The sequence below is a fragment of the Lepus europaeus genome, chromosome 16, assembly GCF_033115175.1.
Source record: "Lepus europaeus isolate LE1 chromosome 16, mLepTim1.pri, whole genome shotgun sequence".
Taxonomy (NCBI): Eukaryota; Metazoa; Chordata; class Mammalia; order Lagomorpha; family Leporidae; genus Lepus; species Lepus europaeus.
In genome coordinates, this window is record NC_084842.1 from 89,688,801 (window position 1) to 89,972,237 (window position 283,437).

A 283,437-nucleotide genomic window follows, 5' to 3' on the forward strand; every position below is an offset into this window, starting at 1 on the left:
TTGCTCTGAGTGTCAAGACAACATTGAGTGACACTGGAGAGCAAGCCCAGGGCCCGGCTCCTGCTCTCGGTGGGGACGTTTGCTGAATCTTTGGAGCTCTGGAGACGGGCCGCCTGCGGGAGCTGCCGACCCAGCTGCTTCCCAGCCGAGCCGCCCCCTGCGGGGCGCGGCTCCTGCCGGTGGGCCCAGGGGCCAGCACACAGGTGCGTGGGGACCCCGGCCCTTCTCACGACACCGCGGGCCCTGACCCTGCCTGATGCTGGGCACGCACAGGTGCATGGGAGGAGCCTCCATCTGCCGCGCTGGGGCGGACCCCTCGTTGGAAAGCTCGGGAACCCTGGGGCCGGCCCTGTGTCTGTGGCAGCCTCCGCCATGGGGGCTCCCTGGGAGACGGAGGGAGTTGGGGCACGGCCGAATCTTGCCGGCCCGGCTCTGCCCTCCAGAGCACCCAGCCTGAGGGCCGGCTCCGCGACGGCCCCGGGTGAGCCCCGCGGGCCCCAGCGCATCCCACTCTGCCAGCGTCTGCTCGGGAGCAGCCAGAGGGAGCCCCTCCGCACCCGACCCGTGTCACTCGCCCACCTGCCCCAGCACCTGGCTCTCTCGGGCGGCGGCTTGCCCGGTGCAGGGGGCAAATCCACCCCCGTGCCCCAGCCTCCCGGGCGGTCAGAGCGACGAGCAGCCCAGGTGCAGGCCCAGGAGACCAGAGATTCCTGAGGCTCCTGGAGACTTTCCCAACTGGTGAGTGAGACAGGGCAGAGGCCAAGCGCGGCGGCAGCAACAGCATGGCCACCTCTGGCCTGACCACGGCTGACACCCGCCCCTCCCCTGCGTTCACAGGACGGATCCGGCCGACAGAGCCACCTCTGCCTCCAGGCAGTGTTGAAAAAAAGCACACGTTTAATATCAAAGGCCATTTCAAGTGTCACCATATATACTGGAGAGTGATTCTAGAATGTTCTAGAATGTTCTGCGAGAGGCCCGGAGGCCCGTGTCCGAGGACAGGCGTGAGTGCTGGCGACCCCAGAGCAGCCCCACGGAGGCCAGGCGAGGTCGCCGCGGCCGCCCTAGACGCCGGACTTGGCGATGAGCTTCTCGAGCAGGCTCATCATGCGCTCCTGCAGCTGCAGGCTCTGCACCTGCAGCAGGTTCTGCTGGTCCAGCACACGGCGCACCTCGCGGCACGTCTCCTCCACGGCGCGGCTCAGCCGCCGCTGCTCCTCCAGCATGGCCTCCAGCAGCCGCAGCTTCTTCCTCCGGAAGTGGCAGCTCTGCACCTTGCGCTTCTTCACCGGCCGCTCCTCCGACCTGCGGGCACAGCGCCGGCCTCAGAGCCTGGCCCTCCTGGGGGACAGGCGGACGCCGGGCCTCAGCCCGCCCACCATGTGACAGTCACGGGGCCGCAGGCGCTTGAGGCCAGCAGGTGGCCCCGTGGCCTGGGGCCACAGTACTGGCCACACGCTTTTGAACAGGGGAAGGCGGGGGGCCAGCCGGGGTTGGGGATGGGCTCGGGGTGGAGAGACCACCGGGGGGGCGCTGGGGGAAGGGGGCGCTGAGCAGGCTGTGGTGCTCTGTGCTCCTACAGGGAAGCCAGACGCCCCCGTCCCAGCCGGCCTTGGGCAGACGGGAAACAGGTCTCAGGAAGAGGAGCCAGCAGGCTTGGGAAGAGAGGAGGGAGGGAGGGGACGTGGAGAGACCCAGCCGAGCCTGGCTTCCCGGTGAAGGGGGAGGTAGAGGCAGCCCAGCGCGTGGCCATCCCCCAGCGGCCGGCTCTGGGCAGCAGGCAGCTTCTGGCTGGAGAGCAGGGGCCACCAGCCTCCACGGCCCCCCAGGCCCTGCCCTGGGGCCTGCCCACCCAGCTGGCACTCTGTGCTCTGAGCAGAGGGGGAAACGGGCCCGCCTTGGGGCAGGAGCGCGGCCCCTACACGCCAGCCCTGGGAGTCTGGGAACCAGGCTCGGTCCACAGAGCAGCCGCCCGCCACCTGGGCCCTCGCTGCTCCTGGCCTGGCCACCTTGGGGGCGTCCTGGCTGGCAGGCGCTTCGCGAGTGCTCCCCTGCAGATGGGAGCCACCACCCCGCACGGAGCAGGGCTGGATGCAAAGCCACGTCCTCCGTACCAACTCTTACTTCCCCTCCAAAGCCCAGCCCACAGAACCCCTCCCCAGAAGCGCCCACCCCCGAGGGGTCCTCCCAGTGCTGTGTGGCTCTTGGCCGCTGCCTAAGGCCTCACGTGGCCAGACAGAAGGGTGGGGCCCAGAGCAGGGTCCTCAAAACCCCCCTCTCACGCCCCCCGCTCTGAGGAAGGCTCTGACTACAGGAGGGAGACTGAGGCCAGAGAGGTCAAGGAACTTTCCAGATAGCTGAATGGCGATGGAACCGGGCGGTGTGGCCGGCCGCCGTGTGCAGCGCTGGGGCTGGGGCCGCCTGTCAGCCCTTGTAGCAGCCGAGCAAGGCAGCGCCACCCCGCCCCGCCCCGCACAGCTTGGCTGGCTCGGCTGGGCTCAGCTGGGCTCGGCGTGGCTCGGCTGGGCTCGGCGTGGCTCGGCGTGGCTCGGCGTGGCTCGGCGTGGCTCGGCGCAGCGCGGCGGGGCTCCGGGCCCGGTGGGGAGGAGGAGGAGGAGCAAGCGCACGCTACCTGAACTTAAGGGACAGTAAGCTGGAGGAGCTGTCGCAGCGATCGTCCTCGAAGCGGCCTTCGTAGGAGCACTGGTTATACGGGCAGTACAGAGGGGTGGACTTAGCGGACGGCGACAGGGACGCCTCGGTCTGGGACGTGGAGGGCCCGGGCTGCTGGCCGTCGGGCAGCTTGCCATCACAGGACTCGGGGGCCTTGGCCAGAATCCTATCAATGGCTAGGTAATAGGGCCAGTCTGGCGGGACGGACTCGCTATCTGTCATGCATTTTAATTTCCTGAAACGAGAGATACAAGAGCCAAGCGTGAGAAGCAGCAGGGCCAGGCCGCCAGGGGGAGCCACCAGGCACCGGCAGGAGCCCCTCGGCCAGCGCGGGCTTCCCCACGGAAGGGGCCAGCTCCAGGGTCAAGGTGATCCGGGGCGGAGCAGGAAGACAGGCTCGGGGGCCTACACGGCCTCAGAGTTGAAGAGGAAGCCGCTGGCGCTGGGAGTCAGGACCTAGCTTCTCTCTCTCAGACACTGCTGTTCTAACGTAAGAATCGCGGCTTTGGAGACAGAACTACAGGGGCTGGAGCACAGGGTGCCATCTCCACCTCTGTGCTGTGTGACCCTGGGCAGGTCTGTCAACCTCTCTGAGCCTCCCTCTTCACGTCAGTAAAATGTGATGACCAAAGTAAGCCCCTCCCACGGCTGTCTAGGGGGTTAAATAAAACAGTGCCCGGTGCCTGGCCAAGCCAGCCTGCTTACACTAGCATTCTCAGTCGAACCTGATAGGAAATGGTGTTGGGTCCTAACCCATGTCACCGCTGGTGCTCACGCGAGTGTGGGCTGGAGCCTGGACCCAGCGTGAGAACCTGCAGCCGGCCCAGGGGCGGAGGGCAGAGCTGGCAGCACCCCGGCGCCCCGTCTGCACCTTGAGGCGGGTCCCACATTCCCCAGCCCCTGCAGACAGCCCCGCCTCACACGGCTTCCTCTGGGCTTCAGGGGTCACCTGGGAGGTGAGGGACGGCCCGGCTCTGTCCCCGGCAGAGCAGCACCTCCTGAGGCCCAGGGCTCCCCACACTCCTGCCGGCGCTCCACGTGCTCAGAGCAGAGCTGCGGGGCTGTCTGCATGAGGCCGAGGGCGGGAAGGGGCTGCTGCCCATGGGGGCTCGGGGCAGCCTCGGGGGAGCAGCACGCTGCCGGCTGGGGGGCCCCGGGAGAAGGCGGGACGGGACGGGGCAGGGCACAGCTGCTCTGCAACCCTGACTGCCAGCACCTGCCCTGGCACCCGCCCAGGATCTTCTGCCGCCCACAGGGGCCCCGGCTCGGGAGGAGGCCTCGGCACCGCAGCTGCCCCACATTACTCCCACAGACCGTGCACCGAGCCCCGCCCCCCTCTGATGTCCTTAGGTGATAACCTCCACATGTAAAGAGCTCTTGTAAAACAAACAAACAACAAAAAAAAAAACAAAACAAAAAAAACAACGGGGCGGGTGCTGTGGCGCACTGGGTTAATGCCCTGGCCTGCAGTGCTGGCATCCCATATGGGCGCCGGTTCTAGTCCCAGCTGCTCCACTTCCGATCCAGCTCTCTGCTATGGCCTGGGAAAGCAGTTGAAGATGGCCCCTGCACCCATGTGCGAGACCTGGAAGAAGCTCCTGGCTCCTGGCTTCGGATCGGCACAGCTCCGGCCGTTGCGGCCATCTGGGGAGTGAACCATTGGATGGAAGACCTCTCTCTCTCTGCCTCTCCTCTCTCTCTGTGTAACTCTGACTTTCAAATAGAAATAAATCTTAAAAAAAAAAAAAAAGGCAGCCTCTGCCTTGGAGGCTCTGGGAAGGAGGGGAGGTGCAGCCCAGGCCTGCGGTCAGCTGTGGGACCTCCCAGGATGGAGACAGAGGCCCCTCTGGGACCCTGAAGAGGGATTTCTGGACAACCAACGGATACCACAGCCAAACAGCCCGCAGCCTGGTGCGGGGACATGAGTGACTGAGTCCAACAGGAGGCTGGCCGGCGGCCCTCGGAGCCCCTTCCTCACCAGGCGCTGGACAGGGGCTTGGGGGTCACCCCGCAGCCCACACCTTCCGTCCCTTCCCCTCAGCGACTCCATCGCGGGCGGACCCCGAGCAGGTGCCTGGGGCAGGGTGGGTGGGGACAGACAGTGCGCTGCTTCCAGGGTCACAGGAAGTCCGGTGAGCGCCACTGGACGCAGAGCGTCAGGGCCCTGCTCCATGCCCCTCCTGCTTTGCGGGGGCCATCTCCTCCCCTGCCAGGGAGTGCCAGGGCCCTCTCCCCCACGGGGCATAGCTAGGGGCTTCCAGGCAAACCTGCAGAGCCCGAGTGAGCCTGGGAACAGCAGCTCACCCGCAGGGCCACCTGCAGGCCGCACCCGGGCCGGGGCCCTCGGCGCTCCCACCCTGACCTTTGCCCCGCACGAGACCTCCCACACCTCGCCCTGTCCCTCCCCCATGCCCGTGGGTGCCCCGTGCAGGCCCCGTGCAGTCGGAGGTGCTGGGTGTGGGGGGGCACATGCGCCGCCATCCTCAGCCCTAGCCCAGCAGCACCCTGCAGGCTGAAGGGCGGGCCGCTCGCTGGGTGTGACCGAGGCAGGGGCAGGGGCTGCTGGAGGGGCCCAGCGGCAGCCGCAGGTCACGGCACATCAGTGCCACGGAGGCCTCCTGTTGCGCTCAGGGCACGCGGCTGGTGGCCTGCCGACTCCCGGCCCTGCCTCCGGGGCAACCAGGGGGCTGTGAGCGGGTCCTCGGAGCCGCCCTGGCCCTGGCCCAGCCCCGGCCGGGCCTCAGTTCCCCTGCCTACGCGACAGGCAACGGGCGATGGGCCGCCGCACACCTGGGCCCTGAAGGCTCCTGGGCCTGCACGGCTCAGCCCCGCCCCCCGGCCCCGGCGCCCACCTGTACTGGAAGGTCATGTTGGTGATCTTGATCTTGATCTCTTCGCCCAGCCGCCGCTCGCCTGTCATCTCAAAGAGCTTGCTGGCCATCTTCTCGTAGACCTTGGCGTTGCGCTTGGTCTGCTTGAGCTCCTCGAAGAACTCCTCCCAGACCAGCATGAGGCCGCGCATCTCGGCGTCCGTCCAGTTGCGGGCCCGCCGGTGCTTCTCCGCCTGGGGGGACACCAGGTAGCCAGGCACTTCAGCCGCCGCCATGCTGGGGGCACCTGCGGGGTTAAACAGCACGCTCAGGGGAGGCCCCGGGCCCGGCCCTGCGCACCATGGGCGCGAGGCGGCTGCTCTTTCGAAGGCAGCTCCACGCTCAAAATGGGGCCTACATCTGACAGGCAGGAATTTAGTTAAAAGCTTTTAAACGGGAAACGTCATTTTGATGTCACGTTTCCATAGCAACAGAGCAACTGCATAAGCTACAACAACAGAAACCTTTTAACGGAAGGCGCAGGCATCAGGACCGCGCTGACGGCCCATCAATATTGCAGCGAGGAGGCCCGAACCCCACGGCCAGGCTCCCAGCCCCGCCGCCTCTCCCTGGGCGGCCCGAGCGCCCGACGGCGGCAGCCTCACCCTGGCTCCAGCAGTCGGGTCCCCAGGGAAGTACAAGACACAGGTGGAGGCAGACGTGGAGGACACAGGGGCCAGAGGGAGATGGGCCGCCAGGGCCTCAGCACTTGGCTGTGGGACCCCCCACCCCCACCCCGCAGAAGGCCCCTGTCCCATGGGTTTCATTGGCCTGGGGATAGGGACCTCATGAGCCCTGCCTCTCCCATCACCTACTTTTTGCTTCTCCTGCTCCATCCACCGAACCCCAGGGCATCGGGCCGTGTGGACACCGAGAACCCAGGCTATGCCTGGCAGAGCGGGTCAGGGATGCTGACCACCAGGTGTCCAGGCAGGGGCAGCACTAGTCGGCCAGAGCGAGGGCCGTGCCGAGACACTGGCGCACCAGCTGGGTAAACCCAGGCGAGGCCAGCTCAGCTCCCTGGGGAGAGCCGGGCTGGGCACGGCCCCAATGCAGGGGGCACTGCAGGGCGAAGCAGGGCAGTGGGCTTTGGCTCTGTGGGGCCAAGGGACTGAGCCTCCTGTGGGTTCCCCCAGAGGTCCCCCCAAGAGGAGCCAGGGCAGGAGACCAGGAGTGCAGGAGGTGCCACCTCAGGGTGTCCACGGCCCCTGTGGGAGACGGGCCATGCTGCCCAGCTGCCCAGCCTGGAAACACCGCGCTCGATGGGGGTGCGCAGCCGTCTGGCCTCCTCGGGCCTGAGCAAAGGCAGCAAACTGGGCCTCTCGGGGCCCAGCCCCCCGCCCCCCGCTGCATCGTCAGAGAACGGTGCCACGTGTGAAGCCGGGGGAGCGGGGCAGAGGGGCCGGGCTGAGTGTCGAGCCCGGTGCGGGGAGGGTCAGCCTGGGCCTGAGAGCGGCCCATAGGGCAGCGTGGGAGCTGCGGCCAGGACAGCCACCGGGGGCCTTTGGGGACTGCCCGGGATCCTGGTCCCAGAGGGCAGCCCGGGAGCTGCGGCCAGGACAGCCACCGGGGGCCTTTGGGGACTCCCCGGGTTCCTGGTCCCATAGGGCAGCCCGGGAGCTGCGGCCAGGACAGCCACCGGGGGCCTTTGGGGACTCCCCGGGTTCCTGGTCCCATAGGGCAGCGCGGGAGCTGCGGCCAGGACAGCCACCGGGGGCCTTTGGGGACTCCCCGGGATCCTGGTCCCAGAGGGCAGCCCGGGAGCTGCGGCCAGGACAACTGCCGGGGGACTGCCCGGGTTCCTGGTCCCAGAGGGCAGCCCGGGAGCTGCGGCCAGGACAGCCACCGGGGGCCTTTGGGGACTCCCCGGGATCCTGGTCCCAGAGGGCAGCCCGGGAGCTGCGGCCAGGACAGCTGCCGGGGGACTGCCCGGGTTCCTGGTCCGGGCCCGGCCCTGCTGTTGGCTCGGGTAGGAGCAGCTGTCACCTCTCTGGCTCGGCGGGGAGGGGCAGCGAGGGGCCCAAGCCGGCGCGGTGCAGAGGAAGGGTCCCTCTGGCTGCACTGCTGCTGCGCCCACCCTCCCTGCAGGCTGGGCCTTGGCCACAGCGACTGGCCTGCCACCTTGTTACCACCTCCCGGTGTCCAGCTGGCACAGAGCGCACTCAGCTGCAGCCCCGGCACAGGGTCAGACCCTACCCGAAGGGGTTCAGGGACCCTCCTACTGGGGGGAGAGGCAGAGATGGACAGAGCGCCCCCATCCACAGGCCCACTCCTTAAACGGCTGCAATGGGTGGAGCCAGGAGCTGGGAGCTCCATCCAGGTCTGCGCTGTAGCTGGCACCTCCCAGGGTCTGCAGTAGCAGGAGTTGGAAACGGGAGCCAGAGTTGGGACAGGAGCCCGGCACACGATGCGGGGCTCGGGCGTCCCAAGCAGCACAGTGTCTGCTCCTCACTGCGCTCCCAAGGACACAGGAGGGCGGACAGGCAGGCAGAGCACCCGCAAATCACTCTGCATGGTGCTGGCCCAGCAGGACTCGGTGCATCGCCTCCCAGCAGTCTGCACGGAGCTTCTGGATTGCAGAGCCTGGCACCTGTCCTGGCCAAGGAGCAGCCACTGGGGGGCCAGCACTGAGGGGTGAGGGGCTAAGCCGCCGTGTGGGACGCCAGCATTCCTCCGATCCAGCTCCCTGCTAATGACCTGGGAACAGCAGGGGACGATGCCCCAAGTGCTTGGGCCTCTGTCCCCACGTGGGAGACCCTGGTGAAGCTCCTGGCTTTTGGCCCAGCCCACATCTGGCTGTTTTGGCCATCTGGGGAGTGAGCCAGCAAATGGAAGCTGTGTAACTCTTTCAAATGAATCAATCTTTTAAAAGGCAGTGCGCAGGGGGGTGGGGCAGCGGGTAGCCACAGGCCAGTGGGCTTTGCTGCCAGCATCAGGGCGCTGCAGCCGGTGGGCCCGGCACAGCAGCTAGATGGCATTCCCAGGAGCGGGCACCTGGCACAGGGCACACTCTAGCCAGCGCAAGGTCACCCAGCTGCCCCCCCTCCCCGCTGTTTGCATCTGTCCTCTGAGGGGAAGGGCTCCGTACCTTGGCACAGCTGCATGGCCTGCTGGGACCCTTGGTCACTGCGAGATGAGAAGGCAGAGGGCTGGGCTGGGGGCCCAGCAGCACCTGCAGGGAGAGGCAGCGGGTGAGGCCTTGGCAGGACAGTCCCTGGGGGATGGGGTGTCCAGGCAGCCCCGCCTCTTATGCTGGGACCAACTCCACCTGGCATTCGTGGTGCCCGCTATGGACCCCTGACCACGGGTCGGTGGCAGGTCCTGGCCAACACGGAAGCCCACAGTAGGATGCGGGCAGCACTCCCTGGAGACCCCAGGCACCTCTGGGTGTGGCAGCTGAACAGACCCTGTGCTGGTGGCCCAGAGCTCAGGGCTTGGGCAGTCGGGGGGGAAGCGGAGTGTGAGGGTGGGGCCCAGCTGCAGCCGGGGCTGAGTTAGAGACCTTGATTGGCTAAGCAGCTCGAGAGCGTGGGGACCAGGAGTGTGGCCAGGGTCAGCCTTGGGGGTGGGGGACAGCTTTCCAAGGCCTGGGAGGTGCCTGGGCTTAGAGGTGGTGGTCCCCACATGACCCACCTGTCTCGGTCAGCACAGAGGACACTGCCCTTTCCCTGTGGCCACAAGGAATCCAGCCCCTCAGCTGGGCACACTCTGCCTCGGCGGGCGGCAGCAGGCAGCACAGACAAGCCGTGGGCACCGGACATGCTCACGGTTCTGAACCTGATCCTGCCGGCTCTGCAGAACAGACCGTGGAGCGTGGGCCGCGGCCTCCTGGGCCCTAAGAGCCTCGCCCCTCCTCAGACCCAACACCAGGCTGCCTGCCCTGAGGGTGGGGGCCTCCAGACCCAGGCCCCCACCCTCACCTCACCCTGGGTAAGTCCCTCCCTCATCCGACTCGCTGTGTGAAGCATTTAGGAAGCTACTTCAAAGTCCTCTGGGGACAAGGCTGGTCGTAAGCCAGAAAGACGCCACCGAGGCGCAGGGCACACGGCCCAGGGACAGGTCCCAAGCCTGCGCCTCTGAGCCTCCCCGCGGCTCCCTGGCTCCTGCTCTCCCGGAGGGAGCTGCACCGTGAGGCGGGGCTCACCGCTGTCCCCTGGATCTAGGCCCCTTCTTTCTGGAAGTGTCAGCCACACCAAGTGTGACCAGGGAAAAGCAGTGTTCAGGAGTCAAGGGACTCCCTTGTCGATGCCAGGGCACCTGTGGCCGCTACACCACAGCAGCCACAGAGCCCCGGATGGCCCCCAGGCACCGCCCAGCCGCACACCCACTCAGCAGGGGGGCTCCTGCCAAGCAGCTGGAAGCAGACGACTTGGGCAACCATTTACTGAACACCCGGCCTGGGCACCAGCCGCAGCCCGGCGCTCTGGTTTCTGTGGGTCCCTGGGTGAATCATGTCACCCAGAGAAGCTCCACGGGAGCCGGGAGGAAGGCGTCCCCAGAGACCGGACAAGCCACGCGGACAGGGGCAGCCCCGGCAGATGGTGGAGGTGGGAAGGTCAGCAGGGCTGAGGTCACGGACCCAGGCACGAGGACACGGCCGCAGTTCCCGTGCAGGGGCCCTGGGCGGAAACGAAGGGTCCAAAGGCCGGGCCCCCCGCGAGCGGGGCTCAGGCGGCAGCCCCGCACACGCTGTGGGTTGCGGTGCCTGCTCACGGTTGCCCGCCATCTCCCCAAGCACCCAGCAAGCAAAGCAAGCCTCGTACAGCAGCTGAGGGTTTCACTGTTTTAATTTGGGTGTACAATGTTTGCAGCAGTTTTTAAAAAATTAAATATACATCTCACATCGGTCCTCTCTCCTCACAGCAGGGAGTCGGGTCTGGGGCAGGCTCCGGGACCCGCCCATCACAGCCCTGCTGCAAACCCCGCAGCAGCACAGGGCAGGGGGCCTGGCCAGGGAGCCCCGAGACCAGGGCCACGACCACTGCTCTCCTCTGGGGCTGTGGCGGAAGACTCTGCTCCCAGACATGTAGGGGACACATGTCAGGCACAGAGCGGGAGACGGCCAGCCCCCAGGTCACCACCGCCGTCTCCTGGCTCTCTGTCCCCCGCGAGGGACAGTCCTCTTCTTGTCAGCCCCGTCCCGGCTCTCCAGCTCCGAGCTTATCCCGGTCAGGAGCAGCCGTGGTCCCGGGCACTCAGTGCAGAGGGAGGGAGGGAGGAGGGACAAAGGCCAGGTGAGGACATTTCGCCTGTGGACGCTCACAGGTCACGTGGGGAAAGTACTTCCACGGCCCCAGGCCTGCTCCGGCCCCTGGTGGAGCTCTGCCTGCGAGCGGCCGTGAGCAGTGACTGTCTTCAGGCAGGCCCTGCCCGAGTGCCACCAGGGCTCGTCCCCAGGGCACGTGGCCGTCGCTGTCTCGCTTTCACTCTCTCCTCCTGAGAGGGCACGTGTGCTGGCGAATGAGGACAGTGCTAAAGGGCACTTGGCAGGGGAGGTCACCGGACACACCCGGCAGGGCCGGCAGGGCCAGGGGGCAGGTTCTGGGGAAACAAGCGGACACCTCCCCTGGTTTCACGCGACTTCCCTGACAGCACCAGCAGGAAAGCAGCAAGAGCTCCGCCTCCCCTGGAAACCACGCCCACAGCGGACACTGGCGACGCAGTCTGCACCGACGGTCTGGCTGGGGCTACCGTGGAGGTCCAGGGCTGCACAGACTGCAGCCCGGCCTCGCTGTCCACTGGACTCTATCCAGTAATGACCTTGACTTTTATGGAGTCCCCTCCTCACCATCTGAGTCACCCAGCTTCCAAGACGGGTGGACGTGGCACCCTTGCAGGCCTCATGGGTTTCTCACAAGATCCGTGTGCACATCCATGAGACCAGAGGTGGGTGTGCATGAGGGCGTGCTAGTGCACGGGACCGTCTCACCTCCAGGGCACACAGCGGGGGAGGGAGGGGTCCTCTGGGCCAGCACGTAGGTGGGAGGGCTGGGCTCTGAGCCCCTGCTAAGAACTGACAGCTTCAGCCCACACCATACGTGAGAGGCTGACTGACACCCCACGCCGAGCCTAGAGATGTGGATTCAGGGGGGAACGGCTCCAAATTTTATATTCGCAGTGCAATTTCCTGCAAATGTAAACATGTACATGGGAACGCCAGCAGCCCACGGCACCCCTGCCTCAGGGCTACTGTAGCTTCTGGGCGGGCGCTGGGACAGAACAGGTTCCAAGGCCATTCTCACCATTCACCCTGGAAGCAGGACCGACAACGGGAGCCCCAGAGCAGCATAAGCAAATGGTGCCCTTCTCACTTCCTCCAGAACTGCCCAGCAGGTCCTGCCCTGGGGAGGCCTTGCCGGGGCTGCCAGCAAAAGCTGCCCAGCAGCCTCCGGCTCCCCCTGCATCCCACCTGCCCTCATTTGCCGTGGCAGACGGCCAGGAGGAACCTCGGGGGCTCAAGGCAGCGCCTGCACAGGCTGCGGTGAGGATTAACTGGGTGGGTACGAGCTCACTCCTCCTCTCCAGAACCTGGGAAACAGCTAACTGTACCACGCCAAACCCCACGCAACGACCAAAGACCAAAGCGACCAGCCCGAGTCACAGCCCAGCCAGGCAGCCCCACGTTGCAGTCAAACAGCACACAGAGCTTCCACATCAGCCCCGAAATCCAAGACAACCGTGCCTGGCCAGCCAGGGCTGGACACCGATGTGGGCCTGTGCCCCTCCCCATCTCAGATCAGCCCATCACAACACACAGAGCTGCTCCCTGCTGAGCTGGCAGGAGGCCCAACAGCTGTGGTGCCGGAAAGGGGCACAAGAGGCATCGAGGCCTGACCTTCACTTGCTCTGACCAAGAGGGGCTCAGGGACACCCTGGGCTGCCAGGACCCAACACCAGTCAGCGAGCTCCCAGGGCCATCGGGCCAGCGTCTCTGGACACAAAGGCCATTAGTGGCAGAGAAGCGGCGCCGACCCTTATGGTGGGCAGAGGCCTTGGGAGGGGCTGGGTCTCGTGGAGGAAGAAGGGCTGAGGGTTCACAGGGCCCAGGGGGCAGTCCTGCTGCCGACACCGGGACACCAGCACTTCTTTCCAGGCTGACCGAATGTGACTGTGTAGCCAAGTGGGGTGTGCAGGAGGGACGCCACAAGAGGGCTGCCACAGACCCATCGCTTCCGGGGACACTGCCCCACGCAGCGCTGGCCTTGCGAGCCACACACTTTACACGGGCGTAGAAAGAGTACATTAAAATTAATCTCTTTACTGATAGAATTAAATTTTAAATCCTGAGAAGAAAACAGAGACAGAGAGGATGGCGCAGGTGTTGGCGCCCCAGCTGCTGGCCGGGGGTCGCTGGTGCAGCAGGGGAGACATGGGAGTGCTCACAGGCCGGGTGCCAGCACTCGTGTCCTCCCTGTGGGATGGCGAGGGGCCGACGGCCAGCCTGCAAGAGTGAGGACTTCCATCCCAGGCCAAGGGAGCCGCAACCTGGCGGCAACGGCAGGTGACTGTGGGGAGAAAGACAGCCCCCTGGGCACTGGCACCGGCGCCGGTAGCCCAGCTGCGCCTGCTCTCTGAGGACTCGGCTCCACCTGCACAGCACTGTGTGTGGTCCCTGCTCAGCCACTGCTGCAAAGAGCACTTGTGCCTCTCGGCAGACGCGCACGCTGCCGGGCTGCCTCGCGGCGTGAACGGAAGCCCGGAGGGACGAGGCAGGGCACCGGGCACCGGCGTCTGCGCGGAGCCGGCCCAGTTGCGACCTCTCGCGCTGTCTCCCACCAGGGGCACTCAGCAGGTGGCGCCCCTGTGCACGTTTCGCAGACACGTCAGCAGCCGGTGGTACGGGCTTCCTGGCGTTGCCACCACCTCAAACACAGACTGGAAGGCCCTGCGGTCGAGCTCCTCCTCTATCTGGTGTCTGTAAAAGTCGGTGGCGACCAGGCAGAAGAGGTTCACGTCCACCTGCTCCAGCTTGCCCATCCTGCTGACGACGTGCGGGAGGCTGGCCGGGAGTTAAGGGAGCACTGCCACGGGCACGGAAGGCTGCCCCACTGCCCACTGCCCCACCCAGGAGCCCCTTCCTGACCCAGCCCCAGGAGGCGCGAGGGACACAGAGCAGCAAGCAGGAAAGGGGTGGCTGGACACACGCCCTCCTAGACCCTCTCATGCCGGAGCCAGCTCTCTGCCCAGGCGGCGCTGGCTGAGCAGGTGTTCGGGGCAGCACTCACCTGGCCTAGCTCCCTGCGCAGTGCCGGCTGCCGGTGCTCCCGCGAGCCCTGCTCTGACACAGTGAGCACAGAGCCGTGGCCCTGCCTACCCGGGCCCTCCCAGGCGCGCTGGGCGAGACTGTGCTGCCAGCACCAGCATGACCACGCTGCTCGGAGACTCTTGTGGTCTGTCTCGGGGAAAGGCTGCCAAAAAGGGAACTCCTGGCACCAGCATTCTGGGGGCGGGAACGGGATCTTTCCCTAAGCCGCTCCCCTAGAGGGTGATCGAGGCACAATGACAAAGCTAATGAGAAGCAGCACTGGGAACCCAGCTGCACAGGGCACAGGAGGGGAGGGGGCCCAGCGGAGACGGGCGCTGACCTGGCTGCCCTCACCCACCCCCAGCAGAGCAAGGCGGTCCTGCTGGGCAAAAGGAGGGCACCCTGCTTTCCGTGGCCCTGCCAACGCCGTCCTCCTCGGAACAGGGAAACAGCACCTTGAATCTGCGGTTTTTGCAAGTGTCAGGCTTCAAAACACAGAAGTTGACAGAAGAAAAGCGACATCTGGCAGCAGGCAGAGGCCCCACCGAGAGCCCCAGCACCCACGGAAGGATACGTTGCTGAGACCCAGGGGCTGGTGGACGCACTGACGAAAAAGCAGGAGAGGCTCCACATGGCCATGGCGACCGGGGTCCTCTGCGTGAAGTTGGACAGGGAGAGCATGACCCAGTCCCGGACCATGGACGACTGCCCGGCACTGTGCAGAGTCTGGAAGACCTGGGCAGGGGCGAGAAGCAGCGTGCAGCGCAGGGCTGGGGAGGCGCCGGTTCCTCCACCCCGCTGCTGCTCTGCAGGGAGGCATCTGGCCAATGTCCTGGGACCCCGCCTCCAGCTCCCACCCACGCCTGTCGCTCACCTTGTACACGACGGTGGCCATGAACTGTGGGTATGGCTGCTGATTGGACAGGAACTCTCCAATGACTTTGTTCATGACATCCTGGGGTGGGAAGAAGTCGTCTAAAAACTGAGGCAGGATCCTTGCCACCACTCTGGCTTCACAGGGAAACCCCTTCCTGATCCTGGAAGGAGGGACACTAGTCAGAGCCTCACTGGGCTGGCCAAGCGCACACTGCAGAAGCGGAAGCACCACACGCAGCCCTCTGCGGTCCACCCCTCCGGTGACGCGCACGTGGCTGGGGGCTGAGGCCGTGTAGTGAGTGGACGTGGTTCGGAGCAGCCATGTTATGGCAGGGTTACAAGCCTGTCCTCCTCATGTTTTCCCCACACACTTCCCAACACGATGCAGTCCAGTGCCTGGGCTTGGCCGCCAGCCAGGGAGCCGGGCCTGTCCTGCTCTTGCCGACTGCTCTCTGCAGACCCCGGAGCAGCATCCTTTCTGGGGGTCCTGCCTAGCCGTGCATGCGTGACTGCCATGGACAACATGGAAACGGCTCCCGCACACACGTGCCTGGCTCCATCTGCCCACAGACACCCAGGAGAGGACGCGCTGGACTGTGAGGGAGCCCGTCAAGCACCCAGTCTTCCCCCCAGATTGGGGGGGTCATTCTGAGTGCCTGCATCACACTCACTTGGTCACGGTGCTCCACGGGGTGGCTGCACACACATGGACGGCCACAGTGACCGCAGCCTCGCTTGAACCTCAGGCTCAGCACAGAAGCAGACCGGCATGTGCTTGGCCACACAGAGCACCTCTTCGGGCCCCAGAAAGAACTCAGGCAGAGCCCTTCTGTGCGCATGCCCTAGAACAGCCTGAGAACAGTCTGTCCTGGGCAAACCAACTGCTGACCGCAGGCCACAAAACCGCCATGTCACTGGGCCCGGAAAGACTCGGGGCAGGACACGGGGCTGCTCTAGGGAAAGCCTGACAAGGCCCCCGGCGCTCTCAGGACTGGCAGGTGTGCAGATTCTGAGCGCACAAGTGGGAAGGCTGGGAGGCCTGGCAGCAACTTTGGCTCCAGCCTCTGCGCTGCCCGACGCTGCCCTCAGGGGCTGCATGTCCCTCCTGCGGCGCACAGTGAGCACACAAAAGGCAGCAAGGGTGAGCGGGCGTCTGTAGTAGGGCCCGCCTCCAGGCCCTGGCCTGCCACAGTCCGATCCCACGGGCCTGGCCCCCGACCTCCCCAGGGCCACCGTGGAGTCACTCAGTGCTGGGGTCCCAGGATGGCCTGCTGGCGGGACAGCCCCTGGTCGGAGGGCGAAGAGACACGAGGAGGAAGGTAAGCAGATGCGCATGACGTATGCTCCTCCGGCCAAAGCCCAAGGCAGTTCACGACTACAGCGGTAGGCGTCGCTGCTCACCTGTCGAAAAGAACAGACACCCGCTCCATCGCGACAATCACGGACTCGCTGTCCGGGGCCGCGGGGTTAGCGTCCGAGGTTCTGCCTGGGCTGATTTTCTCCTTTCCTGAAACACAAGCATTCAATACACAGTCACACGACTTATAAAACCCAACAGGCTGCAAGACGGTGCCTCGCATACGCAAGTTCAACAGATCCCTAGAGATTATCTGAAAGCGGTGACCTAAGCCCTTAGCTGGCCCAGGGCCTGGCTCAAGGTTCAGTTGCACGGGAGGCAGTGGCCAGAGGTGTGGCTCTGCTGCCCGTGCACAGTGGGGTGACCGCAGGCCAGCACCGCGGGTCAGGGCAGCACTGAAGCTGCTACAGCACAGAGGCCCAGGCCTCCGCCTCTCCTCACCTGTGTACATGCAGGTGAGCATCAGGCCCAAGGCCGCCATAGCCCGATGCGGGCTGTGCACATTCACTCTGTCCACACTCAGCTTGACCAGGGACTCTGCATCCAGCCGGGAGAGCTGCTCGGACAGCAGGAGGCGCTCCAGGCCTCGGAGGGCACAGTGGTAAATGATGGAGGGTGTGGCCTCCTCGCTCCCAGAGAGCATCACTCCACACATCTGGACGAGAGAAAGCTTTCTGTCAGAGTAGCAGGGCGGCCTCAGGGGAACCACAGCTGACCCCACCGTCCCTCGAGGACAGGGACACAGAGGAGACGGGCCCGGGGCCACTCGCCTGTATTATTGATGCTGAGAACTCCGGCCCCACGTCCAGAGGATAGTTCTCCATCAGGTAGAAGGCAGTGGCGCACATCACCAGCACGTGCTGCTGGCTGTGAATGTTCACGCAGCTGCAACGGGGCACAGACGGCCTCAGTCACACACAGCTGCCCCACCCTCGTGGGCCAGCTCCTCCGTGGCCTGGACCTGCTCAGCCTGGCCTGGTAGGGAGCACAAAGGCAAGACCACACGGTACTCGAGCACCACGCACCCTGCACGGCTGGCCCTGGCTTCTGCACTTGGCCTCACTCCACATGGCCTGCCTGCCTCAAGCTGCAAAGCCCTCAGCTCTGGCTCACCTCATCCCAGCACTGGCCACTTCACCTCTGCCCATCAGAGAGGCCTGGAGTGTGCCCTCTGCTCCCCTGTGTGGTACCTTGAACCCCGACTTGGGGAGTCTCCTCTTGGCTCCTGTCTGCTCCGCAACAGCCTAGCCTGCCTGTCACTGGACACACGGCCACCGTGAACAAAGAGTCCAGCTCGCCGCCTCTGCCACACGTGCAGACAGCACACCCACCTCCACTGCTTACGCACGGCTGCCACAAAGTGGGCCGCATGCCGGCTCTGAGGCCAGCGCTGTCAGTCTCTACCTGGACACTCCCTGTATCCCTCCAAGTCAGCTGAGTGACAGCACCCAGGAACAGAGAGCAGCCCGCCTGCCATGCACCAGATGGCCAGTGGCTCTGCCTTAGCCTGATGGCAGCTCAGGGGCTGCACCTCCAACACATGGGGCAGAGACAGGCCCACCTCCATGTCTTAGCAGGACTCCATCCCAGACCCATCTCTGGGCACACGGGGATGGTGGCCAGCTCTCTGCCTACCCTGCTTGCTCAGAGCTCACCATCCAGTAAGAAGGGCCTTGCTACAGTGCCACGCCACCTCTGCCTGGGTTAGGGCCACGGGTCCCTGGTACCACCTCCCTGCTCCAGCCCACCCTGAACCATGCCTGAGGGGCCTCCTCTGTGCCTGCAGAAATTCAACTCTTCCCACGGGGGTGAGTTTGAAGACAGCTAAGCTGCCGGCTCTGCTGGGTGGCCACGAGCTCATCTGCTTCCTAAGGGCTCCGTAACCAGCCATGCCTTCTCAGGGCCGTCGGGGCAGCAGGCGGCAAGGTGGAGATCACAGCAATGTGTTCCCCACCACGGCGTGTGGGAGGGGTGCTACAGAGAGCAGGCTGAGCCTTGGCCGTGCTTGCCGACAGAGTGGGCAGCGGCACGTGGGAGCGGGCTGAGCACCACGGGGGAGGAAGGCAGAGATGCCACCTCCTCGGGGCACTCGCGAAAGCTTCCGTCGGGCAAGCATCTGCAGCCCACATCTCCCTGGCCTCACTGTTGCCAGGAGCAGGGCGCCTGCCTGGGTTCCCACTGCTACCTGCCCGCCGTGGCCAGCTCTTTCTCCCTCCCATCCGTCAGGTGCTCACTCACTGGGCTACACCCTTGAGGTTGGAGAGGAGATAGTCGCTGATGACGGGGATGAGCTGCTTCGCCGTGTCATCCAAGAGGTCGCACTCCAGCACGTAGAGGGCGCCGTGCAGGGCTCCGATCCTGCTGGGCAGGTGGCCACTCCTGAGCGTGGTCTCCAGCAGGCGGCTGACGGGCTCGGCCACAGCCTTGTCCTGCAAACAAGCACAGGCAAGGTTGCCCAGGATGGAGCAGGAGCAGCTGGCCCAGTGGCCTGCTGCCCTGTAGCTAAGAGGCTGCCCTCATGTCCAGAGAAGTCCAGCATGCAGAAGAGCCCTGAGATCAGGCCTGTGACAAGGCTAGCCCCTCACTGTCTGAGAGGCCTGTGACAAGGCTAGCCCCTCACTGTCTGAGAGGCCTGCGCACCAGGTTAGCCCCTCGCTGTCTGAGAGGCCTGCGCACCAGGTTAGCCCCTCGCTGTCTGAGAGGCCTGCGCACAAGGTTAGCCCCTTGCTGGAGTCAGAGCCTGGCTCTGGGAGGGTGTCCACTGCCCACACGGGCCTCGGTTGCCTGTGCAGACAAGGGGGCTCGTGCTGCACCTGCTGTCCTGGGAGTCTGAGGTTTAGAACGAGCCCGGCCGAGCGTGCCCACAGGACCAGCCCCCCGTGAAGACCCCGCACACGGAGTCTCTGCCGGGCTCCCCTGGCTGACTGCACGACCTGTGTGTTGTCAGAACTTCTCGCTGGGGGACTGAGCACGAGCTGGGGGAGTCCACTGGGAGAGGGTTCTGGAAGCTCGGCCCGGGGCTCCTTGAAACTTTGGTCCTGTGCCTTTTCCCTTTGCTGACTCTGCCCTGAACCCCTTCCTATAATGAATTTGAGCTGTGATCCCTTCTAGCAAAAATATGGCATCATCGTGGGGACTCTCGACAGCACTCGGCACTGCCTTGGTCCATTTCGCTCAGTCCCGAGTCCCAGTACAACGGGGTCCTGTACACACCGAGAACCACGCGGCACTGCACTCTCTAACAGTTGCAGGCAGTGGTGGGCACGGTGCAACACCACGTTCTCCACACCATTTCCACACGGAGTGGCTGCTGCTGGCTGACACCTTGTCTTACCCCACGGAAGTGAAGAGAGGCCGTGGCCATCCAGCTTTCTGTGGGAATTCTGTGTCCCAAGCCTCGGGCAGAAGGAGACGCTCCCTGCTTCACCCCTGGGCTGGGCCTGCCCGACTCCTCAGCCCCACTGCTGAAAACACGGCCCACTGCCACCAAGTGGGGTATCTCTGCTGGGGCCGAGGCACGGCATGCTGCAAACCCTCACAGAAGATGGCCATCTTCAAGGGAAAAGCTGCGTGTGCACAGAGCTCAGAGGCAGGGTCCAGGCGCCTTTCTGCCTCAGGATCTGCTCTAGAAAACTGCTATTTCTTATTTAATTTATTTGATTTACATTTGCCTGGGGGCTCTGGGTCTAGCACAAAACACAGTTACAATGAAAAGTTAAGCCAGCCACTGAAACTCCCCACAAAGAAAAAAGGCCGTTCCAAGCGAGCTGCTTTGCCATCATTCAGGCAGCACCCAGAGGCACTCACTTTGAAGAACATGTTCACACCAGGAGACCCCATACCCATTGTCTCTGCTCCCTGCGTGGCTCTGAGTCACTAGCGCGGCAGCAGGCTGAAGGCCACCCACGACACCATACCTGCTCCAGCACCCGGGCTCTGCAGGGACAGACCCCAGGAGGGAGCAGTGGGCAACAGGGCGCGCTCCCATCCTGTGCGACCTGGCACAAGTCAGCTAACCTCTGACCTCTGCTTTCTCAGGTCGCCTTTCAGGTGTAGACGAGGCCGGGGGTAGGGGCACAGGAGGAAGACTTCTGCAAGGGCTGGCGGCAGCAGGAGCAGCAATGTTCCTGCTGTCACACAGGGTGCTCCGACCCAGAGAGGAACACACGTGGAACACGGGGTCGCCAGGTACCCTTAAGCCCTCACCAGAGGCCTAAACGCTGACACACGGCAGCACTGAAGTGGCCACGGAACACGAATGCCTTACACAAGTGTTCTAAGGACTGAGGGCACTCATGGTCTGTATAGCTGATGTGTGTGGCTGGCAACCATCCCATGGTGACACAGGCACAGGATCTGGTGCTGTAAGCACTGATGAGCTCGAAGCAGAGTAAGGAGGAACTAGAAGGGTTAGGAGGACCTGGAAGAGACCATCTGACCCTTGCTAGGGCCTGAACGCTTGTGCCCCACCTTCCACCCCCAACTCACGTGCTGAAAACCAACTCCCAGTGTGACAGCACTCCACGGGTGGGCTCATGCTGCCCCAGGGACACGGCAAGCAGCGCCACTCACTGTGCACAGAACCTGCTCATGTCCTGCTCATGGACTGGCTGTGAGCCGTCCAGGGCAAGAGGCTTTGCCAGAGCAGCTCAACACCCAGGGTGGCCCTGGTGGCAACAACACGTTATAGCGTCCAGACCTAGGGAGCAGGGATGCAGGCCACTGTGGCAAACGGCAAGCGGCACAGAGGGACTGGGCGTGAACTGGGCCACAGGCAGACCATGGAGAGGCCAGTCGTGCCGCTGCAGGGACCATCTCTGTGAGGAGTGTGGAATGGCAGCAGCAGTCACTGGATGCTCTGAGCTGAAGATTCAGCCGGGGAACTGGCAGCAGGGTGTGCCACTCACCATCCCAAGGACAGCAGCTGCCTTACAGGTGGCAGGCACCAGGTACTGGATGAGGATCTCGTCTTCCGAAGGGTGCACCCTCCGCAGCTCGGTCAGCGTCGCGTACATCATCTCAAACTGGCTGCGTTCAGTGAACAGGTCTGAGACCACGAGAAGCTGGAGAGGGAGCGTTGGGGAGGAAGGGAAGACTATGCGATCAGAAAGGTGGGCAGAGCAGCCCAAGACGCGTCAGCGACCACAGGCTACCTTCGAACGCTCACAGGTGAGGTGCGGGAACGCACAGGAGCCCTGACCGAGAACCTAAACCTAAACATAGGGGCTGGCGCCGTGGCTCACTTGGTTATTCCTCCGCCTTGCAGCACCAGCATCCCATATGGGCATCAGGTTCTAGTCCCGGCTACTCCTCTTCCAGTCCAGCTCTCTGCTGTGGCCCGGGAGGGCAGTGGAGGATGGCCTAAGTCCTTGGGCCCTGCACCCGCATAGGAGACCAGGAGGAAAACACCTGGCTCCTGGCTTCGGATCGGTGCAGCGCCGGCCACAGCGGCCATTTGGGGGGTAAACCAGCGGAAGGAAGATCTTTCTATCTCTTTCTCTCTCACTGTCTAATTCTGTCAAATAAGTTTAAAAAAAAAAAAAAAAGTGGAGTTCTGGGACTTCAACCCAGACACTCTTAAAAAAAAACCTAAACACAGAAAATGAAGAAAACCCCGTCACTGGCACCCACGCCCGCCCCAGAGGGCAGCCCTGGCGCAGCTGCCGCCCACATGGGAACAGTGAAAGGGCTCCTTCTGTGATTGCTTCCAAGGACCAGGACTTCACCACTACACAGGCGACAGGTGGACAACTACTTGTTGAGAAGTGTGGTTTTTTTTCAGGTGAGCTTCCAACACCCTCTTTCTCTACTTTTTTTTTTAAAGATTCATTTATTATTTGGAAGTTAGAGTTAACACAGAGAAGAGACAGAGACAGAAACAGAGAAAAAGATCTTCTATGCGCTGGTTCATTCCCCAGATGGCCACAATGACTGGGCTGGGCCAGGCCAAAGCCAGAAGCCAGGGGCTTTTTGCAGGTCTCCCACGTGGGTGGCAGGAGTCCAAGTATTAGGGCCATGTTCCACTGCTTTCCCAGGCCATCAGCAGGGAGCTGGATCAGAACTGGAGCAGCTGGGACATGAACCAGCATCACAGGGGACGCCGGCGGCTTATCTGCTATGCCACAATGCTGGCCCCTTCTCTAAGGTCCTACTCCTCACATCACACCTAAAATCAGAACTCAATCACGGGCACCCTATTCTGCAGGAGTGGGTGGGGGCGGGGGCTGAGGTTCTGAAGTGGGCCCGGGAAGCCTGGTATAGCTGAGACCCTCCAGGTGACTGCCAAGGACCAAACTGTGTCCACGGCAACACTGACGCGGCTTGCCTCTCCCCAACCTCATTTTCTCCCCAGTGTATGACCGAAGTCTGTAGAGCTTACATGATATTATAAACTGAACCAAGAGCAGACATGTGAATTTAGCTGTTTTCTAACAAGCTACACATTTTGCTTTTTAAATTTGTAAAAATATAAAAAAGCTATTCTAATTTTAAAAAACTATTTGTAACAAATTACTTTTGAATGATTGGGTATGTCTCTCCAGAGCGCCTCAGGTTCTGCTCCATCTCTGACAGTGAGAACCAACGCCGGAGCTAGTGCTCTCAGAACGCCTGAGCGGCTGAGGCATCCTGGCCCCGAGACTGCCACCTGCAGCGCCTGCCCTACAAGGCAGCGCCTCTCGGCAGTGGGGACCGGGCACACGAGACCCCGTCACGTGCCCCAGAGGTGAACAACGAGCACTCCCAGAACGCCCTTACTGTGCGTCTCCCTCTGCTGTGGGGCTGGAAACGTAAAAAATCGTCCTTCACCAACCTGAGAAATACTGATTTCTTCTCCTGCACCCGTGAATCCACCAGGGGCCCTTCTCAGTTCTGCACGGTTATACAGCACGTATGGTGCATGCGTGGTGTGCGCGTGGGCAGCCCATGTGTGCTACGTGTGAGAGGAGATGGTGGAAGGCCAACTCACAGATCGGACCACTTCACTGATGAGGATGACCGGCGTCTTTCTGGCTGAACTGGATGGCAGGATCCAGCGGCTGTACAGCTCGAGCAGGAACTGTGAACAGGAGTGGATGTCCACGCCAGCCCGGTGCTTCCTGTAGAGGGTGCAAGACAGCGATTTTCCCAGGCACAGCCAGAGAGCACCACTTCAACAAGCCCCGCAGACAAATCCAGTGACCAATAAGGCATTTCAAACCGCTTGGAAAAGGCCAGTGGAGACCTGGAGTTGACGGGTGACGTGGGTGGAGGTGACGGTGCGGGGACATCGGCCTCCTCTTCCTCCTCCTCGTCCCACTCCTCCTCTCTCAGGGGTGTGATGCTGTTCCCCAGCCACATGGAGTGAATGGACACCTGCCATGGGAACGGACACTGGGCTCAGCGCCTGGGCCGCTGCACTGCGCACCCCTCTGCAGGGACTGCCTTCCCCACACAGGAGTTATCAGACCCCACGTTTCAGGCAGACAAGTCCAAGGGCTGGAGTGCTGCCAGAGACCGGGATCAAGGGACCATGGAGGGGAGACAGTGAGTGCCTCCAGGAAGGGACACTCAAATGTCAAATGAGGTCCTGGCCAAACATGGAACCAACACATGGGACTTCTGTCCAAATCCGGTCCTCCCTCACGGGCAGCCACTCGTGGTAAACCCCATCTCCCCGTGTTACTTCCTTTAAAAAGCCCCTAGAATGCAAAAGGCGAGGTGATGGTTTTGGAGATGCTGGGGGTCAGGGGTGAGGGACGCAGCAGGAGGGGGCACAGAGGCCAGCAGAGGCACCCGGCTGCAGGAAGCAGGCCGGCGCCTGCGCCACACTCCAGACGACATGTCAGCAGACTGCCTGCTACCCCGGCAGGGTGCCCGGGGGGCAACAGTGATGCTGCCCCTGCATCCAGCGGCACCAACGGCCACTTCTCCTTGATTCTGGCACCACACCCAGCACGTGGCCGCTGCTGGTCCCTGTAATCCCCAAGCCCTCTCCCAAAAGCAAGTGGTAGCTCAGTCGAGTGGCATTTGGGGGCCGACAGGAAGCCAGACACGGTGGGGTGCGGCCGCATTCCAACCCGGGTGTGTCCCCAGCACATTCGGCCTGGAGACAGCTGGGTGGGGACACAAACGCTGAGGGAAATGGGCAGTCAGGTGAGCACAACAGGACCGTGGAGCTGCCGTCCTGCGATTGGAAGGTGGCCGTGGGCACTCAGTGGGTGCAGGCCCCTCCCGCCTTCAGAAACAGTCCCAGGAAAAGTGTCTCACAACACAACAGCCACCGTCACTCGTCCCAGGGGGGACTTCTCTGCAAAGGTCAGAGTCTGTCTGTGGCTTCCTGTCCCAGCAGCCACCAGGCCCCAGACATGCAGAGCATAGCATCCTACAGGATCCACTGCTCACTAGGAGCTTAGAAGAGGAAACCCTTAGAACTACCAAGTGTTTCCACGTACTTTTCTAATCAGTTTCTCCTGAAATGAGCTAAGAAGAGAGCCACCTTGTACAATCTGTTTCTAAATAAACCAGCAACACAGAGAGGAAGTTACAGCAGTGAGTGGCAAGAAAGGTGCCGGTGGCCAGGGCAGCCCTCGGGCACCAGTGGTGCACACACTGCTGTGTGCTTGGCTACCCGTATCTTTCTGATGAGGGGTCAGAAGCACAGTTCAGTGGAACTGTCCAGAAGCTATGGAGCTGCCCGTCTGCCCTGAGGGCCAGGTTGCTGTGCTGTCTGTGCTGGCAGCTCCGGGGACGCTGGCCAGGGCTGAGACCCTGCAAGTGTCCACTCTACTTACTCTGCCGGCCTCGTCCAGCCTGCTCGACCTCCTGGCTGCTACCTAGCATAACTCCCATCATCTCACTGGCATCTCCCACAGATCTTATCACTACCTGTGAAGTAGCCTAAAGCCTTTCTGAAACAAAGAAGATAACAAAAGTAAAACACCCCTTCATTTAAAACCACATGAAACTTCTTCCCGATGTGTTCAGCGGCCCAGGTCTGAGGTCAGACACAGACTGGGGGCTGCCGGCTCACCTGGCCAAGCTTGTAGCTCGTGTTCCCCAGCTCGCGCTCGGGGTTGGTCTGCAGCAGCAGTTTGTCGTGGCTGATGAGGGCACCTGTGAAGCAACAGCCTCGTGAGCCCTGCTCTGAGTGCCCTGGTGCAGGCCGCTCCTGCCTTGCAGGTGCCGCACCCCGGGCAGGATGGCCTGGGCTAGGCAGTGAGCAGAGCCGCCTGGGTCTCAGGGGTGTCCTTTGTCACTCTGAAACCCATTAACCCTAAGGACCAGTGGAGGAACTGGACCCTCACTTCTCCTCTGTACCAAACACGACTGCGGCATTCATCAACCAGTCCTCAGTTTCCAATCCTGGGAGCTGAACCAGTAGAGGCTGAGCCTAACGGGGAGGCAGCCGCAGACAGGTGACAGTCTAAGCAGGCAGGCTCTTGCGTGGGGCCAGATGGCCACTTCAGTGAACAGCACCTGTGGAGCCCTGCCTGGGTGCCCAGGCCGGCTAGGTGCCAGCAGGAGCAGGGTGTAAGATGATGCCTCTCTACTTCCATTGCTGGGCCACTACTCCCCCGGCCGAGTGGCCCCAGCGAATCCTCTACCAGATCGAGCGGCGACCCACCCTGTCCAAGACGCTGCCCCTGCACCCCCGAGCACTCCCACATCTGCTTGTCCCACTCTCTTGCCATCATGATGGTCACGCCATTTTGCAATGATCCTACTGGCTCATGAACCTGATGGGTGGATCCACAGCCACCCAAGATCAAAGGGCTGAGTTGAAGGCAATGCCCCAGTAAATGAGGGCACAAAACATGCTATACTGTATAGGCTGGCGCCGTGGCTCACTAGGCTAATCCTCTGCCTGTGTGCTGGCACCCCAGGTTCTAGTCCCAGTTGGGGTACCGGATTCTGTCCTGGTTGCTCCTCTTCCAGTCCAGCTCTCTGCTGTGGCCCAAGTGCTTGGGCCCTGCACCCGCATGGGAGACCAGGAGGAAGCACCTGGCTCCTGGCTTCGGATCGGTGTGGTGCCCCTTTCACCCAGAGCAATGAGGCTGATGCCCCTCACAAGGTAGGAGCGCAACTCAAAGGGCAGGCATGCCCGCTCAGCACAGCACACAGGGCCCAGCAGGACAGGTAAGGTGAGCAGGCAGCTCAGACCCGGTGGCCCGGCCTGTGGGGCTATCAGATGCACGTGCTCTTGGGCACAGGGTTCTGGGGATTTCCTTCGAGAGGCTGGGGATCCAGAGGCCTCAGTGCGCTCTTGCTATCTAATGCAAGCCACTGCCAGTCACTCAGCCTAGAACGCTCGGGCTTCCTCTAACTCAGCTGGCCAGAGACACTGCTTCTAGTTCATTCCCAGATTCTATTTCCAACCGTGAGCTTCCCCGAGCCTGAATGACACTCCTATTTGTGAATGGTGGCAGCACAGTTAGCACCACAGCCTCCAAATAAAGCCGCAATCAGGCTTCCTGTCCAACGGGTGTGGTAAGGCACGAGCCACGTTCACTTCCAGCCCAAGTGCAACGGCCACTTTCCCACCAGGCACCTGCAGTAGCTGGAGACAGGGAAGGGATGGGAGCCCACGCCTGGTGCCAGGTACCTGTAGTAGCTGGAGACAGGGAAGGGACAGGGTCCCACGCCTGGTACGAATGATGGGTGGCAATATTCTCTCTCTTGGAAACCATCGCTTGAATCTCCTGCTCTACAATTCCTCGGATCACACTCAACTTCCTCCCAAACCTAAAATTCAAAACAAAGGGAGAGAAAATTTTGCTTCCCTCAAAATCTTACAAATGAGAAACATGACAACTTCCCCCCTGTTTTGTCTACAGGAACCTGGTGCAGCAGGTGTGCGATCAGCTCCGTGTCCTGCTCTGTCAGACTCTGCCACTAGACCCTCAATGACCCCTGCGTAATTCCCGTCTAGTTTTCAACTAGTCGCTGCTCTACAGCCACTCTGGATCTGCCCCGTGCATGGCAGGGCCCTGTGCACTGTTCTGGTGAAGCTGCTGGTCACCACGTGGGGTGGGGCCTCTCCCTGTCCCCAGCACCAGCCCGGGGTGCCCTGGAGACAAGGGGAACTCGGGCAAACCTGGTGTCGAGAGCTTTCAGGGGTTTGTTCCGGGGCTGCTGCTCCAGGCAGCTCACGGCGGGGTTGCCGGCCACAGGCACAGTCATCGCACTGAGAACCAGGGAGGTGATGGCCTGCACAGCCAGGACGTTGATCTGCGTCCTTTCCATGTCTTCCTGGAAGGACAGCCCACACATTGACAAGTCAGCGAGCCCCCACCAACCAACCCTGCCCCCCTGCCCCCGACCCAGCAAGCGGAACCTATAGACCACACACAGCTTCCGAGGATGGAAGAGCGAGGGAGCCGCCCAGGCCTACGTTCACCCAGCAGAGGGCAGCACCTCTCACACCTGTGCCTTCAAACAAATCAGCTGGGCACATGTCTCCTTTTCAAAGCAGGGTCTCCCATGGGCATGAGACTCCACCTATAAACACCTTTACTTTTTTTTTTTTTAAAAGATTCATTTATTTATTTGAAAGGCAGAGTTATAGAGAGGTAGAGGCAAAGACAGAGAGAGAGGTCTTCCACCCACTGGTTCCCGCAAATGGCTGCAATGGCTGGAGCTGGGCTGATCCGAAGCCAGGAGCCAGGAGCTTCTTACGGGTCTCCCGTGTGGGTGCAGGGGCCCAAGCACTTGGGCCATCTTATGCTGCTTTCCCAGGCCATAGCAGAGAGGTGGATCGGAAGTGGAGCAGCCGGGACTCTAACCGGCATCCATATAGGATGCCGGCACTGCAGGCAACAGCTTTAACTGTTATGCCACAGTGCCAGCCCCATAAACTACTTTTTAAAAAAGTGTGCTTAGGGCTGGCGCTGTATCGGAGCAGGTTAAGCTGCCTCTTGCAGCACCTGCATCCCATATGGGTGCCAGTTCAATTCCCGGCTACTCCAATTCTGATCCAGCTCCCTGCTAACGCGCCTGGGAAAGCAGATGACCCAAATGCTTGGGCCTGTTCACCCAACGTGGCAGATCCAGAAGACGCTCCTGGCTTCGGACAGGCCCAGATCTGGCCGTTGTGGCCACTTGGGGAGGCAGCCAGAGGATGGAAGTCCTCTCTCTTCTCTGTAAGTCTGCCTTTCAAATAAAAATTAGATAGGGCCGCCGGGTTCTGTTTCGGTTGCTCCTCTTCCAGTCCAGCTCTCTGCTGTGGCCCAGGAGTGCAGTGGAGGATGGCCCAAGTGCTTGGGCCCTGCACCCGCATGGGAGACCAGGAGGAAGCACCTGGCTCCTGGCTTCGGATTGGCGTAGCACCAGCCATAGCGGCCATTTGGGGAGTGAACCAGCGGAAGGAAGACCTTTCTGTCTCTCTCTCTCATTGTCTATAACTTTACCTGTCAAATAAAAAAAATAAAATAAAATAAAAAAACAAATAAAAATTAGATAAATCTTTTTTTTTTTTTAATGTGCTTAAATTTCCTAACTTCACAGGCCCTGCATGCAACAACCTGTCAGCTCCCACAGATGGATTTAAAGATACAGGTGCTGCTTTGGGGCAGATGGCTGCCCTCGTTCCCTTCTCCCTCACAGCCAGGGCTCTCGGTGCCACAGGCTCTGCTTCTCCAGAGCGTGACTTAATTTGGCATGAATTAGCATGACACACACCAGCAGCCCCAGAAGCTGAAGAATCTCTGCCTAACAATTAAACAAAACCAGGCACATCTACACGGCCTTTCTAAGGTACCTTTCCATATCAAGTCAACCCATACTTCTCTGGATGTGGAAAAGCAAACTGAACTCAAAGGCGTCTTCGAGAAAGGGCAGGGCAGGCGCTGAGCCCAGAAGATGACCCCTGCGCGCTAGGTTCCATGCCGGCTCCTGCCCCAGACCCTGGGAGGCAGCAGTAGTGGCTCCGGAACCGGGTTCTGACCCTCAAACACATAAACGAAGGGGCACAGTCTAGCTGGCGCTCAGCATGGTGGACGCGGGGTGAACGCACCTTGGCCACTGGCAACCTCACTGCTGCACCTTGAGATCTGTCCCCGCCAAAAACACCACCTGGCCACTACCAGGAAAACTGGGCAAAACAGACAGCATTAGCTTGCTGCCCTCCTCCTGCTGGCCACCAAAGACCTACCAGTGGCCATAAGTGTCCACTGGCCAGTCAGCAGGCCTGAGTCGTGGGGACCTTACCTCTGGAGGGCTTTCCTCCTGCTCCATCACGAGGGGCTGGGTCACCAGGACACCAAGGAGGGTGGCCCATGTTTCTTCAAACTGGGTGCGACTGGTCCATCCTGGGAATGCAAGCGCTACATGAGCTGGAGCTCTGCCCAGCTTTCAGGCTTGTCGCTGTGCCCACAGTGACGCTCACACAGCAGCTCCTGCCATCTGCAGCATGCGTCCAGGAGGCAGGGGACACTTCCTCCATCTCACCAGTGAGGAGACCAAAGCACACGGGAGCTGACAGGCAGGCGGCCCAGCAGATCCAGCCTGGGCAGCTTGGCTGGGAGGGGTCTGCTGTATGGACAGGGCAGGGTGGGAGTAAAGGTGAAGGGGCACACAAGGCTGCACCTGAGCAAGCCGACACACTTCTGCCACGCTTACCAGATGGGTCAGCCCCTCCTGGGGCTGGCGTTCTGCCTGGCAGTAAGGCTGCCAGCTGGGCCGCCTGCATCCCCCATCAGGGCACCTGTGCTCTGGCTGCGTGCTGATGGGGACCCTGTGGGCAGTGCTGGGGTCTCGGCACACACATGGGAGACCCAGACCGAGTCCCTAACTCTGCATTCAGCCCCTTTTCCCCTCCCCATGAGCATTTGGGCAGCAAACTAGCAGATAGAAGCTCTGTCTCTGCACCTCAAATAAAAATGAACTAACTTGGCCGGCGCCGTGGCTCACTAGGCTAATCCTCCGCCTTGCGGCGCCGGCACACCGGGTTCTAGTCCCGGTCGGGGCACCGATCCTGTCCCGGTTGCCTCTCTTCCAGGCCAGCTCTCTGCTGTGGCCCAGGAGTGCAGTGGAGGATGGCCCAAGTCCTTGGGCCCTGCACCCCATGGGAGACCAGGAGAAGCACCTGGCTCCTGCCATCAGATCAGTGCGGTGCGCCGGCCGCAGCGCGCTACCGCGGCGGCCATTGGAGGGTGAACCAACGGCAAAGGAAGACCTTTCTCTCTGTCTCTCTCTCTCTGTCCACTCTGCCTGTCAAAAAACAAACAAACAAACAAACAAAAAAAGAACTAACTTTAAAAAAAATCCTTCCTGAAATCCAACAGTAAACTGGGCTGAAGAGTGCACAGCTCCGTGAACCAAAGGCCACAGAGCCACGTACTTGACGTGGGTGAACTGCGTGGAATGAAGTTCTGTGCCAGTAAAGCCGTTAGACATCACCAGGCCAAGACAATAGCTTCTCTGGCCCTGTAAAGAAGAGCGTGGTCTGGAGGCACAACTCCCAGGCCTTGGAGCCTCGGCGTCAACGAGCAGGAGTGGCTGGGCTTACTGCTCCGGTGACCCAGGCGGAGGAGGCCCTGATGCTCACACTGAGGCCACAGGGGCAGAGCACGGGAGAGCGGGAGCATCAAACGCCAGGAGCTCCTCGGTGCCGTGGATCCAGCCAGCGTGGCAGACTTAGATACAGACAGATATGAACCGAGGGGCACATATGACACTACACAAGGGGAGAAGAAAAATGGACGAGACCAACAGCAAACTATCAGGGAAAGAGTCCAGAATTATCTGGGACCATGCAGGTCTGACCAACAGTTCAAGAACAAAGACAGCTAAGTAAAAGGAGCTGGCATCAGGCAAGGAGCAAGACCAGGAGGCCCCTGGCTGCCACGCTACAGGGAGACAGCAGACAGGCTCTGTGAGGTGGGGCTGGTTTGCATTCCTGCTTGGATTTCATTTTGGACGGGGCGATGAATAGTCTGGTAACTAAAGGAGAAGCAGAGGCAATAAGGGACCTGCTGACAGAACCTTCGGAAATCAAAGTCAACACAGAATCTGCGGCAGCCTGCGGGATGGTGGAGTCAGACTCCTCGCTGGACTTCCCAGGAGGCACCATGGTAGGGCAGAACCTGGGATTAAAATCACACACACGACCTGGACGTACTTCTGAACTGCACACATGCAGGCACATTCACAGAGGTTTGCAGTATGATCATGCCCCAATCCTACGGGATCGTACGAAGAGCCCCAACCACGGCACTCCAGGTGGCAGACACTTGATGTGTGATGATGCTGCAGGGGGAGTGCCGGGGTACCTGTGTGCCGGTGTGGCAGGGGCGCTGCAGGGGGACCTGCGTGCCGGTGCGGCAGGGGCGCTGCAGGGGGACCTGCGTGCCGGTGCGGCAGGGGCGCTGCAGGGGGACCTGCGTGCCGGTGCGGCAGGGGCGCTGCAGGGGGACCTGCGTGCCGGTGCGGCAGGGGCGCTGCAGGGGGACCTGCGTGCCGGTGCGGCAGGGGCGCTGCAGGGGGACCTGCGTGCCGGTGCGGCAGGGGCGCTGCAGGGGGACCTGCGTGCCGGTGCGGCAGGGGCGCTGCAGGGGGACCTGCGTGCCGGTGCGGCAGGGGCGCTGCAGGGGGACCTGTGTGCCGGTGTGGCAGGGGCGCTGCAGGGGAATCCACACTTACCTAAAGTGTTGATGCGGTAGATGAATTCCTTAAAGACTTCCTTTTCCTGGAGGAACTCCACAGGGATCTCGGGGAACACAGTTCCAAAATCCCCTCCTGGTTTGGGTGACCAGCCGAGCCTCCACACCTGGGAAGATGACAAGGAAGTGACAGCCCTCCGAGACTGACCCACACGGCTGCCCGTGAAGACACCAAACGGTCAGACTTCCTCACTGCTCCCAGATGCCCCACGCGCCTGCATACCCCTGGCCTGGAAATGACTCTCGACTCCCTCAGCTGAGGGTCTCTCCTCACCACTGGCACCCTCCCAGTCTGCCCTGACCCCCAGCTCCCAAGACCAGGCCACCGCCTGCCCAACACTGCCAGCCCTGCAGTCGGGCTCCACAGCAGCGCTCACTCCTGTAACCAACAGGGGTGAAGAAGGGCGCCTGTTACGTGACGCTCAGCCTCACACAGTCTGAGGGCCATCAGTATGGCAAAGTCCCACCCTGACGGAGGGCCCAACACGGCTGCCAGGCTCCCACGCCACAGCAGGGAGGTTCCCCCCAAATCTCCACCACGTCCATATGAAGGCTCTGTCGCCCCCAGCCCAGCTGCTCCCTCACAAGGGGACCTCGGCGCTGTCCCGTGGACACCCGCCTGCCTGTGCTGCCATGCCCTTGAGCACGTTCCAGTCTGCACCGGACGCCGAACGTGCCGCACCATCTCCCTACCCTTCTTCCAGGGAGCAGCTGTCCTCTGACCCCACCGCCCCGCCGGACAGCTGCCCTTCCCCTCAGGGTGAGCCCTCCAAGGGATACCTTCCCCTGTGGAAGACCCTCCTCGTCTCTCCACTCAAACAGATCCCATGCCCACATCTCAGTCCCCGAGGCAGACACCACGTTCCTTGGGACCTGGCTGTGTGTGGGCTTGCACTGACTGATGGAAGCCCTGCTGCGGGCCAGCCTTTCCTGCCCACTTGACCCGGGCTGTGCTGCCAGTGAGCGGCATGCCCTGTGGCCTTCTCCCAGCAGGCTGTGGGGGAAATGCAGGCCCCCCGGGAGAAGTCAGTGCAGTCACCGACAGGACCCCCGCAGCTGAGCTCCTTCTGCCATGGGAACCAAGGTCAGGGCCACCTGCACAGAGACTCTCACTTAGTGACACAACTAACACCTCTCTGCATCTTCCAACACCCGAGCTTCTGCTAACCACCACGAGAGCACACATCACGCCCAAGGACACCTGTCACACTTGTGGCCCAGGACGAGGTGCTCTGGTCAGTCTGAGCAGCGAGACCACGTCCTGCTCCGGAATGCCCGTGAGCAGCACTCTGTGTGTCTTAGCGAAGGCACCAGCAGACTCACCAGGGGTGGCACCCGCGTGTAGCTGTTGACAAGGGGCAGGCGGGCCAGGCTGACCACGATGTTCCGAAGCAGGGCGGTGAGGAAGGCGGGCATGCCGCTGTTCCTCCTGTGGCCCAAGGCCAGCACCGACTGGAGACACTCCACCATCTCTGCCACCATCTCGCAGGCTGCGGCGACGTAGCTGGGCTCTGGACAAACAGGCGTGGGAAGAGCTTTCGTCAAGGCACACTCCTAACCCAGCAGGCACAGCACGAAGCAGAGTTCACCTGGCCTTGGAATGGACCCTGTATGCTCGCCACTCCCCGGGCCTGAAGCTGAGCCCCTCCGACACCGCCATCTGGGGCCTGCCAGTCTCTGCCCTACCCGGGGGGCGCTGGAGGCTTGGGTGGGCTTCTGGTGGGCACTTTGAAGGCAGAACATTGAGGAAGACCCACAACTTCGGTGACGAGCTACAGCACTGGTCGTCAGTGTTCAAGGCAGGGCCTGCGTCTCCCTCACTTGGAGAAGAACACGCTAAGCGGCAACCTTAGTACTCATTGTGCTGATAAATGTTTCACAGGCGGGTACTACCCAAGGTCTACACACTTCAGTAGTTCAGGCAACACCCTAGGACACAGAAGATTTCTTACTTAAATTAAGGAATTAAGCTGAAGGGAAATGAAAGTAGGTGTTAAAAACTTCCTCTGGACAGCTTTTAAGAAGCATCATCCTTGGCTGGCGCTGCGGTTTAACAGGCTAATCCTCCACCTAGTGGCGCCGGCACACCGGGTTCTAGTCCTGGTCGGGGCGCCGGATTCTATCCCAGTTGCCCCTCTTCCAGGCCAGCTCTCTGCTGTGGCCCGGGAAGGCAGTGGAGGATGGCCCAAGTGCTTGGGCCCTGCACCCGCATGGGAGACCAGGAGAAGCACCTGGCTCCTGGCTTTGGATCAGCGAGATGCGCCGGCAGCAGCGGCCATTGGAAGGTGAACCAACGGCAAAAAGGAAGACCTTTCTCTCTGTCTCTCTCTCTCTCTATCCATTCTGTCAAAAAAAAAAAAAAAAAAAAAAAAAGCAGCATCATCCTTGGGGCCGGCGCCGTGGCGCAGTAAGTTAATCCTCCACCTGCAGTGCCGGCATCCCATATGGGTGCCAGTTCTGGTCCCGGTTGCTCCTCTTCCAATCAGCTCTGTGCTATGGCCTGGGAAAGCAGGAGAAGATGGCCCAAGTGCTTGGGTCCCTGCACCCACACGGGAGATCCGGAAGAAGCTCCTGGCTCCTGGCTTTGGATAGGCGCAGCTCCTACCGTTGTGGCCATTTGGGGAGTGAACCAACAGAAGGAAGACCTTTCTCTCTGTCTAAAACTCTACCTCTCAAATAAATAAATAAAATCGTTTAAAAAAAAGAAGCATCATCCTATCAAGGTGAGAAGCCAGGTTTCTCCCCCTGGCCTAGACTAAATTAACTGGCCTACAAAGGGCATGGAGGAATCCCACAGTCCGTCAACCCAAACTCCGCACGCTCCAGCTGACAGACCTACCTGTTCCAGCGCAAGCCCGGGAAATGCCAAGATGATCTTACTGCCATAAAACTTCAAATTATAATTAAAATCACAGTGACCTCTGCTGAACACATCAACAGGAATGGCATTTGTTTAGGGTGCTTTATGTGGGTTAATACACTTTATTTATTTATTTTTTTTAGATTCAGTTAATTATTTCAAAGAGTTAGAGGAAGGGAGAGAGAAAGATCGAGAGAGCGAGAGCGAGAGAGAGAGAGATCGAGATCTTCCAGTCACTTGTTCACACTCCCCAAATGGCCCCATAGCCAGGGCTGGCCAGGCAGAAGCCAGGAGCCTGGGCTCCATTCAGCTCTTCCATGTGTGTGGCAGCCACTTGGGCCGTTTTCCACTGCTTTCCCAGGTGCATTGGTTGGGGGTTGGACTGGAAGCAGAGCAGCCAAGACTGAAACCAGGGTCCATATGGGACACCAGCACTGCAGGTAGCAGCTAAACCTGCGGAGCCACAAAGGGGGCCCCACATCCTCTGAGAGTTATTTATTTGAAAGGCAGAATGATGGGGGAGGGGGAGGCAGAGACAGAATCATCCACCTGCTGGTTTACTTCCCAAATGGTCACAACCAGCCAGGGCTGGGCCAGGCTGAAGCCAGGAGTCAGGAACTCCATCCAGATCTCTTACAAGGGAGGGAGGGGCCCAAGGACTCAGACCATCATCTGCTGCCTTCCCAGGGACATTAGTAGGGAGCTGGATCAGAAGGAGAGCAGTGTTCTGACAGGAGACGCTGGAGTTGGGAGCACTGCACTGCTCAACTAGCAAACCCCACCTCCCAGGTATCCACAAGAAAACCACAAAATCCCAACGGAGGCCGAAGGAGTTGTAGATGTCTGACATAAAAACTCGGAGAAGAGACTGGCTCTGTACTGACAGTATCCAACTGCAAACGCTTGGGCAGAGGAATACAAAAATGTACTACACTGAAGATGAAAAACAGGAAACCTTTATCCGTAACTAGGACTGCGCAAAAGCTGGCAAAAACCCCAGTAAAGCCTTTATGCACTTCTAATTAAAAGGACATGCTTCTTGGGCCACACAGCCCCCACAGGACTTCTGGCAGCCCAGCAGGAGTGCTCCAGAGACAGGATGAGCAGGTGAGGTGCACCTTCCTGTCTTGGGCCGACAGGATGCAGGTGGCACTCCTTGCTAGCTCCAGGGGTGCAGGAGTGAAATGGCCTAGAGCCTGGCATGTCTGCGAGAGCGAAGTTCTCCCCACAGCTGGCAGTGTCGGCACTGTCACAGTAACACAGGGACTCAAGCAGCTGGAGGGAAGACGGTGGAACGCTTCCATGTATCTAAGCGCACAGTAGCTTTAGGTAACGGGTTTGGAGAGTGTGTTTTCTTCCTCTGTAGGAAGAACAGGAATTGTCTTTTAAAAATCTATCAAGGGGGCCGGCACTGTGGCTTAACAGGCTAATCCTCCGCCTTGCGGCGCCGGCACACCGGGTTCTAGTCCCGGTCGGGGCGCCAGATTCTGTCCCAGTTGCCCCTCTTCCAGGCCAGCTCTCTGCTATGGCCCGGGAAGGCAGTGGAGGATGGCCCAAGTGCTTGGGCCCTGCCCCCGCATGGGAGACCAGGAGAAGCACCTGGCTCCTGGCTTCAGATCAGCGCGACGCGCCGGCCGCAGCGGCCATTGGAGGGTGAACCAACAGCATAAAGGAAGACCTTTCTCTCTGTCTCTCTCTCACTATCCACTCTGCCTGTCAAAAATTAAAAAAAAAAAGAAAGAAAGAAAGAAAGAAAAAAAAATCTACCAAGGGGGCCGGCACTGTGGCGTAGCGGGTAAGGCTGCCACCTGCAGTGCCGACATCCCATTGGTTCATGTCCTGGCTGCTCCACTTCCCATCCAGCTCCCTGCTACGGCCTGGGAAAGCAATAGAAGATGGGCTCTGCCATGCGGAAGACCCAGAAGAAGCTCCTGGCAGCTCTGGCCATTGCAGTCAATTGAGGAGTGAACCAGTGGATGGAAGACCTCTCCTTCTCGCTCTGCATAACTCCGACTTTCATATAAATAAATAAATCTTTAAAAAAAAACTATCAAAACAGATGGATCATCAAACCTCAGATCACCAAACATGCCCGTGGAATCTCCACTAACTCTAGCTTCCTTAGTCTCTCTACTTATTCATTCTGATCACTGCCAACAGGCCTGAGACCCCAGGGAAGGCATGCACACTCCCTGCCCTCAAGGAACTCAGGCTGAGACAGAGGGTGGGGCCTTCCCAAGGAGGGGCTGTGGGAGGGCTGCAGAAGAGGAGGGGTTACGGGAGTGTGACCTCACACTGCGGATGAGGGGGCGGGGCCACGGGAGTATGACCTCACACTGTGGATGAGGGGGCGGGGCTACTAGAGTGTGACCTCACACTGCAGATGAGGGGGCGGGGCCATGGGAGTATGACCTCACACTGTGGATGAGGGGGCGGGGCCACGGGAGTATGACCTCACACTGCAGATGAGGGGGCGGGGCCACGGGAGTGTGACCTCACACTGCGGATGAGGGGGCGGGGCCACGGGAGTGTGACCTCACACTGCGGATGAGGGGGCGGGGCCACGGGAGTGTGACCTCACACTGTGGATGAGGGGGCAGGGCCACGGGAGTGTGACCTCACACTGTGGATGAGGGGGGGGCCACAGGAGTGTGACCTCACACTGCGGATGAGGGGGCGGGGTTACGGGAGTGTGACCTCACACTGCGGATGAGGGGGCGGGGTTACGGGAGTGTGACCTCACACTGCGGATGAGGGGGCGGGGCTACTAGAGTGTGACCTCACACTGCGGATGAGGGGGTGGGGCCACGAGAGTGTGACCTCACACTGCGGATGGGGGGTGGGGCCACGGGAGTGTGACCTCACACTGCGGATGAAGGGGCGGGGCCACGGGAGTGTGACCTCACACTGCAGATGGGGGGTGGGGCTACGGGAGTGTGACCTCACACTGCGGATGAGGGGGCCGGGTTACGGGAGTGTGACCTCACATTGAGCTGGAGTAGGGCAGGGGCAGAGGCAAGAGTATGTGCAAAGCTCAGACTGAAGCCACTCACTGAGGATGAGCTGGGTCGGAGATAATTTGCGAGAGCCCACGCCTTGCACTTTCCAAGTGTCTTCCACGAGGATTAAGCCCGCAAAGACAGACAGGGGTTTTCTAGAGTGTCCTGAGACTTACTTTGTGTGCTGGAGCCTCCCTCGTCCTCTCTGACGGCCTCTGGAGCACTCATCCTTCTGTCTGGACTGAGGAGCTGGTCTCCAGGCTGCACGGCAACTACAACCACGGCAGAACAAACACGAGGACGTTGTGCCGTCAGGACACTGGGACAGTGCTGTGTTTCAGCCACGCGCACTGCTGTGGCCTCAGGAATTCAGGAAGGGACTCTTGTCAAATGACACCCAGACTGCCTACAACCAACTTCAGACAAACTGAAACCGGGCCACAATACCACTCAGGTATCGACGGCTCAGTCACAGGTGGGTAAGGGTCTGTCCGTGTACACTCCCACCGTCCACGGCTGGCCACGGAGAACCCTGACGGTTTTATCAGACAGTGCACTACTGCTAGAAGCATCCCTGTAACTGCCCCTCCAAGAAATCTGGTTTTTAAAAATTAATCCTCGGATCTTCAAGTTGACTACAAATGCACAGATGAAAACAATTTAAACAATGAAACATCAAAACATTACTCTATAATGTTTAATTTAAAAATACAAAACTTCAAAACACCCTCTAACATGTAAACTATAATATCCAATTTTTAAAACAGTTTGGCTAATGACCCTTGTTGAGGACACTGTTCCTTAGAAAGGGTAAATTACTTTTATTTTACAATATATTAGTATTACAATGCAGTATAGAAACAGGCGTTTCAACTCTAACAAAAAAACTAATCTTTTGAACATAATCTCATTAATCTTAGGATCATTTAGGACTAAAAACACGAAACAGTCAACTAGGACCAGAGATCCAAGGGGCACAAAGCTTACAAGTGTTCCTAGGAAAACTGGAACTCCAGAAGCGAACAGAATGGCCAGAGGCGCCAGTTCCAGCTCAATCCCAGCACAGACCTCAAGCTCCTGGAGAGGAGGCAGTGGGGCTCCTCTCACGGCAAGGCCCACGCCCGCGCCACTCACCCCCAATTCCTGACTTGGTAACTCGCGAAACAGGCAGCACAAAATAAAAACATTTGTGAACGAGGTTCCTTGCGGGGTGCTGGAACACCTGGCCGAGGGGAAGAGGCACATTTGAGGACGTGGACTTACCAGCTTCCAGGATGAACCGCACGCAGTGGATGAGGGAACAGGCGTGGGTCACGAACTCCGCCGAGGAGACCACACTCCAGAGGCCAGGCAGCTGCAGAGCCAGGCAGCAGCAGTCCAGCCCCGCCTGCAGGCCCAGGCTCAGCGGGATCCGCACGTGGATGAGGTGCCACGCCAGGGCCTAGGGGGAGCGTGACCTTAGAGGACACCTGTGCACACACCCCTCCCAGGAATCCACATGGGGGAATGCCTGCCATGCCTCCCCAGGATGGCAGCAGTGGGCGTCACAGCTGTGGCGGGGCTGAGGCCAGCAGGACTAGAGAACCTTGTCTGCCCCGAGGACACCTAGGGCCTGACCACCCAGTTCCTCTACACAGCCAGAATGCCCACTTGCTCGGCTGCCTCTACGTCCTTGCACACTGGGGGCTCATCTGGAAACCTTTCGCAGGGCACAGGCCCCAGGCTCCCACAGGGGAGCACAGGCTCTGGGGACACCGAGACGCTTCCTACCTCAAGTGTCATCACCACGAACTTCACTGTGTCCTTCTCCTTCTCAGGAGGAAGGTGCAACCGGGCAGGCAGCTTGGAGATTGCCACGAGGTACTGCGCCAGGGCCCGAGCCAGCGTGATCAGGGACTGATGCAGACGGGCGTCCCCTGAAAGACAACACCACCGTGCTGAGCGACCGCTGTGATCACAGGCTCTCTGTCTCAGAGTGGCAAGCGCTCAAGACACTGGGCCTCAGGAAGGCCCTTCTGCACCCCCAAGGCCTGCCCCAGCTTCCCCCAGAGCTCGGGGCCCCATCTGCACCCCCAAGGCCTGCCCCAGCTTCCCCCAGAGCTCAGGGCCCCATCTGCACCCCCAAGGCCTGCCCCAGCTTCCCCCAGAGCTTGGGGCCCCACCTGCACCCCCAAGGCCTGCCCCAGCTTCCCCCAGAGCTTGGGGCCCCACCTGCACCCCCAAGGCCTGCCCCAGCTTCCCCCAGAGCTTGGGGCCCCACCTGCACCCCCAAGGCCTGCCCCAGCTTCCCCCAGAGCTCGGGGCCCCATATACAACCCCGAGGCCTACCCCAGCTTCCCCTAGAGCTCGGGGTCCCACCTGCACCCCCGAGGCCTGCCCCAGCTTCCCCTAGAGCTCAGGGTCCCATCTGCACCCCCAAGGCCTGCCCCAGCTTCCCCCAGAGCTCGGGGCCCCATATACACCCCCGAGGCCTACCCCAGCTTCCCCCAGAGCTCGGGGTCCCACCTGCACCCCCGAGGCCTACCCCAGCTTCCCCTAGAGCTCAGGGTCCCATCTGCACCCCCAAGGCCTACCCAAGCTTCCCCTCAGAGCTCGGGGCCCTGCCTAGGCCACCAACCATGTCACGGAGGAGCTAGGAACCCCAGGGCTGTTTCTCAGTCACCTCTGTAAATGCTTTCAGAGAGTCAGAGCAACAGCAATGACTGCACATTTGCCAGGCGTAAAGTACTGCACTGGCCCTGCAATGCTTCTACAACCAACAGAGGTTTTGATTTTCGTTACCAAACAGATCATTCAGCTTGCTCCAGTAGGCTGAGGGCTCTGCAGGCAGGAAGGGCTGGAAGACCTGGTGGACAGCAGGAAGCTGCTGAACGATGCTGCTCACACGGTCCAGGGTCACTGCCCGGGCTGCTTCAAAAAGGGGGCTCTTTTGGCCACCAGAAATCTCACGCAGGCCTAGGCTTAAGCATGGAGCTAACAGGCTCAGGTTGAATTCCTAGAATCAGAGCGTTAAGGGTTAAACAAACAACAAAAATTATAATCTTTTAATAAGGCAAGGAAAAAACAATACAGGATAATGTGTATACCTAAAGACTATCTTTAAAAACATTCTATTCTTTTTTTTTTATTTTTGACAGGCAGAGTGGACAGTAGAGGGAGACAGAGAGAAAGGTCTTCCTTTGCCGTTGGTTCACCCTCCAATGGCCGCCGCGGTAGCGCGCTGCGGCCGGCACACCACGCTGATCCTATGGCAGGAGCCAGGTGCTTCTCCTGGTCTCCCATGGGGTGCAGGGCCCAAGCACTTGGGCCATCCTCCACTGCACTCCCTGGCCACAGCAGAGAGCTGGCCTGGAAGAGGGGCAACCGGGACAGGATCAGTGCCCCGACCGGGACTAGAACACGGTGTGCCAGCGCCACAAGGCAGAGGATTAGCCTGTTGAGCCACGGCGCCGGCCAAAAACATTCTATTCTTGAATATGAACAATTCCATTTACCATATGCTCAATTAACCACACAAGGGTACCTCAGAAAGTTCATAGAGGGGCTGGTGCTGTGGTCAGCAGGTTAGGCCGCCGCCTACAGGGCCAGCATCCCGTATGGGAGCTGGTTTGAGTTCTGGCTGCTCTGCTTCTGATCCAGTTCCCTGTTAATGCACCTGGGAAAGCCGCAGAGGATGGCACAAGTGCCTGGGCCCCTGCCTCCACATGGGAGACCAGGAGAAAGCTCCTGGATCCTGGCTTCAGTCTGGCCCAGTCCGGGCCACTGTGGCCATTTGGGGAGTGAGCCAGTGGATGGAGGACCTCTCTGCAGCTCTCCCTCTCCCCCTCTGTAACTCCACCTTTCAAATAAATAAATAAATCATTAAAAAGTTAGTAGAAAAATGGAATTAAAAGATAAGTCTAAGTAGACACAAAAATTTTGAAATCCAAGCATAGTTTTTTTCATGAGTTTTTGAAGACTTCCTCATATGAATGAATTTTTACATCAAAACAAAATTATTTATTTATTTATATATTTATTTATTTATTTAAAATATTTATTTATTTATTTGAAAAGCAAAGTTACAGAGAGGCAGAGGCAGAGGCAAAGACTTCTATCCACTGGTTCACTCTCCAAATGGCTGCAATGGCTGGAGCTGGACTAATCTGAAGCCAGGACCCTGGAGCTTCTTCCATGTCTTCCACACTGGTGTAGGGACCCAAGGACTTGGGCCATCTTCTGCTGCTTTCCCAGGCACATTAACAGGGAACTGGATTGGAAGCAGCACCCATATGGAATGTCGGTACTGTAGGAGGTGGCCTTACCTGCTACACCACAGGGCTGCACCCTCATTTATGTATTTTTAACTTTTTCCTACTTATTTGAGAGAGAGTGACAGTTCCCATCTACTGGTTCACTCCCCCAAATGCTCCCAACAGCCACAACTGGGCCAGGCTAAAGCTAAGAGCCAGGGACTCAAGCTGGGCCTCCTAAGTGGGTGGGGCAAGGACCCAAATATTGGAGCTGTGGTGTGCTGCCTTCCAGGGTGGGCGTTAGGAGGAAGCTGGAATAAGGCCTAGAGCCAGGAACCGAACCTAGGCATTCTGAAGCAAGATCCAGGTAGCTGAAGCAGCACCTTAGCCACCAGGCCAAGCGCTTGCCCCAAATTTATCTTTTAAATCCATTTTCCATGAACTTTTAAAAATATCCCCTTATTTCTGTCTGTTGGACACTTTAATTTTGAAGCAATTATTTTTATCTTTTTAAAGATTTGTTTATTTGAAAGGCAGAATTTTTTACAGAGAGACAGAAAGGTCTCCCATCTGCTGGTTCACTCCCAAGTGGCCACAACAGCTGGAACTGGCTGTTCTGAAGCCGGGAGTTTCTTCCGGTCTCTCACTTGGATGGCAAGAGCCCAAACACTCAGGCCATCTACCACAGCTTTCCCAGGCACATTAGCAGGGAGCTGTATCAGAAGTGGAGCAGCTATGGGATGCTGGTGTTGCGGCAGTGGCTTTACCCATTGTGCCACAATACTGGGCCTATTATTTTATTTTTTTATGCTCTTAAATGTTAGAAATAAATTTATGTATTAACTAAATTATAGTATAATAGTTGATAAAAATATAAAAGGCTAACGTGTCATCCAAAAAAAATGTTCAAAAGCAATATAACTTAAATAGCATATAAATGCAACAATTTTGATTAGAAAAAGAGCATTTTTTTAAAAAAGACTTAGTTATTTATTTGAAAGTCAGAGCTACAGAGAGTGAGGAGAGGCAGAGAGAGAGAGAGAGAGAGAGAGAGAGAGAGGTCTTCCATCTGCTGGTTCACTCCCTAATTGGCCGCAATGGCAGGAGCTGTGCCGATCTGAAGCCAGGAGCCAGGAGCTTTTTCCAGGTATGCTACATGGGAGCAGGGGCCCAAGGACTTGGGCCATTTTTTACCGCCTTCCCAGGCCACAGCAGAGAGCAGGTTAGGAAGTGGAGCAGCTGGGACTGGAACCGGCACCCATATGGGATGCCAGAGCCTCAGGGCAGGGCATTAACCCACTGTGCCACAACGCCGGCCCCGAAAAAGAGCATTTCTTATGACAATCTGTACTGTATTTTGCCTTTTTCTTTCCCTTTTTTTTAAAGTCATTTAAAATTTCTTGGTCACTGATTTTTCAAATACAGTTTCAATCTGAGTTTAATATTCAGAAAAGTACATTTCTTTTTTTTTTCTTTTCTTTTCTTTCTTTTTTTTTTTTGACAGGCAGAGTGGACAGTAGAGGGAGACAGAGAGAAAGGTCTTCCTTTTTGCCGTTGGTTCACCCTCCAATGGCCGCTGCGGAAGGCGTGCTGCGGCCGGCGCACCACGCTGTTCCGATGGCAGGAGCCAGGTGCTTCTCCTGGTCTCCCATGGGGTGCAGGGCCCAAGCACTTGGGCCATCCTCCACTGCACTCCCTGGCCACAGCAGAGAGCTGGCCTGGAAGAGGGGCAACCGGGACAGGATCGGTGCCCCGACCGGGACTAGAACACGGTGTGCCGGCGCCGCAAGGCGGAGGATTAGCCTGTTGAGCCACGGCGCCGGCCAGAAAAGTACATTTCATCATCAGTGTCCACTATTTAACCTTTAAAGCTGTTAAAAGCTCAATTAGTGGCTAAATTGGTCACTAAGGAAATTTATCATTCAGTAAATCAGTTTTCACTGCAAGGGTCTTAATATGAACTGAATTTTACAGATTGACTGTGGCTGAGTCCCCTGCTTTTCCCACGTGGCTCCTCTCTTAAACCAGTCAACAATGAACACCTGGCCACACGCTCTGTGTTCCCGGCTACGGTCTGGAGAACTGGGTGTACCCCAGAGGCCCAGGTGTTACAGCCTTGATCCCCAAGGTCTTGTGTTAATGGTTCAAAGGTGGACATTTCTGGCTGATGGATCAAGAGTGGGCATTGGGTGGGCCCAGTAGATCTCCAGGTCACGTGGGGCTTCCTCTTACAAAGCAGTTCTCGGGGCTGGTGCTATGGTGCAGCAGGTAAAGCCACCACCTGTGGCGCCAGCATCCCAGTGGGTGCTGGCTCGAGCGCTGGCTACTCCACTTCTGATCCAGCTCTCTGCTAATGCACCTGGGAGGGCAGCAGAAGATGGCCCAGGTACTTGGGTCCCTGCAGCCACATAGGAGACGCCGAGGAAACTCCTGGCTTCAGATCAGCCCAGCTCCAGTCACTGCGGCCACTCGGGGAGTGAACCAGCAGATGGAAGACATTCTCCCTCTCTGTGTGTCCTGGCTCACCCAGCCTTCCTCCCTCCAGGGGCTCTTCCAGGCACCCCCGTTCCAGTAACAAAGGCCCTTCCCCTGCATCCCCACGTTCTTCACTCCCAAGTAGTACCCGTCAAGGCAGGGCTGCAGCACCCAGTCAGCTGGCCTGAGAAGGAACTCTGCTAAGGCTGCAGCCGAACAGCTGACAAGAGGGGGGCCTCACTCCTTGCAGGACCTTCCCAGGGAGCCCAGGATGAGGAAACCACGTGTTGCCAGGCCATTTGATGTCTGGGGAGAGGGGAAGAAGAACCTCCCGTATCTAGGGGTGGGGGTAGGGAACCTGGAAGAGAACCTCATCCCATCTAGTGGGGAACAGGAGAGGCAGGAACCGTGATGGGGGGGGAGGCAGAGGAGGGGGAACGGACGCCCCACTTCCATAGCAAAGGTCCACTTGCAGAGCAGCATTTAGATCAAGCACTACAGCCCCGACGCAGTTCCTGCTTCCTTACCACGAGAACACCTAGAACGCACTGTAGGGGCCAGCGCGGTGGTGCAGCAGGTACAACAGCTGCCTGCAGTGCCCCCATCCCATAAAGGCACTGGTTCAAGTCCCAGCTGCTCCACTTCCAATCCAGCTCCCGCCTAATGTGCGTGGGAGATCTGGAAGGAGCTGCTGGCTCCTGACTGGATCAGCCCAGCTCCGGCTATTGTAGCCATCTGGGGAGTGAACCAGAGAATGGAGGACTTTCTCTCTGCCTCTGCCGCTCAGCAACTCTGCCTTTCAAATAAATAAATCAATCTTTAAAAAAGACTGACTAATCTAGGGCCACCCACATCTGCTTTACATGTACGGATTCTACTGTGGCTAAAAAGATATCCCGGCCCTTTCCGGATCAGAGGCCCCTCGATCACAGTCCCCCATGTGCTGCTTATAAAGACATCACATGATGATGAAATACAGAGTGGGAGCAAGCTGGAGCCCTTTACCACCCCTCCCCCCGCCATGTGGAAGCTGGGCCCTTTACCTCCCCCCCCCTTGTGGAAGCTGGGCCCTTTACCCCCTCCCCCCACCATGTGGAAGCTGGGCCCTTTGCCCCCTCCCCCCCCCATGTGGAAGCCGGGCCCTTACCCCCTCCCCCCCATGTGGAGCCAGGGCTCTGCCCTCCCTCCCCGGGTAGAAGCTCCTGTGCCCACTGCTGTCTCACCGGGTCCATCATGAGGGCGTCCATGTCCTCCGCAGGGACCCGATTCAACAACTCGGCACCTTCCAGCAATGCAGAATCTGACCTGGTCCAACACTGGGATTTGACGAGTCGGATGTACCAGTCCTAGGAGGGAGGAAAACGTGGAGAAAGGGAATGTGACGGGTTTCTCTTCTGCACAGTGACTGGGCTTGCAGCAGCCTTTGCTGGCCGCCCAGGGCTCCAGAACACCAAGCCACAGGGCTTTCTTTTGGACTTGCTGTTAACACGGGGCGCCCACTCCTTGTTCCCTCTACCTAAGGAACTCCAGTAGTTCCTGCAACTCTGCTGAGCACTGGGGTTGGCAGCCCCTCCTGCCTCTCACGGATAAGCCTCTGCCACCCCCCTGGGTGTGTGCTCTGCTCATCTCGCCCTTGGCATTTACCAAGGAAAGCTGGGAACACAGGACGGAACCTTTGCTTCCCTATCCCTGGGCTGTTGGTGTTGGAAATCCAAGGACTCTCTCCAAGGCCTGTGTCCACCCCAACCCCTGCCCCGCCTAAGCTGTGAGCAGGGAAGGGAAGGTCAAAGGGCAGGGCTGTGGGCAGTGGTGTCGTCACCCAGGAGGCAGAAGGTGCAGGGTGAGGGAGGCTGGCGCAGCCTGTGCAGCTGACTCCACACACTCTACGAGACCCTCACGGCCCGGGTGTCTCCAGGCCACACCCCAGCCAGAGCTGCCAACGTCCTGGGCTGAGCATCGGCACGCCCAAGGGCAGTCTGCAGTGCCACGGCCGGCACCTCCGTGTGCGGCCCCCACTTAGACACAGATGTGCCGGACACTTACTTTGTCTGGACTCACTGCTTCCAGGGCCATGTGTCCATCGCCATCCAGGGGGTGGGAAGTGACCGGGGGCAAGGGGCTGAGAGAGTCCTGTGCTGTGGAGAGACGGAACCTGTCCAGCAGGGAGTAGAGCCTTTGGTGTCTAAAATCAAACACAAATGAGATATGGCAAAGTTTACGTTTTCTGGCTTAGTTTCAACTCTGCAAACCAGGATTCTAGAAATATAAGGAAGAAACATTAGTGGATTCTTAAAGCTAGATGCAACTTGTTTAAAACTTACTTATCGGGCCGGCGCCGCGGCTCACTAGGCTAATCCTCCGCCTTGCGGCACCGGCACACCGGGTTCTAGTCCCGGTCGGGGCACCGATCCTGTCCCGGTTGCCCCTCTTCCAGGCCAGCTCTCTGCTGTGGCCAGGGAGTGCAGTGGAGGATGGCCCAAGTGCTTGGGCCCTGCACCCCATGGGAGACCAGGAGAAGCACCTGGCTCCTGGCTTTGGATCAGCGCGGTGCGCCGGCCGCAGCACGCTGGCCGCGGTGGCCATTGGAGAGTGAACCAACGGCAAAAGGAAGACCTTTCTCTCTGTCTCTCTCACTGTCCACTCTGCCTGTCAAAAATAAAAAAAAAAAAAAAAATAAAAATATTAAAAAATAAAATAAAAAATATTAAAAAAAACTTACTTATCTTCAGAGTTATTTTCTCATCAATATTCAAGCAAGCCATGTTGTAAAACCCACGTTGTATGCCTTACTAAGATCAATAACTAATTTCCCAGTAAGATATAATTTACACCAGTTTAGGGCCATTTTATAAAAGGAAAGAATCACCCCATCCAATACAAGAGATCTATGATCTTTCATGATCATCGTCTTCTGGACTGACGACGGTCTAGGGTCACTCTGATCTTCTACCATCTGTTAGTGGCCGCGTCATAATCCAGATTACAACATAATCTGGCCCTACAAACTGGGAAATCATTCCAACTATGGACTGCCCCAAACTGTGCCCAAGTCAAGACTGAAATCACAGCAGAGTAACCACCTTCCCTCGCACACACGCGCTCCCCAGCCCTTGGAGGAAAAAACGCAAAAGCTTCTCTTAACTAATTTTGCAGCCATGGACACAGGAATACAGCAGAGATTTAAGCATTTCTGATAAAGGTTTTTAAGGCTTTGCAAACAAAATGAGCTAGGTACCTAGCTACGACAAGAGAAAATTTTAACCAGACATAGATACAACTCTCACACGCCAAGAACTGGGCACTGTCTCAGCACTGCCATCCCCTACCTCAAACAGCCAACAGGAGTGCAAACACATCCGAGTGAGAGACTCCCCAGCACTGCAAGGTGGGACGAGGCTCTACGGCCCCCATCTGCCAGGAGCCCTTCTGGGGAGCACACCGCCCGCCCGCTGCGGCAACCTGTGCCCAAAGGATCTTTATATCCTGGGCTACCTGACGCCAGCACCACCTGTGCGCCCCCCTTACCTCTGTGCGAGCCCACTGCTCTGCAGGTATTCCTGGATCCTGGTCAGTTCTTCCACCGGCAACTGGGCCACGCTGCTCTGAACAGACAAGGACACATCAGTGGGTTTGTAACACACAGGAGCCAGAGGAACCCCACACTCCTCACAGAAAGATAAACGGTGTGTTGACTTGACTACAGCAAGAGCAACTAGGAAAACAGAACAAGCAAGAGATCAGACACACGCGTGCCCCGTTTCGCTGCAGCGGTCCTATGAGGACAGGAGCCTGAGGAGAAAGCCCAGCCACCCGTCTCGCTCGCCCTGCTAACTCGTCAGCAGAGCATCACCAGTGTTTTCAGTACCTGTACACTTGCAGCCAAAAGCATTTCCACCCGGCGACAGGCCAGGGTGTCAACCATGCGCGCCAGCACCCGGAACGGGGTGCACAGAAGCCTGTCCACGTACAGCGTGAGCACAGCCCCCGACTGGCTCAGGTGGATCCCTTCCAAGCACTGGAGAGTCCTCTTCAGAGTGGTTGGCTGACGTTTGAGAGGGAAAGGAGCAGCAGCTGAGTATGTGGCCGACTGGGAATTAACACTTAACCATCCCAATGCCCCCTTTTTAAGACCGACCCTAGTTGACAGCAGGAACACTTACGGTGGAAAGATTCTCACAGCGAGACTGGATGGCCTGGATGAAAAGCCCGCTGGCTGCGGAATTCCGGTGAACGGCACTAATGAAGTCCTGCACGGGAGGCTCGTGGGACAGCAGGATCAGGTCCTGGATGTGATTCACGATGAGCCATGTCAGGTGCTCCGAGTCGTGGAGGTTCTGACACTGAGGAACAACACCACGCACGATTCGTGCTGTGGGCCAGGGCTGTGGCCCAGCAGCTCAAGTGGCTGCCTGCAATGTCAGCATCCCATGTAAGCGCTGGTTCACATCCCGGCTGCCCCACTTCTCATCCAATGGAAGATGGCCCAAGCACTTCGAACCCTGCACCCAAGTGGGAAATACAGATAGAGCTCCTGGCTCCTGGCTTCCGCCTGGTCCAGATCTGACCGTCATGGCCATTTGGGGAGTGAACCAGCTGATGGAAGATCTCTATCCATCTCTCCCTTTCTCTGTCACTTTCATCCTCATTTTCAAGTGGACAAGAAGGGGACAGATACTAATGCCATAGAAAAGGCAGAAGGGCAGGAGAAAACAAATTCCAAATATAAACCTGAGTGAAAATACACACTGTTGAACACAAAGAATGGAGGGCAGGCAACAATTCACAGAGTCCGCTCCTGTCAGTCACACACCGTGGCAGAGACAAAGCAAACTCAAGACCCACTGGGCAGGTCCAGCTCCCCAAGAGCAGCCAACAGACAGGAGGAAAAGATGTGGTCGCTATTCCACGGGGAGGGCTGGGGCAGTGTGGCCCACAGGCAGCACAGGCGTGAGCGGCGCGGCAGCACCCCGGTAAGCCACCAGTCAGGAGCACAATGCTTGGGAGCAAGACTTCCCGTCCACGGCACTTTCTACTCTCCTCTGGGCTCCAGGGGCCCTCCCAAGGGGAATTCCCCAGTTACCTTCCACTCGGAAACTTCAGTGGAGGAAGGAACGCACTGTGAGAGTGCGTCCTGACAGAATGAACAGATCTTGTCTAGTACACGGATTTTAGGTGAACACATTTCCTCTAAGAATTGTAAGGAAATGAGAAATACTCTTTTAAACACATGTATGGGGTTGGCAATATGGCACAGTGGGTTAAGCTTCTGCCTGCAGGGCCGGCACCCGATATGGACACCAGTTTGAGTCTTGGCTGATCCTCTTCTGATCCAGCTCTCTGCTATGGCCTGGGAAAGCAGTAGAAGATGGCCCAAGTGCTAGGGCCCCTGCACCCGCATAGGAGACCTAGAAGAAGCTCCTGGCCCCTGGCTTCGGATTGGCCCAGCTCCGGCTAATGCAGCATCTGGGTAGTGAACCAGCGGGTGGAAGAGCTCTCTGTCTCTCTGTAACTCTGACTCTCAAATAAATAAATAAACCTTTAAAGGAAAGAACACACATATGGCCTCCTCATCTTGATTCATAATCCTTCTAAGAGAAACTATAAAAATAATCAGTTCTGGCTGGCGTTGCAGCTCACTAGGCTAATCCTCCACCTGCAGCGCCAGCACCCCAGGTTCTAGTCCTGGTTGAGGTGCCAGATTCTGTCCCGGTTGCTCCTCTTCCATTCCAGCTCTCTGCTGTGGCCCAGGAAGGCAGTGGAGGATGGCCCAGGTCCTTGGGCCCTGCACCCACATGGAAGACCAGGAGAAGCACCTGGCTCCTGGCTTCGGATTGGCATAGCATGCTGGCCACAAAGCACTGGCCGTAGAGGCCACTTTGGGGGTGAACCAACGGAAAAGGAAGACCTTTCTCTCTGTCTCTCTCTCACTGTCTAACTCTGCCTGTCAAAAAAATAAATAATAAAAAAAACATCAGTTCCTTGACACCTGGTTAATAATTAATATTTCTCATTTGTATTACTTGACAGTACTAATCTATAAAATTAATTATCTTGTGCTTCCATTTTTTTAAAAAGATTTATTTATTGATTTGAAAGGCAGTTAGAGAGAGGCAGAGGCAGAGGGAGGGAGGGAGAGAGAGAGAGGAAGGGAGGGAGGGAGGGAGGGAGAGGGAGAGAGGTTTTCCATCCACTGGTTCACTCCCCAAATGGCCACAAAGCCAGAGATGGGCTGATCTGAAGCTAGGAGCCAGGAGCTTCTTCCGGTCTCCCACATGGGTGCAGGGGCCCAAGCACTTGGGCCATCTTCCACTGCTTTCCCAGGCCATAGCAGAGAGCTGGATTGGAAGTGGAGCAGCCAGGAATCAAGTCCCATATGGGATGCCGGCACTACAGGTGCAGGCTTCACCTGCTACGCCACAGCCCGGTCCCTCTGCTTCTGTTTCTACAAAAAACTTTATGTATTACTTCTTAAAAATGGAACAAACAGAAAAAGTTCCAACATCAAAAATGTGAAGCAAAAAATGAATATTAATAAATTGCTACCAGGCCTGGAATCATGATGTAGCAGGTAAAGCCACTGTCTATGATGCCACTATCCCAAAAGAGCACCGGTTCATGTCCCAGCTGCTCCATTTTCAATCCAGCTCCCTACTAATGCACCTGGGAAAAGAGTGGAAGGTGGCCTAAGTACTCGGGCCCCCACACTCATGTGGGAGACTCAGATGAAGCTTCTAGGGCTTCTAGATGGGCTTCAGACTGACCCAGCTCTGGCTGTTACGGCCATTTGGGAAGTGAAATAGTGGTTAGAAGATCTCTTTCTCTAAAATTCTGGCTTTTGCCAAATAAATAAATAAATCTTAAAAAAAATAAATTGCTATTACCACAAAAAGTTCAGTATAACATCTATTTTGAAGAAGTCTACTTCCTCTTCTGATTCAGAATATTTAACACTGTCTCACATTGCAACAATGTATATAAGATACTTAGCTCACAGTAAAAAAAAAATGTACACATTATCACATGGGTATGGGAAAAATACTAAGTCGAGACCAAAATGTAACGGCTGGTAACCTTTGAGTATTATGATTGCAGATTGTGTGTGTGTGTGTTTACTGATTTGGTTTTTGTAAATTATCCATGGTAAACATATTATACTAGTTTTATGGTTATAAACTGGTATTCAATGGAGCCAGCATTGTGGCACAGCAGGTTAGTTCACTGCCTGTAACCAATGAGTGCCAGTTCGAGTCCCGGCTGCTCCACTTCCAATCCAGCTCCCTGCTAACATGCCTAGGAAAGCAGCAGAAGATGGCCCAGGTCCTTGGGCCCCTGCACCCACATGGGAGACCTGGAAGAAGCTCCTGGCTTCCGCCTTTCCAGCCCCAGCCACTGCAGTCATCTGGGGAATGAACCAGTCAACAGAAGACCTCTCTCTCTGTAATTCTGTCTTTCAAATAAATAAATAAATAAATCTTAAAGCTATTCAAATAATTTAAATATTAATTTTTAAATAAACTTAAAAATCAGAACCTTACAATGGTCAATGCACTCAGCTTGTCTTTAAGATTACTTGTGGCTGGTGCCGCGGCTCAATAGGCTAATCCTCCACCTGCGGTGCCGGCACACTGGGTTCTAGTCCTAGTCGGGGTGCTGGATTCTGTCCTGGTTGCCCCTCTTCCTGTCCAGCTCTCTGCTGTGGCCCAGGAAGGCAGTGGAGGATGGCCCAGATCCTTGGGCCCTGCACCCACATGGGAGACCAGGAGGAAGCACCTGGCTCCTGGCTTCAGATCAGTGCGGTGCGCTGGCTACAGCGCACCGGCCGCAGCAGTCATTGGAGGGTGAACCAACGGTAAAAGGAAGACCTTTCTCTCTGTCTCTCTCTGTCCACTCTGTCCAAAAAAAAAAAAAAAAAATTACTTGTTATTCTATTGCTTCTCTGCACTTAACACAAAGTCCAGCCGGATGTACGGCCCAGAGTAGCTCGTGATTGTCTGCAGGAGTGGGAGCCTGGATGCAGGCGCTGGAAGGCAAGGCTCCCCTGGACGATGTGGCAGGGCGGGACTCAACAAGTGCCAGCGGTCTGGTTTGGATGGAGCCAGCAGGATGGGGGCTCCTGAGGGTCCACATGAGCATCATCAACACACAGTGCTTTCCAGTGCCCCCGACCCTGCTCCCCTCACAGGCCTTTTCACACTTACAACATAATCACAGAAGAGAATGAGGGCCCCTCTTCGAACTATTTCTCTATTGCACATTCCAAGTCTGGCTGCCACGGTGGAATCCTCCTCCTCTCCAGGCATCTGTGGACTAAGCAACTTCGTGCTGGACAGACTGTGTCTCCTGAAAGGAACAAGAGATGCGCTGACGTTGTATCTGGCACAGCAGTGGCCTCACACACAAAGCTCATCAGGGAGTTATGTTTAATCCCAGCTCTAAGACCTCAGGGGTGGCTACGTGGCCCAGTGGTTAAGACACTGGTTGGTCCACCAGGATCCCACACCAAAGTACCTGCGTAGAGTCCAGGCTCCTCGCCCAGTCCCCATGTCCTGCTACTAATATGCATACTGGGAGACAACAGGTGGCACTTTGTGTAGTGAGGTCCCTGTTGACCACACGAAGGACCTGGACTGAGTTCCTGGTTCCTGGCTTTGGTGTGTCCCTGTGTGCCAGGGGCAGTGAACCAGCAGGTGGGATCTCTCTTTGCCTCTCCCCTCTCCCTCTCCCTCTCTCCTTCCCACCCTCTCATCTTTCAATAAATAAACAAGAAAGTCTCCATCTACCATGACAGTTGTCAAGAGAGCAGAAAAGAAAACTTGTAGGTTTTGACATTTTACCATTCATCTTCCTGCAAAACGCCATCACTGTAACCAGGCCCACACAGCGTGTTGGTGTGGAAGCTCTGTTTAAAAGCATTTTCATTTACTGATCTACTTATTTGTTGGAGAGAGAAATTGTCTTCCATCTTCTAGTTCACTCCCCAAGCACCACAGTGACTGAGGCCACAGCTGGGAACCAGGACCTGGATCCTGGCCTCTGGCGGGTGGCAGGGACTCCGCTGCTGCCTCCCAGGTGCCCCTCAGCAGGAAGCTGCAGCGGGAGCGGGGCCAGGACTGAGACAGGCAGCGTCCTGACTGCGAGCCAAATGCTCATCTCTGACCTTTTCCAGAAGGTGGGGATCCTACCTGTGAGACTCCGGATTCGAGCCCAACACCCACACACTGCTCCCTCTGACCCCGGGATGTCTGGGGTAGCACCCTGCATGGCAACAAGAGCCTGTGCCATCTTCTGCCAGGCAAGGGTAATGGAGCAAGGTCACATCAGGCCAGCAATATTCTGAGGTATGCCTGGTCTGGCAAAGGGAGCAGGACAGAGAGGGAAGCAGGAGGGACGTCCCTAACAGCAACTTCACAGCTGCCAGGCCTACCAGCAAAAGGACAGTGGCTCTGTTTTCTAGCTCATACCTCCAGTGATGCACCTGCATTATTCTGGAAACATACTGTGCTGGGGCACCCTACAAATGCTAGGCCTCTACCCAGCACTCACACTGAACAGCGACTTCAGCGTAACTACTTTTATGCTACCTTTATTAAATTTGTCTTTATGAGACTCAAGCATAGATGGGTGTGAAAGCCACTGACTCATTAGTTTTATTTCAGGACAGCAGAGTGGCCAGTACAAAAGGTCAGTGAGGGGTCAAGAGACGCTGCCCCGCTGCCAGCCACGTGCAGCTGCCCAATTCCAGACCCTACTCACTCTGGGCTTAGTTCTTTTAAACGTATTGTCTACTTGAAGCATCTCTGCTATTCAAAGGTTTCTGACACTGCCCAGAACAAGCAGGCACATCCCTGAGACAGCCGTGAGCCCAAGTCAGCGGAGAACTCGGAGGAGGCAGCAGCCACGTGGGGACAGCAGGGTCCACGGCGCTCAGAACAGGGAACGGGGTCTGTGCAGCGAAAGGGGAACTCTGGCCACTGTCGCAGACCAGCTCTCGAGGCAGTTCAGGTTCTTTTAAGCCTTCGAGTACAGTGACTGAATCAGCTTTTGTAGTCACTGGTTTAAAACAGTGAGGGGAAGGTCTGCAGGTAACACAGCGTGACATCTCTGCAGGCTGTCTTACGCACTTTCGGGTGGAGAAGTCCTCTCCCCCCACCACCCTAAGCAAGCAGGAAGAGCCCCTCTCTGGATCCCAACAGAAACGCACGCACAGGAGCTAGCCTGGCACCACAGGACCCACTCTACACAGGCAGAGAAAACACACAAGAACCACACAGAAGGGAAAGAAGGCAGAGAAGTCTGTACTCAGGGATCCTGTGCTCGCACACACAGAAAATCCTAAAGAATTACAAAAAGGATACAGGAACTAATTATAGCCTTGCCACTCACCACAGAGGAGGAGGAAAGGTTGGTGAGAATAGGTACTGAGACTTAACCCGAACCAAGACTAGCCAGGAAGGTTCCCATGAGGAAGCTAGACGGAGCTAAGATCAGGAAATGACAGATGTCCCATCTTTATTCATACCCAAAGAGAAAACAACAAACTGTAAATTCAACTCTAAAAATTTAGCAATGCAGAACAACAAATGTCTACGACCCAGAACCGACCAACTCTTGCCAACTCCAGATGCTCCTTTTATCTGTAAGCTTGGCTCTGTCACCTGGGCCATCATTCACCACTTTTCCTGTAACTCCATTTCCCCTGTAGCTCATCTCCTCTTAAGAACTGTATAGTCGGGGCCGGCACTGTGGCGTACGGTGCTGGCATCCCACATAGGTGTTAGTTCAAGACCCAGCTGCTCCACTTCTGACCCAGCTCTCTGCTATGGCCTGGGAAAGCAGTAGAAGATGGCCCAAGTGCTTGCGCCCCTGCACCCACGTGGGAGACCCGGAAGAAGCTCCTGGCTCCTGCTTGGCTCAGCTCTGGCTATTGTGGCCATCTGGGGAGTGAACCAGCAAATGGAAGACCTCTCTCTCTTTCTGCCTCTACCTCTCTGTAACTCTTTCAAATAAATAAATAAATCTTAAAAAAAAAAAAAAACATAACCAAGGATAGTACACATGCATTTATTTCTTCCTCACACGTTTCTTTTCATCTACTGAAACAAGTCTTTGTCTTTGTGACAGTGACATTTCTGGGAGGACTGCCTCCCACTATCACAGTGAGGAGTGAGGTCAGTCCTCACCACCCACCACCACCAACAGGGGCCAGTTGGGAGAGGAGGGGAAGTGGCGTTTAGCATCGCTGCCTCAGGTACTGGCTGGGGTTGGGGACACCTCCCCAGTGTCCTTCCACTGCCCCCAAGCCCCTGTCCTCAACGGTGAATGCAGGCCCTACCCTCTACATTTTGCCCAGCACAACTCAACTTTCGGAGTGCCCCGGACTCCTATGAAGAGCCGGTTGGAACACAAGTGCTCAGGGGCTGGCAGGTTAAGCCGCTGCTTGCGAAGCCAGCATCCCACATCAGAGCTCCAGGTCTAGTCCAGGCTTTCCCACTGATTCAGCTTCCTGATAACGCTTCTGACAAGACCAGAGATGGCTGCCCACATATGTGGGCCCCTGCGACCCACATGGGAGACCAGGATGGAGTTCCTGGATCCTGGCTTTGTCCTGGCCCAGCCCTGGCTGTTGCGATCATCTGGGGAGTGAACGAGCTGACAGAAGATCTGTCTCTTCACCTTGAAAATATAGAAATAAATCTTAAAACAAAAACCAAGCATTCAGGGCCAAGTCATCAGGCCCAGAGTGGAGTCGAGGACAGGGCTGGGATGGTCCACAGGCTCCCGCATGGCTCTGAGGCACCCCTGGTGCTCACAGTATGCTCCATGCACTGGCAACATTGGCACCACCAGGAGTGTCGCTCCTGAAGTGCATCTTAACCACTCTCTGGTTGACTGACGACCTTCTGTCTCCTGGCTCCTACAGTCCTCAATCCCGACACAGGCCTTCGATGTCCTGTGTGCAGCGCCAGGGCTGCCACAGGCCGCTCCTCCAGCCCCACGGCCGCACGCTCTGGGGCCGGCGGCAGCCTTCCTCTTCCTTTGCAGACTCCACCACATGGAGCACACAGTAGGTTGCTCAGGGCTTTCTAACAGTGGACCTTCCAGCCAGAGGGCCACGGACCAGCGCGAGTGGGAGCCCCCAGCCTCTCACACGGGGCAGGAGAGCTGCCAACACTCACGCTCTCTTTCCCCATGGAGCTCATGAGCCTTCTGGAGACACTGCAGTGAGGCCCGAGCTGCAGGCCATGGGGCTTCCTTCCACACATGTGGACATCGAAGCAAGGGAGCACCTGAAACCCAGGCTGAGACCTGGAAACTTTCTGCAAACAGCTGGCCGTCTGCAAGACTCAGGGAGTCTTTTTAAATATTAAAAATAAAAATAAACAATAAGGTATTTCCAAGTAGTTTTGAAGTTTGCTAAATAATTAATTCATCAGAATAATGAGAACCACATTTAACTCACAATGAAGTTACGGCATTGCAACATGTCTGGTTGTGGAGCCCATTTAGGCACCAGAACTGAGCAGGAGGCATACACCCTGACAAGCAGAACCCACAAGATGGAATGGTGCCAAAGAACTTGTCAAAGAAAATCACATTTGAGAGGCAGCTGCTATTTTGAATGCCTCTTGGAGCACATTTTTCCCTCTACAATACATGAAAGAAAGATTAATACGCAGCAGATCTTACAAAACCTCACAAAAAGTGGGAAATGAAAATGCCCTAATAGCAGCCAAGCCGCAAGCCACTCAGCATCTCACCCCCGGACGGCACCCAGGGTGGGCAGCCAGGCCCCTACCTGGGCGTTTGCTGCACCTCTGCCCACCAGCGGTGGTCAGTGTGGTTGACAAGCAGCAGGATCTGACACCAGAGCAGCACCAGGGCTGGGTGCGTGGGGACCATGCAGCGCACCCGTGCGTTCAGGCTCTCCAGGGTGTAGAAGCTGCCCTCGCAGCTGTCACTCGTGAAGAGTCTCGTGGCAGCTGCTGTGATTCTCCGGAACATTCCTAGAACCAAGCAAAGAAACTCACTGTGGGGATGTGTTTTCACTGCTCCTCTTGGTCCAACACCATGCAGCTGTAAGATCTGACACTGGGCAGCAAAGGCAGCCCCTTCCCACATTACGTATCACAGCACTCGGCAGCTGGGAGCAGGAACAGATAACCTGCTCACTTAACGGACCAGCCAAAAAAGTCAACTCTCCCACCATCTTCCCCGCCACCGGCTGGCACTGCCGGCTTCCCCAGGGGGCTCCAAATAAATGTGGACACGGCTCCCCAAGTAGGAGGCAGGCAACCCCCAGCACCCCGATCACGCAGGCCACAGCGGGGAGCAGTGATCTACCCCTGGGTTGCTGAGACTGAGGAACAGAAAACGGAAGAGGCCCCATGAGCAAACATGACACACGCTGGGGCCATGGAGCATCCTGGGAGTTGGGCTGCACGGTCAGTGACTCACACTGCACACTGCCCACAGGTCTCTCCCCAACACCCTTTTCAGGGCTGGAAGACGTTCCCTCTGGGAATGAATGATCTCATTTACAGAAACCCAGCCCAGCTCAGCATGCCTGTCTCTCTCCTCACCGTGGCTGGCTTCCTGAGGGCTGGCCTGTGCCAGGGACTAACCCTGCACACAGTGCAAAGCACAGCAGGAGGAGCAGCGAGACACAGCGTGCAGGCAAAGGGCACAGCTCCACTGGCCACCGGCTCTTCTCCCCTACTCTACCGCTGCAGGCAGGATCTTACTTCTGACTGAAATTTCCGCATACCCCAGATGGGAAAGGGCCCCAAAACAGGTGCAAAGACAACACTCCTGACAATTCCACGAGCTGTCAAACCTACAGCCCTAGACAAAGGAAGAAGCCAACAGACAAATACCCTCAGCGGCCCTGGGGCTTGCCAGGCGCTGGCCCTGTGAGTTCCTAACGTTTCTCTGTGCTTTTGGTCAGCCTGGCCCGGCAGCCCAGCCAACACTACCCCATCCTCTGGGGCCCCAATGCTGCATGCCTCCCTTGTGGGACTAACAGACACACGTGAGGGGCTGATGCTGGCTGGGAGGAGCCTGACAGCCAGGCCACAGGATGGTCTACTCAGGCCGTGTTCCAGGAGACTGCTCACACAGCCTCTGAGACCCCACGGACAGGCTCAGCTCTGTCTCCGCTGGCTGACCTTGGATGTACACCAGCTGGGGCCTCAAAATCCTCGCCTGTTGAAGGGAACTGAGAACGGTACCTGCTCAATAAGTCACAATGTAGCTATACGAGCCCAGCACACCACTGGCATGGAGTCAGGGGGACGACCACCCGGGGCCGCCGCTGATGCTGCTGGACTGCAGAGCCCAGCACATGACTGGCACGGTGGGACAACCACCCGGGGCCGCCGCTGCTGGACTGCAGGGCCCAGCACATGACTGGCACGGGGGGACGACCACCCGGGGCCACTGCTGATGCTGCTGGACTGCAGAGCCCAGCACATGACTGGCACGGTGGGACGACCACCCGGGGCCGCCGCTGCTGGACTGCAGGGCCCAGCACATGACTGGCACAGGGAGACGACCACCCGGGGCCGCCGCTGCTGCTGGACTGCAGGGCCCAGCACATGACTGGCACGGGGGGACGACCACCCGGGGCCGCCGCTGCTGCTGGACTGCAGGGCCCAGCACATGACTGGCACGGGGAGACGACCACCCAGGGCCGCCGCTGCTGCTGGACTGCAGGGCCCAGCACATGACTGGCACGGGGGGACGACCACCCGGGGCCGCCGCTGCTGCTGGACTGCAGGGCCCAGCACATGACTGGCACGGGAGGACGACCACCCGGGGCCGCCGCCACTGCTGGACTGCAGAGCCCAGCACATGACTGGCACGGGGAGACGACCACCCGGGGCCGCCGCTGCTGCTGGACTGCAGGGCCCAGCACATGACTGGCACGGGGACGACCACCCGGGGCCGCCACTGCTGGACTGCAGGGCCCAGCACATGACTGGCACGGGGGGACGACCACCCGGGGCTGCCGCTGCTGCTGCTGCAGTGCTGCTGGGAGAAGTACAGGTGGAGGTGAGGTGGACTTCAGAGGGCAGCACCCAGGAAACAGACGGAGGTCTGGACAGGCCGCAGGGTGTGTGCTGGGGGAAGCCTGCAGCAACACTGGCGTCTGAAGAACCCGATGACGGGTGTGCACTTCGCTAACAAGAAGAGGAAGCCCTGCAGGAAGTCAGCTAGGCCGGGCAACGGGCAGGGCAAGTCACATGTCTGGAAGCTGATGGAAACAAGTGACAGAGGTCAAACGGACACGAACCCACCAAGAGGGAGACAGAGACGGGGGTGGCGCAGGGAAGAGAGGTCAAGAACAGAAAGTCAGGGACACACAACCGAGAGGCTGCAACCAGCACCCAGGAGGTGTCAGGCTGGGGCAGGAGGGCTGAGGAGCAAGCGGGAAAACCCACTGCCGTGGGGCTGCCATGAGGCTGTCTCCTAACCGAGAGGGAGAGGCCAGGAACCGAGGAAGCACAGCAAAGCGGCCGACTAAGGCTCTTTCCATGTAAGGCTGCAGCGGCGGGCAAGTGAGCAGCCACAGGTGCGACAGCACAGACACAAGCACACATCGCCCCCGCCAGTGTGCCAGAGGTACTCGGTGAGCACAGAGAGGAAACTCAAGACAACCTAAGACAAGACCTTGGGGAAGCAGGCCGAAGACAGGACAGGGACGGTGGGGAAGGGGCCATGTGGTTCCAGGTCTTTGTCAGGAGAGGAGGGTCAGGACAGCAGTGCTCAGGTGCCAGGAGGGACTGGCCAGAACTCCTAAGAAGGACGGGGAGACTCCGCTGGGACCGTCAGCAGGACTGCGAGAGCTCCTGCTCTAGCCAGCCGCGCCTGCTGCGACACCCGCCTCGGCCCCCGCTTCCTGAACTCATCTGTTTTCATCCTTACTGTCAACTATATCATCGATGGCAAACTCTCTGCCAAGCTGGCCAGCAGGTATCAGCCAGGACGGCCTCCCCCAGGCCCCTGTGCCCACAGAACACAAGGCGACGTCCACTGCTTCTCACCCAAGGTGATACAAACCTTCTCTACCTCCCCTCCTCTTCCCCAGGCACACAGAGAACGCTGAGGCCCAGGGCTGGCAGAGCCACAGGAAGGAGAGGGTCCCTGGATCCCTGCATGAAGGAAAGTGAACACCCTCAACACAGTCACAGACACAGGAGACAACCTGCTACTGCGGGAAGCTCAGAGAAACCTGGTGCCTGAGAGATGGCTGCCACAGATGGAAGGTGTCAGGAAACCAAAGAAAGAAGACAACTGCAGGATTACGAGCAGCAACTATCGGGGGAGCTCCCGGGCAGAAGCGGACCTCTGCACCGCGCGCCAGGACACAAAGGTTTACGGATGAGGGGAGCCCGTGGCTGACCGGGACACACCTGGACTTCAGCAGTCAGAGCCGAGGTATCGCAATGACTACACTCACTGCAGGAGGCGTAGGAGGGCCTCTGGGGTCACCAGGTCGCGCACAATGGCTGTGTCTTGTCAGGCTGCACCCTGCGTAAGCCGCTGAAATGCTGGCTCCTGTGGCCACCTTAAGGAACAGCGGCAGCAGCGAGGGCATGGCAGAGGGCACAAGGTACTCTGTGGAGACTCTCCCTTCCTGCTGTCCTGAGTGGCCACGTCCAGTCGTGTGGGACACAGAGAAGGAAGCCAGGCAGGGCCTATGAACTGCAAAGGCGGCACAGGGGAGGCACAGGAAGCCCGCAGAGACAAGGAGAGGAGCGAGGGGCGGGCCCAGGGCTCAGAGCAAGGGTGAGGACCAAAGCAGGGGAGGGATGAGAGGAGCAGGCCTTGGTGAAACACCGTCCTGAGAGCAGGCCGGAAGAGGGTGCACACTCAGTCTCCGGAGACAGAATTCTCAAGTCCACTTCACCTCCACCACATGGGAGTCCGCCTGAACCATAGCTGGGCTCTGCCCCTGCAGCCAAGCATGGACACAACACGTCTGCTCCTCACACTTCACACAGCGGCCACACCACGCGGACGCTGCAAACACCTGAGCTGCTGTTCGGCCCGGCACCAACGCAAGGAGCAGCACAAGTGACAGGAAGAGCTCAAGTTCCCTCCTCAGAAGAAAGGGGAGCTGTCCACTGGGAAGACAAACACGCGTGCCCACACCTGACGGAGAACACCACGTCTCCCGGCATCACCACGTCAGCAGCCCCTCGGCTCAAGCACCAGCCGCAATCAGTGCGGGAACACCCACTCTCCCTCTCTTCCGCCAGTCCGACTTTGGCCCTAAGGCGGAGATACTGACACTTTCAAAATCCTGGGGAGAGAGCGGTGAGAATGGCCAGCCTAGGAGGAAGGGGCTACACAAGCTGCACCTTCACTCCGTCCACTCACGCCTGGGTGAGGGCCACCTGTCCACCGTCAATCACAAGAAACAATTCCTACTGTCCGGACTGGGTAAGCACCTGGATGGCAGGTGGGAAGGGGCAACGAGACGCGGTCTGGGAAAGCACGGCTGGTGCAGGCAGGGAGCCTTCCTGGGCCGTGGGATGCCAGCCCCTCTGATTGGTTTTAAGACAGAACTGACAGAACCACTGGCTCCAGGACACCCTCAGACAGCAGCACCCACGGGCTCCAGTCTGTTCCCGAAAGCACACAGCAGTTCTACACAGCTGCCACACATCTTCCCGCGCACCTTAAATCCTCTCTACATGGTGAACGCTAGGGAGACAATTGTCACACTGTATTTTTCAGGGAATGAGGTCAAGAAAGCGAAGCGTACAAGCTCGGCCTGGACACAGCATTTTTCCCTGAGTAGTCCCAGCCTGTGATTGGAGAAGCTGTGTGGACACCCTAGTGGCTCTGAGCTAATCCATCTTCGAGGAAAAGAGAAAGATACGAACCTTACACCCAAAGGACACGTCTCTTTCTTAGCTACTATGCTTACACCACAATGAATCTGGACAATTTTGGGATAAATATCCTCCCTCAAACTAAAAGTGAAGGCCATTATTCAAACTAGTTTTTATTTCAAAATGCGTATCTGAAATGGACGAATTTAAGTCTCAATTTTCGGTCGGCGCTATGGCTCAACAGGCTAATCCTACACCTAGCGGCGCCGGCACACCGGGTTCTGGTCCCGGTCAGGGCGCTGGATTCTGTCCCGGTTGCCCCTCTTCCAGTCCAGCTCTCTGCTGTGGCCCGGGAGTGCAGTGGAGGATGGCCCAGGTCCTTGGGCCCTGCACCCCATGGGAGACCAGGAGAAGCACCTGGCTCCTGCCTTTGGATCAGCACGGTGCGCCGGCAGCAGCGCGCCGGCCGCGGCAGCCATTGGAGGGTGAACCAACGGCAAAGGAAGACCTTTCTCTCTGTCTCTCTCTCACACTGTCCACTCTGCCTGTCAAAAAAAAGTCTCAATTTTCAAGGGACAGTTAGGAATCATTGCCTCTGTTTTAACAAAGCATGAATACCCTAAATGCTTGCTTCAATTCTATCTTAAAACCAATCAAAGGGGCTAGCACTGTGGTGTAGCGGGTAAAGCCACTCATTGCCTGCAGTGCCGGCATCCCATATGGGTGCTGGTTCAAGTCCTGGCTGTTCCTCTTCCAATCCAGCTCTCTGCTGTGGCCTGGGAAAGCAGTAGAAGATGGCCCAAGTCCTTGGGCCCCTGCACCCACGTGGGAGACCTGTTAAAAGCTCCTGGCTCCTGGCTTTGGATCGGTGCAGCTCCAGCCATTGCGGCCAATTAGGGAATGAACCAGCGGATGGAAGACCCCTCTCTCTCTCTCTCTCTCTCTCTCTCTCTCTCTCTGTGTAATGCTTTCAAATGAATACATAAATATTAAAGAAAAAAAAAAGTGTTCTACTACCTAGCATCTTTAAAAGAAATGCAAACTAAACAAGGAAAACAAACAGGAATGTATGCTTACACACGTGTTATCTGTAAAGACCAGGCCAATGAAACAGCGTCCAGAGACACCAGCCGCAAACCCACTTGCCTATTCCAAGCCCAGACTCCTTCCAGAAGAGCGAGCTGCTTCTCAATGTGGCGGCACTGTCAGCAAAGGTAGTGCCCAGCCACACAGAGCGGCTCAAGTTAACAAAAATTAAAAAAACAAAACTGGGGCCAGCGTTGTGGTGTGGTGCAGTGGGTTAAGCCACTGCCTGTGATGCCGGCACCCACATGGACGCCAGTTCACGTCCTGCCTGCTCCACTTCCACTCCAGCTCCCTGCTAATGCTCTCGGGAAGGCAGCAGAGGGCGGCCCCAGTGGCTGGGCCCCTGCACCCATGTGGGAGACCTGGAAGAAGCTCTGGCTCTTGGCTTCAGCCTGGCCCTGCTTTGGCCTTTGCAGCCGTTTGGGGAGCGAACCAATGGATGGAAGATATCTCTTTCTTCCTGTAACTCTGGCTTTCAAATAAGTAAATACACCTTAAAAAGAAAATTCACTCTTTTTAAAAAATTAAGTTTTTCAAGACAGGCATTTTGCACAATTTTTTAAAATATTTATTTAATTTGAAAGAGTTACACAGAGACAGAAGGAGAGGCAGAGAGAGAGAGAGAGAGGTCTTCCATCTGGTGGTTCACTCCCCAATTGGCAGCAACAGCCAGAGCTGCACCGATCCGAATCCAGGAGCCAGCAGCAGCTTCTTCCAGGTCTCCCACGGCAGGTACAGGGACCCAAGCATTTGGGGCCATATTCTGCTGCTTTCCCAGGTCATAACACTGAGCTGGACTGGAAGAGGAGCAGCCGGGTCACGAACCGGCGCCCATATGGGATGCCGGCACTGCAGGCGGCAGCCTTACTGGCTATGCCACAGCACTGGCCCCTTGCACAATGGTTAAGCTGCCACTCAGGGATGTCTGGATCCCATATCAGAGTGCACTGCTCTCCATTCCACCTTCCGGCTAGTGCATGGGAGGCAGATGGCAATAGCTAAAGTGGGGGGGACCCTGCCCCCAAATGGGAGATCTGGATTGAGTTGCTGGCTCCTGGCTTCAGCCTGGTTCAGTTCGAGCTGTTGTATGTGGGGAGTGGGCCAGTAGGGGTAGAAGAAAACTCTCTCTTCCTCTGCCTTTCAAATAACTTAAATAAATAAATAAAAACTTCTACAGCCAGGCCCTCAATCCTGCTAGGCACATTTCAGGGGCCATGATGACCCACATGGTACAGTGCAGATGTCAAGACATTTTTGCTGCAGGTCCTACTGAACAACCCTGCAGTAGAAGTAAAAATGCATTCCCTGGGCTGGCATTGTGCTATATACAGCCTGTGATGCTGGCATCCCATATGGGCGCCAGTTTGAGTCCCGGCTGCTCCACTTCTGACCCAACTCCCTGCTAACGCACCTGAGAAAGCAGCGGAGGACAGCCCAAGTACTCGGCCCCTGTACCCACATGGGATACCTGGATGAAGATCCTGCCTCTTGGCTTCGGCCTGGCCCAGCCCTGGCCGCTGCAGCCATTTGGGGAGTGAAAAAGAGGCTGGAGGACTTCTCTTTCTGTAACTCTGCCTTTCCAGTTTTGAGACAAAGAAGACAACAAAATTACAGCAATGGATGGCAAACACCTTGAACCGCACAGACATCCAAGTGGCTACGCATGCACACACCCAGTCTATACTGAGAGGTCCTCAGAGACACGGAGGTCTCCTGGATGGAGTACAGACAACTAAGATAACTAACCGCAAGGTGTTAAAATGACCAACATACACAAAAATGAATCTATTACTTGCTAACAAGGCACATTTTCTCAACCTCCAACTTACTCCAGTGATCCATGAGGCATAAATCAAAAGACCTTTTCAAAGGTAAAAAGAAGGGGCTGGTGTGGCGGTGCAGTGAGAATTAAGTCACCGCTCGCAACACAGCACCCCATATCCAAGTGCTGGTTTGAGTCGTAGCTGTTCTGCTTCTGATCCAGCTTCCTGCTGAGGCACTGAGAAAGCAGAGAGAGCATAATGGCTCGAAGAAACATAATTTAACCATCACCAACACCCATTTCCATAACTGTTGTTTTTTAAAGATTTATTTATTTATTTGAGAAGCAGAGGGAGGGAGGGAGAAACAGAGAAAGAAGTCTTCCATCGTCTGGTTCACTCTCTACATGGCCACAACAGCTGGAGCTGGGCCAATCTGAAGCCAGGGCAGGGAGCCTCTTCCAGGTCTCCCACATGGGTAGCAGACACCCAACCACTTGGGCCATCTTCCTCTGCTTTCTTAGGTGCATTGGCAGGGAGCTGGATCAGAAATGGAGCACCCAGGACTTGAACCGGCACCCATATACGATGCTGACACCACAGGTGGAAGCTTAACCAACCACGCCACAGTGCCAGTCCCTCCGTAACTCTTTTTGTCTCACAAAACTGAAACTGTGCCTATTAAACTCCCCCCATCTCTATCCCCGACCTCGTCTCTGAATGTGACTGTCTAAGAGTCTGTTTCAGGTGGAAGCGCAGGGCTTCTCTTTTCTGTGACTGGCCTATCTCACTCAGCACAGTGTCCTCAAAGCGTATCTCTGGAGCAGGTGTCAGATTTTCTTCTACTTACAGGCTGAACACCAGTCCCCGTGTGCACAGACCACATCTGCCTGTTCACCCGTCCACCAGCCGTGCACCGTGAGCAACGCTGCTAAGAACGTGGGCATACCAGACTCTCCCACCAGCTTGCTCCCCGTTCCTTTTCAGAACATACCAGAGTAAACTGCCGGGTCCCACCACCCGTGAAACGCTCTCAAAGAGCGCACAAGCTGCTGAGCAGAGCACAGCTTGCGCCGGGCACGCGGAGCAGGGCGGGGCCCCGGGCACGCGCAGCCAGGCCCATCCGCCTACCAGACTTGAAGATGTGGATCAGGCACATGAGCAGCGTGCCGAGCTCCTGGCAGTAGAACGTGTGCTGCTGCTCGCTCAGCTCCACCTTCAGCTGCTTCGTAACGATGTCCTCTAAGAGAATGCCGACGAGCTGCAGCAGGAACCTGTCAACAGGGAGAGCACAGCAGCCATCAGACCACTCCCACACGGCCCCGCGCCACATCTGGACGCCACACACAAAGTGAGTTCAGGCCGCGCATAATCCACACCGTGACGGCGATGCTGGCCACGCCACACCTTCCCCACTTAAAGACTGGCAGCGGGCGGTCAGGATTAAACGACACACAGAATTCTTTCCAGTTTTGTACGATGTAAAGCTGACAACGCCCCCATGCCGGGAACTGAAGGGACCACCGGTTTTGGCCTTGTGCTCAACACAACACAGGAGAGCCACAGGCTGGTGCACAGTAAGAGCTGCCGTGCTCATCTCCGCTGACAACAAGCCAAGCAAGGACTGCTGGGAAGGCAGCCCTGTGCAGAGGCAGGTCTCGGGCAGCGAGCACTGTGAAGGCCGAGGGACCCTTGGCTCTGCACAAGCATTTCCAAGTGCCTGACTCGTGACCCCTGTCCTCAGAAGGGAGGACAAATTTGACACTGCGGTATACAGTGGGTGCCACCCACCTTATGGGGGAGTATTCTATTACTGACAGCGTGTAGAACTGCCAGCACCTGACGAGAGTAGCACAGACTGACTGTTAGCAGATGTCCTTATGCTCTGAACTTTCTGCTGGAGGGGCCAGCGCTGTGGCACAACAGGGATAAGCCTGTGATGCCGGCTCCTGTGTGAGTGCAAGTCCAAGCAGCTCTGTTTCCCATCCAGCTCCCTGCTAGTGTGCCTGGGACAGCAGCAGCAGATAACCCAGGGACTTGGGCCCCTACCACCCACGTGGGAGACAGCATGGAGTTCCAGGCTCCCGGCTTTGGCCTGGCCCAGCCCCAGCCGTTGCAGCCATTAGGGGAGTGAACCAGCAGAGAAGAGCTCGCTCTATCTCTTCCTCTCTCTGCAACTCGGCCTTCTATGTACTTGAATTCAAACTTCAAAGCTACACAGGGCTGCAGCAAGATGAAGAACTACTCCAGACTTATCAATCCTGCAAGCACTGACTTCTCCCCAGACAGGGGCTCATTGGGTCACCTGGAGAACGTTTCTTCTGGCAAACTCTTCATTGGTTTCCCCTCACTATGTCCTTCCGGTGTTGCGTTCTCATCCCCATCTCTTAATCTGTGAATCACTGGACAGGAGATGAAATACGGAGAGAAGGAGAGCTCCTGAATCCGAGAAAGAACAATGTCCTCTGTCGACTGGGAAATCAGAACCCTCAAAATGGCCAGGATTCCTGATATCCACAGCTGAACAGTGCTCACAGATGCCTAGAACAAAGAAGATAAGGAAGTTACAGCTGCAGAACAGGAGAGGGTGAGACCCTCCCTGCTTGCCCAGCTCACGCAGGTGAGCCCTTGTTCAGCACCGCAGGGTGTGTCTCCGGATCACTGCTTCTCTAAGTGTGGTCCCAGAGATGCAGCACCTGTCTCCCCTGGGAACGTCACCACAACAGCCGGAGCCACAAGCTCTAGGCTGGCCGTCTGTGCGTGAACAAGCCCCAGGATAGATCCGACACTCTGGGCAACACTCACCATCGTGCTCGGGGTGACGAACATACTCCGCAAAAGCATGTCCACCGGACGGAGGGAGGAAGGGGCCAAAATTTCAAATAAGGTGTTTAACACTCCAAGAGCTTCATGAGAGTCGATGTGCATCTGTGGAATTAAAGCCCAAAGCATTTCCACGTGAGCCAACAGAAATGCCAGCTTCATTTATTTTCAGGTCCCATATCTCAAGGGCAAATGGTCACAAACATCTCTATATCTTTTTAAAAAATGTATTCGTTTAAAAGGCAGAGCAACGGGGGGAGGTATGAGGAGAGGCAGGGCATCCATCTGCCAGTTCACTCCCCAGATGCCCACAACAGCCAGGACCAGACTCTGTCCAGGTCTCCCTCATGAGTGACAGGAAGTCAGGTGCCAGCCGCTGCTTCCCCGGCGCGTTAGTGGGCGCTGGATTGGAAGCACTGGCCCCCTGAGAGGATGTGGGCACCCAAGCAGCTGCTCCGCCCCCTGGGCCACAACGCCCACCCAATCAGCCCTTTCTTTAAACGCCTTCTGATTTCAGTAGTGAATGAAACAATCAGTTAAGAACACTCTATCATCATTGGAAATCTTCTCACTTACACACTTATTGCATACATGACATGGTTTCTGTCCAAGATTCATATATACAAACTATGAAGCAAACCAAGTGGAACTGCCCTAATACAACTGTCACCATGCCTTGGGGACCTGCCTCTCATACACCTCTTTCTTGCCCCCACCCCCAGAAAGCTTTTATTTAAGGAATACAAACTTGATGTTTTTCATAAATACAACTTTAGGAACATACTGATTCTTCCTACCGCCCCCCCCAACACCTCTTCCTCCTCCCTCTCCTATTCCCATTCTTATTTTTTACTAAGCTCTATGTTCAGTTAACTTCATACACATATGATTAATTCTATACTAAGTAGAGTTCAACAAATTGTATGAAAAAAAAAAAAACACCTGTTCCCCAACAGTCGAGACAGGGCTGTTCAAAGTCACTGCATCTTGAAGTGTTAGTTTCACTTCTATAGATTACCTTTTAGGTGCTCTACTGGTTATCACAGATCAGGGAGAACATACTGTATCCATCCTTTTGGGACTGGCTTACTTCACTAATTATGATGCTTTCCAGTTTCATCCATTTTGTTGCAAATAACAGGATTTCTTTTTTTTTTTTTTTTTTTTTTTTTTTTTGCCACTGTGCAGTACTACATGGTGCACACATCCCATAATTTCTTTATCCAGTCTTCAGGTGACAGGCATTTCACACACCTCTTTCAACACACATGGAACAGTGCATACTTGCTTTCTCCTTTCCTGCACCTGCACCCACTCCTACCCTGCCCTGCCCATCAGTCAAGTCACAAAGGTCAGCAAGCTGGTGTGTCACCTGCCCAGTTTTTTCCATGTTCTATAACCACATCCCCACACACAAGCAGAAAGTGTTCTGCTTTATTTTGAAACTTCGTATCATAATTGTCTCTGCTTTTTTTCACTTAACAATACAATGGAAAATTCCCAAGGCAACTGGCTTTAAAGCCAATCCCTCTTAATGGACGCAAAGTTTACACCACAAGGTGTTCAATCATTCCCCTACTGATGTTTCAGATTTTTGTTGCTACTGAGAGAATGTAACAAAGTAAACAACTCTGCCAGGAGGTGGGGTACTTCTCAGCGCAGGCATCTGCAATCTAATAGTATGGCAAACACACCACCTTCCAAGTGCCCAGGGCTTCTCTGGCCTGCACAGCTGCCTGCAACTCTGGAAGAACCCAACACACTCATACAAAGGCCCAGTGCCATTTATGCCACTACTCGACCCGGGAAACCTGCTCAAGGGCACTGTCCAGCAGTGTTCTGCTGTACACTGCAATTTCCAGTCTGTCTTCTGCTCTCTGCATGGACTGCCCTCGGTCCTGCCAGCTTCCCCTCTACGTACCACCCACCCTAAGATCTCTCTTCCAGGGAGTCTACACTCGGTTCATCCTAAGATCTCTCTTCCAGGGAGTCTACACTCCCACCCACCCTAAGATCTCTCTTCCAGGGAGTCTACACTCCCGTCCACCCTAAGATCTCTCTTCTAGGGAGTCTACACTTCCGTCCATCCTAAGATCTCTCTTCCAGGGAGTCTACACTCCCATCCACCCTAAGATCTCTCTTCTAGGGAGTCTACACTCCCATCCACCCTAAGATCTCTCTTCCAGGGAGTCTACACTCCCATCCACCCTAAGATCTCTCTTCCAGGGAGTCCACACTCCCATCCACCCTAAGATCTCTCTTCCAGGGAGTCCACACTCCCATCCACCCTAAGATCTCTCTTCCAGGGAATCCACACTCCCATCCACCCTAAGATCTCTCTTCCAGGGAGTCCACACTCCCATCCACCCTAAGATCTCTCTTCCAGGGAGTCCACACTCCCGTCCACCCTAAGATCTCTCTTCTAGGGAGTCTACACTTCCGTCCATCCTAAGATCTCTCTTCTAGGGAGTCCACACTCGGTCCATCCTAAGATCTCTCTTCCAGGGAGTCTACACTCCCATCCACCCTAAGATCTCTCTTCCAGGGAGTCTACACTCGGTCCATCCTAAGATCTCTCTTCCAGGGAGTCTACACTCCCATCCACCCTAAGATCTCTCTTCTAGGGAGTCCACACTCGGTCCATCCTAAGATCTCTCTTCTAGGGAGTCCACACTTGGTCCATCCTAAGATCTCTCTTCTAGGGAGTCCACACTTGGTCCATCCTAAGATCTCTCTTCTAGGGAGTCCACACTTGGTCCATCCTAAGATTTCTCTTCTAGGGAGTCCACACTCGGTCCATCCTAAGATCTCTCTTCCAGGGAGTCCACACTCGGTCCATCCTAAGATCTCTCTTCCAGGGAGTCTACACTCGGTCCACCCTAAGATCTCTCTTCTAGGGAGTCTTCTGCCTCTCACTGTCTTCGCAGGATTTCGCTCTATCTGCTCTTCTCCAGCCTCATCTCAGTGCCCTCAGCACCACTGCCAAACCGAGGCCCAGCTCTCAGGACGCCCACAACTGACCCCTTCCACCCCCAACCCGCCTGCTTCTGTTGCCTGGGCACTGGCGGTTTCTTTCCATCCCCTTCCTGGGCCCTTCCTCACCTCCTTGACCTCTGAGCCGAGGATTCTTATTTTGTCGAATTTCAAATGTGTGTATCTTGCCAGGTCTCTCTCAGCAGCTCCCAGCTCACACACCCAATACCAGCCTCACTCCAGCAGGCAGGCATCTACAGGGGTCTCGACAGAACACATTCTACCCAGACCCCAACCTCCTCCTGAGGCCCACTGCTCCAGCGTCTGCAGCCTCATCCACCACCCCAAGTCATCCTCACGCCTCTCTCACATCCAACTGAACCACTGGCAGACCCTGCTGGTCCTGCTCTCACCCTGTGCCAACTGATGCCAATGGCTCCTCCTCTGTGCCCTGGGGCTGCATGTGTTTTCCCTGCTCAGCCTTCACCTTCCCCGGGAGTATACTTTCAACTGAGAAATAAGAATTGAAAGGCGTCTGACCTAGCAGCAAAGATGCCCAGTAGGGGCCAGTGTTGGGCACAGAGAGTCAAGCAGCCGCCTATGCTAGCACCCACTATGGTCTGAGTCCCAGCTGCTCCACTTCCAATCCAGCTCCCTGCTGATGCACCTGGGAAAGCAGCAGCCGATGGCCCAAGTGCTTGTGCCCCTGCCACCCATGTGGGGAACCCAGACTGAGTTCAGGCTCCTGGTTTCAGGCCCAGCCCTGGCTGCTGCAGCCCCCATAACTCTACCTTTCAAATAAACAAGTAAATCTTACAAAAAAAACCCAAAAAGCCAGGTAGGACACTGACACCTCACACATCTCACACTGGAGTGTGCCTGGGTCCAATCCTTGGCTGCAGACAATGCTAATGCAGACCTGGGAAGTAGCTGGGTGCCTGCTGCCCACAGGGAGACAGACTGAGTTCCCGGCTCTCAGCTGTCTGCATCTGCCAAGTAAACCGTGGTGGGAACGCTCTACCTCTGTTGCACAAATAAATTTTTTAAAAAAGAAAACAAGTGAAAAACCAATGAGCCTCTAAAACTAAAATCACATCACTATGCTAAACCCTCTCAACCCTCCCAAAGTCCTCCCCGATGGTCTCACCAGCAGGCCTCAGCTTCTCCCTTCATCCCTGGGCTGGCCCACCACACCAGCCTCTGGAACCTTAACAGGCATGTCCCCCACGGGGCCGAGCCCTGCCACTGGCTCCCTAGAACCCTAACAGGCATGTCCCCCATGGGGCCGAGCCCTGCCATTGGCTCCCTGAAACCCTAACAGGCATGTCCCCCACGGGGCCGAGCCCTGCCACTGGCTCCCTAGAACCCTAACAGGCATGTCCCCCACGGGGCCGAGCCCTGCCATTGGCTCCCTAGAACCCTAACAGGCATGGCCCCCACGGGGCCGAGCCCTGCCACTGGCTCCCTAGAACCCTAACAGGCATGGCCCCCACGGGGCCGAGCCCTGCCATTGGCTCCCTGAAACCCTAACTGGCATGTCCCCCCATGGGCCATGCCCTGGGATTTGCTCCCTAGAACCCTAACAGGCATGTCCCCCACGGGGCCGAGCCCTGCCATTGGCTCCCTGAAACCCTCCCCCCTCAACTATCTGCAAGGTCACACTCCCTGCCTTACAGCATACTCAAGCATTACGCCATCAGCAAAGTTTCTGCCTGTCACCACTCTCCGCGACACTGCCCACCCTGCCTGTCCCCGCTCTCCGTGACACTGCCCACCCTGTCCCCGCTCTCCGTGACACTGCCCACCCTGTCCCCGCTCTCCGTGACACTGCCCACCCTGCCTGTCCCCGCTCTCCGCGACACTGCCCACCCTGCCTGTCCCCGCTCTCCGTGACACTGCCCACCCTGCCTGTCCCCGCTCTCCGTGACACTGCCCACCCTGTCCCCGCTCTCCGCGACACTGCCCACCCTGCCTGTCCCCGCTCTCCGTGACACTGCCCACCCTGTCTGTCCCCGCTCTCCGTGACACTGCCCACCCTGCCTGTCCCCGCTCTCCGTGACACTGCCCACCCTGTCCCCGCTCACTGTGACACTGCCCACCCTGTCTGTCCCCGCTCTCCGTGACACTGCCCACCCTGTCCCCGCTCTCCGCGACACTGCCCACCCTGCCTGTCCCCGCTCTCCGTGACACTGCCCACCCTGCCTGTCCCCGCTCTCCGTGACACTGCCCACCCTGCCTGTCCCCGCTCTCCGTGACACTGCCCACCCTGCCTGTCCCCGCTCTCCGCGACACTGCCCACCCTGCCTGTCCCCGCTCTCCGTGACACTGCCCACCCTGTCCCCGCTCTCCGCGACACTGCCCACCCTGTCCCCGCTCTCCGTGACACTGCCCACCCTGCCTGTCCCCGCTCTCCATGACACTGCCCACCCTGTCCCCGCTCTCCGTGACACTGCCCACCCTGTCCCCGCTCTCCGTGACACTGCCCACCCTGTCCCCGCTCTCCGTGACACTGCCCACCCTGTCCCCGCTCTCCGTGACACTGCCCACCCTGCCTGTCCCCGCTCTCCGCGACACTGCCCACCCTGCCTGTCCCCGCTCTCCGTGACACTGCCCACCCTGCCTGTCCCCGCTCTCCGTGACACTGCCCACCCTGTCCCCGCTCTCCGCGACACTGCCCACCCTGTCTGTCCCCGCTCTCCGTGACACTGCCCACCCTGTCTGTCCCCGCTCTCCGTGACACTGCCCACCCTGCCTGTCCCCGCTCTCCGCGACACTGCCCACCCTGTCTGTCCCCGCTCTCCGTGACACTGCCCACCCTGTCCCCGCTCTCCGCGACACTGCCCACCCTGCCTGTCCCCGCTCTCCATGACACTGCCCACCCTGCCTGTCCCCGCTCTCCGTGACACTGCCCACCCTGCCTGTCCCCGCTCTCCGCGACACTGCCCACCCTGCCTGTCCCCGCTCTCCGTGACACTGCCCGCCCTGCCTGTCCCCGCTCTCCGCGACACTGCCCGCCCTGCCTGTCCCCGCTCTCCGTGACACTGCCCGCCCTGCCTGTCCCCGCTCTCCGCGACACTGCCCACCCTGTCTGTCCCCGCTCTCCGTGACACTGCCCACCCTGTCTGTCCCCGCTCTCCGTGACACTGCCCACCCTGTCCCCGCTCTCCGTGACACTGCCCACCCTGCCTGTCCCCGCTCTCCGTGACACTGCCCACCCTGTCACCGCTCTCCGTGACACTGCCCACCCTGTCACCGCTCTCCGTGACATGCCCACCCTGCCTGTCACCACTCTCCGCGACACTGCCCACCCTGCCTGTCCCCGCTCTCTGTGACACTGCCCACCCTGCCTGTCCCCGCTCTCTGTGACACTGCCCACCCTGTCCCCGCTCACTGTGACACTGCCCACCCTGCCTGTCCCCGCTCTCTGTGACACTGCCCACCCTGCCTGTCCCCGCTCTCTGTGACACTGCCCACCCTGTCCCCGCTCTCCGCGACACTGCCCACCCTGCCTGTCCCCGCTCTCCGTGACACTGCCCGCTCTCTTCTCCCCTGGGTGCTCTGCAGAGTACTCGCCATCAGCCGACGTTTTACAGGTGTTCCTAGTTTTCTGCTGTCCCCAGCAGGACAAGGTGCTTTTAAATCTGCCTGGTCCGTTCCTGTCTCCACTGCCCGTACCTGTGCTGAGCTACCTGACGGTCACTGGACAAAGTGTGCCAGTTTGTCCTATCACCTTCACCATGGCAGAATCAGTCAGGCCTCAGACTGCACATAGTGTGACAACAGCAAGCTCACCAAATGCGACCCAAGAGGATCCACATACAGCCCTGGAGCCCCAGACATCACTGAACCCATGTCTCAATATCGCCAGAAACCGAGGCCCAGCCACCGTGTGTGTGGTCTCAGGAGAGCCATCCTTAGGAGGCTTCTTCCACATGCCAAGAGCCACGCACTACCCCAGGGTCCAGGGCTTGTTTTATGGACAAACATGTCTGTCTGCTGGCCACTCAAAACCTCAACCTGTGCCAGGCACATTGTGGGCCTCTCTGGGGATCATCCTCAGCAGACCCCTACCGCCCTTTCCTGGCTACAGAGGTGCTGCTCAGTGCACACAGCCTCCTGTGCTCTGGTACCTGTGGAATCTGCGCCACGGGAACACAGCACTGTCGGCCCCACCTGGTACGGCCGTCAGACCGTTCCCCACCACAAGCAGTGTCACCGCAGCAGAGCAGCTCTGATTAAATGATGTACAGCTGCTCAGGTACCGCATCAATGATGAGGAAAACCAAAAACAAAAAGCCAAGGACCACAGAAAACGCATGACTGACAGGACGGGGACAGTGTAATGAAACAGGACCAAGTACAGGCTGTAGAGTCAGACCTGGACCAAGTCAAGCCCAGCACCTTCGGGTAACCTCCAATGCCCTTTGAGCTATGGTTTCCTCACTCAAGTAGACAGACAATGGCAGCCTGAGCAGGTCATTGTCAGAAAACACGCACTGTGACCAGCACCAAGAGCTACTGTCAAAGCAGGAATCTGGCACGCGTTGATGACCACCCGCCATTCAAGATTATCTCACTCCACTTCCAAAAGCAGCACATCACGCGTGCTGCACACTGCAAGCCAGACTCCAGTGACAAACCTGCTGCTTGGCCAGCATCGGGAGAATGACGTCAGCAACCTGGCGAGACAGCCGCTTCCACTTGTCCTCATTCTCCTTGTGGCACTGCTGCAGGACCAGAATAAACATCTCCAGCACCTGCAAGAGCATCGCAGCACAGTTAGGACGTCTCCAGCCCGCAGGCCCCTTTCCATTCCCTCCTGGCGCCCTTGGACCCCAGCTGAGCAGGAAGACTCCAGGATACCAGGAGACCCCAGTGAGGGCCCTACGACCACAGCGGGGGCCACAGAGCAGCGTCTCCAAGGCACCAGTGAGCTGCACAGTGACTCAGCATGACTCGTGGCCACGTCCGTTCCTATGGAACTGACAGGAGCTCATAATCCGAGAAAGGCACAGAATGAAAACCTGCAGGGACACTCAACACAGGCCCTGACTGAGCAACCCGCAGATACCTCCTGCTTTGTGTACATGAACTTCCATCCTGCGCTCCTGCGAGGGACTCTCACTGAAGAGCAGCGCTCTGAGACGACTGAGCGTTTCTGAACAGAGGTAGGTATGGTCTGGCAAAGCTCTACCAGGGCAGCCGGCCACCACATCTGCAGTTCCAACGCGCAGCGATGCCCTCCGTGCCCAGTTAGTCAGGGCTGCACCCTGCACCCTGCACCAGCAGGGGTGAGGGGCTGCAACTGAGGCCCTTCAGCCCACAGAGCCCCGAATGGTTACTAACAGAAGCTTGCCAGCCCTCCCTCTATAAAACCTAAGTACTATATAGACGGACACAGCCTTGCCTTCAGGCCGATCCCTGTATCCACAGCTACCTTCACTCTTCAAGGGACTGGTGCGGGGATACATACAACAGAGTTCCGCCCATCGCTGGATAGATTTGCCAGACTTGAGCTGCCTACTCGCCACACAGCGGAGACCTCACTGGACGCGGGGCTCATCAGCCCTCCCAGGGCCCCGCCCACTCAGCCACGCTCACCAAGACTCAACGGCTCCTTCATCCACCCCTCCCTGTATTTGTCGTTTTTACTGTAATTATGTGATTTAAGTAAGCATTAAACATTTAGACACCACATTATCAACATGAATGCACAAAGACGGTGTTCCTGTATGAAGAAAGCGTCTAGTTTCACAGAGACTCAAAGACAAACAGCTAAAAAGGACTGACAAAATGAGGGCTAGGGACTGGTGCTGTGGCATACTGGGTAAAGTTGCCTCCTGCAGTGCCGGCACCCATATGGTTCGAGTCCCAGATGCTCCACTTCTGATCTAGCTCCCTGCTAATGTGCCTGGAAAAGTAGTGAAGATGGCCCAAGTGCTTAGTCCATTGCACACACATGGGAGATCAGCAAGAAGCTCATGGCTCCTGGCTTCAGATCAGCTCAGCTCTGGCCACTGAAGCCATTTGGGGAGTGAACTAGCAGGTGGAAGATCTCTCTCTCTCTCTGTCTCTGTCTCTTTCTCTATGTATGTAACTCTGGCTTTCAAATAAATAAATAAAAAGAGGGCTAAACAACTGTATAAGTTGTTTTTTTAAAAAGATTTTATTTATTTATTTAATAGGTAGCGTTACAGACAGTGAGAAGGAGAGACAGAGAGAAAGGTCTTCCTTCGTTGGTTCACTCCCTAGATGGCCACAATGGCCGGAGCTGTGCCGATCCGAAGCCAGGAGCCAGGTGCTTCTTCCCAGTCTCCAAACGGGTGCAGGGGCCCAAGCACTTGGGCCATCATTTAGCAGACAGCTGGACTGGAAGAGAGGCAGCGTGGACTAGAACCGGCGCCCATATGGGATGCTGGCACCGCAGGCAGAGATTAACCTACTGCACCACGGCGCTGGCCCCAACAACTGTGTAAGTTTTGAAAAAAATCACTTAAAAAGTCAGATTTCTGCACTCAAACACCTCAAATTTGCTCCAACTTAAGAGGAAAAAATGAGCTCAAAGAAAAAGACCTTAATCCTTGACAAAATAACAGTAAATAAAGCCTTTATTTCATATTTGAGATATTATCATTTTTAAGAATGTTATTATTTTGACCAATGATGCAATTAATTATATTTGGTCTTTGTTTTGGAAAAGAGGGTCTCCACCACCTCTCCTGTCTGGGATTATCTTCTGACTGCCAGACAGGTGTCAGGTGGTCTCCTGGGGCCATGCTCCCTTTCAAGACACACACCCAAGTGCACCTGACCCAGGCAAAGCCGACAGCGGCACCTCCTTCTCCTGTGCGCAGACGCCCTCCTTACCTGGTGGTACTGGATGAGTCTCAGCAGCATCGACACCACCACCTCCTTCTGCGTCTCAAGCTCTCTTCCTGCATCAGCTTTGTTTGTTCCCCGTAACACGAAGAGGTCGTGGACGATGGGCTGCAGAGCAGGTATGGCTGCGGACACAGACGGCACCCTACTAAGCCACATTTGGAAGACAGCTGTGAACACCTCCAAAGTGTTTTCAGGAAATTAAAAACTCCTAACCTGTCCCTATGGTATGGTGAGGGGTGAACTAACTAACGGTATTAGTCAGTGTTCTGGGAATTGTCATTTTACTACATGGAGGCCCAGGACCCTCCTCTCCACACTGACTAACACTCCCGGGCAGCTCCTAAAGAAAGAAAACCAGGCTTTCTGTACCATGACTCACTTCTCGCTGCAGGGGACTCAAATGCAAACGTCCATCTGGAAATCATACTATCCGTAACCAAAGCAGTAAGATGCCTGGCGCAGGCAGAAGCTAACTGGTCTACCTGAGCGACAGTCACAGTGTGGACTGCACCTGCCTGTGCTGCTCTAAGTAAACTCATCTCTCACACACGAGATTTCCCCCCAGGCCATTAGGTCCAAAACAAAAATCAAAACAAATAGACTCACTACAACCACACAGAAAAAAACAGAAAAGAAACACAGGCACACTCGCCTCTGAAAGACACACACAGACACACTCACCTACCCTCAGTGACACACACACAGACACACCCACCCTCAGTGACACACACACAGGGACACCCACCCACCCTCAGTGACACACACACAGACACACCCACCCTCAGTGACACACAGGGACACTCACCCACCCTCAGTGACACACACACAGACACACCTACCCTCAGTGACACACACAGACACACCTACCCTCAGTGACACACACACAGACACACCCACCCTCAGTGACACACAGGGACACTCACCCTCAGTGACACACACAGACACACCTACCCTCAGTGACACACACACAGGCACACCCACCCTCAGTGACACAGACACAGGGACACTCACCCACCCTCAGTGACACACACACAGACACACCCACCCTCAGTGACACACACACAGGGACACCCACCCTCAGTGACACACAGGGACACCCACCCACCCTCAGTGACACACACACAGGGACACCCACCCACCCTCAGTGACACACACACAGGGACACCCACCCTCAGTGACACACACACAGGGACACCCACCCTCAGTGACACACACAGACACACCCACCCTCAGTGACACACACAGACACACCCACCCACCCTCAGTGACACACACAGACACACCTACCCTCAGTGACACACACAGACACACCTACCCTCAGTGACACACACACAGACACACCCACCCTCAGTGACACACAGGGACACCCACCCACCCTCAGTGACACACACACAGACACACCTACCCTCAGTGACACACACACAGACACACCTACCCTCAGTGACACACACACAGGGACACCCACCCTCAGTGACACACACACAGGGACACCCACCCACCCTCAGTGACACACACACAGACACACCCACCCTCAGTGACACACACACAGACACACCCACCCACCCTCAGTGACACACACACAGGGACACCCACCCACCCTCAGTGACACACACACAGACACACCCACCCACCCTCAGTGACACACACAGACACACCTACCCTCAGTGACACACACAGACACACCTACCCTCAGTGACACACACACAGACACACCCACCCTCAGTGACACACAGGGACACCCACCCACCCACCCTCAGTGACACACACACAGACACACCTACCCTCAGTGACACACACACAGACACACCCACCCTCAGTGACACACAGGGACACCCACCCACCCTCAGTGACACACACACAGACACACCCACCCTCAGTGACACACACACAGACACACCCACCCACCCTCAGTGACACACACAGACACACCCACCCTCAGTGACACACACACAGACACACCTACCCTCAGTGACACACACACAGACACACCCACCCTCAGTGACACACACAGACACAGCCACCCACCCTCAGTAACACACAGAGACACCCACCGACCCACAGTGACACACACACAGACACACCTACCCTCAGTGACACACACACAGGGACACTCACCCACCCTCAGTGACACACACACACACACCCTCAGTGACACACACACAGGGACACCCACCCACCTTCAGTGACACACACAGACACACCCACCCTCAGTGACACACACACAGACACACCTACCCTCAGTGACACACACACAGGGACACCCACCCACCCTCAGTGACACACACACAGACACACCCACCCTCAGTAACACAGACACAGGGACACTCACCCACCCTCAGTGACACAGACACACTCACCCACCCCTGATCAACAGGCCCACACAGGCACACCCCTGCTCTCAGATGGATGCTTTAGTTTTCCAGTGCTAAACTCAGGGTATGGCTGCCCAAGGTGCTCTCTGAAGGTCCTCGGCACCAGGGTGCCTTAACGTCAGGTGGGCGAGTATGCAGGTGAGTGGCTGCTGCAGAGCTGTGGACGATGTCTGGTATCTGACATTTGCATTTTCTGCTAAATCCGGTGGCTGAGATGCTACATACGACTACTCTGTCCCCACTGAGGCAGCAGCCTGAGCCCGTGTGAGGCCATGGCTAAGATGACTGGCTTAGCTGGTTAGGAGATCCAGAACCACCCCAACCTCTGCGCTCACTTGGCCTGGTCTACACTCTCCTGCAGATGGGCAGCACTAAGTGGCCGTGACATTTTCACATTTGGGGGTTTTACGGGTCTTAGGATATGTCCCTACCGAAGTTCAAAAGACAGTAGATTCCTGCAGAGGAGCCGAGAGAAGTCAGTAGGGAAAAGGCAGAAGATCAATTTATGGGCCGGCGGTGTGGCAGAACAGGTAAAGTTGCTACCTATGACCCGGGCATCCCATATGGGTGCCAGTTCAAGCCCTGGCTGCTCCAATTCCAATCTAGCTCCCTGCTAATGACCTGGGAAAGCAGCACAAGATGGTCCAAGTGGTTAGGCCCCTGCACCCACATAGGAGAATGGGAGGAAGCTCCTGGCTTGGGACTGGCCCAGCTCCAGCCATTGCAGCCTCTTGGGGAGTGAACTAGCAGATGGGGGATCTCTCCCTCTCTCTCTCTGTAAATCTGCCTTTAAATAAATAAATCTTAAAAAACATCAATTTAACAAGTTCAAAAAAAGATTTACAAGTGATTCTTTTTTTTTTTTTTTTTTTTTTTGACAGGCAGAGTGGATAGTGAGAGAGAGAGACAGAAAGAAAGGTCTTCCTTTGCTGTTGGTTCACCCTCCAATGGCTGCTGCGGCCGGCTCATCGCGCTGATCCAAAGCCAGGAGCCAGGTGCTTCTCCTGGTCTCCCATGCAGGGGCAGGGCCCAAGCACTTGGGCCATCCTCCACTGCCTTCCCGGGCCATAGCAGAGCTGGCCTGGAAGAGGGGCAACCGGGATAGAATCCGGCGCCCCGACAGGGACTAGAACCTGGTGTGCTGGCGCCGCAAAGCGGAGGATTAGCCTGTTAAGCCACGGCGCCGGCCTACAAGTGATTCTTAAAACCACACCACCTCACACCACATTTAGAGGGAGCTGCCTGAGCAGCTGACCATCTTCTACGGTCCTTATTTAAGCTCAAAAATAGTCAGGACAAAGGGAAAGTCCAAACTATGCCCTCCAATGCACCAGAGAAGAAGTGAAGCTGGCTCACGGCAAGTCAGATTTCACGTCGCGTTTGTGGGGCCTGGGAGTCACCATCGTGCTGGCCCAGGTTAAGCCTCTGACTGCAATGCCAGCATCCCACTTCAGAGTGCTGGTCAGCACCGGGCTGCTCCACTTCCAAACCAGCTTCCTGCTAATGTGTCGCAGAAGGCAGAAGGTAGCCCGACTGCCTAGGACCCTTCCACTCACACAGGAGACCCGCACGGAGTTCCTGTTTCCTGGCTTCTGCCTGGCCCAGGCCCAGCTGTTGTGGCCATTTGGGGAGTGACCCAGTAGGTAGAAGATCTCTGTCTGTCTTTCCCTCTTTGTAGTTCTTTCAAATAAGTAAGTCTTTTTAAAAAACAACAAAAAACCCTTTTCTGGAACAGGCATTTTCTTAATGGTTCAGATGCCAATCAGGATGTCTGCACCACAGATCATATAGGCTGGGGTCCAGCTCCTGACTCCAGCTTCCTACTGTGTAGGCCCCGTGAGGAAGCGGTGAAGGCTCGAGTTAACTGGCTTCCTTCCCCCATGGAGACCTGGATTGAGGTTCTGGCCCTTTGATTCAGCACCTGGCACAGCCTGGGTCCACTGGGGGCCTTGGGGAGTGAACCAGCAGATGGGAGCTCTCTCTTTCAAATAAATTTGGTGTTCTACACTGACAAACAGGGATACTTACATTAGACCGTTTTACCATTTCTTAGATGTTTTCCCTAAGTAGATTATGAACTCCTAAACACAAAGATTGTGCCCTCCACTTTTCTAAAACATCTCTACCAGTGCAGGCGCATGCACACACACACACACACAGCCTGCAAAGCCAGGCACTGTCTACACAGGTGAACATGGGTGTAAAGAGACTAACACCATAGAGCACATCACAACACTGAAGACCACAGGGAAAGGTGTGTCCCGTTACCGTGTGTCACAGCCTTCCTGCCACTGGCCATGATGCCATCACAGAGCTGAATGATTTTGGGAATCCCAATGATCTGTTTGGAATGATAGCGTTCATAAGACAGTAATACCAGGAAGAAAAAGATGTTTGGAATAATTGCCTCTGATTCCCTGGAAACAAAAACATCCATTTAGACATTTCTTTTTTTAAATTATGAAACATAATCAATACAAACAACATAGATAACTTGAGAGTGTACACTGAGCTGGGGCCTCGGAGAGCTCCTGCCTGTCCTGTCCTGTCTGCCCCCCACCACAGCTCCTGCCTGTCCTGTCCCATCTGCACCCCCCCACCCACAGCTCCTGCCTGTCCTGTCCCGTCTCCCCCACACACACAGCTGCTGCCTGTCCTGTCCCGTCTGCGCCCCCTCCCCACAGCTCCTGCCTGTCCTGTCCCGTCTCCCCACCGCACACACACAGCTGCTGCCTGTCCTGTCCCGTCTGCACCCCCCTACAGCTCCTGCCTGTCCTGTCCCGTCTGTACCCCCCCCACAGCTGCTGCCTGTCCTGTCCCGTCTGCACCCCCCCCAGCTCCTGTCTGTCCTGTCCCGTCTGAACCCCCCCCAGCTCCTGTCTGTCCTGTCCTGTCTGCACCCCCCCCACAGCTCCTGCCTGTCCTGTCCCGTCTGAACCCCCACACACAGCTCCTGTCTGTCCTGTCCCGTCTGCACCCCCCCAACAGCTGCTGCCTGTCCTGTCCCGTCCCCCCCCCACAGCTGCTGCCTGTCCTGTCCCGTCTGCACCCCCCCCACAGCTGCTGCCTGTTCTGTCCCGTCTCCCCCCCCCCCACAGCTCCTGCCTGTCCTGTCCCGTCTGCACCCCCCCCCACAGCTGCTGCCTGTCCTGTCCCGTCTGCACCCCCCCAACAGCTGCTGCCTGTCCTGTCCCGTCTGCACCCCCCCACAGCTGCTGCCTGTCCTGTCTGCACCCCCCCACCCCAGCTCCTGTCTGTCCTGTCCCGTCTCCAACCCCACACAGAGCTCTGCTCCTGTCCCGTCTCTGACCCCACGCACAGCTTCGCGCCATGCAGCCCTGACAACCCTGCTCGGCCAAGACAGGCAGTGCTTCTGGTTCTCCTGTGCCCCTGCATACTTGAAGAAATTGAGACTTAGAGGATAAAGAGTGACTTGCCCCAACTCACAGTCAAGGTATTTCTGGGTCTCCTGCCCCCCGGATTCTATCTGCACATGACCTCTGCACTACGCTTCCCTATTTGTCAGGGACCCCAGAAACCAGAGAAGCTTAATTTTCAATAATTATACTTGTAAACCTATAACAGACATAGCAAAAAGTACTTATCTTCTAGCAAGGAAAAGCTGCAGTTAATATACAGTTCGTAATTACTTAAAGCAGCCTTAACTGCAAATCCTCTCTACGAGGACTTGGCAATGAGCGCTCTGAGATGGCAATCATCTAGCAACCCAGCACCATAGCCAAATGCTTCCAAACAGGAATCGAAGACGGACAACAAGTCTGACTACCAGACGCGGAACTCGCGCTGAACAAGTCCTGAGATATTTGACTCACTAGTTGTTTAAGAGAAAAAATGTACAGCATGATCATCAGAGTTCCATTTTTTAAAGAAATAGCAAAAATGCCTGGGAATATTTTAAGGAAAAGGTCCGTGTACTCATCTAAAATGTCAGTGTACAACAAGCAGCAGAGTCTGCGGCAGCGGCGAGGCGCAGGTACCTGAACTGGCCCACTTCCATGTACTCAAACTGCTTCAGCACAAATCCGATGAACACCTGCACGGGAACAGAGCACGGCGTCAGTGACGGGAACGCGCGCGCCAGGCTTGTCTGTGGGTCATCTGGGTGAATTTCTAACAACTCCCTGAGCACGTAACTGGTCTATACACAAGAACTCACATCTGATCTGAAGTCAGACCGCATAATTGCAGAATACTTCCAGAAATCGCTTTGAAGACAAGTTTACTAAATACTCAGGTGAAATCGCACTGGAAAAATCCATCAGGCAGTACCCAAATATACCCCTGAGGCCTCATGGTTCCAGTTAACGACCAACCAAGCAGCACGGAATGCCTGACGCTGGCTTAATCTTCAGATGCCCAGATCAGCCCATCTCTGTCCAGCGCTGGACAAGAGCAGCCTTGGGCCACAGCCACCTCTGCCTACCAGAGAGCATGCACAGACGGAACCTTGGGCACGATGCAGACCCACAGCAGGCGCCCAGTAGGTCATTATCTAACTGAATAGAACAGCTTTCTGTTCTTATCATAAAACCGCTGCACTGCATGCTAACAAGCAGGGGAAAGGCACTGGATGGCACCACCAAGTGCAGGTGGCTGGGTGTGCCAAGTTTTGTTTGAGAGACAGTGTGAGAGACAGTGAAACTTCCCATCTGCTGTTCACTCCCAAAATTCCCATAACAGCTAGCGCTGGGCTAGGGTGGAAGCCAGGAACCGGAGACTCATCCAGGGTCCCTGCGCAGGTGGCACAAATTCAAGGACTTGAGCCATCCTCAGGAAGCTAGGGAGCCAGAGGCAGGAACTGAATCCAGGTACTGCAATGTGCAATGTCGCAACCACTAGGCCAACCACCTGCTCCTGGGCATGAGCTCTGCTCTCGAGGCCGGCCGAGGGTGCTGGGCACATTCACAGAGCCAGGCTGTCCTCTCTTAACGCTCACGTGTCAGAGGAGATCTCAGAGTGACAGAAAAGCAACAACAATGATTCCATTTCTGAAAAAAGGCTCTAGGTGTAATGACTCTACAAAGAACAGTCGAGGCTACCTGCCAGTCCTCTGGGAGAAGGTGCCCCACGGAAACAACGTATGGGCCATGGCCACATGAACACACCAGTTTCCACCCACGATGAGAAACGGGAAGTGTGGGGGAACAGACCCAGCCTTTGAGGGGCCCTCGCCACAGCACCACCGCAGTGCACTGGTTGTGGCCCTGACGCCATCGTGCCCACCTACAGGAACTTCTCCTCGGCTGCAGACCAGGGCTCCCACATGGCCCCTGCCCCAGAAGGGAAGGAAGTTCTGCAACGACGTGCTCCCACGGAAGGAAAGGGCCCGTTTACAGGGATGTTCCTCTCACGGCTTTGGAAAAAGGAAATAGAAACCTCAGGCAGAGGCAAGCCGAGTTCTGTGTTCCTGTTTCACTTCAGTTAACCCCATCACACCCCCTCCCACAAAGAGATGGATGTCTTGAACACATGTCCTGTGCAGCCTGGGGACATCAGACTCCATACCATAATAGGCTGCTGTCAACATTTGCAGGTGTATGAGTGTCTAGGACGGGAGAGAGAGAAGTGTTTCCACATGAGGACCCACATCTGCAGTGTATGAGAGTCTAGGAGGACAGGGAGAGGACAGTGTTTACCCTGAGGACCCACGTCTGCAGTGTATGAGAGTCTAGGACAGGGAGAGGACAGTGTTTACCCTGAGGACCCACATCTGCAGTGTATGAGAGTCTAGGACAGGGAGAGGACAGTGTTTACCCTGAGGACCCACATCTGCAGTGTATGAGAGTCTAGGACAGGGAGAGGACAGTGTTTACCCTGAGGACCCACCTCTGCAGTGTATGAGAGTCTAGGAGGACAGGGAGAGGACAGTGTTTACCCTGAGGACCCACATCTGCAGTGTATGAGAGTCTAGGAGGACAGGGAGAGGACAGTGTTTACCCTGAGGACCCACCTCTGCAGTGTATGAGAGTCTAGGACAGGGAGAGGACAGTGTTTACCTGAGGACCCACATCTGCAGTGTATGAGAGTCTAGGACAGGGAGAGGACAGTGTTTACCTGAGGGCCCACATCTGCAGTGTATGAGAGTCTAGGACAGGGAGAGGACAGTGTTTACCCTGAGGACCCACCTCTGCAGTGTATGAGAGTCTAGGACAGGGAGAGGACAGTGTTTACCCTGAGGACCCACATCTGCAGTGTATGAGAGTCTAGGAGGACAGGGAGAGGACAGTGTTTACCCTGAGGACCCACCTCTGCAGTGTATGAGAGTCTAGGACAGGGAGAGGACAGTGTTTACCCTGAGGACCCACCTCTGCAGTGTATGAGAGTCTAGGAGGACAGGGAGAGGACAGTGTTTACCCTGAGGACCCACCTCTGCAGTGTATGAGAGTCTAGGACAGGGAGAGGACAGTGTTTACCCTGAGGGCCCACATCTGCAGTGTATGAGAGTCTAGGAGGACAGGGAGAGGACAGTGTTTACCTGAGGACCCACCTCTGCAGTGTATGAGAGTCTAGGACAGGGAGAGGACAGTGTTTACCCTGAGGACCCACCTCTGCAGTGTATGAGAGTCTAGGACAGGGAGAGGACAGTGTTTACCCTGAGGACCCACATCTGCAGTGTATGAGAGTCTAGGACAGGGAGAGGACAGTGTTTACCTGAGGGCCCACATCTGCAGTGTATGAGAGTCTAGGAGGACAGGGAGAGGACAGTGTTTACCCTGAGGACCCACCTCTGCAGTGTATGAGAGTCTAGGAGGACAGGGAGAGGACAGTGTTTACCCTGAGGGCCCACATCTGCAGTGTATGAGAGTCTAGGACAGGGAGAGGACAGTGTTTACCCTGAGGACCCACCTCTGCAGTGTATGAGAGTCTAGGACAGGGAGAGGACAGTGTTTACCCTGAGGACCCACATCTGCAGTGTATGAGAGTCTAGGAGGACAGGGAGAGGACAGTGTTTACCCTGAGGACCCACCTCTGCAGTGTATGAGAGTCTAGGACAGGGAGAGGACAGTGTTTACCCTGAGGACCCACATCTGCAGTGTATGAGAGTCTAGGACAGGGAGAGGACAGTGTTTACCCTGAGGGCCCACATCTGCAGTGTATGAGAGTCTAGGACAGGGAGAGGACAGTGTTTACCCTGAGGACCCACCTCTGCAGTGTATGAGAGTCTAGGACAGGGAGAGGACAGTGTTTACCCTGAGGACCCACATCTGCAGTGTATGAGAGTCTAGGAGGACAGGGAGAGGACAGTGTTTACCCTGAGGACCCACCTCTGCAGTGTATGAGAGTCTAGGACAGGGAGAGGACAGTGTTTACCCTGAGGACCCACATCTGCAGTGTATGAGAGTCTAGGACAGGGAGAGGACAGTGTTTACCCTGAGGACCCACATCTGCAGTGTATGAGAGTCTAGGACAGGGAGAGGACAGTGTTTACCCTGAGGACCCACATCTGCAGTGTATGAGTGTCTAGGACAGGGAGAGGACAGTGTTTACCCTGAGGACCCACATCTGCAGTGTATGAGTGTCTAGGACAGGGAGAGGACAGTGTTTACCCTGAGGACCCACATCTGCAGTGTATGAGAGTCTAGGACAGGGAGAGGACAGTGTTTACCTGAGGGCCCACATCTGCAGTGTATGAGAGTCTAGGAGGACAGGGAGAGGACAGTGTTTACCCTGAGGACCCACCTCTGCAGTGTATGAGAGTCTAGGACAGGGAGAGGACAGTGTTTACCCTGAGGACCCACATCTGCAGTGTATGAGTCTAGGAGGACAGGGAGAGGACAGTGTTTACCCTGAGGACCCACATCTGCAGTGTATGAGAGTCTAGGAGGACAGGGAGAGGACAGTGTTTACCCTGAGGACCCACATCTGCAGTGTATGAGAGTCTAGGACAGGGAGAGGACAGTGTTTACCCTGAGGACCCACATCTGCAGTGTATGAGTGTCTAGGACAGGGAGAGGACAGTGTTTACCCTGAGGACCCACATCTGCAGTGTATGAGAGTCTAGGAGGACAGGGAGAGGACAGTGTTTACCCTGAGGACCCACATCTGCAGTGTATGAGTGTCTAGGACAGGGAGAGGACAGTGTTTACCTGAGGACCCACCTCTGCAGTGTATGAGAGTCTAGGAGGACAGGGAGAGGACAGTGTTTACCCTGAGGACCCACCTCTGCAGTGTATGAGAGTCTAGGAGGACAGGGAGAGGACAGTGTTTACCCTGAGGACCCACCTCTGCAGTGTATGAGAGTCTAGGAGGACAGGGAGAGGACAGTGTTTACCCTGAGGACCCACCTCTGCAGTGTATGAGAGTCTAGGACAGGGAGAGGACAGTGTTTACCCTGAGGACCCACATCTGCAGTGTATGAGAGTCTAGGACAGGGAGAGGACAGTGTTTACCCTGAGGGCCCACATCTGCAGTGTATGAGAGTCTAGGACAGGGAGAGGACAGTGTTTACCCTGAGGACCCACATCTGCAGTGTATGAGTCTAGGACAGGGAGAGGACAGTGTTTACCCTGAGGACCCACATCTGCAGTGTATGAGAGTCTAGGAGGACAGGGAGAGGACAGTGTTTACCCTGAGGACCCACATCTGCAGTGTATGAGAGTCTAGGAGGACAGGGAGAGGACAGTGTTTACCCTGAGGACCCACATCTGCAGTGTATGAGAGTCTAGGAGGACAGGGAGAGGACAGTGTTTACCCTGAGGACCCACATCTGCAGTGTATGAGAGTCTAGGAGGACAGGGAGAGGACAGTGTTTACCTGAGGACCCACATCTGCAGTGTATGAGAGTCTAGGAGGACAGGGAGAGGACAGTGTTTATCTGAGGACCCACATCTGCAGTGTATGAGTGTCTAGGACAGGGAGAGGACAGTGTTTACCCTGAGGACCCACATCTGCAGTGTATGAGAGTCTAGGAGGACAGGGAGAGGACAGTGTTTACCCTGAGGACCCACATCTGCAGTGTATGAGTGTCTAGGACAGGGAGAGGACAGTGTTTACCTGAGGACCCACATCTGCAGTGTATGAGAGTCTAGGAGGACAGGGAGAGGACAGTGTTTACCCTGAGGACCCACCTCTGCAGTGTATGAGAGTCTAGGACAGGGAGAGGACAGTGTTTACCCTGAGGACCCACATCTGCAGTGTATGAGAGTCTAGGAGGACAGGGAGAGGACAGTGTTTACCCTGAGGACCCACACCTGCAGTGTATGAGAGTCTAGGAGGACAGGGAGAGGACAGTGTTTACCTGAGGACCCACATCTGCAGTGTATGAGAGTCTAGGACAGGGAGAGGACAGTGTTTACCTGAGGGCCCACATCTGCAGTGTATGAGAGTCTAGGAGGACAGGGAGAGGACAGTGTTTACCCTGAGGACCCACCTCTGCAGTGTATGAGAGTCTAGGAGGACAGGGAGAGGACAGTGTTTACCCTGAGGGCCCACATCTGCAGTGTATGAGAGTCTAGGAGGACAGGGAGAGGACAGTGTTTACCCTGAGGACCCACCTCTGCAGTGTATGAGAGTCTAGGAGGACAGGGAGAGGACAGTGTTTACCCTGAGGGCCCACATCTGCAGTGTATGAGAGTCTAGGAGGACAGGGAGAGGACAGTGTTTACCCTGAGGACCCACCTCTGCAGTGTATGAGAGTCTAGGACAGGGAGAGGACAGTGTTTACCCTGAGGGCCCACATCTGCAGTGTATGAGAGTCTAGGAGGACAGGGAGAGGACAGTGTTTACCCTGAGGACCCACCTCTGCAGTGTATGAGAGTCTAGGAGGACAGGGAGAGGACAGTGTTTACCCTGAGGACCCACATCTGCAGTGTATGAGAGTCTAGGACAGGGAGAGGACAGTGTTTACCCTGAGGACCCACCTCTGCAGTGTATGAGAGTCTAGGACAGGGAGAGGACAGTGTTTACCCTGAGGACCCACATCTGCAGTGTATGAGAGTCTAGGAGGACAGGGAGAGGACAGTGTTTAACCTGAGGACCCACGTCTGCAGTGTATGAGAGTCTAGGAGGACAGGGAGAGGACAGTGTTTACCTGAGGACCCACATCTGCAGTGTATGAGAGTCTAGGACAGGGAGAGGACAGTGTTTACCTGAGGGCCCACATCTGCAGTGTATGAGAGTCTAGGAGGACAGGGAGAGGACAGTGTTTACCCTGAGGACCCACCTCTGCAGTGTATGAGAGTCTAGGACAGGGAGAGGACAGTGTTTACCCTGAGGGCCCACATCTGCAGTGTATGAGAGTCTAGGAGGACAGGGAGAGGACAGTGTTTACCCTGAGGACCCACCTCTGCAGTGTATGAGAGTCTAGGAGGACAGGGAGAGGACAGTGTTTACCCTGAGGACCCACATCTGCAGTGTATGAGAGTCTAGGACAGGGAGAGGACAGTGTTTACCCTGAGGACCCACCTCTGCAGTGTATGAGAGTCTAGGAGGACAGGGAGAGGACAGTGTTTACCCTGAGGACCCACCTCTGCAGTGTATGAGAGTCTAGGACAGGGAGAGGACAGTGTTTACCCTGAGGACCCACACCTGCAGTGTATGAGAGTCTAGGAGGACAGGGAGAGGACAGTGTTTACCTGAGGACCCACATCTGCAGTGTATGAGAGTCTAGGACAGGGAGAGGACAGTGTTTACCTGAGGGCCCACATCTGCAGTGTATGAGAGTCTAGGAGGACAGGGAGAGGACAGTGTTTACCCTGAGGACCCACCTCTGCAGTGTATGAGAGTCTAGGAGGACAGGGAGAGGACAGTGTTTACCCTGAGGGCCCACATCTGCAGTGTATGAGAGTCTAGGAGGACAGGGAGAGGACAGTGTTTACCCTGAGGACCCACCTCTGCAGTGTATGAGAGTCTAGGAGGACAGGGAGAGGACAGTGTTTACCCTGAGGGCCCACATCTGCAGTGTATGAGAGTCTAGGAGGACAGGGAGAGGACAGTGTTTACCCTGAGGACCCACCTCTGCAGTGTATGAGAGTCTAGGACAGGGAGAGGACAGTGTTTACCCTGAGGGCCCACATCTGCAGTGTATGAGAGTCTAGGAGGACAGGGAGAGGACAGTGTTTACCCTGAGGACCCACCTCTGCAGTGTATGAGAGTCTAGGAGGACAGGGAGAGGACAGTGTTTACCCTGAGGACCCACCTCTGCAGTGTATGAGAGTCTAGGACAGGGAGAGGACAGTGTTTACCCTGAGGACCCACCTCTGCAGTGTATGAGAGTCTAGGACAGGGAGAGGACAGTGTTTACCCTGAGGACCCACATCTGCAGTGTATGAGAGTCTAGGAGGACAGGGAGAGGACAGTGTTTAACCTGAGGACCCACGTCTGCAGTGTATGAGAGTCTAGGAGGACAGGGAGAGGACAGTGTTTACCTGAGGACCCACATCTGCAGTGTATGAGTGTCTAGGACAGGGAGAGGACAGTGTTTACCTGAGGACCCACATCTGCAGTGTATGAGAGTCTAGGACAGGGAGAGGACAGTGTTTACCCTGAGGACCCACCTCTGCAGTGTATGAGAGTCTAGGACAGGGAGAGGACAGTGTTTACCCTGAGGACCCACATCTGCAGTGTATGAGAGTCTAGGAGGACAGGGAGAGGACAGTGTTTCTGCCTATGGAAATCCCCTAACTACACAGAAAAGCAGCTCAGGGTCACAGCCCAGCGACAGGCAAATCTGGCTGAGTTAACGCCAACTCTGTCCGCAGTGCACTAATGGCATGGCTCTTGTTTGAAAGGACTTTGCACCGGGGATGGCAGGGTCAGCCAGAACCTCCAGCCACAGCCACCACAGCAGAAGGTGAGGTGTCTGGGAGGAACTTCCTGTGTGCCGCCACACAGCTCCCTCCTGGAGTCTCGGGCCCTTGGGGAGAGGTGCGCTAACTGCCTGGATTGCTGGCGGCTGCTAACCACAGGTGACCAACTACATTTGAAAGCACATCACCAAAAGCACAAATCTGCACTCAGCTCACAGGACTGGCGGGGAGGGAAAGTTCAGGGTGCTAAAGGCCCACCCTCCCAGGGCACAGCTCAGCCTGGGCGGAGGCTGCCTGGTGCACGCCAGGCTCTCTGCAGCAGGAACAGCATCAAGTCGATAAGAGGCAGCAAACGGGGGGAGGGGGAAGGCAAATGTGGCATTTCTCTAGCGTCTTTTGACAGTAATTTTCATTGAATTAGGAATAGGTGTGGTGAATACAAGATGAAGGGACAAACCTGGTCTGAATCCAGAAGACAGTAATTAACTCGCAGCTGAACCAGCTGTGCCAGCAAGTCCAGAACCTGCCTCTGTAACTGCACCGAGGTCGTCGTGGTGTACTGTTTCAGCGCTTTGATGACAAGAGGCTCAAATAAACGGATGTGATTATGAATAGCATTCTGGGAAGAAAAGCAGAAAGAGCCCACAGTGAGTCTTCAACTCTCAGCTTCAAGCAGCCAATTTGCAAAGTCTCAAGTGAGACTTCCACTCCTGGTCACCAGCCTGCTCACCCTGCAGGGACATTGATTTACCTTATCTGCACGGTTCTTTGTGACACTTGTGAGGTTTGTCTTCAATTGTGTAGACACTTTCTGCAGGACATCAAACCACCTGCCAAACAGGAAAGAAAAATCTTTACGTAATCTCCGTACACAGCTCTACTCCAACTCACCAACTTTACCTGCACAAGTCAGCACATGTCAGAATGAAAAAGAACCCCCCGGGCCGCTCAGTAGCAACAGTATGCTCTTGGGCACCATGCCTTGTTACCTGTAGAAGACTGATCAAGTGTGAGCCACAAGAAACATTCTTAGGGATAAAGACTCTTTACATGGGGGTGGGTATTTGGTGTAGTGGTTAAGATACCACTTGGAACCCAACAACCTGTATCCGGGGGCCTGGAATTGAGTCTTGGCTCTGCTCCAGACACCAGCTCCCTCCTAACGTGTGCCCAGGGAGGAAGCTGGGGTGACTCAGGTAGCTGGGTTCCTGCCATCTGTCTGGGAAACCTATCAGTTCTGGCTCCTGATCCTGTCCTGGCCCAGCTGGTCTATTATGGGCATCTGGGGAATGAACCAGAAGATGGGAGATCTCTGTCTCTTTGCTTTTCAAATAAATAAGATAACAGAAATTATTTTTAAAATGTACAGCAACTATATCCTTTTCTTTTGAAGAAATATATTTTAAATTAAAAGACAGTAACATACATACATGTACTTGCTTATTTATGATGCCCCATGTGATCACATTAAGTTTTTTCGTATTTTTTTTTTTTTTTAAGATTTACTTTTATTTATTTGCAAGTCAGTTACACAGAGAGAGGAGAGGCAGAGAAAAAGAGAGGTCTTCCATCCGCTGGTTCACTCCCCAATTGGCCGCAATGATTGGAGCTGTGCCGATCTGAAGGCAAGAGCCAGGAGCTTCTTCCAGGTCTCCCACACAGGTGCAGGGGCCCAAGGACTTGGGCCATCCTCTACTGCTTTCCCAGGCGATAGCAGAGAGCTGGATCGGAAGTGGAACAGCCAGGTCTCGAACTGGCACCCATGTGGGATGGTGGCACTGCAGGCGGTGGATTCACCTGCTACGCCACAGCGCCGGCCCCCCACATTATACTTTTAGGTAGATGTGTTTCTGAATTGTGGACATGGAGTAAGTATATCACCACCATAAAGCCTAGGACACGAGCATTTTCTTTGATTCGTGACTCTAGGGTTTTAGCTGTGGCTGTTTGATCACATTCATGAAAGAAATTCTACTGTTACTACACAGCATAGCAAATGAAATACCTGACAATAATTACGGTAATTTAAGAAACACCTACAGAGGTCTGGGTATCAAAAAACACTAACAAAGATTTAAGTGAAAAAATACCTTAAGCCATAAAGTTTAGAAAACAACCAAGCAATACCCAAGACTCTTTTATACCTGCAGATCCCTCTAAACATCAGCATTACTGTGCCGTGTTGAAGCGGCTTTTTTCACATTACAGACCTGAAAAGCATCACCAACATGTAACACGTCACCACACAGGGAAGCGGCACTGATAAGCACGTGAGGATCAGCACAAGCTCCCGGGGCGTGAGGACACTCTACGGTGCCGCCTGGTCTGCCGGCACAGAGTTGGGGTGGAGCAGCCGCTGAGGACTCCCAGCTCCCTCTGAGCTGGGACGGTTCCACAAGGCCCAGCCCCTGGCTGTGCCTGCCTCGCCCAGGCACCCACCCTACCTCCCGAGTTCTCTGAGCACAGTCCATGACTGGAGCACACCAGCGAGCTCCTCTGGACTTCTCACCTCCTTCCCAAGTAGCCCTGCTCGCTCATTTGCGAGTCTCCCAGCACGACGCTCCCCCGCGACCGTTACCCTGACGTGTCATGCTCCTGCTCCGCCTGCACCATGTTCCGCAGGCTGGCATCAGCTAATGCTTGCGTGAAGTGGGTGTAGGGAGCCATGAAGCAGTAGTGATACAAGCCCGGCCGCACGCTGGAGGAGCCAAGGCGCTGTGCTCGGCCTTGAGACTTGCTGGGGTTGGAAGATATGCCATCAAACTGGGAGGCCAAGTTCGTCCCAAAGAGAGTCTTCAACAACTAGGGCGATAAAGAGTGGACAGTCAATATTTGACTTAACGTCGCCCGAGCAGTATTTGGAGCTGCCGCACAGCTATCAAATCCATCAGTGTGAGCGAGTGTGTCAGCAAAAATGCAGCATGTGGTATTTTTGCTAGGATCGCTGTGAACAAGTAACACTCTGCTAGGAAGCGCTGCACATACCCGAGACCAATCTTGGGTTTCTCTGTGGCACTCAATGAGACGGGTTTGCTTTTTTTTTTTTCTCCTTTTTATTTATTTGAAAGGCAGAGTCAGAGGGAGAGAGACAGAGAGGGAGGAAGGGAGAAACGGATATATAAATAAAAGAGAGATTTTCCATCCACTGGTTCACTCCCAAAAAACGGCCACAATAGCCAGGGCTGGGCCAGGCCAAAGCCAGGAGCCAGGAGACTCCTCCAGGTCTCCCACAAGAAAGCAGGGGCTCAGCACTTGGGCCATCCTCCTTTGCTTTCCCAGGTGCAGCTGCAGGGAGCTGGATAGGAAGTGGAGCAGCCAGGACTCGAACCAGCACCCACATGGGATCCAGGACTGCAGACAGTGGCTTAACCTGCTATGCCTCAGCACCAGCCCTGAAGCTGGCGGTTCTAAACAAACCCCAGAGGGTCAGGAAGACAACGGTTAAGCAGCAAGGACCCAGGGAGCGTTGAATGTCCTCTGCTCTCCACAGCGATGGATTTCACCCTCACTTGGCCCCAGCATGGAAAGACCAAGACAGACAGTTCAGACCACCCAGCTCTTTCTCCTGACCACATCGCCAGCACCAGCTGCTGAAGCAAAGCAGCGTTTCCCGCCAAGCGTGAGGGTGTTCTTACCTGCTGGACACAGACTGTCGCCATCGTCGGTTCTCGACTGAAGCAGGATTTCAGGTATCCAAGGATCTCTTCCACACACTGTGCAAATAATGGCAGGACACTCAGTGACTCACAGATGGTCCACTACCCTGTGAATCTCCACCAGAAATCAGACACAAGACAGCTTCCATTTACACTAGCCAAACATCAAAGACAATCAGAGCAAGGGTTTCAATTTGCCACATTCAACAGTCAATAAAAAATCTTAAAATGCAAGGATTCCTGGGTTTGGGTATCCCTTCCCTCACTCATGCACTCAATACATAGTGACTGGGTGTGTACTCTCCATCACGCATCCAGGCCTGTCTTCAGGAGGAACAGAGTGTGAAGAGCAGTTACAAGCCCTGAGTTCGTGGAGAGATGTAAAGAACACAACGCACAACGCATGCGCACAGGATGCGGTATGACTCAGTTCTACAAGTGCGGCTCAGCAGTCCGCAAGAATGACCACAGCGACTGCCTTCCTGTTACTATTCTCACAGTGATTTTCCCAGCACCCAGCACCTTTCTGAAGGCTGAAGATGGAAGGAGAAGCTAAGCCTCCACCTACAAAACCACCCATCCACAACTCTGAATCAGCAGCAGGCTGCCCACTGCCTAACTATCCGTGAGCCACTGTTCATTGCTGGAACTCAATACTGCCGGAAGCAGACAACATAAGCCTGGAAGGGCCTCCCTATTCATCTGTGTGATGTAATCTCCTGTGCTAAAAAACAGACTTTTGTTGGTTACAAACACTCAAGGACCATGCATGTTTAAACTCTGATTTACTGAAATTGGATTCCAAATGTTCAAGGTTATACTTTCTAAGGTCGAATTTGTGATATGTCATTTTTTGTTTCTGCTAGTTAATTGTAGATAACTAATAAATAACTAAACAATCATAACTAGACCTTTTGAGTCACAATTTGTCTAAGGGCCGGCGCTGTGGTGTAGCAGGTAAAGCCGCTACCTGCAGTGCTAGTATCCCATATGGGTGCTGGTTCAAGACCAGGTTGCTCCACTTCCAAACCAGCTCTCTGTTATGGCCTGAGAAGGCCACAGAAGATGACCCAAGTGCTTTGGCCCCTGCACCCAAGTGGGAGACTCAGAAGAAGCTCCTGGCTCCTGGTTTTCGACTGGCCCAGCTCTTGCCATTGTAGCCATTTGGGGAGTGAACCAGCAGATAGAAGACCTGTCTCCCTCTTTCTGCCTCTATATAACCTTGCCATTCAAATAAATAAAAATCTTAAATAATAAAAAACCTCTGTCTAACAAAGCACTGTGGCTCTTGATACACAGGTAGGGAATGCTCAGCGCGCGAGAAGCTGAACTGAATCCTGCAAGCAGGGACAAAGGGTAAAGTCTGGGGCCTCTGAGAGCTACAGAGCAGCAGGGAGCCATGGCCCCGCTGCAAATATTAATATCCAAAATAACACGGAAATACTTCCACTGCTACCCAGAGTGGGAGAGAAAGACCGGAAGTGCCCTCCTGCCTGGGGACACGGGGGGACACAAAGCCACAGTTCAGCAGAGAAGAGGAGCTGACACGCTGTGGCTTTAAGCTGGGCCCTGCATGAACTCATCTGGCCCTGAGAATTCGTACCCCTCAGCCTCGAGTCCTGGTAGGAAATCCTGGTAGGAAATGGGCTGACAGCAGCTCCCTCACAGACAGCCAACACGCGCCATGCACTCAGCCACTGTTCCTTCCCTGCTGTGGCCCCCCAGGCACGGCCGCACGCACTGAAGACACAGAAGTAAGCAAATGGCACGCTGATGCTGCCATGGGCCCTGGGAGCCTCGACAGGACGGGCGGGAAGGCCCTGCATAAGCTCCGCTCTGAGGGGACGGGTGCACACGACACAGCCACTAGTTATGGCATGTGCATCCACTAACGTGTCTCATGGCAGAAAGCACAAGGGAAACGAGGTAAACCTGTGTGCATATCAAGATAAGGACAAGAATTTAGAGATGGAAACAAGCAAACTTCAGAAGATCCACCTGTTTGGAAGGGGCAGTGACCTGTACCTCACCTTGAAATGGTATGTCCTGCACACACACTTGTTAACACGTATTTATACACAACAAAGCATACCTAGCAAAAAACTTTAAAGATTAAAGAACGCACAGCACTGTCCTAACTTTGCTGTTAAAGTGTTTTCATTGTGAAACAGGAGCAGTGGGGAGAACAAGCCACACACACTCATGGAACCTGATTTGCCCCTCTCACTGGAAAAGATTGATTCAGAAAATAAAGGACATTTTTAAACCCACAAAGTTTTTACAATAAACTGGGTCTAAGCTAATGTATGGTAACAAAATAACAAAAGGATACAAATAGAACCTTCCTTCCCTGGGCCGCGTGGCTAGGCCGTGAGTCAGTGGGGGCGCTGGCCAGGAGATGGGGACCGGGGAGTCTTCCCAATCTGCTGCTGCTCCCTGCACATCCCTAGAGAACCAGGGCCCAGCTCCCAGAGGCAATGAAGCACAGACCTTCCCGATGTCCTGAAGTGTGGCCAGCTCCAGGAGCTGAGAGAGGACATCCAAGGCAGAACGCAGGAATCCCCCGAACTTCTCCGTGCTGTTCTGCAGGTCCAGGGTGACCTTGGGAAGGGGACGAGAGAGCACTCGGTTACGGCCCTGCAGCATGCTGGCTATGGCGGCGGAGGCTGTGCGGCTGCACACTCACTACTGTGAGAGAGAAAACACCTGGGAAAGGAAGGATTCTTCTAGGTAACTATACAGTTCAAAGGCTTCGAGCAAGGTGCTGACAGCTGGGATATTAACAAACAGAAAATCCTAATCTCATGCACACCAGGATCCCTAGGGGAAGCCATTACCAGATTCAGATCCATTGCTCAGTTGGCTACAACAATGTTAACTCTGTCTCCAGACACAGTAAGAGCCTAAGGGACTCAGTGTAACTAAAGTACGCAGCAGTCCCCATGTTCCACACTCGAAGAACGGGTCAGAACCACAGACATAATGCACAAGAACAAAGGTGAAAATAAAACATTGGAAAAAGCATGCCGGCAGACAGAAAAGTCTGCTCCGTGAACTTCAGCCTAACTCCCTGTGAGGAGAGCAGACATGCTCCGAGCAGAGGCAGAGGAGCAAGTGGGAGGATGAAAGGAAAATGAACCTGAGCCGCGGCTGCACCACAGTCAACCTGCATGTGCCCACCAGGCCTGGGGGAGCACGGGCACCCAGCAGCGACAACAGGGGACGCCAGGTGCGGGTGAGGGGATGACATCACACAGGGATCAAGAGCCCAAGGAGGAAGGGGCTCCCCACTGGCCAGCCCAGCAATCCCTCCTTCCCCGGACAACAAGGAGGAGGAGACAGGAAGCCTCCAGCACGCAGCGCCCCTGGAAGGCCTGTCTCCCATCATGATAGGACAGCCTTGGCGTGACAGGCATGGAACAAGTTCTGAGGAGACCTGAAAATCAAAGAAACCACCAGGCACTACACACGTGGGAGGAAGCGACGCTCAGCAGCTCGCACAAGGGACGAGGCACGGAGAAGTGCAAAGAGCCACTGTGGCCGCTCACGAGCTGGATGACAGGCAAAGGGTGCAGGAACACAGGACATCGAGAGCTTCCAGGAGGCTGGCACACTGAGGGAGGAGAATGACAGACGGGGACAGACACTCTGGGAGCCCAGGAAGGGGTCCCAGAACTGAAGACGTGGTGAGCTGGAAGCAGGGAAGAGATGCCTTCGCTGAGGGGCATCTTCTGCTTTCGGAATGAGAATGCGAGGAACAGGCAGGCAAACTGAGGCCCCAAATCTTTTGTAAAGTGAGTTGAAGATTTTTATCCTTCACAATTACCGAAAGCCTTCAGAAAAAAGTTGTATGAGGCTTACAACTCTGTTTCTTTAATGAGAAGTATCGTTTAATAACAAAACAGACGAGGGGCAGGTGTTGTGGCTCAGTGGATTAGGCAGCTGCTTGGAGCACCACATCTCATTTTGGAATGCGCCAGCTTGGGTCCTGGCAGCTCCACTTCTGATGCAGCTCCCTGCTAATGTGCCTGGGAAGGCAGCAGATGATGCCCCAAGAACTTGCATCCCTGCCACCCACATGGGAGATCAGAATGGAGTTCTAGGCTCCTGGTTTCAGCCTGGTCCATTCTCAGCTGTTGCAGCCATTTGGGGAGTGAACCAGTGTATAGAAGACTCTCTGTCACTCTGCTTTTCAAAGCAAATCAATCAACCAAAAACAACAACAGAATATCTAGAGACTTATCTACCAAGAAATGTGCAATATCTATATGAAATTATTCTTTTTTTAAAGATTTATTTATTGGTCGGTGCTGCGGCTCACTAGGCTAATCCTCCGCCTGCGGCGCCGGCACCCTGGGTTCTAGTCCTGGTTGCTCCTCTTCCAGTCCTCTCTGTTGTGGCCCGGGAGTGCCATGGAGGATGGCCCAGGTCCTTGGGCCCTGCACCTGCATGGGAAACCAGGAGGAAGCACCGGCTCCTGGCTTTGGATCGGCACAGCGCGCCGGCCACAATGCGCCAGCCACAGCAGCCACTTGGGGGGTGAACCAACAGAAAAGGAAGACCTTTCTCTCTCTCTCACTGTCTGACTCTGCCTGTCAAAAAAAAAAAAAAAAGTTTATTTATTTATTTGAAAGGCAGAGTTACAGAGAGGCAGAGGCAGAGAGGGAAAAAGAGAAAGAGAGAGAGAGAGAGAGAGGTCTTCCATCTGCTGGTTCACTCTCCAAATGGCCAGAGCTATGCGGATCCGAAGGCAGGAGTCAGGAGCTTCCCACGCGGGTGCAGGGCCCAAGGACCTGGGCCATCTTCTGCTGCTTTCCCAGGCCATAGCAGAGAGCTGGATCGGGAGTGGAGCACCTCGGGCTTGAATCAGCACCCATATGGAATGTCAGCACCACAGGCGGCAGCTTTACCCACCACGCCACAATACCGGCCCCTACATCAAATTTTTAAAAATCTTTTTAAAAACCCTTCCAATTTCATGTGCTTCTGAGGTAATAAAAGGGGTTTTGAACAAACAGAAAAGCCTCCCAGGTGGAGATCAAGAGCCCAAGAAGGACAATGGAAAAGCTGACTCAGCATCCAATACACCAGCTCTCCCTAATTCAACCCCCAAGTCCCACCGTACGTCCTAGTGCCTCTCGGAAAGTAAAGTTGTCTTGGATAGCCCAAACACAACACCTACACGCCATGAAAGAGAAAATTTCTCTAATAGGAAAACTCAAAATATGTTTTGTGACACAAGCTACAAAGCTAAACAGTAAACCTGAGAAAACTAATGGTAACTCCCATCCTTAAAGCTAACGTATTCAAAGGTGTGTGTGCCTGTGTACATGTGTACACGCAGCCTGGAAACCCTAAGACATCAGCAGTCCATTAGAAATATGTTTCTGTGCAGCTACATGAGCAGCGGAGGCCATACCTTGTAGTTGGCGTGAGTAGCTTTCAGGACATCGTGTAATTTGAGGTATGAAGGAAGGTGATAGAAACTCCCCAGGGACGAGGACTTGCTTGTGGTAACAGGCCCTGAGGGATCTGATTGTCTAGAGGCTTAAAAAACACACACAAAATGAACTTTTAGATCAAAGTAAAACTTGCCAAGTTTAAAAGAGATTACTGACAACACAACTTTGAAAAGTCTTTCTCCTGGGGCTGGCGCAGCGGCACAGTGGGTTAATGCCCTGGCCGGAAGCACTGGCATCCCAAGTGGGCACCAGTTCAAGTCCCGGCTGCTCCTTTTCCAATCCAGCTCTCTGCTGTGGCCTGGGAAAGCAGTAGAAGATGGCCCAAATCCTTGGGCCCCTGCACCCACGTGGGAGACCTGGAGGAGGCTTCTGGCTCCTGATTGGAGCAGCTCCGGCCATTGCAGCCATCTGGAGAGTGAACCAGCAGATGGAAGACCTTTCTCTCTGTCTCTGCCTGTCTCTATAACTCTTTCAACTAATTAAAAAATAAATCTTAAAAAAAAAAAAGTCTCCTGACTTCCTAATTAGAAGTAATGAGAAATTGAATAAGAAATGTAAGTAGGAACTGAGAACCCATGGGGGACAGGGCGTTCCAGAGAACTCGGGTCAGAAGAGTGGAGAACTTAGGAATCAAAGCAGAGCAGGGCCAGCTTTGTAGCACAGCGGGTTAAGCCACCACCGACGACACCAGCACCCACCAGGAGCACCAGGACAAGTCCCGGCTGCTCCACTTCCAATCCTGCTACTGCAACTGAAAAAGCAGCGAAAGTTGGCCCAAGTGTTTGGCCTCCTGCAAACAGAAAAGCGGGGGAGGCCTGGATGGCGTGCCTGGTTCCTGGCTTTGGCCTGGCCCAGCCCTGGCCTTGCAGACATCCGAGTCACTCTTTCAAGTAAATAAAATAAATCTTACAAAAAAAAAAAAAAGAGCGAGCCATCGAGGTATGGCTTAGTCATCTGTTTTCACGTTTGCTCTGAAGGCCTCAGTGTCACTTTGTCCTCTGTGCTGGTTCACTTCCCAAATGGCCACTCCCAAAATGTGCTGCTGGAGCTGGGCCAATATGACCCAGGAGCCAGGAGCTTCTTCCAGGTGCAGGGGCCCAAGCACTTGGGCCATCTTCCACTGTTTTCCCAGGCCATAAGCAGAGAGCTGGATCAGAAGAGGAGCAGCCGGGACACAAACGGGAGCCCATTTGGGATGCCAGCACCACAGATAAAGGCTCAGCTCACAACACAACGAACCCAGTAGTTAGTTATTAATATCTGCAACACCCAGGAAAATCCCTGCTGTGTATTTTATTTCCATAAAATGCCAAGCTATCCATCGACACTGACAGCGATCTAAGTGTCAACCCTGCACCTCCCTTCCGGCCCTCCCTTCCCGGCACCACTTCCTACCTGCGCTGGCTTCACCACCCTTCTTGGGACTCAAGGGAGCAGAGGCTTGTTCTCCTGGTTCTTTCTCTTTTCCTTTCCGCCGGATGGGACTCAGCGAAGGGGGGTTTGTTAGAGAAGGCAAGGCCGCCTAAAACAGAAGACACACACAGGCGGGAAGCAGTCAACCTGCAGGACACGGCTCCACCACTTCCTGAGGGAGTCAGCCCACGCAACTCAGTCTGTTCTTTAAACCCACATTTTAAAAGCTCAGAAACTGTGCAAATATTACGTATTGTTAGTCACGTAACAACTGTACACACCAGGACAAACCCAGAACTTCCTAGGAGGTACAGAGTGAATGAGCTAGAAATGCAGGAAGCCCACAGAGAGTTAGCGGGCCTGAAGCCACTGGAGCCCCAGGCCTATCCCCTCCATGGCAAGGAATCGTGGGAGCCACAGCACCATGCCACAGCCACAGGTGCAAAGCAGAATTTCAAACTCCATTTTTCAAACGAGGAAGCAGACTCAGGGCTGAAGTGACGGCTGGGAAGCAGTAAAGCCAGAGGTCGACAGCCCCAGTGCACCCAAGACACCCACACGTTCCTCCAGACCCACGGCATGTGAGGGGGCTGGCTGCTGAGGCCCCCACGCTGCAGCACACTGCAGGACCAGTCAGCGATGAGGCGGTGCAGACAGGGGCTTCAGACCCCTGCCGCTCACGCCCTCCCTCCTCTCGGAAAGTGCCTGCTCAGGGCTCAGTGTCCATGCTCCCCAATTCTGGCCCCCAACAGCTGCCGACATCGGGGGACAGGGCGTTCCAGAGAACTCAGGTCATAAGGGTGGAGAATTTAGGAATGGGATTAGTTCCATTATAAAGAGAAACAAAAACACAGCTCCCTCGGCCCTCCTACCACCTGAGGATACAGCAAGAGCTTCCTGAGAGCCTGAACCTGCAGCACTGTGACCGCCTGGGACAACGAGAAATAAATGTCCACTGTTTGAAGTCACCTGGGCCATGGCCTTCTGTGACAGCAGCCTACACCTCTGAGCCTGGTCTGTAAAATGGGTATAGTGAGGTAAATGGCTGCATCAGAGAAGGGTGTGTGTGCACACAGATGTGGGCACGCAGGTGCCCGTGTGTGCTGCGTATGCACGTTTCTCTAAAGCATCTAGCAGGGAAGCAAAGGCGTCGCGCGTGCAAACGCAGAACTGCGACGGCTCCGTGTCCAGCCTGGCAGAACAGGACGGACGCTGAGTGCACTGACCATGCTGGGCTACCGTTCCACAGCCAGAGACGGGGGCCGCCCTGACTCCCTCCAGCTGCCCTGTCCAGTAATGAAGCCGCTACCCACAGGTGGCCGGTTAAACTCAAGTCTAATGAAAATCGAGCAAACGGAAGTCAGCTCCTGTGTCACACTAGCCACATTTCAGGAGCCGAGTGGCCACTGGACTGGCTGGTGTAGACAGGGAGCATTTTCACTCCTGCAGACACTTCTGCTGGGTGCACTGGCCCAAAGAGCAGAGGGCTAGCACAGAGCACGTGCGAGGACAGAGCGAACCAGGACAGTGGTAGGCAAGAGCACTCCCGATGGGGGTGGTGCAACTGAGAGCCGCTGCAGAAGGAGGCAGACGAGGACAGCCGAACTTGGAGGACACGTCTGCGGGCGAAGACCTGCTGCAGGGTGTGGCGGCAGAAATCAGGCCGGCAGGGCTTAGAGACGGGTGGCTGAGGCAGGCACAGTCTGGCAGTTCAGGGCCAAGAAGCCTCCCAGAGAAGTTCCTCCGAGAGCAGTGGGAAGCTCTGGGCTTCAGGCTGGGAGGCAGAGCCACTTTGCTGGAGTTTGCGGTAAGGGAGAGAGGAGACTGACCAGTGGCTGCAGAGTGATGCTGGAGGGCACTTCTCAATGACAGAGATGCGGGAAAGAATCATCAAACATCTACACGCATACGAATAAAAGGGAACCCACCTACGTTATCTCTACTGTGCTCTGAAGGGGCTTTTTACGAACTGTGCTTCACAGAAAAGCACAAGTTTGCCAACATTTAAGGAGAGAGCAAATGAGGTATTTAAGCCAGCAACTTCCATTCTGAGCCTCGTTGGCTAAAGCTGAAAGTCGAAACATGAAGCTAGTATTTCCCTCTGGAAGGGAAGAGTAATACACAAATAATTCCAAAAAGACGATGAAGTAGATGATCAAAGTTTGATGCTAAATGCAGTCACGGTTTGAGCAATTCTGCTCACTTAAAGCAAAAGATTAAGGAAGGGACGAAGGATCGGGGAGTCCGTACAGAAATACCGGTTACCTTCACTGACAAGACGTTACCTTGACTGTCGGCCCAGGCGCCACGTCGTCCAGGACGTGAGCACAGATGTTGATCACCTTCAGCAGGTGGGAGAAGAGCTGCTCCACCATGGGCACCAGGCTCCGGTCCCCCAGTGCTGGCCACACCTCCTCCTGCTTCGTGGCTGCAGAGCTGGCCTCTTCCTCGGAGGTCCAGGAACTTCTCAGAGACTTGGGAGCACTGGCTGTGACGAGAGCACATACATCACACCCCCACCTGCCACCGTGTGGGCAACAGTCACTCAGCTCACCCACACCGAGAGGCTACTGGACACCTGTCCCTGGCCTCCACTGCTGCGCCCAGTTCAACATGAAACTGACGCTTCCCCCTCAAAACCTGTGTCCCCAGCTTCCATGCATGTCACCACATGCTCCTACCCGGGACGTGAAGTCACTCACCCCAGGCCCAACACCACCTGGTGACCAGGACCTGGTGGCTCTGCCCCTTAGCTGCTTCAGTCTCTTCCATTATCTGGATTGAGACCCTCTCTCCTTCCTTAACTTCCACACTAAGACCTAACTCTAACCAACTCTCCTACCGTCTCCTCTCCCCACATCCCATCAGCTGTGTGGTCTTTCTACAAACCTCGCCAATGGCTTCCCAGGGCAAACAGAATCAGCCCAGGCGCAACAATGGAGACTCCCCATTCCATTCACGACATGTCCCCACACGACATCCAATATATTTACAGTTCCCCAAAGTCCCCTGGCTGTTCACATCCCCACGCATTTGCACATGCCATGCCCTGTCTGGCGTGCCTTTCCCACACGCCATTAACCTAGACAAAGTGCCAGTCTGCACTGCCACTGCACTTTTGTTCACGTGCATGCCCCACCACTCCAGTCACCTTGAGAAAAAGGCCCACACATGACACTGTCCTTCAAGCCTAGGCCTGAGACACTATCTGAGATATGATACCCACTAAAACAAATTCAAAATGACCCCACCTCCGGTCAGCTGAAGAGCTACAGTGGGAAAAAGGCGACTCCGAAACAGGCCGCACAGAGCACGTGCCTGCAGGCAGCACCTGAGATGCTGCTGGACAAACAAGCCACCACTGCCACGGCCGCTGCCTGTGTTCCCTCCCGCGCTCAGCAAGCAAGGAACCCAGAGCTGGTGCCGCGGCGCGCATACCTGCCAGCAGGTTCCCAGCCACAATGAGAGCGTCCTGGTGGGCCGAGAGGTCCAGTGGGAACCAGGCAGACGACAGCAGCGTGAGGACCATGGTGGCCATGCCGACGGTGCAGCTCTTCCTGGACTCATCGGAGGCACTCAGGGGGGGCACTCTGGAAGCAGACACTCTCAAGGTCAAGTTACAGAAACACTCAAGCGAGCAGTCCTGCTTTCTCCTGGGAAGCCCGGAGAAGGGCAAGCCATAACACATTCCATTCAGCTCAGAAACTGCTTCTACGGTCGTTAGTCAACTCACGTCTTCCTTGGAAATCACAGCTCTGAAAATCACTTGAGAAATGAAATCACACAGAACTGTGTTTTTACTTCGATGAAATTTTAACTATCTTTCAGCTGAGTCTATGCTGGGCCCATGGCCAGACACGCAGCTGCTCAGTCAGTATTTGCGCAAAGTAGGAAAGTGTTCCTTCTAAGCCAGAGAGAGCAATCCACTTCAAGCAAACGTGAGCTGGCCACACACCTGCATACACAAGAAATCTGCAGACTAATTGCAAACCCAGCTGTTTCTCAGTGACCAGTACACAAAGGGAAAGCCTACGCCTTCCTGGTACAGAACATGGAAACGATTTCACAGGTGCTACAAGGCCATCTACTGGGTGAAAATGGTTTTCAAGTGAAAACTGGTAATGGAAGTGCAATGGTTCCTACATGATACCTTTGTCACTCATCCTAATTTCCTACGATAGGTCACATCTGATTTTAAACCAAACAGTCTTTCCAAATCCTAACACATAGTGAATAATTCTGAAAAGCAGCAGTTAGGAGTCTTCGCCAGCTGTGAGACGTCCCTCCCACGACCCTGCAGCGCACAGCCTCACGTCGCTTCTGAAGACCCAGCACTCCCTGGCATCTCGGTGCACCCCACGTTTGCCAACAGCACACACACACTCCACAGCGCACAGCAGAACCAGTATCCCGCCAGATAGCCCTCCAAAAACCGAACTGATAAACGCGGAGGGAAGAAAAGGGAGAACGCTGTCTGTCTGTAAGGTGTAGCTGCGGACAGCCACATGGTGAGAACATACATACCCACAATGCCAGCCTAAACTCCAGGTGCACACTGGAAAGGCCGCTGAAAGGAGACACAAAGCTTCACAGCATCCGAACTACAGAAGAAAGGAATGACAGCATCACTCCCAAACCCCACAAAGCCATGCGAAATTAAACCTCTTCTTGCTCTTTATAAAAAGTACAATGAAAACAAAACTGAGAACTGTGAATAATAACCACAGAGCAGCTGTCCTACAGCGGTGCAAATTCACACTTTAAAAACCCAACCACAGGCCAGTGCCGTGGCTCAACAGGCTAATCCTCCGCCTAGCGGCGCCGGCACACCGGGTTCTAGTCCCGGTCGGGGTGCCGGATTCTGTCCGGGTTGCTCCTCTTCCAGTCCAGCTCTCTGCTGTGGCCCGGGAGAGCAGTGGAGGATGGCCCAGGTGCCTGGGCCCTGCACCCCATGGGAGAACAGGAGAAGCACCTGGCTCCAGCGACAGTGCAGCTCCTCCTGCCTGGTGTGTCCACTGTCCTGTGCCACCAGCTCTGCTGAAGGTAAAGGTTCTTCCTCCACTCTCCTCGCCTACCTACCCCAGTTTGGCTGCAAGCACCCTTAAGAGCTCAGCTTTAGGGGCCGGTGTGGTGGCGTACTGGTTCAAGAACTGGTTGCTCCACTTCCGATCCAGCTCCCTGTTAATATGACTGGGAAAGCAGTCATATTAGGACGGCCTAAGTCCTTGGGCCCCTGCCACCTGCATGGGAGACCCAGAGGAAGTTCCTGGCTCCTGACATCGGCATGGCTCAGCTCCAGCCATTGCGGCCATTTGGGGAGGGATTCAGCAGATGGAAGATCTCTCTGTATCTCCCTCTCCCTCTCTCTCCATCTCTGTAACTCTGCCTTTCAAATAAAGAAATAAATCTTAAAAAAAACAAAACAAACAAACAAAAAAACACCTCAGCTGTAGCTCATCAGTGTTGATCTCTTTGGAACAGACGCCAAGAACGATCAGGGCAGGAATTTCGTACGTTTTTACATCCCAAGCCTAGAACTGTGCCTGACCCAGGTAGGCCACAATAAAAATAAATACATAGAATTTGCAATTCCTTGAGCAAATTTAAGATTTGAGAGATGGTTACTGAAATATCAAATTCAGCCAGGAGGCCGGAGCTGTGGCACGGCAGGTTAAGGTCACTGCCTGCAGTGCCAGCATTTCATACGGGCGCCCGTTCGAGTCCCAGCTGTTCCACCTCTGATCCAGCTCCCTGCTGTGGCCTGGGAAAGCAGTGGAGGACGGCCCAGGTCCTTGGGCCCCTGCGCCCACGTGGGAGACCAGGAGAAGCTCCTGGCTCAGGATCAGTGCATCTCCAGCCATTAAGTCCATTTGGGGAGTGAACCAGAGGATGGAAGACTGACCTCTTTTTCTTTCTCTTTCTCTCTCTGCCTCTCTGTAACTCTGCCTTTCAAATAAATAAATAAATCTTAAAAAAAAAAAAAAAAGACACCCAAATCTTAGTTATCTAACATGCAACTATTTCTTCTGTCACATACAATAAATGAAAAGGTTTCATTTGGCAACTAGAATCAACACCACTTTGGTGTAATGTTCCATCATTCACAATCTGAAATTCATTTTGGCAATTTTCTGTCAGCCACTTTTCTGAGTATGTGAGGAATGTACTTATGCAAACATTATCTCACCTGCCCAAACACTCAGCCTTGTTTACTCATCTCTTCATAACCTTGAAAGTTCTCCAAAGCATCATATTAAGAGGTGCACAGTGGGGCCAGCACTGTGGTGCAGTAGGTTAATCCTTCGCCTGCAGTGCCGGCATCCCATATGGGTGCCAGGTTCTAGTGCCAGCTGCTCCTCTTCTCATCCAGCTCTCTGCTATGGCCTGGGAAAGCAGTGGAAGATGGCCCAAGTGCTTGGGCCCCTGCACCCGCATGGGAGACCTGGAAGAAACTCTCGGCTCCTGGCTTCAGACTGGTGCAGCTCCAGCCGTTGCAGCCACTTGGGGAGTGAACCAACAGAAGGAAGACCTTTCCCTATCTCTCCCTCTGTCTGTAAATCTACCTCTCAAATAAAAATAAATTAACTCTTTAAAAATAAAAAGAGGTACACAGTATACTATGATGTGTATGGAACTTAATCTGAACCAGAATCACTCTTGGATTCTGAACATTATGGCTCTTTTCCAATTTCAGCATAACAAATAATGATGTAGTTCAAAAAATTCATGGAGAGGGAATTAAAAGATAAGATACTCATACAAAAATGTCTGTTGGCAGTTCATATTTCTTTCCCTTACTATATTTTACAAGGTCTGAGTCAATGATACTAAAGGTATTTTGTTTTTCTGTTTTGTTTTTTGAAAAGCAAAAAAAGAGTGCTCGTATCCAATCCACTGGTTCACTCCCCAAAAGCCAAAACAGCTGGGGCTGGGCCAGACTGAAGCCCGAAGCCAGAAACCCAATGCAGGTCTCCCATGTGGGTGGCAGGGACCCAGTGACTTGAGCCATCACTGCTGCCAGCTAAGGTCTACAGGAGGCAGGAGACAGCAGCTGGAGCCAGGCAGGCCCAGGCAATCCAACGTGTGGCACGGCTAAATGCCCACACCAATATTGGAGGTATTTTAAATTTCTTACCAATTCAAATTATGGTAGTTTTTATTTTATGCATTTCTAAATTAGCTGAAATTTTAAAGACAAGTTATGTATTACTTTAATACTCAAAAAAAAAAAACATCCATCTCCATTGATCTTGTAGGAATACACCAAGATTCTGTTCCTCAAAGGTCATTTCATGGAAGCCTCAGAGTAGGCACTCACGCCAGGATCTCCCCAGGGACTACCACACAGCCACCAGAGTGTCCACTGAAACTGATTTCCCAAGACCGACTGAGCAGCACGTACTGTGAGCGCCCGCGTGGTCGACGTGATGAGCTCATGAGAGACTGCGGCGATGACTCTCGAGAGGTTATTCTCCGTGGTGACATCGGTTACACTTGGCAGTAAGCTATAGCCCCTGTATACTCTAATAAGAAAAACATGGAGACAACATCTTCTCTAAGACCGAATGACATTTTAAAAGACCAAATGGCATTCCAAGTTTAAGATTAAAGGCTAAAAGAAGTTAAAGCAGTCTTGAATTCTAAGTTAAAGAGAAACCAGAAGTGAATTTGGTCTTTATTCTGTAAAGGGGCCGGGTTCATTGCATCCCCCCTCGCGGTGCCCCAGTGGGGTCTCGCTCTCCTCGAAGACTCACCAGTTCTTCAAGCTTTAAGTTCAAAGGACGCCTGGCAAACTATCCTGACTCCAAAATGAAGGCAAGCCCTTCCCGCGCTCCTGAGCGCACACAGCGCCACGTCGTATTCCAATCCTGCGTCATCTTCTATCGCCAGCATAATTATACACAAATTCTATTTCCCCCACTGTCTAAAGGACACCCACGGGGAGCTCACACTTGGTTCACTTTTGTACCTCAGAGACACCTGACAACAAAGCTCAGCAGACGTGATTTCATTTTCACACAGAGACCCTGACAGGAGGCAGCCAAGCAGCACACAGGTACGGCTGGGAGCTGGCCTCAGGCAATGGCTGAGCGAGAGGCTGGCTGAAGCAGGCGCGGCCTGGGACCACCCTCCAGGAACATGGAGCTCGTCTTGTCAGCAAACCTCTGCTCAGCTCCGTATGCTGCCTCTACTTATCCTGGATCTTCAGAGAGGAAAGTGCCAGTTCTGAGGCTAAGCAAATGAAAATCCCCAAGAGGAAAACACTAAGGTGACAAGCAGTGACCTGCACGTGTTCTTCTTTTTATAAGCAGTCTTTACAGAAAAAGGTGCTATTTATTCAGAAATACTGACTTCAAAATGTGACAAGCTGAGTTCCGAATGCAGATAAAAGGCAGCAAGTGATTTTTTTTTTTAGTTTCACTGCTTTTTTTTAAAAAAAATTGCCACTCAGTAGAAAAGACATTATCAGATAAAGCTAATTTTTAAAATAGCATTGACAAACAGAGAAAACTCTAAATTGCTACAGCATTTCTGCTCTACTCAGCTGAGACTGAGATGAGAGCAAGGTAGGTGTGGCCATTATGTCACCACACTCAGCACAGTCAACAGCCCTGAAAACCACGGGCAGGGCAGCACGCCATCCTCTTCAGGAGAACACGAGCTCTAAAGGGCAAGCTTTCAGGTGACACACGAGAGTCAGACGTAACGCCATGGACTCACCAGAAGACGCACATCACCATCACCCCTGCTGTGCGCCCAAAGCAGGGCTTTGGTACAGAGGTGCTGTGACACACCCTGAGAAAGACCAACAGCCACCAGGCAGGATGACCCCCAAACGTCCTGACCCAAAGTGTGCTTCCGAAAACACGGCCTACAGAAAGGCGTCAGAAGAGGACAGCGCTGTGCGTACCTGGTTATGGTGCTGACGGAGAAGTGAGAAGGAGGCTGTGTCTCGTGCATGAGAAGTTTCAGGTAAACACTGCTTTGATCTCTTGCCACGGCCACGACGGGGTCCGCCTGTCCTTGGTCACACTTGTAAAACAGCTTTGGGACAAGCCTAGCATAAAAGTAAGTGTGCTCTACGTTAGGAAGCAGGTAACGCTCACGGTCCTCCCTCCCACCGTCCCCCCTGCTCCCCGCAGAAGCTGGGCTCACAGCGGTCACCTCCCCGCGCAGGGCTGAAGCTGAGCTGCGCGTCCTTCTGCGTGCTCCTCTGCAATCCCCACAACCACGACAAGCAAAGTGCACTGCTTTTTGACGCAAGGCTAGTACTGGCTTTGGTTTTATTGTCACTTTAGAATCTGATGGCAGCGAATAATTTTTTGGACATTTCAGAGTAAAATGGCTGAAACTGAGCTCAGCACTCCCTAGAGCTTCTGCATTCTTCCCACTCTTCCTATTAACATCCCACCGAGTGGGTCACCCAAAAGGTCCCCAGACAGAACACGGATTGACAGTACCTTATCAATGACGCTGCAGCCACATGTCGCACCCGGGGGTCTTCATCCCCAAGCAAATGGAGGACAACGTTATTCAGCACTCGTTCTTGCAGTTTTAAAAGCTTTCAAGAGAAGGATGATAAAAACAGGTCATCTCTGTATTTGATCAAATTTTGGCTAAAATATTTTTGGAAAGCTAGTGGCAAAGATCTCAAGATTACCAGTCTTAAATCCATGCCGTGCAACAACTTTCATGATGTGAACTGTGTTTGAAAAGCACCTAGCACACGAGTGCACTCAGAAATCTCACAGCACCAGGAAAGCCCAGGTCCTGGGAGGTAAACCTGACCTCGCGAACACAAGCTGCTTACCCCTGTGTAGTGATGAGCACCTCTGTGCAAGCTCTCGGCTTTCGCCTCCAGAAAGCTCACCAGCCTGGGGGAAGAACACAAGAGGGACGCTGTCCTCAGTGCTCTGCACACACGCCACACTCACATGCAGATGTGACACAGCACAGCACAGGGGCTCACCCCACACCTGGACGGCACGCAGGTGCCAAAGGACAGAACAGAGCGGTAGTTTCAAATTAACCAAATGGACATTCCTCTCAGGAAGGCTCAAAAAGATAGTAAAATAAACATCACTATTTCAAAAGATCTCTGTCTTTCAAATAAATCGAAAATAAATAAATAAGGATTTAAAAATTAAAGGGGCCAGCGTTGTGGCTTGGTGAGTTAAGCCACCACCCGAGATGCCAGTATCCCATATGGGCACTGGTTTGAATACCAGCTGCCCCACTTCCAACCTAGCTCCCTGCTAATGTGCCTGGGAAAGCAGCACAAGACAGCCCAAATCTGGTGCCCCTGCACCCATGTGGGAGACCCGGATGAGACTCCTGGTTCCTGGCTCCAGCCTGGCCCAGCCCCAGCAGTGCAGCCATTTGGTGAGTGAACCAGCAGACAGAAAATATTTCTCTCTCTCTTCTCTAATTCTGCCTTAAAAAAAAAAAAAAAAAAAAAAAAAAAAAAAAAAAAACTTGAAAACATTTTAAAACACAGCATAAGCTAAAATTTAAAAATGTTTGTTTTAACTTATTTGCAAGGCAGAGAGAGAGGGAGAGATTATCTTTCATTCACTCCTCAGACATCTGCAACAGCCAATGCTGCGCCAGGCAAAGTCAGAAGCCAGAAATCCCAGCTGGGTCTCCCATGGACGTGGCAGGAACTCAAGTAACTGAACCAGCATCTGCTGCCTCCCAGGACAGGCTCTGCAGGAAGCTAGACTGAAGCAGAGGCGGCAGGATGGAACCAGAGATTCTGCTAAGAGTGCAGATGACCCAAGCAGTGGCTTAGCCCACTGAGCCACAACAAGAAAAGGTATAAAAATAAAGTTTTTAAAAATCAGGGCTCATTTATTCCCACCATTTAGATCATCAGAAAGTCCACTGCTCCACCTTAATTTAAACATTCCAGGTACACGGGGCCAGCATGTGGTACAACGGGTTAAGCTGCTGCCTACAACTCCAATAGCCCCTGTGAGCACCGCTTCGAGTCCCGGCTGCCCAACTTCTGATCTGGTTCCCTGCTAATGCACCTGGGAAAACGGTGGAAGATGGCCCGAGTGCCTGGCTCCCTGCCACCTATACTGGAGACCCAGATGGAGTTCTAGGCTCCTGGGTTGGGTCTGGCCCAGTCCCAGCTGTTACAGCCATTTGGGGAGTTAACTAGCAGATGGAAGACCTCTCTCTGTAACTATGCCTTTCAAATAAAAAATAAATAATAATAAATAAATACTCCAAGTATAGGGTGAAGTTCAGCAAAAGTTAATGGGAAGGAGAAAACCACTCTAATCTTCCTAAACTACTTGGATTTCTGATGCACAGGACCACTGATAACCTGCACTAATTGCATCAGTGAGCAACCAGGGACTTGTTCAGCTCCAGCTTAGTTCAAGCCCGGGACTGGTTCAGCTGCAAGTTCTGAGCTTTTGTTCCTTAAACCTAATGAAGCTGACTCACTCACCTAAAGTCGATCTCTGCAAGGGTTTCCAAGAGCTCTGTCCTCACCAGCCAGTAGGAGCTGTTCTTCAGGGCCAGCAGCTCGATGATCAGCTGCAAGCCCAAGTCGCTGTAGCTGCTGCTGCACAGGCTCACGATGCAATGCTGGAAGACACGGGCCGGGAAGGGTGGCAGGCTCACGCCACGCACCGTGGCACTCTGCACACACTGCTGTTTCGTGGTGCTTTTATTAACTGCTACAGGGATACTGCACTTTTCCCACATTTCTCAGAAACGTTCATGGTACAAACTTTTCCTTAGTAAATTTAAGTTTAAAAGCAAGTATGTCCCTTTCATGTAACTATTTCTTTCCTTCCATTTCCATTGACAGGAACTCTTGGCCTCAAATCTCAAACATTTCACACCCATTTCTCTGTGTTGAAACGGGAGACCACTCAACACAGCCATACATACTCAGAGCCCAGATTAGGACCAGGGACCCACACCAAGTGTCACTCCCTGGGTGCTGCTGTGTATGTGGATGCCTAAGGAAACAGGGCAGGCCTCCCGCTGCCATCCCTTCCCTACAAGTCATCAGGTGAGCTGGGACGCTGTCCTGTTCTGTGCTGCCAACACACTCCATTCTGCACAACAAAAGACACAACTGGCTGCAACCTGGCAAACACGTGGGCCTGGAGAAAAACTGTGCTAGGCCAGGAGACCCAGACACGGGATGCACCCCAGATCTGACAGTGGGCGGGGTCTTGTGGTAACTGTGGTCGGCTGGCCACCTGTGGTTTCTCAGCCACAGGCTCCACATGGCCGGTGCCGTGGCTCACTTGGCTAATCCTCCGCCTGCGGCGCCGGCACCCTGGATTCTAGTCCCGGTTGGGGCGCTGGGTACTAGTCCCAGTTGCTCTTCTTCCAGTCCAGCTCTCTGCTGTGGCCTGGGAGGGCAGCGGAGGATGGCCCAAGTGCTGGGGCCCCTGCACCCACATGGGAGACTGGGAGGAAGCACCCAGCTCCTGGCTTCGGATTGGCGTAGCAGCCATTAGGGGAGTGAACCAATGGAAGGAAAACCTTTCTCTCTGTCTTTCTCTCACTGTCTATAATTCTCTAACTCCGCCTGGCAAAAAAAAAAAAAAAAAAAAAGGCTTCACATGCTGCCACCTAAAGGAGGCAGGACATTCCACCTGGTACAAAGAGGCTCATTAGATAATTCCTAGTGCTGACTTTCCAATAATACCATGGGTTTGGTATCTTAAAATTCAACAGATTTTACACTCAATGACCAACGTTTATTTCTAAATATACCATTCAGGAAAATGTATATTTCAAACAAATACTATGAGAATTAAAACTTAAATTAGAATGTTAAGCTTTAACTCCACTGGCAGCATTTTATTTCTAAATCTGACTGATGGGTAGCACATTTCTTACTGCTGACAACTTTGCGATACGTGCAAGTACACCACATGACGCTCCTGTTTGGCTGCAATAACGGTCAGTGTCCACCGACCGAAGGCATGCTTTCCACAAGAGGATGCTCAGGGCCAGCGCCGTGGCGAGTAAGCTCATCTTCTGCCTGAGGTGCCGGTCACCCATACGGGTCTGCACCATGTGGCAGACCCGGAAGAAGCTCCTGGCTCCTGGCTTCAGATTGGCACAACTCTGGCTGTTGCAGCCATTTGGGGAGTAAACCAGCAGATGGAAGACCTTTCCTTCTGTCTCTCCCTCTCACTGTCTTTAACTTTACCTCTCAAATAAATAAATAAAATCTAAAAAAAAAAAAAAAAAAAAGAGTATGCTCACCCTCACAGCTGTACAAGCCAACTTGCAAGTAACAGAAGATTCATCCTTCAAAGTTTTCTGCAGCAAAGGAACGCAATCCGCCAGAGAAAATGTATTTCCTAACCAAAGAACAAGTAATAAACGTATCTCCGTGTAAACTTGAACTTGGGAGTGATATCTAGAAGCCCCCAGTGAAGCGCTGGCTGTTACCTGTCAGGGTTCTAACGGTGCCCATCCAGTCCTCCACACAGAAGCGAGACCTGCTGAGGATGGAGGAGATTAGGGTCCCACAGAGAATGGCAGTGGCTCCTCTGACCTGTGGGTCTCCATGATCGATGTAGTTCAAGATGTCTGAGACATACTGCTCCTCTGTGAAAACAAACAGCTCAGCCACTGAACAACCCCACACCATCAGCTTTCTGCCTCAGAATCAAAGCTGACTTCTCAACAAAGACAAAAAGAGGCAGGTAGGATGGGGTGGTACTTTCCAAACCTAGAAATGACGACTACAATAACCCTCAGTGGTTTAGGAAAAATAGAGGCTGGCATTGTGGTGTAGCGGTTAAGCTACCAGCACCAGTTTGACTCACAGCTGCTCCACTTCCAATCCAGCTCCCTGCTGTCACTGGGAGGCCCCTGCACCCACGTGGGAGACGTGGACGAAGCTCCTGGCTCCTGGCTGTGGCCTGGTCCAGCCCCAGCTGTTGCAGCCATTTGGGGAGTGAACCAGCAGATGGAAGACCGACCTCTCTCTCTCTCTCTCTCTCTCTCTCTCTCTCTCTCTCTCTCTCTCTCTCTCTCCCTCTCCTTCTCTCTGTAACTCCAGCTCCAGCCATTGTGGCCATTTGGGGAGTGAACCAGCAGATGGAAGACCTCTCTCTCTCTCTCTCTCTCTGTCTCTTCCTCTCTAACTCTGCCTTTCAAATAAATAAATCTTAAAAACAAATTGGGGGTGGAGGTTAAGGATTCTAAATCACAGACTGCTGCTGTCCCCCAGCACGCCGACCTTCAGACGACAACACCAGGCTGTCAGACAACACGCTAAGATTTCATTTCAAAACTAAGTCACCGCACACTCGCCCAGTGCCAACTCCCTCGAGAGGGGCAGGAGGGTCTCTCCTCCCCACCAATTGTGCACAGCAGAAGACAGGGCCTGCCAAGGCCTCCCCCATCTCTGTCCCCACCCTCTCTGGGCGGGACTCAGGCCAACCTGGAACACGCAGTTTGCACTGTAGGTCTAAATCCAACAGGTACACAAACTGGCTCCTAATGTTCTCAGATCTCTGCTTTTGTTGTATGTTTCAAAAATGAGCACCCTATCTAGAGGGAGTTCATGAAATTAAGACTAGCACTACTCATGTTTTATGGAGAATTACACAGGCTCAAACACCACTGCTCTAAACCCAAAATAGCAAGACTGTGTGAAACCACGGAGGAAGAGGACATGACCTTCTAACATACCACGGTGTTCCACAGTGTCAAGAGGCGCTTTATACAGTGTGCTGAAGAAGGACTCTGGATGAAGGGCGACCGCTGCCCCCACACAGCTGAGGGCCAGGGCCTTCACACTGACCCGCACGTCCCTGTCTGGAACCAGCACTGCAAAGGAAACACCGACCACCTTCAGACCCAAAGCAGCAGACGTTCAGTTTTCAAAGCAACACTGGACCCAGTAAGCTACCTATCCCCATCACTGCCCTCAGCTCCCCCCAGCTGGCCCTTAGCGCACTTCCTCTGCAACTATGGCCAAAAAGCACAATGAGACCACCGAGCTGACCTCTGCAACCGGCAGCTCACCGTCCGCACCTACCATTCTTCTCGCCAGTCAACAAGAATGAAGCAGATAACAGGCGGACACAGTGGACGAGAGGAGCAGCATCACCATCGGCAGACTGTCCTATGTCACCTTTGATTCGACATGGCTACAGAAGAGAAACTGATGTTTGTTTGCCTTATGACCACAAGACAAAACCCTCAGTTCGCTAAGCAAACATCTGAGCCATCATGGCAGGTCAGAGAAGTGCAGCACACATCACGGGCCAGGGCAGAGGACCAGCCTGGCACGCAGGGAGGGCACCCGGTGGAAAGGCTGCACGGGAAGCAGTGCAGGCGGCGTTCTGGAGGACACGCAGAAGCTGTGCAGGCAGAGGACGGCGCCCAGGGCAGCCCGGGGCAGGAGGTACAGTGGGCACCGGCAGAGACCGCAGGAGCACGCAACGGCAATTCTGACCAGTGGGACTGACTGTAACACATGGCTCCTGGCCCTCAAAGGAAGACAGTACACTTCTGTACAGAAAACAGAGGTTTTACAAACAGCATAATGGGACAAGGAAAGACATGCTGCAGGGCCACGCACGACCACCACGCACGGCAGGGAACCAGCAGGACAGCACTGAGCACAGGGAAGCTTTGTGTGGGGCGGACTCGGGCAGCACCTGGAGGGCAGAGAGAACCTGCCTGGGAAGAGGCCGCTGTTTACAGGGGCAGTAAGCCCAGAGAGGAACGGCCCTAAGCCAGGCAGACACCAGCCGGGCTGGGCTCCGCCCAGCAGGGATGCAGAACTGCCCGGCCCTCACCTTGCTCTCCTGAGCCCCTGGGTCGGCAGCTTCGTCTCGGGCGACAAGCTTCTCTACACTGCTGTCGGAAGACTGTCTGCTGTGACCCGTGGTCTTCAGGAAATGTGCCTGCTGAAGGGCTTCAAAAGCACAGACCAAGAGGGAGCAATAAGTTCCCAGCTCAAGCAAAAACACACTTATTCATACAAAGTTCAAGAAAAATATGAGTATTCCCCAAAGGATCCTTTTCATCTGCTATTTACAACCCAGAAAAGAGGTCTAATGAAGAGGCCCCAGGCAGACACCGCAGCCCCATGCACAGGTCACCTGCCGTCAACCCACCGAGGGAGGAGCTCCTGAAGGCATCGGCGGCGTCCTCATCTTCGTCCTGGGCTTGTCCGATCTGCGTGCCCGAATACTGGCTGTCGGCGCCGTCTAACACCTGAGCGGTTCAAGGGGGGCTGTGAGGATTCTGAGTGTGACCACCAACAGGCGAGGCCTCACACGCGGCCGGGCAAAAGCCACAGCCACCTCCACCACATCAAGAAACTGAATGACGGCAGGTGCACACAACACACGCCACAGACATCACCACGAGTCTATGGATCACAGCCACCACCAATTTATGAAAAGCTTATATAGCTCTAAAGATGTTAAAGAAATTCCAATCTGGAAATTTCTCTTGGATATAAAAAGAAAAACCCAAACAAAAATCCTTGTCTTCATAAACAAATTCATATAGGATGTCAGAAATGAAAACAAGACTTTCAGACAAAAATCTAGTAACATAACAGGTATTTCTTAAACTGCTGATATCAAACCCACTACATATGGTTTCTGTATCTCCTATGCTTAGCCCAAAGTTTCGGTCGTGATTTCAGGTTGCAAAATATTTCATTCACTTGAAATCTCTAGGGTGCTTTACTAGCAAATCATTACTGAAATACTTCTTTTGGTGTATCAAGTTTTAAAAAATCATTCCAAACCCTCCTTTATTAAAAGCAGGGGTGCCTGCTGGGGGCACACAGACTGTATCACCGTGTCCCACCACTCCACATTTCAGGTTCTGATCCAGCTTCCAGCTAATAAACCTGGGAGGCAGTGGGTAATGGCCCCAGGTACTTGGGTTCCTGCACCCACATGGGAGACCTGGATGGGGCTTTGGACTTCTGGTTTTAGCTTGGCCAAGGCCCAGTTGTCACAGCTATTTGGGGAGTAAACTACTGGAGGGAAGATCTCTCTATCACTCTCTTTCTCTGTCACTCTTTCAAGTCGGTAAAATAAATCTTTTAAAAAATTAATTTTAAAAATCAAACAACATAACCAAAAGCCACCAAGAAAAGTTATTTTCTCCACCTTCTACCCTCCACAGGGTTTAGAAAAGCAACAGCTGAGCCGATCAAGAAGCTAAAACAAGAAACAGTCTCCACGCCAACAGCACTCCCTGCCCCTGCACACCAGGCAGCGTCACGGGCTTCCCCTGGAGCCCTGATTCCTAGCCGAATCACCAGGACTGCGGCATTGTCATCTGTACAGAAAGCAAGCTGGGGCAAAGAGGGGACTGCAGAGCCATGACAGGGCGAAGCCAAGGCCTTCTCCACCAGGCTGAGCTGTCTCCTGAGATTCCTACCCTACTACGTGTTTCTCTCTGCAGCACTCACCATGGCCCACGTACACACTGGGGATGCCTGTCCCCCACGTACACACTGCGTCTCGTCACTGCGGATGCCTGTCCACACGTGCACACTGCGTCTCATCCCTGCGGATGCCTGTCCACACGTGCACACTGCGTCTCGTCACTGCGGATGCCTGTCCACACGTGCACATTGCGTCTCCTCACTGGGGATGCCTGTCCACACGTGCACACTGCGTCTCATCACTGCGGATGCCTGTCCACACGTGCACACTGCGTCTCCTCACTGGGGATGCCTGTCCACACGTACACACCGCGTCTCGTCACTGCGGATGCCTGTCCACACGTGCACACTGCGTCTCATCACTGGGGATGCCTGTCCACACGTGCACACTGCGTCTCCTCACTGGGGATGCCTGTCCACACGTGCACACTGCGTCTCCTCACTGGGGATGCCTGTCCACACGTGCACACTGCGTCTCATCACTGGGGATGCCTGTCCCCCACGTGCACACTCACAAGACGGACCGCAAACTTCAGCCTGTGCACCACGCTAGCACCACACAGCTTCTGCAAGAACATTTGCTCTCTTGGTTTCACTCTGCATGGCGCTGCTCTCAAACTCTCCCTGCAGAGATCACAGGGGCTGCCAGAGACTCAGAATCTAGGCCTTTAAGCAGCACTGGCCACCCTCTCTAAAATACGAGCGTAAGTACTGAACACTGTGTCCTCTACTTCACCCCAGCTCTCTGAACAATCCCTAGAGCATAAAAGGTACCAAATAAAGTGTTGACTAAGTAATTTGATTAGTTAAAGGACAGGGAAGCACCTCATGGACTACAAAGAACTGGAGCAGTGAGACACCAAAGGATAATGTTAGCTCCCTGCAGGTCAGCAAACTAAGAGCTCTTGGGCTGAAGGCCGAATCCCAGATCCCACCCCACAGCAGAACATTCATTCGCTGGTGACAGCTCAGGGGGATGGGAGGAGACAGGAGAGGCAAGGGACAGATCATGACGGACATCACATCTCAACGCACGCATTGCTCCTGGTTTGTATGCAGCATTCTTGTATTCCCTCCACCATCTCATGTCTATTTTAAAATGCTGTGTACAATCAAATTTCTCTAAAGTCAAAAACACCTATCCTGTTCTTAATGTCCACTGACAGAGAGAAGCAAAATGCAATCACATTCGCCCTTAAAAGTTAGGAAACTTGGAGTGGGCTTCGGCACAGCGGTCAAGCTGCTGCTTCAGGTGCTTGTGTTTGAGACCAGCACCACCCGATCCCAGCTCCCTGCTGGCACACAGCCAGGGAAGCAGCTCCACCCGATCCCAGCTCCCTGCTGGCACACAGCCAGGGAAGCAGCACCACCCGATCCCAGCTCCCTGCTGGCACACAGCCAGGGAAGCAGCTCCACCCGATCCCAGCTCCCTGCTGACACACAGCCAGGGAAGCAGCTCCACCCGATCCCAGCTCCCTGCTGGCACACAGCCAGGGAAGCAGCACCACCCGATCCCAGCTCCCTGCTGGCACACAGCCAGGGAAGCAGCTCCACCCGATCCCAGCTCCCTGCTGGCACACAGCCAGGGAAGCAGCACCACCCGATCCCAGCTCCCTGCTGGCACACAGCCAGGGAAGCAGCACCACCCGATCCCAGCTCCCTGCTGGCACACAGCCAGGGAAGCAGCTCCACCCGATCCCAGCTCCCTGCTGGCACACAGCCAGGGAAGCAGCTCCACCCGATCCCAGCTCCCTGCTGAGACACAGCCAGGGAAGCAGCTCCACCCGATCCCAGCTCCCTGCTGGCACACAGCCAGGGAAGCAGCTCCACCCGATCCCAGCTCCCTGCTGGCACACAGCCAGGGAAGCAGCTCCACCCGATCCCAGCTCCCTGCTGGCACACAGCCAGGGAAGCAGCTCCACCCGATCCCAGCTCCCTGCTGGCACACAGCCAGGGAAGCAGCACCACCCGATCCCAGCTCCCTGCTGGCACACAGCCAGGGAAGCAGCTCCACCCGATCCCAGCTCCCTGCTGGCACACAGCCAGGGAAGCAGCACCACCCGATCCCAGCTCCCTGCTGGCACACAGCCAGGGAAGCAGCAGGTCATGATGGCTCAGCAGTTGGGTCCCCACCACCTGTACTAAGACCTGGAATGAGATTTTGGTTCCTGGTTTCAGCCTGGCCTAGTCCTGGTTGTTGCAAAATGAGCCAGCAGATGGCAGATTTTCCTCTCACTCTCTTTCAGTACAGAAATTTTTTTTTAGGTTAGGAGATGCTAATATTGGCTATGACTTGGGTGACCCTTAGACACTTTGTAAACTGAAATAAGCCAGGCACAAAAGACAGAGCGGCATGAAAGGCCTGCAGCAGTGCAACTTAGAGAGAAAGCAGAGTGGTGGCGTCCAGGGTGTGAGGAGAGGGCTGTATCCTTGGCAGGCAGCTCAGTACAAGGTGGAGACACTTGGAGGGGGGTGGGGACGGCATTATTTACAAGTCCCTTAAAAATGGTTAACATGGCCAAATTTATGTTACGTATATTTTACCATAATTTTTTAAATGGGTAGAAAGTTCAGTACACATGTACAGCAAACTTTCTGATGAGAACATCCTGCACGTGCCTCCTGTCCATTACCTCGCAGTTCAGAGGCCTCGGGACTGGTGCTGTTTGAAGGCTGCGGAGAAGATGATAACAGACTCTGTAGGGAGTTTTAGGGAGCCAGGGCCCAGCAAGGTCTTAAAGAATGTAAGCTTCAGGACAGGCATTTGGCACAGAGTAAGACGAGGCTGGGGATGCTGAAATCCTACAGCATCGTGTTGGCCTGAGCCCGCTCCGCTCCAGACCCAGCTGCCTGTGAATGCACAGCTGGGTCCCAGCCGCCCACACGCGAGACCTGGATTGCGTTCTAGGTCCCGGCATCCACCTGGCCCGGACCTACCTGTTGTGGGCATTTGGGAAGTGAACCAGTGAACGGAAGATCTACTTCTCTGCCTTTCAAATAAATTAATAAACAATTAAAAAAAAAACATAAAATGCACTCAGCTTTAGCAGAGTGCATACAAGTGTACTCAATCCAAGACACGAAGCCATCTCCTTCAGGGAAGGGAGGGATGTGAGCTGATGGCCGCTGCGCTGTCCCTGCTGAGACTGGACATCGGAAAAAAGTAGGCCTGGGCCTCCAGGGAAGAGCCTGGGACGACAGGTAGCCCCGTTGCTCACTTACAATTTCAGAACTGTCAGATGGGGTCACAGCTGAATCAGGCCCTTCAGTGGTGGTCTGGGAGCTGTCACTGATGGGTGAAGAGGCCTGGGTCCCATCGTTGAGGTCCATGGCAGGGTCGGATGGGACAGCACTGATCTGGCTGGAGCTGTGGCTCAAGATGTCCTCCTCGTCGCCGTCAGTGGCAGCACTGGTCAGGTCACAGCTGGACAAGTCCACCGAGTCCGCCTGCAATGTGTGCTGCGACCTGGGCTGCTCAGTAATGATGTCGTGACCCGAAGCACCAGGAGTAGAGACCCCTGAAGAGGTGGCCAGCTCTCCCCCGATCTCACTCTTTACTGAGGCTGAAGACAAAGACACTCGCATTGGTCAAACGGCAGGAGAACGAGTGGAAAATGACAAAAAGTTCACTGCTACCAAATGTTTCGGCTACAAAGCACTCTGAAATACAGGGAAGATACGCACTAATAAAGGCCAAAGGCAGGACAGCAGCACACCCTTCACGCACCCCTCAACTGGCCTTCACTGTGATACGTGCATGAAGACAGTAAGGGGAAGCATCGCTTCTAAATACTAGTTATTAAATAAATGGTATTTCACTGCAAAAACTGAAGTTCAAGGTCTGACTCGACCATTCCAGCCTTAGCTGGAACAGGAGGTAAAGGCATGTATTTCAGAGGCAGCCTACCAACACAGAACAGGAGGCTGACTGGTCGGCCCAGGCGCTCTGAGCTAGTAGCAGTTGGAAACGAGAGAAGTTTCCGTCTCTTGAGGGTGGGCTTGCCTTCTTCCAAGGTCTCTAAATCAGTCCTATTTTCCGGTAGCATAAATTCATACCACATTATCTTAGTTCAGTTTTTAAATATCCATTTAAAAACAGAACCAACCAGGAGCCGGTGCTCCTGGGTTAAAGCCCTGGCCTGAAGCGTCAGCATCCCATATGGGCGCTGGTTTGAGACCCGGCTGCTCCTCTTCTGATCCAGCTCTCTGCTGTGGCCTGGGAAAGCAGTAGAAGATGGCCCCAATGCTTGGGCCCCTGCACCCACATGGGAAACCCAGAAGAAGCTCTTGGCTCCTGGCTTCGGATCGGCACAGCTCCAGCCGTTGCAGCCATCTGGGGAGTGAACCAGCGAATGGAAGACCTCTCTCTCTGTCTCTCTCTCTAATTCTGACTTTCAAATAAATAAAATAAATCTTAAAAAAAAAGAAAAAACAGAACCAACCAAACAACTCACTGTGTTAAAATCACTGTGAAAACACTAACACCAAGCTGCTAGCTGTAGTCACTGCTCGGGGCACCTGGGTCAGTCGGCATCTGAGCTTTGAACTGTTCTCAACAGCTGTAATCTCTGCTGTACTAACTTCTTCTTTTGTAATCATGAGAAAAATTAATTTTGTTTTGTAAAATAAATTAATAAATAATTATCACTGGAATTATTCAGATTTTTCCTTCCCAAATAGAGGATCTTAAGACTAGCATCTGGTGCAGAAGGTTATGCTGCCGCTTGCAGCCACGGCATCCCGTATCAGAGCACTGGCCGAGTCCCAGCTGTCCCCCTTCCGACCCAGCTCCCTGCTAATGCACCTGGGGAGGCAGAAGACAGCACAAGTGCTTGGGCCCCTGCGCCCAGAGGGGAGACTCAGATGGAATTCCAAACTCCTGCTTTCAGCCTGCCCCAGATATGGCTGTTGTGGTCATTTGGGAGTAAATCAGCAGAGCCAAGATCTTTCTCTGTCTCTCCCTCTCTCTTTCTCTCTCTCTCAAGCTCTTCCCTTCAAATAATTAAAAAAAAAAAAAAAAAAAAAGAGGAGTACCTTGATCTATTTTAATTTATCTAAAAATATTCTTTGAGAGAGGATTATCCAAACAAACCTATTCTCATTCAATGTTGTTTCTAGTGTCTTAACACTCATCTTTCATAAAATACACACAAATTTAATTAGATAATTATCTGTAAACAAAGGGAGAGCCTTTCAAGCTAAATCATCCATAGACAGTGTCAGCACTGTGGCATAGCTGCCACCTGCGCCAATGGTTAGAATCCCAGCTGCTCCACTTCTGATCCAGCACCCTGCTAATGTGCCTTGGAAAGCCGCAGGAGATGACCCAAGTCCTTGGGAGACCTGGAAGAAGCTCCTGGCTCCTGCTTCAACCATTGTGGCCGCTTGGGGAGCGATAGCATACGAAAGATCAATCACTTTCTCCCCCACCCCATAACTCTGCCTTTCAAATAAATAAATAAATCTTTTAAAAAAAATTATCCAAGTAGAATTTTCATATCATTCCCCCAACAATGTAGTATTGAATTCATGGTATTTTCACCCAACATTCCTACCTGAAAAGCCATGCTCAGGGAGGAAAGATCTAATTGTGAAAAGTCTAAAACAAGGAAAGCATCAAACACGTGATGTGAACACACAGTCACTCATGTTTCAGAGTGAAAGTTAAACAGAAGTCCAAATCATCCTGTACAGCAGCCAGCCGGCTCCACAGCTGGCTGCCCCCAGAGGCCACCCTGGAAGCTGCCGGGCTGGGGTGGGGCAGACAATAGCTGGGCAAACATCCTAGGGGCTGCTGGGGAGGGCAGAGGCAGGCCCCCAGGGCCGCTCACAGCGCATCTACCTGCAAAGGCTGAGCTGCTGACGTCTGATCTGGACTCAGAGTCATCTTCCAAGGCTTCCTCTTCTCCTAAGAGCGCTTTGCCTGGTGAACAATGCAGCAACATGCCTCTTCAGTTTGCTAAAATAAGGACTTTGAAAATTAAATACATGGTTGCTCTGAACTGAAAGTCCAAGGCATACTTCCTTTTCCCTCAAAGTCGATATTTTATACCTCAAGCGTGCTCAACACAAAGAATGCCAATGTTAAGAATACTATTAAAATTACTGTATCTATACAGAAAAAAAATTAAAAACTGGCTCTCAAACTATATAGCACAAAGCATTTAAATAATTAGTATTCATTGATTTAGATTGTTACTTTTAAATAACTTCCATTACTACTGAATCTTAAAAATGGTAAGCTATGGCTGAAAATATCCAATTCTATTAGCTCTCAGATAATATCAAATCTCCAATGTGACATCAGAAATGATTTATAACTTTCATACCTAAGTCCCTTTATTTTGTTATCTGCTTTCTATATTCTATAGGCAATAACCAGAACTCAGGCCAAAGGACAGAACTGAGAATCATGTGCATTTTGATTTGGAAACCATAGAGCTTTACTGTATTATGATCGCACACACACACTGTGAAGACCAAGTGCTCAGACTACCAGAGCCCCCTGCTCACGTTCAGCTACGTGCTCTTGCTGAACTCGACTCGAGCCCCTTTAGTGCTGTGTGTGTCTCTTCAAGGTCATTTCCCCTCAGACAAAGCTCTAACTCCTGTTCCAGGCGTTTATGGGCAGCAAGCAGCTCCTGTCTGTATTCCCCATGCTGTTCCTGGCAGCCCACAAATATATTTTCACGCAGACCGGAGCTCAGACCCTGCCTTGAGCTGGCAAGGGGTAGCTTCCCCAAACGGCAGGGCTGAGCAGCTTATGACGCAAACCCTGCACTCATGCAGTGTCTTTTCCTCTGTGACTCAAAGGTAGATTAAATGCCTGTGAACTGCAAACTTGCTCAGGATCGACTTGGTGTGACAGCATTCCTTTCTAACATTTCTGGCTTAGGAAACGTTCACCCATCTTAGAAAGTAGCAACAGGCCGGCGCCGCGGCTCACTTGGCTAATCCTCTGCCTGTGGTGCCGGCACCCCGGGTTCTAAAGATTGCCTTAAACTTCATGTGTCAAAATTATGTTAGCAGGGGGAAAAGGAAATGAAAAATCTTAATAAAATCTAACTGGACTCTAAGTCATGATGACCACACTACGTGTATACATCATTAAATGACACCACTTGGTTAACCATCGGTAATTTGCAATTTCTAATCTTACCAATCCTCAAAGAACAGGTCAGAGGTATGATGACTTCCATAAGTTTAGAGTGATACAGCAATAAAACCACAAAAAAATTAGCATAGGAAACCAATCTAGATGTGATTAACATGGTAACCTGGCATAGCTACTAAATAATAGGGCCCTTAAATCAGAAACTTCAGGGAATTGGTCTGCAAATCCACTCCAGGGCAACCCGTCCTAGACGTTACAAGACAGGGCTGCCACTGGAGCCCAGCACCTCCCTGAACGCAATCCCAAGTTCAACACAATGACTCTGCTTTTCACCAGATTTCACCTGGAACAAAAGGCTTGGGGGACGTGGGAGAGCAGTGCACCAATTAAAACCCTGTTGGGACATCTGGAGTCCCAGCTCCTCCACTCCCAATTCAGCTTCCTGCTGAGGCACACCCTGGGAGGCAGCAAGAGATGCTCAAGTATGGGCCCCTGCCACCCGCGTGGGAGACCCAGATGGGGCTCCAGGCTCCTGGTTTCGACCTGGGCTGTCGCAGGCATCCGGGGAGTGAACTAGTGAATGGAAGATCAATCTCCCTCCCTCCACCTTCAACCCTTGCCTTTCAACTAAATCTTTCCTTAAAAATCCCATTTACAAAACAAATAAACAAATTGGTATTAAGGTAAGTTAAAGCTGTATTTAAGAATCTCTTCTAATTCAAGAATACAGAGAGAACTTCCAAGAATCCTTCTGGCTTTTAAACAATCTCAGTGTTTGGCTAAACCTCAGGAAGGAGTAAGCGGCATCCCACACTATGATGGACCAAACAGTATAGGTATTCAAGTTTGGTTTAGGAAATGTTTACTTAACTCCGTGAATTCTAGAACGTGACTCCTATTAAGATCCCATTCGGGGGCCAGTGCTGTGATGTAGCAGGCTAAGCGTGCACTTGCAGTGACGGCACCCCATATGGGCATCAGTTCATATCCCAGCTGCTCTTCCTCCGATCCAGCTCTCTACTATGGCCTGAGAGGGCAGTGGAAGATGGCCCAAGTGCTTGGGTCCTTCACCTGTGCGGGAGACCCAGAAGAAGCTCCTGGCTTCGGATCGGCCCAGCTCTAGCCACTGCAGTCATTTCAGGAGTGAACTAGTGCATGGAAGATCTCTCTAACTCTACCTCTCAAATAATAAAATCTTTTTCAAAAAATTCCATTTGATACTGCAAATATTATTGGAAATACTACTCAAATCCTGACATGAGAAAGGTTTAGTGTTTTAAGATTTCAAGGTAGAAAAAGACAACAATTCATTCCAATGGAAATCCAGAGGAAAAGAAAATATTTGGTGTTACAAAGTGATAATATACTAAAACTATCAGATCATATCAGAAATACTTCAATTTACTAAAATAAACTGTATTAGAACACTTTGATACATTTAGAGTTAAATGTGGCTGAAAAATGATAACTAAACCCAAATTAAAATAATCAAAGGGGCCATTTAATAATATTCCTAATACAAAACAAAATTCATCAGGAAGGTTCACTACCTGTACAAAAAGCCACCACCCACTCCCAAAAGCAGGAGCGAGCACAGGACACTGGACCGCCAGTTTCCACAGAGCAGCCAGAGCCAAGGGCTCCTTGAGGTCCCTCCACGGGGCAGAGTGAAACAGTTGCAAAAGAGACCCTGCGGCCCACCAGGCCTACACCTGTACTCTCTGGCCTGTTCCAGGCTTTCATAAAAGCCACCCTTGCGGGACTCTCCTGGCCTGCTTATCAGATTCCTGCAACATTGCACTCACTGAGGACACGAGACGGAGGCCAAAGTGTTCACACAGAAAAGGCGGCCAGAGTCAACCGGACACTGACCCCGGAACACTCACCTTTGTGCTTTCTTGAAGGGACAGGGCTGCATGAGGAACCCCCTCCAGCTGCAAATCACGGAAAGTGACAGATGAAACAAGGCTGCTAAAATCTACAAGAAACTGGAAAATCTTCAAAGAGTCTGACTCAACTTTCAAACAAGAGAAAATGTGGACATCATGCCACAGTTAGTACTTAAATACCATAATTCAGCATTTTAATTGCACATTTGCACTCAAATAAGGATGTGAGCTAAAACATCAAAATAGCTCAAATAAATTACACTTACAAAGCCAAACTAAAAATATTAGAAATCTCAGGCCGGCGCCGCGGCTCACTAGGCTCATCCTCTGCCTGCAGCGCCGGCACACCGGGTTCTAGTCCCGGTCGGGGCGCCGGATTCTGTCCCGGTTGCCCCTCTTCCACTCCAGCTCTCTGCTGTGGCCCGGGAGTATAGTAGAGGATGGCCCAGGTCCTTGGGCCCTGCACCCCATGGGAGGCCAGGAGAAGCACCTGGCTCCTGGCTTCAGATTGGCGCAGCATGCCGGCCGCAACATGTTGGCTGTAGCGGCCACTTGGGAGGTGAACCAACGGAAAAAGGAAGACCTTTCTGTCTGTCTCTCTGTCTAACTCTGCCTGTCCAAAAAAAAAAATTAAAAAAAAAAAGAAAAGAAATCTCAAGTCACATGGTCAACTAATAATCAAGCATAGGGGCCGGCGCTGTGGCACAGCGGATAAAGCCGCCGCCTGCAGTGCTGGCATCCCATATGGGTGCTGGTTCAATTTCTGGTGGCTCTACTTCCAATCCAGCTCTCTGCTATGGCCTGGGGAAGCAGTGGAAGATGGTCCAAGTGCTTGGGCCCCTGTATCCACATGGGAGACCTGGAAGAAGCTCCTGGCTCCTGGCTTCGGATTGGCACAGCTCTGGCTGTCGCAGCCACCTGGGAAGTGAGCCAGTGGATGGAGGATCTTTCTCTCTCTCTCTCTGCCTCTTCCTCTCTGTAACTCTGCCTTACAAATAAATAAATAAATCTTTAAAAAAGTATACATTTTCATTAGAAACTATCATTAATCATTAGAAACCAATTTTCTCCTCATTAATCATAGCATATGCGCCCATAGAGAAAAGAGTTCCTGATCGCCAAGTGAACAAGGCACATGGACGCTGCAGGTGCACAGGAGGCAGCCGTCAGCCTACCCGTCAGCCGGTCTGGCCCATGCCATGAGCCACGCCCACCGCACACAATGCAGCAACACGGAGGCCCAGACTCAGCCAACGTTCAGCTCAGACCTGCTGGGTGCCACGCTGCATTCTAGAACCCAGGGAACAAGCATTCCCAAAGGGGGCCCTCTTGTCAGACATGGCCGACTGCGCCCACAGCACCAGGGCGCAAGCCTTTGTGGAATCAGAAGCGCCCTGAGTGCTGAATAGAGAAGCAGAGACTGGGGAGTATAGGTGGCTGCAAGGGTGAAGACTGCAGGAGATTTCTGAAGCCAGCACCCAAAGGAGCGGAGAGCTTGAGAACCCAAAGACACTCAAACACCTTCCTCAATGTTTTCATCCAAGGACACCAGAAATGCCACAGGAGACAGCCACACCAGAGTCAGGGGCTGGGTGTTAAATAATGGACCACGATTTGTCACCCACTGTGAGCTTTTCTCAGGAGTTAAGATATGGATTGCTCAGCTTGGAGCGGGGCCCATAAGTCAACAGGGGAACTAACAGTTTATTACTGCACTGTTAACTCTAAGACGGACCTTGCTAATAACTTACCGAGAAGTTCCACAATGCTCCCACTGCGACTCCGGCCACCAGACTCCTCCTTGGCCGCAGTGAGCTGCCCGAGGCCCCCCGGCGTGGTCAGAGCATGCAGGAGTTCTGGTGGGGGAGTCCGGAAGAGCTGCTGCAACAGTTCCAGCGCCCCAGTGACAACGTTGTGGTCTTGGTGCTGTGTGTGATGCAAAGTCAGTTCATAAACCTAGAACCACAGAAACACAGGCATGCTGGTCATGGCTCTGTTTCATTTGTTTTTAACTGATTTGAGAGAAGGAGAGAAATATCTCACCTGCTGGATTGCTCTTCAAATGCCCACACAACCAGGCTGATGCAAGAGCCAGGAACTCAATCCAGGACTCCAACGTGGGTGGCAGGGACCCAGCTACTTCAGCCATCACCTGCCAGCCGCCCCCAGTGATTCACATTAGCCGAAAGCCAGAAACAGGAGAAGAGATGGGACTTGAACTAAGGCACCCCAAAGTGGGATGCGGGAGTCCTGACTGGCACCTTAACCATTATGCCAAATGCCTGCCTTTGGTCATGGTTTTCTGGTTTTTTTCCTCCTCAGATTTATTTATTTGAGACGCAGAGTTACAGACGGAGAGAGGGAGAGACAGAGAGAAAGGTCTTCCACCCACTGGTTCACTCCCCAAATGGCTGCAACAGCTAAGAGCTGGGCCCGTACAAAGCCAGACACTTCCTCTGGTCCCATGCACGGTTGCAAGGGCCCAAGCACTTGGGCCGTCTTCCACTGCTTTCCCAGGCCATAGCAGAGAGCTGGATGGGGAAAGGAGCAGCTGGGACACAAACTGGCACCCAAGTGGGATGCCGGCACCTCAGGCAGAGGTTTAACTTACTATGCCACAGCGCTGAAGCCAGACTTGTTTTTGTTTTGTTTTGTTTTTTTTTTGACAGGCAGAGTGGATAGTAAGAGAGAGAGACAGAGAGAAAGGTCTTCCTTTTTGCCGTTGGTTCACCCTCCAATGGCCGCTGCAGCCGGCGCATCTGGCTGATCCGAAGCCAGGAGCCAGGTGCCCCTCCCGGTCTCCCATGCGGGTGCAGGGCCCAAGCACTTGGGCCATCCTCCACTGCCTTCCTGGGCCATAGCAGAGAGCTGGCCTGGAAGAGGGGCAACCGGGATAGAATCCGGCGCCCCGACCAGGACTAGAACCCGGTGTGCCAGCGCCGCAAGGTGGAGGATTAGCCTGTTAAGCCACGGTGCCGGCCTACTTTCATATTTTTTAACATTTATTTTATTTGTTTGAAAGGCAGAGTTACAGAGACAGGGACAGAGAGAGAGAGAAAGAGATCTTCCATCCACTACTTCACTCTCCAAATAGCCACAATGGCTATGGTTGGTCCATACAGAAACCAGAAGAGCAGAACTCCAGCTGGGTCTCCCACATGGGTGGAAGGCACCCAAGGAATGGGCCGTCCTCCGCTGCTTCCCCAGGTGCATCAGCAGGGAGGTGGGTAAGAAGCAGAGCAGCCAGGACTGGAGCCGGGGCCCTGTTAGGATTGCCAGAATTGTGAGCAGTGGCCTAACCCACTGTGCAATACCACCGGACCTTCACTTTTTTTTTTTTTTTCTGACAGGCAGAGTTAGACAGTGAGAGAGAGAGACAGAGAGAAAGGTCTTCCTTCCATTGATTCACTCCCCTAATGGCCGCCACAGCCGGCGCTGCACGGATCCGAAGCCAGGAGCCAGGTGCTTCTCCTGGTCTTCCATGCGGGTGCAGGGCCCAAGGATCTGGGCCATCCTCCACTGCCTTCCTGGGCCACAGCAGAGAGCTGGACTGGAAGAGGAGCAACCGGGACTAGAACTCGGGGTGCCAGCGCCACAGGTGGAGGATTAGCCAAGTGAGCCACGGAGCCGGCCCCTTCACTTTTTTTTTCATAGGTTTTTTTGGGCTGCATTTCTCCCCCTGAGATTTTCCCTACCATCATGACGAAGTGGGTCACTAGCTCCCATGCTGCTTTCTAAATTTCCGCAGCTTTCTCGTGTGACATGAATCCCCTCCATTAGAGCAGCAGCACGCTAAGGCCTGCAGTTCCCAGAACTGACGCGGGAAGGAGGCCCAGCACACCTGAGGATGCAGTCCCACAGAGAGCCTTTACAATCAAAGAGCAGATGGAGATGATTCTGTGTCTCTCCCTCTTTCTCTGAAACTCTTTAAAATAAATAAATAAATTCTAAAATAAAAAAAGTTTTAAAGGCATCATGTCAAAGTGGATTAGTACTTTCAATATTGTATCACATTAGTATATATGAACTTATTTTTCCCTTTAGAATTATCAGATAATGGGGCTGGCACTGTGGCGCAGTGTGTTAACACCCTGGTCTGAAGCGTCAGCATCCCATATGGGTGCTGGTTTGGGACCCAGCTATTCCACTTCCGATATAGCTCTCTGCTATGGCCTGGGAAAGCAGCAGAAGACGGCCCAAGTCCTTGGGCCCTTGCACCCATGTGGGTGACCCTGAGGAAGCTCCTGGCTCCTGGCTTCGGATTGGTGCAACTCCTGCCTATGCAGTCAATTGGGGGGTCAACCAGCGAATGGAAGACCTCTCTCTTTGCCTCTCTTCCCTCTGTAACTCTTTCAAATAAATAAATAAATCTTAAAAAAAAAAAAAAAAAAGAATTATCAGATAAAATAAGAGTTCATGGTAAAATCTGAATCTCAAATAAATAAAAATAATTTTTAATGTAAGTAAGTCCCATGCAATTTGGCACTTTTTTATACCACAAATTACTCATTATTTAACTGAAATTCAAATTTCACTGGTATCCTGTACCTTTACTTGGTAAGCTTGCCAACCCTACGTTTAGCATCATAGAAGTTCACACATACAGGGACGGCGCTGTGCTGTAGTAGTTAAGCCTCTGCCTGCGGCGCCAGCATCCCATATGGGTGCCAGTTTGTGTCCCAGCTGCTCTACCTCTGATCCAGCTGCCTGCTGATGGCCTGGGAAACCAGTAGAAGATGGCCCAAGTGCTTTGGGCCCTGCACCCACGTGGGAGACCCAGAAGAAGCTCCTGGCTTTGGACTGGTCCAGCTTCAGCCATTGTGGTAATCTGGGAGTGAATCAACAGATAGAAGACTTCTCTATCTCTCCCTCTCTCTGTAACTTTGCTTCTCAAATAAATACTCTTAAAAAAAATAAAAAGCAAAAGTCTCACGAAGTCTCACCTTTATCACCTGTTTTAACTCTTCTTTAGATTAAAAAAAAATTTTGCTTATTTGAAAGGCGAAGTGACAAGAGAGGGGGAGAAACAGAGAGAGGAGCAACACAGAGATCCACTGATTCAGTGTCCAAATGATTCAACAGCAGGACAAGAGCAGGCCAAAGCCAGGAGTCCAAATCTCCATCTGGGTCTCCTATGTGGAAGGCAGGGACCAAGAACTTAGGCCATCCTCCACTGCTTTCCCAGGTACAGTAGCAGGGAGCCAGACGGGGCGGGAAGCAGGACAGCTGGGACTCAAACCCTGCTATGCCACGACATTGTTCCCTGCTTGAACCCTTCTGATGGAAACCTCCAAAGAGCAAGGACCGACGAGCTGCAGTCTCCAGCCGAGGTCTGGCCCGTGCCTACTTTCGAACATGAGATTTCATCTGAATGCGGCCTCTTATCATCGTCTGGGACTGCTTTTGCACTACACTGGCAGAGTCGAGGGTGGCACCAGAGATGGCGCAGCCTGCAAAGCCACAGCATTTGCCGCCCGGCCCCTTATGGAAGAGGCTGCGGCACCCGCTCCGGTAACCAGCTCACCGACTGTAAGCCGTCCATTCTGAGCACAGCAGTTCCCACCGTTCACCAGGAAAAGCGGAAACCAGCTCCCAGCCGTCCCGCACCTCGCTGGGCCCTCCTAAACTCCACTGGCAGCAGCAACAAGTCCCCGTGCCCCAGCGGGCACCATTTAAGTCTTTCTCTTTTGCTTGAAAGTCAGAGTTACGGAGACAGAGAGGGAGAGACACAGAGCAAAGGGGGGACAGAGATCTTCCGTCTGTCCTGGCCATTGCGCAGGTGGCCATAGCAGGCGGGAGCTGGGCCAGGACCAAGCCAGCAGCTTCATCCACATTTCCCCAGTGGGTGGCAGGAGCACAAACACTTCAGCCATCCTCTGCTGCTTTTCCAAGGCCATTAGCAGGGAGCTGGATCAGAATTGGAGCAGTTAAATCGTACATGTTCTACCTAGAAGTCTAAAAACTTATGTACCTTACCATGTACACATAAATATCACTCACTGCAAAGCCTATTAATGTGACCCAATTCAAAATGAAAGAAAAAGGTCATAATTACTGTGTGTCCCAAGGGTAACAGTCAAATGGATTATCTTTTATTATCATCATTACTTCTGTACAATTATCCTACATGTTGTTTTGCTACATAATTGGATCACAGATTTTGCTGGTTTTCCTAAAGCCACTGTTCTTCAACTCCGTGCTAACAACAGGCCGGTGCCGTCTTCCCTATTCCTCACTTCCAGGTGTAACATCTGTTGCAGGGTTACTCGGAGCTCCTAATCTGAACTTCTGCACAGCTATCACCTCGAATCCTCTCAGCACAGTCCTGGGTTAAATACTTCTCTCTCCGACTTCAGGGCTCCCCTTTGGCAGGAAGGTATCTTCCAGCAATGCTCTCAGAGAGCACGCATGAAAAGCACGGAGCCCCTGCATGCCGACCAGGACCCACACCTTGTCCACCCACACTTCTCAGCACGCCAGTCCCAGTCAGGGCAGAGGTACTCACCCCTGCACCCAGTGCACTCCACACTGACTCCCAACACCCACCCCCGGGCCTCGCACAAAGACGGAGCTCAGACAAGTTACCAAGTGGATGAGCACACTGCACGAGCCCAGCTTCAGAACACGGCGGCCGCAGTGTCTGGGCCAGGCAGGGCTTACGTGGTGTGCACAATATTCCACATAACTTGAAAGGACAAGATCACCCAGGTCCTGGACTAAAGGCTGACCCCCAGAGTGGCAGCTGAGCCATCCTGCCCCAGAGCCCATGCTCTTAACCCTTGGCTCTGCTGCTTCCTAGTGAAATTAAGTGGCAGGGGCCAGTGCTGTGGTGCAGCAGGTAAAGCCACCGCCTGCAGTGCCACATCCCATATGAGCGCCGGTTCGAGTCCCAGCTGCTCCACTTCCTGTCCAGCTCTCTGCTATGGCCTGGGAAGGCAGCAGAAGATGGTCCAAGTGCTTGGGGCCCTACACCCACATGGGAGACCCGTAAGAAATTCCTGGCTCCTGGCTTCAGATCCACACAGCTCCTACTGTTGCAGCCAACTGGGGAGTGAACCAGCGTATGGAAGCCCTCTCTTTCTCTCTCTCTCTGCCTCTCCTTCTCTCTATGTAACTCTGACTTTCAAATAAATAAATAAATCTTTAAAAAAAGGAAATTAAGTGATTGTTTATTTTTAAGATTTATTTATTTGAGAGACAGAGAGAGAGAGAGACTCTTCCATCAGCTAGTTCACTCCCCTAACAGCTGCAACAGCTGGGGCTGGGCCAAGCCAAAGCCAGGAGCTTCCTCCAGATCTCCCAAGTAGGTACAAGGGCCAAGTACTTGGGTCACTCTCTGCTGCTTCCCCAGGCAAATTAGCAGGGAGCTCGTCTGGAAGTGGAGCAGCCAGACTTGAACCAGTGCCTACATGAGATGTGGGTGTCACAGGCAGCAGCCTAACCTACTGTGGCTCTGTGAATGTGCTTCCCTGCCGCCCAGGGCTGGGGTCAACCCTGCACCTGCCTACCTGCACAAGTTGCTCTGCTGAGGGACAGACTTCCATTTCTTTCCGTGTCACCCCAAAGCTGCCTTTCAGGCTTGTATCCTTGACCTGCTGCTGCAGCAAGGGCACCAGATACCGCAGCGTGAGCAGCACGCCCAGGACCAGCAGCGTGGAATGTTCTTCCTCCACAGGAACCAGCAAACCTACAAAGGCAGCAACAGGACCTCTCAACCAGGCATTCAGGGCTTGTTAAACCAAGAGACCCACAGGAAAGCACTAGGATGAGCCCGGCCATGAGGGACAAAGGCAGCACATGACCTGGTGCATCGGAAAGGCAGGCAGTCACTTAGAGCAAGCGACCACGGCTCACCTCAGCACTTCTAGCCTTGACTTCAGTCACCCATACTAAAGGAGACATTGTCGACTGACCTACAAGAACCCACAGGGACCTGAGCCCTCACAGATGGAGGGCCAGGCTGACGCAGGCAGAACCAGCGCCCAGCTAGGTGCCCTTCAGCACGGCGGCATCTGCCGGCCACAGAGCCCCAACACGGCTCCCGTTACCAGTCGGCCACTGCTGAGCGGCATGGCCTGCAAGCCGAGGGGCTGCCCAATGCTAGACTCTCAGAGGTCTCTCCTAAGCCAAAGCTACACGTGCCCATTCTCCCACTCGCTTACCCAAGAGCACGTTCAGCAGCCAGCTGTAGAAGTACTGGGTCCTCCGCGAGTGCTGGCAGACGCTCACAGCCGCGCTGGCCGCCGTGCGCCGGACAGCAGGGGAGCTCGACTTCAGGTTCGCTATGAAAGCCTTTAAGAGAACCTGGGAAACAAAAGTCACATAGATAAAAGATAAAGCTCCTGTGCAACGTATCACGTGTTTCATACAATCCGACTTCAACCAGAAGCTCCAAACTCCTGCAGGGGAGATAGCCGGGGATGGAGGAATTGGGTCAAGGAACCTGCACTACAGGGGCTGAGCTCACAGAAAAACTGGGGAGGGTGTGCAAGAAGTCCCCATCATGAGACCATCTGAAAACGGGAAATCAGAGTTCTAGGCCCAGGAAAGGGGCGCAGGGCGCAGGGGGCAGGGGGCAAGGAGACTCCCTCGGAGAGTCCACTGGGGAGAATGCTGGGCTCCTGGGGATCACCTGTTGCACCGGGAACAAAGAGGCACTGCTCTTCTATTTGACCTAAAGACCCAGTTGGTGACCCCTCAGTCTTCTGGCCCCAGTCTGGCTCTGATGTTCTATGTGAACAGCAAACCCCATCCTTCCCAGAGGGGACGCAGGATTGTGCTCTCTGCTGGATGAAGACGTGACCCCTATGTTCCCCCTCAGAAGGGAGGAGGAGGGTCCCAATGCGAAGTCTTCAGACCCCTCGTCATGCCTGCCCCCTCCCTAGGTACCTCAGGGTGACAGACCAGAAAATCAAGGGGCAGCAGCAGCAGAACCAGGGGCAGCAGGATCCGGGGTCATGGAAAGTCTTACCAACAGCCCCCTTCAATCCTTATCCTGATCTAAGAAAAGGAGCATCCTCCAGGACAGGGGTCTCGTCGGCCAACCAAAAAGTTTCCAATGTCGATCCCAGGGATCAGGCACAAATGCAGATCTCAGAGAGATAATTAAGGCAATGAAAGCCTGCTACCAGGTGACAAAATGTCTCTAAGGCATTTGAAATCCAACAGGACAGAGAGGAGGACCCTCCCCACTTTCCTACAAAGACATAAAGATCAAGAGAGAATACTCTGGACTGCATCCAGAGGAACCAGCATTTTTAAAAGCTAATTTTATAACCAACAGGTGGTTTGACATCACAAAGAAATTACAAAAGACTGATGGGTAGAATGAAAAATAATTGAGGAACTATTTAGGGAAGCACAGAAAGTCTTCGTGAGAAGGGAAGAGGAAAAGCAGAAACAGAAAAAAATCATGGTTTCCCACTGTAGATCGAAAGCCTGCTCACAAAAAAGGCGAAACCCCAAGTTACAGAAGTGGAGGAAACCTGAAGGGGACAAAGACACTTTTGGTTGACACTGGAGCTGCCTATTCTTGCCTGATGTACCAACAAGAAGGCACAGAATTCTCCACAGAAAAACGGACATCAGCAGTGGTAAATGGAGAGAGGTTCCAAGCACCAATACTTAATTAAAAAAACAATTTTATGGGTCATTTTTATATGCACCTAAGGTAGAAATTAATCTTCCAGGAGGAGATACAATTGTGAGGTTAAGATTAGGAGTAGGCTGGCGCCACGGCTCACTTGGCTAATCCTCCGCCTGCAGCGCCAGCACACCGGGTTCTAGTCCTGGTTGGGGCACCAGATTCTGTCCGGGTTGCTCCTCTTCCAGTCCAGCTCTCTGCTGTGGCCCCAGAAGGCAGTGGAGGATGGCCCAAGTGCTTGGGCCCTGCACCCCATGGGAGACCAGGAGGAAGCACCTGGTTCCTGGCTTCAGATCAGCGCAGGGCACCAGCTGCAGCGCACCAGCCATATTGGCCATTTGGGGGGTGAATCAACGGAAAAGGAAGACCTTTCTGTCTCTCTAACTCTGCCTGTCAAAAATAAATAATTAATTAATTAATTTAAAAAAAAAAAAGATTAGGAGTAGACAAGGTGCAAATAAAAGTGAAGGAAAGGGGCCAACACTGTGCCGCAGTGGGTTAATCCTCTGCCTGCGGCACCAGCATCCCATATGGGCGCTGGTTTGAGTCCCGGCTGCTCCACTTCCGATCCAGCTCTCTACCAAGGCCTGGGAAAGCAGTGGAAGATGGCCCAAGTGCTTGGGCTCCTGCACCCACGTGCAAGACCTGGAAGAAGCTCCTGGCTCCCGGTTTCTGATTGGTTTAGCTCCCGCCATTGCAGACATTTGGGGACTAAACCAGCGGATAGAAGACCTTTCTCTCTGTCTCCCTCTCACTGTCTGTAACTGTCTCTCTCAAATAAATAAAATCTTTAAAAAAAAAAAAAAAAAACTAAAGGAAAAAGGCTTTACAACCACTAATAGAGGAATAAACTGATCCTTATGTGAATTACATGTTGCTGGTCAAGCTTTAAGTCTAAAAAAAATCTGGAGAAGGGCCTAATAAATAGCAAGGGAGGGGCCAGCACTGTGGCGCAGCAGGTAAAGCCGCCACCTGCAGCACCAGCATCCCATATGGGTACTGGTTCAAGTCCCAGCTGCTCCACTTCCGATCCAGCTATGACCTGGAAAAGCAGCGGAAGATGCCCCAAGTCCCAGGGCCGCTGCACCACGTGGGAGACCTGGAAGTACCTGGCACCAATCAAACTGACAACAACTATTTAAAGTGACTCAGTTACTTCACTGAATTCTTCAGATTCAACATCTCCCTCCATCATTCCAAAACTCAGGACATTGGTTTTAACGGCTCCTTAATAAAACAAGAAAACTTAGAGAAAAAAAAAAAGAGAGGCTGAATCATTTATCCAAGGCCACACAGCTAATAAAACCTGAATCTTCACACGAACAGGTATTCTTTCATTTCCGCCTCAGCCCACGTGAGTACCCTTGATGTCTCGTTCCTCAGAGTAAAAAGGAAACAAACTTATTGTGCTGGACAATCTGCCAAAAGGGGCAGAACCAGCAGTGAGGACAGTGCTCCGACCACTGCACCACTGACCGCAGGACTCACCCACAAAAGAGCAGATGGCCAAGAACCCTAGCATCTGCAGGCCACATCACAGAGTGACAGCAATGCAGATTTGCAGGTGGCTGTGGACAGGAAGCCACGTGACTTCACAGCGACAAGGCACGTCAGTGAGCTTCCTCCTCCCTGCAGGCCTGGAACAGTCACACTCCCCCTGCAAGGTTAGGGGGTCGACCTTGCACACCAACAACCAATCTGCTCTGGAAAATCCCTTTCAATCTGCATCTGTAAGCCGTCTCTCTAACCAGCCCCAAGACAGGAAAGCAGAGTGGAAGCACAGTTGGCCACATGCGGGCAGTGGAAATTCCACGGGCACTCTCAGACGACGGTGCACTCAGAGAACTGCTGCTCCAAAGCCCGAGCACCCACAAGCCTGTTCACCACACCATTCACGTGCTTGTGAACCGAGGCAACCATCATACCTTAATTTCATTGTCATTTGCAAAATTTCCAAACGAAGCCATAATTTTGGGAACAGCTGCAGCCAGGGTCTCCTGGACTGACTCCTCGGGTCTCTTGCTTGTTCGAGTCAGGCACGGCAGGAGGTTTACCAGGTAAGGCCTGCATGTGTGAGAGGAACATCAGTTACTCCCGCAGAGCTAACGAGGAAGAGAGCGACCACTCCCCTGGTGGGGAACAGCCAGTTGTACATGCAAAACAATCCCGAACAGAGCCAGGCCAAGGCTCCATGACAGAACTTGGAGGACGCTGGCAGCCGAAACACAAATGTGGGAGACTCATCCTGCACTCCTCCCACAATCAGAGGACACCAAAAGGCTGGCTTTAAGAAGTTCTGGTGGGCCGGCAGCGCGGCTCACTAGGCTAATCCTCCACCTGCACAGCGCTGGCACACCGGGTACTAGTCCCGGTCGGGACACCAGATTCTGTGCCAGTTGCTCCTCTTCCAGGCCAGCTCTCTGCTATGGCCCGGGAGTGCAGTGGAGGATGGCCCAAGTGCTTGGGCCCTGCACCCGCATGGGAGACCAGGGGAAGCACCTGGCTCCTGGCTTTGGATCAGCGTGGTGCGCCGGCTGCAGCAGCCATTGGAGGGTGAACCAACAGAAAAGGAAGACCTTTCTCTCTCTCTCACTGTCCACTCTGCCTGTCAAAAAAAAAAAAGAAGAAGAAGAAGAAGAAGAAGAAGAAGTACTGGCGGGAAGCCGGCGCTGTGGTGCAGCGGGTTAACGCCATGGCCTGAAGCACTGGCATCCCATATGGGCGCCGGTTTGAAACCCAGCTGCTCCAGTCCTGATCCAGCTCTCTGCTGTGGCCTGGGAAAGCAGTAGAAGATGGCCCAAGTGCTGGTCCCTGCACCCACGTGGGAGACCTGGAAGAAGCTCCTGGCTTCAGATCGGCATAGCTCCGGCCGTTGCAACCAATTGGGGAATGAACCAGCAGATAGAAGACCTCTCTGTCTCTCTCTGCCTCCCTTCTCTCTGTGTAACTCTGACTTTCAAATACATAAATAAATAAAAAGAAGTACTGGTGGGGCCAGCTCTGTGGTGTAATGAAAAAAGCCACCTCCATGGGGCTGGCGCTGTGGTGTAGCGGGTAAAGCCACCGCCTGCAGGCCGGCATCCCATATGGGTACCAGTTCAAGTCCCTGCTGCTCCACTTTTGATTCAGGCCCCTGCTAATGCACCTGGGAAAGCAGCAGAAGATGGTCCAAGTCCTTGGGCCTCTGCTCCTGAGTGGGAAACCTGCAAGAAGCTCTTGGCTCCTGGCTTCAGATCAGCCCAACTCTGGACGTTGCAGCCATTGAGGGAGTGAATCAACAGATATAAGATCTTTTTCTGTGCCTCTGCCTCTATATAACTCTGCTTTTCAAATAAATAAATAAATATTTAAAAAATAATTTAAAATAGTCATAATTTCAACTGGAAAATAATAGATAATACAATAAAATACCACTTTAAACAGAAAAATTAAGAAATCAGGGGGCTGGTGCAGTGGCGTAGCAGGTAAAGCCGCCACCTGCAGTGCTGGCATTCCATATGGGCACTGGTTCAAGTCCCGACTGCTCCACTTCCAATCCAGCTCTCTGCTATGGCCTGGGAAAGCACAGATGGCCCAAGTGCTTGGGCCCTTGCACCGAGTGGGAGACCCAGAAGAAGCTCCTGGCTCCTGGCTTTGGATCGGCGCAGCTCTAGCTGTTGCAGCCATCTGGGGAGTGAACCAGCAGATGGAAGACCTCTCTCTCTGCCTCTCCTTCTCTGTGTAACTCCTTCAAAAAAGTCAACCTTTTTCAAAAAAAGAAATCAGAATAATGCTTATTTTAAAAAGGAAAGTTTACATATAAACTTTTAAAAGTATGAAAAATACATATTTGGTAATACACAGGCCTGCAGCTGCCCCGGTGCCTGGCAGGGGTTTGCCCTCCACCCCCTACTGGCAAAGACAGGCAGTGAACAGAACCACAGAGCAAACCCCTGGAGGTTCCTGGGGTATTTATTAGAGAGGGAAGTCGGTGTGGGGCCTCTCTGAGGAGGTGACATTTCTGCTTAGACCCTGGGAGTAGAATACACCAGTGTCAGAAGGAAGAGAAGTCTGGCTCGCCCGAAGAACTAAGCAGGGTAAGGGAGTGTCATCACCCAAATACTTTTTTCCCCCAACGATTTATTTGGGGCTGGCGCCGTGGCGCAGCAGGTTAAGCCGCTGTTTACAATGCCAGCATCCCTTATGGGCGCCAGTTCAAGTCCCAGCTGCTCCGCTTCCGATCCAGCTCCCTGCTGATGCGCCTGTGAAAGCAGCAGAGGACGGCCCACGTGCTTGGGCCTCTGCATCCATGTGCAAAACCCAGAAGAAGCTCCTGTCTCCTGGCTTTGGCCTGGCCCAGTACTGGCCATTGCAGCCATCTGGGGAGTGAACCAGCAGATGGAAGACACCTCTGTCTCTCCTCTCTCTATCACTCCAACTTTCAAGTAAGTAAATAAATCCTTAAAAAAAAAAAAAAAAAAAGATTTATTTATTTGAAAGGTAGAGTTACAGAGAAGAAGAAAGAAAGAGAACTTTCATATGATGCTTCACTCCCCAAATGTTCACGCTGGGCAGGCCAAAGCAAAAACCCAGAAGGCAGGAGCTTCTTCTGGGTTGTCCACGTGGATGGCAGGGGCCTAAGGACTTGAACTATCTTTTGCTGCTTTACCAGGCCATTAGCAGGGAGCAGGATTGGAATGAAGCAGCTGGGGACACAAACGAGTGCCCACAGAGATGCCAGCATCGCAGGCAGGAGCTTTAACCCCTACGCCACAATGTCGGCCTGCCAAATATTTTCTAAGGTCACTGAGGCTACCATGGGAGAACCTGAGATGTGTCGTTTCGGAATATGACAAATTTTTCAAAATAAGGATACTAAAAAAAAGACTGTACTATGTGAAAAGAAATTTCCTTAGAGACTAGCACCTCCGTGGCCATGGAAGATTTATTAATTTTAATTTATCTGCAGGGCAGAGAGACACAGGCAGAGCCAGAGAGCTCTTCCATCTGCAGGGTTCACTCCCCCAAGCCTACAACTGCTGGGTCTGGGCAAGGCCAACGCCAGGGTCATCTCCTATGTGGCTGCAGGGACCCAGGAAGCTGAGGCAGCAACTGCGTCCGCAGGAAGCCGGGACTTGCACAGGGCCCTCCAACATGGGACACAGGCATCCCAAGCGGTGACTTCACTGCGGTGCCAGACGCCACCTCTGCCGTGTCACATCAACAGAAGTGGAGCTGAGAACCTATGGGACTCAAGCACACTTTGGGGTTGAGGACAGAGGGAAGGAGATGCTACAGTGGTCAAGCTTTCGCTTTTCAGCTAATTAAGACAGAACTCAACTAGTCAAAACTTTATTCACAACTCAGCATTCAGTCGGCGATGAGGCTGCTGTCCCACCCTTCAACCACTCAGAGCGCCTTCTAGGCAACTCTGTGTGCGGACGCTGCACTGGCTCAGGCAGCAGCAGAGAACAAAGCAGCCCTCGGTCACAAATCCCCTGAGTCTTTTGGAAGAGGCTGGGGTAGAAAACAAAGAAGCACCTGACAGAATGCACGGGCACTGGAAGACAGGGAGAACCAGCACCTGACGGGGTGTGCAGGAATATTTCCAACGGGCGCTGGAGGACAGGGAGTCCCTTGAAGAAAGGACACTGGAACGGAGACCCAGCAGATCAACAGTAGTCGGTCCCCAAACCAGAAACGGCGACCCAGTGCACAACCTACCTGCATTTCTGAGGCCGAACCAGGTGAGCCAGCTCAGCAAACCTCCACAGGGCAGCACGCAAGCTTCGAGGGGCGCCATTCTGAGGGGGTTTAATGAGTGACAGGTTACACACAAGAGGCACACACTCTAAGCACCAACAGAGGTGCATAAAAATAAAAGCATCTTCTCCCAGCGCTGAGTCTACTTTCAGAGAAAAGCCCACTTCAGTGTGTAGAACTTCTGCTAACCACTGCAAGAAACTTAAGTCTAGTGGGTGCCAATTATGAAGACAAAACAAACAAACAAACAAAAGTTACCATTCTTAATTCCTATCCCATCTAAAAGAAATGGCAAATGATTTTCTGCAGAAAAACAAAACAATAAAGTCTACCTCCTTACCAAACATTTCCTGCTAACATACTTACTAAATAAAAGATAAAATTTACACAAAGAATAAAACAGTAGCATTTTTTCAATAATGGAAAATAAAGTGTACCTTTTTAATTTCCTTATAGAGTTCTAACTGTAACCTTGGAAGATTAGAATCCATCAAAGCCTACAACAAAATACAAGACATTTATTTATAGAAGACATATTCCATTAGTAATTCTAAAGAGAATTAAAAGGCAACTAAGATTTTAATTACTGGACAAAATAAAATAGCAACTAACGTAGGAACCTAGTCACTAAAAAGAAGAAGCGAGGACACGCAGGAATGTACTGACTAACTAGGTACACATTCACGGGAATAAAAGCTTTCATTATGATTAAATACTGTATAAGATCACAATTAAAATGGCAGTTCTATCAGCCCTCAAGCTCCTGAAGCAAACCTGTGAACCTGACAAGCAGCACGCTCTTGGGCCTGACAGGCTCAGGCGATGCCTGAGAAGCCGCATGGCACAAGGGCAGAGGGCGTACCTGAAGACCACAGCCCCTCACTCTGATGAGCCTCCAGCCCCAGTGACCAGAACCACAACAGTGAGGAGCCCCACAGTCCCCACAGCACGTGTCTGCCCCACCCACCCACCCTAGCTGCTGGGCTGAAGCGGATGTAATATCCACGTGGCCAGCATCAACCTAGGAGTAACGGCTAACTGCATGGCGTCCAGGAGAGAGAGGCCTCTCAAGCTGGAGGAAGCCCCGACTGGGAGGCCCCACTTTCACCCACGGGAACCTTCTCCACGTACTGGAACTGCAATGCCTGCCCACCAAGAAGGAGCAGTAGCAAGCCTCAGGGAAAGTCTCCCCTTCCTGGAGACACGTTCATTTCAGGGCCACAGGCTGAGCCGGTGTTTTTTTTCTTTAGCTGTGTTAATTTACTCAAAGGACAGAGAAACAGAAAGAGGCCTTCCATCCTCCGGTTCACTCCCCAAATGCCCCAGCAGCAAGGGCTGGGTCAGGCCAACGCCGAAAGTCAGGAACTCCATCTGGGTCTCCCATGAGAGTGACGGGACCCAAGCACTTGAGCCACCACCCACACCCCCAGGTGCATCAGGAGCTGGGTGGAAGTGCAGAAAAGCCAGGACTCCAGCCAGCACTCCAAGGGTCACGTTCTGGGAGATTCTGAAGTATAATATTGTCTCAGAAATTTCTAATTCCCAATTGTGCTGTTACAGTTTGTACTAAATGTCCTTAAATGAGCAAATCAAACTAAATAAATATTACTTATTTATCTACTTGATAGGCAGAGAGAGCTCTTCCACGCACTGGTTCACTCCCCAGATACTTGCAACAGCCAGGACTGAGATGTGGGAGACCCAAGCTGTGTCTCAACCACAGCACCAAGTGCTCACCCCACAATAATTTTCAAGAAAGACCAGAAGTCTTATTTGAAAGTGTGCTCTATCTTGATAAGCATTTTGTAAATTAATATCAAACGTACTCTATAACAAGCAAAAACTACCTCCACCGTCCTAAGAGCAGGGCACTGCCTCCCGCAGAAGCTACCTGAGGGGACGGAGGCCACCATGCACTTCCTCCTCCACCTGCGCCTGCTTGCAGACACACTCAGCCCCTGAGCCGCCAGCTCGGCACCAGCAGCGCCGCCACGCGCAAGACCCACCCCTCTTCCCTCCACTGCCCAGGTGCCTGCTGGACTCTCTGTCCTGGTCTCTCCCATTGGTCTTCCCCATAAAGCACGCGACAGAAATTTTCAAAAGCTCTCCACTCTGTACCGAGTAAAGCACAAACTCGTTAAGCTGACCCTCCAGGCCCCTACTGTCCAGCGGCATGCGTGGCTCCCCCCATCTCAGAGCCTATGCAGGCTGGTGCGTCAGTTACGGAGGTGTCCAAACTGCTTCACCCCTGGGAAACCACCCAGCCCCCTGACTGCCACACCAACACCACGAAGCACCTAAGACTTCATACCACACCCTGGCTTACGTCATGTGCTTCACCACCTGACACAACAATTTACTTGAGGGCAGGAGCTGCCAGGCTGCCACAGGTACATTTTCTACACAAATTTCAAGCAAAATCTCTCCATTTTTTTGGGCTAGACAGGGTGTGGTCCTCATCATACACACACAGCAATACTTCTCAGATGACAGAAGCCCAGATCTCTCACACCTGACCTGGGGCCATGCACATCCTCCCAGCCTGTCTCTTGGCATCAGGACATTTGCACATCCACCCACACCCTGCCCGGAATCGGCTCAGCTAGAGGACTCCAGCACAGAGAGAAGAACTGGGACTGCAGGCAAACCCCAGCACGCCCAACGTTAGGCAGCAGGCAGAGACGGCAAGAGACTAACCACGTCTTCTGTTCAGGGCCACGGGCCGAGAAGGTGACTCTCTGCACCCGTAGACTGGAAGCAAAGCAGAGGAAGGAAGAAGGGGGACAGCAGGAAGGGAGCCCTGGACCTAGGGCCCGAGGCCCACAGCCCCAGGCCTCCCCCAAGCCAGTCTGTCCAGCAGCCACTGGAAACAGGTCTCTGCAGCAGACAGACAAAATGGCCAGTGGCACAGCAGACCTGGTCATGCTCTGTCTGAGCCTCCCACCTGAGGAACCGCGGGTTCCATGTAACAGAAAATGGACAGCAGCTGGTGCTCCCCCTGCCCTTGTATTGCTGGATCAAAGTGTAAGAACTTCCTCACTAATGAGAGTACTTCTCACCGCTGAGAGACCCCAGTGTGCGGAAATTAGTGCACTTAACCCTCACTCTCACATACACACACACACACACACGCACATGCACACGCACACCACACGGTGCTTCCGCCTTCCAGCAGAGGAACGAGGCTCACACAACTGCACACGTTGCCCAGAGTTCAGTGCTGAGCGGCAGAGGCAAGACTGCGACACAGATCTGTGTCCCTCCACGGGAAAGCCTGCTGCACCTGCTCAGACACAGAACAGCGGCGGCTGCCTGCCCACAGAGGCTGCCCCGGGAGGGACAATTTCTTGGCCAATGTAAAACGTGACCACCCTGCAAAGAACGTCCTTGGGAAGAAACCAGAGAACGACACTATTCTGGGTCTTGACGTGGCAGGGGGCACTCACCCTATCAGTTAAAATGCCTGCGTCCCATCCTGGAGGGCCTGGGCTGGACCCCCACCTCTGGCTCCAACTCCAGCTTCCTGTTAGCGCGCACCACGGGAGGCAGCAGTCCCGGCTCGCACACTCAGGACCCTGCCACGCCTGCCACGCCTGCCAGGCCTGCCACCCTGCAGAGGACCTGGACTGAGTTCCTGACTCCCAGCTTTGGCCTGGCCCAGGCTCGGCTGTTGTGGGCATCTGGGCAGTGAACTAGCAAATGAGAAACCTCAGTCTCACCCCTCCCTCCCTCTCTCTCCCTCTCTCTCCCCTTCCTCCCTCCCTCTCTCTCTCCCCCTCCACACCCCCCCTCCCTCGGCCACTGTGGGCATTTGGGGAGTGAACCAGCAAATGAGAAATCTCTCTGTCTCTTGGGCTCTCAAGTAAATAATGGAATAAACACCTTTTTTTAAATTGCATTTAAAAATAAAGGCCAAATCCTTGCCATGAAAACAAAACCAGAACGAGCACAAGGAAAGACTTCAGGCTTGCACGCAGCAGCACCACCCAAGGAACAGCAGTCACAGCGCTGCCTCGGGAAACAACAGAACAGCTGCCCTCACTCTCCCTCCACCCCCGAGCAGGGCTACGAGGGCACCCATGCTTCCCTGGCCTCTTCATCCTTTTCTGAGGCGTCGCTTCTCCCCAGTCGAGTCCCACCGACGCCAGCTAACAGCCTGCAGAGGCACCGGGCCAGCACCCAGGGAGGGGAAGGTGCAGACCCCAGGGCCAGGCTTCACTCACCATCCCCTGCTCTCCCGGGACACTCCCCAAGCACACCAGCGCCCCACCAGTGCCCTCACTGCCCGAAGCCCTGGGTAGGCACAGGGCAAACACAGCTCCTCCTGACAGCACAGCACAGGGCACGGGCACACGGCAGACACCAGAGCACTGCGCAGCACTCCTCCGGCGCTCTGACACACGAGCACCCAACAGGGCCGCTTCCCAGGCCTGCGAGGAGCCGGGCCCGAGGAGCACATCGTGCGTGCGGTCCTTACTTTTATGACTTTGTTGAGGCACTCGTCAGCCACCATCCTGACATCCGACTCCGCATCATCACTGCACAGCAGGAAGAGCTCCATAGCGATGCCCAGAAGTTTCTGAAATTCTGGAGAATTTCTACAAAAAGAAGATGAGAAACTGTCACAGCCATGAAGAGGCTGAGGAAACGTAACGAGGTGTCCGTTATCCTGGATGGGATTCTGGCACAGAAAAAGGACATCACACAAAAATTAAGGAATTCCAGAGGCCGGTGTTGTGGCATAGCGGGAAAGCCACTGCCTGCAGTGCCGGCATCCCATGTAGGCACCAGTTCTAGTCCCGGCTGCTCCTCTTCCGATCAAGCTCTCTGCTATGGCCTGGGAAAGCAGTGGAAGATGGCCCACGAGCTTGGGCCCCTGCACCCGTGTCAGAGACCTGGAGGAAGCTCCTGGCTCCTGGCTCCTGATCAGCATAGCTCCGGCCATTGCAGCCAATTGGGGAGTGAACCAGCGGATGGAAGACCTCGCGCGCTCTCTTTTATATATATATATACATATACATATGTATATACATGTACGCATATATATATATATACACACACACATATATATATAAACTCTTTCAAATTAGTAATAAATAAATCCTTAAAAAAATTACGGAAATCCAAATAAAGCATGGCGCTTACTCCAAGCTGTATTAATAATGATTCCTTTACTGAAAAACGTACCACACTAATGTAAAACACTAGTAACTGGGGTAAATGAACATGAACTATGTGGGAATTCTCTGATCTATCTGCAATACAAAACTAAGTCTATTAACAAAACAAGAGAGACTGTACAAAATAAGTCATGTGTTCTTCTTAAATTTTAAGATTTTTATTCTTTTTACGTTTTAATTTAAAAACTAAAAAAGACACTGCTTCAGAAACTTAAATCCGAGGTAGTTTGTTGCTTTCAGTCCTCCTGTCAATTACAGAACTGTGAAAATCAGCCCAACAACTGCCCTCTTCTCTGCCCCTTTCATGTTCCCCAGACGCTGGGAAGCTCCACCACACTGCACTGCAGACTCCACGTGGGCACGGTCAGCTGTGCTGCTGCTGTGCTGGAGACGGTGAGTGTCACGGACACCGGAGTCTGCGTGCTTTCTGTAACTATTCAAAACGCTGACCTCACAGCACCGTGCACTGTCACACACCAGTCACACGGGGAATGTTCTCAAAGTAATCCCAAGAATGCAAGTCCCAGTAGCACAGGGGATGTGCTATTCCTGAAGCATCAAAGCCAGACTGCTGTCCCGTGACCACCCTAAAGCACAGACAGCATCTGACACGGAGCCCTGCCCCCGTATCTCTAGGTAGAAGAACACGCCCATAACGATCAAGAAACAAACCCGCCACCTGCAACACTGCAGCCTCCTCTGTGTGGAACACAGCCACGAGGGAAGAGAAGGCAGGAAAGGCTCCAGACAGCGTCAGACACTGAGCTCACCCCAAGGCCGAGCTGCCCACAAAGGCTGATGGGACCGGCATGGAGAAGTGCTTATTTCCTAACAGACACACCAAAATGATAAAGAAACATGCAAGACGAATTTTAATATTTCATGTAATGCAATATATCCAAACTATTATTTCAAAACAAAATAAATATGAATCACTGACACATACAACAAACTTTTTCCAACACATCTCAATTCGGAGGGGCTGGCGTGGCACAGTGAGTTAAGCTGCTCCTCAGAGAGCCTGGTTCAAGTCCAAAGTGCTCCATGCTTCTAATTCAGCTTCTTGCTAATGCACCTGAGAGGCAGCAAATGATGGCCCAGGTACTTGGGTTCCAGCCACTCAGATGGACTTCCTAGTTTCTGGCTTCAGCCTGGCCCAGCCCTGGCTGTTGAAGCCATTTGTGGAGTGAACCAGTGGGTGGAATATCTCTCCCTCCGTTTCTACTTCTCTGTCACTCTTTCAAATAAATCTTTGAAAAATTTTTCATTGGAAATACTTCACCTATTTTTCTAAAGATTTATTTATTTATTTGAAAGTCAGAGTTACACACAGAGAGGAGAGGGAGAGAGAGAGAGAGAGAGAGATGTCTTCCATATGCTGGTTCACTCCCCAGTTGGCTGCAACAGCAGGAGCTGAACTGATCCGAAACCAGGAGCCAGGAGCTTCTTCCAGGCCTCCCGTGAGGGTGGCAGGGTCCCAAGCACTTGGGCCATCTTCTACTGCTTTCGCAGGCAATAGCAGGGAGCTGGACAGGAAGTGGAGCAGCGCGGACTCGAATCAGCGCCCATATGGGATGCCAGTACTGTAGGCGGTAGCTTTACCTGCTATGCCACTGCACCAGCCCCATACCTCACCTGGATGTAGACTCACAAAATTCAATCGAAGAAGTTCATATAATATTTCTTTTTTTTTGACAGGCAGAGTTGGATAGTGAGAGAGACAGAGAGAAAAGTCTTCCTTCCGTGGGTTCACTCCCCTAATGGCCACCACGGCCGGCGCTGTGCCAATCCAAAGCCAGGAGCCAGGCGCTTCTCCTGGTCTCCCATGCGGGTGCAGGGCCCAAGCACTTGGGCCATCCTCCACTGCCTTCCCGGGCCACAGCAGAGAGCTGGACTGGAAGAGGAGCAACTGGGAGAGAATCTGGCGCCCCAACCGGGACTAGAACCTGGGGTATCAGCGCCGCAGGCGGAGAATTAGCCAAGTGAGTCACGGCACCAACCAAAATTCAGTCAAAGAAACTCATATACTATTTCTAACCACACTTAAAAATTCTCCAGGGGGCTGGCATTGTGGTGTAGCCTAGCAATGCCAGCATCCCGTACAGGTTCTGGTTTGCATTCCGGCTGCTCCAGTTCCCATCCTACTCCCTGTTAATGGCCTGGGAAAGCAGAAGATGGTCCAAGTGCTTGGACCCCTGCACCTACATGGGAAACCCAGAAGAAGCTCCTGGCCCAGGCTGAACCGTTGTGACTATCTGGGGAGTGAACCAGTGGATGGAAGACCTCTCTCTCTCTCTCTCTTTCTCTCTCTCTCTCTGTTAACTCTGCCTTTCAAATAAATAAAATAAATCTTAAATAAGAAAAAGTTTGGGGGCCAGCGCCGTGGCTCACTTGGTTAATTCCTTCCCACCTGCAGCGCCGGCATCCCATATGGGCGCTGGGTTCTAGTCATGGTTGCTCCTCTTCCAGTCCAGCTCTCTGCTGTGGCCCAGGAAGGTGGTGGAGGATGGCCCAGGTGCTTGGGCCCCTGCACTGGCATGGGAGACCAGGAGGAAGCACCTGGCTCCTGGCTTCGGATCAGCGCATTGCACCAGCCGCAGCACGCCGGCCGCAGCGGCCATTGGGGAGGTGAACCAACGGTAAAAGGAAGACCTTTCTCTCTGTCTCTCTCTCTCACTGTCCACTCTGCCTGTCAAAAAAAAAAAAAAAAAAATTAAAACAAAAAAAAATTCTGGGCTGGCACTGTGGTGCAGTGAGGTGGGCCACTGCCTACAACGCCAGCATCCCATATGGGTGCGGGTTCAAGATCTGGCAGCAGGGGCCAGCACAATGGCTTAGTGGGCTAAGCCTCGGGCTGCGGCACCAGAATCCCATACAGACGCCAGTTCAAGTCCCGACTGCTCCACTTCTGATCCAGCTCCCTGCTATTGCCTAGGAAAGCAGTGGAAGATGGCCCAAGTCCTTGGGTCCCTGCATCCCCATGAGAAACCCGGAAGAAGCTCCTGGCTCCTGGCTTCAGATTAGCCATTGTGGCCATTTAGGGAGTGAATCGGCAGATGGAAGACCTTTCACTGTCTCTCCCTCTCTCTCCGTAAATCTACCTCTCAAATAAATAAATATATACATATACATATACATATATATATATATATATATATATATATATATATATATATAAAGACCCAGCAGCTCCACTTCTGATCCAGCTCCCCGCTAATGCACCCAGGGTAGGCAGCAGAACGGCTCAAGTGCTTGGGCCCCCGCACTCACATGAGACCTGGCTCTTGGTTATGGCCATTTGGGGAGTGAATCAGTGGATGGAAGATTCTCATTCTCTCCCTACCTCTGTGACTCTTTCAAATAAATAAATAAATCTTTTATTAATAAAGTTTCTCTAGAAACTAAATATCAATTTTTAAATTTATATTTAATAGAAGAGATATAAGGTCTGATCAGATTACCATTTTTTCCTGAGAACTTTGGTAGCTTGTCTTTCAAGTAACTTAGCTGAGCTGTGTAATTTATTGGCACAAAGCTGTTCATAACAATCACATGTAATCCTTTTTACTATATATAGAAGCTAGCAGTGGGTATTTGGTGCAGTGCTTAAGCCGCTGCGTGGAATCCCACATCGTAGTGACTGTGTGTGTCGTGGCTCAGCTCTCCATTCCATCTTCCGCTAATGCACACTAGCAGGCAGCAGTAAGACTTCAAGTGCTTGGGTTCCCGCCACCCATCTGGGCCACCGCGATGGAGTTCCAGCCTCTCCTGGCTTCAACTTGGCCGGCCAACAGCCTCCTATTATGACCATTCGGGGAGTTAACCAGCAGATGGAAGATTTTCTCTTTCCTCTCTCCTCTCCCCTCTCCCCTCCCCTTGTCTCTTGTCACTTTGCCTTTCAAATAAAATGTATCTTTTAAAAAATAACATATAGGGGCCGGCACTGTGGCACAGCAGGTTAAAGCCCCAGCCTGCAGTGCCGGCATTTGAGCCCTGGAGGCTCCTTTTTTTTTTTTTTTTTTAAGATTTTATTTATTTATTTGAGAGGTAGAGTTGCAAACAGTGAGAGGGAGAGACAGAGAGAGAGGTCTTCCATCCGTTGGTTCACTCCCCAAATGGCCAAAACGGCCGGAGCTGCACCAATCCAAAGCCAGGAGCCAAGTGCTTCTTCCGTGGTCTCCCATGCAGGTGCAGGGGCCCAAGGACTTGGGCCATCTTCCACTGCTTTCCCAGGCCAGAGCAGAGAGCTGGATCAGAAGTGGGGCAGCCGGGACTAGAACCAGCATCCACATGGGATGCAGGTGCTGCTGGCCAGGGCTTTAACACACTGTGCCACAGCATCGCCCCTCCCTCCTTGTTTGTTAAGATTTTCGCCTTCATTTCTTTTTTTTTTTTTTTTAAGGTTTATTTTATTTACTTGAAAAGTCAGAGTTACACACAGAGAGGAGAGGCAGAGAGAGAGAGGGAGAGAGGGAGAGAGGGAGAGAGGGAGAGAGGGAGAGAGGGAGAGAGGGAGGGAGGGAGAGAGGGAGGGAGAGAAGAAGGGAGGACTTCTATCCGCTGGTTCACTCCCCAGTTAGCTGCAACAGCCAGAGCTGTGCCAATCCGAAGCCAGGAGGCAGGAGCTTCTTCCGGGTTTCCCATGAGGGTGGCAGGGGCCCAGGGATGTGGGCCATCTTCCTTCCATTGCTACCCCAGAACAGGGCAGAGAGCTGGATGGATCAGAAGTGGAGCAGCAAGGACTTGAACCGGCACCCATATGGGATGCCGGCACTGCAGGCGGCGGCTTTACCCATGAGGCCACAGCGCCGGCCCCTGTTTTTATTTTCAATCAATTCAGAATACTTCACATTTCCCTTTTGACTGCTTTGGGTCACAGGCATGCAGAAATGTGCTATTTTCTACACACTTGGGGCTTTTCCAGATTATCTCCCTCTGGGAGATGCCAGTGTAATGACACTTGGGTCAGTGAATATACTTTGCATGATTTGAATCCTTTTGAAGATTTATTTAAAAGTCAGGGTGACAGAGAGGGACAGACAGATTTTTCTATATACCGGTTGCTTCCACAAATGCCCACAACAGCCAGGCCAAATGCAGGAGCCAGGCGCTCCATCTGGGTCTCCCACATGGGTGACAGGGACCCAAGGACTTGAGTCCTCAGCAGGAAGCCAGATCCAAAGCACAGGCAATCGGGCGCCCACGCGGGGCGTGGGCATCCCAAGCAGCAGCTCAGCCTGTGCCACAGGGCCCCTCCCTGCTTTTTCCTGCAGGTGGGCAGCACGGTCGAGAGTCAAGTCCTGTCAGCACTGGAGAAGGGTGTGCCTCCCGCAGGTGCTGAGGGGAGCGTCCCAGAGAGGTCCATGACGTCACACTGGTGGACAGTACTGTTCAAGTCTTCTAAACCAAGCTGGAGTTTATGCCTGCGCTCTACCAATTGTCAGGCTGCTAAGGGGCCAGCGCTGTGGTGTAGCAGGTAAAGCTGCTGCCTGTGACGCCAGCATCCCACGGGTGCTGGTTCAAGTCCTGGCTGCCCCACTTCCAATGTGGCTCCCTGCCAATAGCCTGAAAAGCAGCAGAAGTGCCTGGGCCCCTGACAGCCATGTGGGAGACCCGGAGGAAGCTCCTGGCTCCTGGCCTTGGCCTTACCCAGCCCTGTTTGTTGTGGCAATCTGGGGAGTGAACAGCAGGCACTCTCTCTTTCTCCCTCTAACTCTTTCAAATAAATAAATACATAAATAAATAAATCTCTTTTAAAAAAATAAAACATACCTTGAACTTAATTTAGAAAAAAAGAAAGACAAGCTGTTGAAATCTGCTAGTGCTCTCTCTGTTTCTACTTGTGGTTCTGTTGGGTTCTGCTTGGTGTGGTTCTGAATTTTTTTTTTAAGATTTATTTATTTATTTGAAAGTCAGAGTTATGTAGAAAGGAAAGGCAGAGAGAGAGAGAGAGAGAGAGTCAGAGAGAGAGAGTCAGAGTCTTCCATCTGCTGGTTCACTCCCCAATTGGCCATAACAGCCAGAGTTGTACCAATCTGAAACCAGGAGCCAGGAGCCTCTTCCAGATCTCCCACACGAGTGCAGGGGCCCAAGAACTTGGGCCATATTCTACTGCTTTCCCAAGCCACAGCAGAGAGCTGGATCAGAAGTGAAGCAGTGGGGACTAGAACCAGCGCCCATATGGGATGCTGGCACTGCAGGCGGCAGCTTTACCCACTACGCCACAGCACCGGCCCTGGTTCTTAATTTCTACTGTGGTTCTGTCAGGTTGAGCTTGGTGTGGTTCTGAAGCCCCCCAGTCACACACACATTTTGGAGGGTTACAGCCACCAGCAGCACTCATCATTACGGAATGTTCTCTGGGAACAGTCTTTGCTTTGACACGCACCTTGTCTGATAGGACTATCACCACTCTAGCTTTCATCTGAATCTGGGGAGCATGGTGAACCTCTCCGTTCTCTCACTTCTAATCTATTTATGCCTTTATATTTAAAATGGGTTTCTCATAGGCAATATATACTGGGATTCAACTTCTGCATTTGACCTGGAGAATCTCCATCTTTCACATAAATGTTACCACGACAGAACCAAGTCTAACCCAGCACCACACCATTCTCCTGTGCATCCCATTGACCCCGAGTCACCGTTCCCCTACTTCTGGCTTCTTTGGCATTACTTTATTTGTATTTATTCATTTTAGAGACAGAGCAAGAGACAGATTTTTTTAAAAAATGTTTATTTATCTATTTATTTGAAAGTCAGAGTTACACAGAGAGAGGAGAGGCAGAGAGAGGTCTTCCATCTGCCAGTTCACTCCCCAATTGGCCACAACAGCTGGAGTTGTGCAGATCCAAAGCCAGGAGCCAGGAGCTTCTTCTGGGTCTCCCACACAGGTGCAGGGGCCCAAGGTTTTGGGCCATCTTCTACTGCTTTCCCAGGCCATAGCAGAGAGCTGGACAGGAAGTGAAGCAGCCAAGTCTTGAACTGGCACCTGTATGGGATGCCGGCACTGCAGTTGGCAGCTTTACCCGCTATGCCACAGCACCGGCCCCAAGAGAGATTTAAAGACAGAGAGTACCCCCCTGCCCTCAGATGCTCACAGCATCCAGCATGGCCAAAGCTGAGAGCCATAAACACAACACAGGTCTCACATGGGTGTCAAGAACACAACCAGCTGCACCATCACTGCTGCCTCTTGAGGTCTGTGTCAGCAGATGCTGGGGCGGAGCCTGAGGAGGCACCAGACCCAGGCACCCGGAGACCAGAGGCAGGCACCCCGACAGGAGCCTCGCGGCCAGGCTGAGCACCCGGAGACCGGAGGCAGGCTCCCCGACAGGAGCCTCGCGGCCAGGCTGAGCACCCGGAGACCAGAGGCAGGCACCCCGACAGGAGCCTCGTGGCCAGGCTGAGCACCCGGAGACCGGAGGCAGGCACCCCGACAGGAGCCTCGCAGCCAGGCTGAGCACCCGCTTGGAGGACTCGCATGGTTCCACTTTGTCTCCACTTCAGGCTGTTTAGCTGTAACTCTTTACTGTGCTTTTACTTAATTGCCCTGTTGTTTATGGTTTACATCTTTATCATAATCTACCTTAGTGATACTACACCACGTCACACACTGCATAACAAACCAACCACAGTGTTAGTTTCCTGTGGCTGCTGCAACAAATTCCCACCAACTGCCCGGCTTAAAACAACAGCACTGTATCCTTCTACAAATACGGAGGCCGATTCCAAAACCCGTACCTGGCCGGCGCCGCGGCTCAATAGGCTAATCCTCCACCTGCGGCGCCGGCACACCGGGTTCTAGTCCCGGTCGGGGCACCAGATTCTGTCCCAGTTGCTCCTCTTCCAGTCCAGCTCTCTGCTGTGGCCCAGGAAGGCAGCGGAGGATGGCCCAAGTGCCTGGACCCTGCACCTGCATGGGAGACCAGGAGAAGCACCTGGCTCCTGGCTTCGGATCAGCGCGGTGTGCCGGCTGCAGCAGCCATTGGAGGGTGAACCAACGGAAAAAGGAAGACCTTCCTCTCTGTTTCTCTCTCTCACTGTCCACTCTGCCTGTCAAAAAAATAAAATAATTAAAAAAAAATTAAAAAACCGTACCACTGAGTGGATACCCAGGCACTGGCAGCGCCACATGCCCCACAGGCTACAGGGAAGAACCGCTCTCCGTTCTCCCAGCTTTGCTGGCTGCCACATTCCTGGGCCTGAGCCCACACCACACCGGTCTGCAGGGCCAGCGTTTCCACGACCGGAGCCTCCCTGCTCCTCCTTCACATGGCCGCCTCTGAGGGTGGAGGTGCCTGTGCTCCAGGACCATCGCCCCAGCTCAAGAGCCTTAATCACACCACACAGACCCCCTTCCCCATAAAGGCTAAACCTGGTGTGTGTATTGGCAAGGAGACGGTAGAGGCTATTATTCTACCTACCACAGCTGCATTTCCACTTCTGCTCTCCCAGCCTTTATACTATTATTGTTAGACATTCTACTTCTACATATTCTAAACAGCAAAATACATCATTTTTGTTGTAATCCATTTTTCTAATTTTAAGTTAACCTGTTTAGAGTCACTGTGCACTTACTCCTCATGTAGGATCTCTGTCCTTAATGTGCTGTACATTGTGATTTAATGCTATAACTAGTACTCCAACAGTATTTTTCACTTTGTGCTTCTATATGGGTGCAAACTGTTGAAATCTTTACTTAATATATACTAAACTGATCTTCTGTATATAAAGAGAATTGAAAATGAATCTTGATGTGAATGGAAGGGGAGAGGGAGCGGCAAAGGGGAGGGTTGCGGGTGGGAGGGAAGTTATGGGGGGGGGGAGCCATTGTAATCCATAAGCTGTACGTTGGAAATTTATATTCATTAAATAAAAGTTAAAAAAAAAAGTTATCCTGTTTAAAGATAAATTATACACTACCACAGTCCCCATCTCCGCTGCTCCTCAGGCCTCTGCGCACACATCTGGTTTCATCCTCCTCCTCTGAACACCTCGCTGAAAACCCCTGAGAGTAGCCACCTGCTGGACTAAACTACTTCTGCTTGCCTCTGTCAGTGAGAGTTTGGCTGGGTGAGGGGTTCCCAGCTTTCTCTGGCCTCCTCACAGCCAGACGAGCCCCAGACGTGGGGCGCTGCTTCCAACGGCAGCCTACGTCACTCCTCGGCTCCTATGGGCCTCTCTGTCTTGTCTCTACCAGACTCAGCCCTTTCTCTGGTTCCCTGAACACATGACACACAATTACCATAAGTGTGTTCATGCTCTGGGGCACCACTTCCATCACGGTGCAGTTCCTGGCACACAGCTCTCCTAAGTGTGTTCACGCTCTGGGGCACCACGTCCATCACGGTGCAGTTCCTGGCGCACAGCTCTAAGTGTGTTCATGCTCTGGGGCACCACTTCCATCACGGTGCAGTTCCTGGCACACAGCTCTCCTAAGTGTGTTCACGCTCTGGGGCACCACTTCCATCACGGTGCAGTTCCTGGCACACAGCTCTCCTAAGTGTGTTCATGCCCTGGGGCACCACTTCCATCACGGTGCAGCTCCTGGCGCACAGCTCTAAGTGTGTTCACGCTCTGGGGCACCACGTCCATCACGGTGCAGCTCCTGGCGCACAGCTCTAAGTGTGTTCATGCTCTGGGGCACCACTTCCATCACGGTGCAGCTCCTGGCGCACAGCTCTAAGTGTGTTCATGCTCTGGGGCACCACGTCCATCACGGTGCAGCTCCTGGCACACAGCTCTCCTAAGTGTGTTCATGCTCTGGGGCACCACGTCCATCACGGTGCAGTTCCTGGCACACAGCTCTCCTAAGTGTGTTCATGCCCTGGGGCACCACTTCCATCACGGTGCAGCTCCTGGCGCACAGCTCTAAGTGTGTTCACGCTCTGGGGCACCACGTCCATCACGGTGCAGCTCCTGGCGCACAGCTCTAAGTGTGTTCATGCTCTGGGGCACCACTTCCATCACGGTGCAGCTCCTGGCGCACAGCTCTAAGTGTGTTCATGCTCTGGGGCACCACGTCCATCACGGTGCAGCTCCTGGCACACAGCTCTCCTAAGTGTGTTCATGCTCTGGGGCACCACGTCCATCACGGTGCAGTTCCTGGCACACAGCTCTCCTAAGTGTGTTCATGCTCTGGGGCACCACGTCCATCACGGTGCAGTTCCTGGCGCACAGCTCTAAGTGTGTCCGTGCTCTGGGGCACCACGTCCATCACGGTGCAGCTCCTGGCACACAGCTCTAAGTGTGTTCATGCTCTGGGGCACCACGTCCATCACGGTGCAGTTCCTGGCGCACAGCTCTCCTAAGTGTGTTCATGCTCTGGGGCACCACGTCCATCACGGTGCGGTCCTTGGCGCACAGCTCTAAGTGTGTTCATGCTCTGGGGCACCACGTCCATCACGGTGCGGTTCCTGGCGCACAGCTCTAAGTGTGTTCACGCTTTGGGGCACCACGTCCATCACGGTGCAGTTCCTGGCGCACAGCTCTAAGTGTGTTCATGCTCTGGGGCACCACTTCCATCACGGTGCGGTTCCTGGCGCACAGCTCTAAGTGTGTTCATGCTCTGGGGCAGCACTTCCATCACGGTGCAGTTCCTGGCGCACAGCTCTCCTAAGTGTGTTCATGCCCTGGGGCACCACTTCCATCACGGTGCAGCTCCTGGCGCACAGCTCTAAGTGTGTTCACGCTCTGGGGCACCACGTCCATCACGGTGCAGTTCCTGGCACACAGCTCTCCTAAGTGTGTTCATGCTCTGGGGCACCACGTCCACCACGGTGCAGTTCCTGGCGCACAGCTCTAAGTGTGTTCATGCTCTGGGGCACCACGTCCATCACGGTGCAGTTCCTGGCACACAGCTCTCCTAAGTGTGTTCATGCTCTGGGGCACCACGTCCACCACGGTGCAGTTCCTGGCGCACAGCTCTAAGTGTGTTCACGCTCTGGGGCACCACGTCCATCACGGTGCAGTTCCTGGCGCACAGCTCTAAGTGTGTTCATGCTCTGGGGCACCACTTCCATCACGGTGCAGTTCATGGCGCACAGCTCTCCTAAGTGTGTTCATGCTCTGGGGCACCACGTCCATCACGGTGCAGTTCCTGGCGCACAGCTCTCCTAAGTGTGTTCATGCTCTGGGGCACCACGTCCATCACGGTGCAGTTCCTGGCGCACAGCTCTCCTAAGTGTGTTCATGCTCTGGGGCACCACTTCCATCACGGTGCAGTTCCTGGCGCACAGCTCTAAGTGTGTTCATGCTCTGGGGCACCACTTCCATCACGGTGCAGCTCCTGGCGCACAGCTCTAAGTGTGTTCATGCTCTGGGGCACCACGTCCATCACGGTGCAGCTCCTGGCACACAGCTCTAAGTGTGTTCATGCTCTGGGGCACCACGTCCATCACGGTGCAGTTCCTGGCGCACAGCTCTCCTAAGTGTGTTCATGCTCTGGGGCACCACTTCCATCACGGTGCAGTTCCTGGCGCACAGCTCTAAGTGTGTTCATGCTCTGGGGCACCACGTCCATCACGGTGCAGTTCCTGGCACACAGCTCTCCTAAGTGTGTTCATGCTCTGGGGCACCACGTCCATCACGGTGCAGTTCCTGGCGCACAGCTCTAAGTGTGTTCACGCTCTGGGGCACCACGTCCATCACGGTGCAGCTCCTGGCACACAGCTCTCCTAAGTGTGTTCATGCTCTGGGGCACCACGTCCATCACGGTGCAGTTCCTGGCGCACAGCTCTAAGTGTGTCCGTGCTCTGGGGCACCACGTCCATCACGGTGCAGCTCCTGGCACACAGCTCTAAGTGTGTTCATGCTCTGGGGCACCACGTCCATCACGGTGCAGTTCCTGGCGCACAGCTCTCCTAAGTGTGTTCATGCTCTGGGGCACCACGTCCATCACGGTGCGGTTCTTGGCGCACAGCTCTAAGTGTGTTCATGCTCTGGGGCACCACGTCCATCACGGTGCGGTTCCTGGCGCACAGCTCTAAGTGTGTTCATGCTCTGGGGCACCACGTCCATCACGGTGCAGTTCCTGGCACACAGCTCTAAGTGTGTTCATGCTCTGGGGCACCACGTCCATCACGGTGCAGTTCCTGGCACACAGCTCTAAGTGTGTTCATGCTCTGGGGCACCACGTCCATCACGGTGCAGTTCCTGGCACACAGCTCTCCTAAGTGTGTTCACGCTCTGGGGCACCACGTCCATCACGGTGCAGTTCCTGGCGCACAGCTCTAAGTGTGTTCATGCTCTGGGCACCACGTCCATCACGGTGCAGTTCCTGGCGCACAGCTCTAAGTGTGTTCATGCTCTGGGGCACCACTTCCATCACGGTGCGGTTCCTGGCGCACAGCTCTAAGTGTGTTCATGCTCTGGGGCAGCACTTCCATCACGGTGCAGTTCCTGGCGCACAGCTCTCCTAAGTGTGTTCATGCCCTGGGGCACCACTTCCATCACGGTGCAGTTCCTGGCGCACAGCTCTAAGTGTGTTCACGCTCTGGGGCACCACGTCCATCACGGTGCAGTTCCTGGCGCACAGCTCTCCTAAGTGTGTTCATGCTCTGGGGCACCACTTCCATCACGGTGCAGTTCCTGACGCACAGCTCTAAGTGTGTTCATGCTCTGGGCACCACGTCCATCACGGTGCAGTTCCTGGCGCACAGCTCTCCTAAGTGTGTTCATGCTCTGGGGCACCACGTCCATCACGGTGCAGTTCCTGGCGCACAGCTCTAAGTGTGTTCATGCTCTGGGGCACCACTTCCATCACGGTGCAGTTCGTGGCGCACAGCTCTCCTAAGTGTGTTCATGCTCTGGGGCACCACGTCCATCACGGTGCAGTTCCTGGCGCACAGCTCTCCTAAGTGTGTTCATGCTCTGGGGCACCACTTCCATCACGGTGCAGTTCCTGGCGCACAGCTCTAAGTGTGTTCATGCTCTGGGGCACCACTTCCATCACGGTGCAGCTCCTGGCGCACAGCTCTAAGTGTGTTCATGCTCTGGGGCACCACGTCCATCACGGTGCAGCTCCTGGCACACAGCTCTAAGTGTGTTCATGCTCTGGGGCACCACGTCCATCACGGTGCAGTTCCTGGCACACAGCTCTCCTAAGTGTGTTCATGCTCTGGGGCACCACGTCCATCACGGTGCAGTTCCTGGCACACAGCTCTCCTAAGTGTGTTCATGCTCTGGGGCACCACGTCCATCACGGTGCAGTTCCTGGCGCACAGCTCTAAGTGTGTTCACGCTCTGGGGCACCACGTCCATCACGGTGCAGCTCCTGGCACACAGCTCTCCTAAGTGTGTTCATGCTCTGGGGCACCACGTCCATCACGGTGCAGCTCCTGGCACACAGCTCTCCTAAGTGTGTTCATGCTCTGGGGCACCACGTCCATCACGGTGCAGCTCCTGGCACACAGCTCTCCTAAGTGTGTTCACGCTCTGGGGCACCACGTCCATCACGGTGCAGTTCCTGGCACACAGCTCTCCTAAGTGTGTTCACGCTCTGGGGCACCACGTCCATCACGGTGCAGTTCCTGGCTCTGCTCTGATTGATCCGTTTTTCTCAGTGTGTCATATTCTTTCAAAGACCATGTAACTTTCAACTGGATGCCTGGCTTTATGATTTTTATCTTGTTGGATGTCATATACTCTTGCATTTCTATAAATTATTTTAAAGACTTTTTAATTTGAAAGGCAGAGTGAGACAGACAAAGGAAAGATAGAGAAGCCAGAGAGAACTTCCACCTGGTGGTTCACTCCCCAAATGGCCACAAAGACCAGGGTTGGGCTAGGCCAAACCAAGGAACCCGGAACTCCAGCCTGGTCTCCCACAAGAGTGGCAGGGACTCAAGCACTTGGCCGTCCTCCACTGCTTTCCCAGGCGCGTTAGCAGAGAACTGGACGGAAGTGGAGCAGTCGGGAACCAGTGCTCTGATATGGGGTGCCAGTGTCCTAAATGGTGGCTTAACCACTATGCCACAATGCCAGCCCCATATTTTTTTTTACATAAAGAAACACCATCTTTTATTTCTATTTACGTGGGGGAAATCACATCTGGCAACATGCTGTGTACACATCAGTGAAGTCAAGTTTCCTTGAAGACGAGAGCCTCTGAGGTCAGCTTTCCCATAAGGTACACAGTATCAGAGATTTCTAACATTCCACTCTTGTCTACTGCAAATCTTTAGGCTACACCTAAAATTACGCACAGACCTGTCTTCTCCTTCGGTCTTTAAAGGCCGTCCAGTCCTTGGAGAAGTGTGGACCTCCAGCTGCTAATACCAGACGGCCCTGTCTCCACCCGGCTGATTCCTGCTCCAGCCAATGGCGTAGCTCAGAGCTGAGCACAATTCCGGGGAGGTTTTCACTGCTAACAGTAAACACCGCTGGTCAACAACCCACATGAGGCCAGCGTACGACAGAGGGGCTCCCTCCCGAGCAGGCTGTCCAAGAACACGAGTTCAACCACCGGCGCAGGGAGCGCAGTCTTCTCAATGGTTCAAACTGCACTCTACGCCCAACCACAGGCCTCCCGCAACCCGAGGACCCAGGCTCCTTAGGGCGGGACTAGACTTCTTCCTGGACACAGCAGGCCAGCAAGGTGACTGCCACACATCAGCACAGAATTACACACTTGTGTTACAGCCAGAGAACAAGGTGCAGGGCCCTGTACGGCAGAGGAGCGGAGGGGGCGCTGGCGGCCATGCCATCCATCACAGCCAGCAGGTGGCTCTGGCGTCTAAGAGAGATGGACACTCACCACCACTTGGCACCTAGGCAGTATGGAGCAATTCATCAGGTAAAATTCTAGGTGGAACCGCAGGTTTGGAAAGTTCTGGGATCCGAGAGAACGTCTACAGGAGCGCCGGTATTTGGATCAACCACATCTTCAAGTGGAAACCTTCTTCTAGCAGTGAGTCCTGCGGCTTCCTGCCAGACCAGGTGCAGGGCACCCACGAAGCCCTTGGCCTTCCTCCCCACCGGAGCACCTTGCCCCGGCACCAGCTCCACTATCCCCCCCCCCCCCCACTACCGCCTCTCGGCTCCCCAGTCCAGCCTCACGCTCCACTTGGGGACCAGAGCCGGAAAGCAGACCCTGTGTTCTAGTAACATTCTTAAACCCTGCCCTGGGATATTCAGTCACCGTGAGAGGCTTTCCCCACACTGGGTATCACTTTGATCAGGCAGCAGAGGGCCGAGCAGCAAACGTGTCTGGGTGCCCGCCCCACTGCTCTGTGAAGGCTGACCCTCTCAGGTGACCCAGCCCCAGCCTTGAGTCCCAACTCCAGCATGGGCTCACCAGTACCCAACAAAACACTGAGGGGCCCCAGCAGCTCTCTGCAGTTCCCTCCCTGATCACTCTGGGCTACCAGCTCTGCCCCCTCAACCCAGCAAACCACCCCTTTGCCTCAGCTTCCCCTCCTCATGCCAAGGCCTGGAAACTCCCTCCAGGAAGTAATCTGGGGAAATGACAAGAGCGCACCACATTCATTTTTCTCTTATTTCTCTTATGTCTCATGCCATGAAAACCACGGTTACATATATTGCACCCATTTACAACAGTTTCAGGCAAGAAAATAAATAATATCCCTGTTACTGATTCTTAGCCAGAAGCAAAAATCCTTTAACCTAAATTATTACCGTATTGTCAATATCTTCTGAAAAGCAAAAATCTTTTATGAATTCTTTAACCTAAATTTTTACCATATTGTCAATATCTTCTCCAGTCACAAATGCAAATATGTTAATAACAACATCCTCAGAGCCGGTGCTGTGGCGTAGCGTTAGTAAAGCCACCGCCTGCAGTGCCAGCATCCCATATGGGCGCCAGGTCAGTCCAGGTTGCTCCACTACCCACCCAGCTCCCTGCTAATGCACCTGGGAAAGCAGTGGAGGATGACCCAAGTTCTTGGGGCTCTGCACCTACATGGGAAACCCAGAAGAAGCTCCTGGCTCCTGGCTTCAGATCAGCCCAGCTCCAGCCATTGTGGCCATCTGGGGAGTGACCCAGCGGATGGAGGACTTCTCCCTCTCTCTGCCTCTGCTTCTGCGTAATCCTGCCTTTCAAATAAATAAATAAATCTTTTTAAAAGCTACTATCATTCTCTTGTATATATGTGTCTTAATTTTTAATCCCGCTATTCACACATCACTAAGGTGAACTGTCCTGTTCTGACAGGATGAACACACACGTGTGCTAAGGGCACACATCTGGCAGTGAAGCTCACTACCAAGGCCAACACGTGAGTCACAGACTTTGTTCTGCCAAACAGCCTTCTGAGAAGGCTGCGTCGGCTCTGACAAACACCCCAAGTTCACCACTCTGACGGACAAAAAGTGTTATTTTTGTCTCAGTCTCACTTCACTGCCTATCTGTTTCTGAGCTCGGGCTGCTACAGGAAAACACCGTAGCCAGCGTGGCCTGCACAACATTCACTCTTCACCGTCCTGGAAGTTTGAGGCCAAGATGATGAGCGTCCAGGGTAGGGGACATCCAGAGAGCACGGAAGGCCCGGGCTCCTCTCCTCCCCACCTCACCTCATTTGCTTGCTCCTCCTCAGTTTTGTATATTTATAAATTTCATTTATTTGAAAGGCAGAGAGACAGAGAGTGCGTGATCTTCCATCTGCTGGTTCCCTTCCCAAGTGCCCACAACAGTCAGGACTGGGCCAGGCCAAGGCCAAGAACCCAAAACTCAATCTGGGTCTCCTGTGGGTGACAGGACGTCAAACACCCGAGCCAGCACCCACGGCCTCACAGGGTGCAAAGTGGAGGGAAGCCGGAGCAGCAGCAGAGCTGGGGCTGAACCATCCCAATCAAGGACTTAACAGCCCGCCTGCCATGTTGCTTACAATAAACCAGTAAATACAGATATTGTCCTGGGCACTGGTAGCCATTCCGACAAATCACCAAGCCTGAGGAGCGGTCATACAGACCTCCGACTTCCAGCTCATAGCCAAAAAGCACAAGTGGCCTGCCGGGACACGCCACTGGTGTGTGAAGCGAGGGCAGTCTCGAGGAAGCGACAAACTCCAGGAACACGGAGTCAGAACTAAACTGACTTGAGGAGCTGCAGAACTACCTGGTGTCAGGAAAAATACCCAACCTCCAAAACTTCCCACCTTCAAATACCATCAGTTTGGGATTAGGGCTTTGATTGGCTATCAATCCAATCACATATCTTCGCTGGCTTACATACAGAGTTGTTAAGAAAAAGATAGGCAAAGAGCCGGCCCACCACACCATGTTAGGGCTTCCCACACCACAGTACTGATAACTTCAGGATCTCTTGTAACAATCACATATTTGTTCTTGTAGATGAATAAGTTCAAAATTACCTCCACATGGAGTGGGCATTGTCACAGCAGTTAAGACAACACTTGGGACACTTGCATCCCACACCACAGTGCCTGGGTTCAAGTCTCAGCTCTGTTCCCAATTCCAGTTTCCTCTTACATGTGTACCCTGGAGGCAGCTGGTGATTGTTCAAGTACTTTGGGTCCTGCCACCATCATGGGGACCTGGACTGAGTTCCCAGCTCCTAACTTTGTTCTGGCCAAGCCCTAAACGTTGTGGGCATTTGGGGAGTGAACCTGCAGGTGCAAAAACTCTCTGGAGCCAATGCTGTGGCGTAAGTAGGTAAAGCCTCTGCAGGTGGTGCCAGCATCCCATATGGGTGCTGGTTCAAGACCCAGCTGCTCTACTTCTGATCCAGCTCCCTACTAATGTGCCTGGGAAAGAAGCAGAGGATGGCCCAAGTACTTGGCCCCTGCAGGCACATGAGAGATCCAGAAGAAGCGCCTGGCTCCTGACTTTGGAACAGCTCAGCTCCAGCCATTGTCGCCATTTGGGGAGTGAACCAACAAATGGAAGACCTCTCTCTCTCTCTGTCTCTACCTCTCTATAACTCCTGTCTTTCAAGTAAATAAATCTTTTAAAAATAATAAGTGCACCAGATACAAAATCAGCGTATCATGGAATCTCCAGAGAAGTTCCAAAGATTGTTACACTAAGTAAAGACCACATGAAATGCCAGTCATCCACAAATCTGCACGGAGATCTGTGCAAAATACTCACCTCAGCTGGGTAACTGACATCTTTGCAAAGCTTGGAGAGCATCCTCAAACAAATCTGTTCATGATCTAGAAGACCAAGGACAAACTCTCTGGCTATCCTAGTATCTCACTCCTCTCTCCTCTGCAGAGCATACTGATCTCAGCATCACTCCGTGAAGGCAGAGGAGACTAATGTGAAAAACTTAGTAGTTTTTTTTTTTTTTTTTTTTAAGATTTATTTATTAGGCCGGCGCCGTGGTTCACTAGGCTAATCCTCCGCCTTGCGGCGCTGGCACACCAGGTTCTAGTCCCGGTCGGGGCACCGAATTCTGTCCCGGTTGCCCCTCTTCCATGCCAGCTCTCTGCTGTGGCCAGGGAGTGCAGTGGAGGATGGCCCAAATGCTTGGGTCCTGCACCCCATGGGAGACCAGGAGAAGCACCTGGCTCCTGGCTTCGGATCAGCGCGGTGCGCTGGTTGCAGCGCGCCAGCTGCGGCGGCCATTGGGGGGTGAACCAACGGCAAAGGAAGACCTTTCTCTCTGTCTCTCTCTCTCTCTCTCTCTGACTGTCCACTCTGCCTGTCAAAAAAAAAAAAAAAAAGATTTATTTATTTATTGGGAGGCAAAGTTACAGAGAGGCAGAGGCAGAGAGAGAGGTCAGTCTTCCACCCACTGGTTCACTCCCCAGATGGCTGCAATAGCCGGAGCTGTGCCGATCTGAAGCCAGGAGCCAGGAGCTTCTTCCGGGTCTTCCACTCAAGTGCAAGGATCCATGAACTTGGGCCATCTTCTACTGCTTTCCCAGCCAACAGCAGACAGCTGGATCGGAAGTGGAGCAGCCAGGACTCTAACGGGCTCCCATATGGGAAGCCAGCACTGCAGGTGGCGACTTTATCAGCTATGCCACAGTGCCAGCCCCAATGGCTATTATTTTGATTTAAGATGTCAAACAAACCACAAATCAATCTCAAGACATCTCAACATACTTTACTATGATTCTGTCGAGAATTCTCAAAAAAACAAAATGGCAAGCACGAAGTACAGCACTTGGATTGGAAGAAGTCTCCTGTTTTAACAACTTTCAAAGAGAAGTGACATTCTCTGAGGTCTGGACATGGACATTAGAGGCACAAAGCTGTGCTATGGCAGGAGGGCACCAAACGCCTGTGGCTACCGAGAATGATGGCACAGGAACAGCGAGCGCTCAGGCACCGGCTGACAAGCACCCGACAGGGTGCAGCTCCCACTCCCGGGCGGCCACTGCGCCCGTCTCTGGGACACTTCTCCGCAGGCTCCCTGCGCAGCATCTGCTCACAGACTCTCGAGAAGGGGGCAGCAGGGGCCCAAAGGGGCTAACCCTTACCAGAATCACACAGCCAACACTCATGTAGGCAGGAAGGATGTTTTCTACTTTTATCTTAGTATTGTTTTCTACAGTAACAAACAGAACGCTTACAGGCTGATTTTCATTTGTCACAGATCTTATTCTCATTCATGTCATTTTCTTCCCATAACAAATTTTCTACAAATTAGATGGATTCATCCACTATACTTCACAAATGAAGAAACAAGCTAAACTAAAATGCATGCCAAAATAACTTAGAAAATACAAAATACAAATGCAAGGTGGTGGGACCAGCAGGTTAAGCCACCGCCTATGGATGCCAATTAGAATCCCAGCTGCTCTACTTCTGATCCAGCTCCCTGCTAATGCACCTGGGAAAGCAGTGGAAGATGGCCCAAGTACTTGGGTGCCTGCACCCATGTGAGAGATCTGGGAGAAGCTCCCAACTCCTGGTTCTACCCTGGTCCAGTCCTGGGCTGTTGTGGCCATTTGGGGAATGAACAGCAGATGGAAGATATCTCTCTCTACCTCTACCTCTACCTCTACCTCTGCCTCTGCCTTTCAAATAAATAAAATAAATCTTAAAAAAAAAAAAAAGTAGCATTAAAATCCATCACCAGAAAGACGAACACTTCACGTATCCACATAAACAAGGACCCCTCTTTCTCTAACTCTGCCTCTCAAATAAATAAATAAATCTAAACAAACAAACAAGTTCCCAAGAGAACTCAAAATCATAGAGACAGAAAGGAGGATGGAGGCTGCCACAGACATGAGAAGAGGCAGGAGTGAGTCACTGCTTACACTGCTCCACTGGTATAAAGTCTCCATCTGACGTATGGTCATGATGATTGCACATTATGAACATACTGGACTGAATACCCAAAAATAATTAACATAGAAAATTTTATGTTATGTGTATTTTATCACAAAAATAAAAAAGTAAAAAGCAATATCCTGGAAGAAAATTTTTAAAAAACAAGTGCATTGGTGCTGTGGCGTAGTAGGTTAATCCTCAGCCTACAGCACCGGCATCCCATATGGGCACCAGTTCAAGCCCTGGCTGCTCCACTTCTGATCTAGCCCCCTGCTAATGTGCCTGGGAAAGCAGAAGATGATCCAAGTCCTTGGGACCCTGTACCCACATGGGAGACTCAGCTCTTGGCTTCAGATTGGCCCAGCTCCGGCCATTACAGCCAGTTGGGGAGTGAACCAGCAGATGGAAGATCTCTCTCTCTCTCTAACTCTCTCCCCCTTCCCCATCTCTGCCTCTCCGTAACTCTGCCTTTTGAATAAATATTTAAAATTAAATAGTCTTTTTAAAAAGTGCATCACCACAAATTTTAATCTGTACTAAAAATTAAGATTATTTTTCTCAGAGTTTTTTCTATCTAAAAGATTATGAAGAGTTCTTTCCATCTTCCAGGAGCAGTAACATAAATTATTTATTTTAAGGGGAAAAAAGCAAAAAGAGTATTTCACACATCCCCATCTGGGTAAAGGAAAACAGAAAAAAGAAGTGTACAGTCTCCTACCCCACGCCTGGAAAGAGGCCTGGAAGTATTCACGGGGCACACACTTGGTGCTGCAGCTCAGTCCCCACTTGGGACACTGGCATCCCACACTTGAATGGCTCGGTCCCAGCACTGGACTCCTGGTCCGCCTGCCTGTTCAGGCACACCCTGGGAAGCAGCCGCTGACGGCTCAAGTAGTTAGCTGCCTGGACACCTGGTCAGGGACCCAGAATGAGTTTCAGGCTCTTGGCTCAACCTGGCCCACCCCTGGCTGTTACAAGCATTTGGGAAAGTGAAACAGCAGATGAAAGATGTCTTTCAAATAAAATGAAAATAATTTTAAAAATTAAAAATACATATTTACCATCTATAGCTATGAGGAACCACAGTTAAAAGCAAAGGAAATGAGGGGAATTGGCAAAGAAGCTACAGGGAAGGTGCTGCTGGCTCATCCTAGCAAGAAACATCAAACAAGGGAAGCCACTGACCTCCAGTCAACTGCCTGCAGCTTGACCACCAGCACTGCTGGGCACACGGGCACAGGCCCAGGGACAGACACAGCCCAAGACAAGCAAATAACAAAGGTGATAAACAGGACTGCCTCAAGCTATCCAATTACTGCAGTAAATGTACAAATGTCAAACTACAAATGATTTTTAACATGCAAAGACACTGAATAGGGGGTGGGGAGAGCGCGTGCATGCCTTCACACATAGACAGAAAGCACTCGCGTCTGCTGGCTCACTCCCCAGATGCCTGCAATGGCCAGGTCCAGGCCACAGCCAAGAGCATCCAGGTTTCCCACAAGGGTGGCAGGGACTTAAGCACTCAACCCGCAGCACTGCCGCCTCCCAGAGTGCGTATTGGCGGGAAGCTGGAATCAGTAGCGGGAGCCAGGGACTGAACCCAGGTACTCATGTCGACCACGAGTGTCTGCAGGAGAAACACTCACCCCCAGAGATGATTTTTAGATAACTGGCTATCAAAGGTGCGAATATAAGCATGCTGTTGAATTATCTAACGATTACCACTGTTGTCTGTAAGACTACACAAAGGAAACCTGACTCATGGTGTCTTGATATTAGAGAATTTCCTCTTGGAAAAATACTGTTAAATTTTTTTTGACAGGCAGAGTGGACAGTGAGAGAGAGAGACAGAGAGAAAGGTCTTCCTTTTGCCGTTGGTTCACCCTCCAATGGCTGCCGCGGCCGGCACACCACGCTGATCCGAAGGCAGGAGCCACGTGCTTCTCCTGGTCTCCCATGCAGGTGCAGGGCCCAAGTAGTTGGGCCATCCTCCACTGCACTCCCGGGCCACAGCAGGAGCTGGCCTGGAAGAGGGGCAACCAGGACAGAATCCGGCACCCTGACCGGGACTAGAACCCGGTATGCCAGTGCCACAAGGCGGAGGATTAGCCTGTTGAGCCGCGGCGCCGGCCTTGTTAAATTTAATCATTATGCTGGTATTATGGCGTTTGGTAACCTTGTAAGAAAAGCACAAAGTCCTAGTTCTTCAGTCAATGACAGCCAGCCAAAAACAAGGAGAAACAGTCATTATTTTAAATGGATTTCCTAGAAACTTTAAGACAATTGAGGACACACAAAAAATATTCTAGTCCTTAAGACTGAAAATATGCCAAGTTTTTATACTACCTCTGGAAAGTCGACAGTGCGATTACCTGAGAGATTGTGCCACTATGTTTTCACATATTGTGAGACAATGATTCACGCGGTCTTTCTTGGTGGCTGAAAGTTCTTTCTTTCTAAAAATAAAAAAAAGCAGAAAGAAAAATGAACATGCGCTGAATTTTATTCAATCCATTTATCTCTACATACCATTAGCCAGTACTACTTGACTACTGTGAAAAGAAACCATTGATACCCGGTGCTCGGGGCAGGGTGGGGACCAGGACAGAGTCAGCAATGAGCTCAGCCAGGGTTTCCTAATGTCACTGCTCCAGACAAATCAGGCGACATCACTCCACGGTTTATTTTCTCCATTTTAGAGAGAAGGAGAGCAGTGACTTGCGCACCGTCACACACACAGGAAAACGAGACAGCACTTCAACTACCCTGCATTTCTCCAACTCACGCTTTTTCACGTGCTGCCGTCACTGAAACCGAAATGCAGGTTGAGACGTTCTGTGCATTTACATCAGCCTTCACCACTAACTGCTCCAGGGGAGCCAGAGCGGAGAGCACACACAGCCTGCGGAGCTGCGCCGCAGACGGAAGAGGCACACAAGCACAGCAGCTCCCTGCCGTGGTCTGGGAGAGCAGGGGAGACGGCCAAGGGCCTGGGCCACTGGGAGGGCAGGGGAGACGGCCAAGGGCCTGGGCCACTCGGAGGACAGGGGAGACGGCCAAGTGCCTGGGCCCCTGGGAGGGCAGTGGAGGACGGCCCAAGTGCCTGGGCCCCTGGGAGGGCAGTGGAGGACGGCCCAAGTGCCTGGGCCCCTGCACCTGCGTGGGAGACCTGAAGAAGCTCCTGGCTCCTGATCCACCCAGCTCTGGCTGTTGGCGGCCATTTGGGGAGTGAACCAGTGGATGGAAGACCTCCCTCCCTCCCTCCCTCCCTCCCTCCCTCCCTCCCTCTCTCTCTCTCTCTCTCTCTCTCTCTCTCTCCATCTCTCTCTGTAACTCTGCCTCTCAAAAAAATAAATCTTTATTTTTAAAAAAAACTGTAACGCACGTGAAAACTGACAGCACGTCATACTCTGGTTAGCAAATGTTTCGTTCTGAGCAGAACAGCAGATGCCCACACGGACTACAATGGATGGGTGCTCGATGCCGTGACACACAATGTAATTTCTACTCACAAAGCAGGCTGCTTCTACTTCTCAAAATTATTTTTAAATGACTACAGTCACATTCCATCTATGTAGGATCTTTGAAAAGTTCACAGGCAGTGGCTGGAGTTATGGCACAGCTGGTTAGGCTGCCACCTGCAACACCAGTATCTGGGTTCAAGTCCTGGCTGTTCCACTTCCAACCCAGCTTCCGTCTAATGCTCCTGGGAAGGCAGGGGAAAATGGCTCAAGTACCTGGGCCCCTGCCACCTATGTGGGAGACCTGGAAGAAGCTCCTGGCTCCTGGCTTCAGCCTGACGCAGCCCTGGCTGCTGTGACCTTCTGGGGAGTGAACGAGTAGATAGAAGATCTCTCTCTCTCTCTCTCTCTCTAACTCTGCCTTTCTAGTAAATAAAATAAATTTTTATTCATGGATAAAAATACATATTATGAAAACTATGCATGTTTAAAATTAAACATTTAAAAATTTTTTGCATCAAGACAAACTTTTTAAGTATTTATTTTATTTATTGAAAGGCAGAGTGACAGAGAGGGAAGAGATTCTTCCATTCACTGGTTCACTCCCCAGATGACTGCCAACAGCCAGGGCTGGGTCAAGCTGAAACCAGGAGCCAGGAATTCCATCTGTGTCTCCCAGGTAGGGACTCAAGTACTTGGGCCGTATTTCACTGCCGTCCCAGCAGCATCAGCAGGAACCTGGGTCAGAAGCAGAGCAGCCAGGACTCCAATCAGCCCTCCAGTACAGGATCTGGCCATCCCAAGTGGAGGCCCAACCGACTGAGGCACAACGCCCACCACAAGATAAACTTTCGGAATTCCACCTTTCCAGACTTTCTGAAGTGCCCTCAAAAACCTCAATCAGACATAAGCAAAGGCTAAGGGCGTCCAGATCCCCAAGCAGCTGGAAGTCAGCCTCCTATTAAGCTTCTCAGCTGAGTGCAAGGAGACGCCCAGCCCAGTCCCAATCACTGCAACAAACCTGTGTAGCTTCACAAGTCTCCCAGGCTGGCCTCATACAAGCAAGTCACGGGAGGAGGAGCCAGAGCACAGTGCTAGCTAGAGACAGTGAAACCAGCAGACACCCGAGTTATCTGAGGGAATGCTGCTACCAAAGAAATCAAAACTGCCCCGTACAAGCACCCAGGACCATCTAAATTCCTATCGCAATCCTTAGATCCTGAAAGTGCGCTTGCAGGCACGGCCTATTAAAACTGCTCAGGTCCACTGAGGGCACAGTCTCTGAAGGCGCTGCACACGTGGCCAGGGGGACCACAGGCAAGGAAGCACCTCCAAGGGTGCAGTCAGAGGCCAGAGATGCCAGCAGGAACAGACGGGGCTCCACGCACAGAAGACCCAGGGCCCAGGGAGACCTATTCCCTGGCACTGCACAGCACACTCACAGCCCACACGGTCACTCGCCTGCCTGCTGTGTAGTAACTTGCTGTCCCATAATAGTTTGCTAAAACCTGCTGCACTGTATTTTCAGGGTCCCTGATAAAACCAGACATAACCAGCTGCAGCCAAAATTGCAACTGGAGCCTGCTGCCCAGATGAACTCAGAAGGAAAACAGTGTTCCCTTGAGGCACGCGGCAATGGTGATGCCGCCAGCGTCCCAGCCCGCCAGGCAGGCAGAGCAGGCCTTGCTAAGGCACACCCTCCCGGACTCTCCACTCCCTCCCCCTGCACCCAGCAGGCTCCGTCACACGGCTTCAGGAGCCACCCTAACTGTGCGGACTCCTCGCTGACAGAGATGGACTTCATTTGTTGGTTCTATCTCCCCATCTCCTTACGCCAGTAGAAGAGTCTCTCAGGGGAGGCTCTGCAAGTCACACAGGCGAGTGGGCGGGCCTGCTGCTGGACAACAAGGGGTCTTCCCCAGCCCTGCCCAGTAAGAAGTCCTCACTACTGTGGACCAGTGCATGTGTGTCCCATGCTTCCTCCTAAAGGGGTTCTGACCGAGAAGTTACAGTGTGCAGACTACCGATCACCCACCAACACCCCATCCTTGCTTCCTGGACACACGGCCCCCAGTCAGAGGGGATGCTGCCCAGCCTCCCTGCCGCTAGCCACAGACAGGTGACTTGGCCCTCACAGATGAGGTGGCAACGAGGTGACATGTGGACTTCTTCACAGCCCTAGGCATTTCCCTTCATCTCCCTCCAATCAGAACAGACATGCCCAGCACATAGGTTCTGCTTATACCAACAGAGACAAGAAGCCTGCAGAGTAACAGAATGGCCGCACCTTGGGGCTGTAAGTGACCAGTGAGAAACACATGTCCCCGGAACTCCCCATCCCCACAAGCCACTCACTCCAAAACCGCCGTGTGGAGACAACCCAACATCCTTCACCCGGTAGATAAGTAAACCGCTACAACCAGACAATGCAAAACTGCTTGGCAGTAACAAGGAACACTGGTAACAGAAAACAGGAGGAATCTCAATACACTACGTCTAGGGGAATATGCCAGACTCAAAAACTACGGTGGATGACATCAATTATAGAACATTCTAGAACAGACGAAACTCAAGAATGGGACACTGGCAGTAATTTCCAGGGATTAAAGAGGAGTGTGCTGACAGCAAGGAGACATAAGGAGTTTGGGGATAACAGAACTTTTTTTAAGATTTTTATTTATTTATTTATTTGAGTGGGAGAGAGACAGGGAGAGGCAGAGAGAGGTCTTCCATCTGCTGGTTCACTCCTCAAATGGCCACAATGGCCAGAGTTGGGCCAATCCGAAGCCAGGAGCCAGGAGCTTCTTCCGGGTCTCCCATGTGGGTGCAGGAGCCCAAGGACCTGGGCCATCCTCCACTGCTTTCCCAGGCCACAGCAGAGAGCTGGATCAGAAGTGGAGCATCCGGGACTAGAACCTGTGCCCATATGGGATGCCGGCGTTGCCACAGCATCGGCTCCCAGAACCATTTTAAACCTTAACTATGACAGTGGTTATGTGTATTTATGAATCTGTCAAAACTCACAACTGTACACTAAATAAAGGCCTATGTTAATTATACTTCAACTTAAAAAGACATTGCTATGACAAAGTGCTCTGTTGCCTGTCAAGCAGCTTAGATTTTCTCTAGTTTAACACTGTCATTAAGAAAATCAAAGAACACTGACCATTCGAAGCTTTTTAGGAAGCAAACTACCTCACCTTCCCATTACCCTCTGATTTCCAACATGAAAACACGTCAAGCCTTGAGATGAACTGTAGCCACACGGCTGTCTCCTATGCAGACAGCACCCAATGACAGTCCGCCCCCTCTTTCACAAGGGCTGCTGAGCAGGACAGCATGAAACAAGGCAGACAAACAGCGGACTTTGGGGACAACAGTCAGTGCACAGATGCTCAGCTCTGAGATTTTAGCGAGAGAATCTACGCAGTACTGAGCAGAAAGGTCTGAGGCAGTGCAAGTCCCTGTGCTCAGATCCAACCTTCCCAGCCGCGACTCCAGAAGCTCAGCTGATGCTGCCCCAGCAGAGCGCCTCGTCTGTGTTCAACAAAACAGACTGCCAGCTAGTGACCGGGAAGGACGCCTCCTAACCAGATGATGTCCAAGGTCCCTCTCAGCTGTTGCCAAACTCTATAAGGCAGGCACTGACAAAGCAGCATGTAATGTCAATTATCCCTGCTGTTAAAAAGTACAGCCTGGGGGCCCAATGTGCTATCAGCAGAGCTGTCAGGGTTACCAAGGAAGAGGAGAGGAAAAGCTATCAACAGCTTCAAACTCACTACCCACATGCCTCACAAAGAGCTACCTTCCTTAAGTGAGACACAATTGAGCTAAAGCAAGTTCCGTCTTCCTCCTTATTTTGAGATATCCCCGAAGAACAGAGTTCGCCGTGAACAATAAGGCACCAGCTCACAGGCGGCCACTCTGAGCTGACGTCACAGGACTTTGAGATGACCACACCATGACTGTTGAAGACAGCTGTCGCCGTTACCCTGCAACATGCAGCTTCACTGCTCTGCTGTGTCTCTGAGCAGCGTGGGGGAAGCCGGCCGACTCCCCTTCCACAGACCCTGCCAGCACTTCTTAGGCCAGCAGAGCATCCGGAACCACACCTACACCTCACACTGTTGCAGAGACCCCACCAAGGAAAGAAGAGTGTTCTCTGTCGGAGAATAAGTCAGACAGACATTTAAACTGACTCACAGAGGACAATGTTGTGGCGCAGCAGGTGAAGCCATCGCCTGCAGCGCCGGCATCCCAATAGGTGCTGGTTCGAGGCCCAGCTGCTCCACTTCTGATCCAGCTTCCTGCTAAGGGCCTGGGGAAGCAGTGGAAGACAGGCCAAGCGTTTGGGCCCTGCCACCCATGTGAGAGGCCAGAACAGGGCTCCCGGCTCCAGCCTGGCCCAGCGCTGGCTGTTGCAGTCATCTGGGGACTGAACCAGCAGACAGAAGATCTCTCTCATGTGTCTCTCCCTCTAATTCTGACTTTCAAAATAAATGAATAAATCCTTAAAAAAAAAAAAACTGACTCAAAAGTTCTTGAGTCAGTCTTAACAGGATTCAGAAGACAAATGATAAGCAATGTGGGGCAACCCCAATGTCCTTAAATTCAGAGTCCCTCTAAATGAAACTAAGACAATCACCCCCAGGACTTTCATTTCAAACCCTCAATGACTCCTACTGTCAAGCCTTTATTATCAAAAAGAAGACAGCACACTTCCTGTCACGGTCAGCTGAGAAGAAAGGATGTATTTTTAAGGTTCTTTTTTAACTTTATCCAGAATTATTTTCCAACAATCCAAACTTTTTAAGGGAAAAACTCGGGTATAATATAATTAAATTTTAATCTTTTCTCTACTCAACAGATAGTGCTACAGTCACAAAACTCTGCTGGTAGATACAGTCTCCACTGGCTGCTGGTCTTAACTAAAATTCCAACTAGTTATTAATGCCTATTTTGTGTGAGAAGCATAAAAGCAAACCACCAACTTGGTACCAAACTACTGATTTTATCCCATTTTTTAAATCCAGTGTTATTTCCAACATGTGCATAATTTGACAAATTATACTTGTAAGAATGACACAATTTTTCTTCATTAAGCCCTCAATGCCAGCTTAAAAACACAGGCGAGCAGCAGACGCTCGGAGTAGTGTGAAGTCCCGCATCCCGTATCGGGGTCCTGAATCTGCTTCAGATCCAGCTTCTTGCTAAGGCACACCCTGAGAAGGGGCAAGTGATGGCTCAAGAACTGTGTCTCTGCCTCCCATGTGGGGGACCCAAATTAAGTTCCAGGCTCCTGGGGCTGGCGCCATGGCACACTAGGTCAATTCTCTGCCTGTGGCGCCAGCATCCCATGTGGCCACTGGGTTCTAGTCCTGGTTGCTCCTCTTCCAGTCCAGCTCTCTGCTGTGGCCTGGGAAAGCAGGAGAAGATGGCCCAAGTCCTTGGGCCCTGCACCCGCATGGGAGACCAGGAAGAAGCTCCTGGCTTTGGATAGGCGCAGCTCCAGCTGTTGCAGCCATTTGGAGAGTGAACCAATGGAAGGAAGACTTTTCTCTCTGTCTCTCCCTCTCACTGTCTGTAACTCTACCTCTCAAATAAATAAATAAAAATCTTAAAAAAATAAAATAAAATAAAAAAAGTTCCAGGCTCCTGACTTTGGACCTTGGCTGTGGCATGCATTTGGGAAGTGAGCCAGCAAGAAGATCTCTCTAGTTGTCTCTTCGTTGCTCTCTGCCTTTCAAATAAAAAAAAATTTTTTTTCCAAAAAATGCAGGCAAATAGAACCAAAACTTTCTAAGAAGTATCTCCTTTTTGTATCACACTGAAGAATACCCTTGTTCTGAGTGTGAGGACCAGACTTTATTTTCGACTACAAATATACAATAATGAAAAAAAAAAAATCCTCCCCCCAGTACGGCCCTCTGAAAGATGACAAAAGAGCAACAGTGCAAGGAGCAGCACAGCCGTGGAGGACTCTGGCCACCCAAGACATTTCTTACGTCCTCCCGCCTCTGTGTACCCTGTCTGAAATACCACCTTGTGACCTCATTTTGTACAACAAGCAGACCTGAAAGATCTAGAAAATTCCAAGGATCTCATTACCCCACAGAATTTAGACAACGAAGTCAAACTGACTTGTTCTACATGAAAAGTATGGAATTGAGCTGAAAACGGAACCACCTTGCTCTGAGAAGGAACTAGATAAATATGGCAACACAGTCCTAAAGCTTTAAGCACTTGGCCGGCGCCGTGGCTTAACAGGCTAATCCTCCACCTTGCAGCGCCGGCACACAGGGTTCTAGTCCCAGTTGGGGCGCTGGATTCTATCCCGGTTGCCCCTCTTCCAGGCCAGCTCTCTGCTATGGCCCGGGAGTGCAGTGGAGGATGGCCCAAGTCCTTGGGCCCTGCACCCACATGGGAGACCAGGAGAAGCACCTGGCTCCTGGCACGAAGCGCCGGCCGCAGCGGCCATTGGAGGGTGAACCAACAGCAAAAAGGAAGACCTTTCACTCTGTCTCTCTCTCTCTCTCTCACTGTCCACTCTGCCTGTGTAAAAAAAAAAAAAAAAAGCTTTCAGCACTTCTGCCAAGCACAGGCACTTTAACTTCCTCTAAGCTCACAGGCACACAACTGCAAGGACGACAAGGAAAAGCCAATGACCCACAGCCCGCTACAGTCACATTTTAAAATTACCGAAGAGCTAACTCCAAAAATGGGAACTCAGACCCCCTCAGCTAAATTCTTACTTTCAGAGTTAGGTTACGATTACGCAGGGCCAGCACTGTGGCACAGTTGGGTGAAGTCGCCACCTGTGAGCCAATATCCCACACGGGTGCCGGTTCGAGTCCCTGCTGCTCCATTTCCAATCCAGTTCCCCATTCATGGCCTTGGAAAAGCAGGAGTAGATGGTTCAAGTGCTTGGGTCTGTGCACCTGTGTGGGCGACCTGGAAGAAGCTCCTGGCTTCAGCCTGGTTATCGCAGCCAACTGGAGAATCAACCAGCAGATGGAAGATATCTCTCTATCTCTCTCTGAGTGTGTCTGTTTCTCCCTCTAACTCTTGACCTTCAAATAAATAAATCTTTTTTTTTTAAATAAAAAAGGATTATGCATAAAAATATGATCCCAGGTTGGACTCCCGAGAAATCTGAAGCACCCCCTCCTCGGCCTCTCCCCATTGTGGGCCCTCAGGGGCACCCTCACACCTGAGTGCGAGTGCAGTGAGGCCCAGGGCTGCGTGGCCTGCAGAGGGAGGGCTGTGAGTGGCCGGGCAGGGCCCAGGGCCTCAGAGTCCTCCGCAGCAGCTCTACGACTCTGACCAGGCTCTATGATGTGTGAGGGTGTCCCAGACAATTAGGACTTTTCAGGAAGATTTGTAAAATAAAGATGGGGATACCAATTCACTCAGAATTATTTTGTACATACACACAATTTAATACTTTGGCGATCAAAATCCATGGTCATTTAAGCAGGAATATCCTGCAATGTTCACAATAGCAAATGATGTGGAGATCACACAGAATGCTGGGCACTAAAATTCTTCAGCAGATATAAGGAACCACCTAGGGAGGACACTGAAATATCAGTTATGTTGTACTACATTTTTTTTTTACTAAAATGTCTTTAGACAGATGGAAGCATAAAAATAAGTATAACAAGTGCATTATCAGTAACAAAGGTAGCAGACCTGCTGTGCCAGTATTCCTGTGTGGGCTCTGGTTCAAATCCTGTCTGCTCCACTTACCCAGCTCCCTGCTAATGCACCTGGGAAAGCAGTGGAAGATGGCCCACGTGCTTGGGCCCCTGCACCCACGTGGAAGAATGGGAAGAAGCTCCTGGCTCCTGGCTTCAGATCAGCTCATCTCCAGTCATTGTGGCCATCTGGGGAGTGAACCAGCGGATGGAAGATCTCTCTCTCTCTCTGCCTTTGTCTCTCTGTAACTCTGCCTTTCAAACAAATGAATAAATCTTTTAAAAATTAAATTAAAAATAGATTTATTCAAGGGGCTGGCACTGTGGCACGGCGGGTAAAGCCACCGCCTGCAGTGCCAGCATCCCATACAGCTGACTTTGCCCTGGCCCAGTCCTGGCTGTTGCAGTCATTTTGGGAAGTGAACCAGTGGACTGAAGACCTGTGTGTGTATGTCACTCTGCTTTTTTTTATTTATTTGAAGGCAGAGTTATAAAGAGAGGGAAAGAGGGAGAAGAGGGCGAGAGAGGGAGGGAGAAGGAGAGAGAGGGAGAGGGGGAGAGAGGGAGAGGAGGAAAGGGGGAGAGGGAGAGGGGAGAGAATGTTCCATCCACTGGTTCACTCCCCTACATTGCTGCAATGGCCAGAGCTCAGATGATCTGAAGCCAGGAGTCAGGAGCTTCTTCCAGGTCTCCCACCTGGGTGCAGGGGCCCAAGGACTTGGGCCATCTTCCACTGCTTTCCCAGGTGCATGAGCAGGGAGCTTGATCAGAAGAGGAGCAGCTGGGACTTGAACAGCACCCACATGTGATACTGGCACCACAGGCAGCGGCTTTACCTGCTCAGCCACAGCGTCAGCCCCTGCTCTGCTTTTCAAATAAATAAATAAATAAACGCTTAAAGCCGGTGCCGTGGCTCAACAGGCTAATCCTCCGCCTTGCGGCGCCGGCACACAGGGTTCTAGTCCCGGTCGGGGCACTGATCCTGTCCCGGTTGCCCCTCTTCCAGGCCAGCTCTCTGCTGTGGCCCAGGAGTGCAGTGGAGGATGGCCCAAGTGTTTGGGCCCTGCACCCCATGGGAGACCAGGAGAAGCACCTGGCTCCTGGCTTCAGATCAGCACGATGCGCCGGCCGCAGCGCGCTACCGCGGCGGCCATTGGAGGGTGAACCAACGGCAAAAGGAAGACCTTTCTCTCTGTCTCTCTCTCTCTCACTGTCCACTCTGCCTGTCAAAAATAAAAAAAATAAATAAAAAATAAAAAAATAAACGCTTAAAAAAATGAGTCCTAAAATATTACCATATTTTAATATAGGAAGGGTAAACTGCTACCTGTTTTTGGCCAGTCTACAAGCTAACAAATGCTTTTACTTTTGTAAATGTAAGTTTACTACACCTCCCTAAAATCAAATAATATTTCATGCTATGTGAAAATTACATGAAATTCAGATTTCGCTGTCATCTGTAAACCCGACCGGAACACAGCCACACTGGTTCATCAGGTACCATCTGTGGCCGCTTGCCTGCTAAGGTGGCAGACTGGAGGAACTGCAACAGTTTGCCCACAGAGCCTGAAATAGTACATTCAATCACTGACAAAAAGTCTATTCATCCCAAAACAATGGAAAGATAAACCTTACTCATGGATCAGAAGAATCAATATCATTAAAATGTCTATACTGGCCAGCTGGTAATGGGTAAAGCCACCACCTACAGTGCCAGTATCCCACATGAGCACTAGTTAGAGACCCGGCTGCTCCACTTCCGATCCAGCTCTCTGCTATGGCCTGGGAAAGCGGTAGAGGATGGCCCAAGTCCTGGGGCCCTGTACCCATGTGGGATACCTGGAAGAAGCTCCAGGCTTCCAACTGGCCCAGTTCCGGCCACTGTGGCCATTTGGGGAGTGAACCAACAGATGGAAGACCTCTCTCTGTGTCCGTCTGTAACTCTGCCCCTCAATTAAGTAAATAAATCTTAAAAAAATCACGGCGCCAGCACTGTGCCACCGTAGGTTAATCCTCTGTCTGCGGCGCCGGCATCCTATTTGGGCACGTGGTGCCCAAATCCAGCTCTCTGCTGTGGCCTGGGAAAGCAGTGGAAGATGGCCCAAGTGCTTGGGCCCCTGCACCCACATGGGAAGACCCGGAAGAAGTTTCTGGCTCCTGGTTTCAGATCAGCTCAGCTCCAGCCATTGTGGCCATTTGGGGAGTGAACCAGTGGATGGAAGACCTCTCTCTCTCCCTCTCCCTCTCACTGTCTGTAACTGTACCTCTCAAATTCATAAATAAAATCTAAAAAAAAAAAAAAATTTAATCTGTGAAAAACTAATTAAAATTTTTAAAATAAGTAAAAATCTGTCCATGTTCACGTATCAGAAGACTTTTAATATTGTTCAAAGGGCATCCTCCAAACTGAGCTACAAATCCAAGGCAGTCCCTATAAGAATCCCAGTTGGCTTCTCTGTAGAAACTGACAAGCATATGGAGATGCAAGGTATTCAGAGTAGCCACAACAATCTTGAAAAAGAACAAAATTGGGGGGCCGGCACTGTGGCATAGCGGGTAAAGCCACCACCTGCAGTGCCAGCATCCCATATGGGTGCCGGTTCATGTCCTGGCTGCTCCACTTCCCATCCAGCTCTCTGCTATGGCCTGGGAAAGCAGTAGAAGATGGCCCAGTCCTTGGACCTCTGCACCTGCGTGTGAGACCCCAAAGAAGCTCCAGGCTCCTGGCTTCGGATGAGCACGGCTCTGGCCATTGTGGCCAATTGGGGAGTGAACCATCGGATGGAAGATTCTCTCTCTCTCTCTCCCTCTCCTTCTCTGTGTAACTCTGACTTTCAAATAAATAAATAAATCTTAAAAAAAAAAATGGACGTATTGGCACAGGGCAAATAAATGGAACAGAACTGAGAATCTAGAAATAAATCCATGCATTTGTGGGCAATCAATTTTCAGCAGGTGCTGGGACAACTCAATGGGACAAACACTGCTGGCACAATCAGCTACTCACACACAGAAGAATGAAACTGGACCCCTAACTCAATCCTACACAAAAATTAACTCAAAAACTCAAACTGGACCCAATCGAAATATAAGAGCTAAAACTGAGAAATCCTTAGAACAAAACAGAGGAGTAAATCTTTGAATTTGGATACAGCAATGGTTTCTCAGTTATGACAACCAAACACAAACAGGACCTCATCAAAATTTAAAATTTTTGTGTTGCAAAGCATGCTATTAAGAAAGTGAGAGGCAGGGGCTGTGGTGCAGTGACTTAAGCTGCTGCACAGGCCACCTACATCCTCAGTGTGCCTGGTCCGAGTCCCAGCTACTCCACACATCTCATACAGCTTCTTGTAAACACCTGGGAGGCAGCACATGATGGCCAATGTACGTGGGTACATGCTACCCTTGTGTGAGACCAGGATGGAGTTCCTGGTTCCTGGGTTTGGCCTGGCCCAGACCTGGCTGTTGCATTTAGGGAGGGAAGATCTTACTCTGTGTCACTCTACCTTTCAAATAAATAAATCTTTAAAAAAAAGACAACTCATTGGGGGCCCATGCTATGGCACAGAAGGCTAAGCCTCTGCCTACAGTGCCAGCATCCCATATGGGCAAAGGTTCAAGTCCCAGCTGCTCCACTTCCCATCCAGCTCCTTGCTAATTCACCTGGGAAACCAGCAGAAGACCGCCCAAGTGCTTGTGCTCCTGCACCCGTGTGGGAGACATGGAAGAAGCTCCTGGCTTCAGCCTGGCCCAGCTCCAGCCTTCTGGACATTTGGGGAGTGAACCAGCATACGGAAGTTCTCTGTCTCTGCCTTTCAAAAAAGTTTTTACAGATCACCTATCTTGTATGGGTCTAGTATCCAGAATATATAAAGAACTTTTGTAATTCAGCAATAAAAATATGCAAATACTAAAAAATGGCAGCAAGAGTTAAGAAAAAGCCTAGCTCCCCAACCTTCCCACTGAACCTCCTCGGAGAAAAAGACAGAGTGCTCTCATCCACTGGTTACCCCCCAAGTGCACAAGGGCCGAAGGCAGGAAGGGGGAACTCAAAACGAGGAGGTGAAGTTGCAGGTCTCCCACCCAGAACCCGGGCACTTGAGCGATCGTAAGGCTCCCCAGGATCTGCCCTAGCAGGAAGTGCACTCTGGCACGGGAGGTCGGAGCCTCCACCCGACTCATTTTTTCTTCCAATAAACGTAGTAACTTACACTACTGCAGCGGGGTTGTTACTGCAGCGGGATACAGCCCTAAGTGGTAACACCAACCATGGCTAAACTCATTATGCTAAGCAGACATCAGCAATGCTGCTGGGTCTGCCTTCAGAACCCAATCACGTCGCACCAGGCCCACTGCCAGCCAGAACCCACCACGGGCCTCACCTGACCGTGCAAAGGCTTCCAGCCAGTTTCCTTTTCCCGCCCGTGTGCCCCTTCCCGTGGAAGTCAACGAAAGTTCATTTCCAAGCGGGGCTTGGGCGCGCCAGGCCTCTGATCTAACACCCCAGCGGCTTCCCAGTCTATTCCGCCTGTGAGAAGGCGGATCCCCCGATGGCACTCCCGCAACCTCTGACCTTTCCTCCCGCCCCTGACCTCCCTGCTACTGCCCTCCCCACCCGGAACGCCCTGCTCCGCGGGCCTCACGCCGGGTCCTGCTCGGGTCCTGCTAGGGTCCGGCTCGCTCTGCAGGCCTTTCCTCAGAGGCCACCCTAGGCAAACGGCAACTCCTTCCCAGCCCCGACAGTCCCCGTCTCTGCCTTCACTTCCGGCTGACAGACTGCCCACTGACTTCTGCGTCTGGCTTCCCTACGTGCGCCCCACGTGAAAGCCCCAGGACAGCAGAGCTCCGTCCCGGCTGGGCCCGCGCCTGGACAGTGCCGGCCAAGCACACAGGAACGATTTCCTGATGGCGAATAAGCCGGAGAGGAACAAGGCAGAGACCCGAGGAAGAGCGCCGGGGAGTACCTGTCGAGACGGCCACGCAAGCTTTTCACCTTTACAACGAGCGGTACTCAGTTTTATTCCCAAATAAGCCCGCGCCTCTCCCCAGAGCCCGATTCTCCGACTGAACTCTCAGGACAAGGCCAGTGCAGCAGGATCACGAAGAACGGGAAAGGGGGCGGCGAAGCAGCCTGGCCGGCACAGCGAGGCTCCTCGGGGCCTGCCCGGAAGCCGTCCACGCGCGCCCCGGTGGGGAAAGCCCGCACCCCCCAACCTGCGCAGACTTGGCTGTGCTGTTTCTGTCTCAGAAATCCCCTCCCCAGGCCCAGGCCGCGGAGTAAGGGGCTGTGAGCAGCGAAGCCCCGGGCGCCCCTGCGGCGGGCACCGCGGGAGCGCGCCCCTCAGCGCGCCGGGGTCGGCCGCGGGGCTCGGCGGGCCAACGCGGGGCCGCGCTCGGCACGCGGCGCCCACTCGGCTCCCCCGCCCCGCGGCCCCGGCGGCCTGGCAGCATGACGTCACCCGCCGCCGCACGGCCCTCCCGCGGCCCCTCCAGCCCGGGGCGGCCCCGGACTCACGGTCGGTGCGGCGGCTCCTCAGCCATCGCCGGGCCGGGCGGCGGCGGCGGGGACGGCAGCGGGGGCGGCTGCTGCGGGGGCGGCGGCGGCGGCTGCGCTGGCGGCGGCGGCGGCTGAGGCGGCTGAGGCGCCGGCGGCGCTGGCGGCGGCTGCTGCTGCTGCTGGAAAGACTTGAGGGACTCGAAGGCCTTCATCAGCTTCTCCAGGGTCGCCATGGCGGCCTCTTACCCCGCAGGGCAGCCCCCCGCGGCCTCGGGCCGGCTCGCGGCGACGCGGCACCCCTCAGCAGCGAGGCAATGAATGAGGTTCGCGGCCGGGGGCAGAAGCGGAACCAGCGCGCCCGGCCATCTTGGGCCCGTCCCGGCAGCCCCCGCGGCGCCCCGCGTCCAGCGACGCTGCGTCGGCGGAGGCGGGACCACGCCGAAGCGGCGGGATTGACAGCTCGGGGCGGCCGTCTCTGCCTATGGCCGGCCGAGGCGCCGGCCCGTACCTCCCCCCCACCCCGCCCTCAGCAGCTTCGCTCCTCAGAGCCGCCGCAGCAGTTGAGAACCCGGCGCTACCTCAGGGCAAAGACGGCGAGGGGCGGGGCAAGGGGCGGAGCGAGGAGCGGCTGAGGTGGGCCCAGAGGGGGCGGGGCAAGGGCGGGGCGAGGAGTGGCTATGAGGGGCGGGCCCAGAGGGGGCGGGGAAAAGGACGGGGCAAGGAGCGGCTATGGGGGCGGAAAGCGGTGGGGCGGGCCCAGAGGGGCGGGGAAACGAGTGGCTATGAGGGGCGGGCCAGGAGGGGGCGGAGGAAAGGGGCGGGGCGAGGAGTGGCTCTGAGGGGCGGGCCCAGAGGGGGCGGGGGAAGGGGCGGGGCGAGGAGTGAATCTGAGGGGGCGGGGAAATGGGCGGGGCGAAAGGTGCCTATGGGGGACGGGGAAGGGACAGGCAAGGGGGCGGGGCAGGGAGCGGCTAGGAGGGCGGAGAGCGGGCCCAGAGAGGGCGGGGAGAGGAGCGGCTCTAGTGGACGGAGCGAAGGGTGGCTATAGGGAACGGGGAAGGGACAGGCGAGAGGGCGGGGCGGGGGGGGCGGGTCCAGAGGGGGATGGACAAAGGGTGGCTATAGGGAACGGGGAAGGGGCAGGCGAGGGGAGGGGGCGGGGCGGGGGCGGGTCCAGAGGGGGCGGGGCGAAGGGTGGCTATAGGGGACGGAGAAGGGGCAGGCGAGGGGGCGGGGCGGCTCTGAGGGGCGGGACCTGAAGGGGCGGGGAGTGGGCGGGGCGAAGGGTGGCTATGGAGGCGGGGAAGGGGCAAGCTTGGGGGCGGCTCTGAGGGGCGGGACCTGAAGGGGCGGGGAGTGGGCGGGACGAAGGGTGGCTATAGGGAGGGGGCGGGGCGAAGGGTAGCTATAGGGGACAGGGAAGGGGCAGGCGAGGGGGCGGGGCGGAGAGCGGGGGGCGGGTCCAGAGGGGGCGGGGCGAGGAGCGGCTCTGAGGGGCGGGACCTGAAGGGGCGGGGGTGGGCTGGGCGAAGGGTGGCTATGGAGGCGGGGAAGGGGCAAGCTTGGGGGCGGGGCGGGGGGTGGGCGGGGCGAAGGGTGGCTATGGAGGCGGGGAAGGGGCAGGCTTGGGGGCGGGGCTAGCGGGAATGAACCACACGGGCTGGAGCAGGTGCAGGGCTGGTGTCGGCGAACTGCGACCGGGAAGACCCCACGAGGGAAGAGCCCCTCCCCGACGTCTGCTGGAGACGCCGGCAGGTCGGGGCTGGGCGTGCTGGGTCTCCCTGCGAGGGGGAGCGGCCCCGGGGGGCGCAGACGCTCAGCGAAGGCGTGGGGGCGCCCCCTCGTGCCCGGGGGCGTTCAGGCTGTCGCCGAGGGGCCCGGGGCACCCCGTGAGCGAGCAGAGGGAGGTGGGCGCGTGCAGGGCGGCAGGTGCAGCCGGCCCAGCGCCGAGGGAGCCTGGCGGCCAGGAGGGGGCTTCTCCCCGCTCAGACGGGTGAGCGCTGCCATCCACGCGTGTTGTGCCTTTGTGCTGTGCAGCGACGTGTGGTGCGCACGTGTGAGTTCGCTGGCCTGGTGGGAGAAGGGCCTTAAACCGCGGCCATGGATCCCTCACTGCCCAGGGCTGTGTGCGCCTTCTGGTCTGTGTGCCCACTGCTTCCTGGGCAGACGCTGGTCATAGGGGATTGGGACCCCCCTCGCGACCTCTCACAGCCCGAGGCTCCAGCTCTGTTGGGCAGCTCGCCCAGTAATGAGTGCTCCTCCCTGAGAGGGAAGGGGTTAGCCCGCCCGCTGCCGGGGATGGCGCAGCCGGTGGGACCGGGAGCCCAGGTGCCCGGGCTGCCTGCCTCTGCCCCGAATGCACTGTGGGGTCCTGCCAGGAGGCCTCGGGAAACGCACTGGCGCCGTGGACCCTGCCGGGAAGCCCGGAGCTCCCGTCAGGCGCCTGGCCTGGAAACCCAGCTCCACTCCTGGCATATTCCAAACAGAGTAATTAAAGACTAATACCGCGGGCATCGTGTCTCCAACCCTCGCCGCTGGGCACAGTCCCTGGGCAGCAGGGACGCTGCCAGGGAAACAGGCGAGGGCGACACACGTTTTACAGCAGCACGCAGGACCGATATACACGCTGGGTGGACATGACTCCCGCTAGAGCAGTTCCTAGAGTCCCGTTCCCCACGTGCCTCTGTGAGTCAGCACATTACACTACATGACATTAACCGGGCCAGCTTCGTGGCACAGTGGTAAAGTCACCACCGGCAACACTGGCATCCCATACGGGCGCCGGTTCGTGTGCTGGCTGCCTCACTTCCCATCCAGCTCCTAGCCAACACACCTGGGAAAAGCCGCAGAGGATAGACTTAGGAGTTGGGCCCCTGCACCTACACGGGAGACCCTGATGAAGCGCCTGGCTCCTGGCTTCAGCCTGGCCCATCACTGGCTGTTCCGGCCATCTGGGGAGTGAGCCATTAAATGAAAGATCAATATCTATCTATCTCTGTTTCTAACTCTTCAAATAAACAAATCGTTAAAAAAAGAAACTGGGGATGGCCGGTGCCGTGGCTCAATAAGGCTAATCCTCCGCCTTGCGGCGCCGGCACACCGGGTTCTAGTCCCGGTCGGGGCACCGATCCTGTCCCGGTTGCCCCTCTTCCAGGCCAGCTCTCTGCTGTGGCCCGGGAGTGCAGTGGAGGATGGCCCAAGTGTTTGGGCTCTGCACCCCATGGGAGACCAGGGTAAGCACCTGGCTCCTGCCATCGGAACAGCGCGGTGCGCCGGCCGCAGCGCGCTACCGCGGCGGCCATTGGAGGGTGAACCAACGGCAAAAGGAAGACCTTTCTCTCTGTCTCTCTCTCTCTCACTGTCCACTCTGCCTGTCAAAAAAAATAAAAAAATATAAAAAAAATATAAAAAAAAAAAAAAAAAGAAACTGGGGCTGGCGCTGAGGCGCCTCGGGCTAAAGCCCTGGCCTGAAGCAATAGCATCCCATATGGGCGCCGGTTCTATTCCCGGCTGCTCCACTTCCCATCCAGCTCTCTGCTATGGCCTGGGAAAGCAGCAGAAGATGGCCCAAGTCCTTGGGCCCCTGCACCCACATGGGAGACCCGGAAGAAGCTCCTGGCTTCTGGTTTGGGATAGGCGCAGCCCCGGCAGTTGTAGCCATCTGGGGAGTGAACCAGCGGATGGAAGACCTCTCGCTCTCGCTCTCGCTCTCTCTCTGTAACTCTTTTAAATAAATCTTTAAAAAAAGAAATTAACCCCAAAGCACATGTCTTATTTTCATTTTTGATTTGAAAGGCAAAGCGACAGAGAAGAGAAACCTTCCATCTGCTACTTCACGCCCCAAATATCGCAAGAGCCAGTGCTAGGCCAGGGCCAAGCCAGGAGCCCGGCGCTCCATCGGGTCCCATCTGGACGGAGCCCAGCGCCCTGAGCCATCACCTGCCACCTCCAGGGAGTGCACGGCCAGCAGGAAGCTGGAGGGAGGAGCAGGCAATCTGAAGGGAGACAGTGTCTGTCCCACTGCGAGCCAAACGCCCACCTACAGAAACCTTTCTGAAAAAGAAACAGCACTCACATACATAAAAAACAGACTAGGAATTTCAGCACCAAACCATAGCTGTGTCTCTGTCTCAGTGGGCGAACTGTGATTTTTACTTTAATCTATTGCTTTTCTCAATTTCGTCAGATGTGGCGCAACGGCTACCTACTATTCAGGAGAACATTTTTAAATAAAAGAGGGCCGGTGCCGTGGCTTAACAGGCTAATCCTCTGCCTTGCGGCGCCGGCACACCGGGTTCTAGTCCCGGTCGGGGCGCTGGATTCTGTCCCGGTTGCCCCTCTTCCAGGCCAGCTCTCTGCTATGGCCCGGGAAGGCAGTGGAGGATGGCCCAAGTGCTTGGGCCCTGCACCCGCATGGGAGACCGGGAGAAGCACCTGGCTCCTGGCTTCGGATCAGTGAGATGCGCCGGCTGCAGCGGCCATTGGAGGGTGAACCAGCGGCAAAAAGGAAGACCTTTCTCTCTCTCTCTCTCTCTCTCTCACTATCCACTCTGCCTGTCAAAAAAAAAAAAATTAAAGAGTAGGTTTGGGTGGGGAGCTAAATATGAAACCCTAGCAGCTTACTGGTGATTGATGCCGCTGAGGACGAGCTGGGAGTTATTTAAAGCGCGGGGTGCACACCAGCTGGGGGCAGTCTTGAGCCCAAGGCCAGGTGGGCATTCCTGGGAGGGGAGGCTGGAGAAGGAGGGAAACAGAGCCCGAGCCCCCCGCCCCAGCCACCAGCCCCCTGCTCCGGGAGGGCCCTGAGAGCAGGAGCAGGTGTGAGATGACAGGCAAGGAACATTCTGGGGGCCGAATCCCTGAGCTACAAGGAGCGGCCGCCCCAGGTGCAGGCGGCAGACTTGTCCAGATGCTAGCCAGGCTGATCACCTCTGCTTTTTATCTTTAAAAATATCTTAGAGAGGCCGGCGCCATGACTCAACAGGCTAATCCTCCGCCTTGCGGTGCTGGCACACCGGGTTCTAATCCCGGTCGGGGCGCCGGATTCTATCCCAGTTGCCCCTCTTCCAGGCCAGCTCTCTGCTATGGCCCAGGAGTGCAGTGGAGGATGGCCCAAGTCCTTGGGCCCTGCACCCGCATGGGAGACCAGGAGAAGCACCTGGCTCCTGGCTTCAGATCAGCGCGATGCGCCGGCCACAGTGCGCCGGCCGCAGCAGCCATTGGAGGGTGAACCAACAGCAAAGGAAGACCTTTCTCTCTGTCTCTCTCTGTCTCACTATCCACTCTGCCTGTCAAAAAAAAAAATCTTAGAGATCTCATCTGCTGGTTTGCTCCCCAAATACCCATGGCAGCCAGGCTGGACCAGGCTGACACCAGGAACCAGGAGCTCCATCCAGGTCTCCCAAGTGGGTGGCAGAGCCCCAAGTGCTGGGACCATCACCTGCTGCCTCCCGGGCACATCAGCAGGGTGGTGGATCAGCAGCAGAGCAGCCAGGACTCAAACCCGTGCTCCCATACGGGAGATACAGGGTGTGGCTGTCCCACTGCGTCACAACGCCTGCCCCGGGAACTTAGAACTTTTAGTGCTGCTATAGCTCCTTGCAGTCTAGAGGCCATCACTGTCATGTGTTTAATGTTGTGTAAGCACACAGGTTGCAAGAGACCTGGACACAGTGGGCGAGCAGTGTGCATCTAGAATGTTCCTGAGGGTGAATCTATTATTACTGAAACTTCCATTTTTTTGTTATCGGAAACTGTATTTTGCCTTCATTCATTTTTTTAAGTCTGAGAGGCAGGCAGAGCTCCCATCCACAAGGCCACTCCCCCAGTGCCTGCAATGGCCGGAGCTGCGCCAAGCTGAAGGCAGGAACGGGAGCTCGTTCCAGACCTGCTGCTTGGACGGCAGGGACCCATCACCCACTGCTCCCTAGGGAGTGCGACTTGGACTTCAAGACTCTGGCAGCTGCTTTGTTTCTGTCTGCATTCTCCTGGTAAGTGCTTGCTGACGGTCAGAGTTTAACCCGCGCCATTCACTCTCTCTTAGGTGTGTCTCTCGGGCACAGCACAGGGCTGGGTTTTGCCTAGTGATCCACTCCACACGCACTTCCCTTAATAGGCAGGACCCCTTATGTGTAGGGATATGATATGCTGAATTCGTCACGTCAAAGATGTGACCACGCACATACAGCCGGCTTCGCTGTGGCCCCTTTCCTAACAGTGATGCCATCTTGACACCGTCCCTCAAGGAGAAAGGAGACATGGCCACAGAAATGTATCCAGTGAGCTGGAGCTGGCCTTGGGAGGCTCATGCAGCTGCACACGGAAGGACCGATGGAGTGGCCACAGCAGCGGGGGGGTGGTGCTGTGGGGCTGGGCAGGGTGCTCTGTCTTCCTACCTCTCTCAACATCTTTCCCGACAACATTCGTGAAGCCAAGAAGACACAATTATCAGTTTATAAACACAGAACCCTCTTTGCATGATTGGCTCCCTCTCCTTCCCCCTCTTTTTATTTTTAAAAACTTGAAAGGCAGAGTGACAGAGAAGGACACACACACACACACACACATCTTCCATCTGCTGGTTCACTCCCCAGAACACTCCTGTAGCCAGAGCTGGGCAGACGGAAGCCAGGAGCTAGGAACTCCACCCTGGTTTCCCATGTGGATTTGCAGGGGCCCACGCACTTGGACCATCATCCGCTGCCTTCCCGAGCTCAACAGCAGGAAGCAGGTTGGAAATTGAGCAGCCAGCACTCGGACCTCACTCGGACAGGGGATGCTGGCAGCTGAGCCACACCGGCCCCTACAGGGATATTTTTCTAAATGCATTAATCCTTTGTGACTTACAAAATTCACAGTAGGTATGTCTTATTTTTGTCTTCAGAGGGTGTTGTAACGGACCAGCTCATCCAGGTACATGATTTCACGGCTTCAGAACAAACACAGGAAAACGTTTTTATCATCCGTATGTATATTTGCTAATTCTGTCGAAAACGTAAAGTGAAATTTTCCACAGTGTGCTGGCATCCACAGCGCTGCTCCTCCAGACGGTCACTGTTTGGCTGTCATCTGCTGTGGAACAGGACCTAGGTAGTTCTGGGCTAACAGTGGCTCTCATGGTCTGCCGAGGCCAAGGTCAGAAGCGTCCTCATCCTTGGCGACGAGCCCCACTCTGAAATGTCTAAGACCCCCTTCCTTTTAAAGCCTCCGTCCCCTTAGCTCTGCTTCCTCTGCTCCCTGTCACTTTTCTATTCTCTGCAGTATGTACCTGGAGGCCCGACACAGGTGATGAAATGGATTAACTAAAAGAATAATCAGGGCCGTTGCTGTGGTGTAGCAGGTAAAGCCACCACCTGCAGTGCTGGCATCCCATATGAGCGTCGGTTCGAGTCCCGACTGCTCCTCTTCCGATCCAGCTCTCTGCCATGGCCTGGGAAAGCAGTAGAAGTTGGCCCAAGTGCTTAGGCCCCTGCACCTGTGTGGGAGACCCGGCGGAAGCTCCTGGCTCCTGGCTCCAGATCGGCGCAGCCAATTGGAGAGTGAACCAGTGGATGGAAGACCTCTCTCTCTCTCTCTCTCTCTCTCTCTCTCTCTCTGACTCTCCTCTTTCTGTGTAACTTTCAAATAAATAATATTTAAAAAAAAAAAAAAAAAAAAAAGCCGGCACCGCGGCTCAATAGGCTAATCCTCCGCCTAGCGGCGCCGGCACACCAGGTTCTAGTCCTGGTCGGGGCACCGGATTCTGTCCCGGTTGCCCCTCTTCCAGGCCAGCTCTCTGCTGTGGCCAGGGAGTGCAGTGGAGGATGGCCCAAGTACTAGGGTCCTGCACCCCATGGGAGACCAGGAGAAGCACCTGGCTCCTGCCATCGGATTGGCGCGGTGCGCCGGCCGCGGCGGCCATTGGAGGGTGAACCAACGGCAAAGCAAGACCTTTCTCTCTGTCTCTCTCTCTCACTGTCCACTCTGCCTGTCAAAAATACAAAAAAAAAAAAAAAAAAGAATAATCGTGGGGCTGATGTTGTGGTATAGCAGGTTAAACCATGCCTGTGATGCCAGCATCCCATATGGGCACTAGTTCAAGTCCCGGCAGCTTCACTTCCTGTCCAGGTCCCTGCTAATGCACCTGGGAAGGCAGCAGAAAATGTCCCAAGACTTTGGGTCCCTGTACCCCATGTGGGGAGTCCTAGAAGAAGCTCCTGGCTCCTGGCTTCAGGCTGGCCCAGCCCCGGCTGTTGCAGTCATTTGGGGATTGAACCAGCAAGATGGACAATATCTCTCCCTGTCTCTCTCTCTAATTCTGCCTTTCAAATAAATAAATCTTTTTTAAAAAAATCATCGTTACTGGAGTCAGCCTCCTAGATCTGGAACTAGTGGCTGTGTGCCTTGTAGGGACAGCTGGGATGACACTGAATGTCACAAGAGACAGGCTGGCAGGGAAGGGTCTCCCAGGAGTGAGCCTGCTGTCTCAGAGCCACTTCTCAGCCCCAAACATCATTAAAAGTTCCTTCCTGGACAAACAGGCCTTGCTGCTCGCTGCTGGGTCAGCCAGTTGAGCAAAGAGGAGCGTTGGTATGGGAGAGAGCTCACTGGGTCCCAAATGTGCTCTCCCCAATCCCCCCCCCCTTTTTTTTTTGATTGGCAGAGTGGACAGTGAGAGAGAGAGACAGAGAGAAAGGTCTTCCTTTGCCGTTGGTTCACCCCACAATGGCCGCTGAGGCCGGCACGCTGCAGCCGGCGCACCACGCTGATCCGAAGGCAGGAGCCAGGTGCTTCCCCCAGTCCCCCATGCGGGTGCAGGGCCCAAGGACTTGGGCCATCCTCCACTGCCTTCCCGGGCCACAGCAGAGAGCTGGACTGGAAGAGGAGCAACCGGGACAGAATCCGGCGCCCCAACCGGGACTAGAACCCGGGGTGCCGGCGCCGCAAATGGAGGATTAGCCTAGTGAGCCGCGGCACCGGCCCCTCTCCCCTTCTGCCCCTGCTGACAGCATCCCCAGCCCAGCACTCACTTTGTGTCTGGTCCCCCCAGAGATGCTCCATCTCCTACTGCAATATTCACGAGGACAGGGCCCTGCCTGTTTCCTGACACAGCAGGAGCACAGTAAAAAGCAGACGGATTAAAGGCCTGTGGTATGGGTAGGCCTTTGGCCTAGACACTGAGGCACCAGCGGGGATGCCCACCTCCTATCTCGGAACACCTGGGGGCCTAGACACTGCCCACATCCTGTATTGGAACGCCTGGGGGCCTAGACACTGCCCACATCCTGTATTGGAACGCCTGGGGGCCTAGACACTGCCCACCTCCTGTATCGGAACGCCTGGGGGCCTAGACACTGCCCACATCCCGTATCGGAACGCCTGGGTTCGAGTCCCAGCTCTGCTCCAGAGTCCAGTGTCCCGTTAGTGCACACCCTGGGAGGCCACAGTGAGGGCTCCGGGCTTGGGCCCCTGCCACCCAGGTGGGAGAACTGGGGTGGGGGGTGGGGTGTCCCAGCTCCCGGCTTCCTGCTACACGCATCTGGGGAGTGAGTTGGCAGACGGGAGCACTGGTACTCTCCTGGTCTCTCTGCTGTTTTAGTTAAAAAGAAAAGACAAATACGTGGAGCCCTGTGGTAGCGATGGCTCTCAGTCCGATCCCCAGGTGAAGCCAGCCTTTCTCCTGTACCACTGAGCGACTGGAACGCTAACCCTCGCATCCATGCCTTCGGCTCTGTTGCTGGTAGCCTTGTATAGCTTTTCGGAGGTAAGCCTGGCTTACGCTGTAAACATGTGCAAGACATGTGGGTGTAAAATGCAATACTTAATGAACAGAAGTATTTTCCCTTTCAGCATCCATCCTTCAGACAGCGGTTAGCAGTTTAGAAAAATGCAGCAACGGCGCGCCAGGCTGCCCCACGGGTGTGGAGAGCGCGGAGGAGTGCTGCTTCTGCTTCCCAATCGTAGCACAGATCATGTGTGCGGCCGGGCCGGCCACTGGGGCTCCGCACAGCAGACGGGGCCTTTCGCTTCACACACCCAGAAAGCTGGGAGTGGTGCAGACCAGCCCCACCCGACCCCCGTTCGACAGCTCTTCCCTCCCACCACAGCTGCTGTGCCCCCGCGTGGCACCCTCCCCCAGGAAGCGGAGTCGCTGTCAGCAGGTGTCATGGCACCACCTTCACACCTGGCGCTCTCTAACATCATCACATCAGGTCCCGAGTCGCGTTTCCAAATGGTCCGAGTGTCTCGCACGTGTTTTTCGTGTTTTTGTGATGAGGACGCAGTCACGGTTCGTGCCTTGCACATGGCTGTTGCGTGTGTCTGTGTTTCGCTGGAGGCACGCAGGACACTTTCCTAACTCCATCTGCCGTGAGTTTGGCTGACTCCGGAGGGGGGGCGTGTGTCCCGACATCCCGTGTCCTCTGTGCGCCGGAAGGTCTGTGGCGCTGCCGTCAGCGACAGGGTTGCAAGTAGTCCCGGGGACTCGGCTTCCTTCAGAGTCACATCAAAGACATCTCCAACAGAGAGATGTTCAAGCAGTTGTCTCCAACAGTGCTGTTAGGAGAGGGATTGTGGGGGCCTGCGCTGTGGCACAGCAGGTAAAGCTGCCGCCTGCAATGCCGGCATCCCATATGGGCGCCAGTTCAAGCCCCAGCTGCTCCACTTCCCATCGAGTTCTCTGCTGTGGCCTGGGAAAGCAGTGGAAGATGGCCCAGGTCCTTGGGCCCCTGCACCCGCGTGGGAGACCCAGATGAAGCCCCTGCCTCCTGCTTTGGCCTGGCCCGGCCCCAGGTGGCCATTTGGGGGAGTGAACCAGCGGATACAAGATATTCTCTCTCCCTCTCCCTCCCTCCTTCTCTCTCTGCCTTTCAAATAAATAATTAAAAGGAGAAGAAGAAGAAGGATTGCAGGAGCAGGCTGGGGTGGGCCAGACAGGAGAGGGCTCCGAGGACCCTCTGCCCAGGAGCTCTCCTCAGAGTGGGGAGGGGTCTTTCCCTTCACTTGGACCTGTATTTAGTCCTGTTCAGTGCCAAGGGAGTTTGGGCTGTTTTTTCTAAGAGTGAGCCGCGTGTGTGCCGAGGCGGTCTTGTGTCCTGGAGAGCCCTGGACCAGGCTGCACGCCACACCACCACATGACTCAAGTGTGGGCCTTAGAGCTGCCACTCACTGACGGCACAGCAATTACCGTGCGAGGGGTTTCAAAAAGTTCATGGGAAAACTAGAATTTCAAAGACATGTTTATTTTGGTGCGAAATGTTTTGAATGCCATGCACGAGGGTCTTCAAAAAGTTCATGGAAGGGGCAGGTTTTGTGATGCAGCAGGCTGAGCTGCTGCCTGCAATGGTGGCATCCCCTATGGGTGGCAGCTTCACTCTGCTGATCCGGCTCCCTGCTCATGTGCCTGGGAAAGCAGCAGACGATGGCCTAAGTGCCTGCCACCCACATGGGAGACCTGGACGGAGTTCCAGGCTCCTGGCTTCAGCCCAACCCAGCCTCAGACGTCGCGACCGCCTGGGGCGTGAATGAGCGGATGGAAGTTTCTTTCTCTCCTCCTCTGCCTCACTGGAACTTAAGAAAGCAGCCCATGGAAAACAGATACGTGAGAAAAGCTGTGCCCTGCCGCGCACTTCAGCCTGTAGCCACAGCTGGCAGCTGAGCATCTGAAATACGGGAGACTATGTGCCGTAAGGGTCAACGACCTCTGGCGTTTGAATACGTTAGCACAAAATAAAGAACACGAACCACCTCAACTATGTTTATGTTGATGGAGGCTGGCGTTGTAGCACAGCAGGTTAAGTGGCCACCTATGATGCTGGCATCCCCTATGGGTGCCAGCTCGAGTCCTGGCTGCTCCACCCGCCATCCAGCTCCCTAATGCACCTGGGAAAGCAACAGAGGATGGACCAACACCCCTGCACCTACATGGGAGACCCAGATGAAGCTCATGGCTCCCGACTTCAGCCTGACCCGGCCCCAGCTACTGTGGCTACTTGGCAAGTGAACCAGTGGAAGGAAAATCTCCATCTCTCTCTGTGTGCGTCTCTCCTGTCTCTGAACTCTGCCTTTCAAATAAACAAATAGGTAAATAAACCTTCAAAAATAGCATTTGGATATACTGGGTTGAATAAATTACTAGAAGCAGGTTTTTTTTTAAGTTGAAACCCCCAGGGCCGGGACTGTGGCGTTGTGGTTTCAGCCTCTCCTTGGGGGGCTGCCATCTCTCATCAGGGTGCCTGGGACTGCGTCTGCCTCTCCTTCCGACACCCCTTTCTGCTAACACACACCCCGGGGGGGCAACAGATGCTGGCTCGGGTACTGAGGCCCCTGCCACCCATGTGGGAGACCTGAAGTTCATCTTTAAAGATGTGGGAGAATGGGTGGGAGGGCAGGCACAGTGGGAAGAATCACCATGTTCCTAAAGTTGTCATCATGAAATACATGAAATCTGTATTCATTAAATACATTAAAAACAGTGTCACTGTTTGGTTTGAAGCCACTGAGGTGTGTCCTCTGGCTGCTTACTCGGCAAACGGCAAGAAGATCCTACCTCAAGCTCAAGGTGCTACAGTGGCAAAGCTCCCAGAGCCGGCCCTCACCGTGACAAAGGCCCCTCCAGTACGTGGAAGGCCCCGTCAGGGCCAGGCTCAGACCACACCCACGTGGTCTGGAGCTTGAGAAAGCCCAGGCTCTGCTCCTTCTCAGGGGATTCAGGCCCCACTGGGGGCCACCCCCGGCCAAGCAACATCTGTCAGTGCATCCGGTCCCGGGGCCTCCATGTCACCCTCCTTCCCTCATGTCCTGCCCGGTTCAGTGCTACCTCCCTGGAAACCCTTTCTGCCCTCCTCTGTCTTTAGCACCTCAGCAGAGGGGCCTAAGTGTCCCTTCCCCAAAAAAACAAAATCTATATTTCCCCATTGGGCCAGGCCCCCTAGCTTTCTCTTTTGGGCACCAGCGCTGAAGAAGGGAACCACCATTCATGATGGATCTCGGGGGAAGGAACACCTGTGCAGGTGGTGCAGCCACCCCAGGCACAGGCTCAGCCTCTGGGCCCCAACAGTGTGAGGCTGTCACACCTGGGACAGAAACCAGGGCCTCTGACTGCCGGCTCACGCAGGCTCAGGAACCGGCCGGCCAGCCAGCCAGCCACAAAGACAGGAGGCCCAGGAAGCGGGGCCAGCAAGGCTGTTGGGAGACACGTTCACGGCTCTGGGGACAGGGAGGACCCGACCTGGCTGCACAGCCTGGGGTGAGCAGCAGGGTGCTCGCTCCCAAGCCCAGCCTGCTCCCCCTCCAAGAGCAGGAGGCGTCCACACCTGGGCGTTCCTGGTGCCGCAGCAAGCTCTCAGGCTTCCTTCAGCCCAGCTTTCCTTAGAAGACAACGCAGGCATCAATGTAAAGAGCGGTTTCGGCTGTGTCACACACGTTTATTCAGCTCCTGGGCAAGGCAGCACACAGCACCTGCTCCTCCGTGTTGCGTCGGCTCTGCAGCCTGCACAGCGCGCGCTCAGCGGCGCGGCTCCCCTTCCTTCTCGGCGCTCAGGCAGCCCTGCAACACACAGCAGCGCTGGCCTCAGGCACGTTGCTAACGTAAGGGGGCGTCCGCGGGCTGTAGTCCACAGTGGGCCCTTTGGATCTGCTGCTCGTGACCCACAGATTCAATGAGGCATAGGTCAAAAACACGGGGGATAAATGCAGAACTCGTCTAAAACGAGACAAAGCACGCGGACAGCTACCTGCACAGCACGTACACCGTGATGTAGGGATAAGGGCAGCTCAGAGGCCATGGAGTCACAGCAGATGCTACTTGGGGGATTTTCCACCACCCAAGGCTTGGTTCTCAAACTGAAAAAGGATGGATTGGAATGCCCCGGCCAGCCTCTGAGTGAGGTCCCGGACAGGGCAGAGCTGGATGACCCGTAATCCGAGGTGGAAAACTGCTTTGAGAAATGTTCTCCACGTCTAACTCTGCTCCAGAAAATCACCCCCAACTACTTAACTTTCAAAAGGGAAGCATCTTTCCTTGTGAAAAGTGGGCTAAAGGAGACAGCAACGGTAAGAATCGGGAGGTAGGGCCAGCGCCGCGGCTCACTAGGCAGATCCTCCGCCTTGCGGCGCTGGCACACCAGGTTCTAGTCCCGGTCGGGGCGCCGGATTCTGTCCCGGTTGCCCCTCTTCCAGGCCAGCTCATGCTATGGCCCGGGAAGGTAGTGGAGGATGGCCCAAGTGCTTGGGCCCTGCACCCGCATGAGGGACCAGGAGAAGCACCTGGCTCCTGGCTTCAGATCAGGCAGCGTCCTGCAGTGGTAAACCCCTCCTGTGTGGTGGAGCAGCTCCCCCCAGCAGCCAACACCACTGGGGTTCCTGGCCGGCATTACACTACGCGAAATTTCTTACATGGGGCATTGCAAAAAGAAAGAAAGTACTGTTACCTTGGCAACTGTGTTTTCTTTTGACACATTATATTTTTTTAAAAAAAGGTTTTTACCCCTCTTCGGAAGAGTCTGTAGAAGAAGCTTCTCTTCGGCTTGTGGACTGAAGTGCGTCGTTTCTCCTCCACCACCAGGTTTTCCTCACTTTCACTTTCATTGATGTCCTTGAAACACCCAGACTCAATCATCTGCGTGCACAGAACAAGACAGAGAAGCCACAGCGGCCAGGATGTCAGCGACTCCTTCAGCAGCACCGCCCGCCCGGGGCCGCCCGGCTCCCAGCCCCCTTTCCTGGTTCCTTCTAGCTAACAACGTGGCCTCCTCTTCCTGCTCTCAGAGTGAACTCCCAAAGTGGCCACCGCGGAGGGAGCCCTGGCTGCCAGCCAGCCCTCCTGTGGCAGGCAAGCCCCAGCAGCCCCAAGACGGCCACCCTGTGTCCACTTCCTGTGGTGGCACCCAGGGCAGCTGCCATTCTTCTAGGTAATTGTGGATGTGGTCCCTGGCTTGCTCATGGTCTAGTCCTGGGGTCCGAAGTCTTGCATGTGGTGGAATTCCAATTCCAGCTGTACAGTATGGGTGCTGGCACTGCTTGAGCACGTTTTGCTTCTAAAAATTTGAAGGTGCAATCAAATGCTACTAGTTTTTCTAATTTTCGAGAAGAAGCTATCTTAAGCATTAAGCCTTTTTTCCTTCCTGGGTAGTACTTACTAAACGACTTTTTGTATTTAGGCATTTGCATCAAATTGCTGAACAAGATTAATAGCCACGTGAACTCAACAATTTTAAAAGATACTTTGGAGAGGGCTGGTATATAATTTTTAGCTCTATTTACACTCCAAAGTAGAAAAATAAGTATATATTTACTAGAGCTATTCAAAGATATAAAAACTAAAAAAAGAAAAGAAAAAAAAAAGTCCTGCACAATTTCATCTCCCCCCAACCCCCCACCGTCACTGCTGGAAGCAGTCTAGGCGCTCCGTGAAGGGGAGGCAGTACCTCATTCTGCCAGGGGATGGGGACACAGCCCGTAACAAACTGAGCGTAGAAGCTGCTGTCTGTGGTGTCCAGGTAGACTCCTTTGATGACAGAGAACTGCCCGATATCCACGACGTCCTTACAGTACACCGAATGAGGCTGTGCTCCAAGAACAAGAGGCATCAACAGAGGTCGTGACCATGCTTAGTCCTCTTCATTACAGACAACAAAGTGCATTCAAACTCCTCTGCTATTCTCCTCTCCACTTCTTTGCCAAGTCTCTCTTTCAGGCATTTTCTAATTCCTACAAAGTGTGTCCTCTGGAGTGGCAGTCCCCGAGCTCTCCTCTCTGGGAGGGTGTCACAGAGCCTATGGACACTGTCTGCTCCAGCCCCCCCCCCCACCTTCACACGCACCTCTCCTGAGGGCTAGCAATCTTGTCTGCAATGGAAATTGGTTTGCAAAGGCTGGGGACAGAGACCACAGGCCAAGGGAGCCACTGCTGAGTCCTCACCCCTGCCTCCAGCTCCCAGAGTGCTCTGGGAGAAGCAGCAGCTGGAATCTGCATGAAGAGAGCTCCCCAGATGGGTCAGGTGCCCACCCCTCTCCCTCTCAGCAGACTCTCCTCCAGGACAGGCCGCCAGGCTGCAGCCCCCTTCCTGGCACTGCGGCCCTCAGGGGTAAGGAGCCAGCAAGCAGGCAGGGGCACCGAGCTTGGGTCTCTGTCTCCTGCTGGTACAGCCATCTGCAGGTCTGGGGCAAGGAGCAAAGAGCCCAGAAATCCGCAGCCGTGGCACTGGCACTGTTGCCTGCTCCTCCCAGCACTGCCTGCAGCCACTGCTTTTCTTCACTTTTCCTGTGGTCTGGGGGGGTGGCTGGGGAGCCAAGTGGCAGGCCCCACCCTCAGGGCACAGTTCAGAGGACGGCCAAAGCCCATACTGCCCCACACCAAGGGAGTCTTAATTCTGGGAAGGAATGACCTGACGTGTAGCACTGAACTGTGCTGTGAACAGCTCCCCACAGGCCACTTGCCCACCTTCACTCAGGAGGACACGCACACACTCTGGGCTGGCCCACACCCCTGGCCTCATGCTGCCCGCCCCTCCAGGTCCTGGCCACACAGCCATGGCTGCAGGTGCCCTCCTCCTGCACAGCCCAGGCTGGGCCCCCCGGGAGCAGAAACCGTGCTTGTCTTATCCTTCCTGTGGCTTTAACACCTAGCGCTCCAGTACCAGGCACACACTATGACCGCTAAGTCATGTGTGAGTTACTTTCTCCACTTCACACTGCTCTACCCCATCTGTGGCAGACTGGGAGGGGCCCCTGGGACTCCTAGCAGCCACTGAGAGTGCAGGGTCCTGTGAGGAGCACTGAAGGGACTGGAGCTCTCCGGGCCTCCCAGCTCATTCATGAGGATGAACAGGAGCGCTCCAGAGCCCTCAGTGCGCGGCCAGGCCTCAGGTCCAGGGGCAGGGACCAGCATTCTGGACTAAAGCAGCAGTGTGCCCGCACTCTGGCACAGATTAGCCACCTCCTGTGAGGGCTTGGCATCCCATATGCGCGCTAGTTGGAGTCACAGCTGCTTCACTTCCAATCCAGCTCCCTGCTAATGCACCTGGGAAACCAGCAGAAGATGGCCCAAGTCCTTGGACCCTGCCACCCATGTGGGAGACACAGCTGAAGTTCCAGGCTCCTGCCTTCAGCCTGGCCCAACCCTGGCCATTTGGGAAGTAAACCAGTGAGTGGAAGATGTGTGTGTGGGTGTAAATCTCTCTGCCTTTCAAATAAATAAATATTTAAAAAAAACACAATGGCATGCAAGTGGCCGGGTACGGGGACTAGAGGTGACGCCAGTACTGAGGGCAGAGAGCAGACACTGGTGACAGGACGCCTAGGCTGCTGAGGCTTCTGAGGAGGGCTGGGCTCAGTGCCATCTGCAGAGCTGTCAGGGCGTAGGCCCAGGTGCCAGAGTCATGGGGGGGACTGCAGTGGCAGTGGGTGCTGGGGGTGACTCAGAGCAGGAAGGACTGGGTGTGGCGGGCCCCACAGAGGAGAGGCCACACCCTGGCTGTACCAGGTGATTCAGATCTGCTTTTCAAAATGTGCTGCTCTGAGCAGTGATGCTCTGGGCTCCTCCTGACAGCCCACTTACATCAGGGCAGAAGGGGGCAGCTAACAGGTGCACCTCCAGCCTGCTGAAGTTGATGTCCTGAAACACGGGGTGCCGCTTCACCCCCGCAGCTCCTTCACCCCTGCAGCCCAGCCGGTCCTTGGGGTTCTTGGTGAGCAACTACAAGAGGCAGAGGTGGAGACGGTGAAGCCCCTAGCATAGCAGTGAAAACCCAAAAGTCCCTTCCAAAACAGCAAACAGCTGGGGCGGCAGAGAGCAGAGCATCTGGACAAACTCAGCCACTCAAAGTCGGGGCAGGCCGCACACGCTCGCTCTGGACCGGTCAGACCACGGGACACTTCACAGGACAGCTGTGCTGAGGGCTTCCTTTGAGCTGCCACTAACATGTTGGCCAAGTTAATCATCAAGTAAAAAATTTCAATCAAGCAAAAATTAGGGGAGTTTTAAAAGGAAACAGAAGGCTGGCACCACGGTGTTATGAGTAAAGCTGGTGCCACATCTTATGTGAGCACTGGTTCAAGTCCCGGCTGCTCCACTTCCGATCCAGCTCCCTGCTAATGTGCCTGGGAAAGCAGCAGAAGATGGTCCAAGTATTTGGGCCCCTGCACCCACATGGAGACCTGGGAGAAGCTCCTGGCTCCTGGCTTTGGGTTGGCCCAGCAACGGCCATTACAGCCATTTGGGGAGTGAACCAGCGGATGGAAGGCCTCTCTCTGTCTCTTGTAACTCTGCATTTTAAATAAATAAACAATAAAAACTTTTAAAAAGGAAACTGAAACTATTGAGAAATTTAGAGATAGCATTTTAATGCTAAATAACATTTATAAGAGACCACTTTTATCGGGTCATTAAATATACCACGAGGACCTCAGATGAGGCAAAACCTTAGCAAACTTAGTACTAGAACTGTAATTTTTCCCTCTAGATTCCGAGGCCTGTGCCCAGAATTATTAATCTGTAAGGAGGGGCAGAATCTGTACTTTTCCTTTTGCGCTAGCTAATTTATTTGAGAGACACACACATACCAGACACACACACACACACTCACAAAGAGACAAACAGATGTGCCCTATCTGCTGGTTCACTCTAAGATGCCCACAATGGCTGAGGCTGGATCGGGCCAAAACCAGGAACTCAATCCAGGCCTCCAGATGGGTGGCAGGGACCCAGTGACTTGAGCCATCCTGCTGCCTCCCACAGTGCACGCGCTGACATAAGGCTGGAGCCAGGAAGCAGAGCCAAGCATCCAGTGCAGGGTGTGGGTGTGTAAACCCTAAACCAAACACTCACTCCTCAGAAACTGTGGTATCCTTAGATTTAGCCAAGTGTTTCTAAAGTATCCCTTACGTGCACACGTACAATGGTCACAGACTCAAATTAGCCTTCTTGCGCAACTATTATCAATCAAAGAAGGCTAGGCTGTGCAGCAAGGCCTCGCACTAAGCATCTGGGGCGCCGTGGGGCAGCCCAGAGACCAGGGAGCTGCAGCCACGGGGCCGCACGGCACCAGCCGCCTGACAAGAGGTTTTCTGGGTGCATCGTACGCTGTTGCTGCTGTAGCACAGCGGCAGGCTGACGAGCTGGGACAAGGAAAAGCGGAGGTAACGCGGACTGCCTCCCTCCTGCAAAACTGCTAGCCCTGGGCCGGGCTGACATCCACACCCAGGGCTTTGCTAAACACAAACCCAAGTCCCAAGACCAGAACCGTCCTGGTCCCAGCGGATCTGCCAGGCTCTGCCTCTCACCCCACCCCCACCCCTCTCTGAGAGTCCCACCTCTCCTTCCCCAGAGAGGGGCTTGTGTCTGGGAAATTCTTTGCCTTGCAGCCCCTCAGGATTAGGCTCCCCGCTCCTCTGTCTGACGGCCTCACAGCACCCCTACTCCTATGCGACACGTTCACACCAGATGGAGAAAAGCACATGAAGACTGTTTAATGCCAGTCTTTCCATTAGAATGGAGCTTCCTGAGACCACAGAGAGCCACTTCTGCTGCCCCAGTCTAAGGATTTTGTCACAGCAGCCCGGATAGACTGACAAATGGCCTGCCCTGGACCCGTGGTCTCCAAGTCTGCTTCTAACTCTGAGCCCCGACTGTGGGCTACGAGGATAACACAGAAACCCCCTGCGAGGATTAATGAGGGAATGTATAAATGATAAGCAGGTATCCACCAGCAGGTTAGTTCCATCTCCCTTTGGGTTAGGTAGGAAGCCAAGGAGCTACGCTCTCTGCTCTCGTCTCCACTGCACACACGCGCAGCATTCTAACCATAACCGAGCCCAGCTTCCTCCCCGGTGAAGGCACAGAGCGCACTGGCCACACTGGCCGCAGTGCCCCGCTGGCTCCCCTGGCGACACTGGGCATGCGCCTCTCTGCAGCACTTGGCCTAGGCACACTGCTTCGCTCAGCAGGACCCCAAACTCCCCACTCCCTGCTCTGGTTCAAGTTACTCTGCATCAATCCGTTTTTTTGGAGATTTAATCCATTCTTGAAGAACTAATTGTCGGGGCTGGAATTGTAGTGCACCAGGTTGGGCTGCCACCTGTGACTCGAGCATCCCATTTGAGAGCCCATTGGAGTCCCAGCGCTCCACTTCTGATCCAGCTCCTGCTAATACACTTGGGAAAGCAGCCGAAGATGTACCAAGTGCTTGGGCCATCTTTTTCAAAGAAAGAACTAGTTATTTCAGAGAGAGAGAGAGAGAGAGAGAGAATCTTCCATCTGCTGGTTCACTCCTCAGATGGCCACAACAGTTGGGACTGTGACAGGCCAAAGCCAGAGCCTGGAACTCCGTCCGGGTCTCCTACATGGGCAGCAGGGGCCCAAGCACTTGGGCCATCTTCCGCTGCTTTCCTAGGCACATTAGAGGGAGCTGGATTGGAAGTGGAGCAGCTGGAACACGAACCAGCACCAATATGGGATGCCAGTATCACAGGCAGTAGCTTTCCTGCTATGCCACAAGACCGACCCCAGGACTGTGTGTTGCAAAACATTTTACATGCATGATTTCACTGTATTCTCCTCCACATTTCATGGCTGAGAGGCCGAGCTGAGACAGAAGCCGGTGGCGGCCATGCTCTGGAGCTGGTTAGTGCTCCTGCTCACAACACCGCCTGCCAGACCCCACCTTCCTCATCAGTGCTTCCAAGGCAGTAGCTTCTCCTCCCTGGAAAGGCACCCGCCCGTCTGTGTCTGTCTTGGTGTGGTGCCCATCACAGCTCCCTTCTTACCAGAGCCGTTACCACGCTTGTTGTAGGACCAACACCAACCCCCGAGCTCCCCGGGGCGGCCTCGTCTCCCACATTATGCTCATATGGCACCTTCCTGCAGCCTGGCAGGAAGCAAGCACCCTGCCTCTGCCACACTGGACACAAGCTTGGTCAGCTCCAGGCAGAGTGAGCCGGCTGGCAGGAAGGCCTAGGGCAGGACTGCAACACAGGCTGCTTCACAGACGACACCAACGAGACTACTCTGGCCATTCCCATCCCACACACACGTATGCTCGTGCGCCTCAGCGCTGGCGTAACTGCTGGTGACCACACGCGTGTGCTCGTGCGCCTCAGCGCTGGCGTAACTGCTGGTGACCCCTGCCCAGAAAACAACCATGGGCAGAAGAAAAAAGCTTTCCTATTTCAAAATATCAAAGGTCAGTTTTATGTTCAATTTTATATAAAAATCGGGCCGGCGCCGTGGCTCAACAGGCTAATCCTCCACCTAGCGGTGCCGGCACACCGGGTTCTAGTCCCGGTCGGGGCACCAGTTCTGTCCTGGTTGCCCCTCTTCCAGGCCAGCTCTCTGCTGTGGCCCGGGAAGGCAGTGGAGGATGGCCCAAGTGCTTGGGCCCTGCACCTGCATGGGAGACCAGGAGAAGCACCTGGCTCCTGCCTTTGGATCAGCGTGGTGTGCTGGTCGCAGTGTGCCAGCCGCGGCGGCCATTGGAGGGTGAACCAATGACAAAGGAAGACCTTTCTCTCTGTCTCTCTCTCACTGTCCACTCTGCCTGTCAAAAATTTTTTAAAAAATTAAAATAAAAAAAATTTATATAAAATTCGTCAATGAAATGAAACATCTTAGCTGTTTCTGAAGACAAAATGACCTTGGTACTACTCTTCCCTTTCAACACCATCTTTTGAGAAAGCAAAGAATGATCCTCACTCTGTTTGCTCTAACTCATGAGAAACCCAATCAAAAGGGAAATAAACCACACAGAAAGACAAATACCACCTGTTCTCCCTCATATGTGGAAGCTAAAAAACTCAGTCTGAACACAGAATACTAATTCATAGAGGCTGGGGGCCTAGGGGGAGACAGAAGTAGTTTGGATCATTGGTACCCAATCAGGAACCTGAAGGAGTAAGCTCCTAATGTCACACAGCATGCTGGGGGTCTAAAAACAGCACGTATTTTATGAGCAAACAACAAGAAAGGAACTCCAAGGCTCCAATCAAAAAGCAGTGTCAAGACCAGCGCTGTGGTGTAGCAGGTAAAGCCACTGCCTACAGTGCTGGCATCCCATATGGGTGCTGGTTCTAGTCCCGGCTGCTCCACTTCTGATCCAGCTCTCTGCTATGACCGGAAAAAGCATTAGAAGATGGCCCAAGTCCTTGGGTCCCTGCAGCCACATGGGAGACCCAGAAGAAGCTCCTGGCTCCAGATTAGCACAGCTCCAGCTGTTGTGGCCAATTGGGGAGTGAACCAGCGGATGAAGACCTCTCTCTCTCTCTCCTCCCTGTGTATAACTGCCTTTCAATTAAATAAATAAATCTTAAAAAAAAGTCAAAGAAAAACAAATGTTTGTCAGTACACACTGGATACACATATTGAAATGTATCACTAAAGCCCATTCATGTGTACATGTATTGTGAAAAAAATTTTTGAAGACTATAGAAAAAGGACAATAGTACAGAACAGTGAAGTTGTGGTGTATGAAAATAAGTGTTAATCTTTCTGTCATAATAGCTGATACCAAATCTTGACATTTATTACTTTAAAAATTTGCATATCAATTTTCTACTGCCTATTAAAACCCAATCTCATCTGAAAAGTCCTCATACAAACAAGGGCATTTTACGGCCAGCGCCGCGGCTCAATAGGCTAATCCTCCGCCTGTGGTGCAGTCACCCCGGGTTCAAGTGCCAGTCGCGGCGCCGGATTCTGTCCTGGTTGCTCCTCTTCCAGGCCAGCTCTCTGCTGTGGCCCGAGAGTGCAGTGGAGGATGGCCCAAGTGCTTGGGCCCTGCACCCCATGGGAGACCAGGAGAAACACCTGGCTCCTGGCTTCGGATCAGCGTGGTGCGCCGGCCGCAGTGCACCGGCTGCGGCGGCTATTAGAGGGTGAACCAACGGCAAAAGAAGACCTTTCTCTCTGTCTCTCTCTCTCACTGTCCACTCTGTCAAAAAAAAAAAAACAAACAAACAAACAAACAAGGGCATTTTTAAAAGTTCACAGAAGGGCCTGGCGCCATGGCACAGTAGGTTGGTCCTCTGCCTGCAGCGCCAGCATCCCATATGGGCACCGGTTCTAGTCCTGGCTGCTCCAGCTCTCTGTTGTGGCCTGGGAAAGCAGTAGAAGATGGCCCAAGTACTTGGGCTCCTGCACCCATGTGGGAAGACCAGGAAGAAGCTCCTGGCTTCTGGTTTCGGATCGGCGCAGCTCTGGCCGATTTGGGGAGTGAACCAACGGAAGGAAGACCTTTCTTTCTGTCTCTCCCTTTCACTGTCTGTAACTCTACCTCTCAAATAAATAAATAAATAAAACCTTTTAAAAAAAAGTTCACAGAAAATGCATGTTATGAAAAAATGGGTTTCAAAAAAGTATTCTGCTCCCAAATACACTTATCTGTTAATTCCATTTTTCCAGGGTTGGTGCTGTGGCATAGCAGGTTAAGCCACCACCATCAGCATTGGCATCCCAAATGGGCACCAGTTTGAGTCTCGAATGCTAAACTTCCGATGCAGCTCTCTGCTAATGCCTAGGAAAGCAGTGGCAGACGGCCAAGTGCTTGGGCCCTGCACCACGTGGGAGACCTGGAAGAAGCTCCTGGCTTCAGTCTGGCAGATTTTTCTACTGCAGCCATCTAGGGAGTGAACCAGAGGACAGAAGACCTCTCTCTCTGCCTCTGTCTCTCCCTGTCTGCAACTCTGCCTTTTAAATAAATAAATAAATCTTCTTTTTAAATTCCATTTTCCCATGAACTTTGTGAAGTATGTGTTTAAGCTATCAGTCTGTGCTCTGACTTCCCTCAAAATTCTGGCCATATCAAGATTGTGGTGTAATTCCATCGTATTTGCATATATACGTATTTGAGGAAAAGGCACTGTGTAAGCTTTTCAATAACATAGAACTCCTATTTCTTTTTTTCTTTGTTAACTTTTTTTTTTTTTTTACAGGCAGAGTGCACAGTGAGAGAGAGAGACAGAGAGAAAGGTCTTCCTTTGCTGTTGGTTCACCCTCCAATGGCTGCCGCGGCTGACGCACCGCACTGATCCGAAGCCAGGAGCCAGGTGCTTCCTCCTGGTCTCCCATGCGGGTGCAGGGCCCAAGCACTTGGGCCATCCTCCACTGCCTTCTGGGGCCACAGCAGAGAGCTGGCCTGGAAGAGGGGCAACCAGGACAGAATCCGGCGCCGCGACCGGGACTAGAACCCGGTGTGCGGGCGCCGCAAGCGGAGCATTAGCCTATGGAGCCACAGCGCCAGCCTAGAACTCCTATTTCATGTGTGATCTTGCTGTGTCTAAATCACTTTCTTACATGAATTATATAATAAATATCTTTAAAATGATTAAAAGAAGAAGAAGGGTAGAGCAGTTAAGACACCCTTGGAACGCTGCATTCCGCATCAGGGTGCTCGCCTGGAGGCCCAGCTCTACTTCCAGGTCGCCTCCCTGCTACTGCGCACCCTGACAAGCGGCAGTTGATGGCTCAAGTTCTTGTGTTCCTACCGTCCATGTGGGGGACCCGACTGAGTCCCAGGTTCCTGGCTTTGGCCTGGAGGTTAAGGACATTTGGAAGTGAACCAGCAGAAGAAGGTCTTTGTATGTCTCTCTCTTTCAAACAAATGAAACTAAGTAAATACGAATCAAAACAACAACAAACACAGAACCCGGTGAAGTCCTTCTGCAGATCAGGACTGGGGGGCGTGGGGCTGGGCCAGGCCTGGGGAGTGAGTGCCCTGCTGAAAGCAGGCTTTTCCTAAGCACCAGTGAGAGCGACTAGCCCGGGCCAGAAGTTCAGCACCCGGCTCGGTGGGGCCTGACCCACCATCCTGCAGATGGACCTGGCATCCTCGGAGAACTTGGCGGAATAAACCTCAGTGTCCATCTTCACTCTGCGCTCGATCTCCTCCCGCTTCACTTTCTCTTTAAATTTCCTGAACGGAGAATGTCCCTGGATCATCTCATAAATCAGACAGCCGAGCCCCCACCAATCAGGGCTAAAGGTGTAGTTTTCATTATCGATAACTTCAGGAGCTACGAAACAGACACAGCGAATTTAAGTGAAACTTTGGTGTTAAACTTATAATTAATTCCAAATCATACACTGTAGATTGAATGTTTGTTACAACATGGATGTTAAGAAGTCAGTTACAAAGAGCCCGATATCACATGATCCCATTTATATGACAAACAGCAGACAAATCCACAGAGACACGAACAGCAGGAGGAGAAAAATGGGGAATTTTGAATTACAGAGTGCTGATTGCACAACTCTGTGAATACAATAAAACCCCAAGAGAAATGAGACGCTTCACACTGGCAGGCTTTGTTAGGTGAAGCATCTCAGCGAAGCTGTCTGTCATACCTATCCCTGCTGGAGAACCGGCGTGGGAAAATGGTGCCACAGAGAACCTCCCGCTGAGGGCACCCAAGGGCACTGCCACCTGTTCCCAGGCCAAGGAGCCCAGAAGCCCAGGATATGGGGCTTTCCTGCAGGGCTCTCAGAGGTTGCCCTGAGGGTGGGCCGGCAGTGCCCACAGACACCGCAGTAACCAGGGTGGGACGATTCCCTGGGGTTTGAGAGGCCGAGGGGGTCTATGCGGCTCACGTGCACAGGGCAGGTCCTGGGCAGAGTGGGGAGACCTGCTCTGCTCTTACTCAGCCACAGAACCTCTGGCCCCAGAGCCCTTCATGGGTCTCCCTCCTCATCTGTCAGAAGAGAAGGGCAGACGGGGAGAGCCCTCGGCAATGCGGACACCCTCCTGGTGAGACCTCACGCCACCACAGTACCACCCACAAGTATCCCGGAGCCCGGTGTCCTCGGCGACGTCTCTGCATGCTCAGAGAGAGGACAAGGACGCCTGAGGAAGTCTCCCACATACCCATGTAGCCGACTGTTCCGACCCTTCCTCGAACTGTCTCCCCTTCTGGGACCTCCAGGGCCAAGCCAAGATCCGAAATCCGGATATGTCCTGTGTGCGTTCAAATATGTTACAGAGATCACAGGAGGAAGTGATGAGACTTTAGCAACAACAAAAATGGGGGAGAAACATCACCTTGAAAATCATAGATGGAAAAGCAGCATTCCACACTGTGAGAACATTTCAACCTACAACTGTCCGCACTTCTCACACTCAGTGAGACTCCACGCAGCACGCTGTCTCACTGACAGCAGGAATCAGACTGGCTGTCGATCGGGGAGCCCCGTAATCACTGACTGACTTGATCAGATAAGAGCGGGGAGTTACTCTTTCTTTCCATAAATAGATCATGAATTCCATATCAACTACAAAACAGCAAGTAAGTACTCTGTACCGGACCAGCAGCAGGTGAATGTACAGGGTCGACGACTCACACATAGCCTGGGGTTTTCTCTGGAGAACACACGGCAGGAGCCAGGGACATATCAGGAAACACTAAAGCACTTCACTGCAAGAAGTGCATTATGTGTGGTGCCTGTGCCTGGGACAATTTAAGCATTTACTGACTCTCTATGAAAATAACAGAATAGGGGCTGGTGCTGTAGCAGTGGGTAAAGCCACCGCCTGCAGTGCCGGCACCCCATATGGGCACCGGTTCCAGTCCCGGCTGCTTCACTTCCAATCCAGCTCTCTGCTGTGGCCTGGGAAAGCAGAAGATGGCCCAAGTGCTTGGGCCCCTGCACCCATGAGGGAGACCCGGAAGAAGCTCCTGGATCCTGGCTTTAGCCTGGCAAAGCCCTGGCCGCTGCAGGCATTTGGAGAGTGAACCAGCGAATGGCAGATCTTTCTCTCTCTCTCTCTATTTCCCTCCCTCTGTGTAACTCTGCCTTTCAAGTAAATAAATGTTTTTAAAAATTAAAACACAATCAGTAGGCAGCAGAGGCCTGTGATTCCCCAAGGGTGAGAAACGGCGAGCTGACCCTAAAATCACCCTGATGAACTGGGGGTGCTGTTCAGAGGGCGGCACGTAGGCAAAGCAGACGTCTTACTAAATTAAGGAGAGAGATGAGAATTTGAGAAAGAGGGGTCAGCTCAGATCTGAGGGGTAAAGTTCCGAGAGGAGGGAGCTATGCAGAGAAAATCTAACTACAGCTAACAAGGCGTCCTTAGCTGCGAGCCGTGCTGTCTGCTCCCCGCCCTGCGCAGGACAGCCCCAGGGCATTCGATGGAGCCCCCAAGTTAATGGTGGTTGCTACAGTCCTCCAGCCCCACCCAGAGATGTGAATCACCTATCTGGACTGTAGGAAAACTCACCCTAACTGAGGAAATAAGTTACAAGTGTACCTCTGGCACTGTAATAGACAGCCTGGCTGTCTGCCCAGAGGCAGCAGTCACCCTCGGGAGGACTGATGTGCTCAGCAGCTGTGGGCCCACCTGAGGTGCCCGCCCGCTGCTTCCCTGCCCAGCGTTCAGGAATCTGCTTGGCTCTATGTGCCCGGGGGAATTCTTCCAGCAACCCGCACAGCTGGCCTGTGGGCCACTTCCCACCACGTGTCCTGCTCCCCTCCGGATGTTTCTCAGGGCTTGGGTGGCCCTGCTGCGTGTTTCTTCTCCTCCTACTCCCTCTGTTTAACACACAAGGCAGCACAGCACACGCAGCTCCGCACCGAGTCCTGAGACCACAGCACTTCCCACAGGGCGTGCCTGCCTTTCCTAAGCCGCTCCAGTGCTTCCTCTGGGGAGCAGCTCGGCACAGCTCAGTCACCAGACAGGGACACAGCTGTGGGGGAGCCACTCCCGAGTCTTGGAATCACCTCCCACTCAGTGAGAACTACAGTGCCTCCCTCTGCACAGCGGGCATCCCGTGCACAAATGAGGGAACAGGCAGGAAAGCCCTGGGCAGGTGTGAAAGCGGCAAGACATTCACGGGATCCCTGTGTGCTTTTTGTTTGTTTGTTTTTGACAGGCAGAGTGGACAGTGAGAGAGAGAGACAGAGAGAAAGGTCTTCCTTTGCCGTTGGTTCACCCTCCAATGGCCGCCGCGGCCGGCGCACCGCGCTGATCCGAAGGCAGAAGCCAGGTGCTTCTCCTGGTCTCCCATGGGGTGCAGGGCCCAAGCACTTGGGCCATCCTCCACTGCACTCCTGGGCCACAGCAGAGAGCTGGCCTGGAAGAGAGGCAACCAGGACAGAATCCGGCACCCTGACCGGGACTAGAACCTGGTGTGTCGGCACCGCAGGCAGAGGATTAGCCTATTGAGCCGCAGTGCTGGCCTTGGGATTCCTGTTTATCTTCGGCAGAAGTGACTATGGCCTTCTCATATGCTCTCCACTAGACCCTCTCTTAGCCAAGAAAATCACTTGAAAACAGCTCCTCTCCAACGCTGCTTACTGTGGCCACGACATTCTAGATACAATCATCACACAGCACTCCTGCTGCTGGCAAGGAGGCAGCCCCAAAGGCCCTACTCTCCTCCGCAGGTCCCATGCAGCCATGGGCACCCTGCTCTGTAGCATGCGTGTGACAAGGCAGCACTCAGGGCAGTGGGCCAACCTGAAAATAGCAGTCTGATGTGAGTCCCCGACGAGAAACTGTGGAGAGAAGACGGGCTTGCTTTGGGCTTGTTTTCACACGTGTTTACAATTCTGTCATGAGCTAAGAATTCTGACCACCTGTGCTTCTGGCCTAAATGCAGCGGAATGGCAACCCTATCCGTCCGTCCATCCATCCATCTAGCCATGCAGCTATGTCCCCAGCTATCTATCTTTGCTGTTGTTTCCATCCTCAGTACCTGGCTAGGTGCACACTAACTTCCTGTACACGAGTCCCTCTAACAGGTGGGAGGTTTACTCACCATGGTCGTCGAGGAGAATATTCTCAGGCTTTAAATCTCTACCAGGAAAGAAAACAACGCAATGCTCAGTTATTGGGAAGTTGGCACTGTCATCCCGAGTGCTGCAGAGCAACACCCGGAGACACGGCGGGGAGGGCAGCCGCTGCAGGGGAACACCCGGAGACACGGCGGGGAGGGCAGCCGCTGCAGGGGAACACCCGGAGACACCGCGGGGAGGGCAGCCGCTGCAGGGGAACACCCGGAGACACGGCGGGGAGGGCAGCCGCTGCAGGGGAACACCAGGAGACACGGCGGGGAGGGCAGCCGCTGCAGGGGAACACCCGGAGACACGGCGGGGAGGGCAGCCGCTGCAGGGGAACACCCGGAGACACCGCGGGGAGGGCAGCCGCTGCAGGGGAACACCCGGAGACACCGCGGGGAGGGCAGCCGGGAGGGCAGAAGGTGAGCCGTGCACCTTGTGCGCCATGCACGTTGTGAGCCGTGCACCTGTGAGCCATGCCTGTTGTGAGCCGTGCACCTTGTGAGCCATGCACGTTGTCACAGGCTTGGGCAGCCATGTGTCAGGACAGGAATTCTACAGAATTCATCTCAACAAGCTACATGTGACAGTGTGAAATGAATGCCCAGCATGGTTATGCAGATTTGAAGACATTCCAGTGACAAGGAAAGCAACCAGTCCTTAAGAACCCAGCGCTGGGCCAGGCTGGGCCAGGCGTCAGTCAGTTACAGTGCGATGGGTTAAGCTGCCACTGTGACACCTGCATCCCGTATCGAAGCACCAGTTGGGAGTCCAACTGCTCTGCTTCCAATCCAGCTTCCTGCCAATGTGCCCAGGAAGGCAGCAGATGATGGCCCCAGTAACTGGGCCCCTGCCACCCACACTGGAGACCTGGATGAAGTCCCTGCCACCTGGTTTTGGGCTGATCCATATCTGGCTGTTGTGGCCACTTGTGGAGTGAACCAGTGGATGGAAGATCTGGCTCTCCCTCTCTTTTTGTCCCTCTGCCTTTGAAATAACTTATTTAAAAAATAAAACAAAATCCCAGCTCAGGGGTTGGTGCTGTGGCACAGTGGTTAGGGTCCTGCGTGGGAAACCTGCATCCCACACTACAGTGCTGGCTGGAGTCCTGACCGCTTGTTCTCACCCAGCTTCCTGCTAATGCACCCTGAGCGGTAGCTGACGACGGCCAAGTGTTTGGAACCCTGGCTTCCACATGGGAGACTGATGGAGCTCTAGGCTCCTAGCCTCAGTAATTGTGGCTTTGGGGAGTGAATCAGCACATAAAGATCTCTCTCTCTCTTCTCTCTCATCCTCTCTGTTGCTCTGCTTTTCTCCCACATGGGAGAGTTCAGAGCTCCTGGCTCCTGGCTTCTGCCAACCCAGCCCTGGCCATTGCTGCCATCTGGGGAGTGAATGGATGGATGGAAGACCTCTCCCTCTGTCTCTCCCTCTCTCTGTAGCTCTGCCTTTCAAATAAATTTTTAAAATCTTAAAAAAAAAAAAAAGCAAGCAAGTACTTTCCCATCTGGGCGCCATTCTCCAGGCTGCTACTAGCTTCTGAATTAGCCTCAGATGCAGAACCACAGATGGGCTCTGGCGAGGAGGCTGTGCTCTGCCCCAGTGCACAGTTCACCTGTGGCCCTCCTCCCTCCGTCCTGCCCACGTGGCCCTTACCTCACAAGACTGCTGGGGACATGAAACGACAATGGGTGCCAGAGTGACCTGAAATGTTCAGCTTCTACGAGCAACTGTTTTTAGTAAACATCTGGACCATTTCTGGCAACATCCTTTTATTCATACCACAGTAGGTGATTTCTGTGAGCACAATGCTACTTAGAAATAAAGTGACAGAGCTCAAACTCCTATAGAAATCCTGACTGAACTGCTTTTTGGTAATTACACCCTGTGTGCAGAAGACAGCACCACAGAACATCCCCCGGGTACCTCACTGCTGCTGAACTGGCAGACTGCCTACTGTGAGGACACAAGGCACGCAGAGACAGAGGTCTTCCACTCGCTGGGTCACTTCCCAAACACCAGTGAGAGCCTGGGCTGAGCCAGGTCAAAGGCTGGAGCCAAGAGCTCCACCCAGGTCATCCCCAGCCCTTGGACCATCGTCCACGGTCTTCCTTGGCATGTTAGCAAGAAGCTGGATCAGAAGCAGAGGAGCTGAGACCAGAACCAGCACTGTGGTGCGGATGGGGGCGTCCCAAGCAGCAGCTTACAATGCTGCATCACAATGCCTGCCCGAATCTCCCCCAGAAGTCAGTCTGATTCTTTGAATCACACAGATCCACTTCCCTGAGAACAAAAAGTTATTAATGCTTCAAAAACGCTGTCAGCCAGCTCATTGTTTACTTTTGTGAGTACTACAAAGTGTTCATAGCCACTTATTTATTCCTTTCATAGTCATTAATTAACTTACTTGAGAGGCAAAGGGACGGACTTCCCATCTACTGATTCACTCCCCAAATACCCACAACACCTTGGGTTAGGCTAGAGCCAGTCAGACTCAGAGCCAGGAAATTCAGCACTTACAGGACAGGCGGAAAAATCACTTTTGCCTAAAACTAAGCACTCTGGTTACACAAAACGAATTCTAGCAATTATACTTAATTACATATTCTTTAATGAATTTTGAGACGCAAAAAAAAAAATCAGAATGTCAGGATATTTAATGTCATGTTCTGGGGATGTAGTGAGCATCTTTCAGAACTGGCACAATATGTAAGAGCACTAGTTTACTCCACCAGGTGACCTCTGGTTTCAAAAAGACAAGTTATTAGAGCTTAAAGAGAAATGAATGCGGCCCGTCCCGGACTGGACACACTTCCAACGGTGTGAGTGACCACCCCAGGACTCGCAAACTGAGAGGCTCCCAGCTGCCCTGCCCAGCCCAAGGCACAGCTGCCCTGCCCAGCCCAAGGCACAGCAGAAACGGCGTCCGCGTGTGCAGGCTGCGTCGGGCAGCGCCCTTCTCACCTGTATGCAATCCGTTCCCTCTGCAAATCCTCCAGACCGCAGCACAGCTCGGCAGCGTAGAAGACAGCTCGCTGCTCATCAAAGCCAGGATTGCCCAGGTTGTAAATGTGAAACTTCAAGTCCCCTCCATTCATGATGGTCAGCACCAAACACAAGGTGTCTCTGGTTTCGTAAGTGTAGGCTAAACTAACCTAAAGATAACAGCATCATAAAAAATAAAACACAGAACAATGTTCATCCATTGGAAATTTACTCAATTTGCTAATAAAATCCACATAATCTGTACGCTTCAGAGAAAGGCACACTCCACATCATGGCCTCTCGGACCCTCACCCACCGAGGACCCCACGCAGCTCTGTGCTCACAGACCTTGCTATGTCCAGCTGCCGCTCAGAGAGCGACTCCTCCAGGCTCTGCCTCACTCACTGGGCGACCAACATCTGTGCGTTGGACTTCCCACAGCTGCACCTGGGTGATGCCACCAGCAGGGCAAGACAGGTCTCACAGCCCCAAACTTCAAATACCCCGGGTGCTCAGTCTTTAGTCTGAGCCGGGCTGATGGAAGTATAGCGATCTCTTATTGTGTGTGTTTTTTTTAATTTTTTTTCTTATTGTGGTTTTAATTTGTATTTCTGTGTATATGCAAATATAGGGGATACTTTTTCAAACATGTGTTAGTCAATTGGTTGCTCTTTTGTGAAATGCCTGTTTGTGGTTTTTTTCCCCACTTTTCTACCTGTTTTTAAGTCAGTTTATACATATGCCACTGGAATTTTGATTGGAACTGTATTTAATTCTTAATCTGCAGCTCAAATGGAGAGAACTGACATTGTCACTGCATTTAGTCTTCCAGTCCAGGAATACCATTTTCCCCTATGTATTTAGGCCTTCTATGATTTCTTTTTAAAGGTTTATTTATTTGAATATATATATACATATATATGGAGAGAGACAGTGAGAGAGAGGTAGAGACAAGGGTTCACTCCCCAAATGGCTGCAACAACTGGAGCTGAGCTGATCTGAAGCCAGAAGCCAGAAGCTTCCTCTGGGTCTCCCATACGGGTAGAGGTCCAAGCACTGGGCCATCTTCCGCTGCTTTCCCAGGCCATAGCAGAGAGCAGGATCAGAAGTGGAACAGCTGAGACCGGTGCCGTGGCTCACTAGGCTAATCCTCCGCCTTGTGGCGCCGGCACACCGGGTTCTAGTCCCAGTCAGGGCACCGGATTCTGTCCCGGTTGCCCCTCTTCCAGGCCAGCTCTCTGCTGTGGCCCGGGAGTGCAGTGGAGGATGGCCCAAGTGCTTGGGCCCTGCACCCCATGGGAGGCCAGGAAAAGAACCTGGCTCCTGGCTTCGGACCAGCACGATATGCCGGCCGCAGCGGCCATTGGAGGGTGAACCAACGGCAAAGGAAGACCTTTCTCTCTGTCTCTCTCTCACTGTCCACTCTGCCTGTCAAAAAAAAAAAAAAAAAAAGAAGAAGAAGAAGAAGTGGAACAGCTGAGACGCAAACCAGCGCCCATATGGGATGCCAGCACAGCAGGCCACGGTTTAACCCACTGTGCCATAGCACTGGCCCCTACAATTTCTTGCAATAACAACTTACAGCCTTGTGTGGAAGTGTTGAATATTTCTGTCATGTCTTTCCTAGATTTTGATGTTTCTTTATGCTATTGTAAATGCAATCAGTTCAACTTTCTTTTCCTAATTGCTAGTGGCAGACTCACAGCTAATCCATCAGCTAAGTCTGAGACTGTCCCCACTGCAATCATGCAATTGGAGAATAGTGACTGTTTTAAAACCTCCTTTCTGTCCCTTCTCTCTAGACCTAATCTCTCCTTTTTTCCCTCATTGCCTCAGTTACAACCACTAACGCAGTGCTGAGCAGAAGTGGCGACAGCCGTGACGGCCTCATCCAGGCCCATGGGGGCGCTGTCAGCATTTCCCATTACTGAGGATGTCTGCCAGAGGTTCTCTGGAGGACGCCTCCTTTACAGTTGGTTTACTTAGAGTTTTTAATCAATAATGGGTGCAGCTATTGAGATGATAATATCTTTCCTTTATCCAGGTAATGTGATAAATTACATTAATTTATTTTCATTCCTGGAATAAATCCAACTTGTTTATGATGCATTAAAATAGTAAGGGGGGGCTGGCGCTGTGGCCAGCCTCTGCCTGTGGCGCCGGCATCCCATATGGGTGCTGGTTCCAGTCCCGGCTGCTCCACTTCCAACCCAGCTCTCTCTGCTGTGGCCTGGGAAAGCAGTGAAAGATGGCCCAGGTGCTTGAGCCCCTGCACCCATGAGGGAGATCTGGAGGAAGCTTCTGGCTCCTAGTTTCAGATCAGCCCAGCTCCAGCAGTTGCAACCATGTGGGGAGTGAACCAGCAGATGGAAGACCTCTCTCTCTCTCTTTCTCTCCCTCTTTTTTTCCTTTTAAAGATTTATTTATTTGTTTGAAAGGCAGAGTTACAGAGAGGCAGAGAGAGAGAGAGGGGCCAGCGCTGTGGTACAGTAGTTTAATCCTCCGCCTGTGGCACTGGCATCCCATTAGGCGTCTGTTCAAGTCCTGGCTGCTCCTCTTCCGATCCAGCTCTCTGCTGTGGCCTGGGAAAGCAGGAGAAGATGGCCCAAATGCTTGGGCTCCTGCACCCATGTGGGAGACCCGAAAGAAGCTCCTGGCTTTGGATCAGCACAGCTCTGACCATTGCAGTCATTTGGAAAGTGAACCAGCAGATGGAAGACCTCTCTCTCTGTCTCTTCTCCCTCTCTCTGTCTGTAACTCTACCTCTTAAATAAAAATCTTAAAAAAAAATAAAGTAGTAAGAGAGAAAGTGCCGGCTGCAAGTAGAGGAGAAGAGTACAGAGAACAGAGGAGAGCGGATTCGGTGTCCACTGTGGTCACTGGGTGGCATGTAGTTGACCACAGTTACAGTACACAGTATTCCTCACTGGTCTTTCCCTTGGATTCACAAGGACCCCTTACCATCACCAGTCACTCAACTTGTATTAAAATAGCACTGAGGACCTTCTCCCACACCAGGCCTGCTCCAAGCCCCAGGATGCAGTGCTAACTAAGAAGACCTGGTGCACGGTGGGGGTGGGAGACGGGGGCTGGGCAGGTGACAAGGACGAGAAGGGGACACTTACTACAAATCTGCTGTTCACTTTTTCTAGCAGTTTTTTCTCGTTCAAAGCCATGGCTTCACCTTTCCTCTTCTTTATTCTTTTTTTTTCTAGCTTTTTACAGGCGTACATTTTTCCTGTGGCTCGCACTTGACAGGCACAAACCTAGGTTGCGGTTTTGTTCACAGAGAGAGAGAAAGAGAGAGAGAAAGAGAGGCTTAGCTACTCCTGACATTTTTAAAAAAAGATTTATTTATTTGAAAGAGTTACAGAGACAGAGGGAGATCTTCCATTTGCTGGTTCACTCCCCAGACGGCTGCAAAAGCACAGGCTGGAGCCAGGAGCTTCATCCAGATCTGCCATGTGGGTATAGGGCCTCCATCGCTTGGGCTATCTTCCACTGCTTTCCCAGGCCATTAGCAGGGAGCTGGATTGGAAGTGGAGTATGGGGACTTGAACCGGCGCCCATAGGAGATTTCGTCAGGGCAGGCAGTGGCTTTATATGCTATGCTACAATGCAGGCCTCTGAACTTGACATTTCTTGGGCTACACAAACAAGACTCTTCTCTGTGATACTTATTTCTGGTAAGACCCAGCAATGGCCCCTGAGGAGCCAAGCCGCTGCCGTGGTGGACATGAATCCTCACTTCTTGTTCCTAGAAAACCGCTAGGAGAATCAAGTGAATTTGATTCTGTACTTCATAAATTCTAAGACAGGAACCCATGGAACAGGTTGCTCACAGGTGATCATGATGCATCTGTTTAAATACAGCCCCTTACGTCTGTTTTATTTTTGTGCAAAAGAACAAAAGTTTTTGGGCCAGTGTTGTAGTGCAGCGGGTTAAGCTACTGTGTACAATGCCAGCAGCCCATATCAGAGTGCCAATTTGAGTCCCAGATGCTCTGTTTCCAATCCAGCTCCCTGCTAATGTACTTGGGCCCCTGCCACCCATGTGGGAGACCTGGATGGCATTCTGAGCTCCGTGCTCCAGACTGGCCCCTTGCTTTAACCTGGCCCTGCCCTGGCTGTTGTGGACATTTGAAGAGTGAGCCAATGGATGGAAGACTTATGTGTGTGTGTGTGTGTGTCTGTCTGTCTGTCTCTCTTCTCACTGATGCTCTGCCTTTCAAATAAATAATAAATCTTTAAAAAATAAAAGCAAAAGTTTTCAAATATGAAACTAAAAAGATCCCTGATTTATTAAATTAAAAAGTTCAAGAATATAAGGGAATATGTTTCACAGAGTTCAGATTTCATATCTTTATTCTATCTAGATAGTTCTTAAAGTAACATTTATATATTATTTTAACTTTACATTTGGAAATTTTCAAGCACACAAAAGTGGAGAGAGAAATAGTACATGAAGCTTCTTGTTAACATATGACTATCATGTTTCCTGTGACTCCATGTATAGCACACACACACACCCCATATGCACACACACAAAACACACACATACACACACACAGGATTACTTTAAAAGCCAGTACATTGATGGTAAAAGTAACATAAAGTTTGGTGTGGAAAATACTGAAAGTAATCAGGACAATGATTTAAAAATTTTTAATTCCAAGATCTTTGTCTGTAAACTTTGCTGTAAAGGCTTCTAAGTCCACATCTGTACACATGTATGCAAGAAAATACACTTTGCTCCCCTGTAACCTCTACCTTTTAGAGCAACAGTGGGCTCATACCACAGAGTAGCCAATGTTTCCTAACCTTATCCTGTACTCATTGTATGACTATTTCTCCTTCATCAAATGTTCTATTAAGAAATGGCTATTCAGGGGCCGGCACTGTGGCGTAGCAGGTAAAGCTGCTGTCTGCAGTGCCAGCATCCCATATGGGCGCTGGTTCAACTCCTGGCTGCTCCACTTCCTATCCAGCTCTCTGCTATGGCCTGGGAAAGCAGTAGAAGATGGCCCAAGTCCTTGGGCCCCTGCACCCATGTGGGAGACCTGGAAGAAGCTCCCGGCTCCTGGCTTCAAATCAGTGCAGCTCAGCTTTGGCCATTGCGGCCATCAGGGGAGTGAACCAGCGGATAGAAGACTTCTCTCTCTCTCTCTCTCTCTCTCTCTCTCTCTCTCTCTGCTTCTCTTTCTCTCTGTGTGTAACTCTATCGAATAAATAAATAAATCTTTAAAAAAAAAAAAAAAAAAGAAGATAGCTATTCAGGGTCAGCACTGTGGCATAGTAGGTTAACCCTGTGGCACCGGCATCCCATATAGGCACCAGTTCGAGCCCCTGCTTCTCCACTTATGATCCAGCTCTCTGCTGGTGGCCTGGGAGAGCAGTGAAAGATGGCCCAAGTGTGTGGGCCCCTGCACCCACGTTGGAGACTGGAAGAGGCTCCTAGCTCCAGATAGGCCCACTTGGGACACTTGGGGAATGAACCAATGGATAGAAGACCTTTCTCTGTCTCTCTGTTTAAGATATGACTATCTGGGCCGGCGCCGTGGCTCAACAGGCTAATCCTCTGCCTAGCCGCACCGGCACACCGGGTTCTAGTCCTGGTCAGGGCACCGGATTCTGTCCTGGTCGCCCCTCTTCCAGGCCAGCTCTCTGCTATGGCCCGGGAGTGCAGTGGAGGATGGCCCAAGTGCTTGGGCCCTGCACCCCATGGGAGACCAGGATAAGCACCTGGCTCCTGCCTTTGGATCAGCGCGGTGCGCCGGCCGCAGCGGCCATTGGGGGGTGAACCAACGGCAAAGGAAGACCTTTGTCTCTCTCTCTCACTGTCCACTCTGCCTGTCAAAAGGGAAAAAAAAAAAAAAGATATGACTATCTGAGGAGCAGTGCTGTGGCAGAGCAGGTAAAGCCATCACCTACACGGCGGCGTTCCAGATGGGCATTGGCTCAAGTCCCAGTTGCCCCACTTGCAATCCAGCTCCCTGCGAATGCCTCTTTCTAAGATGCTGCTGCCCCTAAAGGCTGGGAGCAGAAACGTCTGCCTAACTGCCTTCCACTGCGCCTGCTTCCGATCCACGACCCAGTTCTGGAGGACTGAAAGCATGGCTGAGACAACTGTTGTTGACAGACTAAGGCCAGTTGTGTTTGGCCTTCCGAACGCTGCAGGAGCTCTCAGCGTCTGGGAAGCCAAGTGCACCCCTGGAATCTCGAGTGGGAGGGACCAAGAGTGCTCCCGCCCTGGAGTCAGCGGGGCTCCTCCTGACCAGCACTCAGCGTAGAGGCAGACTGCCGCACACCCTCGGACCCTGGCCCAGCGTATACCACACCCAGAACAGGTTCGTGAGGAGTCACCATCGCCCATTCACTCGGTTAACCATTTGTTTGGAAACCAAAGTAAGTGTGTTCAAAAGTAACCCACAAAACCATCAATTCACCCAAATTCCCCAAGGGCTTACACTGGCTGGAGATTTTAGCCTGACTGTTGAAGCCACTTGGTAGCAGGCCCACGTCCTGTATCAGAGAGCCAGGGTTGATACCTGGCTCCAGCTCCAACTCCAGCTCCCTGGAACTGCATGCAAGCCGGCGATGAGCGTGCTCGCTCGCTCTCTATACACCTGTCCTGCTGTATCCCTCAAATGAACAAAAGAATTTGCTAACATGTCCTACTGAGTCCATTTAAGAAGCTCTCATGTGACTGTAATTAGAACACTGTTTTGCAAATGTAAGACCCATGTCCCTTAAACACCTTTTCCTTTGTTCCTTGACAAAATCCGAGTCTTTACCCTTAGAGATCTTGGAAGGCAGAACGGGATGAACTGCAGAGAGGAAACACGATTCCTGCTCTAGGATGGACCCAGCCAGGACGGTTTCTCACAGAAATATCCTCCGTGGAAGAGCTCCAACAGGCACGCAGTCGGGGAGGCGAAGTGCTGGGAAGCGTCTCCAGGACTGCGGCAGAGGCACTGCCAGTTCTGAAGTAGCGACTGTGATGACCAAGTTCCTACCAGGTCAAACCGCGAACGGAATACAGACCTCACCCATAGTGTGCTGCCTCTCGGGTCAGCTTTCTAACTCACTGGGGGAATTTAAGTCGCATTTGGCTAGCCTTCTCCTCACTCCATCATACATGGTAGTGCTCTGAGGGCTCTAAGAGGGGAGCTCCACCACTCCAGGGCATTGCTGAGGGAACTAACATCTCAGAAGAACAGCATGCTGGTCTAACCCCCCTGCACGGTGGTCTCTATGCAGGACAGCCAGCCTGGGGCCAGCATTGTGGCTACTGGGTAAAGCCGCCATCTGTGATGTCAGAATCCCATATGGGCTCTGGCTTGTGTCTTGGCGGCTCCACTTCTAATACAGCTCCACGCTAATGCTTCTGGGAAGGCAGTGGAAGACGGCCCAAGTGTTTGGGCCCTTGTCACCCACATGGGAGACCTGGCTTCTGGCTTCAGCCTGGCACAGCCCTAGCCATTGTGGCCATCTGGGAGTGAACCAGCTGATGGAAGATCTCTCTCCCTCTTTCTCTGTAACTCTTGACTTTCATATAAATAAATAAATATTTTTTAAAGAAGTTATCTGTTATGAATCAGTGGGTAGGTTTCTTAGGATCTGCCCAAATTACTATATTTTTAAAAAAGATTTATTTATTTATTTGAAAGTCAGAGTTACACAGAGAGAGGAGAGGCAGAGAGAGAGAGGTCTTCCATCCGATGGTTCACTCCCCAATTGGCCGCAACGGCTGGAGCTGCGCCAATCCAAAGAAGGAGCCAGGAGCTTCTTCCAGGTCTCCCACGTGGGTCCAGGGGCCCAAGGACTTGGGCCATCTTCTACTGCTTTCCCAGGCCATAGCAGAGAGCTGGATAGGAAGTGGAGCAGCCAGGACTAGAACCGGTGCCCATATGGGATGCCAGCGCTTCAGGTCAGGGCGTTAACTGCACCACAGGGCCAGCCCCCAAATTACTACATTTTTAAACATATTTTGACATAAGTGCAGCATATATCCAAATACAGTTACATTAAATAAGCATATTTAACAATGTACCCCATACTGCATGGATTTGGGGGCTAGTCCTAAATTGTGGAAATAGAATAACAAGTTCCATGTGTATAAATAGGATAACAAGTTCCATATGTATAAATAGAATAACTGCTTTTGAAATTTTACTTATTTATTAGAGGGAGACAGAGAGAGAAAGCTCCTGTCCACTGGGTCACTTCCCCAGTGTTTTTAGCAGGGCTGAAGCCAGGAGCCAGGAACTCAATCCAGGTCTGCCACACGGTGGCAGGACCCCAATTACATACAAGAGCCGTAACTACTGCCTCCTGGGTCTCCCTTAGCAGGAAGCTGGAGCCAGGAATCAAATTCCGGCATTCCAATGTGGGGCCTGGGCATCTGAACCAGCACCCAACCTCTAGGCTAAATTCTCACGCTAAGAATAACCTTTGCATCTGGACAGAACTTGACCATTAAGCATGGGACAACAGCTTCTGTCAGAAACAGGAGCCACCACCTGTGATGCTGCATGCCATATGGGCACCAGTTTGCATCCTGGCTATACCACTTCTTATTCAGCCTCTGTGAATACACCTGGGAAGCAGTGGAAGATGGCCCAAGTCCTTGATCCCCTGCACCAACCTGGGAGACCCAGATGGAGTTCCAGGCTCCTGGCTTTGCCTGGACAAGACCTGGCTGTTGTGGCTATCTGGGTAGTGAAACCAATGGATGGAAGATCTCTCTTTAACTCTAACTCTGCCTTTGAAATAAAGAAATAAATCTTAAAGAAAAGATAATCACAGTTGGCTAAAATTCCCAAAAAGTATGATAAGGAAACATTGCAGTGGTAAAAGTGGGGTCTTCCAACGACCTGGCTTTCTACCCACCCAGCAGACAAGTACCATGCACACCTGGCACACCTTACTCACCTCTCCAAATCCGCCTTTTCCCAGAACTCTGTAATGTCTAAATGTGTTCTTTGTTACTGGTTGCCTAATTAATTGAAAAAAAAGTTTCAGGTCTCACATTGCATTGTTACCTTAAAGCAGAAAAGCCTACCAGCCCTTGTCCTAGTCTTACTTACTGAGCCATACAGCTCAAATGAATGCCTGGGACAAAGGGTTTGGTGCTCAGGATTGTGGCCCCCAACAAGCACATTTAACAAAACACGGGAGCAAGATGCAGAACTAAATCATCATAGAATTTCCCTTACTAAGTAAAGGCAGGTGTGCAGCCTGCTCCCTGGGACGTATGGCACGGTCTACGGCACGCCCTCTGGGCCTGCGGAGCAGCTGGTGAGGAAAATGACGTCTGTGGTGCAGGGTCCTTTGACAAGGAAATTCAAAGGAAAAAGGAACTTCAAAGAAGATGCTTCCATCCAACAGCTCAAGAGAAACATGAATGAACTCAAAATGGAAATCTCATCAAAAATAACTACAGTAGTAGTAACAGTTCCTAGTTAACACAACAGCTAACAGTAGTGGCAGCTAACACTTTCTGATCATTTATTCTGTACACCAAGCACCGTGCTGAGCACTTCACATGCATTTCCCAAGTGACGCCAGCCACAGTCCAACTCTGTCTGACAGAGCAAGGACCTGAGGCTCGTCCCAGCTAAGTCCCCCGTGCCAGGTCACACGGCTAGCAAGAGGCTGACAGGGACTTCTGCCGCACAGTCTCAACCACTGCGTCAGACTGCGTTATTGTTCCTTTTTTTTAAGATGGAAGTCATCTTCCAACCGCTGCACCAACAGGTCTAACCCCATTTTAAAAAAGAGAGGGAAAAGTCAATTGAGTAAGAAGAAATTGTATAATACTGGACCCAGTAATAATTTCTGTGCAAAAATGCCATATACAATTGAAGATTTCCAATAGTTCTTATATTTTGACAGATAGAAACGTACAGTTCAATCAATATATAGGATGAGAAGTTATTGCCTGTTTCATTGAGTCTTAAATAGGACATACCTTTCCAGCCATTTCCATTGTAAAAAACGAGAAAAATATGAGCTTTCTTGGTATTCTTCAAATGGTTTTTTGCTTAAATAGCTATGGACAATTCTAGAAAAAAGATTTTATGCAATTATATATACTTGTTACATTCCATTATGAAAATAATTGTGCTTCAGTGTGATAACACGCACTGAAATTCAACCACCACACCACTCAGCATGTGGAATTTGTAATTATGAGGCGTCCACACCAGGTTCTAATGCTGTCAGTTACAATAAAGAAGGTAAAAATTCAAAAGAAATAAAATCATTTTACTCTCCCAAAGTCAGAGGTTCTTTTATACATACATAGACTTCAGGGAAAAATTACTTGACAGAAAGAACATGCCGGTAGGAAGACAACAGTTTAAAATACATTCAAATTGTGTGTGTGTGTGTATGTGTGTGTTTCATGAAAACGTCAACATTTTGCAAGTGAGACTGAAATGAAGATCTGAGTGATAACAGACAGGAGAAAATGTTAACTTGTGAGACACCCTTTTCTGATACTGAAAATAAGCACCCGATCAATTATGTTATGCAATACATCTCTTGAAAAAGTTGTATGCACTTAACCATGCTGTTAGGTTTCATTTATAACTTTACTATACAAGTAGTGGGAATATATGAGGGAACAGTGGCCAGCTGTTACAGCAACTCAGGACTCAGTAAATACCTACAGCGTCTGCATTCTGGAGGAAAAGCGGCAAATTAAGCCACACCCTGAAAGTCTGACAGCCTAGCTGGGGAGGCTGATACCGTAGCCATAAGGGAAGAGGGGCTGAGCAACCACAGCCACGCACTGTTGGTGCAGAGCACCTGCTGTGGAAGGAGATGATGGCAGGCTTCTGAGAAGGTGAAGTTACCCAGGGGAGGGACGAAGGGAAAGGCATCGCAGGCACTGACGAACGTCCAAGTGGCAAAGGGTCGCAGTTGATTTGGGGAATGCTAGGAAGTTCTGAACTGAAGAAACTGGAAATCATCCCAGGATTTCCACTGATGCTTTGAATTCTGAACGAGTCACGTGATTCGCTTCACTTTATATTGTAAAACAGGGTTTTCATATGCTTTTGACTAATACTAAAGAACAGGGATTCTCAAATGTTCTTGTAAAAACCTCATTCTCTCATCAGTCTGCGGTGGGTCTTCCAAAGATCACCAGACACGTAACAAACACCACTGCTCTGAGTAAGGGAGAGTGAAATGTCTGTGCTTTCTTTTTAAAATTTATTTTATTGGAGAGGCAGAGTTACAGATATGGGAGAGACAGAGAGAGAGAGAGAGAGTTCTTCCATCTGCTGGTTCATTCCTCAAATAGCTGCAATGGCCAGAGCTGGGCCAATCTGAACCCAGGAGCCAGGAGCCTCTTTCAGGTCTCCTACATAGGAGCAGAAGCCCAAGGACTTGGGCCATCTTTGGCTGCTTTCCCAGGTCATAGCAGAGAGCTGGATCAGAAGTGGTGCAGCCAGGACTCAAGCCAGCACCCATATGGCTGCCAGCACTGCAGGCGGAGGCTTAACCTACTACACCACAGCGCCGACCCCATCTTTTTTAAAAATATGACCCACATAATCAAAAGCTCTTTGGGTCCTTTGTCATGCATAAGAGTGTGACAGCATTCAGAGACAAAAGGTTTGAAGCTTCTCCCACAGGCAACTTCAGGGCTGAACACTGTTCTGGGGCTCCCTAAAGCGCCCTGAAATTTCCTGGTGGAATCAAGGACTCGATTCCTTGCCCCAGGTGTCACATGGATGGCTCAATCCCAAATAGGTCTGAACCAACTTAACGGTTCTGATACTCTTGGCTTAGGTAATATCATCTTTACAGAGGTATTTAAAGTATCTCCACGGAAACAAAAGCTCAAATATCAACTTCCTTCAACATGGTTAACAGTCTGAGAGGCTGCAGGGCTCATGACTGTAACTGACTTCTCAGAGCTTCTCAGTTTCAGTCCTCAGAACTAAGACTGCTCCTCTGCTCTGGGCAACAAGCCCATGATGCACACTTTGAAACAAAATTATGAGATTTAAATGCATCCGCAGTTCAACGCTGGTTTCAATCTGTTCAACCCGGCAATTGCCAATGGCGGCTACGCCCCGTGGCCTCCCCTCAGCCCATGCTGGGAAGACAACAGGCAGCAGGAGGAATCACTTATGTTCACGATGCAGCATCGGTATTCTGGAATCCAGAACCAGAAGCAAAGGTTTTTGGGGTTGTAACAATACAGAGACAAGACAGAATGCCCCAGCCCACTGAAACTCCTACGTAGTGTCTACAAGGTATTATGCTGTGTTACTCGTCAACCCAGGTTGTCTGGCGTCTGCCACCTCCCTGCGCTGACACAGTCTGAGCTGGGGCCACCAACGACCTGCAATAGAGACAGGCCAGGCCAGAAGCCCGACCACCCAGCTGAAAGGTATCAGGGTGAAGAAGGGAAGAATGGCCTGCAGGCTCTCTCCACACAACTCTTCTCTCACTTCCTCTCTGCCTGCATCTGGCCTCGGAAGCCACAGTCTCAGCCGCACCTAGACAGAGGTCCTGTGCCTCTCGGTGTCCACCTCTCAGCCTTGCGTGATGACTAGAGCACATCTCAAACCCAACACGTCCCCAGGCAGACTGCAGGGTCAGCCTGCCCTTGCCTTCCGCCCTCCAGATGTCTCTAAAGCCCATTCCTTTCTCTCTGTTGCGCTGTCATCACCCTGTTCAGGACGCCAGGCCAGCTGCCCTGGACAACTACAACAACCTGTCAGGCCCATCTCATAGACCCAGTCTCCCTGCTTCAAACTGTCCTCTGCGATTGCAGCCAAAGTGGTCTTTCAAAAGGACAATGAAAGGGCAGGCATTACAGCACAGCAGGTTCAGTCACAGCCTGGGACCTCACATCCCACAGCAGGTGCTGGCTGGAAGTCTGGCTAGTCTGCTACGGACCCAGCTGCCCGCTAATGCATCCTGGGAGGCAGCAGAAGATGGTTCAAGTGCTTGGGCTCCTGCCACCCATATGGGAGACTCGGATGGAGCCTGGCCCAGCCCTGGCTCTTGTGGGCATTGGGGGAGTGACCCAGCAGATGGGAGACATTTCTCTTTCTCTCGGTCTATCTGTCACTCTAACTTTACAATAAGTAAATAAATATCCAAACACACACACACACACACAATGAATATGTCACTAATTGTTCTCAAGGCCAAGGACAATCTTTTCCACGGCTTCTTGGCCTTGAGAACAGTTTTCTCATCATGTGAAATGAGGAACTGACTGCATACATACACACAATACCACGTGCTCTGTGCCTAACCACCTGAGAAACCATTTTTTCTTTGTGTAGGTAAGGAAGTTGAGCCGTGCTCCTCTGCCTTACAATTCTGCACATATTACAGAAATCCAAAGAAAAGCTATGTTCGGCAAGCACCTGTGTGTAAAAGTCATTTTCATCCCAGTCACAAGCATTTGGAAGGCAAATGGAGAGGGTCAGGGCCATCCTAGGGACTTCAGTGTGACCCGCTGCAGTGTTCTGTATGTGTTATGTGTCACTCACTCTCTGGTGAGGGCCATGTCTTAATCTGAGAAGAACTTGCTCAGGCAGAGAAAGCCCTCGAGGGTCAGCCGTCGATAATACACGCAGGGCCCCGTGTCAACCACTTACCCAGTGCATTCCTCAAAGGCTTTTTTGGAAGGGTCCTGCTTCAGCCTCAGTTTACATTCTTTCACAACACCTGGAGGTATTTCTGGTAAACAGACTGCCAATTTCTTAATACAGCACAAACCAAACATATGACAATTAGTGATTTCATAATTCGGCAGTCATAAACAGAACTAATGCTGTGTACAAAAGTAAAAACATGTGTGTGAAACACAAATCAAAGCATTACCTCTCCCCACGCCGGGCCCAGCCTGTCTGCCTTTGCAGATCTTTTCCTGTGCATGTCAGGACACACTCAGACAGACCTGTAGAACCAAACTCCTGGCAGCATCATTCACAACAGCAAGACAACAGAGCCAGTGTCCACGGAGTGGCACGGCCACGCAGCCTAGGAGGAAGGCGAGCCTGACACGTGCTACAGCTGGAACCTCAGGAGGACATCGTGCTAAGTAAGAGAGGCCAGACACAAGAGAACGAATCCTCCACAATCCACTCACTGGGTGCTGGGGAGTTAAACTGACAGAGAAAGCAGAAGGGTGATTACTGGGGGCTGGAGAGGGAGTGCTTAGATCTGAAAACGCTCTCGGGAATCTTTTCATCCTATACACGAGAATTTTGGAAGACGGATGTGAAGCCCTGCAGGCCCTCTGAGGGAGTTAGCGAGGACAGTTTCAGTTTTGCAAGATAAAACAGGTCTAGCGGTTGATTATATAGAAATATAAGAACACTTAACACCACTGGACAGCACACTTAGTAATGGTTAAGGTGGAACATTTTATGTTATTTGTATTTAGCCTAGTGGTTAAGACATTGGTTAAAATGCCCACTGGCATTGTGACACAGTGGGTTAAGCTGAAGCCTGTGACACCGGCATCCTATACTGGCACCCTTTTGAGTTCTAGCTGCTCTGCTTCTGATCCAGTTCACTACTAATGCACCTGGGAAAGCAGGAGAAGATGGCCCAAGTATTGGGCCCCTGCTTCCCATGTGGGAGACCGGGCTGGAGTTCCAGGCTTTGGCCTGGCCCAGTCCAGGCTGCTGCAGCCATTTAGGGAGCAAACCAGCAGATGGAAGGCATCTCTGTGTCTCGCTCTCTCTGTAAGTCTTTCAAATAAATAAATAAAACTTTAAGAAATAAATAAAATGCCCACATTCCATATTAGAGGATCTGAGTTCAACTCTCTGCTCTGGCTCCTGCCTATCACCTCCTGCTGTTGCAGGCCCTGGGAAACAGTGGTAGTGGCTCAGTAATTGGGTCCCTGGCACCTACACGGGAGACCTGGATGGAGCTCCCACACCCAGCTTTGGTCTTCAGCTGTTACAGGCATTTGAGGAACGAATGAATCAGCAGATGGGAGCTGTTTGTTTCTCTTCGCCTCTCAGATACACACACACAAGCACTTTGTGAGCACAGAGAAATGCAATGTTTCCTTCCCCTCATTCCAATGGGGAGGAGGTAACAGTGACGAGGTGTCAGATGTGTGCTGCCCCGACAGTCTACCGCATTTTCTTTCATGGCTCCGGGTTTCCCAGCGTGGGGGCTCATCTACTCTTTCTGATTATTCTAGCTGTCAATTTTCCCACTGCAAACACCACTGCCATGAACATCTTTGTACTCTTGTGTTTCTACAGAACAGACATCTGAAAATAAATTCCTAGCTCAAAGGACACATGCTTTGTGAATCTGAATATTTATTGTAAAGCTGCTCTCCAAATAAAGCCCCCTACTCTGCATTTCCGTGCAACACTGCTCTTAGGTGCCAGTTTCCTACTGCCAGAGGCTTCACGCACTACGTCACAACAGTCCTCACCCTCTTGATGGTGTTATTTGGACAAAGTTTTTAACTTTGAAGAAGCCTAGTTTCTTTATTTTCCCTTTTGCTGTTTGTATTTTAAGTGTCATAACTAGAAAATCACTGCCTAATTCAAAGTCTTAAATATTCATGCCTGTAATTTCTGCTAAGAATTGTACAGTTTTAATTCTTACATAGTTAGGTCTTTAGTCAATTTTGAGGGTTTTTTTTTTTTATATGGCGTGAGGTAGGGTCCAACCTCATTCACTTCATGTAGTTATCCGGTTGTTCTAGTACCATCTGTTGAAAAGATTGTTCTTCCACTGAACTGTCTTGGCATTCTTATGTCAACTGTAAACGTATGAATTTACTCTGTACTCTCAGTTCTGTTCACTGACTCGTATGACTATTCTTATGCCACTCCCACACTGTCTTAATTATTGCAGCTTTCTAGCTGTTAAAATTCAGAAGTGTATGCTCTCCAACTATGTTATTTTTCCTTCAAGGATATTAAATTGTTCTCAGTCACCCAGATATCATTTGAATCCTAAAATCAGCTTGCTAATTTCTGCAAAAAAGGACACTACAACTTGATAGGGATTGTACTGAATTTGTAGATCAACGGGGGTGGAGTGTGCTGCCTTATTAACATTATTAAGTCTTCTCATCCATGAACATGGGATGTCTTTCCACTATCTTAGGTTGCCTTTTCCTCAAAGTTTTGCAGTTTTCAGCATAAGTGTTATACTTCTTTTGTTATATTTATTCCAAAGTTCTCTAATCTTTTTGATGCAATTGTAAGTGGAATTGCTTTTTTAATTTGTTCTTTGAATTTTAATTGCTAGTGATCAAGAATAGAATAGAACTTTGTACAGTAATCCAGCCTCTTGCAATCCTGGCAAACTCACTTATTAGCTCTGGAATTTTTATGTGTATGTGTGTACTTCTCAGGATTTTCTCTACTTAAGGTCATGACATTTGCAGATACAGGCAGTTTTATTTCTTCTTTTCCAATATAAGTATCTTTTCTCTCTCTGTCTTGCCCAATTGCCCTGGTCTAATGGAAGCTGCAGTTAACAGAAGACAGAAGCACACAATCTCATCTGGTTCTAATCCTGGACAAGTCACCTCATGTGCTCCAGCATGATGCCAGCACTGAACAAGCTCCATTCTGCTCCCAGTTTGTTTTCACTATGAGTGGCTAATGAGGATTACAATCTGAATATCTTGGACTTTCTCTTGACCATACTACTCTCTAACTTTAATTTCTACCTCTCTGATTCTTGGCTCCAACACTTGCCAGCTGTGTAACCTTGGCTAAGTCACTTAACCACCCTGATTTTCAGACTTCTCATCTGAAAATGGAAATAATGATCATAACTATCTCAAGGGTTGTGATGAAGATGAGATGATGTTTGAAGTGTCTAAGGCTTACAGCAGCACTAACTAAATGTTACTGGTCCTTGTTACTCTTCTCCTTCCACCCAGCTAACATAGGATCCTGCCAAGAACTAAAGACTCCAGCAGCCCTCCAAAGACAAAGTGAGTGAAATGAAGCAGGCGCGGGACTAATCTCAGTGACAAACTGCACTGCAAGGACCTAGTGAGTCAAAGGCATACAAACTAAGACTTGGTAAAGCTTTTAGAAAAAATATTATTTTTAGTTCAGCAAATCAAATTTTCCAATTCTATATCCTGTTTGAGGAAACAGCAACTTTTAAACTCTTTGAATCAATTTTCTAAGAGATTTGTTAATTTTTTCACTGAATTAAACAAAAGCACAGAAGAGGACTATTTTTAAGAAATTAAAGCTTTTAAGATATTTTTTATGTCTTATCTAACAGTAAAGATGGCTGTGCATTCCAAACATTTAGTAAGTTGTTTGCAAATCTTTACTTAGAAGAAAACATACCTCATTGCCGAAGAATCCCTCTAGAATGCACAGTCCACAATGTTCTTGGTCCTCATCTATGGCAACTTCATATTCTGCCTGGTTGGAGAGGCAAGAGAAAATAAGCAATAATGATTTACAATGTACCCCCGAGGCAGACAGCAGCTCTACTGATAAACTACCTACAGTTCTTCCTTGAGAATCCAAGAGCTATAAGGTGGCGTGGGCAGAGGGAAAGGGAAGTCAATACTTTTAGGAGGTTAATAATGAAGTAGAGCAATACTTTCCCTAATACTCTCTGTGCTCTACTATATTTTCAGTCATTAAATGTGGCTAAATAGAATGGAATAAAGTAAACAACTTAGGCTATTTTATGCAATAATATTTTATAAATGTCTAAGAGCCAGTGCTGTGGTGTAATAGGTTAAGCCTCCGCCTGCGATGCTGGCATCTCATATAGGCGAAGGTTTGTGTACCAGCTGCTCCTCTTCCAATCCAGCTCCCTAGTAAAGGCCTGGGAAAGCAGTAGAAGATGTCCCGAGTCCTCAGGCCCCAGCACCCATGTGGGAGACCTGGAAGAAACTCCTGTCTCCTGGCTTCAGCCTGGCCCAATCCCAGCCATTGATGCCATTTGGGGAGTGAACCAGCAGATGGAAGACTTTTCTCTCTGTCTCTCCCTCTCTCTGTTTATAACTCTGCTTCTCAAATAAATCATTAAAAAAAGAAAAAAAGAAAGAAATGTCTAAGAGATACTTAGAAAGCTGAGTTGAGGCCAGCGCCATGCCTCAATAGGCTAATCCTCCGCCTGTGGCGCCAGCACACCAAGTTCTAGTCCTGGTCAGGGCTCCAGATTCTGTCCCGGTTGCCCCTCTTCCAGGCCAGCTCTCTGCTGTGGCCCGGGAGTGCAGTGGAGGATGGCCCAGGTCCTTGGGCCCTGCACCCGCATGGGGGACCAGGAGAAGCACCTGGATCCTGGCTTCGGATCAGTGCAGTGCTCCGGCTGCAGCACGGCGTGCTGCAGCAGCCATTGGAGGGTGAACCAACGGAAAAAGGAAGACCTTTCTCTCTGTCTCTCTCTCTCACTGTCCACTCTGCCTGGAAAGAAAGAAAGAGAGAAAGAAAGAGAGAAAGCAAGCAAGCAAGCTGAGTTGAGAGCTCCCAGGGAAGTCAGGGTTGATGATAACAAAGTAGGGGTCATTCACACACAGGAGCAGGGCAGAGGCCCTTAGAGTGGACAACATCTGCTAGGGCACAACTGCCTAATATCTAAACAGCCACATTAGACAGGAAAGAAAGAACTGGAGAAGTGATGAGAGACAAAACCTGAGGCCAGGTCCCCAAAGCCTAGGGAAGACAACTTCAAGAAGTGAGTCAGCAAGACCAGCACACGTGGGGACTCAGCCCGGAGAGACCACCAAGAAAGCCCCTGGATGTGCAAGTCAAGGGCCTTGGAAGAGCAGTGAGGCCAGGAGAAGATGGTAGCTGAAGAGACATAAGGAGATGAAGGCTGAAGAAGCTGGTCCATTGATTCTGTGTCCTTCATGGCCCAGCCCAGTGTCCAGGAACCAGCCCCGCCTTCTTTGTTCAGGGGCACAGTACTCAGCGTGACAATGACCAGCACACTGTCTGCTTAAAGAAGCTTTGTACCTACGTTCTGAGCAGTTGTGGATGCTGTGTGGCCGCACCTAATACACAAGAAATGCACCTGAGGCTGTGATGTGCCAACTCGACAGCCATTCAATCAAACACTGAGGTATGGACAGGACGTCATCTGTACATGTGATTAAAGTCTACAGCTGACGTGCAGTAAAGGAAATTGTACTAGATAACCTGGGAGAGCTGGCCCAGTCATTTGAAAGATGTCAGGAGCAGAGCTGAGGCTTCCCTGAAAAAGAAAATAGCAGCCTCAGCCTGTTTCTGGACAACTCCACCATGCCCTTCCTGATCATCCACGTCAGGCCTTCCTGGTTGAGCCACTTCCTTGCACTTAGTCTCTTTTTTTTTTTTTTTTATTTTACAGGTAGAGTTATAGACAGCGAGAGAGACAGAGAGAAAGGTCTTCCTTCCATTGGTTCACTCTCCAAATGGCCACCACAGCCGGCACTGTGCCGATCTGAAGCCAGGAGCCAGATGCTTCCTCCTGGTCTCCCATGGGGTGCAGGGCCCAAGCACTTGGGCCATCCTCCACTGCACTCCCGGGCCACAGCAGAGAGCTGGCCTGGAAGAGGGGCAACCGGGACTAGAACCCGGAATCCATATGGGATGCCAGCACCGCAGGCAGAGGATTAACCAAGTGAGCCAAGGCGCCAGCCCCACACTTAGTCTCTTGATATCTGTCTCCTAGTGTTTATGGCTGTCTGGCTGAACCCTGACTGACACAAATACCACAAATTCACTAATTCACTAGCAAGACCCAGGGTGGACAACCACACCACAGGCTGTGAAGGAGCAATGGAAAATGCAGTCTCTCCATTCAAGAAGCTCAAATAACCTGTTAGCACAAGGACAGTCAGAGCAGTAGGTGCTACACAACCAGCACAATCAAGACTTATTTCTAAGTCCACATAATTACCATTAAAAAAAAAAAAAACCTGTCACCAATTAATTTGATGTCACCTAATACCTAACAGGCATAATGATAACATGAAAATTTAAATGGAAATAGAGTTTTAGCAAAGCAGTTGAGCCTTGTTAACATGAAGAATTATAGGTCCCTAGATGCCTTTATTTTTTAAAAAAGATTTACTTATACATTTGAAAGGCAGAGATACAAAGAAGAGGGAGAGAGAGCAAGAGAGAGAGAGAGAGAGAGAGGAGAGACTCTTCCATTGGGTGGTTCACTCCCAAATGGCTGCAATGGCTAGAACTAGGCCAGGCAGAAGCCAGGAACCAGGAGATAGGAGCTTCTTTTGGGTCTCCCACGTGGGTGCAGAGGCCCAAGTGCTTAGGCCATCTTCCACTGCTTTCCCAAGCACATGAGCAGACAGCTGGATCAGAAGAGGAGCAGCCGAGACACGGAGGCTTAGCCTTCTATGCCACAGTGCCAGCCCCAGTCCCTAGATTCTTAAACTACAGTAGGTTGGCAAGTATATCCTGCCACATGAAAACTGGTATCCACATTCTAGCCCTGGAAGTGCGCAGGCCAGCCTCACTGCCTCAGACTTCCATCTCTAAAAAGAGCAAACAGTCCTTTTCTAAGCCTTGTCTTAGTGCCAGAAAGGAAAAAAAGCAGGGGAGTTGCAAGGAACAAGGAGCAAATAGCAACAAGACTTCGAATAATGCATTATAAATACATATTTCTTCAGACTGTAAGCAATGGCACAGGAGAAAAATGAACACAAACTCAGTGATATGCGACAGTTCTTTGCATGTACTAGTACTCAATACATATCTGCAGAAATAACTAGGAGCAGCCACCACAGGGAGAAGCAGAATCCTAACCTTGGCACAATGTAAGAGCTTTCCTGCTGACTTTGGTCACTTGCTTCTGAATTTCACAGTTTTGAAATTCTAGACTTGACAGTGGTAGCCACAAATATTTAGGGACTCAAAAGTTCTTTATCTATAAGGAAATCACATTAAATCTCAAACAGGATCTATGGAAATTTTGGAAACCACAGAGTAAATTCTATTGAACACAGTTATTCTCCCCCGCCCAGATTTATTTATTTATTTATTTGAAAGGCAGAGTTACAGAGAAGCAGAGGCAGAGAGAAAGAGAGAGAGAGAGAGAGAGAGAGTGAGTCTTTCATCTGCTGGTTCACTCCCCAATTGGCTGGCACGGCTGGAGCTAGGCTGATCCAAAGCCAGGAGCCGGGAGCTTCATTTGGGTCTCCCATGTGGGTGCAGGGGCCCAAACATTTGGACCATCTTCCACTGCTTTCCCAGACCATAGCAGAGAGCTGGATCGGAAGTGGAGCAGCCGGGACTCAAACCAGTGCCCATATGGGATGCTGGCGCTACACACTGCAGCTTTACCTGCTACGCCACAGCACCAGTCCCCCATGGTTATGCTTCTTAAGCTAATTTTATCCCTTCCCGTGCTTCTAAGATAGTGTTTTAAGTATACAGTATGTGCCAGTTAAAGGCCGAAAGGATACTTTTTTGGTGGCTGAAAAAGTATATTGTCTTAACTAGCCTGTCAATCTTCATACCAATGAAAATAGCATTTTCAAAGTCATAAGCGCTTATGCCTTTCCAACATCTGAGATTCTACAGGAAATACTACTGTATAACATATAATAAAGGGATTTCCTTATCAAGAAGGTAATATGACATCAAGACAAACAGTCTATTCATTGCTACATCCTTGCTGAGCAAGATCTGGTTTTAATGAGATTGGGAGGCTCCGCACTGAGGTCACTCACTTACCACTGCGTCCAAGAATTCAATGCGCCTCTTTAGATCAGGTTTTGTGTCACAAAATTGCCTGAAGAGAAGTCTTCCTATTGGTTGTTTGTCACAAAGACTACAATAATCCCTTTCTGGGTGAAGAGAAAGGATAAGAAGCAAATAAACATCATCACTAGAGCCCACCAACTGCTCTTCTCAGCCTAACTCTATGCTCACCTGACACAGTACAAATCAGAATAGATTTTCACTATTATTTTTTAAATTACTGGTTTTTGTGCTTTTAATTTTTTAATTTACTTGTGAGACAGACAGAAATAGCACCTTTCTGTTGGTTTCCTGCCCAAATGCCCACAACAGCGAGGGATGAGTGAGGTCAAAGCCAGGAATCTGGAGCCCCTCCCAGTGCTCCCAAGTCGGTGGCAGAAACCCGAATACTTGAACCATCACCTGCTGCCTCCAAGGGTGCACATGAGCAGGAAGATGCAATGAGGAGCAGAGCTGGGGCTCAAACCCAGCACTCAGAGATGGGATATGGGTGTTCCAAGCGGCATCTCAACCACGGCACCAAACACTCACCCCTACGCTGCTGGTTTTTTTTTTTTTTTTTTTTTTTAGAGATTTATTTATTTGAAAGTCAAGGTTACACAGAGAGGAGAGGTGGAGAGAGAGAGAGACGAGAGAGAGACAGTGAGAGACACAGAGAGAGGTCTTCCATCTGATGGTTCACTCCCCAATTGGCTGCAACAGCCGGAGCTGCGCCAATCCGAATCCGAAGCCAGGAGCCAGGAGCTTCTTCTGGGTCTTCCACACAGGTGCAGGGGACCCAAGGACTTGGGTCATCTTCTATTGCTTTCCCAGGCCACAGCAGAGAGCTGGACTAGAAGAGGAACAGCCGGGTCCGAACCAGCACCCATATGGGATGCCGGCACTTCTGGCCAGGGCGTTAATCCGCTGCGCCACAGCGCCGCCCCTGCTGCTGTTTTTCAAACTCCTACTTGGTTTACTAAACTAGGGTTTCACAAACTCTAGGAATCTGAGCCACCTGCTTTGGATCACTGATTTTGCAAAGGGAAAGGTCAGGCAGGGACACAAACACCTCAGTTTCGGGCACAAACATTACAATAGTTGTACAAAATCCACTCTGTTCAGTTTCGCCACTCTATTTTACGACAGAGATATTCAGTAATTACATTTGAGAGTGGAAGGACATTCCTCATCAGTTACGGTAACTGCATCCCACGCTGGAGCATGACCAGCTCTGCCCCTGACTCCAGTTTCCTGCAGGTGCACACCCGGGAGCCGCAGGTGATGGCTCAAGTAGGGTGAGGGTGAGGGTGGGGGTGGGGTGAGGGTGAGGGTGAGGGTGAGGGTGGGGTGAGAGTGAGGGTGAGGGTGAGGGTGGGGTGAGGGTGAGGGTGAGGGTGAGGGTGGAGTGAGGGTGAGGGTGAGGGTGGGGTGAGGGTGAGGGTGGGGGTGGGGTGAGGGTGAGGGTGAGGGTGGGGTGAGAGTGAGGGTGAGGTGAGGGTGAGGGTGGGGTGAGGGTGAGGGTGTGGTGAGGGTGGGGTGAGGGTGAGGGTGGGGGTGAGGGTGAGGGTGATGGTGAGGGTGGGGTGAGAGTGAGGGTGAGGGTGAGAGTGAGGGTGGGGTGAGGGTGAGGGTGAGGGTGGGGTGAGGGTGAGGGTGAGGGTGAGGGTGGGGTGAGGGTGAGGGTTGGGTGAGGGTGAGGGTTGGGTGAGGGTGAGGGTGGGGTGAGGGTGAGGGTGAGGGTGAGGGTGGGGTGAGGGTGAGGGTGAGGGTGGGGGTGGGGTGAGGGTGAGGGTGAGGGTGGGGTGAGAGTGAGGGTGAGGGTGGGGTGAGGGTGAGGGTGGGGTGAGGGTGAGGGTGGGGTGAGGGTGAGGGTGGGGTCCCTGTCACCCACTTGGGAGACTCAAATTGAGTTCCTGGATCCTGGGTTTCAACCTGGCCCAGCACTGGCTGTTGTGAACATTTGGCAAAAGACGCCAGCCAAAAAGTTGTGGTTTTGTAATATTTCTTGTGAAGTGTTATTCATTAAAACAATGCAATAGATTATGTAGATGTATCTTCTTAATACTATATAGCAAATTCTCAGTGATTTCCATTAATACTAGTAAAGTCAACTCTATAATAAATAGTATTTTGTTAAAAAAAAAGTTGTGGTTTTGAAACACTGAATATTTTTAATACATTCCTCCCTAATTCAAAGGTTCTAAAATGTAGCTTCTTTTCAGCTGAGGGTGGCAGATGTAGCAGACAGTCTGCTTGCCTTTTCTCCTAGCTTCTTACTGAAATGACTGAATATTAGAACAACAGGGGCCGGAACTGTGGTGCAGCGGGTTAAAGCCCTGGCCTGAAGTGCCGGCATCTCATATGGGCGCTGGTTCTAGTCCCGGCTGCTCCTCTTCCGAACCAGCTCTCTGCTGTGGCCTGGGAAAGCGGTAGAAGATGGCCCAAGTCCTTGGGCCCTTGCACCTGCGTAGGAGACCTGGAAGAAGCTTCTGGCTCCTGGCTTCAAATCGGCACAGCTCTGGCCGCTGTGACCATCTGGGGTTGAACCAGCAAATGGAAGACCTTTCTCTGCCTCTGCCTCTCTCTGTAACTCTTTCAAATAAATAAAATAAAACTAAAAAAAAAGCAGTTGCCCATAAAAAAATAATTAAACCCTCATGCAGAACAAGAGTGCAGGGCACTTCAGGAGACACAATGTTGAGGACTGCAAGGAAGAGAGAAGCTGATGCGGCTGGATTGGTAAAGGAACCATCAGCCCAATCCCCAGAACGAGCAGGGTATGGGAACCCCTCGAGAGGCTCTTCCTTCAGCCTTGAGGCCACTTTAAAGGAGACACAGTAGGCGCCAGGCAGAGAGCTGATGTTGAGTTAAGCTCTTTCAGCAAAATAAGTGGCTGTGTGTGTGTGTGTGTGTGTGGCACTGGCACACATGTCCCATAGGGATGCTGTCCATCGGAACACAACACACCAGAGCCCTGGAGATCCAAGACAGAGAGTGCCAGGAAGAGGGAACTGTGCAGCTGCAGGGGAAGGCTGTACTGGATACACCCACATTAACAAACAGATCTTACTAGCAACTTGAATAAATAACCTCAGATCTCCAGACATTTGGGAAAAAAGCAACAGATTTTAATAAGTACCCAACACAAAGGAGAAAAGAGAATAAAGCCTGTATCTTTAAAGTTTTTATTGTTCTTTTATTTATTTATTTTTTTTTTTGACAGGCAGAGTGGACAGTGAGAGAGAGAGAGACAGAGAGAAAGGTCTTCCTTTTGCCGTTGGTTCACCCTCCAATGGCCGCCGCGGTAGCGCGCTGCGGCCGGCGCACCGCGCTGTTCCGATGGCAGGAGCCAGGTGCTTCTCCTGGTCTCCCATGGGGTGCAGGACCCAAGGACTTGGGCCATCCTCCACTGCACTCCCGGGCCACAGCAGAGAGCTGGCCTGGAAAAGGGGCAACCGGGACAGGATCGGTGCCCCGACCGGGACTAGAACCCGGTGTGCCGGCGCCGCAAGGCGGAGGATTAGCCTAGCGAGCCGCGGCGCCGGCCTGTTCTTTTATTTTTAAAAAAGATTTATTTATTTATTTGAAGTCAGAGTTACATAGAGGCAGAGGGGGAGAGAGAGAGAGAGAGAGAGAGAGAGAGAGAGAGAGAGGTCTTCCATCTGCTGGTTCACTCCCCAGATGGCCGCAATGGCTGGAGCTGTGCCAATCTGAAGCCAGGAGCCAAGATCTTCCTCCGGGTCTCCCATGCGGGTGCAGGGGCACAAGGACTTGGGCCATCTTCTAATGCTTTCCTAGGATAGCAGAGCTGGATGGGAAGTGGAACAGCTGGGACTCGGTGCCCATATGAGATGCTGGCACTGCAGGCGTTGGCTTTACCTGCTACGCCACAGTGGAAGATGGCCCAAGTCCTTGGGCCCTTGCACCTGCATGGGAAACCTGGAAGAAGCTGCTGGCTCCTGGCTTTGAATCGGTGAAGCTTCGGCCGTTGCAGCCAACTGGGGAGTGAACCAGAGGATAGGAAGACCCCTCTCTCTCTCTCTCTCTCTCTCTCTCTCTCTCTGCCTCTCTTTCTGTAACTCTGACTTTCAAATAAATAAAATAAATCTTTTAAAAATACTTTTATAAAGATTTTAATAAATCTTTTTAAAAACATTAATTATTATAATTATTATTTTTTATTTTTGACAGGCAGAGTGGACAGTGAGAGAGAGAGAGACAGAGAGAAAGGTCTTCCTTTTTGCCTTTGGTTCACCCTCCAATGGCCGCTGTGGCCGGCGCACCACGCTGATCCGAAGCCAGGATCCAGGTGCTTCTCCTGGTCTCCCATGCAGGTGCAGGGCCCAAGGACTTGGGCCATCCTCCACTGCACTCCTGGGCCACAGCAGAGAGCTGGACTGGAAGAGGGGCAACCGGGACAGAATCCAGCGCCCTGTCCGGGACTAGAACCCGGTGTGCCGGCGCCACAAGGCGGAGGATTAGCCTAGTGAGCCGCAGCGCCAGCCAATTATAATTATTATTATAATTAAAAATAATCTTTTAAAAGAGATTTATTTTATTTATTTGAAAGACAGAGTTACAGAGAGAGGTAGAGCCTGAGAGAGAGAGGTCTTCCATCTGCTGGTTCACTCCCCCAGATGACTGCAATGGTCAGGGTTGCGCCAATACGAAGTCAGGAGCCAGAGCTTCTTCCCAGTCTCCCATGTGGTGCAGGGACCCAAGGACTTGGGCCATCTTCTAATGCTTTCCCAGGCCATAGCAGAGAGCTGGATGGGAAGTGAAGCAGCCAGGACTCGAATCGGCGCCCAGATCGGATACCGGTGCTGCAGGCTGGCTTTAAATGCTGTGCCACAGCGCCAGGCCCAACCTGTGTCTTTTCAAACCTTATTAGGAGCCAGTGTTGTGGCAAAGTGGTCTAAGCTGCTACCTGTGCCATCAGCATTCACAACGGAGAGCTGGTTTAGGTCCTGGCTGCTCTGCTTCCTATCCAGCTTCCTGCTAATGCAACTGGGAAAGGCAGCATAAGATGGTTCAAGTGCTTGGGCTCTGCCACCCATGTGGGCGACCTGGATGGAGTTCCTGGCTCAATTCTGGCCATTGCAGCCATTTGGAGAGTGAACCAGCGGATGGAAGATCTCTCCTCTCTTTCTGTCACTCTGCCTTTCAGATAAATACATCTTAAAAGAAAAAAAAAAGAATTAATATCTTCTGAGATAGGGAAGAGACTGTTAGTCATCAAAGAAGAATAGCCCATATGAAAAAGAAGCAATTACAGAATAAGAGAGAGTTCTTAGAACTTAAAATTACAATTAATGAGTAAACGCTGTCAGAAACACTGAATAGTACTCTGTATGTGCAGAAAAGCACAGATATTGGTCTGAATTAAAAAGAAGAGATCTAAAACGAACAGCAAAAAAGCAAATAAAATGAGAGAATACTGAGATGTAGAAGATAAAGAAAGTCAAGTATCGGGGCCGGCACTGTGACATAGAGGGTAAATCCTCCATCTAGGTGCCAGTTTGAATCCCGGCTGCTCCACTTCTGATCCAGCTCTCTGCTAAGGCCTGGGAAAGCAGTAGAAGATGGCCCAACAACCTGAAGAAGCTCCTGGCTCCAGGCTTCGGATAGGCGCCTCTCTCTCTCTCTCTCTCTGCCTCTCTATAACTCTGCCTTTCATATTAATAAATAAATCTTTAAAAAAAAAGTCAAGTATCTGATAGAAGTTCCAAGTATATAAAGTTAGGTAAGGGGGCCGGCGCCGTGGCTCACTTGGTTAATCCTCCGCTTGCAGCACCGGCATCTCGTATTGGCGCAGGGTTCTAGTCCTGGCTGCTCCTCTTCCAGTCCAGCTCTCTGCTGTGGCCCAGGAGGGCAGTGGAGGATGGCCCAAGTGCTTGGGCCCCTGCACCCGCATGGGAGACCAGGAGGAAGCACCTGGCTCCTGGCTTCGGATCGGCATAGTTCTGGCCATAGCGGCCATTTGGGGGGTGAACGAATGGAAGGAAGACCTTTCTCTCTGTCTCTCTCTCTCTCACTGTCTAACTCTGTCAAATAAATAAATAACAAATAAATAAATAAAGCTAGGTAAGATGGAGTGGGGGAAGACATAGACATAGATCCATATGATATCCATATTGATAGGTAGGTAGACAGAGGTAGGTATAGATAGATATAGATAGATACAGCAAAATGTTCCCAAGTCACACACTTAAAGGCCCCTCTATGAACCATAACTAATAAAGAACATGGCCCACATCTAGAGACGTCCCTGTGATATCTCCCAACACTAAGCACAGCAAGAAATCCTTATAACCTCTGAGAAAGAAAAAAAAAAGTTGCCCACAAAATGTAATAAATCAGAGGGACACCTGTATAAGCAAAGTTGGGGCTCAAACAGCAATGTTGTCGAAGTTCAGATGTGTGTGGATATGTGCATGTGCGTGTCTAAACCTTATTCTAGGCTGGCACCGCTCAATAGGCTAATCCTCCATCTGCGGCGCCAGCACACCAGGTTCTAGTCACAGTCGGGGTGCCGGATTCTGTCCCGGTTGCTCCTCTTCCAGTCCAGCTCTCTGCTGTGGCCCGGGAGTGCAGTGGAGGATGGCCCAAGTGCTTGGCCTCTGTACCCGCATGGGAGACCAGAAGAAGCACCTGGCTCCTGGCTTTGGATCAGCGTGGTGCGCCGGCCACAGCGCGCCACCCACAGTGGCCATTGGAGGGTGAACCAACGGAAAAGGAAGACCTTTCTCTCTGTCTCTCTCATTGTCCACTCTACCTGTCAAAAAATAAAAATAAAAAAAATTAAACCTTATTCTATTCCATTCCATACCCATCAAATGAGAAGACAAATAAAGAACATTTTTTCTGTTTTTTTTTTTTTTAAATTTATTAAACAGGTAGAGTTACAGACAGTGAGAGAGAGAGAGATGAAGAGAAAGGTCTTTCCATTGGTTCACTCCCCCAATGGCCACCACGGCTGGCGTTGCACCGATCCAAAGCCAGGAGCCAGGTGCTTCCTCCTGGTCTCCCATGCGGGTGCAGGGGCCCAAGCACTTGGGCCATCCTCCACTGCCTTCCTGGGCCACAGCAGAGAGCTGGAGTGGAAGAAGAGCAACCGGGACTAGAACCCTGCGCCCATATGGGATGCCGGCCCCGCTTGTGGAGGATTAACCAAATGAGCCACAGCACCAGCCCCTCTGTGTTTCTTTTTTAAGATTTATTTATTTATCTGCATGGCAGAGTTGAGGTGGGGGATAAAAGATGAGGAGAGGGGGAGGAGGGAGGGAGGGAGGGAGAGAGAAAGAGAGAGAATCTTCCATCCGTTGGTTCACTCCCGAAATGGCCAGAGCTGAGCCAGTCCAAAATCAGGAGTCAAGAGCTTCTTCCAGGTCTCCCACGTGGGTGCAGGCCATCTTCTGCTGCTTTCCCAGGCACATAGCTGAGTCAGAAGTGGAGCAGCCAAGACTCAATCAAACTCATGCTCAAATGGGATGCTGGCACTGCAGGTGGTGGCTTTAAATGCTACACCACAGTGCCAGCCCCAAAGAACATTTTATAAAACTTAAGAATTTAAGATTTTACCTTCCATATACCTCATATAAAAATTATTTGAAGAACCATAACAATAAAAGGAGAAAAATAGGGCTGTTGTGCAGCGGTTTAAGCTGCTGCATGTGCCACCAGCATCCCATATTAGCATTCCAAGTCAAGTCCTGGCTGCTCTGCTGCTGACCTAGCTTTCTACTAATGCTGTGGACAGACAGAGAAAGGTGGTCCACGTACTTGGGTCCCTGCTACTCAGATGAGAGTCCAAGATGCAGTTCCTGGCTCCTGGCTTCAGCCTGACCCAGCCCGGGCTGTAGCAGGCATTTGGGGAGTAAAACAGTGGATGGAAGATCTCTCTCTCTCTTTCCTCTCTGATTTCAAGTAGATAAAAATAAACTTTAAAAAAAATATTATTACATTGGGGCCACCAGTGTAGCACAATGGGTCAAGTCACTGCTTGCAATACCAGCATCCCATCTTGGAGCATGTTCAAGTCCCAAATGGTCGGTCCACTTCCGATCCAGCTCCCTGCTAATGTGCCTGGGAAAGCAGCAGATGATGGCCCAAATAATTGGGCCCTTGCCACTCACTTGGGACACCCAGATGGAGTTCCTGGCTCCTGACTTCAGCCTGGCCCAGCCTCAGTCATTGTGATCATTCGGGGAGTAAACCAATGGATAGAAGATCTCTCTCTCTCTCTCTCCCCACCCCTTCCTCTCCCTCTCCCTCTTTCACTCTGCCTTTCAAATAAATAAAATACTTTTAAAAGATTACATTAAAACAAAAGATATTTTGGGGGTACACCTCTGGAGCAATGGTTAAGACACAGCTGGGGATGCCTGCATCCCACATCAGAGATCCTGGGTTTGAGTCCTGGTTCTACTCCCAAGTCCAGCTTCTTGCTAATGTGCACCTTGGAAGTCACCAGATGATGGCTCAAGTAATCGGTCCCTGCCATCTACATGGGGGACCCACACTGAGGCTTCTGACTTTGGCCAGGCCCAGTCCAGCCCAGCCCAGTCCCAACTGTAGTGGACATTTGTGGATGAACCAGTAGATGGGTAGATCTCTGTTGATTTCTGCCTCTCTGCCTTTCAAGTAAAAATGAAAGGATTTACAAAAAAAAAAAAAAAAGAGAGAGAGAGAGAGAGAGAGAGAGAGAGAGAGATCTGGAAGGTTACCCTGGCAAAGTGTGAACAACAAAGTATATTTTCTTGTACTATATTATTCCAACTCTACATATTCACTCTAGATTACATGGTACATGAATAATTACACCATTGTACTGTTGTTACTAGCTTTCAATTTTTAGAACAACCCATGGACAAGTAAATGATTTACCCACACACAGCCCATGAGAGTTTTGCAGGCATGGAAAGCCAAGACTCTGTGGGAAAAAAAAAAAAAAAAAAAAAACCTAAATGAAAGATCTCTGTGAGCGAGATCCCAGCAGAAAGAATGGCCATCTAAGAAGGAGGTACCTTTCTCCGAAGGGAGGAGAGAACTTCCACTTTGACTATGGCCTTGTCTAAATAAGATTTGAGTTGGTGAACTCAAGAGGCTTCCATAGCCTTGGCAGCTCATGACAAGAGCCTTGGGTGATTACTGACATCATAAATGAGAGTGTCAACTGTTAAATCAACAACGGGAGTCACTGTGCACTTACTCTCCATGTAGGACCTCTGCCCTTGGTGTGTTGTACTATGTGAATTAACGATAAAACTACTACTAAAACAGTACTCTATACTTTGTGTGTCTGTGTGGGTGCAAACTGTTGAAATCTCTACTTAGTGAATACTAAGTAGATCTTTTGTATATACAGATAATTGAAAATGAATCTTGATGAAGAATGGGATGGGAGAGGGAGTGGGAGATGGGATGGTTGCGAGCAGGAGGGAGGTTATAGGGGGGAAAAGCTGCTATAATCCAAAAATTGTACTTTGGAAATTTATATTTATTAAATAAAAGTTAAATAAATAAATAAATAAATAAATAGGATTCAGTTAAAAAAAAAAAAAGGAGAGGCAAGTAATAATCACAAGTAGCATTTCTTCACCTCTTACTGAGTGCCAGGTACTATCTCATTTAATCTTCCCAACTATGTTTGGCATCTTAAGAACATCAGAGATGATGGGGACTGCTCCCTTCTGAGGGCTGCCTTGACTGTGATCCAGATTCCAAGCCCGATTCTGGGGCTACAGCGATCGTTTCAGGGTTGAGAGAGATGGGCAAGTGACTGACTGGACAGCAGAAAGAGCAGGCTGAGGCCACAGCAAGGCAGGAGAGCGGGAAGGACGGGGCACGTGAGTCAGGAGGCTATTCATCTCAACAGCTCCACAGTCTGCCCTTGTGGGGGGAGGGCACTGCATACACGGGCTCCATTCCCAGGGAACCTGAGGGGGCACAAGAGGAAGCCGGTGACTGAGTGTAGGTGAGTGGTCAACAGGCAGAAGGCAGGCCTCACTGGGCTGAGAACCCACCTGCCAGCACTCCAGCTGAGAGCAGCAGGTAGTCCACTACAGTGACCACATGGGAGGCAAGTTGTACCTGTGTAGGCAGCACTGGGAAAATGCTGACGGAGAAAGAGGAGGAGGGATGGTGTTACACACATTGGGCAGGAGACAGGTATCTCAGGGACAGCCAGCGTTTAGAGATGTCTCTGGAGCATAGGGAGTGACCTTAGAGGACACCAGCGCAGGGAAGGAAGACGCCACCCTGCGACTGACAAGGAAGCAAATCCATGTTTTAAATCCACCTGTTTCACCTGCAAACACCTAAACATCTCAACAATTTTTGGTATATATAGTGGTTTGTTTTACATTTTATATTTACATCATCACTGGACATTCAAAAATACTTGTCTTTCTTTTCTTTAAAATTTATTTATTTGAAAGAGTTACAGAAAGAGAAGGAAAGAGTGAAAGAGCGTCCATCAGCTGGTTCACTACCCAGATGGACAGAAAGGCCAGGGATGGGCCAGGTCGAAGCCAGGAGCTTCATTCAAGTCTGCTGCACGGGTGACAAGGCCAAAATGCTTGGGCCACCTTCTGTTGCTTTCCTACATCATTAGCAGGGAGCTGAATCGGAAGTGGAGTAGCAAGAACTTGAGCCACTGCCCATATGCGATGCCAGCATCACAGCCAGCAGCTTTAACCACTGCACCACAACACCAGCCCCCCAAATACTTGTCTATTAAGGATAATTTCTATTCAAGCTTTCCAAATTCATTTCTGGATTGCCTTAACTTCAACCAAATTTTATCCGGTTTCACTCTCCATGCGCAATTTCACAAAATGCTATAACAAACAAAATACCATGTTTCCAAAGCAGTGAGCAGCATCTTTATTAAACCACTAGAGGCCTGGATCCTGCAGGCACCAGAGACTCAGCTGTTGCACTTGGCGCCAGCTCCATGGGACAGGTATGCATGAGCAGACTGGGACAACTGGGGAGGCAGGACAGGCTCCCCATGCAGTGGGCACAGAGGAGCACCTGGGCCCTCCAACCACAGTGCTGCAGTCACGAGAAGCAGCACCCGTGGGTCCTCTGCAGTGGAAACAGCTGATAGACAATTTCTCTGATGGCATCAGACTCCGACAGGAATGAGCTGCTTCTACGAATGCTCTTCTTCTTTCTCATTCTGTCATCCACCAGAAGGACACTAACTTGAGTTTTTCAGTTTGCTTACTCCATACAAATTCTGTTCCATACATTCAGAACCAGCAAAAGATAAAAATTAGGAAAACCCGAGAAATACTTTCTGCCATACTAAATCAAGTGCTACAGAAATCAATGAAGACAGAAACGAAGACCTGCGTGCAAATGGAAGACATCGCAGATAACTTCCACCCAATTGTTTTCACTGAATCAAGTGCTCAGGTCCCCAAAGCATTCGCTCACTCATTCACTTAAAAGGTGGTCAAGTAGTATTCCAGGCATGGGAAAAGAGAAAACAGACCAGAAACTTGAACCTACAGCCAAATCCAGTGGCCTCTGCTGTGCCCAGCTGCCAGAACCATCCTGGCTCCAGTTCTCCTGGACCCTCAGGCTGCAGACCCTGCCTGGCTGCCCCTTGGTCCAACTGGTGGCCCACCTGCTCCTCACTGCACCACAACAAGGTCAAGTCCCCTGCACGTATTCAGAGCCCGTTCCCCTTTTCACTCTGCTCCCCTCTAGGAGGAGTTCATTCACTTCAGTCTCCCGACTCCTGAGCATTTTCTCAACACAGATATTGCCCAGAGGTCTGTTGACAGCCCAGACTTCTCAGCTCTCTATATGAACAGTTTCTACCCACGCAGGTTCATGTCCCTGGGCACCCGAGCTCAGTGAATGGACCAGACCTGGAAGTCATCCTTAAACACCTCCCCTTTTTCACTCCCACACAGAAATCTATTGATTACACTTTCCAAGTATTTCTCAAGGTCATCAATTTTTTCAGTTCCTTCACCACCATCCCAAACCAAGCTACCATCACCTGTTGCCTCTTAGAGGGTCTTCCTGTTTCCTCTTTGACCCCCTGGAGCCCCACTCCCCACAGAAAAGCCTGAGAGAGCATCTCAAACTGTAAATCTGATTATTCCTCTGCTAAAAATCTGGTCGTGTCGACTTTTCTTAGCTCCAGTAAGACAAAGCCTTCTTACAGGCCCACGAGCCTCTGCCCACCGCCTCCATCTCACCCTGCGTGACTTTTGGCCTTAGCCATGCTCCAGGAAGCCTGGCCTTTCTTAAGATCCAGGGAACCGCCACATTCCCTCCCAATTTTAGGCCATCATACTTGTTAACCTTGCTGCTTGGAAAATGCTTTTCTTATCCTGGGGATCCCATCCTCTTTTTTTTTTTTTTTTTTAAGATTTATTTACTTGAGAGGTAGAGTTACAGATAGAGAGAGGGAGAGACAGAGAGAAAGGTCTTCCTTCCGTTGGTTCACTCCCCAGATGGTCGCAATGACCAGAGCTGCGCCGATCTGAAGCCAGGAGCCAGGTGCCTCTTCCAGTCTCCCATGCGGGTGCAGGGGCCCAAACACTTGAGGCATCTTCTACTGCTTTTCCAGGCTATGGCAGAGAGCTGGATTGGAAGAGGGGAAGCCGGGACATGAACCGGCACCCATATGGGATGCTGGTGCCGCAGGCGGAGGATTAACCTACTGCACCACAGAGCCAGCCCCGGATCCCTTCCTCTTAGTCCCATCCCTTCCTTAAAGCCTCCCTAGTCCTCCCTCTCTCCTTCCCAACTAGGGTAAGTTCCTGCCTCTCCACTGCCTGTATTTCTTTTCTGAAATATTTATTTGAGAAGTAGAGTTACAGACAAAGAAAGGGAGACAAAAACAAAGGTCTTCGATCTAATGGTTCACTCCCCATAAATAGCCATAATCTGAAAGCCAGGAGCTTCTTCCAGGTCTCCCATGTGGGTTTAGGGGCCCAAGGACTTGGGCCATCTTCTACTGCTTTCCCAGGCTATAGCAGAGAGCTGGATCGGAAGTGGGGCAGCCACTTCATATGGGATGTGAACCAGCACCCGTATGGGATGCCAGTACTGCAGGCAGAGTCTTAGCCCACTATGCCATAGTGCCAGGCCCTGTATTTTTTCCTTCAAAACACTTAACTACAACTTGTAGCTAGTTTTTTTTTTTTCTCCAGAAATCTTTTATTTGAAGTATACAAACCTTATAGATTTCATAATTACAACTTCAGCAACTTAGCGATTCTTCCCACTGTACCTGCTCTCCCACCAACACTCCTACCACTCTTCCTCCTCCCTTCCTGTTCCCATTTGTATTTTTTACTAAGATCTATTTTCAATTAACTTTATACACATATGATTAACTATGTTAAGAGTTCAACAAATAGTATGGGGAAGAATGTTCCTCAACACTCAAGACAAGGGCTGTTCAGTCATTTCTTCTCAAAGTGTCAATTTCACTTCTATAGATTACTTTTTAGGTGCTCTATTAGTTATCATAGGTCAGGGAGACGATACGGTATTTGTCCTTTTGGGACTGGCTTAACTCACTAAGTATGATGTTTTCCAGTTTCATTAATTATGTTGCAAATCACAGGATTTCTTTTTTTTTTAACCGCTGTGTAGTATTCCATGGTGGATATATCCCATAATTACTTTTATCCAGTCTTCAGTTGATGGGCATTTGGGTTGATTCCATACCTTAGCTATTGTGAATTGAGCTGTAATGAACATGGGGGCACAGAAAACTCTTTCATATGCTGATTTCATTTTCCTTGGGTAAATTCCTAGGAGTGGGATGGCTGGGTCATATGGCAAGTCTATATTCAGATTTTTTTTTTTTTGACAGGCAGAGTGGATAGTGAGAGAGAGAGACAGAGAGAAAGGTCTTCCTTTGCCGTTGGTTCACCCTCCAATGGCCGCTGTGGCCGGCATATCGTGCTGGTCCAAAGCCAGGAGCCAGGTTCTTTTCCTGGCCTCCCATGTGGGTGCAGGGCCCAAGGACTTGGGCCATCCTCCACTGCACTCCCGGGCCACAGCAGAGAGCTGGCCTGGAAGAGGGGCAACCGGGATAGAATCCGGCACCCCAACTGGGACTAGAACCCGGTGTGCCGGCGCCACAAGGCGGAGGATTAGCCTGTTAAGCTATGGCGCCGGCCAGATTTCTTTTTTTTTTTTTTAAAGATTTTATTTATTTATTTGACAGGTAGAGTTACAGACAGTGAGAGAGAGAGAGAGAGAGAGAGAGAGAGAGAGAGAAGTCTTCCCTCCATTGGTTCACTCCCCAAATGGCTGCAAAGGCCAGAGCTGCACTGATCCGAAGCCAGGAACCAGGTGCTTCCTCCTGGTCTCCCATGTGGGTGCAGGGGCCCAAGCACCTGGGCCATCTTCCACTGCTTTCCCAGGCCACAGCAGAGAGCTGGAGTGGAAGAGGAGCAACTGGGACTAGAACCCTGTGCCTATATGGGATGCCAGCACTGCAAGCGCAAGATTAACCTAGTGCACCATGGCGTTGGCCCCTATATTCAGATTTCTGAGGTATCTCCATACTGTCTTCTGTAGTGTCTTTACTAGTTTACATTCCCACCGACAGTGGAATAGGGTACCTTTTTCCCTACATCCTCACCAGCATTTGTTGTTTGTTGATTTCTGTATGAAAGCCACTCTAACTGGGGTGAGATGAAATCTCACTGTGGTTTACATTTGCATTTCCCTGACAGCTGGTGATCCTGAGCATTTTTCATGTGTCTGTTGGCCATTTGGATTTCCTCTTTTGAAAAGTGCATGTGTAAGTCCTTTGCTCTTTCTTAACTGGGTTGTTTGTCCTGTTGTTGTTGACTTTCTTGATCTCTATCTATTCTGGATATTAATCTTTCATCAGTTGCATAGTTTGCAAATAATTTCTCCCATTCTGTCAGTTGCCTCTCACTTTGCTGAGTGTTTCTTTTGCAGTACAGAAGCTTCTCAATTTGAATGTAAGCCCATTTGTCAATTTCGGCTTTGATTGTGTGCTTCTGGGGTCTTTTCCAAGAACTCTTGGCCTATGCCAATGTCTTGCAGGGTTATCCCAATGTTCTCTAATAATTTGGTGGTATCAGGTCATAGATTTAGATCTTTAATCCATTTTGAGTGGATTTTTGTGTAAGGTGTAAGGTAGCTATCTTGCTTCATACTTCTGCATGTGGAGATTCAGCTTTCAAAGCACCATTTCTTGAATAGCTAGTCCTTGCTCTAGGGATTGATTTTAGCTCCTTTGTCAAAAATAAGTTGGTTGTAGATGAATGGATTGATTTCTGGTGTTTCTATTCTGTTCCATTGGTCTATCACCTGTTTTCGTACCAGTACCAGGCTGTTTTATTATAACTGGCCTGTAGCATGTTTTGAAATCTAGTACTGTGATGTCTCCAGCTTGGTTTTTGTTGCATAAGATTGTATTAGCTATTCAGGGTCTCCTGTGTTTCCATATGAGTTTCAGCATCATTTTTTCTATATCTGAGGAGAATGTCCTTGGTATTTTGACTGGTATCACACTGAATCTGTAAATTGCTTTCTGTAGTATGGACATTTTGATATTTATCTTCCACTCCATTAACATGGAAGACTTTTCCATTTTTTGGTACCTTCTTCTATTTCTTTCTTTTATGTTTTGTAATTCTCATCATAGAGATCTTTGACATCCTTCGTTAAATTTGTTCTGAGGTATTTGCTTTTCTTTTGTAGCTATTGTGAATGGGATTGATCTTAGAAGCTCTTTCTCAGTCTTGGCACTGTCTGTATACAAAGGCTGTTGAGTTTTGTGTGTTGATTTTACATCCTGCCACTTTACCAAAGTCTTCCATGAATTCCAGTAGTCTCCTAGTGGAGTCTTTTGGATCCCCTATATATATAGAATCATGTCATCTGAAAATAGGGATGGTTTGACTTTCTCCTTCCCAATTTGTATCCCTTTGATTTCTTTTTCTTGACTAATGGCTCTGGCTAAAACTTCCAGCACAGCAATGGAGAGAGTGGGCATCCTTGTCTGGTTCTGGATCTCAGTGGGAATGCTTCCAACTTTTCCCCATTCAACATAATGCTGGTTATGGGTTTGTCATAAATTGCCTTGAATGTGTTGAGGAATGTTCTTTCCATACCTAATTTGTTTAGTTTTTATCATGAAAGGGTGTTGTATTTTATCAAATGCTTTCTCTGCATCTATTGAGAAAATCATATGATTTTTGTTCTTCAATTTGTTAATGTGATGTATCACATTGATTGATTTGCAAATGTTTAACCATCTCTGCATACCAGGGATAAATCCCACTTGGTCTGGGTGAATGATCTTTTTGATGTTATTGGATTTGACTGGCTAGTATTTTGTTGAGGATTTTTGCGTTTATGTTCATCAGGGAAATTGGTCTGTAGTTCTCTTTCTCTGTTGTACCTTTTTCAGGTTTAGGAATTAAGGTGATGCTGGCTTCACAGAAGTGTGTTTGGGAGGATTCCCTCTCTATCAATTGTTTTGTACAGTTTGAGAAAAATTGGAGTTAGTTCTTCTTTAACTGTCTGGTAGAATTCAGTAGTGAAGCCATCTGGTCCTGGGCTTTTCTTTGTTGGGAGGGTCTTCATTACAGATTCAATTTATGTCTTGGTTATTAGTCTGTTAAGGTTTTCTATGTATTCATGGCTCAATTTATGATTGTATGTGTCCACCAGGAATCTGTCCATTTCTTCTAGGTTTCCTGGTTTGTTGGCATACAGCTCTTTGTAGTAATTTCTGATGATTCTTTTTATTTCTGTAGTGTCTGTTGTTACATCTCCTTTTTTATCTCTAATTTTATTGATTTGGGTCTTCTCTCTCCTTTTTTTGGTTGGTTGGGCCAATGGTGTGTCAATTTTATTTTTTCAAAAAAACCAACTCTGTTTTGCTGATCTTTTGTATAGTTTCTTTGGTTTCAATTTTGTTTATTTCTTTTCTAATTTTAATTATTTCTTTTCTCCTACTAGTTTTGGGTTTGGTTTGCTGTTGCTTTTCTAGGTCCTTGAGATGCACTAATAGATCATTTATTTGGTGCCTTTCCAATTTCTTGATGTAGATACCAGTTGCTATAAGCTTTCCTAAATGCTGCTTTTGCTATATCCTTTAAGTTTTTATATGTGTTGTCATCTTCATTCATTTCCAGAAATCTCTTGATTTCTCCTATGACCCATTGTTTATTCATGAGCATGTTGCTTGCATATGCTCTAGAGATTCCTGAGTTGTTGATTTACAACTTAATTCCATTGTGGTCAGAGAAGATGCTTGGTATGATTTCAATGCTTTGGAATTTCCTGAGATTTGCTTGATGGTCTAGCATGTGGTCAACCCTAGAGAAAGTTCCACGCACTGGTGAGAAGAATGTGTATTCTGTGACTATAGGATGGAAAGCTCTGTAGATATGTTAGGTCCATTTGGTCCATAGTGTTGATTAATTCTGTTGTTTGCTTGTTGATTTTATGTCTAGTTGACCAGTCCATTGCTAAAAGTAGGGTATTAAAGTCCCACATTACTATTGTATTGGAGTCTGTGTCTCCCTTTAGATCCATTAACATTTTTTTAAAATAGCCCAGTGCCTTATAATTAGAGGCATATACATTTATAATAGTCACATCTTCCTGTTGAGTTGATCCCTTAATCATTACATAGTGCCCTTCTTTGTCTCATTTAACAGTTTTTGTGTTAAAGTCTATTTTGTCTGATATTAGCATGGCTACACCAGCTCTTTTTTGTTTTTTATTGGCATGGAATATATTTTTCCATTCTGTTTCAGTCTGTGTGCATCTTTGTTGGTGAGTTGTTTCTTGTAGGCAGCAAATAGATGGGTTTTGTTTTTTAATCCCTTCAGCCAGTGTGTGTCTTTTAACTGGAGAGTTGAGGCCATTTACATTCAAGGTGACTATTGATAAGTAACGACTTATCAATCAAATGGCCCTGCCATTATTCCATAAATATTCCTATCTTTACTTTGGATTTCTTTTGTACTTTTACTGAGAAATTTTCTGCCATCACATTCTTTCATAGTGATGACCATGTTTCTGTGTTTCTATGTGTAGTACGCCCTTAAGCATCTTTTGTAAGGCTGGATGGGTGGTGACAACTTATTTCAATTTGTTATGGAAACAAAACTAAAGCATTACAACTTGGGGCTGGTGCTGTGGCGTAGTGGGTAAAGTTGCCACCTGTGATGCTAACATCCCAAATGGGCACCAGTTCGAGTCCCAGCTGCTCCACTTCCAATCTAGCTCCCTGCTAACGTGCCTAGGAAAGCAGTGGAAGATGGCCCAAGTGCTTGGGCCCCTGCACCCATGTGGGTGACCTGGAAGAAGCTCCTGGCTCCTGGCTTTGGATCAGCTCAGCTCCAGCCACTGTGGCCATTTACAGTGAACCAGCAGATAGAAGATTTCTCTTTCTCTGTCTCTCCCTATAACTCTGCCTTCCAAATAAAATAAATATTTAAAAACAAAATAAATCTTTGAGTCTGCTTCTTTATCTTATGCCAACTCATTCCTCTTTCGGATTCACCTGACACCTAGTCATGCTGGATGCAACAAAGGGTAATTTGGTAACATAAAAAATTTCAATGAATTCCTTTTGAATTATATTTTTAATAAATTATTCATCTAAGTTTTTTCTTTTTTTTAAAGATTTATTTATCTGAAAGTCTGAGCTACACAGAGAGAAGAGAGGTAGAGAGAGAAAGAGAGAAAGAGAGAGAGAGAGAGAGAGAGAGAGAGAGAGAGAGAGGTCCTCCATCCAATGGTTCACTCCCCAATTGGTCGCAACGGCCAGAGCTGTGCTGATCCAAAGCCAGGAGCTTCCTCCGGGTATCCCACATGGGTGCAGGGGCCCAAGGACTTGGGCCATCTTATGCTGCTTTCCAAGGCCACATCCAGAGAGCTGGATGGGAAGTGGAGCAGCCAGGTCTCGAACCGGTGCCCATATAGAATGCCAGCACTTCAGGCCAGGGCATTAACCCACTGCGCTACAGTGCCGGCCCCTCTAATTTCTTTTTTTAAAAAGTTTTTTTTACTTATTTATTTGAGAGGTAGATTTATAGACAGAGAAAGGGAGAAACAGAGAAAAAGGTCTTCCATCCACTGGTTCACTCCCCAAATGGCCATAACAGCCAGAGGTGGGCAGATCTGAAAGCCAGGAGCCAGGAGCTTCTTCTTCCAGGTCTTCCACGTGGGTGCAGGGTCCCAAGGACTTGCGTCATCTTCTACTGCTTTCCCAGGCCAAAGCTGAGAGCTGGATTGGAAGAGGAGCAGCCAGGACTCAAATTGGCGCTCATGTGGGATGTCGGCACTGCAGCTGGAGACTTAGCCCACCACATCACAGTGAGAGCTCCTGAATTCTATCTTTAAAAACACCTCTACGATTGCCCTACGAACATGGTTCTACACTGATTCTTTCCTTTTTTAAATGAGGGTTTATTTTATTTTATTTGAAAGGCAGATTGGCAGAGAAAGAGGGAGAGACAAAGACATCTTCCATCTGGTAGTGCACTTCCCAAATGGTTGCAACGGCCAGAGTTGGGACAGGCAGAGCCAGGAACTCCATCCAGGGTCTCCCACATGGGTGGCAGGGGTCCAAGCTTTTGGGCCATCTTCTGTTGCTTCCCCAGGCACATGAGCAGGGAGTGCGATCTGAAGCAGAACAGCCGCGACTCACCGGTGCCCCCATGTGTGATGCTAGGGTTGCAGGCTGCGGCTTAACACACTATACCCAACGCTGGCCCTCTACATCTGATTGCTTGTGCTCGCGTCAGGAATGGTAGCTAGCTCTCATTATTCAAAGCTGGAGAATTTTCTATTACATAGATATACCATATTTGTATTTGACTAATCTCTTCTTGAAATTACCATCAATAATTGTTCTCAGTATACACAGAAAACTACCTGGAAAGCTACTAATACTTAACAGTGATTACTTCTAGAGAGAATGGTGGGTTGGGTCACAGGGAGAGGAAATGCCACTTTATTACTCTTTGTATAAAAAACAATGCACATATATTACTTTACAAATAGTTTTTAATGAAAAAAGTCAGTAGCCATATACTTCATAAATGCAGACTAGAAAAGCTAAAGGATTTTCTTCCCTGGGAAGAATCATGAAAGTACAAGAATTTGGCATAAACATTTCTGAGACAAAAATGGAACGCAAGAGTAAGAGCTGCTGCAGAGCACAGCGCCGCAGCCGCCGCCAGGTACTCACCAATGGACTGTCTGAGCTCGCTGCACTGGCTCACAGCGGGCAGCTTCAGTAGCTCCTTCCACTTTTTACTGCGACCGCTTTTTTTGCCATATCCTCCTACATTTGAGGCAAAAAGGCGGTTTTTAGATGGTCAGAAATATCCAATTATAACAATGACTTTCAGTGAGGCATCTTACTATTTTTGTTGCATAGGTAAAAACACAAGCTGTAATGATTTGTCCTAACTGGAAGGCAGCTGGGGGAGGGGCACCATTCCCAAATACTGCACTCGGTCACCAACACTGTCATTTAGAAATCTTGTGACCTTGAATTTTTTTTTTAATTTTTTTTAATTTTTAATTTTTTTTTTTTTTATTTTTTGACAGGCAGAGTGGACAGTGAGAGAGAGAGAGAGAGAAAGGTCTTCCTTTTGCCGTTGGTTCACCCTCCAATGGCCGCCGCAGTAGGCGTGCTGCGGCCAGCGTACCGCGCTGATCCGATGGCAGGAGCCAGGGGCTTCTCCTGGTCTCCCATGGGGTGCAGGGCCCAAGCACTTGGGCCATCCTCCACTGCACTCCCTGGCCACAGCAGAGAGCTGGCCTGGAAGAGGGGCAACCGGGACAGGATCGGTGCCCTGACCGGGACTAGAACCCGGTGTGCCGGCACCGCAAGGCGGAGGATTAGCCTAGTAAGCCGCGGCGCCGGCAGTGATCTTGAATTCTGTATGCAGCTCTGCTGCACCTCAGCTTCCAAGTTTGTAAACTGGATTTAACATGACATATTGTCCAGGGCTGCTTAGAGGTCCCTGAGGTCGTAAGTCTGGGTCTCAAGTCTGCCGCACCTCACGCTCCACTCGTTCCAGTCAGACTCCTTGTTTCCCCTTTTAAAAATCTGCCCTTACTCTCTTCTTCAAGATTCATTCATGGAATAAACGTGTAACCAGAAGCCTGCCCACGCCAGAGAACATGCTAGGTGCTGCTTCACTGACAGCCACGTCCCACGTCACTCAAGGGCTGAGGAAGAGGTACCTGTCCCTCCTGCCCCTCTGCCGGGAGCACCAAACTCATTCCAGCAGATACCGAACAGGCGTCACCGCTGGTTAGGTACCCACCCCCACCCCGCACACCGGCTATTGCTGGTTCCCCCTTCAGTTGAGATACGTCCTGTTCTTTGGGACAGGACACTTCCCATGTGGCCCTTTCGGGAGCAGAAGGAACGGGCAGGTGTGTCATCACCACGCAATAGGGGAAATCACCAAGTCGGCACAGCCGCAGGGCATCACGTCCGGCTACGGCCCAGCGGCCCGGCCTGAGTGGACTCCAGCGGTCTCCAAGCACAAGGGCCTGGGCCAACAGCTGCCTTCACGAGGATCAGAGGGTGAATTCGCCGTCGCTACGCCGCGTGGAAACCCTCGGCGCACCACAAAGCCTCAGCCCGAGCTGAGCCCTGGGCCCGCGGCGCGGGACGCGCTGGAGAGCAGGGGGGAGCCGCGCCGGCCGGGCAGGCCCCCGCGGGCCGGTGGCTCCTCAAGCCAGGCCCTGGGTCCCCGAGGAGACCCGCGTTCTCCCGGGCTGCGGGGCGCCCGCACACACCTAGGCGCGCCTTCAGCAGCAGCGTGTTGGCCGTGAGGTTCTCGATCTCCATGGCTCGCCGCCGCGGCCGCGAAAACCCGCGCTTTCCAGGAGGACGAGGAGGACGAGGAGGAGGAGGAGGAGGAGGCGGCGCCGCCGCGGCGCCCACGCATCCCTCGCAGGGCTCCACCCGCCCCGGGGGCCTCGGCAAGCTGCCTCGCCGTGGCCGCCGCCGCCGCCGCCGCCGCCGGTGCCCCCTCTGGCGTCGCCACCACAGCCACCACGGGCGCCGCCGCCGGCGTCGGCGGGAACGCTGCGGTCGACGCGGGGCGGCCTCGCGGTCGCGGCGAGCGGAGCCGGCAGCCGGGCCGCTGAGGAGCTGCCCGGTCACTGTCGCCGCGCCCCGGCTCGGGCTCCTCGTGGCCGCATCGCCCCGGCCGAGCGCCAACAACGCTCTCCTCAGGGTCCAGCCCTTGAGCGGCTGCGAGTCTCCGCCCAGCCCCACCCCCGCCGGGGCTCACAGGCAGGGGCGCCGGCCCCGGCGGCGACGGCTCCTGCCGCCGCCGCCGCCAGCTACGCGCACACCGGCCGGCTGCCCGCCAACGGCTGCCCGGAGCAGGGAGCCCGAGCGCGCCGCTGGCCGCCGCGCGGGAGGTGACTGCGGCGCCTCGCCGCGTACTACAACTCCCAGCGGGCCTCGCGCCGAAGGCTGCGGCGGCGCGCGGACTGCTGGGAGTTGTAGTCGCCCGGCGTGCTCGCGTGGGAGCCGAGCGGGATCTCGTCGGTGACTTCCGGGACGTGCCTCCCTCTCCCCGCTTCCGGGAGGCGGCGCGTGTCTCCTCAGGCGGCGAGCCGCGCCGGTCGATTTTTTTTGTTTTTTCTTTTTCTTTCTCTTTCTCGGGGTCTCCGGGGCCTGTAAGGCGGTGCGACAGCGAGCGCGCCATGGGCAAGGCCAAGTCCGCCGGCGCGCGCGCCAAGGCCCCCGCGGCGAAGGCCAGGCCCAACCCGTTCGAAGTGAAAGTCAACCGGCAGAAGTTCCAGGTGCTGGGCCGGCGGACGCGCCACGACGTGGGGCTGCCCGGGGCGTCGCGCGCGCGCGCCCTCCAGAAGGTGAGCGCGGGGGGCGTGGGCGCGGGCGGCCGGAGCGGGGGGTGTGGGCGTGGGCGCGGGCGACCGGCGCGGGGGGTGTGGGCGTGGGCACGGGCGACCGGCGCGGGGGGCGTGGGCACGGGCGACCGGCGCGGGGGCGCCAGAGCTGGGGTGGCCGGGGGGCGGGGCGGTCGCGTGCCGGGGGCCGGGTCGGCGTGGGGGGCGTGGGCGTGGGCGGCCCACGCGGGGTCTCCGGAGCTGGGGGGGCCGGGGGGCGGGGCGGTCGCGTCCCGGGGGCCGGGGGCCGGTGCGGGGGGCGTGGGCGTGGGCGGCCCGCGCGGGGTCTCCGGAGCCGGGGTGGCCGGGGGGCGGGGCGGTCGCGTGCCGGGGGCCGGGGGCCGGTGCGTGGGGCGCGGGCGGCCGGAGCGGGGTCTCCGGAGCTGGGGTGGCCGGGGGGCGGGGCGGTCGCGTGCCGGGGGGCCGGGGGCCGGTGCGTGGGGCGCGGGCGGCCGGAGCGGGGTCTCCGGAGCTGGGGTGGCCGGGGGGCGGGGCGGTCGCGGGCCGGGGGCCGGTGCGTGGGGCGCGGGCGGCCGGAGCGGGGTCTCCGGAGCTGGGGTGGCCGGGGGGCGGGGCGGTCGCGGGCCGGGGGCCGGTGCGGGGGGCGCGGGCGGCCGGAGCGGGGTCTCCGGAGCTGGGGTGGCCGGGGGGCGGGGCGGTCGCGGGCCGGGGGCCGGTGCGGGGGGCGTGGGCGTGGGCGGCCCGCGCGGGGTCTCCGGAGCCGGGGGGGCGGGGCGGTCGCGTGCCGGGGGCCGGGGGCCGGTGCGTGGGGCGCGGGCGGCCGCAGCGGGGTCTCCGGAGCTGGGGTGGCCGGGGGGCGGGGCGGTCGCGTGCCGGGGGCCGGTGCGGGGGGCGTGGGCGTGGGCGGCCCGCGCGGCGGCTCCGGAGCTGGGGTGGCCGGGGGGCGGGGCGGTCGCGTGCCGGGGGCCGGGGGCCGGTGCGTGGGGCGCGGGCGGCCGCAGCGGGGTCTCCGGAGCTGGGGTGGCCGGGGGGCGGGGCGGTCGCGTGCCGGGGGCCGGTGCGGGGGGCGTGGGCGTGGGCGGCCCGCGCGGCGGCTCCGGAGCTGGGGTGGCCGGGGGGCGGGGCGGTCGCGTGCCGGGGGCGGCGCCCGCGGTGGGCGAGCGGAGTCGCGGTGAAGTCGCTTCGTGCGCGCTGCGGTGCGGAGAGCCTGCCTCGGCGCCGGGCCGGATCAGCGGTGTGCTGGCCCGAGGGGAGGCGGCCGGGTGGTCGTCCTTGCGAAGCGCTTGCAGGCCCGTGGACTACGTGAGGGGCTTCCGGAGGTTCGCGGATGCGGCGTGTTAGGAAGAAACCGCGCGGGAATTTAAAATGCTTTTGCGCCAGATTAGACTGAACTTTTAATTCCATCTTTCCACCAACTTTCCGCAGTAACCTTACGATTTCAGCACTGCCGGTTGCTAGGTTATCCCACGGCGTCGTCTTCCTGTCCTGTTCTCTTAATTATAACAGGCATTGTGACATCACACTGAATTTATATATTACGGCTTATGCTCTCTTGTTTAAGATTTTGTTTATTTGAAAGATTTACGGAGAGGGAGAGAGAGCTTCTGTCTGCTGGTTCACTCCCCAGATGGCTGCAACAGCTTGGGCTGGCCAGGCTGAAGCCAGGAGCTTCTCCTGGGTCTCCCACGGGGTACAGGGGCCCAAATGCTTGGCCCATCTTCTGCTGCCTTCCCAGGCCATTAGCAGGGAGTAGATCAGAAGTGGAGCAGCTGGGACTCGAACCGGCGCCCATCTGGGATGCCGGCGCTGCAGGCGGCCCACTACACCACCACGCAAGCCTGTGACAGATGGCTGGTGCCTGCTCCTCCTCCCTCCTACCTGCCCAGTGTCACTGTCAGTGCTGACCCCCTCCTCTCACAGGTGCAGGCCCCAGAGGTCTCTGGGTAGCATCAGAACAGTGTCAGGTGACACACACAGATGCCAAGGTCATAGTCAAGCCGTAGAAAGCAGATGGGTTACCACTCTCGCTGCAGATCTGGGTTAGAATCTGCCTGCCCTCCTGGTTTTGGGCTGTGTCTGTTGCATTTAGGTTCTCCCATCTGAATACTACAGCAAACCCTGTGGCTTATTTAAACAGCGTTTTCTCAAGTTCTTTAAGTTTTAGAAAGTCATTTGAGAAGCAGAGACAGCGCTCCCGTACGCTGGTTCACTGAAGCTGGGAGCAGGTGTCCAGTGTGGGTGGCAGGAACCCTGCTACTGTGCCTCCTAAGGCCTGCGGTAGCAGGAGGCCGGGGCAGATACTGGGCTACGTGGGATGTGGGCATCCCAGCTGCCAGTCCACAGGCCTGCCCCCATTGTAAGTTTTGTTCTACAGCGGAGGGAGTAGGCGGGTTCATAGAGCTTAACCTGGTACTCAGGAGTGGCGACTTGAACGTTATCCCTGGCATCCAGCAGCGTTTTTCCTTCCCCGTCTGTTCCTTTAGAGCTGGACATCACAGAGTGAGGGGCAGAGGTGGGATGCTAGGACAGGAGCAGCCGTGCTGGAGCCGCTGGTTCACTTGCAGCTGCCAACGGTCCTGTGCTCTGATTCTAGAAGCAGTGAGAAGGTAGACCAGGGCAGCTCCGTGGAGGAGGACGTGGGAAAGGGCTACCTACTCAGCAGGTGTTCACTGAGCTGGCCGCCTGCGCGGCAGAGAGTCCTCAGTGCATTCCAGGCGAAACACGTTCGCATTTTGAAGTGAGAAGAAACATGCTTTGCCAGCATTAGTCTCTCCGCCGTTAGTAAATTCAGTTATCATGTTGCTTTCGAAGTGACTTCTCGCAAATTAGAGGAATCCCTGAAGCAGGCAAGAAATGGGCACATCTGATTAGGTCAGGGTTTGCCGCGCTTGCCGGGATGCATCGGATCGTCCCGAGGCCCCCCCGGTGATCCCACCTCGGTTCCCGTCCTGGTCACTGCTGCTGCATCAGATCCCGCTCAGTGGTGGTCCCTGCGGAAAGACAAGGATCTCTGTAAGGGGTAAAAGTCCGCAGCCAGCCACCTCGGGACCCATGGCCGCAGCCCCCACCACGCCCATCCTCTTCTCCGCCCGGGGATTCAGCCTCGAGGACAAGCAACGCCGGGTGATGGGGTGCCCGTCCCTCGGCTGCGGGAAACGCCGGTGCCTTGAGGTGTGCTCTCAGTCGTTGAGTCGCGTACTTGGAGTCACTCCTCTCATGTCCTCTGGTGTGAAATCAAATTGGGAGCCCCACCTGATCACCTTGTCTGAATTTACAGCCTGCGTTTTCTAAGAATCTTGGTGACAAACCCCCTCCGGAGTGGAAAGGATCCAGACTTACCCTCTTGCAGGAGTAAACGTGTGGCCCAGTGCTGTGCCGCAGCTGGGAGAGCAGTTCTGTCCTTGGGCGGTGTGCGTTTCACCCGTCCTCTCAGCACTGCAGACAGACTCCAGAGAGGAAGACGAAGTCACCACTCCACGAACGTTGGCTTTTTCTTAGAATTCCACCCCAGTAGGGAAGGCCTGTCATCCAGGAGAGCAGACGGTGGATGAGCTCAGCCCGCAGTGCGTGGATGTCACCGGAAGTATTTGTGATGCTGTCTTACGGTCTTGTCTTTCAGCGTACCCAGACTTTATTAAAGGAATACAAGGAAAGGAACAAGTCCAATGTATTCACAGACAGACGCTTTGGGGAATACAATAGCAACATAAGCCCAGAGGAGAAGATGATGAAGCGGTTCGCTCTGGAGCAGCAGGTATGGGGGAGTTGGATTTAAGAACTGGGGAGAAGGTGGATTCTCTGCGTCCCATTTCATCTCTGCGGTCCAGTTCTCGAGTCCTTTAGCTGGCGTGGGCAGGCCAGAGAGGAAGCAGCCTTCCGCAGAGGTCGCTGGGCTGGCTCAGTATCTCCTCCAGGGTAAAGGCAGTGGTGTGTATTAGAGTTCTCAACCACGTTTGGCTTCGAGTCTGGTGATTGCAGAGTGAGTAGACAGAGGGACGAGCTGGCGAGGAGGGCTTGTCCACAGTAGGTCGGTCTGGCCCATTGGTCTGTTTAACAATTCTGTGTGTTACCTGAATCATTACTAAAATAACTCAGCAACAGTAAGGCTGCGTTGTCCTATTTCAAATGCAATGGGAAAATAAGCTTGTTTTTGCTGTGAAGTGAGCATGGTGCTGCTAGGAAGTTGATTTTGTTCCCCCTCTTCTGTCAGAAACATCATGAGAAAAAAAGCATCTACAACCTGAACGAAGATGAGGAGTTAACCCATTATGGCCGGTCTTTGGCAGACATCGAGAAGTACCATGACATTGTGGATAGTGACGGTGATGCTGAGGATCCAGGGACCTTGTCTGGTAAGGCCGGGGCTGCCCCCACAAGCCTGAGGGTGTGTACAGAGCCAGGGACCGTCTTCCCCGTGGGGCTTTGGAGGCCTAGGAGAAGTGTGGGAGTTTGATTGTGAACCTTCCAATGGATTCCACATGTGACAGTTTTATTTTGTGGCTTTTGAAACTTTAAGACAGTTTGTATAGAGATAGGTGTTTCATGGACTGAGATAGCACATTAACACTCATTATCCTACTTGAACCTCACAGCCCATTTTGCCCAGGAGCTCAGAGATAAAATGTCCTGTGCCCAAGGTGTAAGCTGTGGCCTGGAGGCACTAACCCTGGGGACAGCTGTCTTCCCATTTTATGCATTCTGACCTAATATTTCCACCACCAATACTTACATGGTCCTTTCAGTCTTTACTTACCATGGGACTAGTTAATGGCAGTTGTTTTTTTTGTTTTTTTTAAGATTGATGTATTTATTTATTTGAGAAGCAGAGGGAGAGAGAAAGAGAAGTGTTCCATCCGCTGGTTCACTCCCCAGATGGCTACAATGGCCAGAGCTGCACCAATCAGGAGCCAGGAGCTTCCTCCAGGTCTCCCATATGGGTGCAGGGGCCCAAGGACTTGGTTCATCTTCTGCTTTCCCAGGCCATAGCAAAGAGCTGGATTGGAAGCTGACCAGTCGGGACTTGAACCAGTGCCCACGTGGGATGCTGGCACTGCAGGCAGTGGCTTTACCAGCTATGCCACAGTGCCGGCCCCAAATTGTGGCAGTTTTGAGAGGGAAATAATATTGAGCCACAAATCTGTAGACAACATGGAACCAATTAAATTGTGGGGCCTTAATTTATATTAATAAACAACTAAACTGAATTAGGACTCAGTTTTGTTTTAAAGATCTACTTACGTATTTGAAAGTCAGAGTTACACAGAGAATGAGAGAGAGAGAGAGAATCGCGATTGTCTTCCATCCACTGGTTCACTCCCCAGTTGGCTGCAACAGCTGGAGCTGGGCCAGGCGGAAGTCAGCAGCCAAGAGCTTCTTCCAGGTCTCCCACGTGGGCGCAGGGTCCCAAGGACTTGGGCCATCTTCCACTGCTTTCCCAGGTTATCAGCAGAGAGCTGGATCGGAAGTGGAGCAGCCGTGACTCAAACCTGTGCCAACATGGGGTGCCGGCGCTGCAGGTGGCAGTTTTATCCTCTATACCACAGCGCCAGCCCCAAGAGAGACTTATCTTTCCTCTGCTGGTTCATTCCCCAGATGGCCGAAACAGCCAGAGCTGGGCCAGGCTGGAGCCAGGAGCTCCATCCAGGTCTCCCACGTGGTGGCAAGGGCCCAGACAGCTGGGACTCAAACTGGTGGCCGCGTGACTGAGAGGGTGGTGTTGTGCCAAGACTCGAGGACTGGGTAGGGGGAGGTGTCCCCATAAAGCGGAATGGGGAGCCTTTTTTCTGCCAAGGGCCATTTGGAAGTTTATAATAACATCACTCACAGGCCATACGAAATTAATTCCCAACTCAAAATCTGCCTGCTGTACGTTCATTCCGTTTCGAGTCCTGCCTGTGGGTGCCATGACCGGAGCAGGACATTCCCCACCCCTGCCAGAGGTGGGGCCAGCAAGGAGGCTTTGCCTGGGGGACAGGGAGATGGTGACAGGCGAACAGGGTCTCCTGGGCCACAGGAAGAGGTCGGCTTTGAGTCAGGAAGTGGCGCCATGGCGTTCCGCAGTCAGGATGAGGCCAGCGGGCTTCCTCATGAGTTGGATGTAAGTGCAGAAAGAGGAATCGAGAAAGGCTCTAGAGTCTTGGCCTGAGCCCCTGGGAAGCTACAGTTACCAGTCACTGCCGTCCGCAGCATGGGGGAGGTGAGATGCTTGTGAGGTGCAAGGGGCGCTGGAGTCCCGAGTTCACGGGGACCGAACAAGGCCACCAGGGGAATAGGAGGCAGTGGAGCCGGGGGAGGGGCTCCCAGCTGCCAGTGAGGCCCTGGGTGGGTGTTGGCCGAGAGCCAAGTGGAGGTCTTTGCTGGGAGGCAGTGATACAGGTGTGTTGAGCGCCGGTAAGATGAAGAGGAAGTCAGAAAACTGACCTGTAAATCAGGCAAGAGTCCAGCTCAGAGGAGAGGCTGCGGACAGCCAGGGGAGTGAGGAGACAGGAGACGGCAGGCTGTTGAAAGTAGAGTACAGGGGCCAGTGCCTGCAGTGCCGGCATCCCATATGGGCGCTGGTTCTAGTCCCGGCTGCTCCACTTCCCATCCAGCTCTCTGCTTTGGCCTGAGAAAGCAGTAGAAGATGGCCGAAGTCCTTGGGCCCTGTACCCACATAGGAGACCTGGAGGCAGCTCCTGGCTCCTGGCTTCAGGTGAGCTCAGCTGCAGCCGTTGCTGCCATCTGGGGAGTGAACCAGTGGATGGAAGACCTCTCTCTCTGTGTCTCTATCACTCTCTGTAACTCTGATTTCAAATAAATAAAAATAAATCTTAAAAAAAAAAAAAAGAATGGCGTACAGGAAGATGGGGTAGGGGCTGAGCAGTAGGGAAGGGAGGGGGGTGGCAGGGAGTTTTTTCTTTGAACCTGAGTGGAGTCCGACAGTGCTGCATAGAACGAGGCGCAGTGATGCGTGGAAGGCTGTGCTCTGCTGAGGTCATTTCCTTGAGTAGGTGAGAAGGGCTGGGATCCCGTTGCTTGGTGGCGGGCGTTGGCTCTGGACAGTTCCAGGGCTCAGAGCTGCTGTGGGATGGACTGGTCCACAGCCTTCGGCCCTTTTCTCTTCCTGGGCTGGTGTGGGGGCGAAGTCACAGCCAGGGAGGGGAGAGAATGGCCTGGTATCAACAGCCCATCTGGGCCGGCGCCGCGGCTCACTAGGCTAATCCTCCACCTGCAGTGCTGGCACCCCGGGTTCTAGTCCCAGTCGGGGTGCCGGATTCTGTCCCGGTTGCTCCTCTTCCAGTCCAGCTCACTGCTATGGCCCGGGAGTGCAGTGGAGGATCCAGGTCCTCGGGCCCTGCACCCGCAGGGGAGACCAGGAGAAGTGCCTGGCTCCTGGCTTCAGATTGGCGCGGTGCGCTGGTTGTGGCAGCCATTGGAGGGTGAACCAATGGAAAAGGAAGACCTTTCTCTCTCTTTCACTGTCCACTCTGCCTGTCAAAAAAAAAGCCCATCTGAAGTTGGCAGTTTTGGGTTTTGTTTGTTTTTTTGTTTTTTTCCCAGATTATTTATTTGAAAGAGTTACAGAAAGGGAGAGGCAGAGAGAGGTCTTCCATCCACTGGTTCACTCCCCAGATGGCCACAACAGCCAGTGCTGGATCGAAGCCAGGAGTCAGGAGCTTCATCCAAGTCTCCCACTTCTTGCACTGCTTTCCCAGGCCATAGCAGAGAACTGGATTGGCAGTGGAGCAGCCGGGATATGAACTGGCGCCCCTATGGGATGCTGGCTCTGCAGGTGGCACCGGTCCCAGTTTGCGGTCTTCAATGTGATGTGTTTTCTTTCCACCACCAGCCTTCACCTGCACAGGCAATAGCAGGGGGCCGGGTGCAGAGCTTGATTTAGCTCCTACAGGAAGAGGGGTAAGGCTGGGAGCTGTTGGGGTACTCGAACTGGGCTGCAGGACAACCCGATGTTTTACCTCGTGGGGCTTTGGGTAGATCACCTCACATCTGAGCCTTTGTTTTTCCAACTGATAAACCGGGTTCCTCAGGTGTTTTATTTATGACTCCTGTGTTCGAGTTCTCTGTGCTGGCTGATGTGGGGGGCTGAAGATGAATGACCCTCGTTGATAATTCTGCCTGTGCCTTTGAAGCCTCCCGGCGCTGACGGAGGGGTGTGGCGTGGCGGAGCCTCTTGTGCCCTGAGCTGGGCTCTCCTCCCACCAGCACTCTGGTGCCACCTGTGTTCCTGTATGCCCCAGTTTCCTGAGAGTGAACACAGTTTATAAACAAGTTCTGGGTGTTCCCAGTCACTTGAGTTATGGCTGCTTGGTAACTTAATGGGTCTGGGTTCCCTCCTTTCCATCCTTTTATAAAGATTCATTTATGTATTTATTAGAAATGTGGAGTGACTGAGATCATCCATCCACTGGTTTATTCTTTAAATGGCTACAACAGCCAGGGCACAGCTAGGTGGAAGCCGGGGGTCAGGAACTCCATCTGTGTGTCTCACATGGGTGGCAGGGACCCAGGCACTTGGGCCATCGTCAGCTGCCTCCTCAGGAGAATTAGCAGGAAGCTGGATCAGAAGTGGAGTAGGGGCTGGCGCTGTGTGCAGCGGGTAAAGCTACTGCCTGCAGTGCCGGCATCCCATTTGGGCGCTGGTTCAAGTCCCAGCTGCTCCACTTCCAATCCAGATCTCTGCTGTGGCCTGGGGAAGCAGTAGAAGATGGCCCAAGTCCTTGGGCTCCTGCACCCGTGTGGGAGACCTGGAGGATGCTCTTGGCTCCTGGCTTCCTCTCGGCACAGCTCCGGCCATTGCAACCATCTGGGGAGTGAACTAGCAGATGGAAGACATCTCTCTCTCTCTCTCTCTCTCTCTCTCTCTCTCTCTCTCTCTCTCCTTCTGACCATCTGTAACTCTGCCTTTCAAATAAAATAACTAAATTTAAAAAACAAAAAAGTGGGCCGGCGCTGCGGCTCAATAGGCTAATTCTCCACCTGTGGCGCCGGCACCCCAGGTTCTAGTCCTGGTCGGGGTGCCGGATTCTGTCCCTGTTGTCCCTCTTCCAGGCCAGCTCTCTGCCGTGGCCTGGGAGTGCAGTGGAGGATGGCCCAAGTGCTTGGGCCCTGCACCCCATGGGAGACCAGGGAAGCACCTGGCTCCTGGCTTCGGATCTGCGCGACGCGCCGGCTGCAGTGCACCAGCCATGGTGGCCATTGGAGGGTGAACCAACAGCAAAGGAAGACCTTTCTCTCTATATCCACCCTGCCTGTCAAAAAAAAAAAAAAGTGGAGTAGCCAGAACTCAATCTAGTACTCTGCTTCAGAACACAGGCATTACACATGGCGGCTTCACCCACTGCACCACACCAGCCTCTTGTATGTGTTTTCCTGGAGTAGGGGCTCGGCTTGGATGTTTCTTCAGTGCCAGTGTGCCTGATGTCTCATGCCGCCTGCTACCTTTGAATGTAGTTTGTCTCCTCTGAAACTCATGTTGTAATTTGTTTGTCACTGTGGCAATATTGGGGAGGTGGAGCCTTTAAGAAAGCATAGCTCAGGGCTGGCGCTGTGGGGCAGCGGGTGAGCTGCCACCTGAGATGCCAGCATCCCATACGGGCACTGGTTCAGGTCCCAGCTGTTCCACTTCCTATCCAGCTCCCTGCTGATGCTCCTGGGAAAGCAGTGGAAGACGGCCCAAGTGCTTGGGCCCCTGCACCCACCCGGGAGACCCAGAAGAAGCTCCTGGCTCCTGTCTGTTTCTGCTGTGGCCATGGAGGCCAATTGAGGAGTGAACCAGCAGATGGAAGACCTCTCTCTCTGTCTTTCCCTCTGTAATTCTGCCTTTGAAGTGAATAAAATTTAAAAAAAAAAAAAAAAAAGTATCTTGGCTCGCCGAGAGGGTGCGTGCCTCTCCCTGGGTGAGTCACTGTTAGCGCAGCGCTGGTGAGGCCGCTGCAGCTCACGGGCTGTGGGGCTGCCACGCCCAGACTTCCCAGTATCCGGTCCACGAGCCAGAATGTTTTAAAATAAATTACCCAGCGTCTGGTATTCTGTTACAGGTACAGAAAACACCCGTTAACTGTGTTTGAGTTTTTACTTGATGTGGCATTCTCAGGACTGCTTTGGAGATGTGCCGGCACAGTACCGCAGCAGGCACTGCTGGGCGGTGGGCGTTGTGCAGCAGGTTGAGTGCTGCTAGGGGTAGCTGCTTCCCCTCCCTGCTTCCTGGGTCAGAGTGCCTGCTTCCCGTCCCTGTGTGCTGTGCGCACAGGAGGCAGCAGGTGTTGACTGAGTACCTAAGTCCGTGCCATGCGCGAGGGAGGCTGCCATAGAGTTCCAGGCCTGTCCCTGGCCATGTGGCCATGTGGGGAGCGAACCAGTGAATGGGAGATTATCTCTGTGTGTGTGTGTGTGTCTTGCCACACTTTCTACCTTTCAAATACATGCTTAAAAGGAAAATGCTTGCCGAGCCAGGGCCTGGGCTTCAAGGTGGTGTTTCCTTTTTGTCTGCAGCTGAGCTGACTGCTGCCCACTTTGGAGGAGGTGGCGGACTGCTCCATAAGAGTGCCTCTCAACAGGAGGGCAAGGCGGGGGAGCACCCGAAGTCTCGGAAAGAACTGATTGAGGAGCTCATCGCGCAGTCCAAGCAAGAGAAGGTGGGTCGGTCAATGCTCCTGAGGGACGCCCTCACCAGAACATGCCGAGATCTTTCCCCTATGCATTCTTGGCTTGCGCTTAATATTTTGTATGCATTTAATAAGAGCATTCAATTTGAATAAGTGTATGTATATTTAAAGATTTATGTATTTGAGAGGCAGAGTTATAGAAAGAGGTAAAGACAGAAAGGTCTTCCATTTGCTGGTTTAATCCCCAAATGGCTGCAGTGGCTGGAGCTGGGTCGATCTGAAGCCAGGAGGTTCTTTTGGATCTCCCACTCTGGTACAAGAGCCCAAGGACTTGGGCCATCTTCCCCTGCTTTCCCAGTACATAAGCAGAGAGCTGGATGGGAAGAGGAGCAGCCGGGACATGAATGGCAGCCATATGGTATGCTGGTGCAGCCCCCAGGCACATATTTTTTAAAAGATTTATATATGGGGCCAGTGCTTGGTGTAATACGTAAAGCCACTGTCTGCAGCGCTGGCATCCCATATGGGTACTGGTCCAAGTCCCAACTGCTCCATTTCCAGTTCAGCTCCCTGCTAATGCGACTGGGAAAGCAGGGGAAGATGGCCCAAGTCCTTGGGCCCCTGTACCTGTGTGGGAGACCTGGAAGAAGCTCCTGGCTCCTGGCTTCGGATCAGTTGAGCTACATCCATTGTGGCCATTTGGGGAGTGAACCAGTAGATAAAAATCTCTTTCTCTGTCACTCTGCCTTTCAAATAATTTTTTTTTTTTTTTTTTTAGAAACACACTATTTGTTTTTGTTTTTTTTTTTTTTTTTGATGGGCAGAGTGTACAGTGTGAGAGAGAGAGAGACAGAGAGAAAGGTCTTCCTTCCGTTAGTTCACCCTCCCCCACCATGGCCGTTGCGGCTGGCACACCGCACGGATCCGAAGCCAGGAGCCAGGTGCTTCTCCTGGTCTCCCATGTGGGTGCAGGGCCCAAGGACTTGGGCCATCCTCCACTGCCTTCCCAGGCCACAGCAGAGAGCTGGCCTGGAAGAGGCGCAACCGGGACTAGAACCCGGGGTGCCAGTGCTGCAGGCAGAGGATGAGCCTAGTGAGCCACGGCACCAGCCTCAAACAAATTTTTAAAAAAATTATTTGAAAGGCAGAGTGACAGAGAAAAGGGGGAAGAGAGAAAGAGAGAGAGGCCTCCCATCCACTGGTTCCCTCCCTGAGTGACCACAAAAGCTGTGGTTGGGCTGGGCTGAAGCCAGAATCCCAAAACCCCGTCCAGACTCCCACGTGGGAGGCGGGGCCCAAGCTTCTTTCCCAGGCACATTAAGAGGGAACTGAATCAGGTGGAGCAGCCGCACTCAGACATGGGATGTGGTGTTGCGGCAGGTGACTTAACCCTCTGTGCCCCATTCTGGCCTACGTGGGAGTAGTTTGAATCCCATCAGGCAATACCTGGGAAAGGTTTTGGTCATACTGGTGGTGGTTTTGGTGTTGGACATCATTTGCAAGACACCAGTGGTTTATATTAACTTGCAATAACTCAGTCTAGACCAGGGGTGGGGTGACTTTTATCTACTGAAAAATTAATCTGCTATACGTTTATTGAACTTTCATTTTTTTCTTAAATTTCAAGTCCTGTCTGCAGTTGCCTTGGCAAGGCTGGACCAGATGATTCCGTGGGACATATGTTCCCCTCCTTGGTCCACATGAGCTGCTTATAGCAGGAGATGGCTCTGTCTGATGCGGTCGTGTGACTTTAAATTAAGGATTTACAGATTTACCTGTTTGAAAGGCAGAGTAACGGGGCCGGCACTGTGGCTCAATAGGCTAATTCTCCGCTTTGCGGCGCCAGCACCCCAGGTTCTAGTCCTGGATGGGGCATCGGATTCTGTTCTGGTTGCCCCTCTTCCAGGCCAGCTCTCTGCTGTGGCCAGGGAGTGCAGTGGAGGATGGCCCAAGTCCTTGGGTCTGGCACCCGCATGGGAGATCAGGAGAAGCACCTGGCTCCTGCCTTCGGATCAGCACAGTGCGCTGGCCATGGTGGCCGTTGGGGGGTGAACCAACGGCCAAAGGAAGACCTTTGTCTCTCTCTCACTGTCCACTCTGCCTGTCAAAATAAATAAAAAATAAAAAATTTAAAAGAAAGGCAGAGTAACAGATCTTCATCGCTGGTTCACTCCCCAAATGCCCACAACAGCCAGGGCTGGGCCAGGCTGGGGCCGGGGGCCGGGGGCTCCCTCTGGGTCTCCTGGTCAGTGGCAGCCAGCCAGCCTCTGCTTCCCAGACTTATGGATCAGAAGAGCACTCCATATGGGATGCAGACATCCCAACCCACTGTGCCCACACCAACTTTTTAAAAAAGATTATTTATTTGAGAGGTGGGAGAGAGAGGTCTTCATCCACCAGTTCACTCTTTAAATGGCCGCAATGGTCAGAGCTGGGCTGATCAGGAGCCAGAAGTTTCTTCCAGGTCTCCCACGTCGGTGCAGGGCCCAAACACTTGGGCCATCTTCCACTGCTTTCCCAGGCCACAGCAGAGAGCTGGATTGGAAGAGGAGCAGCCAGGAAAAGGTTGTGCCCACATGGGATGCCGGCGCTGCAGGCAGATGCTTGGCCCACTGCACCATGGCACCAGCCCGACATCAACTTTTTTGTGTATTTATTTTCATCTACTTGAAGGGGAGAGCAAATGATGCAGAGAGGTTTTGTAACTTTGTTTTTTGAATTGTCTGAAAGAGTTCCAGAGAGGGAGGCATAGAAGAGATTGCTCAATCTCCCATCCACTGGTTCACTCCCCACATGGCTGCAACGGGCTGAGAGAGGGCCTGGCCAAGGCCGGGAGTGTCACCTGAGTCTCCCGCCTGGGTGCAGGGACCCAAGTGCTGCCGCACTAGTGCATTAGCGGGGACTGGGCTGGAAGTGGCCGCCAGATGGGACGCTGGCGCTGCAGGCAGCGGCCCCACCCACTGCACCGGCCACAGCAGAGGTGTTCTGTAGCGTTGCGTTCTAATTCTTCCTGGCTATTTGGCTTTGTTGTTGACACGTGTCCTGCTGGCTAAGTGGGCAGCAGGTGTTCCCTGGGCGCTGGCATCAGCCAGCTTCTCCCAAGTCCAGCACTAATGGTGCATGGTGTTGTGTCTTATTTTTTTCCCCAGAGAGAGCGACAAGCCCAACGAGAAGATGCCCTTGAGCTCACAGAAAAGCTGGACCAAGACTGGAAAGAGATCCAGACTCTCCTGTCGCACAGAAAGCCCAAGTCAGAGGCCAGAGAGGAAAAGGAGACGCCCAAGGTGGGGGCGGGCCCCTGATAGACCCTGAACTTGGGTCTGTTGGGTTTCTGGGGACAGGGAGCTCGGAGTCCGTCCTGGCACCCCACATCGTGGGACACATCTTCTATTGGCCACATACGTCAGGGTGGCCTTCAGACTGGCCCCGGTGAAGGAGCCCCTCAGAGAGGTGGCCTGTGATTGGCTCGCTGGGTGGGTGTTGAAGCTTGCTTGTACACCTGTGTGATGCGTTCATTACTTTTGCCTCTGAACAGTGTTTATTTCCTACTGTGTTTCTTCTTCATCTGAATTTGTTGGAAGTGCTGTATTTGAGTAGCTGGGTTCTAGGGGAACTCCGGGGTTTGATCCGGTGTCTGTCCGTCTTTGTGAGTCAACCGCACGTTCTGTTACTCCACCTAACCTCCCGAGCGCAGGGCTTAGTGCCTCTGTGAGCAGCGCTCGTTTCTGTTAACCTGGGCTAATCCGAGAGTTTTCCAGGAGCAGAGGAGTGACCGAGGTGTCACTGAATTCTTGACCCCCAAGACTAATGAGAGCAGCTGTGTTTCCAGAAGAAAAGGCTTAGGTCCGATGTGGCATCTCCCTAACAGTCGGCAGCCGTCGCTGGACTGTGCCCGGGGGCTGGCTGCCTATGGCGATCTTCGATCTCGTTAATAAATGTGTACGTGCGTACCCATGAGGACTCCCTTTGTTCCACCGTAGCCCGATGCCTATGACATGATGGTGCGTGAGCTCGGCTTTGAAATGAAGGCACAGCCCTCCAACAGGATGAAAACGGAAGAGGAGCTGGCGAGGGAGGAGCAGGAGCGGCTCCAGAAGCTGGAGGTGGGCGCAGGCGGCCTGGCACGCCGGGGCACCAGGAGACCTTGCCCCCACCCCCCCAGAACGGCGTTGCCTCCTTTGTTTGTTGCCTTTTCTGCTTTATTTTGAAAGATAGGCTGACGATACACGTGGCGTTTTCCATGCTTTGTATTTACTTTGCCATAAGTATCCATTTTTTCAAAAACATGAAACAGAATGTAGATAATATCTAACTGCATCAAATAAAAACTGGACTTTTTTTTTTAATATAATTCATCCTCTCCAAAACAGGTAGTTAACAACACTAGGTGCTTTGCCTTCTAAACTTTTTTCTGTGTGTTTAAAATTTCATGGCATCTAAATAAAAATGCTATTTTTATTCTGTTATACTATTCTATAGCTGGCCTTTTAAGATTGATTGATTTTGAAAGAGTTAGAGATCTTCCCTCCACTGGTTCCCTTCCAAATGACTGCAGAGGCCAGCGAGGCTGCACCGGTGAAAGCTGGAGTCAGGAGCTTCTGTGTCTCCCTCGCAGGTGCAGGGGCCGAGGCACTCGGGCCGTCCTCCACTGTTTTCCCAGACCATTAGCAGGGAGCTGGATGGGAAGTGGAGCAGCCGGGACACAAACCAGCGCCCATATGGAATGCTGGTGTTGCAGGTTGTGGTTTAGCCCACTGCGCCACAGCATTGGCCCTCGTATAGCCAGCCTTTTTAACCTGACCACGTGCTGGACCTCCTCACGTGGGCTGTGTGTTTTCAGGTAGTGAGAAGAGCTGAGCTGTGTGTGTGGGGGCTCCTTGCCCCTCACTTCGCAGTGCAGCAGTGGTGAGTTCCAGTCAGGGCTGGATGCAGGGACCTGGGTGACAGCCTTCCCTGCCTTGGACTGCAGAGTATTTCTCCCACAAGGCTTAGTAACTCACTGCATGAGGACGTCTTCCTGAGTGCGGGAAGCAGGTGCATGGGTGGGCCCTGCCCTGCTGTCTAGGAGCGGGGCTGGCGCGCCCCCTGGTGGTGGAGCGCTCAGTGACTCCTCTCTGCTCAGGCTGAAAGACTTGGAAGAATGCGTGCGCGGGAGGAGGAGGACAGCAGGAGACCGCAGCACGCGTCTGCAGATGACTTGGACGACGGCTTCGTGCTGGGTGCAGATGACAGGCGACTGCTTGCTTACAGAGTAAGAGCTTGCGCTTCCCTTTCTTACCCATTTAAAACACATTTTCTGGTGTTTAGGTGTGGGGTTTATCACAGATGAGAATTTTGAGTGGTTTCCTTAAAGCTTTTGTGTTTTCTTTTTAACTTACTTGTGTTTGAGACACAGAAACAGATGTCCTGTCCAGTGGTGTAGCCACGCAGCTGCATACAGCATGTCGGGACTGCGTCAGGCAGGAGTCGGGAACAGAATCCGCCCACGTCCCCTTGTGCTTGACAGAGACCAGCCTGTCATGGAGCGCCTTAGCACGAGGCCGCAATTAGGAGCGGAGCGGGGACTTGAACCCAGGCGCTCTAGTGTGGGATGCAAGCATCCCAAATGGTGTTTTTTTTTTTTCTTTCTTTCAAAGATTTATTTATTTACTTATTTGAAAGGCAGAAAGAGAGGTGTCCTCCATCCACTGATGGCTGCAGCAGCCAGAGCTGTGCCGATCCGAAGCCAGGAGCCAGAAGCTTCTTCAGGTCTCCCATGCGGGTGCAGGGGCCCAAGCACTTGGACCATCTTCCACTGCTTTCCCAGGCCACAGCAGGGAGCTGGATTGCAAGTGGAGCAGCCGGGACTCAAACCAGCATCTGTATGGGATGCCACTACTGCACGCGGCAGCTTTACCTGCTACACCCCGATGTCTTAACCACTAAGCCAGATCCTCATCTTACTTCTTTAAGTTCTTTATCGGTTGTTTAGAGTCCATCAGATATTAAAAGCTCAGAGGGTAGACTCACAAAGCACGCCCCCCCCCCCCCCCCCGACACGGCATAAACTGAGCTACTTTCGCTGTTCCCGTGACCGGCAGGATTATCTGCATAGCCACAGCAGAGTGCTGAGGGATCTGACTCGGGTTGGAGTTCTGGATAGCTTTGAGTAGAGTCATTGAGTTTCTAGGGCTGGTGAAGTTTTTAAATAACAAACTTTGTAAGGATGGTACTTGTCTCCTTTTAGAGTGTGTCAGTCAGGGTTTGGGGCAGAGAAACAGGTGTTTCCAGAGAAAAGAGGCCAAGACAGGAACCTGTGGTGCAGACAAAAACCCAAGGTCATCTGGGTAGCAGAAGGGGTTGCCCATGATGCAGCTGAAAAGCCAGAGAGCTACTGCCCTCCCCCATTGCCCACAGCCCCAAATCAGTGGTGGGGGCTGCGGGCCCTCAGGGTGGCCGCTGACCAGTGGTGGGGGCTGCGGGCCCTCAGGGTGATCTCTGACCAGTGGTGGGGGCTGTGGGCCCTCAGGGTGGCCGCTGACCAGTGGTGGGGGCTGTGGGCCCTCAGGGTGGCCGCTGACCAGTGGTGGGGGCTGCGGGCCCTCAGGGTGGCCGCTGACCAGTGGTGGGGGCTGCGGGCCCTCAGGGTGATCTCTGACCAGTGGTGGGGGCTGTGGGCCCTCAGGGTGGCCGCTGACCAGTGGTGGGGGCTGCGGGCCCTCAGGGTGGCCGCTGACCGCTGTCCTCACCTTGGATTCATGCTATTCCCTGGCAAAGCCTCGCCCTCATCCAGGCGTCTGAGAGCCTTTAGCTCCAGGGGCCAAGGGTGGCTTTGGTGGGGGTGGACAGGGAAGCCGAGAGCCATGGACAGAGTGCCCGCCTCTGTGTGCGCCTCGCAGAGGGCACAGAGCGCAAGGTGGTATGTGTAGGGTGTTGTCTCCCCCGGGGCCTGACACCCTGTGGTCCCTGGGTCTCTTCCTAGGATGGGAAGATGAACGTTGAGGACAATGTGCGGGAAGAGCAGAGTCCGGAAGCCAGCGGCACTGAGAGCGAGGAGGAGGAGGGGGCGGACTCCGAGGAGAGTGACGGCCCAGACAGCCACTCAGACCTGGAGTCCAACGCAGGGAGCGAGGGAGAGGAGAGGCCAGGGGACCAACAGCGGCAGACTCCTCAGAAAAGAGTGACCAGTGATGACCACGGAGCTGCTCCAGCTGAGCTGCCCTACACATTTGCAGGTAGGTGAACCACGGGTGAGCTCCGTGACCCGTGTGTGGGTGAGCTCCGTGACCCGTGTGTGGGTGAGCTCCACGGCCTGTGTGCGGGTGAGCTCCGTGACCCGTGTGCGGGTGAGCTCCGTGACCCGTGTGCGGGTGAGCTCCGTGACCCGTGTGCGGGTGAGCTCCGTGACCCGTATGCGGGGGAGCTCCCTGACCCGTGTGCGGGGGAGCTCCCTGACCCGTGTGAGGGCGAGCTCCCTGACCCGTGTGAGGGCGAGCTCCACGGCCCGTGTGCGGGCGAGCTCCACGGCCCGTGTGCGGGCGAGCTCCACGGCCCGTGTGCGGGCGAGCTCCACGGCCCGTGTGCGGGCGAGCTCCACGGCCCGTGTGCGGGTGAGCTCCGTGACCCGTGTGTGGGTGAGCTCCGTGACCCGTGTGCGGGTGAGCTCCGTGGCCCGTGTGCGGGTGAGCTCCCTGACCCGTATGCGGGGGAGCTCCGTGACCCGTGTGAGGGCGAGCTCCACGGCCCGTGTGTGGGTGAGCTCCGTGACCCGTGTGTGGGTGAGCTCCACGGCCCGTGTGTGGGTGAGCTCCGTGACCCGTGTGCGGGTGAGCTCCGTGACCCGTATGCGGGGGAGCTCCCTGACCCGTATGTGGGGGAGCTCCCTGACCCGTGTGCGGGTGAGCTCCACGGCCCGTGTGCGGGTGAGCTCCACGGCCCGTGTGCGGGTGAGCTCCGTGGCCCGTGTGCGGGTGAGCTCCGTGACCCGTGTGCGGGCGAGCTCCACGAGCTCCGTGATCAGGCCGTGGGCTTGCAGGGAGAGGGAGGGACACAGTGCTGTTCTTGATGTCAGCCACGCACGTCCTGGCACCAGTGCTCCCTGTGGTTCTGTGGGCCGTACCCAGATGGCAGGTATCTGGCGGTCAGCACGTTGTCCACAGGCGGGCTTCCCAGTTTGCTGGGCACATGCCGTCTCAGGTAGAGTGTAGCGTGGTGCTCTGATGCGTGCAGGACGATCCGCGACGGGAAGCAGTGCCGAGATGTCCTGTGATGGGGGATAAGTCCGTTCCTTCACACTGTGTTTAGTTTCTCTCTCTCTCAGCGGAAGTGTCGTTCTTGTCTTCAGTGTTGAGTGTGGAGTGCTTGTATGTGATTAGGTTTTCATTTATTGGAGCAGGGTGAGGGGGACAGGCAGTCAGACCGCAGCCTTCTCTGCTGGCTTACTCCCCAGCGCTGGGCCGGGCTGGGCCGGGCTGGGCCGGGCCTCAGTCCACATTGCGTTGAGGTGGCAGGGAGCCAGTGACTTGGTTTCTGTCACGTGGCAGTCTGCGAGGATCTGCGTGAGCAGACAGCTGGGATTGGGAGCAGGGGCCTGGAAGCAAACACAGGTCCTCGGACGTGGGACGTGGTTTCTTAACCGTTAGTCTGCACGCCTGCTCCCCCTTTTGTATTGTTGCTAGCTCCTGAGTCCTACGAGGCCCTGAGATCCTTGCTGGCGGGAAGGTCCATGGACGAGCAGTCTCTGGTGGTGGAGAGAATTCAGAAATGCAGCCATCCGAGTCTCGCAGAGGGCAACAAAGCCAAGCTCGAGGTATGCTGCAGCGTGCCGAGTGTGGGTGTTGCACAGCACTGGTGGGACTGGGGCCCTCCAGGCGGTGCAGGAACATGTGCTTCGCCCTGGCCCTGACGTCAGTGTGCTAACAGCTGGGGAGCACTCGGGCTGGGCAGGCGGGGGACACCTACTCTCACCCACCCCTGTCGTGGCCTTGTCCCGCCTGGTCATTCAGAATCACGGCGAGGGAGCCAGCGCTGGCAGAGCCACACAGTGGCAAGGATACAGCAGCGACGCCAGGATGGGTGACGACTCTCGGCAGGCGGCCCATGCGTTGACGGTGTCACCGCCGAGTCTTGGCAAGAATCAGGCCCTTCCATCAGTCATGAAGCTGCCAGACTCCAGCGACCTCCTTAGGCAGGACAGAGCGGCCGTCTTGACCACCCTGCAGCCTTTGCTTTGTCGGGATAGCAGACTCAGCTCAGGGAAGAGCGCGGAGGCGCCGAGACGGACGGCGTGTTAGCACCACGTCGTCTCGCTGTGCTGTGCCTGCAGAGCCCACCCTGAACGTGGACGCGGCTCTCCTGTCAGGACAGGGAGCCACCTCTGGGCCTGCCCAGACAGCTGCATCCCTGCTCCTCCCTCCTGTGCTCAGAGCCAAGGACGGGAGCTCTCCCACTGCCCCACCCCCCAGGCTGTCAGAGCGGTGACTGCACACACGCAGGGCCCAGCAGTGGCTTTGCTGGCATTCGGTGGGGCTGCCCCTGTCTGTGGCCCTGAGTGACCCCATCCCGCCCGGTTTTCACCAGAGTGAGGCGATGCGGAAGTTGTCCACCTGTGGGTTTGTTCTTGGTGCCCGGCGGTGAGCTCTCTCTTCCCATTCATGTCCCTGCAGAAACTGTTTGGCTTCCTTTTGGAATACGTGGGAGATCTGGCAACAAGCGACCCGCCGGACCTCAGAGTAATTGATAAGTTGGTTGTGTAAGTGCCAGTCTGGGGTGTGGAACCGGGTCCAATGGTTAATTGTGCTCCTGTTCAGAGGCATTGAGTTTTCTGTTCAGGTGGGCGGGCGACAGAACGAGGCGGGCAGGTGGCGCTGCAGAGCGTGTAGGAGGCCTCACAGCCTCACAGATGCGCTGTGGGACTTCGTTTTCTATCGTGCTGTTCAGTCACTCGACAGATGGGATTTTTTAGCTATTTCAATTTTATTTCAAAACCAGGAGCGTCCATTCACTGGTAAACCAAATGCCCCAGAGCAGCCAGGACCGGGCCAGGCTGAAGCCAGGAGCCTGTGTCCACTGCGGACGGCAGGGAGTCGGTGCGTCGGCAGGAAGCTGGCGCGGCTGCAGCACAGCCAGGACTCAGCCAGGCGCTCCGGCGGCTAGTGTCCCGGGGGTCCCACCGTGCCGACTCCCAGGACTTGAGATTGGTTTGTAGTCTGCAGTGCGAGTTTGGCTTCCTCATCAGTACACCTGTGTTTCATTCTCGGCCTGGGTGGGCAAGAAGCGTGGGAAGCGTGCGGTGGAGCCCCCGCTCCCCCGCTGCTGCAGGAGCCCCTGCAGGTCTGAGCCTGGGGGTCTGGATGCTCTGAGCTCCCTGCTAGGGTTCCTCCATGTGCTGCAGGCCGGCCGCCGTGCGGCTCTGGC

General features: G+C 53.4%; 4 protein-coding genes across 11 annotated transcripts in view; 1 reads left to right on the forward strand and 3 right to left on the reverse strand.

The window, feature by feature from the left end:
• Positions 1–896: 896 nt before the first annotated feature.
• Positions 897–10,204, reverse strand: MSANTD1 (Myb/SANT DNA binding domain containing 1). Its single transcript, XM_062212856.1, has 4 exons — positions 8,632–10,204; positions 5,526–5,790; positions 2,633–2,908; positions 897–1,305 (listed from the first exon to the last, which is right to left on the reverse strand). Exons 1-4 carry the CDS (start codon positions 8,816–8,818, stop codon positions 1,065–1,067), a joined length of 969 nt encoding a protein of 322 aa, XP_062068840.1. The 5' UTR covers positions 8,819–10,204; the 3' UTR covers positions 897–1,064.
• A 2,591-nt stretch (positions 10,205–12,795) lies between these two features.
• On the reverse strand, positions 12,796–186,471 carry HTT (huntingtin). Of its 2 annotated transcripts, XM_062212854.1 has the most exons (67): positions 186,141–186,471; positions 171,837–171,920; positions 148,545–148,665; positions 144,505–144,564; positions 144,029–144,108; positions 140,251–140,389; positions 136,845–136,986; positions 136,191–136,369; positions 130,434–130,638; positions 128,680–128,727; positions 125,522–125,602; positions 122,902–123,242; positions 118,385–118,484; positions 118,064–118,182; positions 117,298–117,409; positions 116,949–117,086; positions 115,698–115,856; positions 115,509–115,606; positions 113,722–113,861; positions 112,072–112,135; positions 111,722–111,822; positions 111,172–111,318; positions 109,663–109,783; positions 106,785–106,861; positions 105,699–105,850; positions 104,546–104,748; positions 102,243–102,369; positions 100,805–100,932; positions 97,876–97,986; positions 95,365–95,442; positions 94,308–94,531; positions 92,481–92,559; positions 92,187–92,348; positions 83,960–84,015; positions 82,230–82,378; positions 77,575–77,711; positions 75,348–75,464; positions 67,717–67,839; positions 67,217–67,452; positions 66,043–66,185; positions 57,022–57,229; positions 52,424–52,565; positions 48,386–48,565; positions 48,091–48,267; positions 47,751–47,827; positions 46,269–46,407; positions 45,449–45,571; positions 40,300–40,513; positions 39,289–39,434; positions 38,782–38,959; positions 37,695–37,790; positions 32,983–33,170; positions 31,640–31,766; positions 29,207–29,307; positions 27,096–27,250; positions 26,604–26,743; positions 25,032–25,114; positions 23,244–23,374; positions 22,989–23,118; positions 20,929–21,084; positions 18,260–18,450; positions 16,792–16,906; positions 16,463–16,676; positions 16,066–16,171; positions 14,663–14,825; positions 14,363–14,523; positions 12,796–13,542 (listed from the first exon to the last, which is right to left on the reverse strand). In XM_062212854.1, the coding sequence occupies exons 1-67, from the start codon at positions 186,353–186,355 to the stop codon at positions 13,329–13,331; spliced, it is 9,351 nt and encodes a 3,116-aa protein (XP_062068838.1). In that variant the 5' UTR covers positions 186,356–186,471; the 3' UTR covers positions 12,796–13,328. The 2 variants fall into 2 exon arrangements, with proteins under 2 accessions (XP_062068838.1, XP_062068839.1); XM_062212855.1 differs by lacking the exon at positions 125,522–125,602.
• A 13,033-nt stretch (positions 186,472–199,504) lies between these two features.
• On the reverse strand, positions 199,505–261,492 carry GRK4 (G protein-coupled receptor kinase 4). 7 transcript variants are annotated; one of them, XM_062213601.1, is made up of 16 exons: positions 261,353–261,492; positions 259,782–259,877; positions 239,537–239,649; positions 235,187–235,264; positions 231,485–231,588; positions 227,821–227,913; positions 226,782–226,845; positions 220,973–221,113; positions 217,827–218,017; positions 214,844–214,881; positions 211,951–212,040; positions 210,894–211,102; positions 203,658–203,795; positions 201,527–201,664; positions 200,587–200,718; positions 199,505–199,647 (listed from the first exon to the last, which is right to left on the reverse strand). In XM_062213601.1, the coding sequence occupies exons 1-16, from the start codon at positions 261,402–261,404 to the stop codon at positions 199,606–199,608; spliced, it is 1,719 nt and encodes a 572-aa protein (XP_062069585.1). In that variant the 5' UTR covers positions 261,405–261,492; the 3' UTR covers positions 199,505–199,605. The 7 variants fall into 7 exon arrangements, with proteins under 7 accessions (XP_062069585.1, XP_062069588.1, XP_062069587.1 ...); XM_062213604.1 differs by lacking the exon at positions 220,973–221,113 and having other exon boundaries at positions 261,353–261,491; XM_062213603.1 differs by lacking the exon at positions 203,658–203,795 and having other exon boundaries at positions 261,353–261,491.
• A 644-nt stretch (positions 261,493–262,136) lies between these two features.
• The window catches only part of NOP14 (NOP14 nucleolar protein), a 30,072-nt gene continuing 8,771 nt past the window's right edge, over positions 262,137–283,437 (forward strand). The window contains exons 1-10 of the mRNA XM_062212753.1: positions 262,137–262,441; positions 266,058–266,192; positions 266,649–266,790; positions 272,930–273,072; positions 276,192–276,326; positions 277,023–277,145; positions 278,165–278,293; positions 280,004–280,256; positions 281,700–281,830; positions 282,687–282,772. Coding sequence (XP_062068737.1) covers positions 262,274–262,441; positions 266,058–266,192; positions 266,649–266,790; positions 272,930–273,072; positions 276,192–276,326; positions 277,023–277,145; positions 278,165–278,293; positions 280,004–280,256; positions 281,700–281,830; positions 282,687–282,772 — 1,445 coding nt within the window. The 5' untranslated portion in view covers positions 262,137–262,273. The remainder of the gene's footprint in view (positions 262,442–266,057; positions 266,193–266,648; positions 266,791–272,929; positions 273,073–276,191; positions 276,327–277,022; positions 277,146–278,164; positions 278,294–280,003; positions 280,257–281,699; positions 281,831–282,686; positions 282,773–283,437) is intronic.

What these genes read in the sequence shown, in the direction of transcription:
- HTT (XM_062212854.1), bottom strand. Translation starts at nt 186,355, where the DNA reads ATGGCGACCCTGGAGAAGCTGATGAAGGCCTTCGAGTCCCTCAAGTCT. An exon ending in CGCCTGGGCCGACAGTCAAG is followed by an intron (nt 102,370 to 104,545) that starts GTAACGTCTTGT and finishes CTTCTGTTTTAG; the next exon opens with GCGGCCTTGCCTTCTCTAAC. An exon ending in AGCAGTGGGCTCGCACAGAG is followed by an intron (nt 46,408 to 47,750) that starts GTAAGGGGGGCG and finishes GTTTGATTTTAG; the next exon opens with ACACCAAAGGCTCTACTCCC.
- MSANTD1 (XM_062212856.1), bottom strand. Translation starts at nt 8,818, where the DNA reads ATGCCAGGTGGAGTTGGTCCCAGCATAAGAGGCGGGGCTGCCTGGACA. An exon ending in GGCCATGCAGCTGTGCCAAG is followed by an intron (nt 5,791 to 8,631) that starts GTACGGAGCCCT and finishes TTAACCCCGCAG; the next exon opens with GTGCCCCCAGCATGGCGGCG. An exon ending in TTACTGTCCCTTAAGTTCAG is followed by an intron (nt 1,306 to 2,632) that starts GTAGCGTGCGCT and finishes CTGTGCCCGCAG; the next exon opens with GTCGGAGGAGCGGCCGGTGA.
- GRK4 (XM_062213601.1), bottom strand. Translation starts at nt 261,404, where the DNA reads ATGGAGATCGAGAACCTCACGGCCAACACGCTGCTGCTGAAGGCGCGC. An exon ending in AAGTGAACAGCAGATTTGTA is followed by an intron (nt 218,018 to 220,972) that starts GTAAGTGTCCCC and finishes TGTTATCTTTAG; the next exon opens with GTTAGTTTAGCCTACACTTA. An exon ending in TATTCTCCTCGACGACCATG is followed by an intron (nt 212,041 to 214,843) that starts GTGAGTAAACCT and finishes GAACGCACACAG; the next exon opens with GACATATCCGGATTTCGGAT.